The 280,693-nt window shown below is 51.1% G+C and overlaps 7 protein-coding genes and 1 long non-coding RNA gene across 53 annotated transcripts in view; 7 read left to right on the top strand and 1 right to left on the bottom strand.

Moving 5' to 3' along the window:
- PLEC (plectin) overlaps positions 1-4,569 on the top strand; it is a 55,582-nt gene extending 51,013 nt beyond the window's left edge. For all 21 annotated transcript variants that reach the window (XM_083823296.1, XM_083823295.1, XM_083823294.1 and 18 more), the window contains one exon: positions 1-4,569. This exon is cut by the window's left edge and continues 2,185 nt beyond it. In XM_083823296.1, coding sequence (XP_083679422.1) covers positions 1-4,139 — 4,139 coding nt within the window. In that variant the 3' untranslated portion in view covers positions 4,140-4,569.
- A 10,395-nt stretch (positions 4,570-14,964) lies between these two features.
- On the top strand, positions 14,965-35,109 carry LOC310893850 (microtubule-actin cross-linking factor 1, isoforms 6/7-like). Its single transcript, XM_083823303.1, has 39 exons — positions 14,965-15,045; positions 16,683-17,278; positions 17,759-17,929; positions 18,061-18,221; positions 18,622-18,781; positions 18,894-18,978; positions 19,668-19,909; positions 20,099-20,218; positions 20,419-20,526; positions 20,635-20,853; positions 21,222-21,425; positions 21,502-21,733; positions 21,829-22,055; positions 22,125-22,247; positions 22,578-22,679; positions 22,817-22,918; positions 23,491-23,646; positions 23,923-24,078; positions 24,787-24,984; positions 25,065-25,193; positions 25,441-25,611; positions 25,715-25,870; positions 26,128-26,334; positions 26,542-26,661; positions 26,931-27,100; positions 27,983-28,142; positions 28,388-28,585; positions 29,152-29,277; positions 29,601-29,744; positions 30,949-31,137; positions 31,475-31,589; positions 31,665-31,831; positions 32,231-32,393; positions 32,602-32,756; positions 32,831-32,905; positions 33,357-33,474; positions 33,565-33,752; positions 33,839-33,959; positions 34,177-35,109. Exons 2-39 carry the CDS (start codon positions 16,718-16,720, stop codon positions 34,221-34,223), a joined length of 6,246 nt encoding a protein of 2,081 aa, XP_083679429.1. The 5' UTR covers positions 14,965-15,045; positions 16,683-16,717; the 3' UTR covers positions 34,224-35,109.
- Positions 35,110-37,827: 2,718 nt separating this feature from the next.
- EPPK1 (epiplakin 1) lies at positions 37,828-58,924 on the top strand. Its single transcript, XM_083823302.1, has 2 exons — positions 37,828-39,929; positions 43,866-58,924. The coding sequence occupies exons 1-2, from the start codon at positions 39,780-39,782 to the stop codon at positions 57,882-57,884; spliced, it is 14,169 nt and encodes a 4,722-aa protein (XP_083679428.1). The 5' UTR covers positions 37,828-39,779; the 3' UTR covers positions 57,885-58,924.
- Positions 57,999-86,774, bottom strand: LOC310893855. Its single transcript, XR_014579368.1, has 4 exons — positions 78,569-86,774; positions 77,659-77,975; positions 60,475-60,721; positions 57,999-59,564 (listed from the first exon to the last, which is right to left on the bottom strand). It is a non-coding gene; the product is annotated as an uncharacterized lncRNA (long non-coding RNA).
- Positions 68,640-74,655, top strand: LOC310893851 (epiplakin-like). Of its 3 annotated transcripts, XM_083823305.1 has the most exons (3): positions 68,676-68,723; positions 68,804-69,027; positions 71,504-74,655. In XM_083823305.1, exon 3 carries the CDS (start codon positions 71,552-71,554, stop codon positions 74,486-74,488), a length of 2,937 nt encoding a protein of 978 aa, XP_083679431.1. In that variant the 5' UTR covers positions 68,676-68,723; positions 68,804-69,027; positions 71,504-71,551; the 3' UTR covers positions 74,489-74,655. The 3 variants fall into 3 exon arrangements, with proteins under 3 accessions (XP_083679430.1, XP_083679431.1, XP_083679432.1); XM_083823304.1 differs by lacking the exon at positions 68,804-69,027 and having other exon boundaries at positions 68,640-68,723; XM_083823306.1 differs by lacking the exon at positions 68,804-69,027 and having other exon boundaries at positions 68,676-68,690.
- A 142-nt stretch (positions 86,775-86,916) lies between the features above and the next one.
- On the top strand, positions 86,917-120,368 carry NRBP2 (nuclear receptor binding protein 2). Its single transcript, XM_083823315.1, has 18 exons — positions 86,917-87,134; positions 101,347-101,469; positions 101,650-101,751; positions 101,994-102,083; positions 102,653-102,693; positions 102,772-102,866; positions 103,168-103,191; positions 103,541-103,624; positions 104,298-104,353; positions 105,080-105,175; positions 107,023-107,155; positions 107,321-107,423; positions 107,570-107,620; positions 108,299-108,434; positions 115,620-115,673; positions 116,118-116,181; positions 117,103-117,158; positions 119,066-120,368. The coding sequence occupies exons 1-18, from the start codon at positions 87,018-87,020 to the stop codon at positions 119,132-119,134; spliced, it is 1,494 nt and encodes a 497-aa protein (XP_083679441.1). The 5' UTR covers positions 86,917-87,017; the 3' UTR covers positions 119,135-120,368.
- Positions 120,369-123,063: 2,695 nt separating this feature from the next.
- Positions 123,064-149,988, top strand: PUF60 (poly(U) binding splicing factor 60). Of its 6 annotated transcripts, none has more exons than XM_083823308.1 (11): positions 123,064-123,217; positions 135,385-135,480; positions 137,231-137,320; positions 138,337-138,387; positions 142,502-142,663; positions 143,077-143,169; positions 144,112-144,325; positions 144,674-144,864; positions 147,940-148,075; positions 148,556-148,791; positions 149,561-149,988. In XM_083823308.1, exons 1-11 carry the CDS (start codon positions 123,191-123,193, stop codon positions 149,858-149,860), a joined length of 1,596 nt encoding a protein of 531 aa, XP_083679434.1. In that variant the 5' UTR covers positions 123,064-123,190; the 3' UTR covers positions 149,861-149,988. The 6 variants fall into 6 exon arrangements, with proteins under 6 accessions (XP_083679434.1, XP_083679437.1, XP_083679438.1 ...); XM_083823312.1 differs by lacking the exon at positions 138,337-138,387 and adding an exon at positions 130,103-130,211 and having other exon boundaries at positions 123,178-123,217; XM_083823310.1 differs by lacking the exon at positions 123,064-123,217 and adding an exon at positions 130,103-130,211.
- Positions 149,989-158,997: 9,009 nt separating this feature from the next.
- SCRIB (scribble planar cell polarity protein) lies at positions 158,998-277,565 on the top strand. Of its 19 annotated transcripts, none has more exons than XM_083826303.1 (42): positions 158,998-159,317; positions 182,198-182,315; positions 182,565-182,643; positions 183,950-184,039; positions 184,768-184,824; positions 188,570-188,633; positions 189,897-189,971; positions 190,060-190,204; positions 190,565-190,683; positions 191,305-191,504; positions 192,999-193,165; positions 193,761-193,885; positions 195,133-195,258; positions 195,795-196,028; positions 196,502-196,819; positions 199,061-199,123; positions 216,575-216,664; positions 217,244-217,321; positions 218,887-219,201; positions 219,691-219,771; positions 226,187-226,453; positions 226,703-226,813; positions 229,539-229,715; positions 230,614-230,730; positions 232,816-233,004; positions 233,692-233,811; positions 234,063-234,119; positions 237,136-237,195; positions 237,937-238,020; positions 244,902-244,970; positions 249,989-250,030; positions 250,893-251,021; positions 252,386-252,493; positions 254,246-254,405; positions 255,797-255,965; positions 261,150-261,239; positions 261,551-261,739; positions 267,429-267,568; positions 267,971-268,008; positions 268,867-268,941; positions 271,613-271,664; positions 275,236-277,565. In XM_083826303.1, exons 1-42 carry the CDS (start codon positions 159,156-159,158, stop codon positions 275,394-275,396), a joined length of 5,310 nt encoding a protein of 1,769 aa, XP_083682429.1. In that variant the 5' UTR covers positions 158,998-159,155; the 3' UTR covers positions 275,397-277,565. The 19 variants fall into 19 exon arrangements, with proteins under 19 accessions (XP_083682429.1, XP_083682443.1, XP_083682440.1 ...); XM_083826314.1 differs by having other exon boundaries at positions 158,999-159,317; positions 250,896-251,021; XM_083826317.1 differs by lacking the exon at positions 199,061-199,123.
- The last annotated feature ends 3,128 nt before the right edge of the window (positions 277,566-280,693 follow it).

Here is a 280,693-nt window from a genome sequence, read left to right as displayed (position 1 = left end):
CCTATGCCCAGTTGCAGAAGAACTGCCACCGTGACAAGCAGACTGGCTTCTACCTGCTGCCCCTCTCGGACAGAGCCATCCAGTCACAGCAGGAGGAGATCTACACGGACAGCCAGGCAAAGGAGAGCTTTGATAAGGCGGTGGTGGAAGTCCCAGCAGGCAGCTTGAAGGGCCAGACAATGACTATCTGGGAGCTGATCCACTCCGAGTACTTTACAGAGGAGCACCGTCGGGAGCTCCTCCGACAGTACAAGACTGGCAAAGTGACCATTGAGAAGATCATCAAGATTGTGATCACCATCATTGAGGAGACAGAGACCAAAAAGCAGGAGAAGCTGACGTTCAGCGGTCTCCGGGCACCTGTACCTGCCAGCGAGCTGGTGGAGTCCCGCATCATCAGCAAAGCCCAGTATGAGCAACTGAAAGAAGGCAAGAAATCAGTGAAAGAGCTCGCCGAGACAGAGACAGTGAGGAGATTCCTGCATGGGAGTGACTGCATTGCCGGCGTCTACGTGGAGGCGACCAAGGAGAAGCTGAACATCTATGAGGCTATGAAGAGGAACCTGCTGAGGTCCAGCACTGCTGTGGTCCTCCTGGAGGCCCAGGCAGCAACTGGGTTCTTGATTGACCCTGTGAAGAACAGGAAACTGTATGTCAACGAGGCGGTGAAGGCCGGCGTTGTCGGGCCCGAGCTGCACGAGAAGCTGCTGTCTGCTGAGAAGGCTGTCACTGGGTACAAGGACCCCTACTCGGGGAACACCATCTCACTCTTTGAGGCCATGAAGAAAGGACTAATTGTCAAGGAGCACGGCATCCGCCTGCTCGAGGCCCAGATCGCCACCGGCGGCATCATCGACCCCGTGCACAGCCACCGCCTCCCCGTAGAAGTGGCTTACAAGCGCGGCTACTTTGATGAGGAGATGAACCGGATCCTCTCTGACCCAACCGATGACACCAAGGGCTTCTTTGACCCCAACACGCATGAGAACCTCACCTACATGCAGCTGAAGGAGAGGTGCATCGAGGATCCTGAGACAGGCCTGTACCTGCTGCCTCTGCGGGAGCCTGAGAAGCCGACGGTGGTAGAGACCACCCACGTGTACACGGAGGCAGAGACGCGAAAGGTGTTTGAGGAGACACAGGTGGACATCCCCGTGGGCAGCAGGGCGGGCTCCTCTATGTCACTCTGGGAGATCATGCACTCAGACCTGCTGCCCGAGGAGCAGAGGAAGCAGCTCATGGAGGAGTTCCAGTCAGGCCGTGTGTCCAAGGAGCGCATGATCATCATCATCATTGAGATCATCGAGAAGACTGAGATCATTCGGCAGCAGAATCTCACGTCCTATGACTATGTCCGGCGCCGCATCACAGCCGAGGACCTCTATGAGGCCAAGATCATCTCTCAGGACATCTACAACCTACTGAAGCAGGGCTCCAAAACCTTCCGGGAGCTCTTGGATGTGGAGACTATCTGGAAGTATCTCTATGGGTCAGGCTGCGTTGCTGGCATCTACATCCCCTCTTCCAAGCAGAAACTCAGTATCTACCAGGCTTTGAAGAAGGGGCTGATCAGCTCTGAGGTGGCCCGCTCCCTCCTGGAGGCCCAGGCGGCCACCGGCTTCATGATTGACCCCATAAAGAACGAGATGCTGACTGTCGATGAAGCCGTCAGGAAAGGCTTGGTGGGGCCTGAAATCCATGACCGACTCCTGTCCGCAGAGAGGGCTGTGACAGGTTACAGAGACCCATACAGTGAACAGAAGATTTCCATCTTCCAGGCCATGAAGAAAGACCTCATTCCTAGCGAAGAGGCCCTCAAGCTCCTGGATGCCCAGATAGCCACTGGTGGCATCGTTGACCCACACCTGGGCTTCCATCTGCCCCTGGAGGTGGCCTACCAGCGGGGCTTCATCAACAAGGACACGTATGACATGCTGTCTGAGCCCAGTGAGGTGCGAAGCTATGTGGATCCATCCACGGATGAGAAGCTCAGCTACACACAGCTCCTGAAGCGGTGCCGCAAAGATGAGACCAGCGGGCTCCTCCTGCTCCCACTCTGCGACACGAGGAAGCTCACCTTCCGGGGGCTGCGGAAGCAGATCACCGTGGAGGAGCTGGTCCGCTCGCAGGTGATGGATGAAGCCACCGCCCAGCGCCTCCAGGAGGGCCTCACTTCCATCGAGGAGGTCTCCAAGAACCTAAAGAAGTTCCTGGAGGGCACCAGCTGCATTGCTGGTGTCTTCGTGGATTCCACGAAGGAGCGGCTGTCCGTGTACCAGGCCATGAAGAAGGGCATCATCAGGCCAGGCACCGCGTTTGAGCTCCTGGAGGCGCAGGCGGCCACGGGGTACGTGATTGACCCCATCAAGGGCCTCAAGCTGACTGTGGAGGAGGCTGTGCGGATGGGCATCGTGGGCCCTGAGTTCAAGGACAAGTTGCTCTCTGCTGAGAGGGCGGTCACTGGCTACCGGGATCCCTACACTGGAAAGCTCATCTCCCTATTCCAGGCCATGAAGAAGGGTCTGATCCTGAAGGACCATGGGATCCGCTTGCTCGAGGCCCAGATTGCCACAGGAGGCATAATTGATCCCGAGGAGAGCCATCGCCTCCCTGTGGAGATTGCCTACAAGAGGGGCCTTTTCGACGAGGAGATGAATGAGATCCTACTGGATCCCAGTGATGACACCAAGGGTTTCTTTGATCCGAACACGGAGGAGAACCTCACCTACCTGCAGCTCATGGAGAGGTGCATCACCGACCCAGAGACCGGCCTCTGCCTCCTGCCCCTGAAGGAGAAGAAGCGTGAGAGGAAGACCTCCTCCAAGTCCTCTGTCCGCAAGCGCAGGGTTGTGATCGTCGACCCAGAGACAGGCAAGGAGATGTCCGTGTATGAAGCCTATCGCAAGGGCCTCATCGACCACCAGACCTACCTGGAGCTGTCAGAACAGGAGTGCGAGTGGGAGGAGATCACCACCTCCTCCTCTGATGGCGTGGTGAAGTCCATGATCATCGACAGGCGCTCGGGGCGCCAGTACGACATAGATGATGCCATCAGCAAGGGCCTGATCGACCAGTCGGCCCTGGACCAGTACCGCTCAGGCACCCTTTCCATCACTGAGTTTGCGGACATGCTCTCTGGCAACATGGGTGGCTTCCGGTCGCGATCGTCTTCTGTGGGCTCGTCTTCCTCCTATACTGTCAGCCCGGCCCCCTTGAGAACGCAGATGTGGAGTGACCCGACCGAGGAGACCGGGCCGGTGGCAGGCATCCTGGACACGGACACTCTGGAGAAGGTGTCCATCACGGAGGCAATGCACCGCAACCTTGTAGACAACATCACGGGGCAGAGACTGCTGGAAGCCCAGGCCTGCACCGGGGGCATCATTGACCCCAACACCGGGGACAAGTGTTCTGTCGCGGATGCGGTGAACAAGGGCCTGGTTGACAAAATCATGGTGGACCGCATCAACCTGGCACAGAAGGCCTTCTACGGCTTCGAGGACCCGCGGACCAAGACGAAGATGTCAGCGGCCCAGGCCCTGAAGAAGGGCTGGCTATACTACGAGGCCGGGCAGCGCTTCCTGGAGGTGCAGTACCTGACGGGGGGCCTGATCGAGCCTGATGTCGAGGGCCGGGTCTCCTTGGATGAGGCACTGCAGAAGGGCACCATCGACACACGCACGGCCCAGAAGCTGCGGGACGTGAACACCTACTCCAAGTATCTCACCTGCCCCAAAACCAAGCTGAAGATCTCCTACAAGGACGCGATGGACCGGAGCATGATCGAGGACGGGACCGGCTTGCGGCTGCTGGAGGCCTCCTCCCAGTCCAGCAAGGGCTACTACAGCCCCTACAACGTCAGCAGTGCCGGATCCACCTCCGGCTCGCGGTCGGGCTCCCGGACGGGATCCAGGTCGAGCTCCAGGCGAGGGAGCTTCGACGCCACCAGCTCTGGCTTCTCCATGACCTACTCTTCCTCCTCCTTCTCGTCCTCCAGCTTTGGGCGCAGATACACGGCAGGTCCCCAGAGTGCGGTGGATGCAGGAGACTCCTCCGTCACCCCATCCCTCCTGAGCGGGCGCTGCGGGCAGCAGGCGAGCGTGGCAGGGCTGTGGGGGCCTCCGCTCAGCGTGGCGTGAGGCTGCCTGCCCCGTCCAGCCTCTGAGGAGCCCGCCCGCCTCTCCCGCTCCGCATGTTGCAATGCTGCTGGCTAATCACTATTATTTTTTTTTTAATTTTTAAACTCCATTCTTCCAAAGCAGTGCCTAAAGTTTAACCAAAAAGACTAATATATTAATATATACGATTGTTCTGACAGTATTTGTATATTAAGAGATGTGAGAGAGAACACACTACCCTCCCAGATCCGCAGCCCCGGGAGCTTGCTGCCGTTCGTGCCCTCTGCAGAGCAGATCCTGCCCAGCCACTCGGACACAGCGAAGCAGAACCTGAAAACAGTTTTGTGTTTTTGATCTAACCACTTAGCAACTCTTTTGTAATTAAAACCTACCGGCTTCACCCCCGCACCTTGAAGGAGGAGACGGCGCTGTCCCTGCGGCATGCCTGGCTGGGACGGCGGAGGACGCTGCCGCAGGCTCCCCCACCGCTCAGCACCGGGCAGCCCGATCCCGTGCACCACTGGAGCCACCCGGACCCTTCCACCTGCCCTCAGCACGGCACAGGGGCTCTGCGCCCCCTCCCGAGCTGCCCCAGCTCCTTTCCTTGGCCTCCCAGCACAGCCCTGCCGCCGCCACGGACCCGGTGCCCCGACCGTAAGTGCGCGCTGGCGCTGCCCGCTGCTTCTGCGCCGTGCGGAGGGAGCTGCCCCGCACCGCCGCTGCGCCCACCCAGGGGCTTCGCTGCGTGCCCACCACCTCCGCCAGCCCGCCCGCTCGCTTGTCTTGCCCCACGCGCAGCTGTGTGGCCGCCAGCTGGCGGCGGCACCTGCACCTCGCTCTCTATCTATCTATCTGTCTGTCTCTCCGTGTATCTGGGAAGTGCTCCGCACAAGGTCTGTTTCTTAACGCTGACGTAGCCTAACAAACTGGCAGCCGCTCGGCAGAGCCCATGCTGGAGCCCTGCTGACTCCTTGCTGCCAAAGCCAGCCGGGGTCTGTGCGTGCTGCGCGTGGTTTCTGCACCCAGGCCCCAGCCCGCTGCCCGGCTGCACGTCTTCCCCTCGCCGAGGCTCCTCCAGCCGTGGGAGCCTCTGTGTGGGGCGGGCCTGGAGCGCGCTCTGGCTGGAGAGAAAGCGGATCTTAGAACCGGTCTCCTCTTTCCTATGGGAATTCCTTTCCTCTTGGCTTTCCTCTCCTTCCCATCACCCGCAATAACGCGCTCTCTCTCTGGCAGATGTCTTTTTCCAGTCCCACCAAAGATGTCCCCTTGCCGCTGGGCGAGTTCCTCAGCTGGGTCTCCGACGTTAGCAGGTCGTGGATCGGCTCGAGGGGAGCCCTGGACGCGGCAGCGCCTCGGCTGAGCTCACCTGCGCAGGTAATGCTGACCTTTCCCTGCTCTCGGGGGCTTCCCGTGGTCCTGCAGCTTGCGGGGCTGCTGCTGGGGGGGGGCACATCCTCCAGACTGTGACTGTGAAATGGCCACGGGGCATTGCTTTCCTCCAAGCACGTGCAGGGGTAGCGTGGCCGGCGGTGGAGGCTTTTCAGCCACGGCCGTGCCAGAGCAGTTCTGGCTCCCCACACGAGCTCCCGCTGTGCCCAGGCTCCACGGGGCGAGCAGGCTGGTGTGGGGCGGGCGCGTGGCGCTGCCGGCTGGGCTCAGTGGCTTCATCTCATGGACCAGTCCTCCTGTCTCATCCCATCTTTTCTGTTCGCTTTGTTTTAGTGTTGCTGGATGTCCATCCCAACTCCCCTCACCGCTGCCACGGAGCCCGTACCCCAGTGCTGGGGCAAGTGGGACCGCACTTGAGGACACTGGGAAATGCTCCCTCTCCCTTTGCACTTGCCAGATCCCCGCTCAGAGACCTGGGGCCACGCTGCCCGGGTGCAGGAGGTGCTCCGCAGCACGGGAGCCCCTGACTCACCAGCCGCCCCTGCCCCCTGGCAGCGCGTGGCCCCAGCCCCACCACATCCTCCACCGGTGCCCCAGCAGGGGCTGAAGCAATAAGTGAGGTGGCAGCGGGGGCTGTGCCTGCCCGGCCTGGCCACCCTGGCCCCAGAGGCACCCGCGCGGTTGCCTGGCCCTCCCCTCGCCCCGTGCCAGTGCACCCCATCCTCCCTCAGGATCAGCCTCCACGCACGGTGCCACGGCTCGCTCGCGGATCTCCACAGCACCTCTCCTCCTTCCCACCTTCTCTCATTTTGCCATGTGTAAATCAATCATGTTATTCCTCAGCATTTGTTATTATTCTCATTATCCAGTTTTGCTTTTGCATGACATACTAACGTGGGCGATTCTGTAACATACCCAGCCCGAGCCAGGGCTCCCACTCCTTTGGGTCCCTGCCCTTCCCTGATTTCCCAATCATTTCTCATCAGGGCAGCGGGAGCTTATCAATAATCCAAAAGCATCTCTTTTTGGGGGCAAAACACTAAAACCTGACTTGTATATACCGTGAAGTGTTTGTAAAACATGCAGTATGGACCCATGGCTCTCCCCAGTGAGGTCAGTAAAAGAGATCCTATGAAACCAGCCGGCAGCTCCGCGTGGTCTGTTCACACTCGCTGCTCCCTGGTCAGCGGCCGTGCCCGGTGGGTGGGCTGGGGGCTCTCGGTCACCTCCTGCACTCTTGGGCTGTGCCGCTGTGGGTGCTTGCTGGCGGGGAGGAGGAGGCTGCCTGTCCAGCTGGGGCATGGCCGGGGCACTGGTGCAGGGACCTGGGGCCAGCAGGACCCTGCTGCCCGCGGGCACTGCCCAGTGCCTGGTGTGAGTGCTATGCCAGTGTGCTCGGTGCATGCAAAGCCATGCCCAGGCAGCCCCCCCCATGCCACTGTGCCCAGACCAGGGCCGCAGGATTGTCCCAGGGACCCCAGGCACGCTGCTGGCTGCCCCGGGCTCCCGGAGCTGGGTGTGCTCTGCATCAAGGTGAGTGTGGGCCCAGCAGGGCCGTGGGCTCGGATGGCCCTGGGAGGCTGCAGCCCCTTGCCAGTGGCTCCCTGGTTTTGGGGGCGGGGGTAGCAGCAGCAGGGGGGCACTGCTGGTGGAGTGGAGGCTTCTGAGGCTGCATCTTGTGCACAAGCACCGCCCTGACGCCCTGTGCAGTGCAGTGCGTATGGCAGCGCCCACTGCACCCCAGGGCCCTGCTGTGCTGGTGCCGATGTGTGCAGCTGCTGCGTGAGCAGAGCCTTGCTGGGGCTGTGCACAGTGGGCCGCTGGCCTCTGCTTGTCCCTGTGGTGCGACAGGAGCGTGGCTCACTCAGCCCGGTGGTGCACAAAGCGTCGCGGATGGGTCCCAGTGCTCGGGAACGCCCCGCATGGCTTCCAGGACAGAGCGGCCTGGGCAGGCAGGGGCGAGCTGGCCGGTAACCAAGCAGCAGGGTTTGTATGGGCAAACCTGAGCGTGGAGGCACCTGCTCAGGAGGGTTTCTGGCACTGGCTCTACTGGCACATGAAATCTTTGCAGCCCTGCAGGCCCTGGGCTGGGCTGGGCGCCAGGCACCACGCCAGGAAGACCAGAGCTGGCACAGCAGGGCTGAGCATGGCACGCGCGGGCTGCCGGGTGGTGCAGGGGCAGCGCCCGCTCCGTGCGATGTTGGGGCCGGCGGGATCTGCCCAGCAGCAGCAGGACCATGCTGGGAGCAGCTGAGCCCATCAGCCATGTAGCGGCACCCAGGGAGAGCCTGGGCTGACGCAGACAGATGGCAGTGGCTTGGGAGCAAGTTAATTGCATTGCGCGTCAGCAATTAGCAGCAGCGTCCCTCCCTGCAGCGTGGTGCGCTGGGACGCAGCTACTGGATGTGGCAGGGGTGGGGGCACCGCGCGGGCACAGCCCTCGTGCCAGGGGTGGCTGCAGGCTGCTGCGCCCATCCTCGTGGGCTTAGGATGGGTCCCAGCAGGGGGAAGCTCCCCCAGGGTGGCACAGCCGGTGCGGAGCCTGCACCCTGTGCTCATCAGCACCCTGGGGGTGTGCACCACCTCGCTGCCACCAGAGGTAATTCCTGCTGCCTCACCTCCACCTTCCTGCTGCCCCTCGGGGCTGGACACCTCTCACAAACCTCATGAGCCCACTGAGACCCTTCTGCCTTCAGGGAGAACCCCCCTGTCCCTACCCCACTCCATGGACTAGATACCCTCATCCGCAAAGACCCTCCTGGGGGGGGGGGAGGGGGGATTGACCTCCCCATCCTGGGGCCGAGAACTCCTGAGAGCGAACCCTGAACTCTGCAAATCCTGCGGGCTCCTCCTGGGAAGCCTCGGCCCCTGGGAGCGGCACCTGATTGCTGAGGGGCCCCCATGCCCCAGGCCCGCAGCACTGTGCCCACGTTGGCCATGGCATGGGTGGCCTCCTGGCACGGCAGTGGGGCCGGGTGGTGGGACCCCGCTGCGGTGCCTGGCAAAGGGGCAGGCCCCCGGTGGGGCGTGCAGGGGAGGGACACCCCCCACATCCACGCCTCTCAGGCTCCCACGCACTCACGCTAGAGCCGCGCTGCTTCCCGTGCACCTGGCAGCACCGGTGCCTCGGTGTCGCGCAGCAGGACTCGGCATCAGCCAGGCACCGTGCGGACAAGCGGCACCGTCAGGACCACGGGCACAGGGACAGCGGGAAGCCGGGGACCTGCCCCTGGGGCTGCTGCTTGTCAGCCTCCGGTACCAGCTGTGACCAGCCAAATGCCGCAGCGAGGCTTTCCCAGGGATCGGGGAGCTCATCAGGGAGCCCCTTGCCGTGCCACCGTGCCCCTGGGGGCCAGGGCAGAGCTGTGGCAGGGGCTGCCCGGTCCCATTGCTCCCCGCTGGAGCTGCTGCAGATTTGCCCAGTGCCTGTAGCCCTGGTGGCCCTGGCGCAGCCGAGCGAGCACAAGCACCGCGCGAGGGAGCGCCGGGGCCGCAGCCGGGCCGGGGGAGCGGCGCTGAGCAGTGTCAGCTGCCACGGCGCGGCACCGCGCGCTGGGAGCGGCCGAGCGAGCGTGTAATTGGGCCAGGCTAATTATGATGGATAACTCTATTATATTCCCGTTTTTAATGCACTGCAGCTTAGCTTGCCCCGCTGACGTGAAGGCCAGAGTTCACTCCTTTCAGCCCCTGCGAGCTGAGCGGTGGCGCAGCGTTAAAACCTCTGGGCAGCGTATGCGGGGCGCTGAATGTGGCGCCCATAATGGCTGTCACTCAGCCCTGCGACGCAGGCCCGCCTGCGTGCACAAACGTTTGCAAACAGCCGGTGACCAACTTACACAAAACACTCGCGGGGACCCCGCCGACGCTTGCCAGAGGGGCTCGGTGCTCCCAGGTGCGTGGCAGCCGAGCCGGGCACCAGCCCTGCTGCTGGCACGGGAGCTCACGCCCAGGGTGCGCATTGCCCTTGGCTGCGGGGCCCTGTCCGGCCGCGGGGGACCTGTGGCTTCCATCCCAAGCAGGGCCACGGCTGCCAGCTCGTCCCCGCTGGCATGCAGCGGCTGCCAGCTCTGTGTGCCCGCCGCCCCGGGCACTGCTGGCGCCGCGCTGCAGCCCGCAGCTCGCCGCGCTGGGAACACTGTGTACAGCTTAGCAGGCAGCCACAAAGCAGGACTGGCCTCTCCCACGCCCCCCCCCTCCGCCAGGGTGCTGAACTTTTCTGTAGGGCCATAAGCTGCCCCGCTCTGCTTCCTCCGCACGTGTGGAGCCCAGCGGCTCCCCAGCGGCCTGCCGCTGCCCCGGGGCACGGAGCCCCCACTCGCTGTGCGGCGGCACGCAGCCCCCCCGGCCCCCGTGGAAATCTCGATGCTCATCGGCTGATGACAGCGCTGCCCCGTGGGGTGTGCCCGTGTCCCGGTGCCGCTGCATGGCACGGTGCAGTCAGCACGGCGGGCTGCTGTTGGCAGTGTGCTCAGTGATCCTGGCTGCTGAACCCACCCCTCTGCTGGCTGCAGGCCCCGGGAGGCAGGAGCAGGGCTGATGGCACTGGCTGCCACGGGTGGGTGCCGCCAGGCTGCGGGGCCGGCCAGGGGCTGCGGCGATACCGAGCGACCTCGGGGCGCTCTGAGCTCTGAAGCCGCTGACGGGGCTGCGGGCACTGCGGCGGCGCGGGGACCTGTGCCCCCCTCCCAAGGCACCGCGTCACTGCTGTCAGGCGGCTCCAAATCCGTTCGTTCTGGTTGTCATGTCCCAGGACGGAGCTGTGCCTGGTGGCTGTCCCCGGCCAGCGGCTGAGCTGGGGCTGGTGGCTGCTTTGGGGGCACCCAGACGTGCCCGGGTGGTGGCCGCAGGGCCCGCTGCGGCTGCTCCCACTGCAGGCGCACGCAGTACCCAGCGCGTGGGCATCCGCAGTGGTCTGGGGGTTCTGCTCTTGTCGCGTGTCCATCGGCACGTCCCCAGGAGCCGTGCAGACACGGTGCCGCATGGTGTCTGCGGCGGGCTGGCAGCGGTAGCCAGGGCTCCGTTCCCTGCCAGCCCATGCTGGGGTTTGGGCACAGTTGCTGGAGAAGCGCATCCCATTGCTGCGCTGAGCTGGGGGCAGTGCGGGGAGCATGGGCAGCGAAGAGCCCCACGGACTGCCTGAACTTGACTGTGAACACCATGGTCACTCCTCGTGCTTGTGAAAATATTCCATGTCCCTGCTTATCGAGCCTGTGGTCCTCAGCCTCTGCCCCTCGCAGGCAGAGCCGATGCACGGCATCTCAAATGCACAGCCAGCAGATCTGTGTGGGGGCCACACGCCCACCCTCGCTCTGCCTCGTGCTCACGTTCCTTGTCATCACCCTCCTCACGGCATCCCACAGGAGGTTTGTACTTCACCTCCCACAGCCTCTCGCAGCAGTCGTGCTCCCGCTCCCGCCTCTCGGCAGCTGGGATGGATGCTCACTGCAGCACATGCAGCGCCTGCTCTGCTCTCATCCAGCTGCCGGCGCCGCGTGCTTTTCTGCCACACGCTTTTCCCTCTTCGGGATTCCCAGTGGTACTCGCAGCGCTGGATCCTGCCCTCCTTCATGATGTTCAGCCAGGCTGGCGGAGGGTGGCAAGTGGCTCTGCAGCGGGGCAGGGCTGGGGCTGGCCCCTGGGCGCCGGCACAGGGCTCGGGGCTGCTCTGGCCACTGCTGGGGGTGCGGCGAGGGCGAGGGACCACAAGGGCATGTGCGGGGCTGCAGGCTGCAGGGACTGGGCATGCGGTAGCTGGTCTGAGACACGCAGTCTATGTACAGGGGGTGGAAATGGGGCGAGGTGACACTGCCCCGGTGGGGACAGCGTCAGAAAGTCATCACTCCCGGTGCTGTGCCCATCTCGAGACTGCTGGTGACGAGTCCTGCCAGCCCACTGGTCTGGACTGGGAGAGCACAGGGGTGACACTGGAGGCAGGGGAGGACTCCCACAGGCAGCCAGCACGCGAGCTAACATGGGGGGGTCCTTTGTGCTTTGCAGCTCAGCCTCCTCCGGGCAGCGCCCCCAGACAGTTGCTGCTCCTGGGGCTTTGGTGCTGGGGTTTGCGAAGCCTGCCCAGCCCTCCGCGCATCCCGCACCCACCCACGGGCTGTGCAGGGACGGGTGCAATGTGGCACGGGGCAGCCTGGCTCAGTGGTGCAGGGACAGAGACAGAGCAGTGCCTCAGCGTGCCACCGGCTGCAGGGCTTGGGCAGGTGGGGAGCTCTGTGGGGCACTGAGGGGCTTTCCCTGCCCTGGCGCTGGGAGCCATCACCCCCCAGGCAGCGCTGTGGGTCGGTGTGGGCTGGGCTCAGCCTGGCACCAAGCACAGGGTCTGGCGCTGCCAGCCTTGCGAGGAGCAGATTTAGGGATGTGGTGGGCCCCTGACTGCGATGGGCCAAGTCTGCACCAGTGCGAGGCGAGCATGCGGGGCCTTGCCTGGATGACGGGGCAGCTGGAACAACGTGATTTCGGCCTCCTGGGCACCTGGGCTGGGACGGGGTCACACCCACGGGGTCTCCTCTTGGGTCACATCCCTGCTGCCCTGCGGCACCACGCCGCTCCACCCGCCCGCAGGTACTGGCCCCGCTGTGCCCCCCGCCAGAAAACCCCGTCCCACCCCTTCCTTCTGCTCTCTCTGCAGACGCGCTTCGCTGCGGATGGCACCGGGCTCTCTGGGACGAGCGCGGAGGGGCTGTCACCAGAGGCGGAGGAGCTGGAGAGGTACGGGTCTCTGCCGGGCACGTCGAGGGCTGGCCAGGGCCAGGGACCGCCCGTGGGCATCTTCGTGATGGCAGGGGCTGGGGTGAATCCGGCACCATCCCGTCTGGGTCAGCCGCTGGGAAAGGGGCAAGGGTGTTGTGGGCAGATTCATCGCTGTCCCACCCAAACACAGGGGTCCCTGGAGGGACGCCTGCACGTCCTGGCTGTGCCCTGTGTCCCTGCAGCCGTGCATGTCCCGCGCTCTCTCCGCAGGGCGCAGCAGCGGGGCGAGGGGACGGAGTGGCGGCTGGAAGTGCACGAGCAGCTGCTGGCCCTGCGGCACTGGCTGGACGCCGTGGAGAAGAGGCTGCCGGAGCCGGGCCCTGCGCTGCAGGTAATGGGCTTGCCCCGGGCGAACGGCAGCCGGCAGAGCCAGGCAGGACCCAGCCCACGCTTCGCAGAGGCTGGTGAGGTCTCAGTCCCCAAACAGGACAGTGCCTGGCCGTGGCTGGTGGGAATGGCATGGCCAACCTCCCACTGGCACCAAGGGACCAGGCAGGGTGCCGTGTCCCCGGTCCACCCTCCCCAGCCCCACGGTGCTCACCCAGACCTGCCTGTGGCACGGCTGTGCCTCAGCACCCCACCGGCACCTCCTTTGGCTGCGGCGAGCTTGGAGCCTCGAGCCCCTGCCGGCAGCCGGTCCCTGCCCGTACCCCGCGGGCAGCAGGGCCACCTCCTGCACCGGGCGCAGCCCTGTGCTGCCTCCCCTCCGTCCAGCAAGGGGTGTGCAGCTGTGCACAGGGAGGGTTGCACACGCTGCCCAGGCGCGTGCAGCCGTGCCCCCGCTGCGCAGCCCTGCGTGCCCATCTGCTCGCAGGCCCCTGCCAGCAGGGTGTGAGGCGTCCCCCCAGCTCCCCGGCCAGCACGGCCTCTGCGTGGAGCAGCAGCGGGAGCACCCGGCCGGCGGGGGCTGCCCTGGCCAGCCCCTCCTCGCGGCCCTGTGAGCAGTCCCTCGCTGGCTCCTTTTGTTCTGGGGCTGGCCAGCACACGGGCTCCCTGCGCACACATGACAGCACAAACTGAAAGGGCCATTCATCGCGGCCCTGGCGCAGACAAAGCCGAGGCCGAGGAGAAACCCACCCAGCTCCCGGGATCTGAGGCTGCGGATTCCAGCCGACCGCTCCCGCCGCTGCCCCGCGCTGCGCTCGCTCTGCCCGGGGCACCCGCGCCACCCCCAGCCCGTACCTGAGGCCGGGGAGCGTGCCAGGGGGGCTCCCGGCAGGTGCGCAGCTCGGGCTCAGCGAGCGGCTCCAGGAGGGAACCGGGGCTGCTGTCCCCACCTCGGGGGGCCCCGGCCGGGTGCTCGGGGGCACGGGTGCCTCACCAGCGTGGCGGCTGTGCCGGGGGTGTCCAGGCTCCTGCACGCCCTCCATGGGGCTGCGTGGGGGGGGGGGGGGGGGCGAGAGCAGTGCTGCGGGAGGTGGCAGATGGCGCTGGGTCTGGGGGCAGCAGGCGAGGGGCGCAGCCCCCCCCGGCCAGCTCCTCTTTGGGGTGCTCGGTGGGGCAGCATCACCGCCCCAGCACAGAGGCAGCACCAGGGGCTCAGCACCCTCGGCCAGGCCTCGGTGCCTCCCGGTTGGCGTGGCTCCTTTGCGGATACCCAGAGCAGCCAGGGAGGCCCACCTCTCAGCAGGGAGCCCACGCACGCCCCCAGCACCGGGTGCTGAGCTCCTCGCCGCCAGCAGCGGGAAGGCGACGCGGTGCCGCAGGAGAGCCCGGGCTATGCTAATTCCCTGCGGCGTCTCCGGCGGCCGAGCAGACAAAGCCCCCGGCCGCCTCCGCCCGCCGCTTTCAGGAGAGCCCAAGGGAGCCCCATCCATCAGCGCCTCGCGTCGCTGCCCGGGGCCCCCCGAGGGGCACCCGCTCCTTCGCGCGGGGCAGGAGCCCCCCGGCCCGGGGCCGGGCCCCGCACGGGGAGGGCTCGGGCAGGCCCCAGCGCTGGGGCTGGTGGCGCGGGCACCGCGGGCAGCGGCAGGGCCCCGACCCCCCCGGGAGCCCCGGTCCGCTCCCGCACCCAGGGCAGCAGCGGGTCCGGCCCGGAGACCCCCGGGGGGGCGGTGGGCTCCGTCCTGGCACCGCCGCCCCCCCGCCCGGCCGCCCCCCTCCCGGCCCCGCCGCTCCCACCCGAGACCCCCCCACCCCGGCCTTGGGGTGCGCGGGGAGGGGGCCGCGCCCCGGCCGCCCCTGGGGGGGCCGCGCTCGGGACCCGGGGCCGGGCGGCAGCGCCCCCCCCCCCCCCCGCAACCCCCGGCCTGCCCGGGGGGGGCCGCGCACGGGGCCGGGTCCCGACCTCCCGGGGCGCGCCCAGCCCGGTGCGGGGCCGGGGGCAGGTGCCGGGGAGCGGGGCGGTGGGAACGGCGCCGCTCCCCTCCCCCGCCCGGGATGGCTGCGAGGCCCCGGGGGTTTCCCCGGTAACGGCCCCGCCGCGGCTCAGCACGCCAAGGGTTAACGCGAGCGGCCGTATTGTACGAGCGGGGCGTGCGGCGGGGTCAGCCGAGCCGTGCCGAGCCGTGCCGCGCCGTGCCGAGCCGTGCCGAGCCGTGCCGAGCCGTGCCGAGCCGTGCCGAGCCGTGCCGAGCCGTGCCGAGCCGTGCCGAGCCGTGCCGCGCCGCGCCGAGCCGTGCCGAGCCCCGCGGGCGATGTCCCCGCGGCGGTGACCCGGGGCCCGTCCCCGCTCCGCGCCCCCGGGGCCCGTCCCCGCCCCGCCGCGAGGGGCCGGCGGCGCGCCCGGGAGCGGGCGGCGGGAGCGGGGCGGCCCCGGCCCACGGCCACCCGCGGGGTGAGTGCGGGGCTGCGCCCCCGGCCCCGCCTGGGGAGCGCCGGGGGGCGAGGGGGCGCCCGGGGGGTGTCGCGCCGCGGGGCCGGGCGGGGCGGGGCGCGAGGTCCCTGCGGGGCGCGGGGAGGGTGCGGGGGCCCCCCGGCCTCCCCTGGGGACCCCGCGGACAGCCCACCTGCGGGGGGCCGGGGGGCGCGCCGGGGGGCCGGGGGGCGCTGCGTGCGGGGCCGGGACCGGGGTCCCGGAGCCCCCCTGCAAGGTGCAGCCGTGCGAGTGCGCGTGCAGGTGCCGTGTGCGGGGGTCTGCGCCCCGCCGGGGGGCTCGGCGTGCACCCACGGGGCTGGCGGCTGCGGAGCGTGCGCCCTGCGTGTGCGGCGTGCTGGCCCCGCGCGTGCCCCCGTTGCACGTGTCCGCAGCTGGCGTGGGCACATCTGTGTGTGTCTGTGTGTGTCTGTGTGTGTCTGTGTGTGTCTGTGTGTGTCTGTGTGCCGCTGCTGCTGGGTGCGCACGTGCAGCGTGGCGGCGGTGCGGGGTCTGCGCCTGTTGCACGGCGTGCGTGCGGCTGAGCAGCGTGGGTGCGTGCGAAGCGCGGTGTCTGTGTGTGAGCAGAGCACTGCCCCGCTGCGGGCGCGTGTGCACGTGGGGAGCGTGGCTGCGCCACAGGTGCACGCAGCCGCGGGTGCCTGTGCAGTGCCCAGGGGCCGCACGCACCCCGCGTGGACCTGGGTGCTGCCAGGAGGGGCTGGGCTGCAGCCGGGGGGCTGTGGGCAGGGGGCTGCGCGTGCACGCAGAGCCCCAGCAGCCAGGGGTCTGTGCCGGCCATGCGGGTGGGTGCGTGTGTGTGTGTGTGTGTGCGCGCGCGCCCCTGCAAGCCCCCTGGGTGTGTGTGCACGCGTGTGTGTGCATGCACACGGGTGCATGCCCGGCTCCAGGCCCCGGGCGCAGGCTGCGCTGCGGCAGCGCTGGGCTGGGTCTGGCGTGGGAGGGTCCTGGCGGGTGGCGCGGGGGATTTATGGCTGCGGCAGGCGGGCAGGGGCCGGCGAGGCGGGGAGCTGCCTGCCTGCCGGGTGGGTGCTCCCGATGGACGGCCCCGGCCCCGCTCCCCCCCGCAGGTCCCCGGTGCTGCCTTTGTCAGGGCGCTGCAGACAGATGGCTCTTTTCTCCCGGCTCCGCTCGCCTCGGAGTTAATCTAATGGCACAAAGCGATGCTGGTTGGGAGCATCTGCCTGTCTGCGGGCGCCCTGCGCTGCCTCCCGGTACCTTTTATTTACATTTCTCTTAACGAGACGCGCATCTGCCAGGCAGGGATGCGCGCTGCCCGCCGAGAGGTGGCAAAGCCACAAGTCCCGCGGCGTCCCCGCCCTGCGCCATCCCTCTCCCCGTGACAGCTAGGTCTAGGTGACCACCAGTGCTTCATTCCCCCCTGTCCCCAGGGCCCTGGCCCTGTGGTTCGGGGTCTCTTGGGCCTCCCAGGCCTGTGCAGGAATTCGGGTGGCACCAGCATCCGCTGGGGCACAAGTGCAGCTGGGAGCCGGGGCCCTGGGGTGCAGGATGAGGCCCCAGGCGCTGCAGAGCGGGGCTCGGCCGCCGTGCAGCCCCGTGGTGGCTCCGATAACATGCGTCTTCCTGGCTTGTTTCAGGCCGGGATTTGAGGTGGGGGCCCGGCGCCCGCGCCATGGGGAACTCGGTGAGTCGGCCCAGCTGCCTGGGCGAGAAGAGCCGGCGCTCAGAGGAGCTCCTCCGGGAGCCGCAGCTCCGGGACCTGGGGCTGGACGTGGGGCAGCCGCCCGGCGGGAGCGTCGCGGAGGCCCGGATGGGGCCGCTGGAGAAGCCGCCGGCGCCGGTGGAGAACGGCTGGAGCCCGGCACCTGCGGCTGGCCGGAGCGGGGCAGGCAGCCCAGCGCTGAAGCGCAGCCTCTCGGAGGTGGCGGTGCAGAACGGGAGCACAGCCTGCGTCCCGCTCAAGGGGCAGGGTGAGGCGCGGGGCGCAGCCTGGACGCCCCCCCGGGCCGGCGCCCCCCGGAGCGCCTGGTCCTGGAAGCCCGTCACCACCCGGGAGGTGACAGAAGTGACGGAGGTGACGGAGACCATCGTGACGGAGATTGTGGAGGTGACCGAGTACCCGGCCGGCGAGAAGGGCGGGGAGCCCCTGGTCACCCGGACGGTCACGGTGCTGACGGAGCGCGCGGGGGAGCTCGCAGCCGGCGGCCACTCTGGACACGTGGATGCCTCAGAGGTGACTGCCGGGCAGGAGCCTCTCGCCAAGGACGACGCCGTGCCAGCCCCAGGCATGGGCTGGGGGGGCCCAGCACCCCCAGCCAGGTGCCAGGAGGTCGGAGCAGCCCCCTCCCCTCTGCCACGGCGGGTGGGGGCTTGAGCCTGCCCCTGGCGCTGTGAGCCTGTAGGGCGCGCACCGTGCTGGGTGCTCCAGGGTGTGCGCTAGGGCTTTCCCGAGCTCTGCGGGCAGTGCCTGGTCTTTGGGCCCCGAGCACCGAGTGTGGTCTGTGCAGAGCCCTTCCCCAGCACGGCTCTGCCGGTGGGGCCAGCAGGGACCGGCAGGTGGCATGGGGCCAGGCAGGGGGTGCTGGGGAGGGCTCGGGCTGGGCTGGGGGCCTCTGTCCCAGCACCGCCTCCGGGACTGGGCATCACAGGGGCCAGAGCACCCCAGCCCCACGGCCGTCCCAAGCCTGGGTGGCTCAGCCACCTCTCTCCCCAGGTGTCCCTGCGGGCTGTCCCCGTCCCGGAGGATGTGGCAGGTACGGAGCGAACCCAGGACACTCTGGAGAGCCTGCTGGAGTGGGTGGCAGACATGGAGGAGCTGGTGAGCAACCAGAAGCCGCCCTCCTCGGAAGTGAAGGTGGCGAAGGCGCAGCTGGAGGAGCAGAAGGTCAGCAAATCCCGGGCAGGCGCGTCCCTCCCACGCTGATCTCCTGGCCTCCCTCCAGCCGGGGATTACAGGGCTAGGGGCTGGGGGCTGAGCGGCCCCCCCGGCACAGCTCTGTGCCGCGCTCCCTTCAGCTCCTGAAGCGGCTGCTGGAGGAGCGGAGGCCCCGTGTGGAGCACGTCCTGCAGGAGCGAGCGGTGCTGCCAGGCACCACGGCAGCAGCACCCGAGGGGAGCAGCAGCCTTTCCAGCCTCGGGGAAAAGTGGGGCAAGCTGATGCAGGAGGCTGAAGCCAGGTGGGTCAGGGCCAAGGCATTTGTCCGTAGGGTCAGTGGCTCCGACCCCGTGTGTGCAGGAGCGGCCGGCGGTGCCGCGCAGTTCCCCCGCCGTGCCCTGCAGCGGCAGCAGCACGCACCCTCGCCACATCTCTCCTCCGTCCCGGCCCCGTGGCTGCACGGGGTCAGCGGCTCTGTGCACGCCCTGCTGCGAGGAACGGTGATGGAGCAGGACTGGGGCTGGTGCAGCTGGGCAGGGGACACCTCGCCCTGTGTCCCCATGTCCCCACGTCCCCGCTCCCAGGACCCCGAGCCCAAGGCACCTGCAGCGTGTCCTTGGGACGGACGGGGGGATGCCGGCCTCACCTCTCGCGGTCGGGGCGGGAAGCGCAGCCCAGCTCACCCAGCCTTCCCGGCGCAGGTACGGCCGCCTGGAGCGGATCCTGCCGGCAGCACAGGGCTTCCAGGAAGCCGTGGACTCCTTCCAGGAGTGGCTCGGTGCCACAGAGCGGCAGCTGGCCCAGCTCTGGCGTGCCAATGGCTGCGTCAGTCGCGTGCAGGAAGCCCACCAGCAAACCCAGGTCAGGGCAGGCATGGACGCAGCGGGCCAGGGCGCGGAGGGAGCCGCAAATTTGGGCACGGGGAGGGCTGGGACGGGGAGAGCAGCCGCTGCCACAGGACCCTCCCTCCCAGGCCCTCTGCGAGGAGATCCGCGCCAGGCTGGCAGAGCTGGAAGGTGTCTTGGAGAGCGGGCAGCGGGTCCTGCAGATGGTGACAGGTGAGCGGGGAGTGGCACCACGTGGGGGACCGCAGCCCCAGGGCTCAGGTGTTGGGGTCTGTGGGGTACCTGCTGCAGTCCCAGTGAGGGCAGAGCCGCAGGATGGGGCTGGCCTGGAAGGGGGGCGGTGGCGATGCCCCCAGATGAGCAGGGTGAGATGCGCCCATGTGGTGCTGGGTCCATGTGGACGTGGAGGGCCACAGGGTCGGGACAGCAGGAGGTGGGAGGGAGAGGCACAGAGCTCAGCCCTGGGCTGTCCGGCACCAAGACATGTCCCAGGGAGGTGGCAGTGGGGGCACCCCATGGTGCTGGGTGTCCTTGGGGTGCTCCACGCCCCGCTGGGTTGCCACTGACTTCGGGAGCACAGCATCGTGCGATGCCCGCCCTGCCTCGTGGATGGGGCACACGCATCCCATCGGACGGAGAGCGGCCGGGGGGAGCCTGGCCCACAGCAGGGCAGGGCGCGGTGGGATGGGGCACACCAGCAGCGGGCTCAGCCAGCAGTGGACAGGCACTTGGACTTTGCTGCTGGTGGGGGTGAGGGAGCAGAGCCAGGTCCAGGAGAAGCAGAGGAGGGGAAGAGCAGGATGTGGAGACCGTCGGGAGGGAGGGCACGCTCGCCGCAGCAGGTCCCTGGCCCTGGGGATGCTGCTGCAGCAGTGCTGAGGCTGCTCGCGGTGCTGCCGCAGGGGAGGAGGCCCAGCTGGCGCAGGAGAAGATGGAATCCCTGAGGATGCGGTACCTCATCGTGGGCCAGAGCAGCGCTGACACCATGCACCGTCTGGGGCAGACCCTGGAGGCCTCATCCCGTGTGGGCACTGCCCAGGAGGACCTGGCGCTCTGGCTGGGACGCATGGAGAAGGAGCTGGCCTCCTGGGACAGCCAGCACGGCGGCCAGGAGCCTCCAGTCAGCACGAGCGACAGGGAGAAGGTGGGGAAAAAGGGGGCCCGGGGGACCGTCACCCTCCGTCCCCATCGTGCAGCCAGGGAAGGGTCTGGAGGGGTGCAGGGATGGGCCGTGCCAGGCAGGGGGGAAGTCCTGCCCTGACCGAATGCGCCGGGGGCTCTGCCCTGGGAGGCCCCCCCGGTGCACAGCCAACAGCTCCCGTCCCTGCTGCAGTTCGAGCAGATCCTGGGCTCCGAGCTCGCCCACCTGGCGGGGCTCGGCGAGCGGCTGGAGGCGGTCAGCCAGGTCCAGCTGGACGCGCAGGCGCTCCGCTCACAGCTCTCGGACCAGAAGGTGGGTCGGAGAAGCCGCTCAGGGCCACCGCGGGCCCTGCTCGTGCCGTCACCGGGGCTGGGGGCTGGCCGCTGTCCCCCCGCGGAGGGTCATCTGCGCTGGGCAGGGGGACGGCCAGCCCCCGGGGCCCGTGTGCCTGGGTCCGGCGCGTGCAGCCCCACCTCGCTGCCATGCGGCACCCGCCTGCCTCTGTCTTGCAGCTGCTCTCTGCTGAGATCCTGCACCACCGCGGGCTGGTGGAGCGGCTGCTGGGCGTCGCGGACCCGCTGCTGCGGTCCTGCCCCGAGCCCCTGCAGCAGCACCTGCAGGTGAGCGGCCGCAGTGGGGCCGCGCCGGGCGGTGCTGGGGGCACGTGGCTGGCCGTGCCATGCCCCCGCGCTGGCAGCGGGCACCCGGCGAGCTGCGTGTCTCTGCAGCCCTCGGTGCAGGCACTGCGGGAGCGTGCGGAGCAGCTCTTCGTGCGCAGCGGGGCTTGCGCTGTGCAGCTGGAGCACGCCCAGTCCCTGCTCGCCCAGTTTGCCGAGGCTCACGCCGAGCTCTTGCCGTGGCTGGAGGAGACGCAGGCCGTCGGGGTGCAGCTTTCCCCAAACGCCATCAGCTACGAGGCCTTCAAGGAGCAGCAAGCACTGCTGCAGGTGAGGGATGGGGAAGGGGCGGGCATAGGCAGCGCCGAGCTCTGGCACCCCGTGGGAGTGGGAGCGCGGTGGGCAGCCTGCGAGGGGACCCAGGCTCAGCCCACCACGGGGCAGGCAGCAGGCGCTGGTGGCCGAGCAGAGAGGGGACGTGGGAGAGGCCAATGCACGGAGCAGGAGCAGGGGCTTTGAGCCCCGCTGGCAGAGGAGAGGGGCAAAGGGAAGGGAGCACGGCTGCGGGGAGCAGCACTGCCCACACGGAGCAGAGCCGGGGCGCGGGCGCAGTGGCAGCACTGGGGTGCGCCGGGCTCGTCCCCGTGCTCCCCGTCCCGTGGCTCCGCACGCTCCCACGGCCTCTCCTCTGCCACCAGTGCCTGCGGGAGGCGATCGCGGAGCACCGGCCCCTGATGGGGAAGCTGCAGCGCGTCTCCGTGCAGCTGGTGGAGCTGAGCCCGGAGCAGGGCGCCCCATTCCAGCAGCGCTGGCGGGAGGCGGAGGAGCAATACTGCCGCGTCCGCGAGCGTGTGCGCCAGGCGGCCGCTCTGCTGGAGGATGCGCTGCCGCGGTACAGCCAGGTACGGCCGGCACGGGGGCTGGGTGCCCCGGAGCTTCCCTCCGGTGACCGTGCCGGTCCCGCTGCGCCTTCCCCAGCTGACCGAGCGCATGGACCTGCTGCTGGAGTGCCTGGAGCGGCTGCAGAGCCGCCTGCAAAGCCAGCCGTCTGTCCGCGGCGACACGGCCCACCTTCGGGAGCAGATCCGGGAGAACAGCCTGGCCCTGGGAGAGCTGGAGAAGCTGGGGGTGGCACTGGAGACCGTGCAGGCACAGGGTGCCGAGCTGCTGGCCAGCATGCAGGCAGCCAACTCTGACGCTGCTGCCAGAGGTACTGCAGGGGGTGTGGGAGCAGCACATCCCCGTGTGGGTGCAAAGCCCCTCGTGGTGCCCCAGCCAGAGCCCCGTCCCTCTTGCGCCCCGCAGGGATCCAGGAGCGGACGTCGCAGCTGCTGTCCCAGTGGGGCCGCCTGCGGGGCCGCTGCGAGGAGCAGGAGCGCTGGCTGCGGGACCTGCTGGCGCTGGCCGACCGCTTCTGGCACGGCCTCTCGGAGCTGGCCCTGACGCTGAGCGACACCCAGCAGCTGGTGCTGGGCCTGGAGGAGGCTGGCGGCGAGCCCGAGGCCATCCGCACGCGGCTCCGCACCATGCAGGTACAGGGCAGGGGTCCCCACGGGCAGCCCCACGGCGTGGGCAGCTCCGAGCCCCCTCCCCACCCACAGGCGCTGCGGGAGGAGATCGACTCGCTGCAGGGTGAGCTGGACACGCTGGGCATCCTGGGCGTGGAGCTGATGTCCTCCTGTGGGGACCCCGACAAGCCCGATGTCACCAAGAGCCTGGATGATGTGAGCGCCCTGACTGGGGGGCCGGGGTCTGTCTGTGGTGGGCACGGGTCCGCATGGGGGACGTGGGGACACTGCTCATGGGGACGGGACATCCTCAGAGCCGAGCAGACCCGGGAGAAGGGGCAGGCGTGTTCCCAAGCCCCGTGGGTGTCCCAGGGCTGTGCTGCAGGGAGGGTGGGTGTTCCGGGCTGGTGTCCTTGCACAGGGGACTGTGTCCCTGGCATCCCTCGCGCCCCGTGGTGGTGCCGGCTGACTTGCGCCCCGTGCCGGTGCCCCCCCGCCCCGCCCCGAGCTCCGCGCGGTGCCGCTGACCCTCGCGCCCTGCCGCAGCTCTACTCCTCCTGGCACAGCCTGAACAAGGTGTGGACGGAGCGCTACGCCCGCCTCGAGGAGCAGCTCCAGGCCTCCGTCAGCTACCAGGAGACCATGCAGGTGGGGTGCTGGGGCCCGCTCAGGTGGGCGCCCCACAGCCCGGGAGGGCTGGCATGTCCCATGTGCAGGGAGAGGGATGGGGACAGAGCGCCTAGGGCCCCCTGCCCTCCCCAACGCCTCGGTCCCTCCGTCCCCAGCGGCTGTTCGAGTGGCTGGACGCGGCTGAGCTGCGCATCGCGGAGGAGTTCCTTGTTGGTGGGGACCTGGACATGGTGCAGCAGCAGCTGGCAGAGCTGAAGGTGCGATGTGCTGCAGGATGCCTCCCCGGTTCTGGGGTTGGGCATGGGGAGCAGGGGGGCAGGCAGGCACTCGGGGTACCTCCTGGCAGTGGGATGAGAGCGCGGTGTGTTGGGCAGAGCTGGTGCCCCCTGCACCTGGATCGTGGTCTGCAGAGGGTGGCCAGGTCCTGCCCGGGATGCCAGAATCCCTCCTGCCCAAGGTGCCCCGAGCTGGCAGGGCTCCTGGCTCTCCACGAGGAGGAGCTCTGGGCCCAGGTGCCTGTGCCAAGCTGTGCCAGGCTGTGCCAGGCTGTGCCGTGCCATTCCAAACTATGCTGTGCTATGGCATCCTATACCATGGTGTGCCATACTCAGCTGTGCCGTGCCATACAAAGTCCTCCCATGCTGTACCATGCCATGCTATGTCATACTTGGCTGTGCCATGCCATGCCTGGTGGCACCGCAGGCCCATGGCTCCACGTCAGAGGGCCAGGGACCATGTGCCACCCACTCACATCTGATGGTTGGACTCGATAATCTTAAGGGTCTTTTTCAACCCACGCGATGCTCAGATTCTACAATCTGCCCCACAGGAGTTCAAGCGGGAGCTCTACCAGTGCAAGGTGGATGTGGAGAGCCTACGGCACCAGGCTGGCCCAGGGGGGCAGGGGCAGGGGGACCCCCCGGCGCCGCTCAGCGACTTCCGCCAGCGCTGGGACCGCCTGGAGGAGGAGATCGTCAGCCGCCAGGTGAGGGGGGCTCGGGCAGTGCGGGACAGTCCCAGGCACGGGGCAGGGTTGGAGTGGCACTTCTGGGAGGCGCTGGTGGCGCGTGAGCTGGTGACCAGATCTGCCACGGGCACGAGGTGAGAGCCGCAGCAGCGTGGGTGCGTGGGGCCGTTCGGTGCGTGGTGCTGCGCGGTGCATGCGGCTGGGTGCATGGTGCTGCGCGGCGCTGGGCGCGTGGGCAGGGCTGATCCTGCTCCCCACCAAACGGGTGCCTGATCCTGCCCTTGCCTCCGGCAGCACCAGCTGGAGGCAGCTCTGCTGGGCCTGGGGCAGTTCCAGCACCAGCTGGAGGAGCTGCTGCAGTGGCTGTCCCGCACCTCGGAGCAGCTGCAGGGCCCCACGCTGCTGCGCCTCGACCTGCAGAGCTGCGAGATCGAGCTGGCCAAGCACAAGGTGAGGGCGGCCGTGGCACGGGGCTCCCTGCACGCCCCGACCTGGGCTGCCCCCAGGCCGTTGGCTGCGTGCCCCTGCAGCTGAGCGTCCTCACGGGGACATCCCCCAGAGGGACCAGACACAGTCCTGCCGTGGGGTCCCATTGCACCGTCCGGTCCCTCTCGAGGTCCTCCTGCAGTGGGGCCGTGTTCTGCCGCAGGGCACTGCTCCCCCTCCCCTCCTGGCACTGCACGGCCCATGGCAAGGCGTCGAGCCCCGGGGCGATGGTGGCTTGGCCAGGCAGGTCTGTGGTTCAGAGCGGGCGGCGTGAGAACGCGTCCCCTCCCGTGGTGACAGCATGGAAGGAGTGAGCTGTCTCCTTCCCCTTGCCCGGGCACGCTCGTGCCGTGCCTGCCGTCAGCAGGGTGCTGCGAGGTGCACGTCGGCCGGGGGGGGCCATGCAAGGCGGGGTGGCCCCAGCCTCGTCCGTCCCCCGTCCTAGCAGCCCCCTGCCACGAAGCAGCAAATTTGTTGCCTTGCACCTGCCCCGTGCCACTTGGAGGACAAAAGCCCCTGCTCTGTGCGTCCCAGCACTGTGGCTGCTGTCCCTTGCCACGGCGCTCCCCAGGCCCCGTGCCGTGATGGCAGAGTCGGAGCGGGCAGGGGAGGTGGCCCAGGTGCCTGGCAGGGTGCGAGGTTCTGGCCGTGACGGCCCCGTGCTGTCCCCAGGTGCTGCGGAACGACGTGATGTCCCATGCCCGCACCGTGCAGTCCGTCAATGAGGCCGGGCAGGGCTTGCTGCTCTCCAGCCTGGGGGAGAGCGTGGAGGGGCTCCAGCGCAGCCTGCAGCAGCTCAACCAGCGCTGGGACGTGGTGCAGAGCGAGACCGAGAGCCGCCAGCTGGAGCTGGAGAACAACCTCAGCCAGGTGCACAGCACAGCGGCCGCCCCCGCTGCCACGTCCCCTGCTCGTGGAGGCAGTGCTGAGCCCCCTGCGCCTCCCCCCAGGTGCAGGACATCACGCTGGAGATCACGGAGCTGCTGCAGTGGCTGGAGCACGTGGAGCTGCAGCTCTTCTTCTACAAGCCAGCGTGGGGCCACCCAGACACCACCAAAGAGAAGCTCGCCGCTCACCTGGTGAGCTCCCCCGCGCCCCCCAAGCTGCAGAGCCATCCCTGGGGGGTGCCCCCCGGCCCCTCTCTGTGCTGGGGTGCTGGGACCCTTCTCTGCCTCCTCCCCTCCCCAGATGGGCAGAGCCCCTCTGCTCCTCTCCCTGCATGTCCAGGCCCCCCAGTTGCAGCTGGAGCCCTCCCGTTCCCCGTCCCGCTCGGGGCAGGAACACGGGGCACTGACACCGGCCTTTCCCGGCCTCTCCTCTCGGCAGGAGCTGTGCAAGGAGATGGAGTCCAAGCAGGAGACGTACAACGCCGTGCGGGACCGTCTGCAGCGGCTGCTGGGCTCCTGCCGCGCGGCACGGCCCTGCAGCACCGAGCACAGCCTGCGCATCCTGGAGCAGAAGTGGGAGAGCGTCCACGCCGAGGCACAGGAGAGGAAGGTGTGCGGGGCGGGGGCGTGCTGCCCACCCGCGGGTGCGGACCCTGCCCGGCTCTGGGGGCTGCGGGTGCCCGTCCCGGTCAGCATTCCCGCTCTGCCTGCAGGAGCGCCTGGCCGAGGGGCTGACCGTCACCACCGAGTTTCACGGCACCATGCAGGAGCTGCTGCGCTGGGTGGCACACGCAGAGGAGCTCCTCAGCTCCCCCACGCCCCCCAGCTTCATCCTGGACACTGTCACCGTGCAGATCCAGGAGCACAAGGCAAGTGTGGCCGGGCTGGCAGGGCTCCCTCCCACCCACAGGGGGATGCCCCGAGTCTGTGGGCTGGCTCCTGGGGGCTGGGGTCCACCCGGAGAGGTCCTGACCAGCACCGGCACGGACACCATCGGGGGAAATCCCCCCGGGCTGCCCCTAGGGCTCCCCCCATGCGGCAGCGGCACGGGCCTGCCCTGTGGCTCGGGGGCTTGCTCCTGCCCTGGGGCTGCCCGTGCCCCCCAGCCACGTCCGGCTGCCCTCAGGCCCTGGTGAAGGAGGCAAACGCCCACGGGGAAAAGCTGAGCAGCCTGGAGGCCGTCGCGTCGCGCTTGAAGGACTTCAGCAGGAAGCAGGACGGAGCCGTGATCCAGAACCTCGTGCTGACGGCCAAGGAGCGGCTGGGCAAGGTGCTGCAGCACACGGCGGAGCGCGGGGCGGCTCTGGAGGAGGCCCGCAAGCGCACCAAGCAGGTACCCGGCCGAGCTGGCGAGGGCACAGGCCCTGCAGGGAGCTGTGCCGGCGCCTGGGCCGTGCCGCCCTGGCACGTGGGCTGTGCCGCGCTGCCTGTGGCTCGTGCCGTGGCGCGGGGGCCATGCAGCCCTGCCGTGTGTGCTGCTCCGGCTCCTCGTCCACGCTGCGCTGTGCGCCCTGCACAAGTCCCCTCCTCCCTGCTGCAGTTCAGCGAGTCCCGGAGGCTGCTCCTGGACTGGATGGACGAGGCGGAGCAGGCCCTGGAGGTGCCGCAGGACACGGCCACGAGCCAGGAGGAGATCAAGTGCCAGCTGGCTGAGCACAAGGTGAGGGGCGAGCGCCGCTGCCCAGCCCTGCGGGGCCGGGGGAGTCCCACTGGGGCGGGCTGCCTGGCCAAGGGCAGCGGGAGCAGAGCTGGGGGCTGCGGGGCGGCTGCCGGGGGCTCCCCAGCTCCCAGCCCACCCCACCCCACGGCTGGGCACCGTTGCACGTCTGCCTCTGGGGGCACAGAGAGCCCCTGGGTGAGGGGCATCAGCACCCCCGGCCGCCCCGCCGAGCCCCGGGGTCCGGGCGGGCTCACCCCACCTGCCCGCAGGCCTTCCAGAGGGAGCTGCGCTCGAAGCGGCCGGTGTACGAGGCCACGCTGCGGAGCGGGAGGGCCCTGCGGGAGAGAGCCCGGCTCCCTGAGGATCTGCAGCCGCTGGAGGAGCTGCTGGGGGAGCTGAAGGAGCGCTGGGATGCGCTGTGCAGCCGGGCTACCGAGAGGTGAGGGGCACCTGCCCCGTGCCGGATGGTGGGGTGGGATGGGATGGGGATGGGATGGGGATGGGGATGGGGATGGGATGGGATGGGGATGGGATGGGATGGGATGGGATGGGGAGGGGATGGGATGGGATGGGATGGGATGGGATGGGATGGGATGGGGATGGGGATGGGATGGGATGGGGATGGGATGGGGATGGGGATGGGGATGGGGATGGGGATGGGGATGGGGATGGGGATGGGGATGGGATGGGGATGGGATGGGGACGGGATGGGGATGGGATGGGGATGGGATGGGATGGGGATGGGATGGGGATGGGATGGGGATGGGGATGGGGATGGGATGGGGATGGGGATGGGGATGGGATGGGGATGGGATGGGGATGGGGATGGGGATGGGGATGGGGATGGGATGGGATGGGGATGGGATGGGGATGGGGATGGGGATGGGGATGGGGATGGGGATGGGATGGGATGGGGATGGGATGGGGATGGGGATGGGGATGGGGATGGGGATGGGGATGGGATGGGATGGGGATGGGATGGGGATGGGGATGGGATGGGATGGGGATGGGATGGGGATGGGGATGGGGATGGGGAGGGGATGGGGATGGGATGGGATGGGGATGGGATGGGGATGGGGATGGGGATGGGGATGGGACAGGACAGGATGGGATGGGATGGGGTGGGATGCCTGTGCTCTGCTCGCCATGCAGGTCCCAGGCAGGATACACTTCAGAGTCCTTCCTCCCTGGGTGTTCCACTCCCTGCTTTGGGACCCCCTTCCTCAGCACCACTGGGCTATGGCCCCTGGGGGTAGAGCCAGGATCTGTCCCCAGCCACAGGCAATCCCAGGCATTTACGGCTGTGGCTGTTCCCTTGCAGGCAGCACAAGCTAGAGGAGGACCTGCTCTTCTCAGGCAAGTTCACTGATGCGCTGCAGGCTCTCATGGACTGGTTGTACCGTGCTGAGCCGCAGCTCAGCGAGGACGTGCCCGTTGGAGGGGACCGGGACCTGGTCAGTGACCTGATGGACAAGCATAAGGTGGGTGTCCCCGGGCCGTGCAGGGAGCTGCCTGCTGTGTTCTGGCCCCGTGGGACCCCTGGGGAGCGACGGCCCCAGGGCAGCCCTGGGCTCTGCACCAGCCCTGCCCGCGGCCCTCCAGCACGCTGAGCAGTGCTTGGGTGCCCCACGTGCCACATGTACCCCACGTACCGTGCACCTGGGGCACTTGTACGGCTACTGGGACCCCTGGCACCTCCCACTCCCTCCTGCTCTCTCCCCCTCAGGTCTTCCAGAAGGAGCTGGGCAAGCGAGCCAGCTGCATCAAGATGCTGAAGCGCTCAGTGCGGGACCTGACCCGCGGCAGCAGCAGCGTGGACTCCCAGTGGCTGCAGAAGCAGATGGAGGAGCTGAGCACACGGTGGGACCTGGTCTGCAAGCTCTCTGTCTCCAAGCAGGCCCGGCTGGAGGCTGCGCTCCGGCAGGTGCGGGCAGTGAGCTGGGGGGCTGCAAGGTCAGGGGCTGCAGCTGGTGCCTCCCCACGGGAAGGCTGCACACGCCTGTGCATTGCGGGGTGCTCAGCTATGGGTGGCTGTGCATTGCGGGGTGCTGCGGGGGGTGCTGGGCTGCGGGTGGCCGTGCGTTACAGGGCGCTGCAGGGCTGTGGGTGGCCATGCATTGCAGGGTGCTGTGTGGGGTGCTGGGCTGTGGGTGGCCGTGTCGCAAGGTGCAGCAGCAAGGTGCCAAGTTGGGTGCTGAAGGCACCTGCTGGAGGTGCACGCGTGTGGAGGGTGCCTGTGCACGTGGCAGGGTGCTGCACGGGGTGCCCTTCTCAGAGGGGATGTACCGATGGGGGTCGGGGAAAATTGTGTCCCAAAGAGTCTTTGGGGTGAAGATCATCCTCGCTGTCCTGCTGTGGGGTCTGGGAGCGGCTGGGGCTGCACAGGAGCGGCTCTGCCGGGTGCCTCACGGGCAGCTGCAGGGCTCGGGGCTGGCCAGGGGCGGGGGGTTGCAGGGCGGGCGCTGAGCAGGTCCCGGGCTGTCGTGGCAGGCAGAGGAGTTTCACACCCTGGTGCAGTCCTTCCTGGGGCGCCTCTCCGAGTCAGAGAAAACCCTCAAGTATGGCGTCTTCCCCGAGGAGGAAGCGGCTGTGCAGGAGTGCCAGAACCAGCTGCAGGTCAGTGCCCGCCGCCGGCCCCCGCCTCCAGGCACATCGCCGATCTTGCTCCAGGACGTCCCATTGCTTGTCCCATTGGCAGCCCCAGCCGGCACATGCCATGATGTGGGATGCTGCCAGACGTGGGCTCTGGGGCCCCAAGCACCCCGAGGCATGGAGATTTGGGGCCCCATGCACCCCACGCAAGGCCAGACGTGCTCACAGCACCCAGCGCCCTTCCCCAGCCTGGATGCCCGGCTGGGTGGGAGCCGGTCCCGGCGGCTCTGGACGCGGGATGCGGGGGGCTGGGACCCCACAGTACCACACTCTGTGTGCCCTCCCAGGAGCTGATGAAGTCCCTGCAGTGCCAGCAGCTGGAGCTGGAGTGCATCACCTCGCTGGGGGAGGAGATCCTCTCCACCTGCCACCCAGACTCCATCATCACCATCAAGTCCTGGGTCACCGTCGCCAAGAGCCGCTTCCAGGAGGTGAGCTGCGTGCCCCGGCTCTGTCCGTCCCTGCAGGGAGCAGCCCCACACAGCCCCACACAGCCCCACACAGCCCCACACGGCCCCACACGGCCCCACACAGCCCCACACAGCCCCACACGGCCCCACACGGCCCCACACAGCCCCACGCCTCTCCCACTGCCGGTGCTCCTGGTGATGTCCTCCCAGCTGGGCAGACCTGGGGGTGCCCGGCCCCTTCCCCAGCCGGTGCAGCCGGCCTTGGTCCTGCCAGGGGCTGGATGTCCCCCGGCGCAGTCCCTCCTGCGCAGACCCGGCCCTCCCACCCCTCGCTCCCACCATTGCTTCCCCGTCCTGGGGCCACGCAGGGGAGCACCCACGGCCTCTCCAGCCCCACCTCGCCGGCGGTGGCTCATTCCACGCACATGAGATGGCGTCCCCCGGTCCCTGGGGAGCGGAGTCCTGGGGATCTCCACCCGGACCCCGCTCCCACAGAGGCTCCCTGCTCTGTGGGTTTGCAGGAAAGAGCGTTCCCATTCCTCCCCGTTCCCATTCCTCCCTGAACGGGTCTGTCCGGTTTGGCCAATCCCTCGCCCTCGCCTGCACAAAGCCCTCAGTGAGCAGGGATCCCCGTGCATCTGATCTGAAGGTGCTCCAGGGTATGGAGCAGCACGTCCCGTCCCAACACCTGTGGGGCTGCCCTCACCCGCAGCCCCACTCACCCCAGATAGTGAGGTTGCTGCGAGGGCAGTGAGCACGTCTGCAACAGCATGGACCTGGGTACAAGCACGTTTGGCCACCACCCGCAGGGATGTGCTGAGGAGTGGTGCTCAAAGCACTGGTGGCAGCTCCCAGGAGCTGCAAGGTCCCCTGGCACATGCGGGGCAGAGTTGTCAGCCCTGACCCAGCTGGCCTGCGGGCCCTTGAGCAGGGATAGGTCCCGGAGCATCCACATTCTTGCCCCATGCTCCTGCCCCGTGTCACGGTGGGTCCTGGAGCACTCATGTCCCTGCCCAGTGCTCCTATCCTGTGGTCACTGGGGCAGCTGGACAGGGTTTTGTGCTCCTGCCCCACGGCAGGGCTGGGCCGTGGCACCCCAGACACAGACTTCACCCCCCCGCAGCAGTGCGCAGCTGGGGCTGCCGACACTGCTCCCGCAGCCGCGCATCCGGCCCCGTGCCGCCGCCGCCAGCCCCGGTGGCTCAGCCCCTGCTCCTTGCCGCAGGTGCTGAGCTGGGCGCAGCAGCAGGGCGAGCGGCTGCAAGCCCAGCGGGCCAGCCTGGCGGCCGAGCGGGAGGAGATGGCCCAGCTCGTCGACTGGATCACGGCTGCCGAGGAGGCACTGAGCCTGCGGGACCAGGAGCCGCTGCCGGAGGAGGCTGAGCAGCTGGAGGAGCTCAATGCCCAGCACGCGGTGAGGGCCCCGCAGCCAGCTCCCTGCCAGGCCGGGGGCACGCCATCCTCCCCGTACCCTCCTGGCACTGGTGGGAGCGCTCAGCCCCACCGAGGACCTTTGGGTGCATTCGTGGCGGCAGCTGGCACATGCAGTGGTGATGCAGCGCTCTGGGTGTATGCCTGAGCTGCTGCTTCTACTGCGAGCGATGCTGATGCAGGAGCCCCCTGGGGCTGGTTGGTGGGTGGCCACGCTCTGGCTTCAGCCCCGTGCTCCAGCTGTGCTGGCGGGTGGGGGGCACGCCTGGCGGACCGTCTGGCACGGCCGGTGGGCGCTCAGTGCCGTCCTCCTGTGGCAGGTGTTCATGGAAGAGCTGAACCGCAAGCAGCCTGATGTGGAGAAGGTCACCAAGAGCTGCAAGCAGAAGCTGGCCACTGAGCTGGGGCCGCCAGCCGCCCGCAGATTGGCCACACGTAAGAGCCCCTTTGCCCCCACGCTGCGCCCCAGGCCCCTGGCCGTGCCCTCACCCCTGTCTCTGCTGGCTGCAGGGCGCCGCAGCGTGGGGAAGGCGCAGGGCGCTCCGGCGGTGCCACTTGGGGGGCTGGAGCCCCAGACGCCCCTCATGGCCCAGCTCCTGCACCGCTGGCAGCAGCTCTGGCTCCTGGCTCTGGACCGGCAGTACCGGCTGGAGACGGCCCTGCAGCGCCTGCGAGAGGTAGGGGCAGCCCCGGCAGCACCACGGCCCTGGCTCGTGCCAGCAGCTCCCCGCCCTGTGCTGCGGGAGCTCAGGCCCTGGGTGGGCACGGAGGGGGATGGCCCCTGGGTCGGTGAAACAGCGCAGGCAGAGCCGGGAGCCTTCCCTGACCCTGTCCCCATGCGTCCCCATGGGCAGGGGAAGGTGACCCCAAGTGACTGGAGCCGGCCCCACTGGAGCCTGCAGCTCCCCAGTGCAACCCCGAGCTGGGGGTCCTGGGTCCCTTTCACCCATCTCTAATGGGTCAGGGCTGGGAGCAAGCTGGCTGTGTGGCATCGGGGCTGAGCCCAAGCACGGGTCCTGAGGTGGGGACTCGGGGGCTTTCCTGCTGCCGTGCTAACTCCTCTGTGCCTCTCCGAGCTGGAGGAGTTTGCTCACTTTGACTTCGGGGTCTGGAGAAAGCGTTACATGCAGTGGATCAGCCAAATGAAGTCCCGTGTCCTGGATGTTTTCCGTGGCATCGACAGGGACCAGGATGGGCGCATCAGCCAGCGGGAGTTCATCGAGAGTGTCCTCTCCTCCAGTGAGTGTGCCCAGGACCCGTGGTGGGCTGGGGCTGGCTCATGGGGCCGTGCCCCCCCGGGACGGGGCAGTTTGGGAGCGGCGGGGGCAGGAGCTGACAGCCGGGCACCCCCCTTGGAGGAGGACCCAGGCTCAGTGCCAGCGCTGGCTGGGCTCGGTGCAGGGCTGAGCAGGGGACAGCGGGGCTGAGGGTCCCTGTCCCTCCCCAGAGTTCCCCACCAACGTCCTGGAGATGAACGCCGTGGCGAGCATCTTTGACATGAACGGTGACGGCTTCATTGACTACTACGAATTTGTCAGCACCCTGCACCCTAACCGGGACCCGCTGCGCCGGACTGCGGATGCCGACCAGATCCAGGATGAGGTATGGCCAGGGGGCCGCGGTGGCACGAGGCTGGTGCCCTGCCATGGGTCTGACCCACGCGGGCTGTCTTCCAGGTGAACAGGCAGGTGGCCCAGTGCAACTGTGCCAAGCGCTTCCAGGTGGAGCAGATCAGCGCCAACAGGTACCGGGTAAGTGCCGCCCCCCACTGCTGCCCCACGCTGCTGTCACCCCCCGGCCCGGGGTCCTGGGCTTGCTCTGACACCCACGCACAGCCTGCACCATGCTGAGGTCCCCCAGCGCCACGACCTTTGCTGTCAGAGCCTTTGCAGTGGCGCAGAGAGGGCACGGGAGAGCCACCCATGTCCCATGGCTCCCTGTCCCTAGGGGGACATGGGTGGCTGCCCTCTTTCCCACGTGCCTATGCCAAAAGCACCCATTCTGCGCCCCAGCAAGGAGCTCCTTCCCCTGCCTGTCTGCGGGGGAAACCCGGCATCTGTGCTGATGGAGGGCAGTGCTGTGGGGGACGTGGTGGGCTGCTGACAGGCACCGCTGGGTGCTGGGTCCTGCCCTCGTGCCCAGCTCCCAGCCCAGGCAAACCCCTCCAGCGCTCGCCGTGCCCTCACACGCCTCTCCCCGCAGTTCGGGGAGTCTCAGCAGCTGCGGATGGTGCGGATCCTGCGCAGCACCCTGATGGTGCGGGTTGGCGGGGGCTGGATTGCGCTGGATGAGTTCCTGGTCAAGAACGACCCCTGCAGAGGTGGGCACGGCCGTCCCCGCGCCCAGCCGGCGCCCCGCAGGTCTGGGCTGCGTGCTCCCGGGTCTCACCGCCTCTGCTGTCCCTCCCCAGTGAAGGGCAGGACCAACCTGAAGATCAACGAGAAGTACCTGTCCCCAGATGCCTTCGGGGCCACCGCAGCCAAGTGCACGGGGAACCAGTCGGCCCCCTCCTCCAAAGTGCTGTCCCCCAGCCGCTCCAACTCCAGCCTCAGCCTCTACAGCAGCGCCTCAGCCCCCAGCAGCCCCCTGGCCAGGAAGGTAAGAGCTGGGGAGCCCCAAGCCGCCACCCTGACCGTGCTGACCCCCCCCCACCACTGCAGCCCCTGCGTCTCTTCCCTCCCCAGTCGGTGCTGCGGAGGACGCGCTCTGGGGACCGGTGCCCCCGCTCCCGTGGCTCCCTGCTGCCCGACGGGGCCGAGCTGCAGTTCACCGCGGCTGAGGAGAGCCCGGACGTGGCACCCCCAGGTGAGGGCTGTGCCGCCGTGGGATGCTGCAGGCTGCAGGCTGCACAACCCTCAGGGCAGGGGGGCTGTGGGGCTGCTGTGGGATGGGCAGGCCTGGGGGAGCAGGGGGGGTGAAGCGTGGGGAGCAGGAGCCGTCCGGGAGGTGGGGGTCAGGGTGGGGGTCTGTCCCCCAGCCCCAGGAGCGAGGCAGCCGCTCCAGCCCTGCCCCTTCCTTTCAGAGCCGCCCGAGGGGTCCCCCCCAGAGCGCTGCAGCCCCTGCCGCTGAGCTCCCCCAGCCACCCGCCCTGCGCCCAGCACCCTTGGCCGGCCCCACTCAGGACTCTTCTCCCCGGAGGCCGCCCGCCACGGGGCTGGAGGACGGCAAAGCTGCAGCCGTGCGCCCCACGGGTCTCCGGGCCGAGGGTGGCCGCCCTGCGCGCTCCGGTACTGCGCTGCGGCCCTCCGAGCGGGTGCCCACCGGCAAGGGCTGAGCTGTCTGTCCGTCACTGATCCCAGCATATATGCAAGCGTCCCCCGACACACACCAAACCACCCCCAGGCTCTGGCTGGCACATCCCCCAGCCCCACCACCCCACCCGGCGAGGCGGGGGGGCCCAAGACCCTGGTGCCCCAGTCGGAGCACCCGGAGCAGCTGCAGGTGGCCTGGATCATCGCGGTGCTGGGCTCCCCCAGGGCCACAGTGGCCCCGGTTGCCCGGGGATGGCCCCTGCCTGTCTCCCCCAGGCTCCTGTGCCCTCGATGTGGCTGCTGGGGCCCCGGGACATTTGGCATCAGCTGCCGGGGAGCCTGCCCTTGCTGCCTGCCCGTGCCCGGTGAGGTGGGAGGTGGCAGGGCGCCGCAGCCGGGTGCTGGGGCCCCTCACCAGGTGCAGAGCCCCATTTCTGGTGCTAACCCTCACCCCGTGGGCCTTTGGTGTGTGCGCACCAGGCCCTGGCCACAGCTGTCCCCTGCCCCGGCAGGGCTGGGGCCGCCACAGGCGGGGGTCCCCGTGCCCCCATCCCGCCCGCAGCACCCCTCGGGTGGCGGGTCCCTGCCCTGCTGACGCATGTTCACCGCCACCCCGCTAACCGGACAGCAGTAGAGCTGAATGTAACCCTGGCCGGGGCACGGCCCTGCCAGCCACAATAAAGAGTAGATTTCTTTTTCTATAAGCACCCGGGGCTTGCTGCAGTCTGTCTGTCCGCTCACCCTGCTGCCTGTCCCTGCGCAGCAGCGGGGGGGGCAGTGCCCGCCGGGGCGTGCACCCAGCCCTGTGCCACCGGCAGAGACGCGCAGCGCTGGGGCCGAGGCTCACAAGCCTGGGCTGCCGCCGTGGGTGCCAGCAGGCGCCGTGCCACGTTACCTCCTTTCCGAGGAAAGCGTTGCTGGGATTCCTGCTGTGCCCAGCACCTCTGCCCAGGGTGGGGGGCCAGGCCTGTGCTGCGCCCCACGGCAGGCAGTGCTGGGACACGCAGCGCCGCCGTCCCCGTGTGCCCGCCGCCCTTCTCTGGCCCCGCAACCTCCAGACACGAGGGTCCCAGGCCAGCACGGCCCTGCAGTGGTGCTACTGGTCCGGTGCTGCCGGGGGAAGCTGGGATGGGGATAGATGGCTGCGGGGCAGCCTGGGCCTGGGTCCCAAGGTGCTGCTCACGGTGGAGAAGTGGCTGTGCCCCGCAGGGACACTATGCATGTGGGGACAGTCCCCAGGTGTCACAGCAGCAGAGCCCTTCCCTGGCACCTCTCTGTGTTGGGGAATGAGTCCAAGACCCCCGTGACTCAGGGCAGCCACAGCCCTCCACTGATCCTCCAGTGGGGTTTGGGATTTGCCTGGCTGCCTCCTCCCTTGCCCTGGTCCTGTTGGCTCCCATGGGATTTAGTCCCACTTCTACACTACTGTCCCCTAAAACTGCCTCTGCACTCATTTTTTCCTCAACAAAGTACTTCTGTGTTGGACACTGCCAAAGGGGGACAGGTCTGGAAATGCATCAGTGCCCGTCCCCCATCCAGCCCACACGAAAGGGCCCCTGCAGCCCCCCCGAACAGCACCGAGCCCCACTGCTCCCCGCAGAGCAGAGCATCCACCAGCACACCCGGGTCGCTCCGCGCAGTGCTGCCGGCGTGGGCTGGGGCCGCCGACACGGATTGCACTGCACATTCCTCTGCCTGTGGAAATGGCATCCACCCCTCCCAGGCGGGGAACACACCCCGCACCACCGGCACCACCAGCCTGTGTCAGCCACATCCAGGGCCCCAGGCACCGACTCTGGCTGGGACGCAAAGACAACAGGCATGGGGCAGCGGGGGGAGTGCGTGTGGCATGGCATTGCTCGTAGGGCTGGGCAGGCACCGGCACCCACAGTGGTGTCTGCGGGTGTCTGTGTGTGTCTGTGTCTGTGCGTGTGTGTGTGCCTGGGCAGGCACACAGGCCTGAGGAGCACAGGGACCCCCTGCAGCTGTGCCATCCTCACGGCAGCATGGTGCCAAGGAGCTCACCATCTCCTGCTGCCGTGGCTGGGAGAGGAGTGTCACAGGCTGCAAGCACATTGCTTTGCTTTGCTGCACGAGCAGTTCATGGGGGCAGCGAGTGAGCAGGCAGCTGCCAAGTGCTGGAGGCTCAGCCCCGGATGGGCAGCAGCATGGCCGGGCACAGGCACCCGAGCCCCCGCATCCGAGCCGTCCCGGTGGAGCCGGGTTGCGTGGGGCCCTGCTCGCGTGGCGGAGCAGCCCTCCTGCCAGCGGGTCCCCACGGAGGCGGGTGCTGCCCTGTTCCCCAACTGCCCCGGTGCCAGCCCTGGCTGTGGGAACCGCAGGAGCAGGGGCCAGCCCCGCATGCCCTCGATGCGCACCCGGCACAGCCCCAGATGCAGCCAGCTCACATCCCTAGACCCCATCCTGATCCTGCAAAGCCAATGGCCAGGCATGGGGTCAGAATGCCCGTGGGGCTGGAAGCAGTGCCGTACTGGGGACAGCAGCTGACCGGACTTGGCTCATCCAGGACACGAGTGCTGGTGGCTTTGGTAATGCAGGGGTCAACGTCTGCACGCCAGCCCTGCTCCTGAGCTGGGGCCAGTGCATGTACAAGCCTGCGTGTGCGCCACTTTCATGGGCGTGTGTGTGCGATCCCCCACTCTCACCTGCACAAGGCTGTTTTCATGTGTGTGAGTGCAGGTACCTGGCAGCAGAGCCACAGCAGATACCTCCTGGTGCTGAGCTCAGCGTCTGGCCTGAGCCCCGCCACGTCCCAGCTGGCCGTGGGCCAGCTCCTGCACACCTCGCCCCGTCCCGAGCTGTCCCGGCTGCACTGCCCGTGCTGTTGTGCCCTTGTGGGGCCACGCGCTCTGCAGCTGGCCGGGCACAGCCTCGGTGCCTCAGGAGAGGCGGCCCCGTGGGGCGCCCAGCACGCGGTGTTTGCTGCAGGAGGCTGCCCCGGCTGGGGCACGCAGCGCGGCGTTGGCTGAGCACCTCCAGAGCTGTTCCCTTGCGGCAGCGCCCTCCCCGCAGCGCCCAGCAGCCGGCCGTGGCGGTCTCCTTCAGCTATCCCTGCCAGCTGAGGTGGGACTGGCCACCCTGGGGTGACTCCTGCACCACTGAGCAACCGCATCCCTGTGTGCACGCCTCTGGGCTGCCCATGAGCTTCCCGTTGTCCACAAAAAGCCTCTCTGCAGCCCGTCTGGCTCAGCAGCCCGGGGAACAGAGGATTCACTGCGGCTCCTGGGAGTGAACAGAAACCTCCAGATTGAGCCATGGCCGCCCATGGGCCGGGAGAGGTGCCCTAGCTGGTTTGAGCCCTTTTCTTTGTTAGCAGCTAAGATGTTTTGGTTAAGCCACAGACAGTCAGTTCAAATGCATACGCATGAATTGCAACCACACATTACTGCTAATTACCGTAACCAGATGCTTTCCCCTGTGTTTGGGCAGCGTGCCCAAAAAAGCAAAAGCAAAACATTGTCGGCAGGCGTAGCAGCAGAACACCCTAGCACAGCCCAGCACGATTCCTCTTCAGGAAAGCAAGGGGATGATCCCCTTTGGCTGCCAGCGCCGGGCTCCCTGGCCCCTGGCAAGACGTGTGTTACTGTCCTGACCCCCGTGCACCGTGCCTGGCCCTGCTGCAGCCCCGTGGCCGTCCTTGCTCCCAGCCGAGGGCAGCACAGCCTTCGGGAGGCCGTGGATGGGTCCAGGACCCCACTAGGGGGCCAGCAGGTCAGCCTCGCCTGCGGGAAGCTCTGTGGTGACGGCACCACTCCAACATGTTGGTGCTGATCCCTCTGCAGCGGCACGCACTCATCACTGTTTGCCTTTGGATTAAGGCTCCCTGGCTCCTCCTTGGAGTGAAACCTCTGCCGTCACTGGCAATGCCCATGTGGCCATCGGAAACCCACGCTGGCTTTTGGCACACAGCCTCCTCCCAGTGTACCACTCTAACAGGGGACAGTTATGGCGCTGGCTGCTGGCCCTGCCAGGGGGAAACTGCATCCACTGCTGCTGCTGCCCCGTTTGGACATCACCCCATAGCTGTGGGTCATGGCCTGCCGAAGGCACCCGGGCCAGCCCCTCTCTCGGTGCCGCAGCTCTGCTGCCCGGGGTGGGCCCGAGGGTCTGTCTGCAGTCCCGGAGCACTGGGCTCTGCACTGCTCAAGCAGCGGGCACGGAGCGGGTCCCTGCGTGGGCACACGGCTACACCGAGCACGGGGCTGCCTCTGCGTGGGGTGCAGAGCTGCTGCCATGGGGACCCACAGTGGGAGCCATCTCCATGTGCCTGCTGGACCACGCTGTGCCGCGGGCTCACCCATCCAGCCCCGCACCTGGATACCGGCAGCTCTCCAGACAACACACTCCTACACACCGTAAACACCTTGCCCAAGCGGCGCATATCCCGTCCTCCCCAGCATGGCGCAGGGCTGGCACCAGGACGGGGCTGCAGCATGGCCCTGCAGCGCCCAGCTGCCCCAGAGGCCCACCTCCCTGTGCCTGCTTACTTTTGGGGTCCACCAAGCACCCGTGGCACCAGTGATAGGAGCAGGGGTGCGCAGGGTGGAGATGGGGAGCCGGGTGTGGGGCTGGGTGCGGGGTCCGGGGAAAGGCGTGGGGCTGGTGACGGAGGCAGAGGAGGGGTGCGCAGGTGACTCAGGCAGCAGTAGGGTGGCTTGGGCATGTTTGGGGCAGTACAGGCTCCACCTGCACATCCATGTCGGAAAACAGGATGAGGGCAAAGTTGGGGGTCCCCCACTTCCTCCTCAGCTGCCTTGGTGCCAGCTGGAAGCCTGGGGGTCTGTCAGCCCTGCAGCTGCAGCCCAGGGTGCAGCCACGCAGACACACCAGTGCGGCCGACTGGGCAGGGGACGGACACACAGCATGCGCGGGGTGGGGGGGACTGCAGGGGCTGCCATGGGAGAGGGACTGGGTGAGAGCTGCCACCAGGATGAGGTGCTGGGGCATTTTAGCGTGGGGCTAAATGCTGGGGGCATGGGAGAGTAGCTGGGGTCAGGGGTGGTTACGGGGCTGCTGCGAGATGGGGAAAAGGAGGAGAGGCTGCTGGGGATGAGAGCAGCGCAGGCACAAAGGCCCTGTTGTCTCTCCCCGTTTCTCCCTCCTCCTCCACAGAGGGCGATGCCCGAGCAGGCAGTTGCCTGCAGGACAGGACCACCGATCGGCATCGGGGCCAGCTGGGGACCCGCGTGCCCCTTGCCCTGCTCAGAGCCTGGCCCCCTCCTGCCCGAAGGGCACAGGGCAGGCTGTGCTGACGGGGCACAGACGCAGCCCAGCGGGGCCATGTGCAGCCAGACCATGGCAAGGGGGGCGTTGGGCACGGAGGGAGCTGTGGGGAGGGCTGATCCATGAGCTTATGGCACAGGGCTGGGCTGGTGTGTCATCCCCAGGGGCGGGGAAGGGAAAGGTTTTAAACGCGCTCCAGTCCCAGGCAGGAAGCAGTGGTGAAAGCAGCGGGACTGCGGGCACCTGCTGGGCGAACCCGTCCTGCGACCACCGTGGGCAGGTAGGAGAGGTCCGGAGCAGAGGGGCCCAGCCGGGCACCGTGGGGCTGCCCCAGGAGCCGCAGCAGCCGGAGGCACTCGCGCAGGTCTCAGGCATGCGAGGAATGCGGCATTGCCTGCACTTGCACTGGGCAGCGGCCAGGTGACAGTGGGCATAGGGCAACAGCCGCACGGCACTACAGCACGGCACCGCCAGCCCCCGAGCACAGCGGGAGGATGCTGATCCCTGCCCCTGGCATGCCCCAGGAGTGGGTCGGGGTCAAGAACCTCCTGGGAGGATGGCTCCTGGTTGAAGCTCCTGCTGCCCTGGGGCTCTGACGGGCACAGCAAGGCTTGTAGGGGCGGCAGGTGCTGAGGATGGGGCAGGCATTGGGGTGGTGTGTGGCAGGCGGGCAGAGCCATGACGTGGTGCCCGGTGAGGCAGGGGTATGTGGGGATGGGGAATTGCCCCACGTGGGCATGGTGTGACCCTGGGGGGGCTTGCTGCGGTGGAACCTGCTCCAGGCACCTGCACTAATGGTCACTGGCACCACCAGGGACTGCGTCCCCTGCGTCCCTCCCCAGCTTGGCACTGCCCCAAAAGGGGTTCTGGGCTGCCCCCAGTCCTGCTCAAAGCAAGGACCCCCAAGCTCCCCTCCCTGTTCCTATCGCCCCTCTGTCGCTGCCTCGGCAAACTCCTCTGTTGCTCTCCCTCCCCCTGAAATGCCCCCAGTGTTAGCCCCTTCCAGCCGGGGCCACCCCACAGCCCTCTCCACCATCCTGCCGGGCTCCCACCCACAGCCCTGCTCCCTCCCCTCTGCTCTGGGGCCTCCCCCGGCAGGCACACCTCCTCCCCGAAACCATGCCCCCCACCCTGCAAGTAAAACCTGTCCCTTCTCCCCATCTCTCCCTCCCCAGCCGGCCCCAGCCCTGTTTGTGCACTCCTGCCAGTGCGGATGTGCAGGGGGCGTCCATGGAGCACCTGGGCAGGCGTAGCTGGAATGCGCCCGCGCGCTGGGTGTGCGAGGCAAAGCCTCCCTGCGGTGACTCATGCTGGCGAGGGGGTTGTGCTGAGCGGCTCCAGGGGCACAAAGGGGATGCACAAACGTGAGGTACCATCTAAGGCCATGGCTTGTGCCAGAGCCAGCGCGTTTCCTGACGCAGCCAGAAAGGTGCGGAGCAGCAAGTACCGCTGCCAGGGAGGGCTGCCCACGCCAGGAGAGACTGTGGCCTCAGGGAGGGCTGCGGGTGCCAGCACCTGAAACGCAGCCAGGAATCGACCTGGCTTTGTAGGCAGAGCCAGTTACTAAAAGTTTCCGTGGCGCTGACGCTTTCTGATTACCGGGAGAAGCGTCCTTCCTCAACCTGCACACCCGCTGCCTCCTCCCCTTGTGCTGCTCTGCGGACAGCCCCGAGGAGCAGCAGCCCCAGCTCTGCCGTGGGGGGGGGGGGTCCTGCCCCAGCCCCCGACCCTGCTGGGAGCTGCACCGTGATGGGTGGCAGTGACCAAATCCCCTCTGCACCCCAGTGCTGGTGGCTGGCTCGGATCAGAGACCTGCAGGGATCTGCGTGGGGCTCTGCGGACACCGCAGCCGCACCAGCACTGCCCACCCCTGAGCACGCGTGGCTGAGCTGAGTTCCTCCCCGTCTCACTGGCATCACTGCCAGGAAAGGGCTGCAGGCCTGGAGAAGCTTTCACAACCCTGCGCGGTTCCAGGAGAGTGCAGGCAAAGCAGGTGGTGAGGTGCTGCCGGCCCCTTCGCATTTTGAGTGTGCCCCAGGCACAGGGCACCAGCACGTAGGAACCCAGGGGACCGAGCAGAGGGCCCCGTGCACAGCACAGAGTGTGGGACAGAGCAGCCGCCCCCCTCCCACCATGCAGCAGCCCCCTCGCCATGCAGAGCCCCCCACGTCCCTGCTCCCCTGGCCCTGTCTGGCCCAGGACAGCCCTTCCCAGAGGCAGGAGCACCGATGGCCCGTCCCTCCTGCCGTCCCCACCTCTCGGTGCCACGGCTAGATGCAATCCCAAACTTGCAAACAGAGGCGGCACTGCCTGGGCAGATCTGAGCCCATGCAGCAGTGCCTGCACTGACATCTCGGGCAGACGGAGCCTGCTGGGACCTTTCCTGTGGGGACAGAGCCCGGAGCACGGCCAGGAGCGAGGCAAAGGTGCTGGGGGAGCAGGAGGAGCTGCAGGGGGCACACGGGCACAGAGCCGGGAGCGCAGAGCCTGTTGGAAGGGCATGGCACACTGCTCTGCGCTCTTGCTGTGTTTACTCTGGTGGATGTGGGCCTGTGGGCTGAGGGCAGGATCCACTCCCTGGTGCCGAGACGCAGCCAGTCCTTGCTGTCCACACTCGGTGCAACCACCGCAGCGGGTGCATGGGGCACGGCTCTCCTGGGGGCCGGCATGCCTTCCTCCCCGCCGCCGCCTGCGAGGGTGCTGGGCCCCAGGGCACGGCTCCAGGAGCTGCCGTTCCCGATCCTGTTCCCTTTCCAGCTGTATCCTCACAGCCCAGTGCAGTGCAGCCCACCAGCACCACCACCCAGCCAGCTTGGCCATGGTGGCCTGGGCCAGCAGCTCTTGTCTGCCTGCTGCAGTGCCTTGCGCTCAGTCCCCTGCTCCTTGATCCTGCAGCAGAACTGGCTCCCAGCCGTGGGACCGAAGCTGTGAGAGGCTGCAGACATTGAGGCTCCTCTGTGTGGCCCTCAGGCCGTGCCTCACCACAGCTCCCAGACCCCTGCAAAACCCCAGCCTAGCAACAAATGATAGAATCAAAGAATCATAGCGTGGTTTGGGTTGGAAGGGACCTTAAAGGTCCTCTAATTCCACCCCCCTGCCATGGTCAGGGACACCTCCCACCAGACCAGGTTGCTCAAAGCCCCATCCAGCCTGGCCTTGAGCACTTCTAGGGACAGGACATCCACAGCCTCTCTGGGCAACCTGTTCCACTGCCTCACCACTCTCTGAGTAAAGAATTTCCTCCTAATGTCTAATTTAAAGTTCCTCTCTTTTAGTTTGAAACTGTTCCCCTTCGTCCTGTCACTATCCACCCATGTAAAAAGTCACTCTCCACATGCCCTCCAGCCCTCTCTTTTGCACAGCCCAGTGCTTGACAGCCTCCCGCTCCCTGCTGGCACGTTATTTGACTGTGTAATGGCTATATTGTGGTCAATCCCAGCGTGCCCAGCAGCTTTTCAAGTGTGCACGCAGGCTTGCAGGTTAATGTGCTCCCAGTGTGGCCTGCGGCACCCACCAGCTTCTCCTTGTGCTGCTCCCCTTTGCCCCGCTCCCTCCTGCCCTCTCTGCCCACAACTTCTGAGCGACACCAGGCAGGGCAGACAGCCCACCCCACAGCAGCCAGAGGACCTCCGGGGTTCTGCTGGGGCTGCTCCAGCCCCTGCTGACCAGGCTGACCACCGGCCCCTGGCAGAGGCTGCAGCCGTTTGTGCTACCTCAGGGCTTGCCTGTCCCATTGCCGCGTCCAGCAGCAGCCCAATGAGCGCAGGTCCTCCTTGGGGCTGCTGCCCTGGCCTGGTGCTTCGCCCCACACCAGCTGCCCTCCTGGCCTTTGAAGTGCCACACAGAACAGACGCAAGCCCTGTGCAGACTGGTGACCAAATGCACATTACAGCTCGTGGGGGCTTTTCTCCTCTCAGGAGCTGGACCTGCCTCAGCCCAGTGCCCCACGGGCCCCACAGGTGGACCCCTAATCTCTCTTGCACATCAAGATGTCCCAGTGCATCCAGTAAAGACCCGGAGCGTGCTTGCCTCTGGCAGGACTGGCTCTGCATGCCAGGGACAGGGACAAGCACACTGCCACAAATGTGCTCCGCCTGTGGCTGTTACTTCCCACTGCCCGTGAGATACTTCTTTTCCTTTTTTCCCCAATTCAGCACGCAAAGCATAGAAGAGTTGATTTCTCAGTGAGCTTCCCCATTCTCTCCCATCTCTGCAGAAAGCTGTGGAAGGGGTGCGCAGAGGAAGGATGGCGAGCAAGCCAGCAGTGAATGGCCATGCTGCCCCCATCTCTCACCAGGAAGATGTGCCAGAAGCAAACCACTTCTGCCAGGGCACACTGCCTTGCAAACAGAAGACAGCAGCTGGCGGGCATGTGGCAGCAATGGATGCTGCTAGTGAGCCTTCAGAGGCACCTGGCAGCATTGCTGGAGTGTATGTAGAGGCTTTGAAGAAGATAATGAGCTTTTATGATGCCACCAGAGAGCATCTTCTGAGTTTGGATCCGGCACTCTTTCTTCTGGAAGCCCAGGCAGCCATGGGCTTCATTGCTGACCCGGTGAAGAACAGGCATGTCTCCATAGCAGAAGCTGTACACCTGGGGTTGGTGGGGCTGGAGCTGAAGGAGAAGCTGCTCTCTGCAGAGAAAGCTGCCACTGGCTTTTTGGATCCCTACACAGAAGAGAAAATCTCCCTCTACCAGGCAATCCAGAAGGACCTGATTGGGAGAGAGCAAGGAGCCCGGCTGCTAGAGGCCCAGATGGCAACCGGAGGCATCATTGACCCAGCCACAGGCTGCCGGCTCCCAGCAGATGTTGCCTGTGAGAGGGGATATTTAGATGAAGAGATGAGGCAGCTCTTCTCTGACCCCAGCAACGAGGACAGCAAAGGGTTCCTCGACCCCAGTACTATGGAGAGGGTCACCTACACGGAGCTTATAAAGAGGTGTGTTGTTGATCCAGCCTCAGGCTTCCTCCTCTTGCCCCTGCAAATCACATTCGCAGGACTGGGAGGAAGGGTGAGCAGTAGGGATCTGCTGGAGGCTGGCATCATCAGCCCTGACACGTTCAGAGGTCTTGAGGAGGGAAGAGTTTCTGCCCAGGAGGTAGCAGAGAGTGACTCTGTCCAGCAGTTCCTACGTGGGACAAGGAGCATAGCTGGTGTTGTCCTGCCTTCCAGTGAGCGGAAAAGCCTTTACCAGGCCCTGAGAGAGCATCTCCTCCTGCCTGGCACTGCTCTGACACTCCTGCAAGTCCAGGCAGCCACTGGCAGCCTGACAGACCCCATAAAGAACAAAACCTTCTCTGTTGATGAGGCTGTCAGGACTGGTCTCATCGGCCCAGAGCTTCATGAGAAACTGTCTTCAGCTGAGAGGACCATCACTGGGTACAGGGACCCCTACACTGGGGAAATGCTCTCCCTGTTCCAAGCCATCAGGAAGGCCTTCATCCCCAGGGACCATGGCATTTGCCTTCTGGAGGCTCAGATGGCTACAGGGGGCATCATTGCTCCGGGCCGGCACTTCCGTGTCCCCACAGAGACAGCTTGCAAGTGGGGATACTTGGATGAGACCACAAGACAGCTCCTCTCCAGTCCTGCTGATGAAGTGAAAGGGTTCTTTGACCCCAGCTCCAAGGAGAAGCTGACTTACGCAGACTTGCTAAAGCGATGTGTCACTGATTCCAACACAGGGCTCCTTCTGCTGCCACTTAGTGGAGACAGCGGAGAAGGACCCAAGGGAACCCCCGTCTTCTTTGACTACAAGACCCAAACGGATCTGGAAAACACAAAGGTACCCATTACTTTAGGCAAATTCAAAGGAAAATCAGTGTCTCTCTGGAAACTCCTCTTCTCAGACTACATCCAGAGTGAGCAAAGAGCTGCTCTCACCCAGCAGTACCTTTCAGGAATGCTCTCTACACAACAATTGGCCAAGGCAGTCAGTGTCACCATTGAAGAAATGGCTTCCACTGCTAATGTCACCTTTGAAGGACTGAGGGGTCGCGTGACAGCTGACCAGCTCCTGAGCTCTGAAATCATCAACAAAGATTTGTTTAAGAAACTGAAGGAAGGAGAAACATCAGCCAAAGAAGTTGTCAGCATGGACACTGTCAAGAAGTACCTGGAAGGGACAGGTAGCATTGCTGGGTTGCTGCTTCCTGACTCCCAGGAGAAGATGAGCATCTACCAGGCAAAGAGGAAAGGATTTTTACGGCCAGGAACATCACTGATCCTCCTGGAGGCACAGGCTGCCACTGGATTTATCATTGACCCAGCTGCCAACAAAAGGTATTCTGTAGATGAGGCTTTACAAGCAAATGTCATTGGCCCAGATGTTTATGACAAGCTACTGACTGCAGAGAAATCAGTCACTGGCTACAGAGATCCTTACTCAGGGACCAAGATCTCCCTTTTCCAGGCCATGAAGAAGGAGCTCATCGTCAAGGAGCACGCTATCCGCCTGCTTGAGGCCCAGATCGCCACCGGCGGCATCATCGACCCTGTCAATAGCCACCGCATCCCCGTGGAGGTGGCATACAAGCGGGGCTACTTTGACAAGAAGATGAATGTAATCCTTTCTGACCCCAGTGATGACACCAAGGGCTTCTTTGACCCCAACACGCACGAGAACCTCACCTACCTGCAGCTGAAAGAGAAGTGCATCACAGAGCCGTCCACCGGGCTCTGCCTCCTTCCTTTGAACAGCAGGAAGCGCCAGTTCATCGACGACACCACCAGGCAGCTGTTCAGGAACTCCTGGCTGCCTGTCAGGTTTGGGCGCTTACGTGGGGAGAAGGTCTCTGTGTGGGACCTGCTGAACTCCGAGTACTTCAGCGAGGGGAGGCGCCGAGAAATCTTCAACCACTACCAGCTGAGGAAACTCACCCTGGAGCAAATCCGGATCATGCTAGAGGAGGAAATCAAAAAATGGGCCCCCATCAAGTTCCCAGCCATGAGAGGCAGCATCAGCGCCTATCACCTGATGGAAACGGGCATCATTGACAGGGCCCTGTTTGAGAAGGTGTTGGAGGGCTCTGTCACACCAGAGGAAGTCCTGCGCATGGACTCTGTCAGAAGATACCTCTATGGCTCTGGCAGCATCGGGGGGATTGTACTCCAGCCATCAAACCAGAGGATAAGCATTTATGAGGCCATGAAACAGAACATCATGGTACCTGGAGTAGCCCTACCACTCCTAGAGGCCCAGGCTGCCACAGGCTTTATCATTGACCCAGTGAACAACCAGAAACTCTGTGTGGATGACGCCGTCAAGGAAGGAGTCATTGGGCCAGAAGTCCATGAGAAGCTTCAGCAAGCAGAAGGGGCTGTGTCAGGCTATAAAGATCCTTTCACAGGCAAGAAGATACCCCTCTTCCAGGCTATGAAGAAGGGCCTGATCACTGACAAACAGGCCATGCAGCTGATGGAGGTGCAGATGGCTACAGGAGGCATCATTGACCCAACGTGTGGCCACCATATCCCCATAGAAGCTGCCCAAAAGCGAGGGTGCCTGGACGAGGACACAAGCAAGGCCCTTTCTAAACCCAATGACAACAACAGAGCCTTCTGCGTCCCAGACAGCAAAGAGACCGTGACCTACGCTGAGCTCATAGAGCGCTGCCAGAAGGACGAGATCTCTGGCTTCCACTTGCTGCCTCTACAACAGACAGCCGTTCCTGTCTACACAGATGAACAAATCCAACAGCTTTTCAAGGAAACTGTGGTGAAGGAAAAAGGGGTCTCCCTCTGGGAGCTAATCCACTCTGGGTATTTCACTGATGAGCAGAGGAGTGACTTTGTGGAGAGGTTCCGTGCTAAGGAAACGTCGCTGCAGCAGCTGGTAGCTCTTGTGCTCAGACTGGTAAGGGAGATGGAGATGAAAGCCTGCACCCACATCACCTTCCAGGGCTTGCAGGGAAGTGTCCCCGCAGTCTGGTTGCTGGAGGCTGGCATCATTACTGAGAAGATGTTCGAAGAACTAGCTCAGGGCATAAGAACTCCCGAGGAAGTGGCTGAAATAGGGAGTGTGAAGAGGTACTTGCAGGGCACAGGCAGCATAGCCGGGGTATTCATACAGGCATCCAAAAAGAAGATGAGTTTTTACAATGCCATGAAAAACAATCTCCTCCTCCCTGGGGCTGCTCTGAAGCTGCTAGAAGCTCAGGCAGCCACAGGGTACCTAACTGACCCAGCAACAAGTCAGAGACTCAGTGTGAGGGATGCTGTGAGAGCAGCTGTTGTTGGTGAGGAGCTCACAGAGAAGCTTCTCCTAGCTGAGAGGGCAGTGACTGGCTACACAGACCCCTACACAGGGAGCTCCATCTCCCTGTGCCAGGCGGTCAGGAAAGAGCTCATTCCCCTGGGTGAAGCTGTTCCTTTGCTAGAGGCCCAGCTGGCCACAGGAGGGGTCATCGATCCTGTTCACCACCATCACCTTCCACTCCAGGCTGCATACAGGTACGGCTTCTATGATGAGGACCTGAACCAAAACCTCACTCAGCTGAATGACAACACCAAAATCTTTTTCGATCCAAACACAAAGGAGAACGTGACCTACCAGCAGCTGAAGGACAGGTGCATTTATGAGGCTGAGACAGGCCTCTGGTTCCTTCCTCTGTCAGAAAATGCAATGTTCTGCGTGGATGAACAAACCATGGAGATGCTGAAATCTGTGACTGTCTGTGTCAACATAGGACGGTTCAAAGGACAGACAGTGTCAGTCTGGGACCTTCTCAACTCTGAATACATCTCAGACAGCAAAAGAAGAGAGCTGGTGCAAAAGTACAAAGATGAGAATACTGAAGTGCTACATGAAATCATAATGATTGTCATGAAAATCATCAAAGAGACTGAGGTGCAAGGAAAGAAGTTTGCATTCAAAGGTCTGCGGAAAAGAGTGTCCGCCAGTGATCTCTTCCAGTCTCAACTGATAGACAAAAAAACCCTCGATGAGCTCAACCAGGGGAAGAAAACAGTCAAAGAAGTCACTGAAATGGACTCTGTCCGCAGATACTTGGAGGGCAGCAATTTCATAGCAGGGGTCCTTATACAGCCAAGCAATGAGAAGATGAGCATCTACCAGGCCATGAGGAAGGGCATCCTGAGGCCGGGGACAGCACTGGTGTTGCTGGAGGCACAGGCTGCTACCGGCTACATCATTGACCCAGAGAAAAACAAGAAATTTTCAGTGGAGGAAGCATTTAAGGCAGGTCTAATTGGGTGTGAGATTTTTGAAAAGCTACTCTGTGCAGAAAGAGCCGTGACAGGCTACATTGACCCCTACACAAAAGCACCAATGTCCCTATTTGAAGCCATGAACCAAGGGCTAATAGTGAAGAGCCACGGCATCCGCCTGCTCGAGGCCCAGATCGCCACCGGCGGCATCATCGACCCCGTGCATAGCCACCGCCTCCCTGTGGAAGTGGCTTACAAGCGCGGCTACTTCGATGAGGAGATGAACCAGATCCTCTCCGACCCCAGCGACGACACCAAGGGCTTCTTCGATCCCAACACGCACGAGAACCTCACCTACATGCAGCTCCTGGAGAGATGTGTCCAAGATTCAGAGACTGGGTTGTACATGCTACAAGTTGTCCAGGAAGGGGGAAAGTACTTCTACATAGATGAATTGACAAAACAGGTTTTGCACTCAAAGCCCCTTAAAGTGACAGTTGGAAAATTCAAGGACCAAACAGTTTCTGTCTGGGAAATTCTCTGTTCCCATTACATCTCCGAGCAGAAAAGGAAAGAACTAGTGAAGCAATATAAATGTAAAACTCTAACTCTGGAAAACCTTATAGCTCTCATCCTCAAAACAATTGAGGATACAGAGCAAAAAGCAGAAGCCCTCAAGGTCAAAGGACTCCGAGGTGAGGTGTCAGTGTCAGAATTGTTTAACTCCGAGATAATTGACAAGAAGACTCTGGATCAGCTGCAGGATGGAAGTCTCACGCTTCATAGCCTCACAAAGAAGGACATGGTAAAAAGGTACCTGGATGGCACTGGATGCATTGCAGGAGTTCTACTTCCATCAAGGAAAGAGACGATGAGCATCTACCAGGCCCTGAAGAGGGGTCTGCTCTCAGAGCAATGTGCACTGGGGCTACTGGAGGCGCAGGCTGCCACCGGCTTCATTGTTGATCCACTGAAAAATAAGAAGCTCCCCGTGGACGAGGCCATCTTGGCCAAGTTGGTGGGCAGCGAGCTGCACGAGAAGCTCCTGTCAGCAGAGAAAGCTGTGACAGGATATGCAGATCCCCAGACAGGCACTAAAATATCCCTTTTCCAGGCCATAATGAATAAGATAATTGTCAAGGAGCACGGCATCCGCCTGCTTGAGGCCCAGATTGCCACTGGTGGCATCATCGACCCTGTGCACAGCCACCGCATCCCTGTGGAGGTGGCCTACCGGAGGGGCTACTTGGATGGCGATACGTTTCTCGTACTTTCTGATCCAGATCATGGCAGCAAAGGTTTTATAGATCCAAATACCAATGAGAAAATCAGTTACAGTCAGCTCCTGGAAAGATGTTCCAAAGACAGAGATACTGGACTGTACCTGCTGCAGGTCATGGAGAAAGAAGATGACTATTTCTACATTGATGAACAAACAAAACAAGCCCTAATATCTACAAAGGTACAAGTGTCTGTTGGAAAATACAAAGGGAATGAATTATCACTCTGGGAACTTCTCTGTTCTGAGTACATCACAGAAGAGAAAAGAAAAGAACTGGTGAAAAAATATAAAGAGGAATCCCACAACATTATACAAAGAATCATTGATACAATACTAAATATCATTAAAGAAAAAGAGGAGGACAGAAGTGATGTTTGGTTCCAAGGAATAAGACAACAAATAACAGCATCGGAACTTCTCAGTGCAGAGATAATCACAGAAGAAACTATGCAGAAACTACAGGAAGGAAAAGAAACAGCACAAGAAATAGCGCAAATGGATAATGTGAGAAGATACCTTGAGGGAACTGGAAGCATTGCTGGTGTGCTCGTGCCATCCAAGGCTGACCCCACTAAGATGGAGAAGATGAGCATCTACCAGGCCATGTGGAAGGGCATCCTGAGGCCAGGGACGGCACTAGTGCTGCTGGAGGCACAAGCTGCCACAGGCTTCATCATAGACCCAGTCAAGAATAAAAAGATATCAGTGGATGAAGCTGTCATATCTGGGCTGGTGGGCAGTGAATTACAGAAAAAACTTCTTTGCGCAGAAAAAGCTGTGACGGGCTACACCCACCCCTGCACAGGACAGAAGATGTCCCTCTTCCAGGCCATGAAGAAGGAGCTCATCGTCAAGGAGCACGGCATCCGCCTGCTCGAGGCCCAGATAGCCACCGGCGGCATCATCGACCCCGTGCACAGCCACCGCCTCCCCGTAGAAGCTGCCTACAAGCGCGGCTACTTTGACCAGGAGATGAACCAGATCCTCTCCGACCCCAGCGACGACACCAAAGGCTTCTTCGACCCCAACACGCACGAGAACCTCACCTACATGCAGCTCCTGCGACGCTGCGTGCCCGACCCGGACACGGGGCTGCTCATGCTGCAGCTGATGGACAAGGGCTCGGTGCTCTACCAGCTGACCGAGGACGCCCGCAAAGCCCTGCAGGCTGCCCGCACCACCGTCAGCGTGGGGCTCTTCCAGGGCCAGAGCGTCACCGTCTGGGAGCTCCTCTTCTCTCGCTACATCCCCGACCACCGGCGCCAGGACCTCCTGCGGAAGTACAAGGCGGGGACGCTGGCCATCTCCGAGATGATCACCCTCCTCACCACCATCATCACCGGGGCCGAGGGCCAGGGCCACGGCGCCGCCCTGGCCCGCAAGCCGACACAGCGGGAGGCCCCGCCGCCGGCTGAGAACGGCGAGGCCACGGGCTCCCGGCAGGAGCGGGAGCGGGAGCGGGAGCGGGAGCGAGAGCGGGAGCTGGAGCTGGAGCGGGCCCTGACATCCCACACCGTCGAGGTCTCAGCAGGCGGCTTCCACGGCAGGAAGGTCTCCCTGTGGGAGCTCCTCTTCTCCAAGTACGTCTCCGAGGCGAAGAGGCAGGAGCTGCTGGGGAAGGTCCGCGGCGGCAGCCTGGCGCTGGACGAGCTGGCGAGGCTCCTCACCGTCCTCATCCAGGAGGCGGTGGAGCAGAGCAGCAAGGTGAAATTCACGGGCCTCAGGCGGCAGGTGACCGCCTCGGACCTGCTGGACTCGGGCATCATCGACAAGGACACGCTGGCCGACCTCGTCCAGGGCTCCAAGACGGTGCAGCAGGTGACGGAAATGGCCTCCGTCAAGCGCTACCTGGACGGCACGGGCTGCATCGCCGGCGTGCTGGTGCCGTCCAAGGCCGACCCGGCCAAGATGGAGAAGATGAGCATCTACCAGGCCATGTGGAAGGGCATCCTGAGGCAGGGCACGGCCCTGGTGCTGCTGGAGGCGCAGGCTGCCACCGGCTTCCTCGTCGACCCGCTCACCAACCAGAAGCTCTCTGTGGACGAGGCCGTCTCGTCCGGGCTGGTGGGCAGCGAGCTGCACGAGAAGCTCCTGTCGGCCGAGAGGGCCGTGACGGGCTACACCGACCCCTACACCGGCGACCAGATCTCCCTCTTCCAGGCCATGAAGAAGGAGCTCATCGTCAAGGAGCACGGCATCCGCCTGCTCGAGGCCCAGATAGCCACCGGCGGCATCATCGACCCCGTGCACAGCCACCGCCTCCCCGTAGAAGCTGCCTACAAGCGCGGCTACTTTGACCAGGAGATGAACCAGATCCTCTCCGACCCCAGCGACGACACCAAAGGCTTCTTCGACCCCAACACGCACGAGAACCTCACCTACATGCAGCTCCTGCGACGCTGCGTGCCCGACCCGGACACGGGGCTGCTCATGCTGCAGCTGATGGACAAGGGCTCGGTGCTCTACCAGCTGACCGAGGACGCCCGCAAAGCCCTGCAGGCTGCCCGCACCACCGTCAGCGTGGGGCTCTTCCAGGGCCAGAGCGTCACCGTCTGGGAGCTCCTCTTCTCTCGCTACATCCCCGACCACCGGCGCCAGGACCTCCTGCGGAAGTACAAGGCGGGGACGCTGGCCATCTCCGAGATGATCACCCTCCTCACCACCATCATCACCGGGGCCGAGGGCCAGGGCCACGGCGCCGCCCTGGCCCGCAAGCCGACACAGCGGGAGGCCCCGCCGCCGGCTGAGAACGGCGAGGCCACGGGCTCCCGGCAGGAGCGGGAGCGGGAGCGGGAGCGGGAGCGAGAGCGGGAGCTGGAGCTGGAGCGGGCCCTGACATCCCACACCGTCGAGGTCTCAGCAGGCGGCTTCCACGGCAGGAAGGTCTCCCTGTGGGAGCTCCTCTTCTCCAAGTACGTCTCCGAGGCGAAGAGGCAGGAGCTGCTGGGGAAGGTCCGCGGCGGCAGCCTGGCGCTGGACGAGCTGGCGAGGCTCCTCACCGTCCTCATCCAGGAGGCGGTGGAGCAGAGCAGCAAGGTGAAATTCACGGGCCTCAGGCGGCAGGTGACCGCCTCGGACCTGCTGGACTCGGGCATCATCGACAAGGACACGCTGGCCGACCTCGTCCAGGGCTCCAAGACGGTGCAGCAGGTGACGGAAATGGCCTCCGTCAAGCGCTACCTGGACGGCACGGGCTGCATCGCCGGCGTGCTGGTGCCGTCCAAGGCCGACCCGGCCAAGATGGAGAAGATGAGCATCTACCAGGCCATGTGGAAGGGCATCCTGAGGCAGGGCACGGCCCTGGTGCTGCTGGAGGCGCAGGCTGCCACCGGCTTCCTCGTCGACCCGCTCACCAACCAGAAGCTCTCTGTGGACGAGGCCGTCTCGTCCGGGCTGGTGGGCAGCGAGCTGCACGAGAAGCTCCTGTCGGCCGAGAGGGCCGTGACGGGCTACACCGACCCCTACACCGGCGACCAGATCTCCCTCTTCCAGGCCATGAAGAAGGAGCTCATCGTCAAGGAGCACGGCATCCGCCTGCTCGAGGCCCAGATAGCCACCGGCGGCATCATCGACCCCGTGCACAGCCACCGCCTCCCCGTAGAAGCTGCCTACAAGCGCGGCTACTTTGACCAGGAGATGAACCAGATCCTCTCCGACCCCAGCGACGACACCAAAGGCTTCTTCGACCCCAACACGCACGAGAACCTCACCTACATGCAGCTCCTGCGACGCTGCGTGCCCGACCCGGACACGGGGCTGCTCATGCTGCAGCTGATGGACAAGGGCTCGGTGCTCTACCAGCTGACCGAGGACGCCCGCAAAGCCCTGCAGGCTGCCCGCACCACCGTCAGCGTGGGGCTCTTCCAGGGCCAGAGCGTCACCGTCTGGGAGCTCCTCTTCTCTCGCTACATCCCCGACCACCGGCGCCAGGACCTCCTGCGGAAGTACAAGGCGGGGACGCTGGCCATCTCCGAGATGATCACCCTCCTCACCACCATCATCACCGGGGCCGAGGGCCAGGGCCACGGCGCCGCCCTGGCCCGCAAGCCGACACAGCGGGAGGCCCCGCCGCCGGCTGAGAACGGCGAGGCCACGGGCTCCCGGCAGGAGCGGGAGCGGGAGCGGGAGCGGGAGCGAGAGCGGGAGCTGGAGCTGGAGCGGGCCCTGACATCCCACACCGTCGAGGTCTCAGCAGGCGGCTTCCACGGCAGGAAGGTCTCCCTGTGGGAGCTCCTCTTCTCCAAGTACGTCTCCGAGGCGAAGAGGCAGGAGCTGCTGGGGAAGGTCCGCGGCGGCAGCCTGGCGCTGGACGAGCTGGCGAGGCTCCTCACCGTCCTCATCCAGGAGGCGGTGGAGCAGAGCAGCAAGGTGAAATTCACGGGCCTCAGGCGGCAGGTGACCGCCTCGGACCTGCTGGACTCGGGCATCATCGACAAGGACACGCTGGCCGACCTCGTCCAGGGCTCCAAGACGGTGCAGCAGGTGACGGAAATGGCCTCCGTCAAGCGCTACCTGGACGGCACGGGCTGCATCGCCGGCGTGCTGGTGCCGTCCAAGGCCGACCCGGCCAAGATGGAGAAGATGAGCATCTACCAGGCCATGTGGAAGGGCATCCTGAGGCAGGGCACGGCCCTGGTGCTGCTGGAGGCGCAGGCTGCCACCGGCTTCCTCGTCGACCCGCTCACCAACCAGAAGCTCTCTGTGGACGAGGCCGTCTCGTCCGGGCTGGTGGGCAGCGAGCTGCACGAGAAGCTCCTGTCGGCCGAGAGGGCCGTGACGGGCTACACCGACCCCTACACCGGCGACCAGATCTCCCTCTTCCAGGCCATGAAGAAGGAGCTCATCGTCAAGGAGCACGGCATCCGCCTGCTCGAGGCCCAGATAGCCACCGGCGGCATCATCGACCCCGTGCACAGCCACCGCCTCCCCGTAGAAGCTGCCTACAAGCGCGGCTACTTTGACCAGGAGATGAACCAGATCCTCTCCGACCCCAGCGACGACACCAAAGGCTTCTTCGACCCCAACACGCACGAGAACCTCACCTACATGCAGCTCCTGCGACGCTGCGTGCCCGACCCGGACACGGGGCTGCTCATGCTGCAGCTGATGGACAAGGGCTCGGTGCTCTACCAGCTGACCGAGGACGCCCGCAAAGCCCTGCAGGCTGCCCGCACCACCGTCAGCGTGGGGCTCTTCCAGGGCCAGAGCGTCACCGTCTGGGAGCTCCTCTTCTCTCGCTACATCCCCGACCACCGGCGCCAGGACCTCCTGCGGAAGTACAAGGCGGGGACGCTGGCCATCTCCGAGATGATCACCCTCCTCACCACCATCATCACCGGGGCCGAGGGCCAGGGCCACGGCGCCGCCCTGGCCCGCAAGCCGACACAGCGGGAGGCCCCGCCGCCGGCTGAGAACGGCGAGGCCACGGGCTCCCGGCAGGAGCGGGAGCGGGAGCGGGAGCGGGAGCGAGAGCGGGAGCTGGAGCTGGAGCGGGCCCTGACATCCCACACCGTCGAGGTCTCAGCAGGCGGCTTCCACGGCAGGAAGGTCTCCCTGTGGGAGCTCCTCTTCTCCAAGTACGTCTCCGAGGCGAAGAGGCAGGAGCTGCTGGGGAAGGTCCGCGGCGGCAGCCTGGCGCTGGACGAGCTGGCGAGGCTCCTCACCGTCCTCATCCAGGAGGCGGTGGAGCAGAGCAGCAAGGTGAAATTCACGGGCCTCAGGCGGCAGGTGACCGCCTCGGACCTGCTGGACTCGGGCATCATCGACAAGGACACGCTGGCCGACCTCGTCCAGGGCTCCAAGACGGTGCAGCAGGTGACGGAAATGGCCTCCGTCAAGCGCTACCTGGACGGCACGGGCTGCATCGCCGGCGTGCTGGTGCCGTCCAAGGCCGACCCGGCCAAGATGGAGAAGATGAGCATCTACCAGGCCATGTGGAAGGGCATCCTGAGGCAGGGCACGGCCCTGGTGCTGCTGGAGGCGCAGGCTGCCACCGGCTTCCTCGTCGACCCGCTCACCAACCAGAAGCTCTCTGTGGACGAGGCCGTCTCGTCCGGGCTGGTGGGCAGCGAGCTGCACGAGAAGCTCCTGTCGGCCGAGAGGGCCGTGACGGGCTACACCGACCCCTACACCGGCGACCAGATCTCCCTCTTCCAGGCCATGAAGAAGGAGCTCATCGTCAAGGAGCACGGCATCCGCCTGCTCGAGGCCCAGATAGCCACCGGCGGCATCATCGACCCCGTGCACAGCCACCGCCTCCCCGTAGAAGCTGCCTACAAGCGCGGCTACTTTGACCAGGAGATGAACCAGATCCTCTCCGACCCCAGCGACGACACCAAAGGCTTCTTCGACCCCAACACGCACGAGAACCTCACCTACATGCAGCTCCTGCGACGCTGCGTGCCCGACCCGGACACGGGGCTGCTCATGCTGCAGCTGATGGACAAGGGCTCGGTGCTCTACCAGCTGACCGAGGACGCCCGCAAAGCCCTGCAGGCTGCCCGCACCACCGTCAGCGTGGGGCTCTTCCAGGGCCAGAGCGTCACCGTCTGGGAGCTCCTCTTCTCTCGCTACATCCCCGACCACCGGCGCCAGGACCTCCTGCGGAAGTACAAGGCGGGGACGCTGGCCATCTCCGAGATGATCACCCTCCTCACCACCATCATCACCGGGGCCGAGGGCCAGGGCCACGGCGCCGCCCTGGCCCGCAAGCCGACACAGCGGGAGGCCCCGCCGCCGGCTGAGAACGGCGAGGCCACGGGCTCCCGGCAGGAGCGGGAGCGGGAGCGGGAGCGGGAGCGAGAGCGGGAGCTGGAGCTGGAGCGGGCCCTGACATCCCACACCGTCGAGGTCTCAGCAGGCGGCTTCCACGGCAGGAAGGTCTCCCTGTGGGAGCTCCTCTTCTCCAAGTACGTCTCCGAGGCGAAGAGGCAGGAGCTGCTGGGGAAGGTCCGCGGCGGCAGCCTGGCGCTGGACGAGCTGGCGAGGCTCCTCACCGTCCTCATCCAGGAGGCGGTGGAGCAGAGCAGCAAGGTGAAATTCACGGGCCTCAGGCGGCAGGTGACCGCCTCGGACCTGCTGGACTCGGGCATCATCGACAAGGACACGCTGGCCGACCTCGTCCAGGGCTCCAAGACGGTGCAGCAGGTGACGGAAATGGCCTCCGTCAAGCGCTACCTGGACGGCACGGGCTGCATCGCCGGCGTGCTGGTGCCGTCCAAGGCCGACCCGGCCAAGATGGAGAAGATGAGCATCTACCAGGCCATGTGGAAGGGCATCCTGAGGCAGGGCACGGCCCTGGTGCTGCTGGAGGCGCAGGCTGCCACCGGCTTCCTCGTCGACCCGCTCACCAACCAGAAGCTCTCTGTGGACGAGGCCGTCTCGTCCGGGCTGGTGGGCAGCGAGCTGCACGAGAAGCTCCTGTCGGCCGAGAGGGCCGTGACGGGCTACACCGACCCCTACACCGGCGACCAGATCTCCCTCTTCCAGGCCATGAAGAAGGAGCTCATCGTCAAGGAGCACGGCATCCGCCTGCTCGAGGCCCAGATAGCCACCGGCGGCATCATCGACCCCGTGCACAGCCACCGCCTCCCCGTAGAAGCTGCCTACAAGCGCGGCTACTTTGACCAGGAGATGAACCAGATCCTCTCCGACCCCAGCGACGACACCAAAGGCTTCTTCGACCCCAACACGCACGAGAACCTCACCTACATGCAGCTCCTGCGACGCTGCGTGCCCGACCCAGACTCTAATCTTTATTTCCTTAATGTTTTCTCTAGGTAATCATAAAAATCTTTACAGTTTTTTCTGTGCTATTGCATTGGTGAAGAATTTTTCCGTTGTTGAGACTTGTTTTGCTGCTGGCATTTTTGTCATTTTTTTTATATGTTCTTCTTCTTTTCTTATTGTTTGTAGAGTATTTCCTTGTTCTTCTCTTTCATGTTTTGTAATACAGCAGTTACGGGTTTTAGGTGACTCATCTGAGCATTACAGTATAGTGTTTTAATCCATTGTCTTCTATAACCTAACTGGAATTAATTAATCAGACTGTCTTATGTCCAGCCACTTTGGTGCACGATGTTGTACTTTTTCCTTTATATTTCTTTAAGTCTAAGGATGTCTTTCACATTGTAGGAAATGTAGTGAGAATTGGAATTTTATTCCTTCTCTCGTCTGTATCCTTACTTATGGGGAACATTTTTTTTACTATTATACTTTTAAACTATTGCCATAGTTTTAGTTTTGCAAGCCTGTCTCCTGCATGGAGAGCACATTTCCGTGTAGGCATGATGTCAGGCCGAAGTTAGGTGTTACTGGGCTGGTATACATTATCTGCGTTTGCTGTCACTGCCTCAGTCCATCCAATATTTCTGGAGGCCTCTAGACCACATATACCCTTAACTGAGAGTGGTTTGGTCTCTCTCTGATGTGTACAATCAAATCACTCAAGTTTTTGCTTTCCCTGCCTTCAGTTGTCCAGCTCTCCTGAGAGCCTCTATAGAGAGTTGTTTTGTGGCATCCATGCAAGAGCTGAGAAACAGTAGCGTATATTGTCATTCTGTACTTCTAGCCAAAGCTGTCCCTGTATGCAGCCAGCAGTAAGGGCAGCTGGTGGTACAGAATCTGCTACCTCCAGCTGTTTCCTCCAGTACATTTCTCAGCTCCTTTTGCCATTCCGTGTCCTGAGTTGACTTTTCCTCCCTTCAGGTGCAGCCCATGTGCATGTTCCTGGAGTAGAGACAGCCTCTGGACCACTGTGCCATACAGTTCGGTACTGAATAATTCTACTACTGCTTAATAAAAGGAAACATACAAACCTTAAATTCATTGTCTTTGGCTATTTGCCTTAATTAACTCAGTTGCATCCTTGGAAAATTGAGTTCTCACCACAGTTTTTGTAGCTGATAGGTGAAAGCAAATGTAGATTAGCTGTGGAACTCCTTACCATAAACTGCTATGTAGTCCAGAGAGTCGCATGGGCTCAAAAAGGGATGGGACAAATTACTGGGAGTGGGCTGTTAAATGCATGGAAATACTCAGTCCCAGGAGGTTCCTGAGCCACAGTTTACTTGGAGATGGGAGACACGGTCAGGGAGGTATCAGTATGGGCTTGCACTGTAGTTACATGCTCAGTGTAGGCTCTGATACCGGACAAAGCTGGCTGCAGCATAGTGGAAATGCAGACCTGTGCTCTGGGCTGATTTAACTGCAATTGTCCTTGCCACCATCTGAATTATGAGCACTTGGAAACACTGGAAATGCTGCAATTTACTCGAAGTGACACACTCTCAAGGGGATATTTTATATCTCTCAGGCCTCTCTGCACTTCGTATTGGAGTTAGTTCAGCTTCCTCCCACACCAACCTGCAGGCACTGTAATTCCAGCTCCAGAGGGACTCGATGATTTAGGCTCCCATGCAAACCAAAAGGCTTCATATTCATCTTCTAGACTTCTGCTCTTTCCTGGAAATAGATTAGAAAATGCATAGCCAAAATCAGCCTGAATGGCCCATATGTGTCTCCAGATCTCACAGTCCTACATAGTGCTATGGTGTAAGAGGGCCCATGACCAGCTGCTGCGTGAGAGAAAACACTGGGATGGACAGGCTCTTGCCATGGCACAGCACAGCCATTCCTATCAGAATCACAGAATCATGGAATGGTTTGGGTTGGGAGGGACCTTAAAGATGATCTAATTCTAACCCCTATGCCACGGGCAGTGACACCTCCCACTAGACCAGGTTACTCAAAGCTCCATCCAGCCTGACCTTGAGCACTTCCAGAGATGGGGAATCCACAACTTCTTGAGGCAGCCTGTTCCTAGGCCTCACCACCCTCAGAGTAAAGAATTTCTTCCTTATATCTAACATAAATCTACTCTCTTCTAGTTTAAAGCCATTACTCCTTGTCCTGTCACTACACCCCTTGACCAACAGTCCCTCCCCAGCCTGCAGCCCCCTTTAGGTACTGGAAGGCCACTGTAAGGTCTCCCCGGAGCCTTCTCTTCTCCAGGCTGAACTACCCCAAATCTCTCAGCCTGTCTTTGTAGCAGAGGTGCTCCAGACCCTTGATCATCTTTTGTGGCTCTCCTCTGGACTTTTTCCAACACGTCCATTTCCTTCTTGTGTTGGGGGCCCCAGAACTGAATGGAATACTCCAAGTGGGGTCTCACAAGAGCAGAGTAGAGGGGGAGAATCACCTCCCTTGAGCTGCTGGTCACACTTCTTTTGATGCAGCCCAGGATATGGTTGGCCTTCTGGTCTGCAAGCGCACATTGCCAGCTCATAAATAGGGAGATATGGCCGAGGAACTAGAATAGCTTAATCCTCAGCGAAACATCAGCATGCCATGGGCTTGTTGGGAGGAGGCTCACCAGGAAGGCACTGTAACGCTGAAGTAGGAAGTGCAGAGGAACAGCAGAGGAGGGTGTTCATCAGAGAGAGCGTAGAGCTGGATCAGACAAAATGATGAAACAGACCAACACAGAGCCCTGCAATCCCTGTGCAGGCTGACACTGGGGAGCTGGGCGGGGGCAAGGTGAGCATCCAGACGGGAGGGCCCCTCTGTGCCAGGACTGAGCTGGGTAAAGTGTCTTCTGCTGGCAGAAGGGAGGGCAGACTCTGAGTGGAGACATAAAAGGGGCATAGAAACATAAATTACACACAGCAGGCAAGCAGGTAATGCGTATTTGCTGTTTCCCCTAAGAACTGGGTTGTGGAGAAGCAACAGGGCGATTTCTGCACACAGCACACAGTCAAACTGTGGCAATTGCTGCTGGGGTGAGGAAATTGCTGCAAGAGCTGAGGAAAGGTAAGGCAAGGTAAGGCAAGGCAAGGCCTCTTAGCAAGGGAGCCATCAGTGGGACTGCATGCGTTGGGAGGGGGAAGCGCATGCTGGGAGCAAGGCTGCTTAACGCATGCAGACATAGGCTGGGAAATGCTGTGAACAGCAAGGGAGCAGATAGTATTAAGTTATTCAGGTTAGTAAAGACGTGCCAGCTGCAAAGACTGCTGGAAGACCAAACAACATACAGTGAGTGGAATAAAAAAGGCAGATTATGTTCAACATCGGTAAAAAAAGCACACATGGGGAAAAGCAGCCCTACTGTGCACATACCCAGCTCTGAACTGTTGCAGTTCAGCAGCAAGAATTGTAATAGAGTATTTGATGAGTGCTCAGCAACAGCCAGAGTAACTTAAATGTTAAGATTAGGGATGGAGCAGAGAACAGGGAAAGACTCACAGAATCATAGAATGGCTCGGGTTAGAAGGGCCCTCAAAGATCACCCAGTTGCAAGCCCCCTGCCATAGGCAGGGACACCACCCTCTAGATCAGGTTGCCCAGGGCTTCATCCAACCTGGCCTTGAACACCTCCAGGGATGGGGCATCCACGGCCTCTCTGGACAGCCTGTTCCACTGCCTCACCAACCTCTGAGCAAAGAATTTCCTCCCAGCCTCTAATCTAAATCTCCCCTCTTTTAGTTTAAAACCATTCCCCCTCATCCTGTCAATATCTGATTGAGCAAAGAGTTACTCTCCATCTTTTTTATAAGACCCCTTTAATTACTGAAAGGCTGCAAGGAGGTGTCCCTGGAGCCTTCTCTTCTCCAGGCTGAACATCCCCAGCTCTCTCAGCCTTTCTTCCTAGGAGAGGTGCTCCAGCCTCTGATCATCTTTGTGGCCCTCCTCTGGGCCTGCTCTAACAGCCCCACATCCTTCTGGTGCCGGGGGCCCCAAACCTGGAGGCAGCACTCCTGGTGGGGCCTCAGGAGGGCAGAGCAGGGGAGGGCAATCACCTCCCTCCCCCGCTGGTCACCCCTCTGGTGACACAGCCCAGGACACAGTTGGCCTTCTGGGCTGGAAGTGCGCACTGCTGGCTCATGTCGAGCTTTTCGTCCAGCAGAAGTTGGATGTCCCCCAAGTCCTTCTCTGCAGGGCTGCTCTCAGTGAGCTCTTCTCCCAGTCTGTACTCATGTCCGGGATTGCCCCGGCCCAAGTGCAGCACCCTGCATTTAGACTTGTTGAACCTCATTACGTTCACGTAGGCCCACTTTTCAAGCCTGTCCAGGTCCCTTCGGATGGCATCCCTTCCTTCTATCGTATCAACCACATCACTCAGGTTGGTGTGTCATCTACAAATTTGCTGAGGGTGCACTCGATCCCAGTGTCTACGTCGCAGCTTTCCCCAGCTGCTCTTGGCCGGCTGTTCTGCCAGGCACCACCATCCATTGCCTGTGTCCGCAGACAGCCGCTTGACTCTCGGAGAAGGGCAGCAGAGCAGGGCAGACCCCACCAGCTGCATTCAGCTCTGCACATCCCACAGTGCCCAAGGCCAGCTCTGCAGACGTCCCTCATGGCCAAGGCTCTGCTCTGCAAGTCTGTGTCACGCCGAGGTGCCCTGCAGCCCCCACCGGAGCTGGAGCTGTGTCTGTGCCATCTCCCCACACACCCTCAGAAGACAACAGGAGCATGGGAGGGGGACCTGGGCCCCTCCATAAGCATGTATACCCCCACTGTGCCCAGGAGCCGCAGAGCAAAACTCTTATGCCAGGAAGCTGGGAAGTCAAAAGATAAGCAAGTTCTCTGGAAAGGTGTCAGGAAGCAGTGGCTGTACACTGCTGGCACCACCCCAACCGCCCTGGGGATTATTGTCCTCCCTGCCCTGCCACAGGCCAGGTGGCCTGAAGCACCAGCAAAACTCTCGCTGATCCCCATTTCCCAGGAATCACGTGTCTGGGTGAAAGATGCTTGAGAGCTTCTTTCCCACAGAGTACAAAGTTGTGCAACTGCTTATCTCCAAGCCAGAATAAAAAGGATTTTTGTCTTTTCTGTTTGCCTATGGTTGCTGCCTGTGCCCATCCCTTTGGTGCTGGGTTTGGCCGGTTCATCGCGGTTGTTAAAAGAGCACATAGAATCATAGAATCTCCTGAGCTGGGAGGGATCCACAAGGATCACTGAGTCCAACTCCTGGCTCCACACAGAACCACCCAAAAATCAAACCATGTGCCTCAGAGCATTGTCTTCTTTAATAGCGACAGGCTCAGTGCCATGACCACGTCCCTGGGGAGCCTGTCCCGGTGCCCAACCACCCTCTCAGTGAAGAGCCTGTTCCTAACACCCAGCCTGACCCTCCCCTGTCGCAGCTCCACGCCATTCCCTTGGGTCCTGTTGTTGGTCACCAGAAGGAAGAGCTCAGCACTTGCCCCTCCGCTCCCCTCATGAGGAAGCTGCAGACCACTGTGAGGCCTCCCTTCAGCCTCCTCTTCTCTGGTCTGAACAAAATAAGGGACCTCAGACACTCCTCATATGTTTTACCCTCGAGACCCTTCACCATCTTCATAGCCCTCCTTAGGATGCTCTCTAATATTTTTATGTCCTTATATTGTGGCACCCAAAACTGTATGCAGTACTCACGGTGAGGTTGCACCAGCACAGAGTAGCTGTAGTGGGACAATTTTTTTGTATTCTTTCCTACATTGCTCAGCCCAACTCCCTTGGGGTCCAGCACTGCCAGCTCACGTGGCTCTGCAGGTCCCACGCCAGCTCCATGCCAGAAAGGAGTGCATGGGCAGCTCTGCGCCTCCAGGCACCTCTGCCGCAGGGAATCCTGGTGTGAGAGCTCCACACCGTGGGTCTGGTTTTCTTTGCTAATAGTGTCCCCTGCTGCGTGCAGAGGCTGCCTGTGTGTGGTTGCAGCAGGAGGGCCCTGCCCTCTCCACGTCAGGCAGGAGGCTGTTGGCTGCTGTGTGTCACTCTCCGCCAGTGTCTGGGGACTGCTGTGCACCAGCAGCATTACATCCAGGGCTGTGTGGCTGCAGGGACCAGCTGGGAGGGAGTCGTGTCAGCACCTGAGCTCTGGCAGAGGAGGTTTCCCAACTCAAATGCTACAGGAAAACAACATTCCCCAAACACCCCATTGCCAAAGCATCCCTGAGAAAGCTGTCTCCCAGCTCTCTGATGTGGTTCGTGGCTGCTTCAGCCAAGGACACCTACACCTTCCGGCAGGCAAGGCCAGGCCACGGCGGTGATACCCGGGCCCAGGTGCCTCCATGCCAGGCTGCAGGGAAGCTGCAGGACCGGGCGGTGAGTCACGGAGCACCGCTGTGCTGCACTGCGGGGCACGGAGCGTCCCATGGGTCTGCACCCCGGCTTTGCTTTCCATAGAACTGCAGCAAGGGGCACTTAGAGAGGTGGAGGCAGCAAACGCTGGGGTTTCAGGCACCACCTGAGCCCTGCACACTCACATGGGTTTTCTTTACTTACCAGACATCTGTATACTATCAGATAGGGCTGGCTGCAGCTGCATGGCAGCCATGGCAATCCAGCGCCACATGCACAGATCCTGACACGACACAAACTCTCCCCAGACGGTGATGCTGTCGCCTTCCTGCCCTCTCCCCAAGCACAGGATGTGCGGTGCCTCAAAGCCCCTCACTCTCCTCAGGCACAGAGGCACAGCATACTGGGGGGTGCTGCAGCACGGCCAGGACTTGGCAGGCAGGATTGGGTCCCCCTGCTCAGGGCAGACCCCACCTGCAGCAGCTGCTGCACTTTTCCCAGCTTCTCCCACAGCAGCTCGCATGCTGCCAGCCTTAGCCCCTGACTGAAGGGAGGACAGCAGCCGTCTGTCAGGTGGGTGACAAGGAGGTGTTGTCTCCAAAGAGCCCTGTGCCAGAGTCCAGAGTGCGGTATATCCAGAAATGCTGGCTGGATAATGGGCCTGTAGCGTGCAAGTGACAGCGCCCTGACGCCCAGGCAGCTCCAAGCTGCTAGTCAAGCTGTCTGGGAAGGGCGACTGCAGGTCAGTTAACACCCAGGCCTGAAGCCAAGCGAGAAGTCAACATTCCTCTCAAGACAGCTTGAGCACAGTTTCGTCTCCATTCTCACAAACATCCAGCTCCTGGCACTACAGGCATGTGAAATGGGAAGTCACTGTATTTTGGCTTGTAAACCAAAATAGCAACTGCAGTCCAATCCAAAGCCCTGTGATCATATGCAAATTACAAGAGGTACAGTGTCAGCTTGCCGCTGCCTTTCAGAGAAGTAAGATGGAATGGGTAAAACAATCGGCATTGCTCAGCAAGAACACTGTTTCCAAATTATCTGTAGGCTGTGTTCTAGCGCTTTCACTTGCTAAAAGGTCCTATCGCTGTTCACAGCATGCGTACTGCTAGGATAGACCGTGCCATCTGCCTCTCAATGGACCTGCAGCAGCCACCACCCAGGGCAGGGGGTGGCCTGAGAGGCATCCTGTCTGAAATGTCTCCAGGACCAGGGGCAGACTGGGAGCAGACCTGAGGAACAGCTTCAGGAGAACGAGAAGCAGGCCCCGTGACATCAGCGTCACCAGGCAGGATGCTGGTGATGCTCCCAGGCAGCAGACAGAGAGACAGGAGCCCTCCTTCAAATCTCAAGGCTAATTACGAGCCCCAGGAGCAGGGGGGAGGGATGGAGGCAGGTCTGGAGACAGCACAGTCATGCACACCCGGGCACTGGCTGCAGAGTACTCAAGCCAGGCCCTGCATCCCCGTGCCTTTAACACACCAGTGCATGGCAGCTTTGGGAGTGGGGCTGAGGGAATTTGAGCTCAAGCCACAAAGACAATGCCGAAGGCCAGAAGAAACATGACCGTGTCTAACAGCAGGTAGCCAAAGCAGCGAGTGAACTAGAAGGGACTGAGGTCTGGTATGCAGCACACATGCAGCTCCAGCCAGGGGGGAGCGGGGTTTCAGTTCTGCATCACAGGGGTTGGTATTTAGGTAGGTGAGAGGCTCAGCGTTGCCTGTGCTGTATTCCCTTTCCCTGGGAAAGGTGTGCAGGTGCCAGAGTCACCCATGGGACACAGGAACGTCTGCCTTGTGGGCACCCTTCCTCTTCAACAGCTCCCGGGGAAATACCTCTCTGGAGACAACAGAAAATACAGCAGAGATCAGCTCACTTAACCCATCTCCAAACAGCCTTGGGTAGTGCCTTAGAACAGGTCCTGGAAGAAATAAGTTGCTTCAGGGTTCAAATGAAACAGTTTGATCATGTCTCAGAAACAGACTAATAGGTAGGATAAAATACTCAGTCCTCATCAGGGAAGAGTCATCCAGCTCTCTGCTAATGAGGGAACAAGCTGGGAACAGGGTCCCGGTGAGGCACCATCATTTCCAAGAGATACAGCTCTGCTTAAGCCACCTGGTACCTGTGACCAGGAGGTGACATTCAGGGCTGATTCACTGCAGCTGATGCTCGTGTGCACTGTAGGTCACCCAGCTGCCCTGGGCAGCCAAGGTGGAGCAGGTCCATGCAAGTCGGTGGTTGCTTTGTGGACACATCCTACAGCAGATGTGTTCACATGGTCAGGGCAGTCATGCTCCGGACTTGGGTGAGTGTCCTGATGTGCTCTCCATGGCTGTAACGGGAGCCTGGGCTCCAGCTCCACAGGAGGCGTCCACTGTGGCGAGATAAATCATAGCCTCTGTTCTGACAAATGCAAAGTAACGCATCATCAAGGGAAGCCGCCAACTGCCAGCACTTCAGAGGTGTCTAAACAAGCTGGGCCAGCTCCAGATAGTGGCCCAGTGTCACTGGGACAGCTCAGGGGAGCACGCTGCATGGCTGCGGTCAGCGTTGAGTGGTGCCTGGGGAGTGCAGGAGGACCACAGAGCAGAGCAACTTAACACTGCCTGCTGGTACCCACCCAGCCAGGCTTGTGCACAGGGTCCTTGCTGCACAGAGCAGGATGCTGAGAGAAAAGAGACGGGATCCTCTTTCCTGGCACAGGCACCCTTTGCAACCCTTACACTCAGTTTGTGCCAAGGATGCAGCCCAGAACAAAGCCTTTCCTGTAGCCCAGCCCAAATAGCTGAACCTTAAAACCTACAGTGAAATGCAGTTAGCAGCGTACTTGTGGCATCAGTAACTCTAGCCAACGTAATGCAGGCTGAAAACAGATGTCAGGCAAGGAAGGGCTTCTGAGGAGTGAGTAAAGACGACGGAAACAGGTCCTGTGTCCACCTTCATCCCCAAGAGCAGTGGGACCTCCTGCCCAGGTGTGTTCCTCAGAGCCAAACTGATCTCGGTGAGTCAGAGGGAAAATGCATTCGTGTGCTGATCATCCAGTCTGGCAAGCACCTACGCAGGTAGGAATGTGCACCCAAAGCAGGACAGCCAGGAAAGGAAGGGCAGGGGCAGGCAACACCTCCTCCGCGCAGGGGCACAACTCACGCACACCCACACAGGGCCAGGGTCACACCAGCACACACACGTGTGCAGCTGCACATGCCAGCTCACACAGGCATAGGTGCGTGAGCATGTGTGTGCTCTCCCCTGCACACGCACAGTCACACGTGTGCACACTCACACAGTCACTTGAGCACATACAGTCACACACATCAGAGGCACGGTCACGTGCAGGTTTATGTGAGCACATATGCAGTCACAGATGCACACAGCCACAGACACAACCAGCACCTGAGCACGTACCCAGCTGCACAATTGCACACTGGAAGAATCCAACCAAAACCACCCTTGTGCTGGAAGCGGACACTGGGTAAGCCTGTTCACCAGAGCTGTGGCTGTGGTCTGATGGGACATGGCCCAAACACGGGACTGCTTCAGCCCAACTCAGCCCAAAGCTGGCCAGAGCCACCAGCCTGCCCTGCCAGCCAGCATGAGTTCTCTGCAAGCAAGGGGTCGACCAGGCACCCCGAGCTCCCGGGGAGCCGCTGGCCAGGCATTGGGCTGGCTCCCCCTGCTCACCAGGAGTATGAGTGTGATGGAGCACTGGAACAGGCTGCCCAGAGAGGCTGTGGAGTCTCTCTCCATGGAGGTCTTCAAAACCCACCTAGACATGGTCCTGGGCAACGTGCTGTAGGTGGCCCTGCTTGAGCAGAGGGGATGGACCAGATGACCTCCAGAAAACCCTTCCAATTTCAACCATTCTGTGATTCTGAGAGGTTTCCATCCTGGAGCTGCTTCAGCCCCAGGCACTGACCACCCAAACCCACCTGCTGCAAGGAGCTCCTGTGCCTGTATGGTCCCATTCACAACCCCATCAGGGGACAGGCTCGATCTCTGACCCCCATGGGAGCAGAGACAGCCGCAGGAGGTGGCTGCAGCTCCCTACCCCAGCCGAGGGGCTGAGCCAAGGCAGGTTGAACAAGCCCAGATGTGTAGAGACCTCCAAGTCATCTGGGACCCCAGGCAGAGCAGTCCATGAGCAATCGTGCTGGGCACCTGTCAGGAGACGGTGGTGGCAGGGTCCAGAAGCTGCACCATGCCCCTGCATCCTCCACAGCCATCATTCACCCAAGCTCCCACCACAGACGCACCCCACATCTTGCAGTGTAACCGGTCACTGTCCCCGTGCCCCAGACCCTGCCACCCCAGCTGGGCTCCCAGGACAGGGGCTGCTGTGACACTGCAAAGGCATCGTCACACTGGGGTGGTCGGATGTATATTGGCTGGCTTGTAGCATGGGGCAGGGCTGGTGTGTCATCCCCAGGGGCGGGGAAGCGAAGGATTTAAATTAGGCACCTGCCTCAGCTGCTCATCCTGGCTGAGAGGCGGCGGGAGGAGGAGGAGGAGGACCGGAGCCTGCTGGTGAGCAAGCCGCTCTGGATTCGTGTCCAGCAGGTAGGACACAGCCTGTCCAGAGGGGGCACTGGGGCCACCACACAGCCTAGCACAACTCCTGCCTTGCACGCTCTATGCAGATACCAGAGGCCTGCAAGGGATGCGGAGACCTTGCCTCTACCCCAAAACCTACCACTCAGAGGGCAGCTGCTGAAGCCCGGGGCTTTGGTGCGCAGGAGGTCTCCGGGCACGAGGCGGTCCTTTCTAAGCAGGGACGAAGCGACAGAGCGGCTGGATGCCAGGGCTGGATGGAGCCACTGCTCCACGCGAGGCGCTTTGCGTCCCCTGCACTTGAGCTGAGCAGGTCAGGACACTGGGACACGGGAGGGAGGCAGCCGGAGCCGTGGGACCTGCCCGAGCCCGCAGGAGACGGTGCCGACTGGCGCGGTGCGTCTCGGCTGGGGGCCCGGCAGCGGGAGCCCGTGAGGCGAGCACCGGGCTGGGGGCTGTGCCGACACGCTCGCGCTCCCTGGGGTGCAGGCAGGGCTCAGGACCACGGCGCTGCCAGGCCACCCCTGCTCACCCCAGTTGGAAAAACCGCTTCCACCAGGGCCTCTTGGGCTGGGCTGCTGTGACAGCTTGAAAGGACAGCCAGCTCCTGCCCCGGGAGCTGCATGTGCAGCCAAGCCCCGGCATCAGGAGGCCTGATTAGAGACGAGCTAATGACAGCCTGCCGTTGGGCAATGTCTCTCCAGAATAGGGTGTTCACACGACATCTGTGGCCTATATAGGTGTCGCCTGCTCCAGGGCGTGACACCGGCACTCTGCCTTGCCCTGCACCGAGTGCCACCCGAGCAGGCGGCACAACGAGCCCATCACCCTGCGAGGGCTGCATCAATGGAGGCAAGAGAGTGAAAAGAAGCTGCTCTCTAGGGCCAGAGCCCCAAGGTGGGCCAGAACACCCACATGAGAAAGAGCCTGGAGCCATGGGCAGGGTCTCCAGGAGGCAGGGACTGGTCTACAGCTGCTGGGATCCAGCTCTCTTGCAGCATGATCCATCTACACCAGCATCATTCCAATATTTAAATGGATCAAAAGCAATGACTCAGAGGCTTTTAGATCAGTTAGGTAAACAGTCAGGGAATTAAGCTGTGACCTTGATAATTAATGAGTTAAACGTATCATTAACATCAGTCACTGTAGCTTTATGGGAGATGGGTGTTCCCAAAGAAATGTTTTGGGGTTTGTTTTTGCCATTTTTACAAGACTGTGGCCTCATCACCACATGATACTGGGGATGCTGAAAGTTTACAGGGCTTCCAGAAGAAACCAGGTGACTGCACGGCAGAGGTCCTTCAAGAATTACTAAACAGACTCAAAAGGCATCCAGTTTATGAAATCCACTGTGCTAAAAACAGTTAGAGATTACCACAGAAACCAAGTAAATGTTATATATGTTGCCCCATTTTCATTCTTTCCCTCTTGTCCACTTATAGCTCAAGATGGAAACAAGACCCTGGGCTACACCGACCCTTGGTCAGACTCTGCATAGTTGTTCAGATGTCTGCTGAAGAGCACAGCCTCCTTCCTCTAGCACATTTCAGACAGCACAACTGGTATCTTGGTTGGCAGTGCTGCTTTTATATCTGAGGGTACCCGCTAGATTGACTGTGACTCATCACAGTAATTGCTAAGTACCTGTACAAATGGGAGAAACCACTGCAAGCAGCCACTTACAGCAGGCTCCCTGAGGTACCGGCTCTTAGTCCACCACAACTCTGTAATTTTACATACGTATACATATAGATATACATAATTTTATCTGCCACTTTACCTACATAACAATTAGCTAAAACAAAGAATGACCATTCACTACCTCCTGCAGCACAGGGTCTAGGAGCTATCAGTGAAAAGACTTTCCCTGCAAAGTATGATTAAATCACTGTTGTCATTACCTTGGGATGTTGTAGAGGCTGACACCAGACCCAGACTCACAGCCCCAACTGCACAGATCCACGGATGAAAGCCTGTGGTGGCTAATAGAGGGTGGTCTGGGGCAAGCACAGCCCAGGCGGTCTGGTGCGCTGCATGCCAGAGGGTTCGGCCAGCAGGATCAGTCTTTACCATCCTGTTGTTCCTACACCAGTTTCCCTAAATATCTGGAGAGAGAACCCCTGCCCTCCTGCAGAGACAGCACGCAGCCAAACAAACCTTCCCATTGACCACGCCCTTATCCCCAGGCACTGGAACTGGTTAGAACGGTCCCCAGGATGGTGGTTGGCATGGGCCACCCAGCCATCCCACAGATGATCCCCACGTGCAATTAAACATTAGTGTGGGCCACAGAGCAGTGCGAGCATGCCTGTGGCATCAGCACTCAGTTTTGGAAGAGAAAAACTGAGTGCTGAGGAAAAAAACTTATTTTTTTGGAGAAAAGCTGTAGTCAGTTTTTCTGAGTACGGGTGCTGTTAGGGATAGGCACCAAGCCTCCTCATGACACTGCAGCATCTCAATGCAAAGACATCCAGCTGCATGGAGATGTGTAGAGCCAGGCACTGCAGCAGGGAGGTGCACAGCATGCTGCACAGGCGAACACAGAGCAACCACCCCGGCTGGGCTGTCACTACTGCTTCCAGGGAGTTATCACCCGCTGTTTGAGTGGGAGCTGACCCTGAGACTCCTGCTGAGAAAGGGGGTCAGTAGCAATGCTCCAGTTCCTGCTTCCCGCTTCTCTCTGGAGTCCTGCTACTACATCCAGAGAGATGGCTTATCTTCACACACACCACGGCACCCGCTCAAGAACCTGTGTCTCACCAAGTCTTCTCTTTCTCTCTCCTCAGAAAAACACAGTGCTCCACAGCAGCAGGACTGTTGCCCAGAGGTAGAAGATGAGTGGACCCCTTCAGAACAACGAGTCAAGCAACACAGGAAGCAACTTGATTGGAAGTGAACACACGGAGATGTGTGGTGGTGGGAGTAACTTCATAGCTGGTGTCTTCATCCAGGCCAAGAATAAGAAGATGAGCATCTATGATGCCATGATGAGGGGGCTCCTGACGCCAGGTACGGCCCTGGTGCTGCTGGAGGCGCAGGCTGCCTCAGGGCTCCTCACTGACCCAGTGAGGAATGCCAAGCTATCAGTGAAAGAGGCACTGACTGCGGGACTTATAGGCAGAGATTTTTATGAGAAGCTTCTGTCAGCAGAGGGAGCCGTGACAGGGTACACAGAGCCATACACAGGACACAAGATCTCCCTCTTCCAGGCCATGAAGAAAGAGTTCATCGTCAAGGAGCACGCTATCCGCCTGCTTGAGGCCCAGATCGCCACCGGCGGCATCATCGACCCCATCAACAGCCACCGCCTCCCTGTGGAGGTGGCCTACCAGCGAGGCTACTTGGACCAGGAGATGTGCCAGTTTCTTCTGAACCACAAGAATCAAACAAGAAGTTGTTTTGACCCCAACACGCATGAAAACCTCACTTATACACAGCTCCTCCGCCGCTGCGTGCCTGACCCAGACACGGGGCTGCTCATGCTCCAAGTGATGGACAAGGGCTCGGTGCTCTACCAGCTGAACAAGGATGCCCGCAAAGCCCTGCAGGCTGCCCGCACCACCGTCAGCGTGGGGCTCTTCCAGGGCCAGAGCGTCACCGTCTGGGAGCTCCTCTTCTCTCGCTACGTCTCTGATTGCCAGAGAGAGGAGCTGCTGAGGAAATATAAGGTGGGGACGGTGACCATCCCAGAAATGATCACCACTCTCACTGCCATCATCACCAAGGCAGAAACAGGAAACCAGGATCTGAGCTCATCCACAGTAACACCCAGCTGTGAGGTGGGATCACCACAACCTGTACAGGATACACACTCCCAGGAGCAGCAGTTGAGAAAGTCATTAAAGTCTGCGACCATCTATGTCACTGCTGGTGAGTTCCAGGGACAAAATGTTTCCTTGCTGGATCTGCTCTTTTCCAAATACATCCCTCAGGGGAAGCGGCAGGAGCTGCTGGAGCTGTACAGAGCAGGCATACTGACCACAGAACAGGTGGCTACTGTCGTCACCACCACGATCAACAAAACAGAAGCTGCCAATACCACACTCGCAGCAAATACCAGAAGTCCACAGAAGGTGGTGACAAGGGCAGGGGAAAATGGAGATGATGTTTCAGCACAAGATGCACAACTAGATAACGTCTTGAAGTCTACCACCATTGACATGCCAGCTGGTGAGTTCTCTGTGTGGGACCTGCTCTTCTCTGACTACATCCCTGAGGACAAAAGGCAGGAGCTTCTGGAGCTCTACCGTGGAAGGGTATTAACCCTGGAGAAGATGATAACTGTTGTCACCACCCTCATTAAGAAAAAAGAATCTACAGGCAGGAAATTCCTAATTGCAGTGAAGACTTCCAACAAGGACACTGTGCCAGTGGCAGGAGAGAAGGATGCTGACTCCTCCAAAGAAGAACCATGGGAAACAGCCTTGAAAAACACAGTTGTCGACATGGAGGCTGGAGAGTTTCAGGGCCACAAGGTCTCTGTGTGGGACTTGCTCCACTCGAAGTATATCCCCGAGGAGAACAGAAAGGAGCTGCTAGAGCTGTACCAGGCAGGAGAGTTAACCCTTGAGCAGGTGAAAACTGTTGTCAGCACTATTGTAACCAAGGCAGAGGAAGCAAGAGCAGAGCAATCAGCACATGAGAGTAGTCCAAGGGCAGAGACAACAGTCCCTGAAGCTGAGCACACGCACCACCTGCAAGAGGACAGGACCTGGGAAGAAACCCTGAAGTCCACCACAGTTGAGTTGGCAGTGGATGAGTTCCAGGGGAGGCAAGTCTCCGTGTGGGACCTGCTCTTCTCTGACTACATCCCTGAGGACAAAAGGCAGGAGCTTCTGGAGCTGTACTGTGCTGGAACACTGGCCTTGGAGCAGATGATAACTGTTGTCACCACCCTCATTAAGAAAAAAAAATCTACAGGCAGGAAATTCCTAATTGCAGTGAAGACTTCCAACAAGGACACTGTGCCAGTGGCGGGAGAGAAGGATGCTGACTCCTCCAAAGAAGAACCATGGGAAACAGCCTTGAAAAACACAGTTGTCGACATGGAGGCTGGAGAGTTTCAGGGCCACAAGGTCTCTGTGTGGGACTTGCTCCACTCGAAGTATATCCCCGAGGAGAACAGAAAGGAGCTGCTAGAGCTGTACCAGGCAGGAGAGTTAACCCTTGAGCAGGTGAAAACTGTTGTCAGCACTATTGTAACCAAGGCAGAGGAAGCAAGAGCAGAGCAATCAGCACATGAGAGTAGTCCAAGGGCAGAGACAACAGTCCCTGAAGCTGAGCACACGCACCACCTGCAAGAGGACAGGACCTGGGAAGAAACCCTGAAGTCCACCACAGTTGAGATGGCAGTGGATGAGTTCCAGGGGAGGCAAGTCTCTGTGTGGGACCTGCTCTTCTCTGACTACATCCCTGAGGACAAAAGGCAGGAGCTTCTGGAACTGCACTGTGCTGGAACACTCCCCATTCAGCAACTCATCAGCACCATCAGCAGCATTGCAATTGACAGCAAAGAAAGGAAACTTGCAGCCCTTCCCCAGCAGACAGTGGATCTCCTCCAGTCTGAGGGCTCCTACATTACCTTTGGCCAATTCCAGGAGCAGAGGGTGTCAGTATGGGAGCTCCTCTCCACCAAGCAAGTCTCTGAGTACAAACGAGAGGCACATCTTGACACTTACGGCACAGGGGGGCTGACTGTGAACAAGATCACCATCACCACCACTGTAGTCACGGGCCCACAGGGAAAGAAAAGACACCACCCCGACCACTAGCACTACCTGCCCCAGAAGAGGATTAAGCTCTACCTCCTATGGAAAATGCAACCTGGGCTCTTCTGAGAATTGGCTCTCCATGCAATACAGTTATGGACAGGAAAGAGTGGTGATGAACCTGTGTGTGGAACAGGGTGGTCTCCTGGTTAAACTCTTTCCTGTCTCAACTACTACTTCACTGAGAATGTTTTTGCCCAGTGGAGCATTCCTGGGGGGAGGGGGGCAGGGATTCTAGGGAGGGCTGGGGAAGGCTTGTGGCTGTGACTTGCTGCCAGACTCACACAGGCACTGACAAAGGATAGGGAAATGTGGGGTTAGCACCCACAGCAGATGGGTCAGAGACTGCCACCAATGGGATCAGGCAGAAACCCCAAAGCAGGAGCTATTGTCAGCACAACTGGCAGCCCCAGAAGAGCTACAGAGGGACCGACCACCTCTGCACGGGATAGCTGGGACCCTGGCCCTGCTGAGGAGCAAGCAGTGAGGGCAGCACACATGGCTGCGGTCACCTGCAGGACATTTTGCATGCATGAACTCAAAGTGGGATTGGGCTTCTGGTGCCAGGGCTCTGATGCCTGCAATGGTGAGCAGCTGCTGGGTGCACTTGCAGGAGTCCAGAGCTATCAGGGGCAAGGGGATGCCACAGGGAAGGGTGCTCCTGCGTGTGCCAGGGACACCCCAAGTCCCTGTGCCCTTGAAGGTCACTGCCCATTGGGGAGGGAAAGCAGCTATGAGAGCATCCCCGTGCTGCCTGGCACTGAGCTGAGCAGCCATGCATGTGTGCAACACAGATTTGTGCTGCAAAGCGTAAGCACTGAGCATGCATGCAGGTACCACAGAGCCATGTGTGCACAGCACAGCATGTGGGGCTGGACCTACCATGCCCTGGGGAGTCCAGCATTGCGTTCAGACATGGGGGGGTGAGGCACAGCCTGCAGCATGTGTCTGTGTTTGCGTGTGCATGTGTCACCGTTACGGGGGGGGGGGGGGGGTGTACATGTACCTGTACATGTCCCTGTTACAGTGCCATGTCTGTGTGGATGTGACACTGCGTGTGACACCAATGCTGCCCCCTGACGGCACAGCAGGCTTCAGCCAGGCCCTCAGCTGGGCCCTCAGCCAGACCCTCAGCCAGACCCTCATCCTGGGCCTCATCCCGGGCCTCATCGTGGGCCTTCAGCCGGGCCAAGCCCTCCCTCAGCCAGGCCCTGCAGCCGGGACTCAGCTGCGCTGGGGCCTGAGTCAGGGCCCCTGGCCGCGGACCCGCAGCTGCCCCATGCCGCTGTCCTGGGCTGGAGCTGCCCTTCACTGCTGCACCTTGTCTTGCCCAGCTCGGCTGTGTCAGCCCATCTGCCAGTGTGAGGCCACGAGGGGCATGGCTGTCTCTCAGCCTGCAGCCTGAAACCCCCAGCCCCATTCAGCCTGGGAATGCAGCTTCTCCCAGTGACAGACATGCGCTGGGCCGGCACTCCTGTACCATTCACCAGTTGACCCAGCCCAGGTCCCAAGATAGGGACCCCTAGCCCGGGCCCCGCATATCCCAAAGCCCCCCAGGACCCCCAAGGCTCCCACAGACAAAGCCCCCTACAGCATGGGGATCCCATGGCCCCCACTGTCCAAACCAACAGCTCCAACGCCGACTTGGGCACCCAGGCCTTGGCCGGCCATCCCATGGGGTCTCATCACCACCCAGCAGGTCCCTGTAGTCCCCTGCTCAAGGTCCCCCTGCCTTGGGGGTGGGCATGGCATGGCCTCCCTGCTTTGCACCCCAGCACCAGCGCCATGTCTGTGCTCCCCAAAACCTCTGCCATCCACACAGGGCCACAGTGCTGGGGCCAAGGTGCTCTGCTGGGCTCTTGAACACACAGGGTTGTGTGCCCCAGCCCTAACTGGAGATGGAGAACAGCACTCAGTGTGCTGCACAGCCCTGCTCCACGCTGGAGCTCACACATTGCACCATGCTTGCTGCCTTCCCAGCTCTCTGCTCGCAAAGGAACAGTGAGGATGCAAGCCAGTCCTTTAGCCAGAGCTCCCAGGGATGAGTCCTACCACTGAGGCACACGCAGGGGAGAGTGACACATTTGTGAGGCCTGTTCAGACCCTGAGAGTTACAGAGGCTGCCAGCAGGTTCAGCTGGCAGGTTCAGCCACCACACCAGGCACACTGTGCGTGCTGTGGATGGCACATGGTTTAAGCCACCACAAGGAGCATCTGCAGGGAGAGGCTAAGGGGGAACCCTGGATGTGCCTGTCATGGCTGTGTGTGCCTCTGGAGAACACTCCTCATGTACAGAGCCCTGGAGCCACGCGAGAGCACTGGGAGAGCCAGTCAAATGGGCTGTCCCCAGGGCTGGCCGAATGGCCTCATCCCAGCCACCCTCATAGTGCACGTGGATCGCAACACAAGCCCAGTGCACCACAGACAGCCTGCAGCTCCAGGATACAGCCCGCAGGCTGGAGCATACATCTGTGCTGGGGAAGCACAGGAAGGTGCTGGTGGAGCTTCCCATGGCACTTCAGTCCCAGAGGCAAGGGAGCCAAGGGAGCCACTCCACCAGCAGAAGCTCACTAACAAGAAGACTAACACAGGGCTAACAGAAACATGCAGTGTCACAGGGACTTTCAGACTTAATCACCACTCCACAGAGGGAATAGAGTTGTTGTAAATTACTAGGAAGGGAGCAGAGAACAGAACACCATCTCCTGAGGTGTTCATTGTCACAGCTCATTGTCTCATATCATGAGAACACAAAGAAGCACAAGAATGGTGAAACACAGGGAAAAAAAGAAGAAGAATTGATTAGACTTCACAGTCTGGAAGAGATGACCAAGGTGGACAGCATAGTGGTTGGCGCAGGGGAGATGATTATGTGTTCACCATCTTTTCCAACACAGGGATTAGGGGATATTGCAGAATCCAGCACAAAGCCAGTTCAGGTCAAACAAGTATTTTTCTACACACTGGGCAGCTGAGCTGAGGGACTCCCTGCTGCAGGATGTCCTGGATGCTAAAAGTTTATACTGATCCAAAGAGCAATCAGAGTAAGCCATGGACGAAAATCCATCAAGGGCTACTAAGTAGGAAGCCAGATCTATGTCTCAGGAACTACCAGAGCCACAAACCCCTGGAGCACAACAGGATATACCAAAGAAGTGTTGGTGTACACTTGCCTTGCTCTTATGCTGCTGCTTCCTACATACCTGCTGTTGGCTGGTGCCAGGTTATGGAGTTGGACAGGCCGCAGAGACCTGTCCGTGCATTTCTGCTTTTTTGCAGGGGGTTGGCACCAGTCTGTGCTACAGGCCCTGGTGTGGACCAAGCGGCCAGGGTGGTGCAGGCAAGCAGAGGACTGTGGGCAAGAGGACTTCTGAAAGGAGTTGGTGCCAGCTTCAGCCTGCCTGGGGAGCCAAGGCTGGGAGGGCTCCAGATGGCTTCCTGGGGCTCAGATTGCACTCCCACAGGAAGTGCTGAATTTCCAAAAAAGAAGCTGAAAGAAAACAGGACATTGTGTAAGGGAAAAGCTGCATACATTTGCATAGTTATAAGCTAGTTGCATAACTGAATGCATCTGAATAGTATCTGAATACTCTTTGGAGGCAAGAGGGCAATAGGGGAAAAGAAAGGGTCAGGCAGACTGTGTCTCCTGCCCAGTCCCTGTGGGAACATCGCACCACAGTGGATGCACTGAGTAACTTCTCTGTTTTGTGGGAGAAGATGGGGGTTTAGAGTAAAAGCCCCCAGGCATGCTTTGTTGGGATAGGAACAGGAAACTAGCAAGCCCATCAGTGTGCCGACAAGCCACGCCAAGCCACAGTCACAAGTGACGAAGCAGGTAGAATGCCCACAGCACAGACAGCTTTCCTTGTTGAGTGATGGTGTTCCCCCACCCGTGGGAGCCCCCCATGACAGTACCCCCAGGTCTGGGACATAGCCAGGCTCATTGCCCCAGCTGGAGCACACCAACCCACACAAACAAAGCCAATGTGGTCAGGAAGGTGCACCTGCGTCAGCATGTCTGCGCCCTGCCATGTAGCAGTTTACCAAAGAAAACCTTTTGCAAAATGAGGAGGCATTCTATACCTCTGCTCTGGGAGTTTGATCCAGTCTTCCACCCCCAGCAGCTCGAAGCCTCCTAGTTTTCAGCCAGTTTGGACTGATTTCCTCTGTATGCAAAACCCATCCATCAGTTTAAGCAGGTCTCCTCCTGCTCCAGTGTTTTTCACTGATAAAGCACCCTGAGCAATCTTATCAACCCTCAACGTCTGTTTTGACAAGCTATCTAACTGAGCTGCTCCCAACCCCCCTCTGCATTCCCTCGGTCATCTCAGCTGCTCTTCTCTGCACCTTTTCTATAATGAATATTTTACAGCATGGCTGGTCAACACTGGTTCATGGTCTGTAAATCTTGTTCTGTCCAACAGTGCTGGCACTGCCTTTTCTGGACACAGATCCCAGCAGAGTTAATGCACCGAGTCTTTGTGGCTGCATACATGGCAGTCTACATTCATCCCGATGCTGCTGAATGCATGTTGGCCTTTTCTTCCTTAATCACTTCCAAATCCAGGATCCTAATTTATAGCATAAATGTTTGTCCAGTAAGTCCAGGGCATGACTTTGTGTTTTGTACCATTCCATTTCCTCTCATGACTATTAGTCCAGCCTTCAATGTTATCCATTGCTCCTGAAAGTTATTCCAACCCTCTGCTCCACATTTCCACTATCTCACCTCTTAGCTAAACTCACTGACATGCACCTGATATTCTGTAATGAAGTCTTTGATGAAAGTATTACATTTTTTGGCTCTTGGAGCCCATATTCCCCTTTCAGCACAATCCAATCTCCCGGTGGCAGATAGAACGCTGGCTGCGTTCACCTACACCTATGCAGCAGCAAGGCTGCTATGGGAAACAGAAGTTATTTTTTGTTTTTGCTACTCTCCCGATCTGCTGTTTTGTGCAATTATCTTGACTTTGTCTGAACAACACAAAGGGGGAGTGAGGGGTAGCAACAAAGTTCCAGGGTGTCTCCACTTTTTTCTCCTACCCCAAAGATGACTGCTATATCATCTTTAAGCTCAGCTGAAAGTCTATTATTTTCTCCCAACGAAAGTTTTTAAGTCAGAGGAAAAAAGGAACAAAAGAGAGCATTATGATGAAAGCCTATCTTAATTTTCCACTTAACTGGTTCTGCTTCTTTTTCTTATAAAAGGTCAAAAAAGTGTTTAAAAGCTGTTGGAACAGGAAACTCACCAGTTATAATGTGATAGCCCAAGCTGCACTTAACTCCTTAGTGCTATAAGAGCAAGGACGGGGTCACTTCCTCAAGTCCCCTGGGCTGGAGCCATCCCAGGTGCGGCAGGCGCCCGTCCTCTCCCCACACGCGCTGTGCGTGGGCAGGGTGGGGAGGTTTGGACCTGCTGCAGGACCCCAGCACTGCATTGCGCTGACCCCCCCATGCACTGCTGAGCACCCCTGAGCTCTGCCTGTCCCTGCTCCCCTGCACCCACTGGCATCCCCCAGGGCCACCACCTCCGAGCAGGTGCAGGGGCAGAGCCCAGCGCCTGCCACGCCTCAGGACAGGAGTTTCTGGGGGGGCTGCGAGTCCTGGGGAGCAGCAGGGCTGCAGGGGGAGCCAAGCCAGGAGGGACTGAAAGGAATCGGCTGAGATTTACAAAAGGAAACCACAGGCTGAGAAGCAGGAAATTCCCTGGCAGCCAAACACAGGAGGCCAGGAGGTGGAAACACGAGTGTCTGGGTCCAGCCCAGCCCTGCACAGCACAGTGTGTGCTGCTGCACTGACCGCGCTGTGCTCCCCTGAGCACCACTACCTGCAGCCGAGCCTACCTCTTTGCAAAACAGGCCAGGAGTCAGGAAACTGTGATCAAGCCTCCTGCCAGGGCTCCCGAGCAACCCTGAGCCCTTCCAGATACTGCAGGAGCCTGCCAAGAAAGGGGGAGCAGGGAACAAGGTCTGACATAATCCAGGCGCCCTTTGTGCGCAGCCAGCTACAAGCAAAGAACAAAAGAAAGCCAGCCTTCTCTGGTCCAAGCAGCACCCTCGCTGGCTCTGACAGCTGGCCATCCCTGATAATGCTCCTCCAGTGCCCCCAGGGCTCGGCCCCCGCCTCTGCCTGCTGTCCCTGCCCCTGACTCTGCTCCTTTCACCCCTCTCTGCCCCTCTGTGCCGCTCCCTCCCACCACCCGCGGTCAGACAGGGACACCCCCTCCCTTCAGTGCCCCCTCAGTGCCTCTCACGGGGCCCAGTTCCCCCATGGCCCCCAGCCCGTCCGGAGCCCCAGGCAGTGCTCTCACATCTGCAGGTGAGCGCACTGCCGCAGCCCCCCCACTGCAAGCAGCCCGTCCTTCTGCTTTCCCTGGCGCTGGACCGGCTGCTATCACCTGCATGCCCCACTCCCTCGCAGACTCCCACAGAGACTCAAACCATGCCGTTTTTAGCACTGGGCTAGCTGAGACCAGTTTCAGCAAGCGCCCTCATCCCACAACACGCCCACGCTGCGCCTGATCCTGCGGCCAGCTTCACCCCTGTTTGTGCGGAGCGCTGCTGCGCGCGCTGGCGCGCTTTCCGCTCGTGGAACCACATGTGGCCAAGCTGGGGACGTGTTCCCTGCACTGTGTGGGATCTGCCAGCGGGAACACAGGCACAGCTTGAACGAGCACAGCTTAGACACTCGGAAAGTCTGCAGCCCCTCCCCGAGCTCTCTGGCCTGAACTTTGCCCTGAGATGTTTGCAGAAGGATGCACCATCCCCAGGGTGACCACGGAGATGCTTTCAGCAGTAATAGCTGTAAGAAGTACAGGAAACTGCTCTGCCGTGCTCTCAGGAGGGGTCTGGTCCTGCAGCATTAAATGAATGCTGGCCTGCCCTCCTGTGAATTCACACATCTGAACTGCCTGCTGGCACCAGCAGGTCACACTCACATGTAGGCTGTGCGTCTGCGAAGGACAAGAGCGAGGAGCTGCAGAACGGGAGGTTACAGCCTTATGTATTAACTCAGTAAACACAAACAGATTCCAGAGGAGCTCTTTGCTGGCCACATGTTTGCCCTGCAGAAACCACTAACAAATGTGCTGAAAGAAGGCAACGCAGCAGGGAAGATGTTTGTCAGCTTCCCAGAGTCAGTCTGGCACCTAGACTGAACCTTAAACCGTAACAAAGTGCAAGTTGCGCAAAAACACGTGACGTCATTACATCCCAGCCCAATCCATCAAATGTGGATAAAAATAGACGGCAAGCCAAGAGGGGCCTCCTAGCAGGCAGGGGAGGAAGGGAGACGTGGAGCTTCAGCCCAAACCTCAGCACCGCAGACACCAGCGCACTGCAGGAGCTGGTGCTGCCCGGCCAAAGCGGGGAGGGATGGTCACAGCTGCGCTGCGTCCCCTGGGCTCCCCTGCACATCTCAGATCCTTCAGAGAGCTCTGGAGAGGGAAACATGCACACTAACCCCAAAGGGGTTCTAAAATCCCATCAGACTCCAGCAATTTAAAGTCAGAGCATACCCAAAATGATACAGAAACACAGAATGGCTGAGGTTGGAAGGGACCTCTGGAAGTCATCTGGTCCAACCTCCCTGCTCAAGGGGGACATGCACATTAAATAAAGCAAGGAGCCCCTGCCTAGCTGCACATCACTGCATGATAAACCCCTCAGGACTACCATGCTGTAAAGCAGCTTTCAGATCCTCTGCACTCTTCCAGCCACACCACGGTTAAAAGCGCAGCAGTGCAGTTCAAACCAGAATCCTTGAGGCAGCAGCGTCCAGGACATCTGATTAAATTGAACAAGACCAGAGAGGAGGCCCAGTTCCACACCTCTGAGCACCTCCTTGCCAGTGACCAGTAGCTGCTTAGCAGAACTGGCCCATTCTTTCGAGAGAGTGGAAAAGGAGAAATCACTCCAAGCAGCAAAGCAAAGTCTGTACCTTTAGACCAGTTATCTCACTGATATCCCTAACCTCCTCAGCCAAGAGCCCCAGCCCAAATGGTGGCTCGCTGGAGGAGTCCCTGTCCTCACAACAACCAAGGAGGAGTTCATGGCGAGAGGGGCTGATGGCAGCAGCAGCCTTGTGACTTCAGGGCAGTCCTGCCAGCAGCCCTGCCTCCTGACTTTGTGCTGCAGGATGCAGGCAGACCTGCCCCAGACTGGGTTCAAGACTACAGGCTGGTGGTGGCACAAGGTGAGACAAAGTAGAGGACCAAACAGAGCAAGGCTGTGCAGAGGAAAAGGACCTGAGGGTGCTGGTTGATGCTCACCTGAACATGAGCCAGCAGCGTGCCCAGGTGGCCAAGGAGGCCAACGGCATCCTGGCTTGTATCAGGAACAGTGTAGCCAGCAGGACCAGGGAGGTGATTGTTCCCCTGTACTCTGCTCTGGTGAGGCCGCACCTCAAGTGCTGGGTTCAGCTTTGGGCGCCTCACTACGAGAAGGACATCGAGGCCCTGGAGCGTGTCCAGAGGAGGGCTACGAAGCTGGTGAAGGGCCTGGAACACAAGTCCTGTGAGGAGCGGCTGAGGGAACTGGGGTTGTTTGGTCTGGAGAAGAGGAGGCTCAGGGGAGACCTCATTGCTCTCTGCAACTGCCTGAAAGGGAGGGGTGGGGAGCTGGGACTCAGCCTCTTCTTGCAGATAACCAGCGATAGGCCTAGAGGGAATGGCCTCAAGTTGTGCCAGGGGAGGTTTAGGTTGGAAATTAGGAGAAATTTCTTCTCAGAAAGAGTAGTCAGGCATTGGGACGGGCTGCCCAGGGAGGTGGTGGAGTCACCACCCCTGGGGGTGTTCAAAGAAAGGTTGGGCATGGTGCTTAGGGACAGGGTTTAGTGGGTGACATTGTTAACAGGGTGATGGTTGGACCAGATGATCTTGGAGGTCTTTTCCAACCTTAATGATTATATGATTCTAAGGCCCAGCAGATGGACAGGGCAGCATGCCGTGCACCAGGGCATCCCCGACAGAAGGTAGCAGCAGCTAGCTCCCGGAGCTGTGCTGCAGAGCACCAGACCGCTGGCACGCAGAGACCTGGTCTCCAAGCACATGCACAGAGCAGAGCCCCACCTGGTCTCGCGGAGGTGAGGGCCTCTGTCACACTTCAGCAGCACCCAGTGGGAGTGTTTGGCAGCAGAAACTCAGGTCTGCTCTCCCCAGCGCACCGTCGAGGGAGATGGATGCTTCAGGAGGGCACATTCAGCAGAGAAGTGTGGAGGCCACCAGAATGGACCAGGTTTCTCCTGCTTACTCTTTATGTGACAGGACAACCAGCGAATGCAAGACTGTGTGACTCATGCCTGAAAATGAACAAGCAAGATAAATATGCTCCATTGTTTGTTATTCAGCAAGCAAAAAGGAAGCCATACAAAGAAGATACAGAGGTTTACTATGATGCGGATGAGGCATTGAGGATGAGGAGCAGGGAAAGAGGCAGTGGGATGTAGGGCTGTTGTCAAGGTGGAGGGGAGGGATCAGTGATGACATAGGGGCACATTACTGCTCTGGGAACATCCACCAATTCTGTATCACCTCTGCTCCTGTCTGGACATCACCTCCATTCCTGTAACATCCCAAGGAAGCCGCAGGTGTCACATGCTGAGAATGCTGCACTCAGAACGACTGAGTTGGAATAGAGACATCCAGGATCCAGGCAATTCAAGCTGCTGGAGGTAATTTGTATGCCTTAAAGGATCTTAAAGGTTTCTCTATGAGCTGCCTGTGCACAAAGAGCATGGACAGTCCAGGGAGGCAGCCAAACCCAGCTAAGGACATGTCTAGCACCTGCAGAAATGAAAACAGCAGAGGTCCTCAAAGAACACGTGAAGATGAAAAGTGTTTCCTCCTCAGAAAACATGGAGCAGCAGACAGCATGAGAGCAACTCCCCTGGGTAAGACATGAATCCTGCATACCCCTGAATCCTATTTTTGCAAGTTGCTAATAGCTGATCCCAAGAGGAAGAGCACAGGATCCAGAGCGGGGACTGAACAATATTTGGCTTTTGCAGAGTAGCAGCTTCTGACAAACTGCAGCTTAGAGCCCTCTTGGGCCAGAGGCTACATCTGCGTCTTTGTGTTTAATAGCTCTCAATCAATTTTTCTCCCACAAATTTGCCTAATGGCTTTTAAAATCCTTTTCTACTTTGGCCACTGTAAACACCCTGTGGCAATGAATTCCACAATGTTTCACCCACTAACATTCACCCCAAGAAACACTCAGTAAAAAATTACTCCCATTCATTTTTTTTTAAACTCTTGCGTAGCCTTTTTACTGGGCATCCCAAACACCAGTTTGTGCAACATGGTGAATAATCATTCCTGTGTGCGCTCTCTGTACCACTCATGGTGCAGTCCATCTGCATATCCCCAGCTCAGCAATCGCTTTCCAAGCTGAGTATTTTGCTTCATGCGAAAGCTTGTCCACACTCTTGATACCCCTTTCTGTGTCACAAGAGTCTCTGCAGCTCTTCACAGGCAGCTTTAGAGCTGACTGTCCTGAATAGTTTGGTGTCATTAGCAAACTCTGCCAACTTACTGTTCATCCCTTTTCTGGATTGTTTGTGAACATATTGAACAGCAATGCCTGGTGGTACCAAGTCTGCCTTATGTACCATTGTAAACATTCTGGCAATTAAACATTTGCATTCCTCCAAACCTCTTATGCAAATATTTCACCCTGGCACTTTGTCACGATTTCTATTATTGATTAGCTTCATAATCTGATCTTTTGCCACCTCATTTTGAGACAAATCCTCCGATTTTCCTCATGTAAAGAAAGGGTTCATTTGTGACCTCCTCCATAGTAAATGGTACAATTTGCTGTTTTACTATATCCTATCTCTCCAGCGACCCCATTTAGACCCTCATCATCCCTTGGCTGTACATATCTTCTGCTCACATTCTTACCTCCAGTGTCTTTGAGCACCACTTTTTATCTTTGGCCAGTTATTTTTCAAAATCTCTTTCAGCCTGTATTTGATCTGTCTTCCTTGTTGTGGCAGTTTCTACTTGTAAAGGATATCTGTTGAAACCGGTAGATCAACTCCAGCACAGGTTATCCACCTAGCACTTACACTGAAACTGGTGGGCAATGGGCAGATCTGCAACAGGAAAACAGCATCCACAGAAAAGGGACTCACAGGGAATCAATAGGAAAGGTTCCTGAGGCATGGTGTGTAGTTTTTGTCTGGTTCCAGCCCTTTTATTCCCTGCCCTGCTTATTCCCAGCTGAATTTTTCTCTTCCACTTTGACAAGAACCAGTGACTTACTTACCCACAGGTCTGGTCTGGTAGGCACAGGTGTAAGTGGTGTGTGTGCCTGGAGGTAGCCCTGGCCTGGGATGGGCTTTTGTAGTCCAGGAGGTGGTGACACGATCTGCCAGGTTTCACACAGGGCTGACACTGACAGTGGACAGCTTTGGGGCTGGGATTTACCCACGTGGGCTCAGACAAGTCTCTGCCACGGGGAGCAGGCAGCAGCAGATCAGGCCCTGACGAGTGCCCATGGCAGCACCACGGGGCTGGAAATGGTGGCACCAGTTTCCCTGTAGGCATTCTGTGGTCAGAGCAGGACCTGGTGCACCCACACAGTGAAACACCCCCCCCTTCGTTTATGCTGTGCTGCAGGGAGTGGGACTTCGCATGCACTCTCTGAGGCTAACAAAGCTCAGGATACCCAGTGTGCCACCAGTGCCTCCTCATCCAGCAGCTACACTCACCACAGTCCCTCCTGCTTAACCATACCAGCTAAAAAGGGCAACAGTCTGGGGTGAGGGAACATTTCCCAAAACAGCAAGCAGGCACCAGTGTGGAACAAGCAGGGTGGAACAAATAATGAACGCGCTAAAAGAAACCGGAGACGGCCAGAAATAAAAGAAAAACAGTGAATGAGCCAGAAACTTTCCAGAGGAATGAAAACATCTGGAAGATTTCTTGCTTGGAGCGGCTGAAGTGCTTTCTGGGTGCACAGTGCCTGGGCAGGCATGGGAGCCCAGCTGGGTGCTCCCGCGCGGGGTGCAGCACCCAGCACCCGGCACCGACCAGCGGCTGCCTGGCAAGATGGCAAGATGGCAGCGTTCGGCTGCGGGAGAAATGCAAAGGGTTGCCGCGAGGACCACGGGCACCCGGATCACACAGTCGCAGAAGGGTTGAGGAGGGAAGGGACCCCCGGGTCCTCCCCTCCCCACCAGGGCCCCCCGGCCGCTGCCCAGCCCCACGCTCGGGCAGGTTCGGGGAGCCCCCGGAGGAGCCCCCAGCCCCCGGTCCCGGCGCCAGGGCTCCGGCACAGCACCGCTGCCCGGGGGCCAGGGGGAGCCTCCTGGGGGCCGGGTCCCGGGGCAGGGGCACGCGCGGGGAGCGGCCGCGCTCCGAGGGCCGGCGGCCCCCCGGTGCCGGCGGGGCGGGCCGTGCGCGGCCGCACGTCCGGAGCGGGGCGGGACGAGCCCGGGACGGCCCCCGCGCGGCGGGGCCGGGGGTGCTGTCAGCCCGCGGCGGGGCTCCGCTCGGCTCGGTGCGGCTCGGTGCGGCGCGGGGATGGCGGTGCCGGAGCCGGACGCGCGGCTGGCGCAGGAGAAGGAGGAGGAGAGCGAGGAGGAGAGCGAGATCCTGGAGGAGAGCCCCTGCGGGCGCTGGCAGAAGCGCCGCGAGCAGGTGGGCGCCGGGCGCGGGGGCCGGGAGCCGGGAGCCGCCGCCGGGCCTCGCGGGGCCCCGGGCTGTGCGGGGCGGCAGCGCTGCCCCCGGCCCCGCCGCAGCCCGCAACCCGCCCCGGGCGCGGGCGGCGCTGCCGGGACCCGCTCGGCGCCCGCAGGTGCCCGCTGAGGGCGATGGCCGCGGCCGGGGTGCAGGAGCGGCCCCGAGGGGCAGCGAGGGACGGCGGCGGCCGGAGGCGCGGGGAGCGGGGCTGTGCGTGCCCCGGCGCGGGGAGCCCCGGCGCGGGGAGCCGGGCCGTGCCAGGGGCAGCCGGGCGGTCCCGGGCGCGCAGCCCGCAGCGGAGGGCACTGGTGGCCGCGGGAAGGAGGCTGGGCGCCGCTGGAGCCGGCGGCGAGCCCCGTCCTGGAGGCTTTCGCCGGCCGTGCTCCTCGAGCCGTGCCCGGTGTCCCTGGTGCCGTGGCACGTCGGTAACCGGGGGCCTGGGGGCCGGGGAACTGCAGGAGTGAGGACTTGCCGGGCAGATCGCGGGGCATGGCGGTGGTGGGGGCTGGTCCCTGCGCTACTGCCCCCAGGGCTGGAGAATCCGGTTCCTGCTCTCCAGAGAAGAGCTTTGGACCGTTGCAGCTCATCTGCCAGCCCAGGGGCACAGCAGAGCCCTCCTGCAGTGCGTCCTGGGTTGTTCAGAGTTCCCATCATCACCCCTGACCTCTCTCCTCCAGACGTGTCCCCCATGTCAGTGCAATGCCTCTCCCCCTGAAAGTGGAGCCCGAGTCTCCCCGCCTCTGTCAGGGCACCCAGGAATCGGGATCAAAGTCAGTAGGTAAATCCTCACCCCAGGCGGAGGTGGGACAGCGATCACAGCTTCTAAAGGGTAAAATGGCCCATCCCAGGCTAATCCTGTTCTTTATCTTCCCACTGCCTGCTAACAGCCTTTCTGCAGTCCATTCAGTGCCCCAGCTGGGCTGCAGGCTCTTCATGTTTTAGGCTGTCCCTCATCCCAGCCTGGGCTTTGCTGAGATGTTGATAACCTGCCTGTATCGGTGCCACCAGCACCTGCCTTCCCTGTGTCGCTCTGTGCTTTCTGGCACTTCCACACCCACACATCACAGTTTGATCTCTCTTTCCCACTACCTCAACACCTCTGCTGCGTATCAGGGCCTTGCATGGGTACGTTCCACATGGCTAGTGCTGCAGCCTTGTGCCCCAGCACGCATGCAGCGGTGCGTATGCCACGTGGTGGGTGCCAGGGCCTGAATCCACGTTCAAAATCCCACATCTTCTTTCCCACCTTGCCCTTTGCTCTCCTGGGGTATCAGATCCCACCTGTGCACCACATCTGAGCCAGATGTATTTTTGCCTTCTGTCGTTTCCCATATCTTCTTTGGGACTGGCTTTGCTGGCACCCATCGTCAGCCGTCCATCCGACCACCGCACCCTGCACCCAGCAGGCGCTGAGCTCTGGCTGCTGGTGCAGGCATTGCGGCACGTCCCTCGGCCCCAGGCGGCCGCCACATGCTGCCGGTGAGACCTGGAGTGGCAATGGAGGAGCAGCCGGCAGACCCCGTGGTCTCTGCCAGGTGGCTCTGCGGGACAGCTGAAGGGCTGAGGAGAGCTGTCAGGAAAACAGATTTTTGGCTGAGAACACCCTGATGCTCCTGCGATTAGACCTACAGGCACAAAATGACCTCCGCTGTGTCTTGGAAGTGAGCAATAGGGGGGAACCATTTGGGCTGTACTGAATAACTCCTGTAATTTAATGGCATCTGACCTGTAGTCACACTGTGTGTTTTCACAGAGTTCTTGGATGATGTGTTTTAATCTGTGACCCACCAAAACCATCTGAGCACCCTACTTGTCCTTGGCAAAGACATGACTTGGATGTCATTTCTTGTCTGAACAATCCCTGTCTATTTTGACCCAAAGGTGACATTTAATGATGTATATTTTAACATGTAACTCAACAAGTGAGCTCTGAGCTCTCCAGAGTGGCATTGCAGCGGCTGGAACTGGTCCCTGGAGGTTTGTCCCCTTGTGCAGTGCGTGGGAGAGGTGGAAACAAACGAGGTGCACAGCACCATCAGTGACATTTCCACGCAGAAGTTTTGGTAATTGGTCACTGTGCTGTGCCACCCGTCTGTGGTGTTTCTAGATGGAGAGGTGGGAGGGGGGGATTGACCTTTTGTGGGTGTTGCAGGACAGCAGGGGGTGGCAGGAAAGCTTGTGTATCTTGTGTGTCTCAGTGGTTTGAGAGGTGGCCACACAACAAAGAGATGAGTTACAGTGCTGCCATCATCACATCTCCTGACCAGCCAGGGGCTCGTCACATCACATGGTGACTGTTCGCCCATGGCAGAGCTGCATGCCTCGGGACAGGGTGCGCTCAGGTGAGCGACCCGAGGAGAGCTGTTTGCTTAACAGGGACAGGGGCCATGAGCTGTAAAGCTGCTGCGACAAAAGCGTGCATGAATTCAAACAGGGAAGTGGCAGCACTGCCTAACATTGCAAATGAAAGTGAAGGAAGTTTTGTGTAAGAGACTAGTTATTGCATATTCCTAGATGCTTCAGTTATGTACCAGGAAGAAAACAGTTTGCTATTTGTAAGCTGTTATCTTCTAATGTAGATAAACAGCCATTCTGTTTAACAAACATTCTGATTTCCATAAGCACATCGAGTATTTTTACCAATAGGGATTTTCCCTCCTTATCCTGATAACTTAGTGTAATTATTTATTTTCCTTAACTTGCTTTTGCCAGAACAGTGGAGTCCTGTGTGGGACCCATGGTGCTGTGCTTGATCCAAGGTCCTGCTGTTGCAAGAATGGGTCTGGAGAGGTGGGAGAGTGCAGACGTGCAGTCTGCAGCAGCGTCCAGAGCCCGGAGAGCTGAAGTGAGCGGGGGTGAGCACCCTGCGCAGGCTTCTGAGGCTTAAACCGTGGTGCCCTGTGGTGTAGGCTGAGAAGCGTGTTATGATAAATTCCTAGCGTGTATCCATTAATGACATGTACCCAAGGACTGCACCTTTGTTTTCACATGTAGCAGTTACAGCCATTCTCTGCAGCCCTACAGAGCGCGTTATTACACCCAGTTCAGGTGCGGGTGCAACAGCTTGAGTGTGCTGTGCACGGTGCCAGTTCCTACCGCTGTGCTGGGTCTGGCCGTACACGCCAAAGAGGAGAATACTTCCCTTCACAACTTCCGTTGTCTGTTCATGATGCGTATATTTATGATGCATATGAAGTCACAGTTTAGGAAATAGAAGCACTTAAAGTATTTTTGCAACTTATCTGGAGAAACAGTCACGTGAATCCTTCAGCAACTTCACATTCAGCATCAGCACAACCCATGTTCTGCCTCCCTCACTTCTCTCCCTGCTACTAGTGTGAAAGTGCTGCAAAGGAATGCTGCTGCTGTAGACTTTTCCATTTAGGAAGATACGTTTTTTTCAGCATTGGTTTGATGACTTCATTTACTTTTCCCACCCGTCCTGTGGAGTAAGAGTAATAAGGAAGATGAAACCTGATATACTGCTTTTTAAAAAGTTTTGCAAAACTTTTCCCATGCGGTGGGGTTCCTAGTCTGATTACAGTTTCCTGAGTAAACTCTAGCACCATGTTGCTAAAAATAAATGTTTATGTATCCATGTTGCTTTGCATTTGCAAAACCTTTATCCCTTTGGAAAGGGAGCTGTTATGACCAGTAGGCATTTGCTGACTCCGCTGTTCACGAGCACTGGTACCATGGCATTAATCGGTAATGTACCCCTGGTTCAGGCCGTCTCCAGCACCTTTCTCATCCATCTCTGCGGGTGTCCCAGACGGATAGTTCTGCCTCTTGTGCTCCACGCGAGAGTGTCCAGGATCAAGTGAGCCCTGGGTTGCCTTCAGCATTCCTGACCCTTTCTTTTTGCACGTGAGCGCATGCTTGCTCTGGCAGGGCTCTGCTGTCGTTCACAGGACTGACTGTTAGGTCCCATTCTCTGCATGTAACCCTGACATCACAAGCCCCGCATTCTGCTTTGCAGAGCTGGCAGCTCCAGTGCAGCTGCTGATTGCTAAAATAGGGCTGGTCGCAGTTTTGCTCTAAATAGCCTATTGCTCCCCTTTTGGTCACCTTGTTTAATAAAAGGGTTAATGACTGCTTGTATAATGATACAGAGCCCTTGAACTATGAGCTTTAGCCAACTTCTAAAACCAACAGGAGGAAGGGGAGGAAAAAGAGAAAAGGTAATAGAAGGAAAGAAAAGAAATGCTTAAGCAGATTTTGAAGAAAATAAAGTGACTTGAGAAAAGCTGCAAGAGGGGGAGATTTTGAAATGTTGTTATAGCTTCCCCCAGACCTAAAACTGAAAACAACATATGGAGAAATAATCTAAGGATTTAATACACTGAGGTGGAAGGGAGTTCCCCCTTTTTTGGGTATTCATGATGTTTGCAGTGAGGATAACCAGTTCTGTGATACATTGTCTGGAAAGCACCCAAGTATTTAATATTTGCCACCAGAGTTATTTTTAAAAGCTGCTTTGCTGCCAGCCCTCCCAGGAGACTAGGACTTGAAGTGTGCTTTGTTGTGAAGTGCTTTTCCAGAGCAGAGGGGATCAGCTGAAGGACTCAGCTCTTTCTTTTCATGCCATCTATTTTTTTCTTCCCCTTACTGGTTTTATGGCTTTTGTTTGCAGTTTGTTTAACTTTCCAGGATGAGTTTACTTGCAAACCTGCTGGCCTCAGCTGATCAGACAGGTTCATAGCATCACAAGGCTTTGCTCTGGGCTCCAGGTAGGAAGTGGAGCATCCCAAGTGGTTTTAGCTGAGGATATTAGTGAGAGAAAGATGAAGTTGTCTGAACTGAGGTGGCGTAACTCACCAGTAGGTAAACTTAATTGGAAGCAGACAGTGAAGTCCTCTTCTCAGCATGTTTTCTGGACGGTTTGGCAACAAACAAGACTTTTCATGCTAGATTTAGTGTCCTCGTCATCGCACTTCCAGTTTGTGTGGGCGATGAACAGGGAGAATGTTTCACCTTTTGCTTTGGGTCTGCTTTCCCTTGCTACTTTCTCTGTTTCAAGGATCCTTTCATCCTTCATGATCTTCCTGGTCACAACAATCCTCCGCCTTGTTCTCATTGCTGAGGAGGGCGGTGACTTAGCTGGGTGGTAAAGGTTAGTGCAGAAACTTGTCCTTTTTCGTGCGGTAACATGCTCTTTTATTTCTATCCATATACTCCACAAGAATGCCTGTCTGTTTACAGCTCTTTGCTCCTGGGCTACTTGGTGTGCTCCTTGCTAAGACACTATCTGTCTGCTCCAGCTTCTCACCATGTCACGAATGCATGCAGCTGCTCCTTTGCTCCCTCAAACTAGACACCAAAGAGAGCTGTTAAAATTACCAGGATTCTCCATGTTTTGACCCCTTTCTGTTTTTACCAAGCTTTTTTTTTTTCCCTGCTTCCATTTGTTTTTGCATGCAGGTATTTTTGTTTACAGTGGCCAGACATCTCATATGAACCTTGTGAGCTTATACACCTTAAGTGTCCCTTGTCTACTTCCTCCTTTTCCTCTGATGTAACCTGAGAACACACACGATCCCAGAAGCTTTTTTATTTCACTTCTGGGACAAAGGAGGCGTCCCATGGTCATGTTACAAAATGGGTTCAAAGATGGTCAAATGCTCATTGGTTTGCTCTTCCATTTCACAAGTTAGCACAATAAGCACATGAAAGGCAGTGTTTTAGCATTCCCCAAAGTGATCATATTGGGATCAGAAATGTTATGTTGTTACCTTTCATGTGAATGGAATTATGGCATCCTGTGTGTTCAGCTTGGGTTTGCTCTGCACCATCACAGCAAGAGGGCAGATACTCTCCCCACACAGTCCTGGGGGGTAAATGACACCAAATTCCTGTTAATTGGCCTAATTTATACTGGTCACTGCTTGTGCCTGTCTCGTGAAGGGTGGCTGTCAGTCATCTTCAGGATGGGCTTGGATGGCCAGCTCGTGCTGCCCATCACCCTCTCCATGAGCACTGCAAGCCCACCCCTAGGCGCTTGCCCCAGGTTCAGGTGGGTGGGCGTAGGGGGGCCTGCAATAGCGGGTGGGGACACCGCATCTCCTGTCCTGGGGCACCTCCTCCAGCCACAGGCTCGCACCTCCCCAGGGCTGCACGGTGCCCTGGGATAAAGCAAACGGCTTCCCCTGTCACCTGCCAGGCGTCCGTGCAGTGCTCGTCGTCTGCCCTGGAAGTAACAGCACTTATGCCTGCAGGATCTCGCCTGGCTCTTATCTGGGCAGTGGAAAAATACACTTCTGTGCCCCCTTCCCAGCAGTGGAAGGAGAGGTCAGGGATCTCAGGGTTTGTTCCAGCAGCCGCTGGGCGAGAGGGAAGGGCAGGAGTGGGTATGGGAGAAGGGAACAGTGCCCAGCCCTCCCACCTATGGGCAGCAGGCTCAGGCTGAGGGGGATGCTGTGAATTCTGCTGGGGGAGGTTGCAGCTCTCAAACCAGAGCCATCCCGCCGCTGCTGACAGGAAGGGGACCTCATGGGGATGGGGAGAGAGAGTTCATGGAAAGAGCTGGATGAAACGGGTGCTCCTTCTGCCCTGGGACAGGAGGTTTTTGCTGCTGTATGTTCTGCTGTGTTGGCCACGTGCCTGTTCTCCTCCCTCCATCTCTCCTGCCTGCAGTGGAGCTGGGCACCTGGGTTTTGTGTTTTTTTTTTTCCTGATTGATTGGTTGAATGCCACTTCTTGCCTTCTGCCATGCTGCTTCTCTCCTCTTTGAGGTCCACCACTCCCCCAGCACTGTCCAGACCAAGGACACCATCACCTGCACCGCTTCACTCCATCATTGCACAGAAGATATTAAACTGCAGCAGAGTTTGCCTTGACCTGTGCAAGCACCCCCGGCCCCATGCATGGCAGTCCACCATCCCTGCTCAGCTGAGTCTCTTCGGCTGATAGTGCATTAGCTGTCTATCCACACTGGTCTGAACTAGTGCGGAGAATATGTTTTTGTGAGAGGTAGGATCAAATGCTTCACTGGAATCAAAATATTTTCCATCTCATGTGTTCCCTTCACCTGCTAATTGTGTAACATGATCACACAGAGAAAACAGGTTTATCTGGCAGCACAGATCCCTCATCCTGCTCCTGCTCTGTCACAGGACACTAGGCTTGGTCTGTTGTTTTACTGTGGACTGCAGATAGCAGGATGGGTGGATGTCACCCAGCTGCCTCTTTTGTCACAGCCTTTGGTGTACCTGCTGCCAGGTGAAATTGTGCAGCAGCACATGCAGGCCTGGGAGCAGATTGCTCCCTAATTGCTCAGGGCTGCTGCTCTTCCCTGCTCCCACACCAGGGACCAAAGGGCTGTTAGTGCTTGAAACAGGGCCCTGGAAGCAGAGCTCAGATCCATGCCACAGAGTCTCAGACCCTGGGCAGAGTGCTCCCAGCTCAGGATCATGGGGTTGTCGGCTGTTCACCCTAAGAATCACTAATGCGCACAGCAGGACCATGGATGGGCCCCCCTCATCTGCTGGGTGCATCCTACATGTGCAGTGCTGCTCCTGCAGGACCTGCACCAGCTTATGCTCCTCGTGCAGTCTGCCACCAAGATTTCTTCTTGTCCCTACCCCTTGGTAAGCTGAGGAGAGCAGCACAGGTGTCAGTGTAGCTTCAGCTACCTAAGCTCTCTTTTTTTCCCCTTTTACATATTTTAAAAACATTATTTCTGTGTTGCAACAGTCACCCCTACCCTGCGTGTTACAGAGTGTGGGGTGCTGGAGAGAAGATTACAGCCTCTGTCAGGGCCAGGGAACACAGGAGAACATCCCTGTGATTTGGAAAGGCAAAGGGAGTCCAGCTTCAGGCTGGGAAGGGAGGCCCTGTAGAGACACAGTCCTCTGTCTCTGCTGCTTGCATGTGCTGCTCCAGGAGGACAGGCTCTGCCATCTGAGGTGTGTTCCTGAGCCTTAGCAGCACCTGTGTGCTAACTGCAACCTGAACGGAAGTCCCTTGAGAGCCCAGACACAGCCTTTGCTGTCACCCAGGCTAATGAGATCCTGGAGCAGGGGAGCAGGTTGGGGATTTACTCTGCAAAAGTGTTCTGCACACGTCGTGTTCCCTGCTCAGCCTTGTGGCCCCAGAAAATCCTGCAGGTTCCCAGTGCCAAAAGGGATAAAATGCTGTAGTGTTACGGGGAGTCAGGTAACCTGTGCCAGCTGTGAGCATCACCATCTTCATGCCCTGCTAGTCCTCCTTCTAGTGCTGCAACCAGGGGTTTCTGCTCCATGGCAGAGCACTGCTCTCGGGCCATGAAGCACGGAGGCTGTGACCTGTGGCACCAACAAATACCTGCGGTCACTGTGTCACCAGGGGGCACCTGGTGCTCTCGCACCAGGTCTTGGTGAGCTTTGTTCTGTGCCCTGAGAACCTGAGGCTCTGTAAGACAGGTTTCTGCTTTTCCTTGCGGGGCTCACTCCTTGGGTTTCTCAGTTTCCCCTCTGTCCTTCAGAAGGTGCCATTTCTTCCTGCCCTTCTGTCCCAGCACCATCCCCAGCACCTGGAGTGGTGGCTGGGGCACCAGAGGCAGCAGTGCACAGGCTAGCATGGGGTGCTCTCAGCACTGCTGCCAGCCTGTGGTGGGTGGGAAGGGCTCCATCCCGCACAGCCCCATGCACCTTGGGCCAGCAGCGGCTCAGGCAGCACACCCAGCTCAGCTCCAGTCAGTGTGCAGACTTGCAGCTGCCTTGCTCTCCTGCATGCCCAAGGGCCTTTGATTCCTAAAGCTTCATCTTTCCCCTGGTCTCTGTCTTAGCACCCGTCCAGAAAACCCCTGAAGAGGTTAGGTCTTCTTGCTTCCAGTTGTGGGATGTACAGCATCCATGAGCCACAGAATCACAGAATGGCTGAGGTTGGAAGGGACCTCTAGAGATCATCTAGTCTAATCCCCCTGCCGAGCAGCATCATCTAGAGCACGTTGTGCAGGATGGCATCCAGGCAGGTTTTGAATATCTCCAGAGAAGGAGACTCCACAACCTCTCCGGGCAACCTGTTGTAATGCTCTGTCACCCTCACAGTAAAGAAGTGTGCCCTTATATTGAGCTGAAACCTCCTCTGCTTCAGCTTGTGCCCGTTGCCCCTCGTCCTGTTGCTGGGCACAACTGAGAAGAGGCTGTCTCCATCCTCTTGACACTGTCCCCTCAGGTATTTATACACATTGATGGGGTCTCCCCTCAGTCTCCTCCAGGCTAAGCAGGCACAGTTCTCTCAGCCTGTCCTTGTACGATAGGTGCTCCAGTCCCCTAATCATCTTCGTAGTCCTCCTCCGAACTTGCTCCATTAGTTCTATGCCCCTCTGGTACTGGGGAGCCCAGAACTGGGCACAATACTCCACGTGTGGCCTCAGCAAGGCTGAGTAGAGGCGGACAATCACTTCCCTCGACCTGCTGGCAACACTCTTCTGAATGCACCTCAGGATACTGTTGACCTTCTTGGCCACAAGGGCATATTGCTGCCTCCCTCCCGGTCAGCCTGCTGTCCACCAGGACTGCCAGGTCCCTCTCTGCAGAGCTGTTCTCCAGCAGGTGTCAGCCCCCAGCCTGTACTGGTGCTTGGGATTATTCTTTTAGGGCTTGTGACTGCGGCTACTTCAAGCTGTCTGAAGAAGGCTTCATCTACCTCCTCTTTCTGATCAGGTGGCCTGTAGCAAACGCCCACAACAGTGTCAGCCATGGTAGCCTGCCCTTTAATCCTTGTCCGTAAGCTCTCAACTTGCTCTTCATCCACCCCTAGGCAGAGCTCCACACATTCCAGTTGTTCTCTCACATAAAGAACAACTCCACCACCTCGCCTTCCTGGCTGGTCTTTTCTCATAAGCACATAGCCTTCCATGACAGCATTCCAGTCATGTGAGCTATCCCACCAGAAGGGTCAGCCTTCTGCTGTATCTGCCAGGCTTGTCAGGTCTCCCCCGGCCTCTTGAATGGCCCCTCTGTGTTTCTGTTCATATGGTATTTTTCTGGATGGGTACGCGGAGGTGATGTCTGGGCTCAGGCTGTGAGAGGGACCCACATCATTTCCCTCCCCTTCCCTGCAGTCACTTTGCATCTCAGCCCCAGCAGCAATGGGCCTGGAGGGAGGCAAAGAGGCCCTTCAGGAATGGGGGATGAGTGTCTATGCAATGCCACCTGCAGACCCGTCAGCCCCTTCCCAGCCCCTCCCCAGCCTGCCGCCCCTGCCCGCCTTTCACTCCAGCCAGCCAGCCCCATCCCAGTAGCGCAGCCGGCGCTTGGTTCTCCCAACAGCTCCTGCCAGGCCAGGCAGAGTGGGCTCCATTAGTGCCTTGGGCTCATTTTGGAGCCACCTTCAGATTATCCCTCTGCTGTGCATTAAGGTGAACACATGTTTCCAGGCAGGGTCTGCTGTGCGCCCTGCAGTGGTGCAAACAGTGCCAGATGTTTTGTGCCAGTGCCACAATGACGGTAATGTGACCCTGCACTGCTCAGCTGACCAGGGGCCAAGGGCTGAGGCTTTGCCCTGCCCGGTTGCCTTGGAGATGAAGCATCAAACCTAAGCCAAACTTTAGAAATGATTCAGGTAAAGATCCTGTGGGCAGGAGCTGGTCTCTCTCGAAGTCAGGCAGCCCTCCTGGGTTGGAGCCACACTGGGAGTTTCTCTGGCCTCTGGCATGCAGGAGGACAAATCTGGCTGGAAAGCCATCCAGCAGAAAAGGCCCTGGGGGTGGTGTTCGACAGGCGGCTGAATGGGAGCTGGCAGTGTGCGCAGGTGGCCAAGAAGGCCAATGCCATCCTGGCCTGCATCACAACTAGTGTGGCCAGCAGGACGAGAGAAGTGACGGCCCTCTGTACTCAGCTCTGGTGAGACAGCACCTCGAGTACTGTGTTTGGTTTTGGGCCCCCTCAGTACTTTAAGGACACTGAGTTGCTCAAGGGTGTGCAGAAAAGGGCAATGAAGCTGGTGAGGGGACTGGAAAACAAGAGGTGAGGAGCGGCTGAGGGGCCTGGGGCTGTTTGGTCTGGAGGAGGCTGAGGGGAGACCTCATCGCTCTCCACAACCACCTGAAAGGAGGCTGCAGCGAGGAGGTGCCGGTCTCTTTTCGCAGGTGACAAGCGATAGGACGCGAGGCAACAGCCTCGACTTGTGCCAGGGGAGGGTTGGGTTGGACACAAGAGGAATTTCTTCATGGAAAGAGTGGTTGGGCATTGGAACAGGCTGCCCAGGGCAGTGGTGGAATTGCCATCCCTGGAGGTTGTGCTTAGGTACATGGTTTAGCAGTAGACTTGGTAGTGTTAGGTGATGGTTGGCCTTGTTGATCTTATGGATCTTTTCCACCTGAAAGATTCTATGATTCCATGTGTGCCAGGGGCTGAGGGTGCGAGATGCTGCTCAGGCATGGGAGGGGGCCCAGCTCCAGCAGTTGGTGCCCACAGCCATGCTGGGGCTGGACCCCTTCTCTCGGCTAGAAGCTGCCAACCTGCCACAATTCTGCTCTCGTGCCAAGGTCCTGTGAATGTGGCCACCAGCAGAAGAGGGCTCCAGGACCATGCTGTCCTCCGCCTCCCACAGTGGTCAGGGAGTGCTGATCTAGATGGCATGAAGGGTGGATGGAGGACAGGGTGATGTTTCTGCTGAGGGATAGGGCCAACAAGTATGGGTGTCTGGAAGGAAACAGGAGATGAGCAGTCCCCTCTCCTCCAGGTGCTGTGTCCACGTCTTCTCCATCTGCTACAGCCACCCAAGAAGAGTAACAACATATCATGTCCTTCTTCTGTTCTCCAAAACAGGCCTCTCCTGCCTATTGCTTTTCTGGCTTTCCTTGTTTAACCACTGCTCTCCCGAGACCCCAACACTATGTCACTAAGCCTTCTTCTGTTGACTGTTTCAGTCTCCATAACATGAAAAGCACAAAAGGGAGTGATATATTGTAAGACGCAATCTGATCTTTTGTAAACTTTCACTTACTCGTCCCCAGTGATCTCTTCAGGCTGGCCTCAGCTCCTGCCAAGGGCTTTCTGGAAGCAGTCTGAACAGGGAATTTTCCCAGTCTGGCTTTAGAGTTTTTGCCTGTTAGTCCAAATCCACGTGGTGTCCACAGTGCCCCTGAAAGGCATGGTATCAGATAATGACAGTGACCTGCAGCCAACTCCTTTTGCCCTCAGTCACCTGTATGTTTATATGCAGCATTTATTTATTTATGCAGTCTGAGAGCTCAGCGCACAAGACAGCTGTTCAGTGTGGGTTTTGTTGCCATTCAGCACAAGACTGAGTGTGTTCACATCCCTGTGCTGAGAGCTCACGTCAAGTTCTTGGTGTTGCCCAGGGGCGGGAGGCACCCATCAGCACCCACTTCATCAAGGGTGGGAGCAGTTGGTGTGCGGGTCTGGGGTCCTGCAGGCTGGGTCCCTCATTGCAACACAGAGAGGTGGGTGGAGGTGACACCAGAGCTTTTCAGCCCTAGCCGTGCCTTCGAGCCAGACATCAGTAACCTCAACACAGTGCTGTGCAGCTCCTACATGTTCTCATGGTGATGGAGAGGCTGTCAGGGCCATGCTCCCCACCTGACGTTTTGCTTGAGGCCTCGTGACCACTTGTTGGGTTCAGGACAGGCTTTTTGTCAAGATCATGAGAGGATTTTTGAGTGGCATTTTTTGAGAGAGGCAGAAAAGCAGCTTCATGGAGTACTCAGACCAATGGCCCCCTCATGGTTCTTGGGTGCTTGCCCCCAGCTGCCCTCCATCTCGGCAGAGCCTCCGTTGAGACCTGCCTTGGCTCGGTGCTGGCTGATCGTACTGGAGCCCAGGCAGGCCGTGGGGACTTGTGGGAACGGCTGAAGCCGGCAAGGCCAGCTGGCCCCATCACTGGCTGTGCTGGGCTTTGTGCGAAGCACGTGGAGCCTGTGAGCAGAGAGAACAAATAATAGAGGTGCTTTGTGCCTCCGCAGCAGGAACTGGGCCACAAGCTGGCCGTCTGTTCCCTGCTAATGAGCTGGGGGTGCTGTGTGACCCTTCCGTGCCTGCACCCACAGCTGCCCTGTGCTGTAGCAGTCCAAGCCCCGGTAGTGGGATGCTGCGTGCCGGCCCCTGGCAGCAGCAGAACAATCCTGCTTTTCATCTGGCTGCGGCAGCTCTGCGCCGCCCCTGCCACGTGCCAACGGGAGCGGGCAGTGCTGCCTCTGCCCAAGCTGCAGGGGCTGGCAGGGTGACCCCAACCCACAGGAGAAGAGAAGGAAGATCAGGGGCTGCAGGTGAGTTCCTGTGCAGTGATGCTGATGGGGGAAGAGCAAGGACAGTGACCGTGTGCAGCCAGCGCAGCCAGCAGTTCAGGATACAGTAGGCGCCTTTCCTGGCAGGCAGGACCCCGGTCCTTGGTGGGGGTGTCTCCATGCTATTGAGCCCTTATCAGAACTGGGTGCCTTCTGAACAGGTTTTCTGTGGGCTCCCACTGTCCTGAGGATGGGCAGTCTGGTGCTGATCTCGAGGCAAGTTCAGCAGTGACCTGGCACAGGGGCAGTGCTGCCGTAGCTGCGTCCATGCTGGATGTGGCTCACAAAGGTGATGATGGCAGAGCTGCTCTCTGCAGGGCCCAGGGATGCAGCTCTGTGACCTTTGGGGATGGAAACTCATCGGACAGACCCTGGGGCATGGAGAAGTGACCCCAGTCACCTCAAGACGTTAAAAGAGATGATGTCACAGCTTTGGTTTGTCTGCACCTTCCAGTTTGCCCCATCCATTGTGAGTTTCTGCGGTCATCAGCTGCAAACGTGGGTTGCTCCCCGACGTCTGCTGGGATGTGGAGTCCATGTGGGGTCTGTGTGCAAGAGTGGTGCTGGCAGGTGGCTGCTGTGGCCAGCTTCTCTCTGGGCTGGAAGAGGGGAGAGGGGCTGGCCTTGGAGCTGCTCTGAATCGCTGGCTCTGTCTTGCACACTTGTGTCCTGGAGGAGCAGTACCGGCTGCTGCAGGACCCAAGCTCCCAGGCAGGCAGGTCCTGAGGGCCAGGCAGGGCAGGCAGCAGGCTGGGGGTTTGCTCCGCTCCCTGTGTCCTGGGCAGAGCCTCCTATGGGCAAGGATCCTGTTCAGGAGCAGGATGCTGAAGCCCATCCAGGTCCAAGCATCATGTTTCTCTGCACAGGGCTGCCAGTGGGGCTGGGGGCTGGGGGCAGGGCATGCTCCTCAGCAGTCTCACGCATTCCTGTGCCTTGCAGGTGAATCAGGGAAACATGCCGGGCATCCAGAGCACCTTCCTTGCCATGGACACAGAGGAGGGTGTGGAGGTGGTGTGGAATGAGCTGCTTTTCACTGACAAGAAGGCCTTTAAAGCACATGAGGTGAGCCATCCCTCCCCGTTGGAGAGCGTGCCCCCAGCCCCATGTTTCCTCTGTACCCCAAAACCAGCTTTCCTGTGACCTGGGCCCAGCCTGCTTCACAGTCCCAGCTTCCCTTGCTCTCTGAGGTATCCTGCTGAGTCCCAGGAGCTGCCACCTCATCTGTCCCCTCTTTGCCCATAGGAGAAGATCAAGACCATGTTTGAGCAGCTGGTGCTTGTGGATCACCCCAACATTGTGAAGCTTCACAAATACTGGCTGGATGTGAAGGACTCGAAGGCACGGGTAAGGAGGACTCGGAGAGGGGGTGTCTGGGGGTGCCAGGCTGGAGGGATGAGGGTGGGATCCCAGCTCCGCTTACCCCACCCCCTGGACTCCCCTTCCTTCTCTGGGACACCGTGGCCAGAAGCCTGCTCTCAGCTTTATGCAGAGCCCCACTCAGGCTGTGTGCTGGTGCTGCCCATGGGCTGCACTCAGTGCTGGCAGTGCAGGGAGGCTGGAAAGCTGATACCTCTGTCCTCTCTCAGGTCATCTTCATCACAGAATATGTGTCCTCAGGGAGCCTGAAACAGTTCCTGAAGAAAACCAAGAAAAACCACAAGGCCATGAATGCCAGGGTAGGTTCCCTGAGAGCACATAGGAAGCGTCCCAGGTGAATTGGGAGGCTCTGTGCCTGCTGGGAGAGGGTCTCTTACAGTGCAGAGCGAGTGCATGTGGTCACTCCCTGAGTCACCCAGATGAGAGTTCTGGGGGCCCCATGCTGAACCTCAAAGCCCTCGCCTGCAATTTGAGCTCACTACCACACCAGTGCAGTTATGTACTCACAGAACTGGAACTTACTGTTGATGCAAACCATGTGCATGGTCCCCATAACCATACCTAGCTTTTGCCCCCTCTTGTGATGTGCCCTTCCATGCTCCCACCAGGGTTTTGGTGCCCTGGAGAGCTCTGTCTGCTGATAAGGTTTGTGGCACCAATGTTCTCAGCTCTGATGGTGTTTTTTGAACAGGGATTGGAAAGGAGACTGTTGCGGCTGGGACACTGTGTGGGTCATATTTGAGTGACAGTCCCTACAGGGCTAGTGGAGGGCTGATTTACCCAGTTTCTGGGTGATAGGGCTGACCTTATCTGCTGCCGGGCTCTGATGTGTGCCCCGTCTGATGGAGAGCTCTGGTCTCTGCTCTAGGCCTGGAAGCGCTGGTGCACTCAGATCCTGTCTGCTCTCAGGTAAGCTTGCTGCCACTGGCCATCCTCCTTCTGGCTGGGCACCGGCAGCACACTCAGGGCGACTGTGTACGTCCCCAGCTTCCTGCACTCCTGTGAGCCTCCCATCATCCACGGCAATCTCACCAGTGACACTATCTTCATCCAGCACAACGGGCTCATAAAGATTGGTTCAGGTAGGATGCTGCTGCTCTTGCAGCCCTGTGGCTCTGAGTGCTTATGAGAAGGATCAGCAGGAGGGAGGTGCCAGGCAAGGGAGACTCAGAGCCAGGGAGGCAGAGGAGCTGTGCAGGATGCTGTGATGAGGGGGTGCTGGCTGGGGAAGAGGTGAGAGCTGCAGGGTCCCTTGGGGGATCACCTGAGCATCACCGACATGTGCATCATCTGTGCAAAGTGTAGCATTACCTTCTCTTCTGTTTGTGTCCTCTGCTCCACGCCTTCTTACTTACCTTCTTTGGGATCGGCACTGACCGGCAGTTTGGCACAGGGTGTTTGCAAATGGTGAGTGTCCCTCTGCCACCTCTCCAGCCCATCCATCCCATCACCCATCATTGGGTGGACTTTGCTCCCCAGTGGGCCCTGGGCACCTCTTGGCAGTGAGGATCTATAGCACCAAGGGGTGGTCCTGGGCTGTACGGGCAGGACGGGAATTGTTACTCCCATTGCAGGAGCAGGGGTCCTGCAAGCAGGGAAACTGAGTGCCCCCCCACGTGGTCTGCTTGGTCTCTTTGTGGGCAGGGGCACACACTGAAATCCCTACTGCCCTGGAGCTCCCACCTGTGCTCCAGGTGCTCCTGGGGAGCCAACTCGGAGGAGCCATGTCTCAGAGCATTTCTTGTTCCCCATGCAGCCCTTCCAGACGACCTGCGAAGCCCCATCAGGATTGAGAGGGAAGAGCTGCGCAATTTGCATTTCTTTCCCCCGGAGTATGGCCGTGAGTGGGACTCTGTCCGCCAGGGCGTGCAGGCAGAGCGAGGCCCAGGGGGTTGGAGGGGTCCTGTGCACAGCGTGGGCACAGCGGGTTTGCTACAATACGGAGCTATTCAGTGCATTCATAACTAAAGCTCTCAGCCATGAGTCACAGAAGATCTTGTGACTGTGTGATAACATTGTAGGTAGAATTTAGTGTTGATTAGTGCAGAGCTGTGCATGTGGGAAAAACAGTTGTGCCTACACGGTAATGGACTGTGCATTAGCTATTACTGGTTAGGAACAAGGTCTCGGTATGACCACAGATTGCTCTCTGAAAAGGTTATGGCTCAGCAACACTCAAAAGTGTGTAAAATGTTACAGGGACCAGGGAAAAAGGAAGGAGTAAGGAGTCTTTGTGCCATGTGCAAAATCAGTGTGATCCCCATCGTGAATATTCTGGGGCAAATTCGAGGGGAGTAAATGGGAAAGCAGGGCATCTGGGAGAAAAAGCATGCCAGGGGTAGGAGAAGCAGGCATGAGCAGAGGCGCGGGCAGAGTGAGGCTGGCTGGGCAGGGAGAGAGAGCAGTGTGTGGGGAGGTGTCTGTAGGGATGAAGCATTGGGCACATTGTTCCCAACGTGAGTGGGTGATGGCCTCTGCCTCTGGTGTGATGTGCTTTTGGCTTGGTTTTGCAGAAAAGGCTGATGGGACTGCTGTGGACATCTTCTCCTTTGGGATGTGTGCACTGGAGGTACGGAGTAGGGCTGCTGCAGAGCCTGGGAATCTGCAGGGACTCCTGCTTGACAGGTTTGCCCTTGTGGAGCCTGCTGGCTGGCCTTGGGAGCTCCCCGAGAGGTCTCCCTGCCTTTCTCCAAGCCTTTCTGTGAGCTGGGGGTCCCTTGCCGTGATGGAGACATCGCTTATGGGTGCAGCAAAACAGCCACTGCTGCCATGGCCCAGCCCTGGGCACAGCAGAGAGCTTCACCTCCCCCTCCTGTGCCCAGCTGGTGCTCCTCGGCCGCCTCTGACGGTCTCTCTGCAGGCTGTGGCAGCCCCGGGAAGGGTCATTGTGGAGGGCAGCGACGGGCTGTGCTGCTCCCGGGACACATGCGCTGCCCTGCGTAGCTTGTCCAGGCAGACTGTGGGGCTGTTGGTGCTCTCTGTGCTGTCCACCCCTCTGCACAGTGCCCAGAGAGCAGCCCCCTGCATCTGCTCCGTGTGTGGGCAGCCCGGAGTGCTGGGGTGGAGAGAAATAGGCCCCAAGGGCAGAGCTGCCAGGGAGCCCTGGGAAGCCCCTGGAGATCCGGACCTTGTGGGCAGAGGTGTGCCAGGGCCTGAGGCAGGCCTGGCTGGGCCGTGTGCCCTGCTGAGGTGCTCCACCGCTGCCACCCTGGCAGGGGGTGTGCCTTGGGAAGCCCTCAAGGACAGAGCCAGGGCTCGGCTGCCTGCAGGCACAGCTGCTCTCCTCCTTCCCCAGATGGCAGTGTTGGAGATCCAGACCAACGGGGACACACGAGTCTCGGAGGAGGCAATCGTGCGGGCACGACATTCTCTGGACGATCCCAACATGCGGGTGAGTGCAGCCGATCTGCAGCCTGACCCACCAGTGAGGCTCAGGCATCCCTCCTGGGGGCAACTCCCCCCTCCTCGGACACCTCCCCTTGGCTGGCATCTGAAGGACGGAAGCAGCCTGGTGCTCCTGTGCACTCCAGGTGACACTGGCACTCGGAAAGGGGCACAGAGACAGTAACCTCTTGGAAACCAGAGGGAAGCCAGTCTGGTGGGCTGAAGGGCACAGGGATTCCTCCCCCTGGGCAGGTCAGGATGGGAGGATGGTCCCCACCCGTTTCCCAGTCCTGCCAAGTAGTGATGCTGTGTAAATTCCCAATAGGCGCCCATGTACACGCATGTGACCGCACACACGCATGCGGTACAGATGTGGCCAACTGAAAACAGTTCAGTAGAGGCCAGGGAGCACCGCATTCATGGCACCCACATAGATACAGACAGTGTGAATAGCTGCATTCTGCTTCTAAGGACCTACGCTGAGGGCGATCCCTTTCGCAGGTCACTGGGGTGTCAGCCCTGTCCTACAGGTTGCCAAGTAAGCCCTGAGGTCTCTCTGGTCTCTTATTCCCCACCCCAAGCATTCATTTTACTTACCAGCTAGCCTGGCTTGACGTTCACTAGAGGATGTCATGCAAACTCATGCCATGCATACTTATGCCATACATTAGAGATTAGGAGGAAATTCTTCACTCAGAGGGTGGCGAGGCACTGGAACAGGTTGCCCAGAGAGGTTGTGGATGATGCCCCATCCCTGGAGGTGTTTAAGACCAGGTTAGACGAGGTCCTGTGCAACCTGATGGTGTCCCTGCCTATGGCAGGGGGGTTGGAACGAGATGATCTTTGAAGTCCCTTCCAACCCAAGCCATTCTATCGTTCTGTGATTCTGTGATACTTAGGAACAGAGCTTAATAAGAAAACAGGACAGATTGAAGAGACCAGGTGCAGGGCTCAGCCAGAAAAGTGCACTGACCTGCAGCATGCATCCCCTCCACGTTCCTCCCTGATCCACACAACCCCCCCCTTCCTCCTCCTTTGGCCCATCCCTGAAACATCCCATAAGTTTGTACATGCCCCACATTATCTCGTTTGATCCCAGAATTCCCCCAGACATCCCATAATAAACCTTGTCCCCCTTTACACGGCAGTCCCCTTGTTAGCACAGCGTCCCTGAGAGTTTCTTTTGCTGAGCAATTAGCACCAGGGACAGTGTCACTGCTCACTGCAGGTGGCCATGAGGGGTAGGCTGTGTGGGCACCCACACAGACATCTCTGCTCTGGTCCTCTTTTCGTCTTTGTGTCTGTTCTGAGCAGCCCTAGCCAGATACCCGTACAGAAACAGCAAGGGGCATTTGAAGGGGACAGGCCCTAGAGTGGAGCACGCAGAAGAAGCATGTGTCATGCAAAGCTGAAGATCTTGCTTTTCTACCATCAGGAAGCAGAAACGGGCAGATGCCTCCCTCCTCCCCTGCTGCTGTCAGGAATTCCTCCAGCTGGCTCCATCTGCCCTTTCTCCAGACCCACCAGCATCTCTTTGGAGGGCTGCTGCTCTCAGAGCTGACCCTGACTGGCTGCCAGGATACACCCCTGCCTTTTCTCCTTACACCTGGGCTTGCACTGCATACTCCTAGCTGGATGGAAGCAAGTCAGGAGCAGAGTTCTGCAGCTGGACTGTTGGCGGATACCCAGCAGAATGCTGCCCACCTGCAGCACCCTCAGTATCGGTGCTGTGCTGTGGGAAGCAGCTGCTCACATCTGCTTCCCATGAGAGGCAGCCAGGGCTGGCAGTGATGCAGATGAAGCAGGACCATATCCTGCTTTGTCTCCAGTTTATGCCTTTTATTTGACCCTCAGGAGTTCATTCTGTCATGCTTGACCCTCAACCCAGACAAGCGACCGACGGCTAACAACCTGCTCTTCCACCGCGTGCTTTTTGAGGTCCATTCCCTTAAGCTGCTGGCAGCACATTGCTTCATCAACAACCAGTGTGAGTAACTGTGAGAGGTCAGCCTGCCCCATTTGAGCTTGTATTCCAGCCCCAACAGAGCCTGAGGAAAAAGGCAGTGACCCACAGACCTTCCCTGGGCACTGTGCTGCAGGACCCACCTGTGCAGGACCTCCCAGCTGATGCCCTTTTCTGGCTTTGCCCTAGATCTGATGCCGGAGAATGTGGTGGAGGAGAAGATAAAGGAACTGGACCTGAACATGGTGATGGCAGAGATCCGGCGAGAGGGTCGGCCTGGAGCACAGTGGAGGTGAGGATTAGCAGGGTGATTTTGGAGCAGACAAAGGTTTGAGCCCAGGATTTTTATCCAGTGTGATGATCCCGGCATGGTGGCGTAGACTGCTGCTCTTCTCTCCTGCTTCCCCCAGTAATCTTCCTGTTCTGCTTCTCTCCCAGGTACTCAGAGGTTTCCTTCCTTGAACTTGACAAATTCTTAGAAGATGTCAGGTAGGTTGTGGGCATGTCCCCAGGATCCCATTACTCACCCCATTCTTTGGGCCTGTGCTCCTGTTGAGAAGTCTTCCTTCTCTCCAGAAGAGCACCTACATCTGAATTGCTTGTCCCCTAACCCCCACTAACTCTAGGGTGCAGTTTGAGAGGGTGGCAGTTGATCTGGGCGAGCCACACAGGGGACCACGTTAAATCTTTGAAAGCACAGATAATCAAGCTGCAATATCTGGAAGCATTGCCTGGCACTGCTGTGGCTCCAGAAAGACAAATAGCCCTGACTGCAGACATGAAAGTGGTGCTGGCTGACCTGTAATGTGTACACCCAGCTTCCATCCATGCTGTCTCTCTGCCTTCCACTCCCTGGACAACAGGGAGGCAGGGCCAGGGGCCTGTGCTGCAGCACATGTGGAGCGTCCCATTTTTAGGAGAGTGCTTGGTCATTCCTTGGAGCCCCTCTGTTACTCCCCGTGTGTGGGTGAGCAGAGCTGGGTTGCAGTGCCAGGTGAGGTGAGCTCAATGGTCTGCCATCTCCTCACTGTGCTACCTGCCTGCCAGTGCTGCTGCTCCACGGGTTCGGACCCCCCTGCTCTGCTCCGTGAACCTCCATGCAGACCTTCACCAGGGCTGTAAGAGGACAGGGCTCAGTTGTTTGTCCTCTCTCTGTGTCTGCACCAGGAATGGGATTTATCCTCTGATGAACTTCGCTGTTTCCAGACCCCATGCCCTCCCACGCGCACTATCCCAGCCCCAGGAGGACACTCAGAAAGCCAAGACCCCCACCCCAGAGCCCTTCGATGTGGAGACCAGGAAGGTAAGGTCAGATCCAGGTGGTGACAGTTCTCCACTAGGAATAAGCAGAAAGTCTCCATTCCTGACACCTTACTGCAGGATCTCTCCTGTTAGCCATGCACTGAACTCTAGCTCGGGTGAGAGCTGTTCTTGGTGCCTTGGCTGCCCCAGGGCTGCGACGCTCCTTTTGGCTGGAGCTGGTGATGTCCATTTCACCTGAGACCTTCTGGAGCAGCCCCATCGCTTCTGATTCTTTGGCTCTGCCTTCCTTCCTCACACATCTGCAGGCAGCTTGGTGGCACAGCATCTCCTGTGCCTTGTTGCCGGGGTTCAGGTTTGAAACCTCCTCCTCATTTGATCAATTGATCATCAGTATCAAATTTGGTACTAACAGTATCTGAGAGCAACCTAGATGCCATCTGAGATCAGGGCCTGTTCTGCCTGTCACTGCAGACAAGATTGCTCGACCTGACACTGAAGTCACAGGCAGCAAGGTTGTTGCAAGTGGGTATATGGATCTTGGATGGGAGTGGAAGGGTGGAGGGCAAGGGAGGCCCAACACAACACCAGGGTGCTTTATGCAGCAGTGAGGCCTTCCAAAACCGTGATGTAATCCCTTGCTGAACAGAGCACGTCAACGCTGCAGCATGGGACCGTGTGCTCTGGGGAAGATGGGGCTGATTGGAGGCATCCAGTAAAGAACAAAGCTGGAAAACTTGCCTTGTTAGAAAAGCCCAAGAACTGGCACTGTTTGGCTTAAGGAAGAGAAGACAGATTAGAGATGGGCTGAAGTACGCAAGTGATTGTCACAGCAAGAGAACAGGCACCTGTTCTTCACCTGGGGGACAGAACAGAATATCGCAGGTGTAAACTGCAGGAAGGATGTTAGGAGGAGGTTTCTGATGGCGGTAAGAATGAATGGGCAGTTGAGAAGGGGCAAAGTCCCCACTTGTGGAAGTCTAACTCAGGTCAGAAATGTCTTGGATGTGGCCAAGGACGGGTGGGTCTGGTTTGGGGCAGGATGCCATCCTGATATCCCTTTCAGCCCTTGTTTTTGGGGATTCTGTGGTGGCGGCGTACTTTTGCAGGCTTCTTTCATGATTTACTCTATTATTAATGTACTAGAATCAGTTTCAGGTGCCAGGACTAGGATCTGCAAGATAATCTTTGTCTCTCAGGTTCTTGGATTTCACACAGTGTCTCTGAATCAATGACTCTGTATCTATTTGTCTAATGGTTTTTTGCAGGAAGGGTGGGCAACATGGATTTGACAGCATTTTGAAATGACAAATCCACCACTTCTCTGAGGAGCAGGTTGCTGGGATTAATCACTGCTACCGAGGGAACTGAGTGCGCTTCATTTCCCATTGAGACCAGCCTGGATTTGGTTTCCAGTGCTGAGTCTTGTTCTGTCATGCAATTATTCATGTGGGAAGGGACATCAGTAATCTAACTGGGTCCCAAAAACCTCTGAGGATGGAGATTCCATAACCTTCTAACTTCCCCATCCTCTCCTCCCAGCGTAAGTGCTCCAGCCCAGCATCATTTTGCTGGCGCTCCATTGAACTTGCTCCACTTTATCAATGTAATTTGTCTATTGGAGGCTAAAAATTGAGTCTACCCCTGGATGTAGACCCTTATGTAGACCCCCTATGGCAGGGGGGTTGGAACTAGATGATCTTTAAGGTCTCTTCCAACCTGAGTCATTCTGTGTAATTAAACAAATGCTGAGCATAGGGGAATAATTCCTTCCCTCAGTATGCTGGCTGTGTCCATGGGGAGACAAGGTTGTTGGCTGCTGTCATCAGGGTACAGCTTGAGCATGGCACTTCTTATCATGACTTCTGTCTCCTGAACTGCCAGCCATCTTTGAGATTAGGCAGAGGAGCTCACCGGTCTGTATGTACCTCTGTTTCTTAAAAAAATAAAATAAAAAAATTTGGACCTGTTATTTCCCTGTACAGGGTATTTCCCTGTACTGACACTTTTAAGTCATTTGTCATCAATCACCTATGGCACTGTCTTTGTGTTACCATGGATGGTACAAATAGAATTTCGTACTTACATTGAATTAATGCTAAAAGTGCTATGGAGGACTAAACCTAATTCTCATTCCTGCAAGATTCTGTGAAATGCCTTCCTTCAAAAAGTATATCATCAGCGGTTTCTTCATAGCAGTCTGAGAATCAGCTTTCAGTGCACTTAAGTTATGCTTTATTCATAGGGCTCAGTGCTTATTTTTAGAGAGAGTGCTGTGGTGCTCAGTTGGATATGTTAGAGAAATGTAAATGTAAACCTAAGCATTTATCTTCTCCCCTCTTTGCATTTGTTATATACTTGTTATATGTTACATGCTTTTTCACCTAGTGCCTCAAGGAAAGTGCTGCAAGTATGTTATCTGTCTGACCAATGTGTTCAACAACTGTTTAAAAAAACAAACAAACAAACAAACAAACAAAACACATAGTTTTTGCTCAAATTGACAAAGGAGTAGTGATCTCAAAGGCACTAAGTTTCCACACATTTCATGAAAACTTGCAGCTGGGCAAACCTGCAAGTCCCAAACAAGCATGGCTGCAGTGCAGACTCTGTTCTGGGAGGCAGCAGCAGGATGCCCAGCAAGCCCCCATGGGCAGACCTGCACCATGACTGCTGCAGCCCCTTGTGCAGTTGTCGAGGTGGGGAATGTGCAGGAGGGGCTGCGGCACTGCATGGGAAGAAAAAGAGGGTTTATGACCTTTGGAAAAGAGGGCGGGTTACTCAGGAGGACTATAAGGATGTTGCGAGGCTACGCAGGGACAAAATTAGAAAGGCCAAAGCTCATCTGGAGCTCAATCTGGCTACTGCTGTTAAAGATAAAAAAAAATGTTTTTAAAAATAAATAAACACAAAAAGGAAGACTAAGGAGAATCTCCATCCTTTACTGGATACGGGGGGGAAACTTTGTGACAAGAGATGAGGAAAAGGCTGAGGTGCTTAATGCCTTCTTTGCCTCAGTCTTTAGCAGCAAGACCAGTTGTTCTATGGGTACCCAGCCCCCTGAGCTGGTGGAAGGGGATGGGGAGCAGAATGTGGCCCTCATAATCCATGAGGAAATGGTTGGCGGCCTGCTACAGCACTTGGATGTACACAAGTCAATGGGGCCAGATGGGATCCACCCGAGGGTACTGAGAGAGCTGTCGAAGTGCTGACCAAGCCGCTTTCCATCATTTGTCAGCAGTCCTGGCTATCAGGGGAGGTCTCAGTCAACTGCTGGTCAGCAAACGTGATGCCCCTCTACAAGAGGGTCCGGAGGGTGGACCCGGGAAACTATAGGCCTGTCAGTCTGACTTCAGTGCCAGGGAAGCTCATGAAGCAGATTATCTTGAGTGTCATCTGGATAGGAGGATCTGGAGGATCTGGATAGGCTGAACCGATGGGCTGAGGCCAACTGTATGAAGTTCAACAAGGCCAAGTGCCGGGTCCTGCACCTGGGGCAGAACAACCCCAAGCAGCGCTACAGGCTGGGAGATGAGTGGCTGGAAAGCTGCCTGGCAGAGAAGGACCTGGGAGTACTGATTGATAGTCGGCTGAATATGAGCCAGCAGTGTGCCCAGGTGGCCAAGAAGGCCAACAGCATCCTGGCTTGTATCAGAAACAGTGTGGCCAGCAGGTCTAGGGAGGTGATTGTTCCCCTGTACTCAGCTCTGGTGAGGCCACACCTCGAGTGCTGTGTTCAGCTTTGGGCCCCTCACTACAAGAAGGACATGGAGGTGCTCAAGCGAGTCCAGAGAAGGGCAACGAAGCTGGTGAGGGGTCTGGAGAACAAGTCTTATGAGGAGCGGCTGAGGGATCTGGGGTTGTTCAGCCTGGGGAAGAGGAGGCTTAGGGGTGACCTTATCACACTCCACAGGTACCTTAAAGGAGGCTGTAGTGAGGTGGGGGTCGGTCTGTTCTCCCACATGCCTGGTGACAGGACGAGGGGAATGGGCTAAAGTTGCACCAGGGGAGGTTTAGGTTGGATATTAGGAAGAACTTCTTTACTGAAAGGGTTGTTAGGCATTGGGGTGGGCTGCCCAGGGAAGTGGCTGAGTCACCATCCCTGGAGGTCTTTAAAAGACGTCTAGATGTAGAGCTTAGGGATATGGTTTAGTGGAGGACTGGTTAGTGTTAGGTCAGAGGTTGGACTAGGTGATCTTGGAGGTCTCTTCCAACCTAGATGATTCTGTGATTCTGTGATTCTATGGAGTGAACATCAGAACCTGGGGCCTATGCGTGTGCGTGGAGAAAGCAGGGAAAGGCAGCTGGACGGTACAGAGTGCAGGCAACCAGGCTGCCTTTCTTCTTCGGAGTCTGACTTACCTCCTGCTTTGCCAGAGGCCCTGGCAAGGGCCGGCTTTTACCTATCTTCCATCTTTCTTAGGGATCATACTTTCGGCCTGCTGAAAAATTTGCTTTTAAATAGTTTTGCATTTCAGTCACATTTTTACTCACATTTTTTTCTCCTAGCAAAATTCACTTAGCATCACCCTTAGCTCTCTGACAGTAGCTCTAAAAGTACTAATCCTGAATTTCAGAGCTAGTTTAACTGTGACAACCCTGCCAAAGAATCGGACAGCTCTGTCCTTATCACATCCCTGACGACTTCCCTTTATGCACTCCTGCAATAGGTGAGGTCAGCTGGCCGATCTGGCTGGAGATAAGCTCTACCAAGAAGAATTCATTTTCAGCAGCGTGGGTGAGCTGGTAACTTACCACCCAAGTACCTACTGCCCCAGCTGTGCCAGCCCCAAGGGAGGGAATAAAGACGTGGAAAGTAGAGCACAGGACTTCTGCTCTGCACCGTGACCAGAGCAGCTGAAATTAATGAGTGAACTTGATGCCACATGACAGGTTCTTGTGCTGCTGGTGCAGGCCCTTGGAGTTGTCTCCATCCAGGAGGTGCTGCAGCACATTCAAGATCATGTGCTTGTGAGTTACCATTAACAACAGTTAATTTAAACTGAAGTGAAAATGTTTCTAGCCTTTTTAGGCTTCTTAAGTGCACTGCAGTGTGATATTTCATCATTCCTTTATGGAAATACTCCTTGATTAGGTTATACCAGTTGTACTGTATTTCTTCTCACAGGAGAGTGTACAAACTACTAGTTCATCTGTGTAGTGTGATTTAGCTGGGAAGAGATGTAAGAAGCAGAAGAGGTGAGAAAGAGAAGCAAGAGTGAGAAGAGATAAAAGAGGATGTTGATGACGTGCGGATCATGCACACACTCACAGCTCAGCCCTCTCTAACGATAATCAGCACCTGTGCTCCAAAACCAAATATTAGAGCTGTATTAAAACTGCAAAGACAGGCTACAGGAGATGGTGACAAATAGAAATGTCCATTTTAGCGTGGTGTACAGCTACTCCTTTTAGCCTATGTGGGTTTTTTTTGCTGTGGTCAGGTGGGTCAGGAGGTCAGGGTGAAATCCCCCAGTGCTTCCCTAGAGCACTGGTTTCTTCAGCATCCAAAATGACATCTACTCTTCATTCTCTGTGACTGTTAAGAACTATCTGAGTGTTGCAGATTGTGAATAGAACTATTTAGGATGAGATGTCTGTGGGATTGTTAGGCAAAGAAAAGTGCACGCTGTCATTATTCTGCATCTGGACACTGAAGAAAGGTGTTGATAAACTGGAACAAGTTCAATGGAGGGCCAGTAAAGCAGTGCAGGGCTGGAGCATTGGTCCTGGGAGAAGAGGCTGCGGGAGCAGGGCTCGCTCTGCATAAAGGGAAGGCTTTGGAGCATCTAATGGCAACCTGCCCATACCCGTGAGGGGATTTCTGAGGAGATGGAGGAAGCCATGCTCTTTGTGTAGGAGCCAGGCTCTTTACAGAGGTGCACACTGGGAGAAGAGACAGATTGAAATGGGTACATTCTGGATGGATCCGAGGAAAATTTTTTTCACGGTGAGGATGGTTAAACAGTGGACCAGGGCACAAAGAGGTTATGGGATCTCCATCCTTGGAGGTTTTCAAAACTGAGTCAGGCAGGGCTTTTGGCAGCCTGGTCTGAATTCACTGTTTGTCTTGTTTTGAGTAGGGGGTTGGACTAGAGACCTCCTGATGTCCCTTCCCACCTGGATGATTCTTTTATCATGGGTATCAGGTAAAGAGAGATAGAGAACAGGTGGCAGTGATGCACTCAGACATCATCAGCCTTCTCTTTGATGATATGTGCAAGATGCTGGGCAGTTCCAGGTAATTCAGTGCATAAACAAAGGAGCGCATGGCCAGACAGTGTGCTGGCATTACTCAGTGTAAAGGAAAGGGCACCCACCTTGGGCATACACTTGTGTTGGTCAGTTCTTGGAAGAGAAAGAGATGGCCTGGAGATGATAAAGATCAGAGGACAGCGAGTTTTCCAACTGAGAAGAGTGTTAAATGCCTGGAGATATTTGTCATAGCAAGGAGTTGTAATATAGGGGTACTGGGCAAGAGAAAGGAATAAGCATATAACTCTCCTCTGAGCATAGGCCTGAAATCAAGGACTGTATATGAAATCCTGTTAGAATCTGCTTGGAACATGGATGCTGATTCCTCACTAGGTTTCCTGTCTTCTGGGTTGGCCAATGGCATGCTGTCTCTCTTTTACCCAGACAACATGACTTCTGGTGTGACCCATCTTGTTACTTCACAGGAACTCAAACATACTAATAAAAATCCATATTTATCTAACACATTTGAATGTTCTGTGATGTGATGCAGTCCTGGTTCCAAAAGAAACCCTGTATTTCACTTCAATAATACTTGGGATTTCAGTTTTGCACTTTTGTCTGATTTAAGAATTGGTCATCCCTCAAGGACATGAACAAGTACAGTACTAAAATGTAACCACGAGTTTTGGCAGGATTCTGGGGGAACCTACCCCTGACAAATGAAGCAGGATAATTCACCCTGGCTGTAAAACTATCCCAGAACAACACCTTGCACAGGACTCCTCACTTACCCACCTCTCCACCAGCTGATGATGACAGTTTGTAACTGGGTGTTGGACTAAATTATACCTCAGCTGCTCCACCTGGACAATTCCTAGAAATGTGGGCAGGGGGAAAGATCAGGCTGGCAGTTGGAATTACAGGTTTTAAATAGGATTTTGAGAGTCATGCTTGGAAATCAGGAGCAAAGCAGACCTGGGGGAACTAAAGGGGCTGTGTCCAGGCTGATGTTTACTTTGCCCTCTTCTAGGTGGTGCAAATGCAATGTAACATGGAGCTGAATGAAGACAAGACCCAGTGGCATGTAAGTATTCAGCTCCAGCAACTCCACGAGGCACTGGAGCAAGACCTGCTCTCTGTACCCAACTCTGGCATCCCACTGTGACAAAGTTTGGTCTCAGCTAGTTTGCTGCAGTACCTGAAGAACCTACTCTTGTCTCTTTACAACAAAAGAAGCCCAAAGAAGAGTGAAGCCACCAGAGCCCCCCGGCTTCAGGACAGTAGTCCTTGATATCTTTGTCTGGACGTCTTTTAACTCTGCTTCTTTCTAACTTAACAGTTGCAGCTTATCTGTGACTGCTTAGAGAACATTTCTGTAAGACACTCAAAGACATCCAGCATGTTAGCAGTTACCAACACCCTCTCTGCTCACCCCTGCCAACAGCTTCTAGTGCTGATGGAAGAGCCAGCACTGTTGTCTCTTACAGAGAAACTGGTGTTTGTAAAGATTACTCTCTTCTTTCTGCAGCTCACTCTTCTGCTGATTTTGGAGGACAAATTGCATCGACAGTTGAGCTACGACTTGCTGCCCAGTAGGTTTACTTGTTTTTTGTGTATGAATGCAGATTTATTGCCTGGTAGCCCTGGTGAGGTTTAGGCTCAGAGTATGTTAGACACAGATTGTGCTTAAAGTCAGTTTTTCTTTCCTTCTCATACTGGGAAAGCAGAACAAACCATAATAACCATGTGGCCCCTGTTCTTATCCACTCTGGCATGTAGTACTAGCATGCACTCTAAAGTAGTGAACTTTGGCAGTCCAGTGAGTGGCCATCAAGAGCATGCATTTAAGACTGAAATTTGGGACGTGGAGTTCCAAGGGAAATACTAGTGAATGAGTGAATTCTACCCTCATTCCCCAGCACTGGTGCAGTCTCTGCAATACCTTTCAAAGGAAAAGGTGACTTGTCCTCTAAGGGAGTCCTGTGGCTCTGGGGAAGGGTGCTTCTCCTTGGAGAAGGTCCAACACAGCGGCTCCTTCCTAAAACATGCAGAAGTCCTATGGGAGCCATGCAGCTAGCATCCATTGACTGCCTTACAGACAAAACGAAAACATAAAGCTTGGGAACTAATGCTTGGGAGTTGCTGCTTCACCAGCTCCTTGTGTTTTTCTGCCTACAGGTAGTGGCCTGCTTTCTTTTCATGCTCAGCCAAAACAAGCACAAAATCTCAAAGTGACACATTGCCAATACTATTGTGCTTTGTGTGCTTTGGGGCTGGAGCTTGTTCCTGACTGGTGCTTTGTTCTGCTTTAATTCCTTGCTCACTGCTGTACTTTATTTGCCCCAGGATTACTTAGCAATTACTTAGCCAGCCAGAAATACACTGCATATACCCCTGAAGCATAACGAAGCATAATGCGGGTGTGCTGTGAGTTAGAATAGGTGTGCTTTACAAGTAGAAGAGAAACTGAGGTGCATGAACGTTCATGTTCTCACTGTTCCTCCTCTCTGCAGCTGATAACTCCAAGGACTTGGCCACAGAGCTGGTGCATTACGGATTCATCCACGAGGTAAGCCTGCTTGCCATTCCTTGCCATCTCAGCTGTGCGTGCACAGTGCTGCAACAGCAGTCCCCAAATCCATGTGGCACCTCATGCTTCAGAGGAGTAGGAGCTCCTCCATTCCCTGCCTGGCAGCCAGGAGCAGTCACAATGCCCAGCCTGCAGCTCCATGCTGTGCTAATTCCCTTTGCAGTGAGTGACACTTTTTTTTTTTTTTCCCTCCATACTTTGCCCGTGCTGTTGGGCTTGAAGGGACAGCTGTATTGTGTTGGCAGGGTCACAACACTAATTACATCAACCTTACACTGATTTTGAATGTGAAAACCAGAGTGACGGGAAAGGAAGTCAAGGCCACCTCCTATCTCCCAGAGAAACTGCTCCAGTAGTCTGTGTTGCTCAGACAGCTGCTCTTACGTCACTTTGCAAATTTCTGCCTGCCAGAAGTGACCTACCCCAACATTGCACTTCCAGGCTCTCCCTTGGTGTTTACAGACAGTTCCAAGTGAGAATGCAGAACTGCCCTGTCATTCCGACAGCATAATAGCCTCAAGGAAAGACAGCATGGAGAGAATTAAAAATATATCTATTTTTATTTTGTACAAGTTAGGAATTCTGGGGCTGTAGGCAAAGTTTTGGAGAATTCCTCATTCTGGATGCTGACATTAGACAAGGAAGGGGTCAGCTTCACTGAATGAAAAATATATGTGAGTACACCTGAGAAAAAGTACATTTAGACTTTCTTCCTTTCTTCATCTGAGCATGGTGATTGTGCAGCTTGGCACTGAAACAATGGGGCGCTTTCTCCTGTGCTCTGGAAAATACATGGCATTCGGGGCATTCTAGAACTGTAGAATATACTTCACTGGTCTGTGTTCCAGACTGCAAATTACCTTTCTCTTTCTTTCTCCTAGGAGATAATCTCCTTTTAAAACATCTTTCCCTCTCTAACGTCTTTTTAACTTCACAGGTAGTGACTACCTTTTCTCTCAGATGGTGTAACTGATGTACATCTTGTTAAACTGAGCAAATGTCCTGAGCTTGTATTTAGCTTGGAAGTATGCTGCTTTTTTCTAATCTGAAGGACTTGTGTGCCCAAATGCTCATTTGCTTTTCCAGCTGTAAGAGTGGTTTGTCTAACAAAAGATACCATCTATGCCTTACAAATCTTGTCTTCAAAATACAAATTTTTTCTTAAAAGAAAGGTAGTAATTTATCAACAATAGGGACAGGAGAGTGCCTCTAAGCAATGAGAAAACAAGTCACTTTTTTTTTTTTTTGAATAAGTATTTTGAGTTAGTTTCTGGCAGTTCCAAAAACCCTTTATGACACAAGATGTGGGTGTTTTGCATCCTTTACATATCATAATGTATTTCAGTAACTCTTAATGAATAAACATTCTAATTGTGTTATAAAACAACTACTCCTGAATGTGTTAGAAAAAAAGATTTCTGTACAAAATAGTTGCCAAACCAACAAAAAGTGATATCATTTTAAAAATTACTTTAATTAGCAATAAGGATACTATAAAAACAGGTAGCCATAGAAAATAATTTTAGATCCAGTGGTAAGTTAGTTAAGTTGAAATTAAACTAAACAAAAAAAGCTGGACCTGTTTTTTTCCTTCAGATTGGACACTCCAAAGAATTGACTTTTGCCTTTATACAGCACCTGACACAATAAGGTTCCATTCTTGATTGATTGGTCATTTGGTGTAATTCAGTAAATGCAATAATTAGTAGTGGTATGTTCCAGAACTGCTCGTGAGTTGTTCTCTTCCCATATCAAACCTCAGATATAAAATCTGGAGACTGAGATGGAATCACGTAAGGAAGGAATATACACAATCATGTAAGGAAGGAGATATCCAAGGTACCAAGCCAAATTAATCTGTTGGCTTGCTTTTTCTTTTATTTTAGGATGACTGTGAAAAGCTGGCTAACTTCCTGGAAAATGCCTTCCACAAGTACCGGTCTCCTCCCTTGTGAGTCACTTTGCTGCAGTCTGGGACAGCAGGGTCTCCTGTGCCACAGGGACAGGCAGCACACCAGACGGGAAGGCTGCAGGGCTTCTGACCGAACTTCCTCCAGTGGGACTGACCAGACCACTCGCTCCAGACTGAATCTTTGCAGTCCATGAGAGGTGTATGCCTTAGCTGTGGCATGGAAAGACAACAGCAAGTGGAGGAGTAACCAGCAAACAGGGGACGGCCCGTGCACGAGTATGCGCTCTGGCCCCCACTCACGCAGCAGTAAGCCGGAGGGAGTTGTGAGGCGTGGGGGAGTGCGGTAGCACCTCTTCAACCCCTTGCTGATGGTATTTGTGAAGGTACAAAGCTGCTGCAAGACTTCCCCAAACTGATAAATTTGCCTCTGGGAATTATAAGCTTTTCTCACTGCAGGTCCCAAAGCTATTTTTTTTCCTCTTTGCCAGTTGGTGATACATGCAGAAGAGAGGAGAGGAGCAGGATTGGAAAGCTCTGGTGCAGTTTCCAATCTGCCACATTCTGTTCTTTATATCCAGTTATTCCTGTTTTGGTTTCTCCAGCACAGATAAAACACTGTGATGCCTTGTAGTTAGAATTGCACACTTTGGTATAAGCTGAAGAGTGGACTTTGTGAGCTGGACTTGACATGGCAGGAGAAGATTCCAGAAATCCAAATCTACCAGCTGGATCCTAATATGTCAAAAACGTGGAAACGCCACTGGTGCTGAACAAACCCTTGTCATTCTCCTGTTTGTCTTAGGCCTTCCAAAATCTCATGACATCTTAAGGGGGAAACCCCTGATGTCTCTTCCTCCCCTGTTTCTCCTAGAGTATTTGTAACTTCTGTCATTAGTGTGGAGAAAGGGGCAATCTTAGCTGCAGTGCATGTCAGGCTCAATTGGTGAAAATTGCAAACAGGAATTATTTGTGTAGCAAGAGCTATGCAGTGCTGCTCCATGCTGTTCGTGTTGTGCCGTATGGTGCCATCGGCCTCACGCTGTGCTGTGCTGGTGTGCTGTGCTGTGCTGTGCCAGGTCCTCCGTGCCTGCATTACGCTTTGCAGTGTTCCACCAACTGTATTACACTGGGCTGGGTTTGCCATGCTACGATGCTACGCTGAGCTGTCAAATTGTGCTGTTTTCCCAGTTGTGCTGCGCTGTGCCAACTTTACAGAAACTGACAAATCAATAAAGCCATTGAAAGCAGCTTATCTCATCAGAGGAGCTGATCCACTGAGCAAAACACTCAATAATTTCTTAGTCACTCTTACAGTTAAGAAGAGTAAAAAAGGTTCCTTGTGTTCAACAGACTTATCCACAGAATCAGGTAAATTGGGTAGCGGAGGAATCCAGTAGAGAAACGTCATTCAGCTGCATGATTCAAAAATTGCTCCTTCTCCAGAACAAGCTTGCACTTGCTTTTGCAAACTGAGAAATTCCTTCCTATACCAGTTACTTCATTTCCCTGATGAGCTCATTAGCTCTTCTTTAACACATTTCACCCGGTTTAATTGTTTCTTTTAACATTGTTACCACTCAGTTTGAGTGATGGTTCCCCCTCCTACCGGCCATGATGTACTCAGCAGTTATGAGTTCGTTAACCAGCTGTTGTTGGATGTTTTGAATGCATGACGGGCTGTAGACATAGAATCACAGAAGAGTCGAGGTTGGCAGGGACCACCCAAGATCCCAGGAGGTCCATTCCGCCCTCAGCGGTCTTCCAGCCCAAAGCTCCTTGCTCAAGCTGGGTCACCCAGGGCCATGTCCAGTCAGGTTGGAGTATCGCCACGGGTAGAGACACCACAGCTTCTCTCAGCAACCTGTGCCAGTGTTCAGCCAGCCTTGCTGAAGAAAAGTGTCCTGTGTTCAAATGGAATTTCCCATTTTTCAGTTTGGGCCCATTGTCTCTTGTCCTGACACTGGGATCTGCTGAGAAGGGCACGGCTCCATCTTCTTCAGCCTCTAATCAGGCATTTGTACGCATTGATGAGCCACTGCTAGCCTCTCCAGGCTGAGCAGCCCCTGCTCTCCGCCTCTCCTACAACAGATGCTTCAGTCCCTTCACCATCTTGGTGACCCTGCACCAGACTCACTCCAGTAAGTCCATCTCTTTCTTGTCACTGGGAGCCCAGCATGGGGTCCAGCACTCCAGATGTGGCCTCACCAGCACGGAGCAGAGGAAGGCTCTACCCTCAGCCACCTGGCAAGGCTTTCCCTGGTGCAGCCCAGGATACCATTGGCCTTCCCTGCTGTAAGAACACGTTGCAAGAGCACATTCTAGAACACAAGTCCTGTGAGGAGCGACTGAGGGAACTGGGGGTGTTTGGTCTGGAGAAGAGGAGGCTCAGGGGAGACCTCATTGCTCTCTGCAACTGCCTGAAAGGGAGGGGTGGGGAGCTGGGGGTCGGCCTCTTCTCACAGGTAACCAGCGATAGGCCTAGAGGGAATGGCCTGAAGTTGTGCCAGGGGAGGTTTAGGTTGGAAATGAGGAGACATTTCTTCTCAGAAAGAGCGGTCAGGCATTGGGACGGGCTGCCCAGGGAGGTGGTGGAGTCACTGTCTCTGGGGGGTGTTCAAGGGAAGGTTGGACGTGGTGCTTAGGGACAGGGTTTAGTGGGTGACATCGGTGGTAGGGAGACAGTTGGACCAGATGATCCTGGAGGGCTTTTGCAACTTTAATGATTCTGTGATTCTGTGACTGCTGACTCACAGTCAGCTTGGTGTCCAGCACGATGTGCATGGCCTTCTTTGCAAAACTGGCACCATCACAAGAATGGAAATCCTGCCCTCACATTTGCAAGTCAGACAAGAAAGGAGATGTGGCCTCAGACACAGCTGGTCAAGTCTGATCAGCTCATTACGGTTGTAATACTTGTTATAGTTGTGGTACTGCACATCTTTTAGTAGAATATCTAGTCTTTAAAGATTGCATAATGTAGGAATCCACTGTGTCTCAATAATTAATGTTTTCCAGTGGTTAACGGCAGTCACTTAAATTCAGATTAGAAATGTGGTTCACGTTTTTATGTTCAAATTCAGACATTGTACCTTTATCTGCTAGATAAAGGAACTTTTGCAGTGCAAGATTTATCACGTTAAGAGTACTTAGATATTAAGTCATCCTTCAGAGGCTTTTGGTGAGCTTTATTGTTTTTAGCTTTCTTAATCTTTTTATCAGTCAGATAAGACTTTTGGAACCTGTAAACTTCTCAGAGCTTTTTCCCTAGCCTTCTATCTTGTTTGTAGCACGGCCAGCAGGCCAGGTCATTCTCACGGCCCTTTAAATAATTAAGTGCAGAGCGTAACAACACATCTGTGCCTTGCTGAGGGGATTCTTCCTTTGAAGAACAGCCTCCTCGTGAGGCACTGTCTTTTCGGGGCCCTTTTTATTTCAGCGGCATTTCCGTCCCGTGACAGAGATCATCTGCTCTCGGCCGTTTGACCTCGCCTTGGCCCGTGTATTTTAATTCGCATGTAAGAGACCGGAGCCACCTGAGAGGAGCAGAGCAGAGGGGAAGGGCTGCGCACAGCTTCAGGCACCGGGACTGCAGCAGTTCGGTAGCTCTCAGTCTGTGCGTTCGGCTAACGCCGACCTCCCAACACCCGGCGCTCCGGGCTCGCAGCTCCGCGGCCCGCGGCACCGACGCGGGCCCTCTCGCGACGGGCGGGACTCGGCTCCTGGCGCCTCCGGTGCGTGCAGGCGCCGCCTTCGTCCCGAGCAGCGCCAGTCCCGCCGCCGGCGGCACCAACAGCCCCTCGGCACGCCGATCGCTGGTGCGGCAGCGGCCCGGGCAGAGACCCCACCGGCCCCCCGCGGCGCTGCAGCCCCCGGGACGCGGCAGGTGGCGGCGCGGGGCTCGGCTCCGTGACAGGGACGGGGCCGTGACGAGACCCGCCGCCAGCCCCGCCGCCCCGCCCCTGGTCACGCCGCTACCCGAAACTCTCGCGAGACGTCCTCCCGGCGCTTGCCTGAGGAGCGCTCGCGAGAGCTCGCCGTTCCGCGCGCGCCCTGAAGCTCTCGCGAGGGCGCCGCGCTCCGTGCCGACGGGGTGGACAAGATGGCGGCCACGACCACCATCTCCCTGGTGAGTGGCGGCGCCGCGCCGCTGGGCGGGCGGCTCGGCCCGGCCCGGATCCCTTGGGGGGCGCCGTCCGTGCCGGCCTCCGCCCGGTGCGCCCGCGGCTCTCCCGGGCCGGCGGGGGCGGGCCGGGGCCCGGCGGCGCTGCGCGCTCGGTGCCGGCGGGCCTCCTTTCGGGCGGCGGGGCCGCGCCTCCCGCTCCCCGAGGCCGCCTTCCTCGCGCAGCGGGCGGGGCTGGGGCGCCGCGCTGCCCTCCCCGGGAGCCGCGGCCCCGGCGGAGCTCGCCGGCCGCCTCCGGCCGCAAGGAGCGCGGGGCCGGACCTGGGCAGGGCGAGCCCGGGGCTGCCCGCGGGGCCTGGGCCGGCGGCTCCGCAGGCGGGCGTGTGGCGCCCGGGGTGCGGCAGGGTTTCGTGTGCGACCCGAGTTCTCCCCGTGCTGAGGTGCGCGCAGGCCGGTTCGTACCGGTTCGTGGGATGGTTTCACGGACCTGCGTGTTTAGAAAGGTCCAAGAGGTGGTGGGGCTTCTTGAGAGGGTTTTAGTAGGAATTTTTCTTCCTACTGGAAGGCAGAGCCTGGTAGCGTGCAGCTCTGAGGCTAAGATGTGAGCTGTGAGTTACCTTTATTGACCAGAGGGACGTGATGCCCCGTACCTGGTGGTTATTTTTATATTTGCCATTGTTTATTTCACTTACTCTTGGAAGGATCCCGACGTTATCGACTTTCATGAGAGTTCATTGTGTTTTCAGAAGGTTCTTTAGACTTCTGCTGAAGTGGCCGCTAATGTTGTAAGACACCAGAATAGTCTCATTTCAGAGACTGACTTGTTTTCTGTGCGAGTTAGTCTTAAATCGTAGAAATTAAGTAGTTCAGTAGGGCATTATTCAGCATTCCTCATCCTAGTCCTTTTTATTCTTAGTGAAATATGGAGTAGCGTATGGAATTGTGCAAAATGAAAATACGTAACCTCTTAGGTGTGAAGTTGCTAGGGAAGGTAGCCTGTAGTACAATAACTGTGGATGTTGGGAAACTGCAAAGCAGGTGGCCAGGCTCTCATGCTCCCTGCAGGTATCATCTGCTGCTAAGGGGGCTGGATGGACTGCTGGTGTGACACAGCAGGATATTTCTTAATGATTTTCTTTTCTACTCCCACCCCCCTATTGTTTTCAGTGTTTGCTGGTGGGTTTTTTTTTTTTTGGTCACAAATCATACTAATTCTGAAGCTGCTACTTTTGAACTCTCTAAAAAGTCTCTCTTTGAACTGCAAAGGAGTTGTTTTTTATGGTCTTCCTTTTTTGGATTTGCAAATATTGGTGCTCATAATCAGGAGATAATGCAGACAACTCACACTTTGATTCCTGTCTTATCCTTGCTTGGTTAGGACTTTATTAGATTAGGGGTTTTGCCAAGTTAAAGCTGGGAATGAGCATTCAGGCTTTGAGCATGTGAGGATAAATGTGAATCCAAAGATGATCAAAATCCAAGGGAGTGTTATATTTCTTAGGATGTGTGAGGACATCCCACATTAAGGTAATGGCCATCCTTTATCTCACAGCACATTGTTTCAGCCAGTTTCTCTGGTGTCACTGTATATTTTGGTATATGCATATTTTAAAAGGACAATACACACGTTTCAAAACTAAAATAACTTGCTAACTCTATAACACAAGCTGCTGCGTGGTTTTGCTGCATGCAAGGGAAGTGATGCGGTGGCTGGTCAAACAGAAGGCTCTAAGAGTTGCATGCTTGTTTACTGGAAATCACCAGTGCCTTAAAACATAAAAAGGAAAATAATTTTCTTTGCGTCAGGGGTTCTACTTATGTATGTGTATTGCCTATCATAAACTGATTTAATCAACACTATAAAAGAAACTTTTGAGTTACTTTTCTATGAGCCTGGTATTTGGAATGCCTATTTTTAAGAGTTGAACAGAGTATAGTAAACATTGAGTCTGATTATTTTTAATCATCTTCAAGCACCAGGCATTCAAGCTGAAACCTGTTAGCTCGCACTGTTCGTTCAGAATGGACATTCCCACTCAGAGTTATGGTCCTGCCACAGGTGAAGCATTGCACCAAGGTCGAAGGAAGCCTTAGTGAGGCTGCCGTTATTCCTGGAACCGGGAGTGAGAGTTACATTGGCTCTTCATAGAGCCGATTCTTAAAATTTACCTTCAGAGCTGGTGTTACTGTAATGGGAGGCTGTATAAGCAAGGGCAAGGAGATAGCACTGGTCTGTAGGTGAGCCCTAGAAATTGGCAGCAGCAGTCTTGTGACCAAAGGAAGCACATAAATACTGTGATGTATGGGAGGCGAGGAGCAAGGTGCATATTTTTAATCTATCACCTTATTCACAGAAAGGGTGCTCGAGCACTGGAATGGGAAGTGGTGGAGTCCCCATCCTTAGAGGTATTTAAGAGATGGGCGGACATGGCACTAAGGGACATGGCTTAGTGTTGGGACTCAGTAGGTCAGGTTGAAGGTTGGACTTGGTGATCTTGAAGGTCCATTCCAGCCTAGGTGACTCTATGATTCTAATGTGCTGCTCTTTTTCAGCAGCGTTTGGCTACAGAAGAATTCAGAGTAGCTGATGTAAACTGCGTGTGTGTTGGTAAATCTGTCTCTTCCGTCGTGTTTTGAGAAGACTCAGATACTGGGACCAAAGAAAACTGGAAGGATTAGGTAAAGATCTTGTTAGAGCAAGAATACAAACCTTGAGATGGGAAGAAATGCCTTTCTTACTTCACTTGCTCCTAGATGAGGTGGTGTATCAGTGTTTAAGTGACAGTGTAAAAGACAGCCTTTCGGGAGCAAGCATACTGGCTTGCCAGAGTGCTGCATGCTTTTATTCATGCTGGGTTCAATGTTGGTGGTGTGAAGTTTATTTTGAACTTCGGAGCTGTTAAACGTCTTAAATAGAGCATTCGTTCTCGTCAGCTTCACGCATTGAGTTAAAGCACTTCCAAGCCATTTTTTTAATAATCCATGTGTTTTTATGTGAGTTATGCTCTGATCTTACTGGAAATAAAGTGGATCTGAACATCCAGTATCACGTGTTAATTCGTCAGGATTTGTGCCACTATGTGTTTTACCTTGTGCTTAAAAAACCAACCAAACAAAAAAACCAAACCTGACACGTGGTCCTAGTGTTAATGGTCCTTAAAACGAAGAATTCAAATGTCCCAGCAATCACTTTTTGTGTGATCACTGGCATCTTTCCTGCCACATTCAATGTTAGTGCCTCTCACTCCTGTAAATCTCCTTTCCATGCTGGAAAGAAGACAGGCTGCTCTATGATACCAGCAGAAAATTGCCCTAAAGGAAGTTCAGTGCTTCTGCAGGGATTGCTTTTATCAGGACAGCTGCAGCAGTTTCTTCTTGTTGTTCAGGGACAAGTTAAATCGTGATGGCTATCTAGAAAAGCTTGAGAATTAAGGACAAAGTAACTTCAATAAAGAGGAACCCAGCACAGTTCTGGAGTTCAGTAAACTTAGATTTTGCTTACAGCTAATTTTCTGAATATAATCATAGAACTGTTAAAGCTGTCGATTACAAGGAAACATACGTATTGGTACGTATGAAAGATGCGTGCTACTGCGTCGTCTTACCCGGCGTGTTGTGACACGCCCCGTTGCTCTCCTGGCTTAGATCTGCCTGCTCTTGATTCTGTTATCTGCCCAGTGTCACAGGCCACGCACCTCTGCAATACAGGCAGATTTCCGGCATGGCAGGCTCTCTTCCTCCTGCCATCATAGCTGCAACAACTTTTTTTTCCCCTTCTTGTTATTGTCCGCATGCCCAGTCAGTCAGGCTGAGCAGTGCGTGTAAGATGAAGGTGTGCAGCGCCTAATGCCTCCTGTCCCCTTGCAGGGGCACCATATAGTGCAACACCATAGAGTGGACTATTTGTGTGTGCCACCTGTGGAGACAGTGGGCAGTAAACACAGAGTTCTTATAACGGTGTAATTGATAATTAATGCAATTTTCATTTAATTTATTCAGTAATTTAGTCGGTACCTTGTTGCAGTAGAAATGGAATACATAGTTATAACTGGTTAAATAATTAACGTCTTGCTGAAGAAACTTATATTTTAAAGCATTTCAGTGTCGGAAATGTTTGGTGCCACTGCTTTTGGTAGCAGTACTGTGAGTGTTGTGTGCTGTAGCTTTGAGCACTGGTTCTTGATACAATTTCATTGCAGATGCTCCTTGAAAGCTCGGTAGTCTCCTCGCCCACTGTGGTGGTACTTCAGAATGATAAACAGTGCTTGCCATTTTGGTACTTACCTGATTTCCGTGTGTTCAGTAATGTAGTTAGACCTTTCTGCCATCACATAATATACTCGTGCAACTGCTTACCTGTCATTCTTTTTGCAGTCTTAAAATCACAGCTCTGTTAGATAATTGTCCTTTCCCGTAGGAGGCGTGCGTGTTCTCTGCTGGGGAGTTCCGTGGTAGCAAGCTTTATCAGCCAAAATTAAGTTCACTTGGGTGTTCTGTGCAGTTCAGAGCACTGATGTTGTTACCACAGGTTTCTGTGGATCTGTTTGTATTTTAATGAGGCTAAGGCAAATTTCTTGTGAATACCTCTTGTCAGGATGGTTAACTTTGAAACAGACCTGAGAACTAATTTGGGGGTGTGTGTGTTTGTGTGCTGTGACTGCCCACTCTGCCTGGCACTACGAGTGGTTGGAGCTTCCTCTGGGAGGGAGAGGAGCACCCAGCGGTGGGTCTTGTAGAACTTGCGGTGCAGGGGAACCCAGCATGCATGTTGAAGCTATATGCAAGCTCCACAGCTGCACGTACTAGCTGAAGGATTTGGAATAGAATAGTGCAGTTGGAAGGGACCCACAAAGATCAGCCAGTCCAACTGCCTGAGCACGTCAGGGCTAACCAAAGTTAAAGTGTATTACTGAGGGCATTATACAAATGCCTCTGGAACATGGACAGGCTCGGGGCATTAACTGCCCCTAGGAAGGAAGCCTGTCCTAGTGTTCAACCATCCTCACAGTAAAGATTTTTTTCCTAATGTCCAGTCTGAACCTCCCTTGACACAGCTGTGTGCCATTCCCTCACATTTTATCATTGGTTACCAGGAAGAAGAGCCAACACCTCCCTCTCTGTTTCCTCTCCTCAGGAAGCTGCAGAGAGCACTGAGGTCGCCTCTTAGCCTTCTTTTCTCCAGACAGACAACCCAAGTGTCCTCACAGGACATGCCTTCCAGCCCTTTTGCCAGCTTTGTTGCCCTCTTCTCTATGATGTTAAGGACCTTAACAGCCTTTTTATATTGTGGAACCCAGAAGTGCATACAACCTTCGAGGTGATGCCAACACTAAATATCGTGAGACAATCATCTCCTTTGACCAGCTGGCTGTGCTGTGTTTATCGCACCCCAAAATGTGCTTCGCCCTCTTGGCTGCTGGAGCACTCGGCTGGCTCACGTTGAGCCCGCTGTCACCAGCACCCCCAGCTCCCTTTGTGCAGCGCCGCTCTCCAGCCACGCGTCTCCTCGCCCGGACCTGTGTCCGGCATTGTTCCAACCCAGGTGCAGAACCCAGCATTTTCTGTCGTTGAACTTCTTGCTGTTGCTGATTGACAAATTGACAACTTAATTGGACAGTTGTTGGCTTGTTGATAAGGAGGTGAGACGATGGTCAGGGAAAGCAGCCTTTGCTTTAGGAAAGGATGAATGTGTTGGCTTGTCTTACTGTCCTGTTTGTAATCGAGAGAAATCAGATCATGTGTGTCGTAATTCATTTTAGCACTGTTGTAGATTGTCAGAAACAGCAGTTTTCTTCCTCTGAGAGTCAAATATTGAGATGCGTTGTGATTTCTGGGTTCCGTGACAGATATGTGACAGTGCAGAGCATTCTGCATGTACAGGTAACATCCAGAAGGTATTTTTTTCTCAGTTCTGATGGAGCTGAGAGTTGTTCTATCAAATGCAAGGCATCAGAAGGAATCTACCAAATGAAAAAGCATCAGAAGGAATTGTTTGGGGGTATGTAGTTCATTTGTATGCATGTGTTTTTAAGACTTTTCATGTTTTCCGAAGTTTTACTTTGGTTGAATTTGGTGCTCAGGGAGAACCGAATATGCTACTGGGCAGCATTAGTGACATTTAATTTCCTTTTTCATCTAAAGGAAAGAGTTGTTTACACAAATGTGTTTATTTAAGCACTTTGGTCATGAGATGCTATGAAGGTGACATTTTGAAAGGTTTAAATATGTGCCCATTCTCTGTGTAGTGCATCTGGTAGCGTTGACGCAAAAAACTTGTACGTGCCCTCTGCTCTCCATTCTGGTAGTACATTTGTTGCACATGCTTACAGTCATGGAAACTAGCACTGCTGTTTCTTCCATCTGAGCAAAGTGGTCTACGTGGGGGGGGTGAAAAGTAGTAGTTGCTAAAGTAATTTGGGAATAGCAGAAAGTCATAGTGCACAGAAGGACTTGCAAAGTTATGGAACTTACAGCGGAATCTGCAAATTTAAATAGTAATAAGGGGTAAAATCCTTAAATGTTTTTATATACATGAAGGAGGACTTTTTCTGAAAAGTAAGCCTACTGTGTGAATAAAAATACTGCCTCTGACAAGGCGCTCAGCTGATGCTTCTTCCAACTTCACTGCTGGCATGGGGTGTTGCAGCATGAAAACGTTCAGATCGATGCAGGTTCCCAAGCACTGGTGCAAGTAATAGAGCAAGGAGTAAACTGATTATACGGGCCAGGTATTTTTAGGTGAAGCTTCTGTTTGTTAATGACTCCTAAATATCATCAGTCCTTTTTCCACTTCTGTCTTATTTAATCTTTTGTGTTGTTTGCTTGTTATGGTTCCTAAAATAAACAAGATTCTGTATTTTTCTTTTTCTCTTGTGTGTGTTTATACTTCAGAGAAATTCTCAGCCATGTAATAAATTTCCAACGAATGTGCCTGAACTCTTGGAGTTCAAACCACCTTAAAGGGCCAAGCAACGCTCAGAAGCAATGTTCATAGCACCAGGTATACAGTTTCTATTTATTTCTATTTTAAAGGAAGCTCGCATTCTTCTGCTTCTGTTGTCAACTTCTCATGCGTTTTTCTTGTTCCCTCCTGTTTCCATGTGTTTAAATAAGGCAGTTTTCGAGGTGGCTGGTGTTAGTATAAAGCACCAACTGCACCAACAGTTACTGTTACGTTGCTGCCTAGCAGATTCACATTAATTGTGCCAAGCCTTTTCTCCTTAGTGGTATTACCCTAATGTGCCTGGAAAAAGAGAAGTGATAGTCTCAATTTCCTGTGACTGGCAATAGAGATTGGGATCATTTTATATCATCTGTTGCTTTTCAAATACTCTGGAGTAACAGAGAGGTTAGTAATCTTCCTTGAAGAAACTGTGTTAAAAGGTACGTGGTGATAAGTTTTCATTACAGCTGTACCATTGATCAGGAAAGGCATATGTATTTTTGGTCTCTTTTCAGAGAGATGTTTGATGGCAAAGAGCTTGGAACCAACCAGTTAAGTAGTGTCTGGGTCTAGCTTCTTGAATACCCTGTGACTTCTAGATCAATTTGTCGTCCTTAGTTTTGACTATTCCCTCTGTGCTGGAAGTTGGATGTTATCAACCAGTATTCAGAAGCTATGCCTTTTAGTGAGCTCAAATGTTAAAATTACATTAAATGTAGATATACGATAGTCTCTCTTTTATGAATCCTACTAAAATGTGGTCACTGGAATAGCTTTTTCTGTTGTGAATTGTTAAACTTGATATGCCTTCCATTATGTTTTACTTGTCCCATATCTCATTACTCCTACATTGCAATCACTCAATTTTTAAAGGCTGAGGGGAAACAGAAATAGCAGTAGAAAAATGTGCCTTCCCTAAGGAAACTAAGGAAGTTTCAGGTGGTGACTGTACAATAGCATGTACAGAAGATGTAAAGAAATGGGAAGGGGACCCTACAGAGCTGGGAAACAACAATTTTTTTTTTTTGGCCACTTACTTAAGAACCAGAATGACTTTTTTTTTCAGTGTTGCACAGTCAGAATTCATCTTTGAGATGATACAGCCTTCCTGCATCAAACAGATCGCCATTACTGTATTGCTTTGCTGACTATTTGTTTTCAATTTGACCGTGTTTTCCGTAGGTTCGTGCCTGATGTGCTGTGCCAATAAGCGCACAGTCGAAATCCACACGAAGGTCTCCCTATTTTCTTCAAGGTTTCCTTGTTTGTTTTTTTTCCCCAGCTTTGGGACTACAACTGGACTATGCAATACTATCTTTTGATCAGTATTGTGTACTTGAGTTTCCCAGTTTGCAAGCATAAAATGGTTCCAACTATCTGTTTTGATTCGTGTATCGTTTTTTTTGTTGCACTTTGATTCTCCTTAGGTCCATGTGGGCTATTTAAAGTAGCTGTGAAGTTCAATCTATAGGGACCAGTGAAGTAATTGCAACTCTAGAACGCTGTATTCAGATGCTTGTGGAATAGGTTTTTATGTTAGGAGGGTTTATTTGGCTTCTACTTTCAATGTTCATGGTTCCTAGAAAATGCTCTCAAACACCTCATGGTAAACTTGAGACTGACAAACAGAAGTTTCAACTGATCCTATAAAATAGAGACTAAGAATGATCTAGGCTGTATATCTCTGAACATCATCAAACTCATCCTGCGGCTTTGTTTGCTTTTAAGGGAGGTGAGGTCCTACTCCTTGCCCTTAATAGCTCCTAAAGAACAAAGGCAGCATTGTAGCCTGATAGGAGGCAGATCGGTTGCTGATGGACTTGAGACAAATGGCTAATCTGGGAGAAACTGCAGTGAGTAAAGGATGTACCTAAATTTTTGCTTTCTGCTATTAACTTAGTTTTTCCCCATGGTAACTTTTATACTGATGTCATTTCACAGGCACAGGTCTGTTCAGCCTAACATGTATCTGCCACTGAACAGATAAGGTTATTTGTCCATTCTGGTATTTTAAATGGTCGGCTCTGAACACTGAGTTGGGAGACAGGATTTAGGTGAACAACAAAGGCAGGTCCAGATTCTGCTTCTTTAGGCCAAGAAGGCAGTCCGACTCCGAAATGGGTGCCTGCAGCAATGGGACCATTGTGCTGTAGTCACACTCTTGCTTCTTCCTCCGTTGCATTGATCCTGTAGGAAAGCAGTTCCCCTATGGACGGTGTGTATATTTGAAGCAAAGTCAGACCAGTTCTGTACAAGAAATGAGCAAGATTCTGTTGGGAAAATGAACACAGTTTATCTCATCAGAAGAAATCTCTAGTCCGATAGGACACTTCAGCCGCTGCCATGTAGACTAGAATAAAATAGTTCCTGTTGGAAGGGACCGACAAAGATCAAGTCCACCTCAGACTACTTCAGGGCCAACCCAAAGTTAAAACACATCATTAAGAGCTTTATCTAAACTTTTAAGCATGGGCAGGAATGGTGTATCAACTACCTCTCTAAGAAGCCTGTCCCAGCGACTTAACTGCCCTCTTGGCAAAGTAGTTTTTCCTGATACTTAGTCTGAACCTCCCCTGACTGTGAGCCATTAAGGTAAATGAATTGCCAGAGGATTTCAAGATAAAGAACGACTAGATAATGTGATGGCAAATGTGGTGTTTAATAGGTTAGAACATAAAAAGCAGTGTGCACTAGGGAAAACCGAACTGACTGTATGTGCTGTGGCAGGTTGTAAGATAGCCTTTTCCTGCATGCACTAATTAGGGTTTCCTTTCTTAAAAGGAATGTGACTCCACTTTATACCCGGAGAGGAAAATAAAAGTTTAGTTAATGAGCTGACTAAGCAGCATTTAGCATCAGGCATCCCCCACATCAGCTGTGGGAAAGGATTAGTGGCAGCCCTGCCTCAGGGGAGGAGTAGGTGCGGTCCCTCTGTAACATCAGGAGTGTTGGTGAGGGTGGCGCAGAAAGTGATACCGTGGTCGTGACTCCAGTGCATGAGCAACAGGAGCAAGTGGGCCAACAAATACAGCTGGGGATCACAGTCCTCATGGCAGGTACGTGCTGGTTGTGATACTTAAGGATTGTTTAGCTTTAGCTTCTTTAGCTTCTGATCTTACATGTTGAACTTGCAGCTACTCTAGATAAAGCAGGCTGCTTAGGAGGCCTCGAATTTGGGGGGGGTGCCCTTATTTAACTCCTTTTTAGTGGGAGGACTCAAAGATTGTTACCAGATTGAGTCTGTGCCTCCACGATGTCTTCTGAGAATGCATAAGATGTTTCTTCTCTCACCTCTTCTGCTGTTTACTTGAACTTGGCATTGTTTTATTTCTAAATTTCCATGAAAATAACAAATTATTTCCCTGTATTGAGAATAATGTGGATGTGCTCGAGCTTCACTTATATTTAGGTGGTATCTATGACTTCAGGAAAGAATCTGTCTGCTCAAAATACCTTACAGCTATTTTGTAGTTTTCTTCCCCAACAAAAGCTGAACATTCTGCTTTTATCAGTAAATAAAACAAATCAGAAAATATAAGTGAAAAACAGGACTGTCAATGAAGTTGTGTTGCTGGAGGAAACGGATAACTGGCCTGTGCTGTACTGTTACCGTGGTAGACACAGTGCAGGAACTGTGCTGGTGTTGTCCTGAGCAGTCAGATGTGCAGCACGTGGCTCTCCTCATTGAAGTGTGTGTACTTAGACCTGAAGCACTCTGCTATTACTAAGCTTAGCTGACAGTTCTGTTGTCTCACGCTGAGAGTTGTAGCAGCAGGTTGTCTGTTCAGTAACGTGTGTTCCCCTTTGCCTTGTGGTATGATAAAGAAGATGCAATGAAGTGTGCAGTTTGTGTGCAGAGATGATGCAGGATCTGCTTCCAAAAGACTGCATTTTTCCTCTCTGAGGCTTCAGCTATATACAAGAATAGCTTTTTGTCCTCTGTTTTGGTATTATATTTGTAGGCTCTTGATGTTCCAGTGAATTGTGTGGTGTTTTTTTCTCTTTTTTCCTGGAGAAGACCAGTGGTCTTTAAGAAGTATTTGTGCCTGCAGGAAAACTCGCTAGCGAGTGCTGTGAGCCAGTGATCTGTTCTGAATGAATGGGAACCAAATGAGCAGGAATACTTGCTGTTCTTCTGCTAAGATGCCAACTACTTTGGTACTATTTTTTTTCCCCATGCGACAGCTTTGTTGCTGTGTCAGGAAAGCTGTTCTTGTTTTGCTGTCTGAATGGGTCTGATCCTTTTTTATTTTTTTGGTCTGTTCTTGTTAGAGTATTTAGTGGTTTTTTTTGTTTGTTTTCTTTTTAACTGGAGAACTGAGATATATCTTAACAGGCTTTTATTGATAACCTCACCTTTACTTTGACTATCAATTATGTGACTATGTTTGGGCCGCTAAAGAATTATTCCTTAAGAATACAAGTTGGTAGATGCTTACCAGAAAGACACAAGCTGTTGAATCGCTTTAACCAAAACCAGTTTGATGTATATACTTCAGAGAAACTTAGTGTTACTTAACGTGGTAGGAATAATTGAGCAGTTATTTCACAGGAAGGAACTTCAGTGTAAAGCACAAGCACGAGGCAAAGAAGTCAGTAGAATAACTAAGACCCAAAGAAGGCTAAGGTTTGTTAGTTGCATGTACATCTATGAAATCACACAGACAAAAATTAGTCCAGTGGCCCAGAAGCTTCTTTCTAGGTCTGCTCTAATGTTGGGTTTGAGTGTCTGCATGTGCAGATAATATGCATCATACCAAGTATGGGAATGTTTATTTGTGACTCAGTACCTAGAACAGTGTGTGAAATTTGGAAAACTTTAAGAGAAGATTTTAAAAAGAGAACTTGAGAAATCAAGGCTAAAAATCCGGTATGGGAAGAGATGGAAGGAGAATATACAGTTACATTTGATAGAATTTAACTGCTGAGATGTAGGATGGAGATGATATAAGTGAAGACTGGGGTTTATTGCATTTTTCTTCACTGAAAATATGATGTTTAGGGAACTCTTTAGGTTAAGTATTCAACCTGTTCATCAATTTGTACAGTTGGTGGGATAGCTCTCCCATGGGAAGTGGCTATAATATTAAAGAACAGTTTTTCATGAGTTGCTAATAGTTGGCTAAAATTCTTCCTAAGATTCTGACAAGTGCGTTGAGTTTCTGGGAATGAAGAAATGGGTCAGATTTGTGAGAATAGCTTTTCCATGAGTGTGTTTCTGTTTTCTTAGGGTACAGAGTCCATTAAGATGGAAAATGGACAAAGCACAGCAGCTAAGCTGGGGCTTCCTCCCCTCACACCAGAACAGCAGGAAGCTCTCCAGAAAGTGAGTATACTTGACATGAACTTACATCTTAGCATTCTTTTTTGGTTGGTTGTTTGTGTTTTTTTTTTGAAGTTCACATTTTTTCCTGATATTATTTAAAAAAAAAAAAAAGCTCACTTGTCAAGATTACATATGGGATAATGACTGTGATCTGTGTGGATTCACATCTTCAAAATTGTGCCCGAGAACTGTGTCTTGGTTTGGAGTTTATAGATGCTTTTTGGGGAGCACAACATGGAATTCCCTGTTGTGGTAGGGGGAGTGCTTTTCCTTAAAAGAAAAAAATAAAATCAAAATCATAAGTAATCATAACAACTTAAGAACATATTGTAATTCTGAGACACTGTGCAACTGCCATAAAGTTACTGTGAAGAGCAGACTGTACACCACAAGAAATAGGTTTCTGATATGCTCCAGCTGATCTTTTATTCTGTCCACACACAAACATCACAAAGTCTGTTTTTCCCTTATGCTCCTTTCCATGTAAAGAGACCCAGTAGCATGTGGCAAGTATTTTCAACCCCACTTGAGTCGACGTGTCTCAATCTAGACAAAATTTCAGACCAGCTCTGAGTTCTGGTTGTTGGGCCTGTTTTGTACAGCCGGTGGGGAGGTTACTGCCGACTTCTGGCCCACTTTGCTGGTGAGAGAGAGTGGTGCCTGGCTTGCTGAGGAGAGCACAACTGGGAAAAGAGGGGGAAGGAAACAAAACCAAGGAATGTGGGAATTGTGGGATAGGTGCATTACGTATTCAGTTGAGGCAAGTATAGCATTGTTCTGGGTAGGCTTCATGTGAATGTTCCCGTAATGCTGAAGCTGCTTGTGTGTGTGTTTGGCTCACAGTGTGAAACGGCCTCGTTTCCTCTGGCTTCTCCATAGCTGACAGATGTAAATCCCCTTGTCCGTTTCCAGGTTTCCGAAGCACACGTCTCAAATCCACGGTTTAGAACCTACTGTTCCCTGGCACCTCCCAAACACGTACAGCCATGGAAAGCAGGTGCCTGAGGGGTTGGCTGAATGTGTTTGTACCCTCCGCTGGGAACAGGCACGTGTGGGTATTAGGTTTCCCTTGACAAAGAGCCTCATGTTAACACCACTGGGTGTAAAGCTCAGGCATTGTCGAATTTATAGAAGACTGAACAAAAAACACAACTCATCTTTGTGTCCTCAGCCTAGGAATTGGAGAAAGAGAGCTGGAGCATTTTAGTGAGCAAGAGAGCAGTGGGTCCTCCAAATTTGAATAGTCCAAATATGATAAAGAAAGGGAGGGGTAGCGCACAGTCAAGAGACTGGGCATGGGGATTAGGAGCCCCCTTCCCTTTTGTAGAACCTCTTTGTCCAGATGTTCTCTGAGTGGAAAGGACTTGAAGGAGGCTATCTGTCCTGCCCTCATCCCAGCAGGTAAGGTGCTATGGTGGGATCTAAGGGGCAGAGGGAGGAAGAGGGAAAATGCTGAGTGTGTAGTGCATGCTGCTTTCCTAACGTTGTGCCTGCTGCAGATTGAGTCCATCCAATCCTCTGCTCAAGCATTATGCTGTATTTCAGGGCTCGCAACTCCAAGATGCAGACCAAGGCATTAGTAAGCTGTTTGCCACCGGCTAATGTTCAGTGCCTTAGAGCTTAGGGCTGGAGCATCAGAAAGCACCATTGGCAGCCAGTTGTGTGGTTCTGGGGAGCTATGGTGTGAAGTCAAACGTCATTCCCTGTTCTGCGGTATTAGGCTGTGACTACAAAGTCTGTTTCTTCCTAGGCAAAGAAGTATGCGATGGAGCAGAGTATCAAGAGTGTGCTGGTGAAGCAAACCATCGCCCACCAGCAACAGCAACTCACCAACCTGCAGGTGAGAGACCTTCTGAGATGCTCATTCTGTCTTACTCTCCCCAACAAGGTGGAGTTCTTTTTGCACTTAGAACCAGAGCACAGCCCTGAGGCCTGCCCGGAGCCAGGTGAAAGCACTTCTGTTTCCACAGTGAAATTAAAGTATACAGTCCTGAGCCCTCTAAAGAAATGCCCTTTACTCACCTATACAAATTGCCCCCAGAGTTTTTTTTCCTGTTGGGGAGAAATTTTCTCACCTGTTGGCTGCCTAAATGTTTCTTGAATCACCAGAAGCCAAAGAATTTGCTGTGGGTTTCACCTTCAACTTACATTTAAGGTGGTGCCTAGGGTTACTGTGTATCCTTCCCCCATCTCTTCTGCTTGAGGGGAGGGTACCCCTCTCCCTCGTGTTACCAACAGTGCGGACCCATTTCCCTCCCCTTCACCCAGGTACCCTGCCAGCCTCACTGAGAAGTTCAGTTGGCTGTTCTTGTTAGCGCTGGAAGGCCTGTGTGCTGGCAGAACCCTTAATAGCCATTTAAATCTCCCTTCCTTTGGAGATTTCTTGAACAGATATCACTGTCTCCTATTCAAAGTTAGGAATCCCAAAATTACAGCTTTGGGGTCTTGGATATTTTTAATGAAGTGTCACTGTGGATGTGCTTGCCACATTAAGCAGCTCTGGCCTTTCAGGGCTGTGCATGTTTCTGAGTGGCTGATCTAGTTGAGGGGCTCCTTTTTAAATGCTGGGGGTGAATCAACGACAGTGGTTGCAGAGGTTACTATTGCCTTGAGTCCCCCCTGGGAGAAGACCCTGCTTCCTGAGGCAGTGGCAGCAGCACAACTCCACCCTGACCTGGTGGGACTGGAATCTGCAGGGTCCCAGCGCTGGACAGTCCTTGGGACCAGGCAGTGAGGGGCAAGGAAGGAGAGGCCTCTCTCGCAGGTTCCCTGTGCCGCCGCTCTGCTTGAGTTTTTACAAACAGCCGTAGTATGCTCAGCTCCAACAGACTGAACTCTGTCTTTACTGTCTTTCAGATGGCAGCAGTGACAATGGGCTTTGGAGATCCTCTCTCACCTTTACAATCGGTCAATAGACATATTCACTTCTTCTTGGGCACTTTGTCTTAGTCAGGGCCTAGAGTGGGGAAGTATGTAGTGGTAATACAATGCTCTTAATTCAACCCAGCACAACCCTCCCACATACCCACCTGTTATGGACAAGCACAACAAGCAGAGGCAAAGTGTAAACTCCCCAGAGGAACATCATGGGCTGGGTGCAGTCTGCTGTGACACTGGCAGTCGGGGTCCTGGAGTCAGTTGGCAAAGAAAGCTTTAGATTTCGAACAGTACTGAACACACCTGTGAAATTGTGGGAGCTGCATTTCTAGGGATGCTACAGTTCTGAGGTCCTGACCTAAAACTAACTGCCAAGGTAACTCACAAATGGGCAATTTCTTATGAAGCAAACTCACAGCACCAGAGGCCTGGCAGATATGGTGCTGGGGAAGACGGGGGCACTACAGGCTTGCAGAACATATTGTAGCCCAGGTTGTAAGACTGCTCTTACTATGCATGTTTCCAGACTAGGTGAATATATCATGTTTCAAGTAAAGTTTAAAAACAAAAAAGAAGCAGGATGGAAGTAACAGAACTGCAGAACTATTCAGAGAACCTGTGTGGTCCTTTAGTGCTGGAGTTTCTAATCAGCTATCACAAAGAGCTTAATTATATGATCCATGATTCTGTGATTACCTGGGATTATCAATTCCCTCCTTTTTCCAGAGATGTTGAACAATGGCCCCTGGAGAAAGTGTCCTATAACCTCCACTCTGCATGCAAAGGTTCATTTGCAAGTATTTTCCCATCTTGATGAAATGCAATGTTGAGTAGGTAAAATGCACCTGGAGGCCTGTCCTCCAAAATGAAAGATGCACTAAATCTAAAAACACCTGTTTTCCCTCCTATAACACTGTCACGGTAGGTAGCATGTCAGCAGGGGAGCCAAAATAAAATTTATGGGAATATGTAAGTTTGGATTGGAATAGAAACGTGTATCTCAACATGAATTTCTGCACAGGTGGTTTCTGAACCCTTGTGCCCAAGAAACCTCTACCAGTAAATGTACAGTTAATGTAGATGCATACTTAATAGCATTAACACCACCAATTTTGCTTTAAAAAAACCGTACAGCTTGTATTCACAGCTGGGCAATAGATGAAAAGCACATACTGATAATGTAATGGGAAATGTTCAATTTCTCATTAGCCTCAGGGGCATAGTTAGTATTGTGAATCCTTTCCCTAAGACTGTAGGCAATTGGAGGCTACTGCTGATGGGACAAAACCTAGGAGTCTTCTGAACCATTCAGCTGTGCTACAGTTGAGTATAGTTTTGGTACTCATTTCTCAGCAAATGCTTTATCCCAAAGCCCATCAGGAATGTAGGAAATGCAAACAGGCCTGTGTACAACACATTTTCCTGTTGACAAGAGTCATCGATTCCTACATGAAGGAAGTGCAGTCTGAACTTCCTATTGCAGTATCTCAGTGCCTGTGATTAAAGCTTCCTGTCTACCTAATCTGCTAAGAATTACAGCTCAAGATTCCCGTGTCAGTTCAGCAACATGAGCACAATTTCCTGGCGTTGTATTAAAACTGGAGCTAGTGGTGATGTTTTTGCATTGCCTCTTTAATTTAAAGCACCATTCCAATATGATGTTTTGGCTTCTCCTTAAAATAACCTTCATAAGCACTTATCAGCAATATTTCATATGTACAAATATTAGCTGTTGCCTTTCCAATGAAGACTGCAGATGCCTTAAGCTCCATTTTTGTACATTGAGTAAAGGGCCAGTGGCCAGCAAAAATTATTTAATATAGCTAGTGAAAGCAATAAAATTTCTATTCATGAGTTCCTGACACTTAGTCCTGTGCTTAGTTCGCAGGTGTATATTACAGCACTTCCCCTAAATTGATGCTGATTCCTGTTAGTGATCCACATATGCCTGTAGTCATCATGGTCTACCTAAATTCTGCCTTTGTAGCTCCAGGTTTCTAATATGTTCCAGATGTAACATAAGTCTTCCTAGCTCTGCCCCACCTATTTCATTAGAATCTATGCAGCAGTGTAAGATGTGGATATCCTCCAGTAAAGGTTGCTGCCATGGGAGAGGACAAATGCCATTTTTCTTGCCACTGTTGCATTGATAAGTGAAAAGAAGGGAATGTCCTGTTTGCATATATAGACTTCAGAAGGTGGGAATTACCTCTGCCTGGTGCAGGGCTGCAGTGTCTTGTCCAAGAGCACTCCTAGTAAAACACTAAATTTTTGCCACAGTCTGTGTCACCACGGGTGAGGCACTTCACTCAGACACTTGGGTTAGAACGGTGATGGCTCTGAACCTGTAAATGGACGCACTACACAAATTGAGGGGCTGCTGATCACTGGCTTTCATGCACCAAAGCTGTGAAGGTGTTGGAGAACCTGGGAGACAACATGTCAGCTGTCCTGCGTGTACACGTGCCATAGTCCTCCCAGTCACAGCATTGCAGAGCTATTGAAAAGCAACTTATTTTTAACTGTGTGAAATATTAAACCCAGTCAAGAGGCAAGTTTAATACACTTCAGGAGCAGCAGTATGGGGTGAGAACCATTCCTGTTTATAGTATCCCTGTTGTATGGAATAATAGGAGTTGAACCTTTACAGTTTTTTTCCTCCTATGGTCAATGTCACTTGTGTTACGAGGGAGAAGGATTTCTTCAGGTACTGTTCGTGTCCACGATCCTTTGACTATCACAGATGAAATGCAGTCCCTTTTGTTTTGCCATGCGAGTTGTAACGTCCCCAGACACGTCAGAGCTCATTGTGCTCATGCTTGTTGCAGCACTCTGAAGGTGGGTCTCTTGTAAAGGCCTCGATTACAGACCCCCTTAAGCAGAGGTGGTGGGGAAGGCGCAGTTTCCAGCGCTCCCTACCTTCATGCCAAGCACTGTAGTGCTGGGAAGGGAGAAAGGCATCAAGCTTAACGCTGCATTTGCCTACTCTGCAACAGTCCGTAGCCCTTACTGCCGTATGTTTGTTCCGTTTGTTCCATCTGTTCCACGCAGAACAGGAACGAAGCCCTGTGCGCATCTCCAACGCACTGTAATTCAGTCTTGCTGATCATAGGGAGCTGCCTGTACAGAGCCTTTATTTCTGCCTTGGTCCCAAGACGTGCTGATAGGATATGCTGGCCAGACATGTGATTTTAGCAGGCAGCATCTTCCAAAACAATGTTTATTAGTAGTAGCAATTTTAGAATTGTAATGTGGGTGAAAAATAATTGAAGGATACTGCTTTTTTGGATACCTGCTTTAAGAAATTTCTGGATTTGTCTTGCAAACAGGTTTTCAGGCATACTTAGGAGAAAATAGCACAGAGACCTTCTCTGCACCGAAACTGATAAGGGCGGAGTCTTTGGGGGCTGCACCACTATCTGAGCCAGTAACAACAGGCAGTGATAAGTACTAGCACCACACACTTAACTAAGAAGTTTCATTTAACCATGTGATTTTTATTTTTTATTTTTATGTTTGCTTTGCTTTTGAAATGTGTGGTGGAAGTGGTGCCTAGTACTGGATCCTGTACTGCCTGGGGTGGGTGGAGGGGAGGAGGTGGTGTGTGATGCTTGAGGGGGTGGGGAGGAGGTACCCAACTCCAGATCCTTTGCTGCCTGGGAGGATGGGGTGGGGGAGGGAGTGACTAGGTGGTGCCCGATACTGGATCTCTTGCTGCCCCTTGTGGGAGGGAATGGGAGGGATTGCTGATAGCACCTAGAATTGAGACCTTTGCTGCCTGGAGGGGGAAGCTGTCCTAGAATGAAGTTATTTCCTCCTCCTGCAAGTGTTGCTGGAGATGCGATCATGCTGGGGAGGGTTAGACCTTATCAGTGGGGTTCGAGTTAAGGCTCCTGAAGTGGCAGACCCCATCAAAGATTTGACTGCCCCAGGAGTGAGCTGTACTGCTTATCCGCTCCAGCAGTCTGTGCATTGAGCAGGAAAACACTTCTTTATTACTACGTGTACCAGGCTGTGCTGCAGCCCAGTGAGGAGCTACCTGCTGTTGGGTCATAGCTCCTGGGAGGGAAGGAGGAAGGGAAGGAGGTCCTGACATCCATGACCACCCCCTGATCTAACCAGCCAGTTCTTCTTTCCAATACAGATGGCAGCTCAGAGGCAGCGCGCCTTGGCCATCATGTGTCGTGTTTATGTGGGCTCCATATACTATGAACTTGGAGAAGATACCATTCGCCAGGCCTTTGCCCCATTTGGACCTATAAAAAGCATTGATATGTCCTGGGACTCAGTTACGATGAAGCATAAGGTTGGTTAACAGGCCTTGAGTGATGTTTTTCTTCTCTCCAGGGCTTTCGTGAATATATCCAGGAGAAGAAGGAATGTTCGTCCTCGTAGAGAGAAGGCTGCTTTAGCATTTTGATTTTAAGAAATTGTTTGTATCTGCTCGCTCTGCTTATTTTTGCAGTATTTTGTTGTGGGAACCATATGTGCATGGGTCTGGTGTGCACAAAAGATGCTAAACAGCTAGCAGTCCTGTGTGCAGTAGCCTTTCTCTGCTAGGCCTCTAGGCATGAGAGACTCTGAAAACAGGTAGCCTTGAAGGAAAAGTCTTCTCAGACCACAATAGTAAGAATCTAGTATGTGGGAATTCTTGGCTCCATTAGCTGGCACTGGGGTTGACAAGATGACAATTCAACAGGAGTATTCCTTCTGTCCTAGGGTTTTGCTTTTGTGGAATATGAGGTGCCTGAAGCTGCTCAGCTGGCCTTGGAGCAGATGAATTCTGTCATGTTGGGAGGAAGAAATATAAAGGTGAGTAACAGGCATGCCCTGAAAATTCCTAGTTCTCTTTACTTTGAATAAAGGTTTTGATGCCTAGAAATGCTTCCCATAGCACTGTAGCATGGAAGATAACTTAAAGCCTGTTCCAGGATAAATCTTCATTTTCAACCCACTAAGTACATAGTGTCTGTTAGTCCCTCAGTCCCTGAGGAGAACCACCCAGCATGCTAATAAAGTCAAGAAACTCGTTCTTATAAGCTGACAGTTCCCCCTCACACACACATAGTATGGAAATTTCTTAAGCACAAAACAAAGATGATTCATGATACTTGGTGTTCTTCATATTCTGTGCCTGTGTGGATGGTAGATAAGTAGCATCAGGCGCTTTTTTTGCCTGTCAGTAGCATGAGGAATTTTAAGTACCTTGCCATACAAAAAGGAGGCGTTCAGCACAAACTGAAAAGAACAAAGGTTTGTAGCTGTGTGTTTTCAGGCAGTAAGTAAGAGATGATCTCTGAAAGGTGGAACTTTGGAGATTGCAGAAAATGCTAGCTTCCTCCCTAGATTTCAAAGTGTTTTACGTCCTGCATTTATCTCTGATGCATTTCTGCAGTGTTAGGGGTTTAGGAGCCTTCAAAAGAAGGCTATAGAAACATTGTGTTTTGCTTTCAGCATTGTTTTTGCTTCTTGAAAGTTGGTCTTTGGCAGGTTAGGGAAGATAACACTTACCTAGGAGGAAGGGGGAAGGAGAGGGACAGAGTCAGTCCAGGCTGCCAGTACTTCTAGAATCATAGAGCAGGTTGTATCCCAGAGCTGAGAGTCAGCTGTTGCCCTTTGTTAATTTTGACCTTATGAGGGGTTATGTGGTTTGAAAAGGAAGTCAAGTGGTTGAGTGCTTACCTACTGTATGTCTTGGCAAGTCATGCTGCTGCTCTTCAGACCGTTTAATGGACCGTTTCCTGTTCTCTGCAGGTGGGGAGACCTAGTAATATAGGTCAGGCACAACCAATTATAGACCAGCTAGCAGAAGAGGCACGGGCTTTCAACCGCATCTATGTGGCCTCTGTTCATCAGGACCTTTCAGATGATGACATCAAGAGTGTGTTTGAGGCCTTTGGAAAGATCAAATCCTGCACGCTAGCCAGAGATCCCACGACAGGAAAACACAAAGGCTATGGTTTCATTGGTAAAATATCTATCTGATATTTGTTCTGGGGTAAGGAAGGTAGTTGGGATCATCCTCGTTGTTTTTCATTCTAGTGGAAGAATTACTTTAAACAACAGGATAGAGATAACTTTGTATTTAGAAGTCTAATTAGTAGCCAGATACTTTTACTCACCATTTACGTGGGTTGAGAGATTTTGCTATGCTTGCTGTTCTCAACAGTGCTTATGTGATCAGAGGAGAGAGATGAGCAATCTAAGCGCTGAGGGGTTGCTTTTTTAAACAAAGATAAATCATAATTGTGCAGTAAGAGAGTTGAACTTAGGAGTAAAAAGGGTCACTTGCAAATATTCCTCCTTCTCATTGTAGAATATGAGAAAGCACAGTCTTCTCAAGATGCAGTTTCCTCTATGAACCTCTTTGACCTTGGGGGTCAATATCTCCGAGTTGGTAAAGCTGTGACTCCTCCAATGCCGCTCCTGACACCTGCTACGCCAGGGGGATTACCTCCAGCAGCAGCTGTTGCTGCAGCAGCTGCAACAGCAAAGATTACAGCACAGGTAAGACATAAGTTGCTGTGACTGAAAGAAGTGGATGTTTATTGTCACCCTGCTAAAAACAAGCATGCAAACTCTTCCAACCAGTTGTATGCTCTAGTGTGAGTGAAGGCTCCAAGCCTAGATTGTACTCTGTTTCCAGGACTTCACACGTAGAAGCTTGCCCAGGACACACTTGTGAGAGTCTGATACACCAGCATTTGGAATGGCATCTGGCCTGCCTGAGCAGAACTTTTTTATTTTTTAAATGACGGGGGATAAATTAGAGAGAATTCCTTGTTGGTAGGCATACGAACAATTAGGGATGTGGTTATAACAGAGGCTAAAAGAATGCCTTAAAATACTATGTGAGTAGGCAGACAGTAGTGGGGGCAGTAGTAGTTGCATGAGCAGCACTGCTGTTGAAAAGACTCTGCCTGTATAGTAAGGTGAAAGTTGGCCCATCATGGCTTTAAGCTGTCCAGAAAATAGGAAATACAGTGGGTTCAGCAGAATTGGATGTTGATGCAGGAGTCTAGCGGTTCTCAAACTTAGTTTGCTCAAAATAATAGAAGCTCCTGGCTATGACCTATAAGTGTTGATTGAGGAAAATTACCTTTCAAAGTAACCTGCTTATCTATGCCTGTATTCCTTGCCTTGGAGGGACAGAATCTCTTCCTGCATCCCTGCTGCCCAAGAAAGAAACAAGTTCTAGCACTGTTCAGTTCTTGGATGCTCTGGAGCCAGGAAAAAAAAAACTGCTGAGGTGTCCAGCTTATATGTGGTACTAATATTTCTTTGAATCACAAGGTACAGGTAGAAATGGGGGGAGGAGGGAGCTGCTATTTGCGTGAAACTCTAAAGTGGTTTGCATGTCCCCAGTAGTAAGTTCACTACAATCTGGAAACCTCTGCATTTGACTAAGGAAGCAAGCTGAGGCATGGCTACGTTTTGGATCAAAATCACCTTAGGGAAGAACTATTAACTCTTCTCTTTAGGAGAGATCTCTTACAGATCTGGATAAATTTTATCATTTCTTTCTGTAAAATATGGCAGGATTTGTTACTGTGAGGAAAATTTTAGGAAAATTTTAAATTCTGTATATAGAGTATTGGTTTTGAAGGACCTCAGAGATACTCGGCAGTCTTGTTCCCTTTACTTAGACATGGTAGAGACCTAGATCACCGGTCTGATTTGCCATGATGGTAGTTTTAGATAACTAGAGAAAAGAGTAATAATTAGATCAGTTAAAAAAGGCATCTGTAGTTTATGTCCCCAGTACAGTTCCTGTATGGAAGAGCTTATTGTTAGTAAGAACATAGGCCAACGTAGTCTGTAAGGGCTTTAGTTTCATGTATTTTTTTTGTGATTCAGAGAAGTTAATTAGTATAAACTCAGTGGGATTGAAGAAATCATGGGCATGAGAGGGAAACTTTCAAGTAAGAGATGCAACTTCGGATCTGAAATGCAACTGCAGTTTGGAATTCACATGCAAGTCAAAGAAGGAGAAAGCTTTTCCACACTTAAACTAGGACAACTATGACTATGGTTGTCTTGACAGTCACAGTGAAAAAAAGTCAGTCTTGCAACAGAAAATAAGAAACTAAAGTTATTAGAAAAAGTTTCTTTGGCCACTTAAGAAAAAAGTGACACAGCTCACTACCAGCGTAGTCAAAATTATGGTAGTCTTACTGTAGCACGGAATGCTTACGTAAGTATTCTTCCCCTTCGTTAGAAGCATAAGGCAAACTGGCTAATGGTACACATGGAATTACTGCAACCTTGGTGGGTTTATATCCACCAAGAGCTTATCACGTGTGGTTGTACACTTAAGTTTTGTGGGTTTTTTTGTAATTAGTCTGTCAAGTCAGGCTATTGCTGTATGACTGAAGAATAGCAAATATGATACTTGGGTTTAAGGTAGGATAGAAAACAGACCTCTGTGGACTTTCTTCTGACACCAGTGGTAGGGAAAGATTGAAAACAAGCTTTAAGGAAGAACAAACAGCTACGTGATGTATTTAGATGTTTTAGGAAAACATCAAATGAACATAACTTTTTGTTAAGCCTACTATTGCACTTAATTAGCAAAAACATTTACTATATATTCTGTGAACAATTCAGAAGCTTATATGATCCCCATGAAAACAGAAAAGGAGAAGGATCTGAGTAACTAAATTATGAGTACAATAGCCTGGAAAACAACCAAAACAAAAGGGATCCTAGGATATATTATGCGTGTTATTTTTGATAGCTTTGTGGAAATGTTTTCGTCTAGTTAAAAGATATGGTTGAATTCTGCTCATCTAGAGTGAGAATGTTTATTTGGATTATAGCAGGTATAAAGGAATATCGTAGTTATTCAGGGAAATGGAAAACCTGATATGCAGGAGAAGACTAGAGAAAGTGACTTGGTGTAACTGTAGGAAAAAAAAGCTGAAAAGTGCATCCGATTTTTGCTCATGTACAGTCCATATGGAGACATGTAGGTAATGGGAGAAGAGGTTCAGACAATATGGACAAAAGAACGTAGTTAAAAAATGCTTCAGTTATCAAGGCTGAAAGTTTGAAGAAAAGCTCCATCGAAGGCGGCGGGTTGGGAGCTCCTGTCAATCTGTTTAAGTGGATCACATTCCTTAGCATTAGTAAAAAGCTTTGTTTGTGTAGTAGCTATTAAACATTGCCTTTTTCTTGATTGCTTTAAACAGTTGCTTGAGGAGCTCTTACGGTCTTCTAGAGCATCAGCAGGTGGAAACAAGTAGAGATTCCTCCTGTTCTGGAATTGCATGCATTTTGCAGATCCTGTACTGAATTCCTTGATGTTTTTCATTCAGTAACCTGCCTAGCAGCTTGAGAGGATAGATGAAATTTGAGCGTTTTTCTTCCAGTTCTTGATATCTCATAGTTTTCACATATCTGTGGGTGGCATAAATTTTTGCTAGTTTGTTCGTTTTTTATAGTAGCCCTGGAGAGCTATCATCATCATCAGAATCTATATACTCAGTATTTTCTTAAGTGTGACAAGGGCTGAGCCTCAGCTGAACATACCCATAACACGACTTCTTGATACAGAATTAGTGCTTGTATTTTTTGTTGTAGGAAGCAGTGGCAGGAGCTGCAGTTCTTGGCACTTTGGCTACCCCTGGTCTAGTATCTCCAGCACTGACTCTTGCCCAGCCATTAGGGGCATTGCCACAGGCAGTAATGGCAGCGCAGGCACCAGGAGTAATTACAGGTATGTTTACTCCTCATTTTGTCCCTTGTGTAACTGTTACAGTGCACGGTTCTTTACAGCTTGGGTCACGATTAAGGAGAATTTGAAGCTGAAATCCTCTTCCATGCCTGACTTTGTCAAGAGCTGTTATTTGTACAGCATAGCAGGAGTTTATTTTGGTATATAATAGATACAACAGGGACATGAGATTCACAGCAGGAATGCGTAGTACCCTGAGTGAAACTGTGGATAGTTGTTACCCAATGCAAAGACCTGTTCTCTGTCTCACTTCTGGGCATATGATGAATGTGATGAATATATTGAGTGCATATATCCCATATTGTTGACCAAGTTGCTGTGTATGCCTCCCTGGTCGTTGTTTGTGTAGAGTCAATAAAACCCTATAGATTCTTTGATCCTCTTTACTACTGAGTGGTGTGTATTGAAATGTTGCGGAACATCAGTTCTTTTCTTTATGCTACGGAGTTTGTACTCTTACAGGTGTAACCCCTGCCCGACCTCCAATTCCTGTCACTATCCCCCAAGTGGGAGTTGTGAATCCTATCCTGGCCAGTCCCCCAGCGTTGGGCCTGATGGAGGTCAAAAAGGAAAAGGAAGAGGAGGAGGTATTCCAGGAGTCAGAGAGGCCAGAGATGCTGAGTGAACAGGAACACATGAGCATATCTGGCAGCAGTGCCCGTCATATGGTGATGCAGAAATTGCTTCGTAAACAGGAGGTGAGTGTAATGTGGCTACCCTGAGCTGGTTCCAGTTATTAGCAAATGAGATACCTCATTGTATCACTCTCTTCGTGTGGTGTAGCTCTGCAGCTTTGTACATGGTAAACTGACTCTGAAATGCCATGACCACTAAACTGTGATGTTGGGTAGAGCCATCAATGGAAAGAAAGGATGTGGTAGAGCTGGGTCTCTAACATGCAAAAACATACAGAGGCTGCACAGAGAGGTTGTGTAGTCTATCCCTGGAGATATTCAACAGCTGTGCGGGCATGGTCCCGGGCAACCTGCTCAAGGTTGCCTTGCTTGAGAACTAGGTTTGAATCAGGTGATCCTGATCATCTATCTTAAAACATCTATCGTTCTGTGATACAGAGAAGTGCTTTGTCATAAAAAGGTTTAGTGGGGGATGTGTACAAAAGGCGTGTTGCAGGCACTCCGAAAAGCTCTTGTTGTTACGCTGTGGTTGATGCTTTAACTAAAGTACCTGGTCAGCCATTAAATGTCAGAGGTCTGAAAAAAAAGTTAAACTTCCTACTGTATTCAGACATAAGGAAAAATTAAACAAAAAAAATCTTGAAGGTAACAAAGTAAAAAAAAAAATAAATAAATAACTGGATAGCAACAGCACAAGAAAAATCAGATAGTTCAAGTCACCTGTGCTACAAAGATGTGTCTCAGAAGAGCTTGGTAGGTTTTTTGTTTGTTTGTATTTAACTTTAGTGTCTCAATTATATTAATGTACTTGTATTGTTCCTTCTCTTTGCAGTCCACTGTGATGGTGCTTCGCAACATGGTGGATCCAAAGGACATTGATGATGACCTAGAGGGAGAAGTGACAGAAGAGTGTGGCAAATTCGGGGCTGTAAACAGGGTCATCATCTACCAGGAGAAGCAGGGAGAAGAGGAGGATGCTGAGATCATTGTTAAGATCTTTGTGGAGTTCTCCATGGCCTCAGAGACTCACAAAGCCATTCAGGCTTTGAATGGGCGCTGGTTTGCAGGAAGAAAGGTGGTGGCAGAGGTGTATGACCAGGAGAGATTTGATAACAGTGACCTGTCAGCATGAACTCTACTTGGAGGACTTCACCCCTACCCCTTCTGCCTGTCTGTTTTTTTAGCCATGTGTAAAGAATGCTCCAGGGTGGGCGCAGATCTCTGTGATGTACTTGTAGTTTGGATAAAAGCGCAAAGAAAGCTAGTGTGTGTTTTTGTGTGTGTTAAAGGGGCTAATATCCTGCCAACCAAGTCTGGCATGAGTGTAGCCTCATCAACGTAGAAGAGTGGGGCCAGAGCCTGAAGAGAGGTTGCTGTTTTTGCTCCTGCCTTACACTGTGGTCACTTCAAAAACACTCAGGTCAAGATCCCGCTGCACCTTTGAGGGATTGGGGTAGCAATTTTCTTCAAAGATGGGCTATACACGGTTGAATGGAGGAGGGAGTCTCTAAGTATTATAACAGCACTCAAGGGTGCTGCTGAAATACTTCATGAACAACAGTGGAGGAGAGCTTGGGCAGTTCTGGCAGGGAGTCTTCCTGCTGAGGACTCGCATCTTGAGCTTGGGTTTCCAGGAGCCCAGACATGGAGCAGAGTCCAGAAAGTGAACCAGCTGGGTCTTCTGGGGTATTCACATCCTGTGTATTCTGATATTGTAGTTTGGATTTCACAGTTTTGTTGATGCATCAGAGTTACCCTAACTGATCCTTCCTAAATGTGCCAAAATATTTCCATCAAGTCAGGCTGAGGCATCACAGATGGGATGAGAGTGGGAGTAGCGTTGATCTGCAGCACCTAAAGTGTATTTATTAAATAAATCTAGTCCTTGTATTATGGACAGCAATATAGAACATATGTCTTGCCTGAAAGGAAAGTTTGCTGTTGAGGACCCAAAGTTTTTGTAATATTTACAGAGCCTGAGTGCATTTATTTTATGATCTTTGTTTAATGAGCAGGAACAGAATTAGCTTGTATTAATGATTTTAAATACTCTAAACATGTAAGGGGCTATGACATTGTTTGTTGTGGAAAACTGCTAGAGACAGCACAGATTCAAAGGAAATACTCATTTTAATGTAGAGATTCAAATAACAGAAGAATGATCTCGAACTTCAGAAGGGAGGTCTGAATTGAGCCTGCTGCTGCTGCAAGCTGCCTCTAAGCTTAGAGACTTATTTTTTGTATTTTGTTTCAAACACTCAAACTTCTGTTATAGGTTAGAAATCTGTATTTGCAGTCTAACTGTATTTACAGTTAATTTGTTAAGTTGTTTTGTTTTAATATTGTCTGTTAGCATAAATAACCTTTCTTTCCTGGTAACAGCAAGCCTCTCTCTTTCAGCCTTTGAAAGTCAAGGTATCTTGAGTTCAGCTTGCTCTTTTCCTCATCATCTGGCTTAGCAATCCTTCTTTGCATTTGTTAGCTTGAGTTTCTGTTTCTCAGAAGTAGTTGATTTGAGTTTTTTAATAGATTCCAGATGAACCCTTCCTAGGGCGTGGCATAGTGGCATTCTTCCTTTCTTACCTGTCCTGGAAAAGCCTCATCCCATGTAATCTGTGATCCCGTTGAGTTCTTTAACAGCCACAGCATACTGGTAGTTCATAATTTGTCGTTATGGTAATGCACTACAGCTTTTCTGCTGCTTTTGTCTGTAATACAGAAGAAGGTTCACCATTTTCAACTTGTTCCAGTGTTACCACTGTTCTGTCTAGCTTCTATTTTCTGATACTTGTTCCTGTTCTGTTGACTGGATTTAGGAGTATAAGGTGGCACTGGGAGCTTCATTTTGTTGTTGATAGCTCCAAAAGAGAAAGAAGGGGGAAACAAAGATAAAATTAGATGCAAGGAGAAGGCACAGACTTAAGGATGAGTGCCTAAGCTTTTTTTTTGTGTGTGTGTGTGTGTGTGTGATCAGTCTTACCTGGCTGACAAGATATTTTACAAGTTTATATTAAGAAAAGTAACTTCAGATCTTGACAGGTAAAGTGTCTGACAAAGGTCAGGTGTCATACAACACTAATTAAAATGCTACAATGTGAGCTAAACATTGACTACGAATAAGTAATAAATTTCAAAATAAGAAAGTAAATTAAAAAAAAACATTAACTAAGGGCTTTTTCCCTGGGATCCCATAGAAATCTGATTTAGGTCAAATGTATACATCCTTAATGATTTAGGATTTTGAAACAGATGTAGGTATGTCTATTTAACAGGATGACAGGTCACTAGGATGTTAGGGTCGGTATAAGAGGATATAATCTGCTTTGTTCTGTATTTTAAGTGTAAAGTGGTGTATTCCCCAGTAAGGAATGGGGGATTCTGACTTGAGAAGCTGAAACTCGGAAAAGAGTGAAGACTGGGGATAATCCCTCATCATTCCATCATATATGATGCTTTAGAGATGCCTGTGCAAGCACCAACTCCCAATTAATCGTGTATTTTTCCAGTTATTTCCTGCCATGCTTTCTCAGCAAATTGGAAAAAGCTGTACATGTCTTCTGGTGCAGCATGGATCTGGTAGAGGAGATGAAAGAAAGGGTACCTCTGCATCAGCCTGTGTAGTCAGGCTTTAACCTTTCACTGTATTTCTGTTCTTAAACGGTTGTGATCTGAACAGCTTTCTGACAAGGAATCTAAATTCCCTCACCTTCAGACTTTCCTATTGACAGAATACACCACTCTGCAGCGTAGTAATTTTCAGCTAGTTATAGCTGTGTAGGGCTTTCTCAATTGATTCGTTGACAGTAGTGATCGTCAAGGGTGAATTATTTGGAAAATGTGGGCAACTCAGAATGAGCATTTTACAGAAGCAACTTCAATGTCTGGAAAGCTTGCCATGTGGCTCCACACCAGTGGACTTTGCTAGATTTGATTCCCTAAATTAGGTCCAGGAACTGTCCTGATCTCATTAAGATTCTGGTGTGGTTCTGCAGTAATTGCTTGAAAGACATGAGAAGTCTAAACCTGTACAAATTTTTATTGTTTTCCTATAGTTGCCGAAGGTGCTTTGTTGCCTTTACTTATTCATGGCAGCAAGATGTTATGGTGCAGCTGCACAAACTATTGAACAGCTGTATCTGGTGGCAACTGTCAGGAGGCTCCAGGTTCTAATAAAACATCCCAGAAATGTTTGGGGTAAGGATGAAATCTTTTTGCTGCAGTGCTGGATCTTACAGTCTTGGCCCGATCACCAAGTTCCTTTTTTTTTATTTTCTAATCCCTAAAGTAAATGGCACTGGTGAAAAACAGAGGCTGATAGCCTGCTCTAGACAGGGCCCTCGTGTATTGACTCTAGATCGCTGTTTCTGCATTAGTGGAGTGGTCAGAAAATTCGGCTCTCAAAAGAATGTGAGCCTTCCCTGTAGGCCTGTAGGTACTGTTTCAAGAGGATATAGCTTAAGTCGAGGTAAAGAAAAATTAACCATCACAGAAGCCTGATGCCAGCTGGGCGAGACTGGTTCTTAAATTTTGAGTTAGATATTTTCAGAATAACAGGGAAAAGAAAGTTTGTCAGGTCCTGCACCTTTGCCGTCTGCTCATAGATCTCTCCTGCCTATACAGGATTGCTTCCCTGAAAAACAAGGCTTGAAGTCTTGCCTCCAATGGATAAAGGTGCTGAATAAGCTCAGTCAGGTATTTCGTGATTCCAAGAGTCCATACTAAGAGCTCCATTCCATACCATTTGAGTTTTGTCATAAGACTGGTTCTAGTCCATTCCTGTTTCTGTCCCTCCTGTTTTTCCCCAGCTTTGAAACAGTTTCTTCTGAGTCCCTTGTCTTAAATCTGAATGCTTGGAATAAACGGGTAACTAATCCCCATTTTAAATCTTGCATGTATACACCTAATTAGAGCTGCATACCACTGATGTTTTCTTTGGCCCAGGACCTCAAATTTCAGGGCCTCAACATATGGGATGCTGTTCTTTGTCTAGTTCCTGTTGTTGACTTCTATAGAAGTTTAACGTGGGTAATTCCCGTGGATTGCTGGTGTATTCCTGCATAGTAGATGAGCAGAAAGAGACCAAATAACTTGGGAAGTAGCAGTCTGAAATAAAATGCATGAGAGTTTTTTCCATACTTCATCAGTACTTGGGAAGACTATCTGTCCACATCGTCTTTACTCCAGGTAAATGGTTCAACTTTTACTATGAATAAGGTAAAATCCTGATTTGTCAGCACTTTCCTGTATGTGCTGTCTCGTGTAGGATCTTGTGGCTATGGTCTTTGTGTGAGACAGCAGAGCAATAGAGCTGTATGTTGCTAACATAGGCATGAGTGCCCTCATTGTTCTAAAACCAAGCCTAATCAGAACAGAAGAGTTAATAGTACTGTAGAGGGCTAGTTAACACTTGTGCTTCTAAGGCAATAGTCCTTTAGCTCAACACAAGGGTTGTTGAAATAGCCTGAATTTAAGGTCAGGATTTTTTTTTCATAAGGGCTAATTCCCTCACTTTTCACTGGCATGTCTGTGGAACATTACTGCCCGACATGCAAGATGCCTGGCAAGAGAGGCGGGAGAGCAGCTTGACTAAAACGAGACCTCTAAGCCAAACTAAAACACAAAAACATCATACGTAGGCAGTGGAGGCAGAGATATACATCCTGGGATGATTATAATTTACGTCCCTAGGGTGCAGGGAGAGCGGCAGGAAAGCCAGAAACAACAACAAATAAAAATAAGGCTTTCATCAGGTACTCAGGACAACAAGGGAAGATGAAGGAAACTGTACACTTAAGATAAGTGAAACAGGAGACCTGGCTACAACTGACATAAAGAAGTTACTGAGCACTTCAGCCTTCTCTGCCTCAGTCTTCACTAGGAAGTGCTCTAGCCGCACTGCCCAATTCACAGAATCCAAAGTCAGGGACTGGGAAAACGAAGTACTGCCCACTGTAAGAAATCAGGTTTGAGACCATTTAAGGCACCTGGATATGCACAAGTCCATGAGACCTGATGAGATGCATCTGAAGTTGCAAAGCCACTATCATATTTGAAAAGTTGTGGCAGTCTGGTGAAGTTCCCAGTGATTGGAAAATGGGAAGCATAACCCCTATCTTCAAAAAGGGAAAAAAGGAAGACCTGGGGAACTACAGGCCAGTCAGTCTCACCTCTGTGCCAGGCAAGATCATGGAGCAGATCCTCCTGGAAGCCATGCTGAGGCATGTGGAAAATAAGGAGGTGACTGACAGCCAACATGGCTTCACTAAGGGCAGATTGTGCCTGACAAACTGGTGGCCTTCTGTTACGGGGTTGCAACATTGGTGGATAAGGGAAGAGAGACTGACAACATCTACCCGGACTTGTGCAAAGCATTTGATGCTGTCCCCCATGGTATGCTTGTCTCTAAAATGGAGACACATGGATTTGATGGTTGCACCACCTGGTGGATAAGGAATTGGCTGGATGGTCATGTTCAGAGTTGCGGTCAACAGCTCAATGTCCAGGTGGAGGTCTGTAACAAGTGATGTCTCTCAGTGTCTGTGCTGGGAGCAGCACTATTTAACATCTTTCTTGGTGTTTTGGACAGTAGCATCAAGTGCATGCTCAGCAAGTTTGCAGATGACACTAAGACGTGTGGTGTGGTCGACATGCTAGAGAGAAGGGATGCCATCCAGAGGGACCGTGACAGGCTTGAGAGGTGAGCACGCATGAACTTCATGAATTTCAGTAAGACCAAGTGCAAGATCACGCACCTGGGTTGGGGCAATCTCAAACACGGATACAGATTAGGCGATTAGTGGATAGAGAGCAGCCCTGTGGAGAAGGACTTGAAGGTATTGGTGGACAAAATATTGAAGATGAGCCAGCAATGTGCACTTGCAGCCCAGAAAGCCAACCATATCCTGGGCTGCATCAAAAGAAGCATGACCAGCAGTTCAAGGAAGGTGATTCTCCCCCTCTGCTCTGCTCTCATGAGACCCCACTTGGAGTACTGCATTCAGCTCTGGGATCCCCAGCACAAGGACATAGAAGCATTAGAATGAGTCCAGAGGAGGGCCATGAAGATGATCAAGGGCACCTATCCTAACACCTCTCCTATGAAGACACGTTGAGAGAGTTGGGGTTGTTCAGCTGGCAGAAGAGAAGGCTGCAGAGAGACCTGACAGTGGCCTTCCAGTACCTAAAGGGGGCCTACACAAAAGCTGGAGACAGACTCTCTTATCAGGGAGTGTAGTGACAGGAAAAGGGACAATGGTTTTAAACTAAAAGAGGGTAGATTTAGATTAGATATAAGGAACAAATTCTTTATTCTGAGGGTGTCAAGATATTTAAGCAGGTAGCACAGGGGAGTTGTGGATGCCTCCTTCCTAGAAGCATTCAAGGCCATGTTGGATGGGGCTTTGGGTAGACTGGGTCTAACAGAAAGTGCCCCTGCCCACGGGAGGGGGGTTAGAACTAGTTGGTCTTTAAGGTCTCTTCCGACTCAAACCATTCTATGATTCTACTGTTTTAGACTAAAGGGCCCATCTTGTCCAAGGCAGTGAATGACATGCAGGTTTCTAGGCAAAAGTGTAGAGAGGGGCAAGCATGGAATGAATATGGTTCAGAGGCCAACAACTGATAGGTAAGGGTTTTCCTAAATTAGAGGTTGTGTCCATCTATGCACTGCTATCTAAATCCTCAGTTTCTTGGACATAATGCAGCATTGGACTAAGTGAATTTCTCATCCTGTAATTGGTGCAAGTCATGCTGAAATAGTGAAGGGTGGCTATCAGATGATCATGCATTGATCCCTTTGTACATGGCTCTGTTTCTCCCACCTTGACCCTCTTCTAGTCAGCTAGGAAGCTGAAGTACTTAACTGTTTCTAGAAAAGGGTCTCTCTGGGCCTGTTCTAGTGAACTTCCTGATGATACTGCTCTGGGTAATTCCACATTTAATAAATCTGGCAAAGTTCTAGCAGAGTTTTGATGCTGTAGGAAGAATGTACTGGTAAAATGAGCTGATACAGGGCAGTAGTCTGTAACTGATTAGCTTTAATTTTTGAGTACTGCAGGGCAGAGCAATGGTGTTCTTATCCCAGTCTGCACTCCGTGGCGTTCGGCAGTCAGTGTCTGCTCTGCAGCAGCCAAGCATTCAAGTATAATGATGTCTGTTCACAGAAACCTGGTCATCTCAGAAATAGCCCTGCAGATTATGACAGCACCAAATACAGATGGGAACAAGGCTGTGATGGGATTTTTCAAGTAATCCATGATAATCTTTATCTTCAGTTTGTCTTGCAAGTCAGTGTGTGTTAGCCCTGATTCAGCATCAGATCTTTCCAGTGGTGGGCTGATAAAACCTCGACAGCAGTTCAGCCCACAGATTAACTGCAGCACAGGCAGAGCTGGCTTAGTCCTATACGTCTAACAGCTGGATAGAGCAAGAAAAGCTTAAAACAGAAAATGTAGTTTCATTGTTTACTAATTAGGGAAGATAGGCTTCCAGAGAAAAGCGTGTCAAATCCTCAGATTTGTCAGCTATGTTCAGCTGTGTCTCCATCTCTTGATGGTTTGAGATGAGCAATGTTATGTGCCTTCGGAGCTTCTGTAACTACGGGCTGACAAGCACTATGCCCCTGGGGGAGCTGCTGTTAAATGGTTTCTGCTGCTCAAAGCCCTTGCAGTGTTTTTGTTGTACCTTGATGTTATGACCCCTTAAGTAAAACAGGGCCCTTGAGAGTAGTATCAAAATGAAGTTAGCACAGAGAAGATGTACAAAGCTCTTGATCTTGAATGCTGAGATTTACAGATGATTTTCCCAACTTGTTGAAGTTGGAAACATAGCATTAAGAATCAGTTTCATGCCTGCTCTTGCATTAACATCTTCATTAAGCTTAAATGTTTTTTTTCCCTCGTTAGGGAGAGGATAAATCATATGATGTATTGCTATTATTAAGAGTTTCAGTAGGCTAGATAAATATAATCCCCTTCTTTAAAAAAATTCATTTATTCTGATGGGTTTAGTCTGAATAGAGACACAATGTCAAGCTTTTTTTCCTTGAACTGTAAGTGACCAGAACCTATGCATTTCAGATGTCTACAAGTACCTAATGGGCTGATTATTTATGCTTCTTTTTGGGGGGTGGGAGGAGGTGGAGGGGGGAGATGATCGTTGCTGTTGTTTCTTTCAGAGTACTTGGGCTTTACAGGCTTCTGTTGTGCTCCCTTGACTCATGTATTTCTGCATGGAGGCATTGTTTGAGCTATCTTCGTAAAAAAACAAAAATCATGTTTTTGATTGCCTTTGTATACCTCACTGTAACTTGGCAAGGGCAAGGACCATCAGAATCGCAGAATCACCTAGGTTGGAAGAGACCTCCAAGATCACCCAGTCCAACCTCTGACCTAACACTAACAAGTCCTCCACTAAACCATATCACTAAGTTCAACATCTAAACGTCTCTTAAAGACCCCCAGGGATGGTGACTGAACCACTCCCCTGGGCAGCCCACCCCAATGCCTAACAACCCTTTCGGTAAAGAAGTTCTTCCTAACATCCAACCTAAAATCATCAGGCGTTGGTGCATCGTACTGCTTTACGTAATGGCATATAAGTTGTTTTTTTTTTTTTCTTTTTCTTCTCCACGGTGCTTTCTAAATCATTTTTCACGTTATAACCTTGACATCCAGAAGCAGCCCGTAAGCACGCGGGCGCACGTGTGTACAGCTCTGGGAAATGGTCACGGCCAACGCGGAGCCTCTCTGGATAAAACAGGGGATCTGCTTCCCTTCGGCTGTCGCAGACGGAGCAGCTCTGGGGCTGGAGGCTGACCGCCACGATTCTCGGTTTCGTTCCGCCGGTTTTAGGGGTGAGGCGCAGCACCACGGGCTGCGGAACGCCGCTACCGGCAGCGCCGCCGCCGCTCTTTCGAAGCCGGCTCCTGCGAACGCCCGGCGCTGAGGCGAGAGCAGCCGGCCCCGCGCCGACCTCCGCCGGGCCCCGCTCCCCCCGGGCCCTCCTGCGCTGAGCGGCCCGGCCCGAGGGCGGTGCAGGGGCGGCCGGGCGGGGCCGCGGCCAGGCGGGGCCGGGGCGGGCGGCGCGGGGCAGGGCGGGAGCAGCGGCGGCCGCGGACTCCGTTTCCCAGGGACGCTCGCGGGGGGCGGTGCGGCCCCGGGCGCAGACCGGGCCCGGGCGGGAGCGGCGGGGCCCGAGCGCGGCGGCCAGGCCCGAGCCGAGGGGCGGCGCGGAGCGGGGGGCGCGGCCCGGCGGCGGTACCGGGGGGTTCCGGGGCTGCGGCGCGGCCCGGCCCTAGCGCAGCGCCCGCCCCGCCGCACATCCGGGCCCTCCCTCGGGCGGCCCCTTCCCGGCGCGGCCGCTCCCGCCCGGGCCCGCCCCTGCGCGCCGAAGCCGATCGCGGCCGAGCCCCGGCGCGGCCCGGCGCGATGCTGCGGTGCATGCCGCCGCTCTGGCGCTGCAACCGGCACGTGGAGGCGCTGGACCGGCGGCACTGCTCGCTGCAGGCCGTGCCCGAGGAGATCTACCGCTACAGCCGCTCGCTGGAGGAGCTGCTGCTGGACGCCAACCAGCTCCGCGAGCTGCCCAAGGTGAGGCCGCGGCCCGCCCGGCCCGGCCCGGCCGAGCGCGCAGCCGCGGGCCTGGCCCCGGCCCTGGCCTCCCTCGGTCCGCGGAGCTCCGGGCGCTGCGCCCGGCCCGGCCCGGCCCGCGCGTCGCCCACCTGCGTCCCCGCCGGGGGCCGGGCGGAGCCCGGGGGCGGCTCGGCCGGTCCCGTTCCGCCGTGCTGCCGGGGGCCCGGGGCTGCCGGTGGCTTCCCCCCCCCCCGGCCGCCCCGGTCCCTGCGACGGCCCGCGGGCGGGCGGGCGCTGCCCCGGCCCGGCGAGGGTACCCCGCGGCCGACCCCGGCCTGCTCCGCTCCCGGGAGCGGCCTCCGCCGGGGCCGCGCCGCCTCCTGCTCCCCGCTCGCCCCGCAGGGAGCGCGGCCTTCCCCCGTCCGGCGCCGGCCCCCTCCCGGCCCGCTCCGCCGTGCTCCCGGGGGAAGGCGGGCGGGCGCCGCGCCGCCGCTGGCAGCGGGAGCCCCGCGTGGGACGTGCCGGGACGCGGGGCCCTGTGCCGCCGGCCGGTGGGTGCCGGGGAAGCGAGCGAACCCGCCCTGCGAAGGGGCGGCCTGCCAGGGGTCCCGTAAGCCGTGCTGGCTGCTGAGAGGTGCGGTGTGAACGTAAAAGCTCTGCTTTAACCTGTAAACCGTAGCAGGTATTGAAGAAGCATTTTATTCTTACTGTCTGGGACTTAAGCCTTAGCTTGTAACTTCTTCCACTGTTCTGTTTAACCTCAGTGCTCTCCGTGCAGATAATGCTGGTGATAAATGCTTTGTATGTCGCCACACGCCATGCCAGTGTGATTCTTCTGTAGGAGAGGATGGGAGATCCGCTCTGCAGTCAGCTGCGGGCTTGGCCCAGACACCTCTGGCTCCTAAAGGGTTTGCTTTCACAAGACAGAGCCTTTATTTTTTCCTTGCAGTACCGTTCAGCCAAAGCAGAAATGATGGTGTTCCTGTTCTGCTGGTTAATCTGAAGCATAGAATACTGCAAACAAGAACTGGAATTTGAACCTGTGCGTGTGCTTGCCTCTCAGGAAGGAGAGCACCTTTAAACATTACTGGGCTATAGGGTGTTATAGAGGAAGTTTTTCCATGTATTCCCTGTCAAAATTGTACAATTTTTAAAAACTATGGAGTATCCTAAGTTGGAAGGGACCCACAAGGATCATGGAGTCCAACTCCTGGCTTCACACAGGAGCACCCAAAAATCAAACCATGTCTGGAGTGTGGCTCAAATGCTTCTTGAACTCCAGTAGGCTTGCTGCTGTGACTGCTTCCCACCATTAGTTAGTGATACCTAACGAACTTTTCAGTTAAAAAAAGTTTTGTGCTGGAAAAAGTATTTCACTGTAGCATGTTTGGATAGGTGCTCATTGGAGTAAATATGGTCTAAGTCACCTTTTTATTAAAAAATTAAGAAAAAATGGTAATTTTTCTTTATTTTAAAGTTTCTTGTTAAACTACTCGTGTTTTTCTTATTTCCATAAAATCTGGGGAAAAAAGAATCTGGAAAAAAAGGACAAACAACCCTTGCTTTTCAGTTATAGCAACACTAGTATGATCCTTCTGTCAGGTTTCTTCCATCATGTATCTGGGGATCATTGTATAATTTAGGTGGGGACTTTCTCAAACTACTGGAAAAATTGTGTTACAGGCAGGTTAGGACTTACAACTGAGTATCAGTCTCTTTTGCAGAGGAGGCTAATTGCAACACATCTGCAATGAACTTGCCGATCCTTGTACTGCGCGACTCCTCCTTATCCCTCTGAGTAGTCAGAGTCTTACTTTGTGTTTACGTAGAAGCAGGTTAGACTTCTACATAAGCTGAAGATAGTGTTTTGTTTTTTTTTTTTTTTTATGTTAGCTTTTGAAAAGCATCTTTTGGACAATAAATGCAAATTTTATACTGCCACTTTACTTGGTCAGTGATCAGATAGGTATAATGCTGTCTGTGAAGGCAGATACTGTGTAGCTGTCCTAACCACCATCTCCTTCCTGTTGGCACTCAAACTACTTGTACTTGTGAGCACGGTTGTTAAACTCCAGGTGTTAACATCTGGTCTGCTTTGGACCGTCAGAGTTCTTGCTGTGACCTGTCCCGGGATCATGGGTTCCCTTTCTGGTGATTGAGTTGTCCCCGGTTTCTAGGGTTTTCTGGTGAGGGATTATTAGAAAAAGCAATAGGGAAAAGAAAAATAAGATTATATGGTCATGAATGGTGCTTCTGGTCCTCCAGTCTCAAAAGAGGTGTAAAGTCAGAAGGGGTACAGAGAATGGGGAACAGAAGGCTTGATAGGAGGTATGCAACAGCTTTCGCACAAGGTAAAGAAAAGTTTGCGAGGTCTCCTCAGTCTGAAAAAGATAGTGCCGTTCCTCCGTCAGATGGTAGATGTCTGGTCACAAACGGCCTGCAGGGATTGAACAGGGAGCGGCTGACCACTGGTTCTTGCAGCCCAAGGACTGAGGACATTAACTGAAACCAAAAAAGGCTCCGTTCAGAAACAATTTTTCATGCATGTTGTAGTTAAGCTGAAGTGTGGAATTACTTGTCGTATGACATAACAGATGCTCAAAGTTTACATGAGCTCGTGAAAGAGAAGACAACCGAAAATGAATAAATCCAAAGACATCATGTTTGGCTGAGAAGTGGCTTGTGCTGCATATCCTGGGAGAGACCTAGAAGAAGTACTGTTTTGGACTTCATGTAGTCACACTCTTCTGTATCGAATACTGTCTGCAGCGGCTACGGGCTTTCTCCAGTAGTGAGAGCCATCAGCCATCTCTAGCAAAATCTAAATGCCCTCCCCCTCACAAGCAAGGTGAGAGGCAAATGCATGTAGCTGGGGCAATGAGCATAGTACCTCTAAGTGCTGGCCACTCTTGAAAAAAGCAAAGGAGCTGGTGGATGCTGCCGAGATATGCCGTGCCCTGGAGACATGTCAGGAAGAGCGAGCAGAAATAGGTCCTACAGTTTCTCACTTTCCAGCCACCCCTACCACGTTTCCTCCAGCCGGTGACGCGGATGGTCAGGTAGTCCAGCTGAAGTTGATGAGGAGGTCTGCGGTTTGGTAGAACGAGGCTGCAAGGTTAGACCCACCTGAGGCATGACCCAGTGTGTCCTCGTGTTTCCTGCAGTGCAGAGCTGCGCTTTTGAGTCCCAGGTGTCGTTCCCTACACACAAATCACATGCAGGAAGGACGTTGTTAAGGGATACTGCTGCTGTGGACTATGTGGTTGTCGACATACATCTAACAGAGGAGTAAGAATCTGCATGTTAGGCGACGTGGATGGCGGATGAAAATTGAAAGTAAATTACCCTTTCACCAGGGAAAGAGAGGACAGCAATGCGTGCTTTGGGCACACATTTTCCTCGGGGACAGCAATCAGAGAGGTCTTCGGTTGGGGTGGGGAAGGTGCTTTCCAGGTGAGAAGCACTTCACAGAAGGATGTTCCTTTTGTGTGAGAGAGACGCGGGGAGGAGGATTGGTGCGTACCATGAAGGAAGACATAGGGAAAGGAAAACGTGCTGGTTTCACAGAGTAGAGCTGCACATGCCCGTTCCTTGGGGGAGCGGTTTTAGAGGAATACCGAGGTGTGTGTACAGGAGGGAGACCAGAGCAGCAAATGGAGATGAGTTAGAAGAATGTGCATGAGAGAGAACACACGGGCTCTAAAGCAAGCGTGACCAGAGCATGCTTGTTTTTAAGGGCTCAGGAAGTTTTCTGGGGAAGGCATCTGTGTGGAGGTGGTTTTCTAAGCAAAAGAATGGGGGGGAGGCTGACTTTTGAAAAGGTCCTTCTGTTTTACAGTTAACAAAGAACTTCCTTTTAAAATGTTTGAATTTATCTGACCCCTCCTCTGTGGGTTTTCTTTCTTACCTCCCCTTACCAGGCCGTTTCTGTCTGACATACTCTTATTTATCTTTATTCCGTTTAATCCGGAGTCCAGAAACGCTGGCAATGTCTTGTTCCTTCTGTGGCATCATTTTCTTGTGTTCCAGAACTTCCCAGGTCCCTTTCCTGCTACTGTTTCGCTTTTGATCTGATTAGATGATCTGTCTGCCTCCTGGCATTTCTTAATGACACCACACTTTCCTGAACTCTTTCTTCCAAGTTGTAGAAGTGAATGCTTGTTTCTTTCCTTTCTGCAGTGCTGAATAGTCATCTGTCTGCTCTTGCTCCTTTTTTATTTGTCCCATGTGGAATCTTTCTTGTTTTGAGTACAGATTTTTCATTATGGTGACTGAACTCTGGTTATTTGAAGTGATAGATTAAATCTATGTTAGGAACATCTGCTGCCTTGTTGCAGGGATTTGCTGCCAGGGTGATACAGCGTGGTTTAATGGAAAGCGGTGAATTTTATTTGATAAGTTCTCTGCGCTCTTCACTGGGGTGCCTGAATTCTAGAGGACAACGTGCCTTGCTCCATGCTGACCTATTCCCTGCCTCGCTTGCATAAAGTGATTTCTGCAGGACTGTGAGTGTGTAGCACATCACAGCAGCAGGATGAAGTCCTTCAGCTAGGGACGTGGTTTTCAAGAATGCAGCTTGCTAGATCACTAGATTAGAGCTACAAGAGGCACCTGACTCGCATAGTCCACTGTGAGAGCAGTTCAGAGGTGCAGGTCTCACCAGAAAGGAAAGAAGGTAGTCTGGCATTCAGTGGAGGACAGAGCAGATCGTAGTCAGAAGGGATCCAGACTCTTGGTGTGTTTTCTGGGGAGTGCTTGGGTTGGACTACGGGAAGGCAAAAGGGAGATGTCGGAAGAAACCTGGGTGGAGCAGAGATTGTAGGACCTGGTGTGTGTGGGAGGAGGAGAAGGTGGAGCTGAGCAGGGACTGAAAATAGTGAGCAAGTTGATGTGGAGCGGGGAGGAGACATCCAATCGGTGTCAGCAGCAGTGCGCTGGAGACCTTTCGCTGGAAGGATACCTGGCAGGGAGTGAAGTGAGTTCGGGTGGGGCAGGCTGAAGGATCATACAAAGAGTGGGGAAAAAAAGGAGGAAATAATAGAGCTAGATTTGATACCGAGTTTTTGAATAGTGATGGTGCTGAAGAGGCAAGCCCTTAGGAATGTCTAATTGAGGGGGTGCAGTTCTGTTCCTTCGCTTTTTCCTTACCCAAACTCCCATGATAAAGTGGGTCCTGTGCAGAAGACTGCCCGCCCCCAGCTGTCCAGCGAGGTGTTTTCATCTTGCACTGAAAAATAAAGGAGATGGATGCCTGGCTAGAACTCCCAAGGAGAGAAGGGAGGCCTTGTAGGTCTGCTGCAGATTCCTTCCTGTTCTGGCTTGTTGCTATTTGCATCATGGCAAGGCAACTTCGAAGCTGGTAGAAGCACTCCGGGTTCCAGCGGTTCCTCCTGTTCGGCTGCAGTTAGCCCGGGGCAGCAGCATCCGTGTCCTTTGTCCCAGGCCTGGGATCCTGCTGCTCTGAGCAGGGTGAAACCCGAGAGTGGTATTTGTCACTTTCCCAAGACAAGGTGGGGCGTTGCAAGCCTAATTAAGAGCAGCTTTTAATTTCCTGGCATCTGGGGCTTGCGAGGAGGATCTCAGCTTTTATTTATTTCCATGGAGGAGTGAAGCTGTTCCTTTTAATCTCTGCATGCTAATAGCCCTTCCCTGAGAAAGTCGGGGAGCCGTGAATCATCAGTGACTGGCCTCCTCAGTGTTTCACCCTGCCATAACGAGACTGAGCATGCTTCGAGACTGAGCATGCTTCGGTGCCCATCGAGGGCTGAATGTGTGCTGGGCACCTTCTCTTTTCCTGCATGTGAATTCTCTGCATCACAGGCTTTGTCAAAACGGCAAGCTGCATTTGCTTAACAAAACTAGCCAAGAAACTGGTTTCACTTGATTGTTGTGAGACCTGTGCACAGAGTTGGCATGCTCCTCAGTGCCTTTCAGGAGCCATATGAGTTAATGTGTACAAATGGATGTGGTTTTATTTTTCCAAAAGCCAGATATTCTGGATGTGCTGCTGTCCAGAAGTTGAAATACTGCAGCCTATTTCACCCTTATCCTTCTCTCTCTGTACAGTAACCTTCTGTCTTGCAAATCCTGGATGGTGACTAGGGGCGTAAGGACTCGTTCTGGAGTGGTAATAGCTGAGAATAAGCTCAGTTATGGAAAAAAAAAGCCAATACAACTCTTGGACATGCAAACAAGAGAACAGGAAAGAGGAAGAAGGAAGTAATTTTATGTTCTAGGGCCTACAAATAAGAATTGACCATTAATAGTCATTTCTCAGTGAGCTCCAAGGTGTGTGGTCGGCTTTGCTTTTTGCACAGTGTATAGGTGTGTTGCCCTGTGTGGATCTCGAAAGGAGCTTAGTTCAAAGGAGTGTAACAGTGAGGTAAAAAGGTGTACTGGGAGATGAGGTTCAGTATAACAAAGGGTTCATGAAGATTTTGGTGCTGTGGCCTAAACGGTGCTGCTTCTTACCAAATCTTCCCTTTCGTTGGTTTTGTGCAATGAAGTGAATCAATGAATCAATGGAAATACCTGCTCAGTCTCTCCTTTGGGTTCAGCTCATCTTAGTATTGTGTAAACTTCTAGATATGTCTCAGTATAATGTCAATAATGTCTTCCATACCTTTGGGTACGTCGGCTGCATTTGCACCTTTGAGATTTTTCTTATTCCTCAGTGACAACTCCTAGCATAGGTTCACCTTCCCCTGCTCCTGTTCCAGGCCTCTAAAGAATAAATACAGCATCACAGTGGCCCTGCGGATCATTTGATCGTTACCTGATCTGCTTGCATGTAAGATCTCTCTTTATTCCCTTTGACTATTTTCTGAGCACCTGCCAGGAATAATTTCGGGGGTGTCTCACTGATGCTTAGGGCTAAAGGCAGGACTAGGTGAACCTCTTTAGGTCCATGAAATTCCTGAATTTCATGGAATCACAGAATGGATGAGGTTGGAGGGGACCTCTGGAGGTCATCTGGTCCATTCCCCCTGCTCAGTCAGGGTCACCTAGACCACATTGTCCAGGACCATGTCCGGGTGGGTTTTGAAGATCTCCACGGGGCGAGACTCCACAGCCTCTCTGGGCAGCCTGTGCCAGTGCTCTGTCACCTGCACAACAAAATGTTTCTTGACAATCAGAGGGAATCTCTTGCGTTCCAGTTTGTGCCCGTTGTCTCTTGTGCTGGCAACCGGGCACCGCTGACAAGAGCATGGCTCCATCCTCTTTGCACCCTTCCTTCAGGTGCTTCTAGACATTGGTAAGATTCCCCTGAGCCTCCTCTTCTCCAGAGGGGGCTGAGGCTCAACAGTCTCAGCTCTCTCAGGCTCTCCTCACAGGAGAGGTGCTGCAGGCCCTTCCTCGTATTTGTAGGCCTTTGCTGGACTCTCTCCAGTATGCCCATTTCTCTCTTGTACCGGGAAGCCCAGAACTGGACCCAGCCCTCCAGATGTGACCTCACCAGTGCTGAGCATAGGGGCAGGATCACCTTCCTTGACCTGCTGGCCATGCTTTGCCTAATGCAGCCAAGGATACCCTTAGTCTCTTAGTGACAAGGGCACGCTGCTGGCTCCAGGGTCTTTTCTGCCAAGCTGCTTTCCAGGCGGGTGGCCCCCAGCACGCCCTGGTGCCCGGGGTTCTTCCTCCCCGGGCATAGGACTTGGGCCTTTTGAGATCCTTGTCAGCCCATTTCTCCAGCCTGTCAAGGTCCTTCTGGGTGGCTGCACAGTCCTGTGGTGTGTCCACCACTCCTCCCAGTTTCATGCCAGCTTACTGAGGGTGCATTCTGTCCCACTGTCCAGATCATTAATGAAGCTGTTAAATAGGACTGGACTCACTATTAACCACTGGGGTACTCTTGAGCCTTACAGGCCTCCAACTAGACTTTGCACCACTGACCACCTTCTGAGCCCGGCCGTTCAGTTCAGCCAGTTATCGATCCACCTCGCTGTCTGCTCATCCAGCCCGTACATCAGCAGCATCTCCCTGAGGGAGTTTTGGGCACGATGCTCCCCCTGCCATCCATCCGGCCGGTCATTTCATTGTAGAAGCTTATCAGGTTGGTCAGGTGTGACTTCCCCTTGGTGAATCCTTGCTGACCACTCCTGTTGATTTTCTTCTCTTTCACGTGCGTGGAAATAGTTTCTGGGATGAACTGCTCCATCACCTTTCCAGGGATCGAGGTGAGGCTGACCAGCCTGTAGTTCTTTAGGTTGTCCTCCTTGCCCTTCTTGAAGATAGGAGTGGCATTTGCTTTCCTCCAGTCTTTGGGCACTTGATTTCATAACATTGCTTCACTGTCTGCCTGACAGATACTTGAATGAGGCAGGGCACAGTGATGAAAGATTGTGGTGGATCGTAAGACATGGTGTGTGCTGTGGCAGAGGGATGTGGTGGCCTGCAGAGCTCTTGCATTGCAAGGTCCGTTGTGGCTTCAGACTCCGCCTTCTTCCATTTCTAGCTCAAGGTATTTAATGCGGTGTGTCTGAGCTGATCCCCAGAGAGCTACTTTGGCACCTTCCGATTTGTGCTCTTCCTGTTCAGAGGAATTATTTTTGTCTTTTGTGTCTGAGAATCTCCTGCAGTCTCCTTCCACACAGGGACATTTAACTCTTCTTAAAAACATTTTCAGTCCACCAAATGCACTTCTGTGAACACCAAGATTAGAATTCGCTATACTCTGAATACCCAGCTCTGTACCAATTCATAAACTTGATGTTTTCTGCCTTGTCTCAGTTTCTCGGTTTCAGGATTAGAGTTTATTTGTGGTTTTGTTTGTTTTCTCTGGCTTTTTTTTTGGTTGTTTTTGTTGTTTTTTTATCGTGCATCTCAAAGTCACTAGCAGTGCTGGAGATGTCTGTTGTGTAAATGTATAGGGCAATATGATTTCTGCCTCAAGAAAATACATTCCCACTTGAAACAATTGGAACAGGTAACTGTCTAACTCTTGACATTGTTCTCCTTTGCTAACATTTGTGGCGTTACGGGTAAGTAATTTTGTTCTTTTCTCGTTATAATTGCTACCTGACCTTTCTTTGGTCAGAAGATGGTTTAGAAGAAGAGAACTAGGTGGGTGCATCGGGTCCCTTTGTAAGCCTGGAGTGGTGGAGACTGGAAAAGGCCATTCCTGAGAGGCTGGCATTCTGGGACAGGAGTGTGTAGGAACAGATAAAAGGTAGAATTGGTAAGAAAAGGGACAGGTCTTTGGATAGTACTTGGGGTGTGTTGTTTTGCTGCTTCATCTGTCGCCAGAGTCCTGTCCCATGAAGTGATCTCGGTAGATCTTTCCAGATGAATGTTTCTGCAGGATTTCAGTGGGAGATGTCACTGGGTAATCAGGGTGTGTTGGTGGCACTCTTCCAGCCCGCCTGTACAGGACTCAGGGTAGAGGCTGCTTGTGCTCTGGTTTCAGCAGGGCCCGTCTGCTTAAGGTTTGTATGGTGTTGCTTCTTCCTTTGAGATGCACTCTAAGACCGTGAATTGCTGCAGTCAGTGAAAACCCCCACAGCTCTGCAAGAGCAAAGTGTTAATTGTGGTGATCTAAGTCTGGCTTGGGGATTTCCTTTCTGCAGCCCTGAATTAGTTTGTCATTTCATTTGGACCAGAGATTTCACTTTGCTTCTGCATTAAATGCTTGGGCATTCTTGGTGTTTGCAGTCGAACAGTTGCTGCATTCTACCCCTGAGGGGGCTGCATTCCTCAGTCCCCGATTAAATGCCTGGGATGAAGCAGCTGGTGCGCCTTTGGCTCAGAGACAGCTTGCTTTGTCTTAGCTGGAATGTGTCCCTGATGCTTAAGTACTTTTATATATTTGAAATGCATTCCTCAGGGCCTGATATGTGGGGTTAAATAGTCGGAAATCCGGCCAGTCTGCATTACGGAGGGCTGCGTCCTGCAGCCAGGGAGCAGCCTGCCTGTGCGTAGGTCTCCTCTCCAGCTCTGGTATGTGCGGGGGCACGCGGAGCCGCTGCGTGCTGTCCTGTCCTGTGAGCCAGGAGGAGCCAGGCCCCTGTGCATGGGTCTCCCCAGCTGCACACCAGTGTCTCCATGTTGTGTTCTGCCTGGGGTGGGAGGGTGGGGAACGGCCCCATGTCATGTATGGGGGGGGCTGGAGGACAGCCCGTTGCCGTCCTTGCTGAAGCCCTAGGGAACGGTGACCTCTCCGTGGGGGTCTGGCTGCAAATGCGAGCCTGGCCAAAGGCTCGTGTGGCTGGTGTTTGGCTGTTGCAGAGGATCAGCTGCTTCTCCTTGGGACTCTGCTGAGTGGCTGCCTTTTGGGTGTTTGTGATTATGTGCTTGTGGTCAGAAGAGGCTAAAGCTAGTTTAGCGCAAGAGTGGAGAATGGAACACCGCTATAATTGGAGTTGGCTATTTGGGATCCCTTGTTTGGGATGGCAGATGGATGCATATCCACTGCCTGTAGTCTTGTCACATGCTAGCTCAGGTAAGTCCGACAGAGTAACCTGGCAACGGGCACAGGGATCTCTGAGGAATGTCCTGGCGTGAGGGTACACCTGAATGGTGGTACTGCTGCCTTTCTCTTGGCATCAGGGCTTCCCTATAAGGCTGGGGTGCGGCCTCTCCACTGAAGCTCCAAACTGCGGGTGTTCTGATCTCTCAGTGGAGATGATCATTTTTTTGACCTCTGCTACTGTTAAGTCCATAAACCTCACTATATTTCAGATGGGAATGATTCTTTTTCTTGCTTCAAGCTTGGATCATTTCCCTCAGGATAGGGAAAGGTCTGTCTAGAATTTACTGCTCTGGTGGTGAATCTTAGTGCTGTCTGGTGGTGCTTGGGTCTTCTCAAGTGGACTGACTCCTGCTCTGCCGAGAGAGCTGCACAGTCCTGGGACTGACGTCCTGCCTGCATTGTTCGGCTATGGGATAGAAGTCTTTCTGGTTCTTTGGCCTCACCTGTAAGGAGCTGGCTTTCAGCACAGTGATTTGGTAGGACTGAGTTTAACCTTAAAGCCGAGCAACTCTGAAGTGCTTTGCTTTGTAGTTTTTTTTGCTCCCAGCTCTCCTTGAATCTCTCCCATACAGCTGGCTTCCTCAAAGGCAATCCCACTGGTACGGTCATCAAAGACCATCTCTTTCTTTTATCACAGACGTAAGAGGAGGAACCCCAGTTCTGTTAACACTTCTACTGCTAGATCTGACACGTGCTCCAGCGTACTGCCACCTTGGCAGTGGAGCGCACAACAGTCTCTTGCTGCCTCCATAAGCAATGCTTTAGATGGAAAGCCCATGTTAACCAGGACAATGTGAATGAAGCATAAGGCTCAAATATGCGGCCTGGTATTGCTGTGAAAATTTTGAGGAGCTGCTCAAGCTGCTGTATTTCACTGATGACACCTCCTGCCTGTGGTGGCTGAGTCCTCTGTGTTTGTTCTGGTTGGAGATGAACACAGAATGTTGCTGCATGGTCCTGTGACCCCAGCCCATGGTAGCACTGAAAGCATGGGAAACCAGGCCCTGGTCTTGCTCATGAATCACCAGGAGCATCGCAATTATTTTCCTGCTACACAGTCAATCCTGCCTTTAATTAAACATGTGCTGTCCTGCTGAAGGCAGTGGGACTGTACCAGCAGGGTTTGACAGCTGGACTTGAAATTCTCCTAAGAATAATGAGATCGTAGAATCATGGAATGGTTTTGGTTAGAAGAGACCTTAAAGATCATCTAATCCTAACCCCCCTGTCATGGGCAGTGACACTTCCCACTAGACCAGGTTGCTCAAAGCCCCATCCAACAGGGGCTTGAGCACTTATAGAGATGGGGCATCCACAACTTCCCTGGGCAACTTGTTCCACTGCCTCAACAGCCTCTGAGTGAAGAATCTCTTCCTTATATCTAATGTAAACCTACCCTCTTCTAGTTTAAAGCCATTATTCCTTGTCCTGTCGCTCCACTCCCTGACAAAGAGTTCCTCCCCAGCTTTCCTGTAGCCCCCTTTAGGTATTAGAAGGTTGTTATAAGGTCTTCTCCAGGCTGAACAACCCCAGCTCCCTCAGCCTGCCTTTGTAAGAGAGGTGCTCCAGCCCCTTGATCATCTTTGTGGCCCTCCTCTGGACTCATTCTAATACTTCTGTGTCCTTCTTATGCTGGGGGTCCCAGCACTGAACACAGTACTCTAGGTGAGGTCTCATGAGAGCAGAGTAGCAGGAAGAATCACTTCCCTCGACCTGCTTTTGATGTAGCCCAGGACATGGTTGGTTTTCTGGGCTTTGAGCGCACATTGCTGGCTCATGTCGAGCTTCTCATCCACCAGCACCCCCAGGTCCTTCTCCTCAGGGCTGCTCTCAATCCATTCTTCACCCGGCCAGTATTTGTGCTTGGGATTGCCCTGGCCCAGACGCAGGACCTTGCACTTGGCCTTGTTGAACCTCATGAGGTTTGCACAGGTCCACCTCTCGAGCCTGTGAAGGTTCTGGATGACATTCCTTCCCTCCAGGAGGGGAAACCCCACAGCGCAGCAGAGTTACTCAGGCACCCTTGGTTTGCTCACTCCTTGCAGCAAAATCACCCAACCCAAACACCTCTCTGGCTCTGGGCCTTTGCGTCTGAGGCAGCCTGTGGGTCCCAGGTTGTTTTTGAGGAAACAGGGAGATGTTTGAGACTTGCAGTTTGGCTGGCTGAACTTAGGAACACCCAAATAGTTTTGACTGCAGAAGCAAGAAGGTTTTGTGCAATTCTGGTGTGAACGCCATGTTTACAGTGTAGACCCAGTTCCTCTAGATATGTAAGTCTCCAGATATATAAGTTGTCACTGCCTTATTTCAAAAACATTGGCCTGTGTGTCACATCATTGTGGCTCTGTGGCTGTATAAGTTGGGTGTCTGACTCCTCTTCCTCTGGCATGCACCTGGCTCCCCCTAAGTGCTGCTGAGCTTGAGAAATGCTGAATCTTTATAAAGCATTTTGTTGAAGTCTGCTTAAAGCACGCTTGGCTGAGGAGGCAAATGTCCCTGCAAGCTGGTAGCTCTTGACAGCCACCTCCTGTCTGCTGTGTGCAGGAGGGGTCCTGGCACTGAGGCAGCCCCCGCGAGCAGCCTGCTGCTTCTTGTGAGAAAATGGGGGAGGAGCTGGGACATGGCATCGCCCTCTTCCCTCCGCTCCTGGCCACCGTGGGGATGGCTCTCCTACAGGAGCGTGAGGCTGGCCATCAGAGAGCAGCAAGGTGACACCGGGGAACAAAGGCGCCTGTGTCCTGGTCCCCATCCCCAGGCAGTAGGCACAGTGCCCTTGGCAGGACTGATGTTTGGGTTGTGAAACGGAAGAACCGTGTCTGTGCAGACATGTGGACGGCTTCATGCCTGTCTCTATGTTAGCGTCAGTATGGGGAGTGCAAAGGGGGTCTCCTTGCATTAGCAGCAGTTGAGTGGAGAGCTGGGGTTCTGCCTCAGAGAGGCCAGAAGCTCTTTCTTCTATACCCTCAAGAAGACAAAGGTTCAGAAAAGAGATAAGAAACCAACCCAGGCATCAGGCAGACCTGGAAGGGGGGAACAGACTGCATCAGAAGTAGTGGGTATTTTCATCATCCCTTGGGTGCTTCAGCACCAAAGACGTTTTCTCTGCTTTCTTGGCTGTGAAAATGTATCTTTCTGCATGTGGGATGGGAGGTGTGGGGCATACAGGCTCATTTTTCCATCATATGAGTCGTGGGTAGGCACAGGGCTCTGGCCTTGGCTGCAGTAACTCTGGGCTTGCAAGTGCTGCAGGCTGAATCATAGAATCATTATGGTTGGAAAAGACCTCCCAGAACATCTAGTGCAACTGTCCCCCTACCACCAATGTCACCCACTAAACCCTGTCCCTAAGCACCATGCCCAGCCTTTCCTTGAACACCCCCAGGGACGGTGACTCCACCACCTCCCTGGGCAGCCCGTCCCAATGCCTGACTACTCTTTCTGAGAAGAAATTTCTCCTAATTTCCAACCTAAACCTCCCCTGGCACAACTTGAGGCCATTCCCTCTAGGCCTATCGCTGGTTATCTGCAAGAAGAGGCTGAGTCCCAGCTCCCCACCCCTCCCTTTCAGGCAGTTGCAGAGAGCAATGAGGTCTCCCCTGAGCCTCCTCTTCTCCAGACCAAACACCCCCAGTTCCCTCAGTCGCTCCTCACAGGACTTGTGTTCCAGGCCCTTCACCAGCTTCGTAGCCCTCCTCTGGACACGCTCCAGGGCCTTGATGTCCTTCTCGTAGTGAGGCGCCCAAAGCTGAACCCAGCACTTGAGGTGCGGCCTCACCAGAGCAGAGTACAGGGGAACAATCACCTCCCTGGTCCTGCTGGCTACACTGTTCCTGATACAAGCCAGGATGCCGTTGGCCTCCTTGGCCACCTGGGCACACTGCTGGCTTGTGTTCAGGCGAGCATCAACCAGCACCCCCAGGTCCTTTTCCTCTGCACAGCTTTCCAGCCACCCTGCCCCAGGCCTGTAGCGCTGTATGGGGTTGGTGTGACCAAAGTGCAGGAATCTGCACTTAGCCACGTTGAACCTCATCCCACTGGCCTCTGCCCATCGGCCCATCCTGTCCAGGTCCCTCTGCAGGGCCTTCCTACCCTCCGGCAGATTGACACATGCACCCAACTTGGTGTCATCTGCAAACTTAGTGAGGGTGCACTCAGTCACCCTCTGTGGCAGGCATTGCCAGTCAGCACAAGGTGCGTGGTGGTTTTGGATGCGTCTCTGTCCCTGGCCCTGCCACTTATTACCGCGCTGCCTTGGTCGTTCCTGTACTGAAACCCTTCCTGCCGAAGCAGGGGGCCAGTTCCCCTGTGCCTCTCCTGCAAAGGCAGCTGTGGTGGCAGGGGTCACCCAGCACTGCATGTGTGCAGGAGAGGGGGCTGTCCCCCCGCCAAGCGGGGCTGGCTCTTCGGCCATTAATCCTGTTTGGGGAATGGTTGGCTTTCCAGGTCTGTCCTCAGGATTTTGTTTCTGGGAAATGGCATAGCTGAGTGGTATTTCAAAGGGTTTGTTCTGATCCCTTCACTCGTTGTCCTTTCTCCTTTTTTCATTTTCCACCTCTTGATCTGACTAAGTGAGCAGAGAAAGGAGGCATGGCTCTGCTAAGCGTTGCATTTCAGCAGAAGCGAAGTCCTTGGGGGTGGCATCCAAATTCCCAGCATCACTATCTGAATACTGTGGTTCTCCAAGCTAACCCAGTAGCTCCATTAACCTTTTGTTCACGTCCTGGGGCTTTGCCACAGCCTCAGTAGTAATGCTGGGAGCTTTGTGGATATGAAAGTAGACAGAGGCAGGATTAAGTTCAGAAGAGTAAGCCATTTCAGCAAACTGAAGAAATGCAACTTAGGTGGAGGTATGCTAATTGCAGAGAGGAGGAAGGAGCCTCAGACATTTTCTAGGACCTCTTGTAGACAAGCAATAGTTTATAAGGGCTTTTTAGGATTTTGCTGTGTATATATGTGTTGTGTGCAACTTTGCATGTACTTGATGGTTGTGTTGCCATTCAGAGGGACCATGACAGCTAGAAAAATGGGCCGACAGGAGTCTCATGCAGTTCAACAAAGGGAAATGCCAAGTTCTGCACCCAGGGAGGAATAATCTCACACACCATTACAGTCAAGGAAATGACCACCAAAAGAAGCTTTGCGGAAATACCAGGGGGTCCTGATGGGCAAGAAGTTGATCCCCAGATAGGAAGAGCATTGACAGCAGGTCACTAGAGGTGGTCCTTGTGCTCTGCTCAGCACTGGTGAAAGCATATCTGGAGGATATGAGTGGGTCTCCCCAGTGCAGAAAACACATGGATGGACAAGGTTGTGTCCACTGTAGGGCCACAAAGATGGTTAAGGTTAAAGGACTGGAGCATCTGTGATACAGGGAGAAGCTGAGAGAATTGGGACTGTTCATCCTGGAGAAGAGAAGGCCGAGAGGAAATTTACAAATGTATATAACCTGTCAGGGAGTAAAGAAGATGGAGCTAGACTTCTCAGTAGTGTCCAGTGACAGGAAAAAGATGTGATGGGTGAAGAGTGAAATAGAGGAAATTCAGTTTAAATGGAATGAAACACATTTTTTTTCTCTTTTAACTGAAAACATTGTTGAATACTGAAACATGTTGCCCAGTGAGTTTGCAAACTGGCCATCCTTGGAGATGTTCAAAACCCAACTGGACACAGCCCTGGGAAACCTTCTGTAGCTGACCCTGCCTTGGGCAAGGGTCAGATAAGCTGATCTTGAGAGATCCCTTCCAACTGCAACCATTCTGTGATTCTGCTGGACCTGCCCCAGCGATGCAAATTGCCTTTTCGAGAGAACTACTGTGTTTGAAAATCTGCATCCTTCACTTACTGACCTTGCTGTGTGCTCTTTCGCAGTTTGGCAGACACTGGCTGTCTAGAAGCTTACTGTGCTGTCTAATTTTTCTGGAAGCTCTATGCTAGTATCCCTAGGCAGTGGGATGTCTGCCTCTAGCTGATTGATAGAGGTTGTGTGTGAAGGTAGGGGTGACTAGCTCCATTCCTTCTCTTGTAGAACAGGAGAAGGCTGAGGCAGCTAGTCTTGGAGTTGGATGGTCAGTGTTCCTCAAGCGTTGGAGGGAAATAGGGGACCATCAAACTTCTCTCTCAGGATTTAGGCATCTCCCTCTCTTCATTTTGGTCAGCACCACCTCTAGTCCCACCCACCGGCATTGCTAGGAAGCAGTCATGATACATGAAGGATGTGAGACTGAAAGCTCATTTCTAAATCAGGTTAGTATTTACTCCTTCCTATGTTCACTCTGCTTTTCTAAGCAAGAGCACAGCATTGACCAAAGCAGGAGCCACAGGCTAACCAGGCTCATAAATTACGTGGAGGCACAGCGTTTCACGTATACTGAACTGCTTGAGGCAGTGGATGCCAGTGGTGAGAAGCTCTGCAAAGTGGGATGGCAGGCATCCTCACATTATGAGCAAGAAACAAGTTCTAGATCTTTGGTCCTTAGCATCAGTATGTGAGGCTCAGTACTTTTTCAATATATAGGTTTTTTAGTTCCTCAGCGGAAGCCAAAGGTGAATCTGCCAAATGGGTCCAGTATTTGCTGCTACCAGTGTTTCTTGTTTTCATAAACGGTTAGAGCCTGTTGTTGTTTGTCTTGAGTAAAACCACAATATGCTGTTTGGAAATGTTCTTTGAGTAGCACTGACCTAACTGTTGAAGATGAGTGTTTTGTGGTTGGGATGGCTCACTGCTTGGCTGTTGGTAATATTTCAGTTTGAAGCTAATGCTTCTTTCCCTTTTCCCAATAGAAAAAAAAAAGGGTGTTGGGGGCGGGTTGGGCTTGAGGCTTTTTCTTTGGTTATGCAAACAGGCCTGTGATTTTGACCTCACGTTGCATGTACTACCGTTGACAATGTTCTTTGCATGTCGTACTTGGTCACCTCCTCTCGTCCTTTTGGACGTTGTGCTCAGAGGTGTTCAGTTTCCATAATTTGTCCCCATGTTTAGAGTTCATCTCCTTGTAGGGTCTGGCAGAATGCCCTGGCATTGAAGAAGGCCAACAGGCCACCCTCCTGGGTGTATCGCTAGGAGCTCACCTGGAGACTGGGGAAGTGATTATTCCCTTCTGCCTAGCACTCCACAGAGCACACCTTGATGCCATGTCCGGTTTTCCAGTTCGGAGCCCGCAATCCAAGAACAGCGTGGATGAATTGGTGTGAGGGGAGGGGGGTCGGTAAGGTGTGTGGGGGCTGAAGCACTTGCTGTGACAGGATAAGCCAAAGGGACTTCTTCAGCATGGAGAAGACTGCTTTGAAGGGACTTCGTAGCAGCCTGCCAGTGCGTACAGGGAAGTAGGTTATCGAGGTGATGGAGCCCGGTGGTGCCTGGCAGGAGTAGGAGAGGCATGGGGTATTGTTGCACTAGGAGGTTCTGACTGGTACGGGGAGGCGCAGTGAGGATAATTAAGTGGCAGGTGCAGGGGCCTAGAGAATTTTTTGATCCTCCATCGTTGGAGGTTTTGAAGATTTGACTAGGCAAAGGCCTGAGCAACCTGGTCCGACTTCATAGTTGACCCTTGGAGCAAGAGATTGGACTAGAGAGCTCCTGAGGTTCCTTCCAACCTGAATGATTTCATGATTCTGTGATAAAAGTCTGTGAGGTACAAGATATTAGGGGGATATTACTTCATTGTCCCTTTGGACTGAAAAACCCATGGATCTAGTTTGTCTTGTTTTGTAAGAGATTGAAGTAATCAAATTTTATTTCAGAATCATAGATAAACTCGAGTGACTTTTCAAGTGTTTGCCAGATTTTGTCTTTAGAGGGGCTCCTGAATGAGGATGTCACTGCTGAAAACATGCTGCAGAGCCTGTATTTCATATTTTTCTGTATTTTTTGCAACGTTATAATTTTGAGCAGTGAAGTTATTTATCTTTCATCTTAAAGTGCTTTAGAGGCTCTTTATACTTTTCACTAATTTTCAGCCTGTCAGTACATTAATGAGAGCACCGGCTTATGTATTTCCAGTCTGCTATGTTGCAGTAGCACTGCTCTGGATATTCTAAAAATTTACGCCACCTGAATTGTATTTGCAAGACAATTTTGTAGTTGCTTTCCATCTTAGGCATCCTGTAGTCATTCACTTATTTCAACAATAAAATGTCTTAGTAATATATTCTGATTCACAAAAACCTTTCCTCCCACCCAGTTACCCAGCTACGCTGTTAATATATCAATATATGTATTATACCCTCACATCTTTGTGTCGAGCCCCTTTTTTATGTGTCGTAATCTCCATCGTACTCTGAGCTGGCTGAATTCCTCTGCATCAGAGTCTTGTTTCACTAACCCATGTTGGCTCTGTGTGGTCTTTGGGCTTCTGGTTTGCTAGTAAACTGTGAAAGTTTGTCATTCGTTTTTCTCTTCTATCGAAACTTGTGGTTTCGATATTATATCACTCTAGTTGGAAGGATCTAAATCATGCAGCTTTGGTGGTTTTTCTGTGTGTGTGTGTGTGTGTGTGTGTTTTGGTGCTCAGAAAATCTTGAAGTTGTATGTGTTTCAATAGAGACATACAGTATGGTGCTGAATTTGTGATGGTTTTTTGCCGGCTGTGTGAAACATGATTAACAGTGATTAGAAAAAGGGATAATTACTGGTCTCCAAAGAGACATTTGCTTGGGCTTTCACTCTTAGTTCCAGTAACAATCTTAAAATTAATTTGTTCTTCCAGTGTCACAAGTGATTCTGTTGTGCGGTCACGTTTTGTAACTCTGGCTGTTGGAGTTACGAGTTGAAGTATCCAGTTTCCAAAATAGTGAATTGAAAATTGCATGCATCATGCTAGATGTAGCGTTTGCGGTCTTCTCAGTTCTTGATTACATCATGTTGTTATGCATTACATCATACTAAATTTACAGTCTTAGTAGAGATAAGAGCAAACTTGACTGCTTGATAGTTTTCCTAAAAGCTTTGCTAGTGTAAATGGGAAGCGCACTTTTGTTTCCTCCTGCAGAAAGACTCACCTCTGAACGGCAGCTGAACAACCAGCGTATGTTTATTTGTTTCAGCAGTGCTCGTCTAGCTACTTACGCATTTTTACTGTAATGACACCTAAGTCTGTACTACGCCAGTTATGGAATCACCGATAAGCTGTCCTGGCAAAACTCTTTGTGCTGTTAGTGAAAACAGCACTGAACAAAGCAGTCTGTAAAGGGAAAATACAGACTTGGTGCGTCTGTGCTTCAGCTGCCAGCATTTCACTGACACAGTCCTGTTGGTAAGGGGTTAACGGTGAGGACTAAGTACCTGTTACCTAACAGAATTAAAAACACGTTCTTTCTAGTCAGACTGGACATGGTGGGTCACTTGAGTCCTGTTTAACTTTATTTTCTTGCAAATAAAAAGTCTTAATTCTTGCACAAGGACACTAATTCTACGCCTGTCTTTTGTGATTTCCCCTGATGACTTCTAACTAATTTGAATTTTTGTCACATCGATATATATATATATATATATATATATTTTAAGTCCAGCTTAACTGACTTTTAAGGAGCGGGATGTGCTACTCTGATGTTTTGGTGTTTGCTGAATGGAAATTTCTGCACATCTCTGATAATGGTCTGTCAGTACTGTGAAGTTTTGAGTTTATTTGGTCACCAAAAAAAAAAGGCTGTGTCAGGAAAAAAAGCACGTTGTTTAATAGGTGTAAAACAATATACAAAACAAGGTATCTTGCAATGTTGTGTTTAGTAGATGACTCCCAGAAGTGAAGTTAATTGAGTGTGAAGAATTGAGATTGTCACAGCAGCCTAATTCTGAGGCTTGGTCTGCACTTAGCCTCAAAAGCATGTCTGTGTGCATGTAGGTTCTGATTATTTTCGGTAACATAGCTATGCTAGTAAAATGCCTGTCAAGCAGTTTGTTTTGTTAGATTGCGATAAACTGCATGGATACAACTGCTGTGCCAAAGAAGCGTGGTTTTTTTTTTTTTTTAAGAAGTGCTTTTTTTTTGATGGCCTAGCTAAGAAAGTGACTTAACTGTAGGCGAAAGAGGAGTCGTTGTTCACAGCTAGCAGTTCTCTCCACAGATGACTATTTTTAAATCCCTACTGTGTCAATAAATACTTCCCATGTATCCTGCAGTGCAACGTATAGCATGATTTTATTTAGTAAATTCTTTTTTTTTAAAGTCTGCACATCTAATTTGAGACTGTTTAAAACCTGTAGCCAGAAGCACTAGAAGTTTGCACTATAGATGTTCCGTTCCCTTTGTTATTTTCTAACTTGCAGACTCTAGCAGGTCAACACAATGTCTTGCCTGGAATTTCCTTACATTCTAAAATTAGGAGAAGGATCTAAGAAACAATAGCAAATCAAGTCTCTAAATGTCCTGCTCTGGCTTGAGGCTTTGCTGTCATTTAGACTTTCACCTACTTCCTTTTTTCTTAAACCGATTTTACGTTAGATAAACTGAATTAAAAAGAGTTTATGCTGCTCAAAGTCAAACCAAATTTACTCTTCTCCTGATAAAGCTTTTCATGCTCCCGATGTCCTAAAGCAGTACAGTATTCAGTATGGGTGCTGTTCAGCCTGAGCATTTCTTGCTCCATGTGGGGGGGGGATGTGGAAGCACGACAGCCTCGGTGTAGTAGCGGCGGTGTTGTGCCATCCCTCACCCTGCACACGCGCCCAGCAGTGCCTCCTGGCTGAGACGCCTCTGTGGGAAACAGCAGGGGTTTGGGTCTGCAGCGCAGAAGCTCTCAAACCAGGTGCATAGAACTCGTTAGCCGGTCTGGTGGGGTGAGCAGCTCTCGTCATTGTCTGTGTATCTTTTCACAGTCACGTTCTGCATCGCCTTTACTTCCTTCCCCGTCCCTTGTCTGGCTTGTGTTACTGTGTTTTGCAGTGTTATGAGTGATAGCTGTGGGTGCCCTCCCACCCCAAACTGAATGAATTTCAATACCCCCTTAGCTGTTCCTGGGGCAAGTCTGTTTCAGCAGCCTTTTATACAGACGGATTACTGGAAAGGTAACTGAGAAAGAAGGTTCTGACCTCAAATTCTTGTTTGGTCCTTCTCAGTGAGGCTGTGTAGGCAGCCCTGACTCTCTGAACCTGTTTTCTGAACTGTAAATAAGTTTGAGATTGCATTTTCTCTTGCTTAGTGTAACTACGTTTCTGCGTCTGGTTTAGCACAGACAAGGTGATTACATGGATTAGAAGTGGCTTGTCCTTGTCACTACATAGACATGAGTTTTCACCAAGCTTCTTTTCAATTTTCTTTTTCATCGTGGGTTGAGTTATTACCTTTTAAGGTTTGGTCATCTAAAACTCAAAAGCTGTCAGAGATAACTCATCTCTAGTACTCATCCGTGATGTGGCAGAACCCAAACACATAATCAGAGTCTCGCTTCAGTGTTATTACACGTGTAACAGTCTGCCTTGATCTATTTGTAGGTTATGGGTAAACATCTTGAAACTGTCTCTTTCTGCATCAGGTTAATAATGTTTGTTTGTTATTCCCAGCCATTCTAAAACAATCCAGGAAATACAGCAAACGCCGCAGCCTTGGTTTCCATCCTGTCCTATATCCTATGACCAACAATAGCTAGAAGCAGCTGCAAGATTTGTCAAGTTAATAATTATAGTATGTTATGTTTAGTAAACATACTGAGAGGCTGTTTATGTCTCAAAGAGGATGACGGATGAATGTTCTAATTTACTTCTTATAGGTAATGTAATTCACTTCTGAGAACAAGAGTAGGTGTGAAGAAATTGGATGTTATTGGACTAGCACACCTCTAGAGGTCCCTTTGAGTCAACATTTCTATGACTGATGTTTCTAGAAAGGAATTTGCTTTCCTTTTCTAATTCTTGGTTACTTGGGCCCTACAGATAGTTTGCTCACTCGTTTTCTAGTACAAGTGGCACAAATGTTTTCCCTGTTGTTGTAGGAACCTGGGACTGATGTCTTGGGTACTGGACAGCAGGAATGTTTATGACAGCAGGGACAGGACTTCAGTCTGAAAGTCCTGTTATGTTTCTCCTTTGTTGGCTTCTCTGAACCATACTCATAAACATTGTCAGGTCTGTTTGTGAGCTACTTTATTGTGACTTCCTCATGATGGGAGTATGTGAATGCCTGATGTTCTGTGTTTCGTACGGTACCTGTTCATTTTGCATCCTACACAGGAAGGAGAAGGGCAGTAGGATAATAGAGATATTAAATAAATCATTAAGCTAAACTCATTAAATTCAGGTTTTCACCCTTGTCTCTTGTAGACCTTAATTGGGGTTCTCATCTGTGCAGTGACTGCACTTTGGGGCCCTCAGGAGAAGAGAGATTGAGAGGAGATGGCATTTGTCTCCAAGGATGGATGTTCAGTTTTGCCCTGAGGTGAGACGACACATTTTCCACAGAACTGCCGCTGACCCAGTTTTGTTCTCTTCCTGTCTTAGCCTTTCTTTAGGCTTCTGAACCTGCGCAAACTGGGCCTGAGCGACAATGAAATACAGAGACTTCCCCCTGAGGTTGCCAACTTCATGCAGCTGGTGGAACTGGACATCTCCCGTAATGGTAAGGTCAGAGCTCAGTGGGGGAATAGATGCCCCACAGTCTTGCTTCTTTGCATACTGCACTGCCCTGTGCATTTCTGTTCTGAGAGTCAGAACAGTTCGCAGTCCTGCAGAGTGATCTGTCATGGGTCCGGAGCTGTGAAAATTTGTTGTCTTACTGTGTCTCAGGCTGCCACCAGTACCTGGTGTCCCATTTTCCACATGATAGATTCTTCTTAAGCCTCTTTTTCTTTCATGTCTTTTTTTCCAGACATTCCAGAAATTCCTGAAAGCATCAAATTCTGCAAATCCTTGGAGATCGCAGACTTCAGCGGGAATCCCCTCTCCAGGTAGGAAGGTGTATGCAGCCTTTTTGTACAGCTGAGAATGAGAGTTGAAGTTCCTCATCCTCCCTAGCTTTCTCTGGTCTTCATCTTGTAATCGTCTTCCCTTGAAGTTAAGGCCTAGGATCACCCTGCTTTTGCCAAGACCTGCAGCTGTCTGCTCTCCTGACACGTGGAACACTCAGCATAGGGGAAAGTTGGCGTGGCCTCTCTCTTCTGCAGGGCCTTTGGTTTGGACTTACGAGGCTTTATTCATACTGATGACACTGGTGTGAGAGACTTCTGTCCTCTTGGAATAAGTTTGTTACTCTTTCCCTACTCCTTCACCATGCTGCACAAAACAGAACGGATGGAGACTGGTGTGACGGAGGAGTACAGAAAGCCTTGCATGCTATCCTTTGCTCTCTCAGTCCTTTTTGCTCTCTGTCTTCTCGCTTATAATCTAGGGTGGCTGTTCTTTGAACCTGTTTGGTCAGTTTCCCTAGTAACACAATGCCCAGAGCTATGTCCAGGAACAGGGATCTGCCGTCTCTAGTATTCTCTTTCTAAAGCTCTTAATGCATAATGATCTGGGAATTTAAGTGTGGCTTCTCTGCCTCAACGAGCTATACTTTAAGGCACTGATGTCTTATGTATTGTCTGCAAGGGTCCCTGGAGATGCCAGCCTGATGCCAGATGCCTGGTGCTCTTGTGCTCCTGGGCAAGTGCTGCCGGTCACCCTTTAAATAGATTTAACTCTCTGCTTCCCTCTTGTGGTGCCAGACACTGTCAGAATGGGAGAAACTTTTCAGTCTTTGAGAATCCCCATGCCACAGGAATGAGGAGCATTTCTTACCCTACAAGTTATTTGTTAGTCTTTTTGTGGCCCAGAATTCATCAGGAAAGAAGGATTTCTCTGCTTTGTGGGTCTCTTCCTTGCTTTATTGTACTTTGGAGCTGTTGTGATTATACTACTTGGTCCTGGGGAATTCAGCAGTGTCCTCTGCAGCAGTATCCTTAACTGGGTATTTGGATTTCTTAGTAGCCCTCCCTCCTTCCAGGTTTAAATGATTGCATAATGTAGCTTAGTCTGTGGTTCATGCTTAATACTACAGAGACAAGTGTGCATACTTGGACATGTAGTGACTTTGTTACAAGGAGTGTTGTGTCTTGGAAATGGGTCAGGAGCTGGGGTCAGAATTGGTTCCTGCCTGTCTCATTTGTGCCTGTTTATACCAATTGGAATAAGACTGGCTTTTGGGGGATTTGAGTGAGTTCAGCACTGGTTTTGCATACAGAATTGATGGCGCTTTATTCTGTCATGTTTTCACAGACTTCCTGAGGGTTTCACACAGTTGCGGAGCCTGGGCCATTTGGCCCTGAATGATGTGTCCCTGCAGAGCCTCCCTAATGACATTGGAAAGTGAGTATGCCCCTGTTCCTCAGAAAGGAGGGGAGGGCCAGGGTAGGAGCACTGTGCTGTTGGGGTTGGCAGTGCTAGCAGGACTTGTTGGGCAAGAGCGCGCTCTCCCAGCTACAGCTTGCTGCTGCACTGAATATGCTATCTGAGCACCTCTAAGCATTATTCATATTGAAAGGCAACCGTTTTAAAAGTTTCTTTCCTGGACTCAGCTGCTTCTACTCTTCCACAGTCAGTGCACAGGCAAGGCGTAAATCCAGGTCTCTCAAATCCTCTATCTTCTCTCCTTTTATGAGTACCCGTTTCCAAACAGGTTTGGTCTGTCCTGTGATGTTGAAGTGACTCATGCTTCTAGCAAATAACCAAGGGAAATCTCGTGGTGCTTTGTCCATGAGGTGCAGTGCCCCTCCCATGGGATTTGGCTTTCTACATGTGAGGGATTTTTATCTTTTTGGGCAGACAGTCCTTTATGTGATATCATGTTATCTTGCCCCAAGTTTGGACACTGTGTTGTAGCCCCCTGATTTTGCAATAAGGTGTCACCATCATTACAAGTAATTTAAGATATATTTCCCCCTTTCTCTCATCTCCATTTGTGTGTACACACTTAAGCATATGCATTTGTGCAGGACATGAGATACTGTCACAAGGGAAGGGATATGAACATCTCCTTGGTATCTCTGAAGCCCTATTGAATGAATTTGGCTTTCTTACTCCCTTTTCTCTTACAGTTTAGCAAACCTGGTGACTTTGGAACTACGTGAGAACCTGCTAAAGACTCTACCAACGTGAGTATCTGGTGGCTTCAGGAGTCACCTGCCTGATAGTTCAGACTCATGGGCTTGCTTTTTCTATAGTACAAGATTTAGCACTTTGATTGGGAGGGCTCAAACCTTTGAATAAGTTAGCTGCATCATGCTGGTTTTCTGTAGATTGCGTTGAGGAGGGAGAGAGATAGTACAGGTCTCAAGAGCAGGGAAAAATATTTAGAGTTTATCCTCAGCTTCTGTGTCAGAAATGATTTGGAATAGACAGGGTTCCACACAAAAGCTGCTGGAAATTGTGGGAACCTTTTTTCCTTGAGAGGTGGAACAAATGACGATTGTTTTGGAAAAAGAGAAATACGTACTGATGTGGGTGTTGGAAGAACTCTGTATACAGTGAAGTTAGTAACTTGAATATGTCTACAGTATATTTTGCTTCTTATGTCTATTTTCTTTCTGATTGTCCTGGTTGAGCAGTTTGTGGGAATGGGTGGGATAACTGGCTTTTCTGCAACGGGTAAAAAATAAGCTGGCAAAGGAATAAGCCATCAAGGTAGAAAAGGTAAGTCATATTAAATGTTTCAGAGAGTTAGGAATAGAGCTAACTTTCTGGCAGAAGATCTGTTTGGTGCAGCTGATGCTATCAAGTAAATAGAATGTGGAGAATTAATAAGGCTGTACATCAATCTTTGATCTGGAGCCCATAAGAATTGTCTGCTGAGTTTTCTCTGAGGTTTCATTAGCACTGTCAGCTTGTTTTCTGCCTGCTTATCCATCCAGTTGATGGTTACAACCCCAGTCTTCCTTGAATATACGTTGGAAGGGATTCCACCTGACTTTTTTGAATAGCAGTAAGTTTTGGGGCTACACAAACTCCCTAGTGACTGCGTGAAGTAAGCAACTATTGTCACCCTTCCTTAGTGTCCTCTTATTCATGGCAAGCATTCAGTCTGGCTACCTATGTTTTCCTCCATGCTCCCCTGCTTTATTTAAATAAGTGGGCAAAAGAGGCTTCTAATGATGTGGTGTTCAAGCAGGGCTTTGATAATAAGCAGTATCAGTAAGCAGTTCAGGCTTTAGTTTTGTTTCTTCTGTGATAGCTGTGCCTCCCTCACTGCAGGACGTTGCTGTGACTCATGCACGTCCTCTTACAGATGGTTATTTTCCTCTGAGCTTTGCAAGTACAGGGTTTATCTGGTTGTAGAATTAATGTGTCAGTTTTGACCCTTTAGACAAGACATTTCCAAAAGGGAGCTGACAGTCTGCACTGGTCACCTCCCAGCCTTCATACCTGGTGACTACACAGTGATAGACACATAGTTCAAACTAACGCTGTCATCTTGTCTCTGATGCCAAAGTTGCTGGATCTTTTGTGCACAGAAGTTGAGAGCATTGAAGCACTGTCACAGAAAGGTGATGTTAAGAGGACAGCTGAGGTGGCCCCACATGGAACATAGCCACAAGGGAGAAAGCAAGAGCTGAAGCTCCTCACGTCAGGCTGAGAACAGACAAGACAGAGAAGTTTGGGCCCTGGTATTGGGACCTGCTGCTGTCTGTTTCGTGTGTTCTGTGTTCACACAGGCAGATGCCACCACTATGATAAGCTACATAAGCAAAGAGGAGCAATAGCTACATCCAGAGCTGGCTTTTAAACTGCAGTGAAGAATGAGTGGCTTTTCACCATCTAGGAATCAGCGAGTAAATGGATTTTGAGAATTCAGTCTGTGAACAGACTCATGGTTTCTGGGGAGATCTCTCATGCCCAGTGTTCCCTTGTTTCCCTGAGTGAAGCCTCTGTACTGCCTAGAATGATGCTTGTAGCATGTTCTGAGTCTGGGGATTTTTCTCTGAGAGTTAAGTCCATACTTAATATTCATCATGCAGTGCAATTCCAGCTTCTTTTCATTTTTCCCAATTGACAGGATGATTTCCAAAAATAGAAAGTGCCTTAAAAGACCAAGGCAATTTTTGTCAGGTCTATCAGTCAAACATGAGATCTGTTCTTAGTGTGGTTACAAACTGTGCCCAATAATGGCTCTAAACAAGTCCAAGTGATCTTGCCAAAGAGTAGAATGACTTATAAAAATGGATGGTGTTTTCATTTTGCAAGTTTACTGAGTGCAGTAGGTAGACAGACTTAGGTACTCTGCATTTGTGACAGTGTCCCTCCAGTTTTTGCTGTAGTCTTTCAGTGTCTTAAAAGATCCAGCTTGCAGTGACCTTGACTTGTTAAAACTTAAATTCAGTGGTTGGCTTTCTGTCAACTGACTTCTGAAAGAGTTCGTCTTGTACAGCTGGTTATCACTCATCATCTCTTCCACGTAGGTGGGACACAGCTTGCCAGTCAGTTGGGAAGCGTGGCTCACATTGATGTATTCTCATGGAATGGTATAGAGAGATCTGTACTTAAAGCATGTTGTAAGACCTCATATATCAAGGTGAATTCCATGGCTCACTTTTCCCTGTTTTGGGAATTCAAACTGAAGATGCTAAGGGAGTCACGGCTGCTCCACCCTTCAGAGAAGTCAAAGAACAAATGTACAGTCATAATGAGATACTGCTGTACAATAGAATCCTTCTGACAATACTGTTGATAAACCTTTGAGTGAATATAATATCTCAAAATCTACCACTTTAAAAGGTGAGTACTTCTTCTTCCTGTGTAGTCCCAATATTTTTATAGCCTGCTCCAGGCGACACAGATCTATTTTGTTTTTTCTTTTTGTGTTTTTCTTTTCTCACAGGTTTCCAGCCTCCAACTTCCTGAGTTTGGGTGGTGTTGAGATGCATAGCTGTATTTACAAACAAATGCAGTGATTTCTTTATGAGAACATTTCCCTGTAAAGAACAAAATAAGCACTGAAGACCATCCATTCTGGGGACATAGGCAGGCTTTAAATGGGAATTCTGCCTTAGCGTAAAGCAAGAGGCAGCAACCCCTGTTCGGGAGAGTGGGTGTTGAAGTTGGTGGGGTAGGACTGAAAGCTGAAAACTTGTGGACACCTGAACCAACTCAGAAGAACTGAATCCTGGTGTTGTGGTGTTGACTTTTCATCAGAGGTTCATAATGTGTTTGGATAGTGGGGTACATCCTTGGGACCACCAGTGTTGACAGGCTTTGTAGCACAATTCCTGTGTAGGTTTCTTGCAGTATCTTGCCTAGTGAGCTTCTTGTCTGTACATCTTAACCTTTTCTGAGACATCATGCCAGTGTTGTCTTTCCTTTTGTCTTAAACAGCTTGTCCATCCCATTTGGGGAGATTGGGGCTCTTAAATTTGTCATTCCTGCCTCTCCCTGCAGCTGTTCTCCCCTTGCCTCCCAAATACGTATTGTCCTCTGCTGATTCCTGTTATTTATAACTCTGTGCTCAGGTCCCCATCCTTGCAACAAAAATTGGCATCAATGTTAAGGTGTGGCTTGTCATCTATCATGTTTTTGCTCAAAGAGTATTTTTTATAGTGGGAGGGGGAGAGGGCAAATTGGTATCAGAGTAGAAACTGACCACTTTGGGACTGATGGTGCTAATGAACCCAATTCCCTGGTGCACATGGTCTGGCCTGGGGAAGTGTACCAGCTCTCCTAAACTGCTTGGCGCAGAGGGAGTGTGAAAAGGGGCAGGATTGCCCCACCAGTTTTAGGAATTAGTCAAAATTATGTTATTTGTGAGATGTGTGTCCCTGATGCTAACCCTCCTTTCTTTCTTTCCTTCTTTTTTTCTTTTTCTTTCACTTTTTCTATTTTCCCCTTTCTATTCCCTGTATCTTGCAGTTCACTCTCATTCCTTGTCAAGTTAGAACAGTTGGATCTTGGTGGCAATGACCTGGAAGTACTGGTAGGTGAGGGATGGTGGGGAGGGAATACGGGTGGTTGGTAGGGGTAGCACCTGTACCTTTGTGGAAGTGTTTTTTTTGTCTGAAATGCAAAGAAATAGACCCTCGGGTTGTTTGGGAAGATTCTGATCTGCCCAAGATGGCCTAGTCATTGTTCCCAGTATAATGTTTTCTTTGTGTGTTGGCCCTGTCTCACTTTCTACTATCCTCATACACATCTTGCTCTGCTTTTTCCAAGCCCTTCTGGTCTGAGACGTTCTTTGTTGCTATCTAGCTGCCTAAGGATCTTTCCTTTCCAATGAGATTCTGTCTGGTACTTTCTTTCTCTGCTGTGTTACACTGCCACCAGCTGTTGTTTTTCATTTCTGCTGGGCTGACTTTCTGCCTTTCCCTTCGTAATTTAATTTCTCCTCTAGGAAGTACAGGAGCATTCCATGTTGTTCCTGACAGTTATGTCAGCCCAGCATGTGGTGTGTACCCTCTGGATCGGGGTGCCTCCGTGGAGGGCTCTAAGCCTAAGCATGCTGAGAGCCAGCACATAATATTGAATTACAGCTCGTCTTGACATTGGGGGAAATCCAGTGATATTCTTTAACTTTGCAGTTGTGGATCAAGTTGTTCCTGAATCCTGTTCTTAATGTTCTGAAACGCTTTTTGGCAGAAAGCCAACTAAAATGGGAGGCAAACGAGATTTTGCAGCTTCCTGTGCACAAAGCTGCAGCCTGCTTGTGAGAACAGTTGGCTGACACTTGAATTGCACTTGAGTGGTGCTTTAACTCCTAAACCAAACGCTCATCAGTGTGTGTTGTGTTTATAGGTAACAAAAGGAGCAATGCTATGAACACGTCTACCATTGCTGATAGCGCTGCTATGTCATGTTGGGATTGCCAGTGTTAACCGCAAGCTTTTATACATGTCTGGGAGGAGGGGGAGAAAGACACATTTCTGCTGTGGGGCCAGCATTTCCAAAACCCTGTTTGGTTCTTGTCTTGCTTGCTACTGGACAGTCCTTGCTGTTGTCTTCCATGTTTCCTGTTGGGAGCTTCTGCAGCCAGTATGCTAGCCCAGACACTTCCAAACATATTTGCTGCAGTATTGTGGCACACCAACGCGTTAGTTTCATAAACCATTTGATGAATGGTTTTAGGAGGTGTGAAAGCAGTAACAGTATCTAGTTTTGCAAAGTTTTAGTATGATTTGGAATATCCTAGAGCAGTTTCTCCCCTGGAAAGGACTGACACTGCTACTGTCCTGCTCTGTTACAGCCAGATACTCTGGGAGCGCTACCAAACTTGCGCGAGCTTTGGTTAGACCGGAACCAACTCTCAGCCCTGCCTCCAGTGAGTACTTGTTCAGTCCATTGCTTCACTGCTTTGCTCCCTCCCTGTACTGCTCCCTTGAACCACAGTGTCTCCTTTCTGATCCTAGGAGCTGGGTAATCTCCGCCGGTTGGTCTGTCTGGATGTGTCAGAGAACAAACTAGAGCAGTTGCCCAGTGAGGTCAGCGGGCTAGTAGCACTGACAGACTTGCTTCTGTCACAGAACCTGTTGGAATGCATTCCGGATGGGATTGGTGAGTATTGTGGGATGGGGAGCAGAGCAGGACTTGAACTGCCCCAGAAGTGCTCCTGTGGGGGAGGCTTCAGGCAAGACAGTATGTAACAGAGTATTAAGGCTTGATGGACGTAGTTTCTGTAGGTGAGTGCAGAAGCAGCAGATGATGCTGGTGAGCAGAACTCTACAGGACACGTTCAGGTTCTTGATCTGCATCATGCATAGATGAAACCTGTGAACAGGCATGGTTGGGAAGAAGGATAGTGCCTATATTGTTAGGTTAGGTAATCCCTGATGGGAGGCATTTCAGGCAGGCAAACATGGGACAGCATCATTATCTCTGTGGCTTAGTTCACACCTAGCTTGTTGCCCTGGCCAGGTCAGCTGAAGCAGCTCTCCATCCTCAAGGTGGACCAGAATCGGCTGACAGAGGTGACAGAGTCAATTGGGGACTGTGAAAATCTGTCGGAACTCATCTTGACAGAGAACGTGTTGACAGTAAGTACACCAGCAGTCAATCCTCCTGTCCTGTGCTGTTCAGTAGCTACATGCCAGGGATCTTATCCTATCTTCTCACCTCTGAGGCAGGTTCTTTAGTGTGTTACAGCTGCTGTCCTCTTAGCTTCTTTTCAGCACAGAGGTTCACCTAGCCCAGAGACTCTTGAAGACACTGGTGGAAGCTGCTTTCTTGGTATTTTTTCTCAGAAAAATTATCTAGGATAACCAGGATGGATCAGTGCCGAAATTCATCTAGTCTCATGGGAGAAGGTCTACAAGAAAAGCTATATTTGGCAAGGGGCCGTGGTGTAGTGTAGTTTAAAATCTCCCTTATCCAAACTGCTCACAATTTATTCGTTAATACACCAATATTGGAAATGGACAGGTGAACAGGAGAAACGTCTTGACCAGTGGTGTTGTGTGTGTGCTGTGCTGAGATAAATAGTTGACATGTAACAGCCTGTGAACCTGAGGGAAAACCTATCCTGAGGTTGTGGAAACTATACTGAAATCTCATCTCTGTTTGGACAGAAGGCAGCTTTTTTTTTTCCATCCAATAGAGGATTTTATGCCCATTCTGCTGTCTTATCTTTAGCAGCTACTGAATCATGTCCTTCCTAGGCCTTACCAAAGTCCCTTGGGAAGCTGACCAAGCTGACGAACCTGAATGTGGATCGGAACCGACTAACATCCCTTCCAGCTGAGATTGGAGGCTGTGCCAATCTGAATGTGCTGTCCTTGCGAGACAATCGCCTGTCCCTCCTGCCAGCAGAGCTTGCCAACACCACCGAGCTTCACGTCCTTGATGTGGCTGGGAACAGGTTAGCAGCAAGAGGGGTAAACAGTCTTGTAGGTGTATTCCTAAGGAAGCTGCTGGGAAGAAGCACTATGGGCTGGGCCATGGTGCGTTTTGGGAGACTCTGGATCTGTGCTGATCATGGGATCAGCAGTTTAGAGAGGTTGCTTAAACCTCTGGAAAGAGGCTGTGTCTCTCAAGCTTTTTGCCTGCAAAGCATAGGGTAGAATTGATACAGATGCACGGGGACGTTTTTCTATGTGTGAAACAAAGACCCAGGGAAATCCCTGGTCCACTGTATTAATGCCTCCAAATTTTGTAGCTGTATGTCATCAATCCTCAGGTAATTGGTGTCTGAGCCTTATGCTTTTCCCAGTTCAGTAGAAGAATACCACCTCCTCCTCCTGCTCTCATTGACACCCCCAACTCAACATGCACAGTCTTCATCATAACATGTAAGCTTTAGGGTGGCTTTTGGCTCTATCTGTTTCTCGTGCCAAGAGTGTTCTGCTTTCAGCCCCTGGCAGTGGTCTGAAGTGGGTGCTGGGCTCACTGTCAGTTCTGTGCAAATACAAACATAATTTTATTTGCTTGTTTCCGTGTATCTGAGAGTGACACTGGGCACACCTGGCTCTTTTCTTCAGGTTTTCTCTCCAGCCAGTGACAGCTCAATTTCTCCATTGTTTTGCCAATGTGGCTATGGTTTTACTAGTGTTTTCTACGCTGTTTAGGTGTCTCAATGGGACTGTCAGCATCTACAGAGTACAATTCAGTCTGACCAGTGGACCTGTACAAAGCACAGCTTGAGCTGTGCTTTGAACCACTGAGAAATCAACTGTTTGTAGCCTACTACAGGTCTGCAGTTCATGCAGGGATGGAGACATTTTCTTTCCTGGTTTGCATGTGATTCAGTGGGTGTTTCCATACTCTGACTGTGGGAAGATGAAATTTCTAGCAGGTGCCATGTCACATACAGCAGTGTGATTTGTGGCTTTGCTATTTACAAAATAGAGTCTGCAGGTAGACTAGTTCAAAAACTTCCATTTAAGACAAACAAACAAGAAAAAATAACCACAGTGTGCAAACACTTGTGATCTGGTCTGAAAGCTTCTGCAGATTTTAGCAGCAGTTCTGTTAGCTGAGGCTGGTATTTTTGTAGCCGTTGGAAGCTGACCAGAGCTTCTGTTTGGAACATCATCTGTACAGTAGTGCATTAAAGCAGCATCTTTTTGGTTTTCAAAACCCTCTCCAGAGTTCACCATTTTCCACACGCGAAATGATTGGAGTTGTCACCTGCTAAAAACTGATTCAGGTTCCTTGTGGTTTGCGGAGACCAGTCCCTGGCTGCGTCAGAGCCGTATGCAGCTTGAGCCAGCTGCTTCTGTGTGTACAGAAGTGAGGGATTACCTTAGTGGCTAGACTCTGTCCTTCTCTAATGCAGATGAGGCAGTCTGGAGCTGAGTGGAATTGCCGCCATTACTAAATAAGTTTAACCAACAGTTCTTCTTTTCTCTTGCAGACTACAAAACTTGCCGTTTGCTTTGACGAATCTTAACCTGAAAGCCCTGTGGCTGGCAGAAAATCAGTCCCAGCCCATGCTGAAATTCCAAACAGAGGATGATGAAAAGACAGGAGAAAAAGTTCTCACTTGTTACCTGCTTCCCCAGCAGCCTTCTCCTAGCCTAGGTAAGAGACTACATTATGAATGCTGTCTGCAGTACTGTGTACTGCAGAGAGTGATGTAGGGAAGAGAACGTGAACCTCCTCTGCTTGGCTGGACTGTTCTTGGTTACTGTGGTAGCTGTAGTGTACCTAAGCTTCTGACTGGCTGCTGTTGATTTCCAAGGCAGATTGCTAAAACTGCCAAATTGCTTCTCTACCATGTGGTGAAAAAGCTGCAGCCTAGTCTTCAAATCTTCTGCTTATATTTACTGACTGAGGAGTTCATAGTCTGTAAGGTTTGCTTCCTGTCGTGTTGATGTTTTTGTGTTAGTACTTCTGATTTGTGCCTTAATCCTACCTTTTTTGTTAGTTCTTGGGTAAGATATGCTAGAGCTGAAACCTTCAGTACCTTTTGTAGAGGCTGCCGTGGATCTGGTAGGAGACATACAAGAGGTGACAACATCTGGAGGCTAGATCTGATGTCTTCAAAGCCTCTGCAGCTTGATGCCGTGAGCAGATGAGACAAAAGTGCCCTAATGAGTTGAGAACTGTCTTTCATCTAAGACCACATCCCTGAACATTCAGAAAGTAGCTCCCAGTCTGTTATTTTTCTTCCCAGAGAATCTTTTGCAGAACAGTGTGGATGAGAGCTGGACAGACACCAATTTAAACAGAGTCAGTGTGATTCAGTTTCTGGATGAACCCAAAGTGGATGATGAAGAGGAGTCTGGAGCTGAGAGACGGGTAAGGAGTTTTCTGGTGGCTTGCTATCTTCCTACGGAAGCATGGGCACAATCTAGTTTTTTCCTAGGACAAGGAGCAATTATGGTGTTCCCATCTCACAGCTCCTATGATATTGCTGTAGGTTTGTACTAAATTTTTGCAGTAATGAGGGCATTAGGTGTCCTGAGAAGACAAAAAGGTATAAAAGAGATTTATTTCCTTGAGAGCATTTATGCAGACTTACAGTTTGGTGGTTGTCCCATGGGAACTGAGTTATGATTGCTAAACTGCCCGCGGATCAGTCAGGTAGTCTAGAGATCCTAATGGTCACAGCAGTGTCAGGACTGGACACTAGTTGGACACTTAGTTGGTGCCCTCCACAGGGAAAGGCTGTACACCCAAACTTGTGCTAGGCAATCTTCTAGCCTGGAGCCAGAAGTAAGCCTGTGCTGTGGACAGTAGTGCTACTAAGGTAGCTAAACATTATAATTGTAGACAGGCAGCCTCAAAAAATATGGCAGATCATTTTACTTTAATTGCAGATGCAAAGGGGAGGATAGAAGTTTCACTTTTCAGCAGGTATTCTATTGGTTTAAATCTCCTGCTGAACTTCTTCCTTTTTATCTTGTGGAGAGACATTCTCTAGAGATCTGAATCCTTCTAATGAAATGTAAAAAATGTATCTGTCCTTCCAGCATGGAGATAATTTTCCTACTGGTGTTTGGAGGTTTACTGGTTAGGTTTGGGTGTTTTTATTTTTTTCTTCTTTCTTTTAACACTCTTATTAATTTTATAATACTGTTTTTCTTGACTTTTAGCTTGGATGGACCTAGCTAAGCATCACAAATTCTGCTGACACACAAGCTTGTCAGGCATATTAAGAAGCACCAGGCTGATTAAGAAGAAAATCTACCTGTGTGTTCCTTTAGGGGAATTCTGTGTTGACTGATTGGCATTTACTAAGACAAACACAAATAAAAACTTCCCGTGTTTATAATTTCTTCCAGACCCTGTGTCAGATGGAGAGGAGGTTAATGTCTGTGAGATGGATCTGATCAGTGTCATCTTCCATTTCTCTCCTCTTCCCAGCTGCACGCTGTAATAGCAGAGAAGTCCAGATCAGATTCTGTGACATTTAGTTCGTGTCCAGCTGGGGCTCTAGTGGTCTGATAAAACATGTCATTTGAACTGATTCAGTCTTGAGGCATGACACGTATTCCTCTGACTGTTTAATCTCATGCTCTGCATGCGTGCTTTTTCTTTGCTAGGGCCTCCAGCGCAGAGCAACCCCTCATCCCAGTGAGCTGAAGGTTATGAAGAAAGTGATTGAAGTTCGGCGCAGTGAGGTACATGCTGCAAAACCTGGCACAGACCTGAATTCACCTAAGTCAGAAGTGAGTGCTGTTCACTAAGAAATGGATAACCATACAGAACATGTAGCAGATGTGGGGAATGGAGAGGCAGTGTTTGTAAGCTGGGCAGAAAGAACTTAACTTTTGGGAAACGTGGGAATGGACTGAGCATGGATTGTCTGCATTTCATGAATTAGAACCTACGTTGTGGTGTCTGCTGGGGCCACTGAGACAGCACAAGATGCAGCAAGGATACAGAAAAGGCCATAAAGGGGATTGTGTGCCTCAGTGCCACTTCTGTCACAAAACAGGGAGAGAAAAAGAAGGCTCTGATGTACTGAATAAAGATTGATGGGAATAGAGTACTCGGGGATGTTGCCTTTCTGCCCAGGTGTGATACTGACAATAAATGCCCACATAGATGATGAAACAGGGGTAGAGCTAGGAAGGTAGTGGGCAACTTGAAAAAGGTGGTTCTGTTGGCAGTGGACCATACCCCACCCTGCACCAATCAGATTATACTGATCCATTTCCTACTTTGGTTTCCGTCTTGACTTTGCAATCTATCATCTTCCCAGGAGAAAAGACTAAGTGCCACATCAAATCGCAGTGAGGACTCGCACCTTTCTAACAGCACCGCCTCTGCTGACTTCAGGGGAGAGGAGCAGGGAGAGGAGGGACAAAGGAGCTGGCCAAATGGGCAGCTGTCTGAGATGCAGGAGCCGGAGAAGGTGGTAAAGCCAAAAGCTGAAGAGGAGCATAAAGAAGCAGCTGTCCAAGAGGAGGAAGATGTAGAAGTGGAATACAATGAGGTAGGAATCTAGGAACTGCATCAGGGTCATGTTAAAAAGTGGAAGGATTTGAAAGTTTCGGAGAAAATGATAAATGGATTTACAGAGTGTGATTTGGGCATTGCTGGAGGCAAGTAAAGGCCCTGGAAGCTAACTGCAGGTAGAGATTCAGGGAGCCTGGGGGAGCAGGGTCCATCAAAGACTAGGAAAGATAGCATGGGAATGAGGCAGGGACTGTGCAAAAATCAGGGTTACAGGTCTGAGTGCCCTCAGTCCATGAGGCTGACAGATGTGTCTAGGTGAAGGAGTTGGTACAGGGGATGGGGTGAAAACAAGTACGGGGAAATTTGAGTGTTCCTTAATCTTCTTTAGCATTAAAGCAGAAATGCTGACTTTGCCTGTGTTGGTAGTAGAGGGACAGCAGATTTATGCGCTGCCTGCAGCTATGGCTGTTATCTGAGGCTCACAGCCTTTCTGGGGCTTTGCCATTGCAGCCCACTGTACACTTTGCTGAGGACACACTAATAAGGAGTGAAGATGAGGATGAAGACGAAGAGCGACCATTCCCAGTGGAGAAACAGAGGCTTATCCGCAAGGACACACCCCATTATAAGAAACACTTTAAGATAACTAAACTGCCCAAGCCAGAGGCAGTGGTGGCACTCCTACAGGGGCTGAACAGTGATGGAGTCCCAAAAGAGGAAGAGGAGCTGGGAAGCCGCAATAACAATGCGGAGCCTGAGGATCAAGAGGAAGCATGGGATGAGGATGACAGAAAAAATGGAGCTTTATCTGCTCAGCCGTCGGTGAAGGTAAGGTCTTGAGGGGAGGGGGAAAGGTCAGAGGGGTGCCAGACCACCCTTTTGCTGCTTTGAACTACCAGCCAGGTTGATGCAGTACCAATGAAAATGTTCTCAAGAGGCTCCAGCACTTCAGGAGAAACATGCTGAGGGCAGGAGAACTGAAGTTCTTTCTGGGGCTCATACAATTGTCCAAGAGCTGTGCCATGTTGCTTATGTCTGACTTCTCATGCTATGTCCAAATGCTTGCACGCTCCCCTTATGTGCGATGTTGTGATCTGTGCTGCAAGAACAGTTCTTTTGTCCCATCACTGATGGGTTTTTTCATTCCTTTCAAAAAATGACCTCCTTGCTTGCTGGTTGTTGCACCTCGTTTGCTACAGGATGAGACATGTCCCTGGATGGATGTAATCTCCTCAGGCTTATGTTCAGACTGCTAACAGTTGCTTTTCTGCCACAGTTCAGGTCCTGAAGAGGAGTGGTAGTGAGAGCAGATAGGAGCATGCCATTCTCATTGGTTCTACCCAGTGCCTGCCCAGCACAGGTGCAGTCTGATGAAATGTGTATAGGGACTTGAGGGAGCCTGTGTTACGGAGTTCTGCCATTGCCATGGGGCCACAATGAGCCTTTCTGGTCATGGTCGGGGCTGATGAGTTAAAAGGTCCTTGGCTCTACTCAGGTGAATCACCATGTTTCATCAGGGACATCCAGATTCTTGGTTGAGGAAGATGCTCACAATAGAATAGGAATATACTTATGAGGGACACTGCCTGAGGTCAGACCAGTTCGTACTGAAATTGGTACTGAAATTGATGATTTTGTGAGGTGTACTTAACAGGCAGGGATTAGGATGCAGCTGAATCTACATTATATAGAGTATGACACCAGCAAATCTTATGGGAGAGATGTAGGTCTCTGAACTGGTGTAATATGCTGGAGTAAAACGTATTCTTGTTGTTACTGCACACACTCCAGACTATTGGGATCTTTTCAACCCCACGCTGGAGTTCAGATGGCACAGGGAAAGTTCTTGCACTGAAGTTTCCATTGGAGCCTTTCTTCAGTGGATGCTTGCCTTGATGTATCTGAGCTGATATTTGATCCCTAGGGATGAGACATGCAGTTTCCTTACCATTTGCAAAGTTCTTCAGAGTGAAAATGCATTGTTGCTGCTGCTTATAAGAGTGTGTGAAGCCATCCTAAATCACCTGTATCTAAGACTTGCTGTACATGTGAAATGCCCTGACCCAAAAGGCTCATTTATTTTAGTCTGGGACTCAAAGCCAAGGACACACTGGCCCATTGGCAAAACCTGTGAAGACTACATAGGTGTTGAGATCATGGGTTTGGTATCGCTGTTAAAAAAAAAAGTTGTCCTTAATAGAGGCTAAACCTTCTGCCTGGAAATCACAATTCTCCTTTTCTTGGGGCTGGGTTGAATGCTTGCTCCATGAAGGCAGGTTTGTTAGCTTGCCTCCTGAGCTGTCTTCCAGAAGTAGGAATGTGGGGAGCAATGTCGCCACAGAGTTTCAAGTGAGGAATGCGGTATACATGCATTAAGTAAGAAGGTAGGACAAGGTGTGCAGGAGGTCAAGTCCTTAAATCAGAGTTGCTTGTTTTCTTTTTTTGTTTGTTTTGGTTTTCTTCTTTTTTTCTTTTTTTCTTTTTTTTTTTCTTCCCCAAAAGTTGGTTTTCAATAGGAATTCTAAGATTTCCTGTATCTGGGAGCAGGATGACTGAGCATCTGACGCTTACTTTCACCGGAGGCATTTCCCTTCAGAGGAGGGACCAGTGAAGTTTGATTTCGGATAGCTTCATTCCTGTGCGGCAGCTAGGTGGCACCAGAGGGCCCTTTGCAGTTTTCTTCTGTGTTGATTAATGCTTCCTCCTTCACTGAAAGACTTGGTACAGAGTGGGTAAAACCAGCTAACGGTGTTTAGCTTGTGAGCTTGACGGTCACAGCCTCAGTGTGTCAACACAGACAAAATATGGCCTTTAAGATGTGGTTTCCAGTTAGCTAGGCCAAAGAATGCTGACACTCTGCATGTTGTGAGCCATGGTCGCAGCCCTGTCGCAGGTACTTGCTGGTAGGTGGTAATCAGCAGTGGTATGAGTGGGGTCTGCTCTGGTGCTGTGTGGCCAGACCTATCGGAGTGGTGTGCGTTTGTGTGTTGGGTGGTGGTGGTAGTGGTGGTGGGTTTGGTTTATGCTCCACTAATCCGCATGCCTCTTTGCTGGTTCCTGTCCTAACAGGGGGTGTCGTTTGATCAAGCCAATAATCTGCTGATTGAACCTGCTCGCATTGAGGAGGAAGAGGTCTGTACCACTCCTACTGTTCTCTCTCTGCCAAAAATCATTCAATCTGCTTGATTTGCTTCCCAGGCTCACCCATTGTTGTAGGGGAAACTCTGATCTATCTGGGTCAAGTGGCTTCTGGACCTGACTGATTGTAAAAATACAATGATTGTTTCCTCCCCTGCTTTCACCTCCTTTCCCTACTTTCCATACCTGAGGTGAGAATGGCTGCTGCAGATCAGGAATGAGATGGAAGAAATGTGAAAAACCAAAGGGGGCACAGGTGGAAAGTTCCTATTTGCTGTGCACTGAGGAAAAAGAAGGTGGAAGAAAATAAATGCATACATTCAGGAGTGGTGGTAACTCAGGAGTAGAGGCCTCAAGAATCTGCTGAATGCTGTGTATGACCCTTTGGGGTAGGGAGGATAATCAACCTCAGGACACTGCAATTGCATGAGGAAGGTGGACTGGAGCTAATGATTCTTGTATCTCATGCATCCCCTCATGCAAAGTCTTCACATGCAGCACTTTGGGATATCAGAAAGGAACAGGTGGCATTAGGGGGGCTGTAAGGTCCCTGTCATATGTACGGTGTTCTGCACCCAAGCTTGAAGTCCTTTGTCATGCTGCCATAGCTCATCCTCTGACTTTGATTAACTTCCTGAATTCATTTACAAGTTTTCAGTAGGCTTGCCTTATCCTTTGTGTTAGTGGGCTTTCTGCAGGTGGTGTTTCCAGAGAAGTCTTGGAGGCAGAGTGCTACTGCCTCTGGTAAGAGGCAGAAACTGTTGTCAGTACTAACTGCTTGCATGGAAGATACTTTCCTTGGAACAGTACATTAGTACCCATGTATTACTTGTGAGTGCTGTCCTATTTGTCTCTGTGAACTTGTCTCTGTGCTCCTTCCTCAGGTGTGAAATGGAGGCTTTTCTTTCTTGGTTTTGGAGTAAGGCTTTCTGGGAAGGAGGTGGCACATACTTCCATTGAAAAATCTTCAGGGCACACCAACACACCATGTATAAGCCAGATCACATTTCAGTCTCCTTATCTGTAGATCTTGGGAAAACACGTTCACATTTCTTGCATTTCTCTTTGTATAACTGTTCTGTCATCAGTAAAGAGATAAAAAAAACTCACTACAAGTGCTTCCTGGTCCCTTGATTAGCAACACACTGCTCTTGGTCCTCCTTTCTAGCTGCTAGACCTCGAATTCCATATGCAGAGTCTTCTTGCTCCTCAAGGCGCAGTAGTCCAAGAAACCTCAGCCTTGTATTGGACACAGTCTGCCTGCCTCTTCGTTTTGTCCTGCCCATGTTCCACCTACGTCTGATCAAAGTGCCTAGAACAACTTTGAGTCAACTGGGGAGGGTAGCTGGTTAGATGCCCCAAGTTGCTCTGATGTCCCTGCACTATCGTTTCCTTCTTTATACAGATCTGTTGCCTCACTGTAAAAGACTGGTGTGGTAGTGCCATGTAGGATGTGAGATGGTGGTGCAGCTCCTAAGGACAAACATTTTAGAGATCCACAAGATGGGTGGAGGTGATGGCCAAAGTCACCCTAGAGCAGAACAGCTTTGGGAAGCAGTTGATTGTCCCACAGCTCATGGGGAGCAGTCAGCTCAGTGGATAGTTGCTGATCTCTCCAGTCGGTGATAATCTGTCGTTTTAGTGGAGTCATGCTGAGCACAAATCAGGACAGCAGGCCGTATGGAAGAGTTAGTCTCCAAAAGCATCAGTGAAAGCAAACCGTGGGACTCAAGCTGACGGTTCTGTGAGAGCTGGATTTGTGCACTGTCCTGGTGGGACACCTCACTCATGCTCAGAGTGCATCTTTTTGCAGAGTGCATCCCGTGCCATCTTTTCCTAGAACATCAACTGTGATGTTCTAGGAAACATGTACCTCTCAATGAGTAGGGCAGCAGGAGAAATATTTAGGGCCTTAAAGACTACATAGTGTCTGAGTAGAGAATCAGCTTGGGAAGTGACTGATACCAGAAATACAATCTACCTACTGTTTCCAGGGATGATTTCATATACTTGAGAAGAATCTGTTATAGCTAAACCAGTCTGTTATAGCTAAACCAATGGGCTATTTCCCTGAGCAAGGCCATTGCAGAGTGGAATCCCTCGTGTCTCTTGTTCAGCACAAAGTTCATAATGTTGCTGTCGCATTCCTTGTATAATTTTATGCAGCTCTTACAGAGAGGAAACTACTGATGTTGTTTCAGGATTATGGTTTAGAGTTAACACAAAGACTGGCCTCACCAGAGTAGAGCTGGAGACATCTGCGTGACTTCGGACAGCACTGTAATACAATAGGGAGCCTAGCGCTGTGCATGCAGCTGGTACTTCCAGAGTTCCTTTGCCTGTTAGGGTAAGTGGTACTCTACTGCAGGGGAAGAAATAACTTCGTAAAAGCACAGGACTTATTGCTATCTGGATTCTACTGCTGACTTAGTTCCCAATGTTTTGTCGTAGTCTCCGTCTCTACTATAGAAACGGCTGTATCTGAGTTGTAAAGGAGGCTTCTGGAAGAGAAAAATAGTATATCAAGCTCCTATTTGAAGGCATGAGTTTGCACCTGAAATCTGCTTAGTTTCAGAGAATTTTCGAAGAAATAGTCCAGAAAGAACTGCTGTGCAAATTGAAGATGACAACAATGCAAAGGAGGTCCCAAGTTCTGCTTAAGTGAGCAATGCTGCTTTGTCCGCAGTAACGGCTGGTGTCATCCTTCTGTGTTTGCCTAGTGTTAACTTGTCTTTTACAGAGCACCTGAAAATATGAGTCATGAAGTGCCCTGCATGGGCAAGCTTGTGCTGATTGAAGAGTTTTATACATTTTTGCTTCTTCTGACTTGACGTTCTCACAGCTGTACTAGATTGTATAAAGAGGATGTTTTGGTGATTTCCATCCCTATGAAAAAGCTAGGCTGATCTTAGAGGTTGAAGGTTCTTGACTTCCTTGCTGGAGGGTGGAAAAGATCCTGTCAGCTTCCTCTGCTCAGATGCCAGATCTTGTCACTCTGGAGTCAGAAGCAAGTCAAGTCTTCTCGTTAAAGAAGTCTTATCCTGTGGAAATTGCTCAGAAATGCTACCATTTGTGTTTGAATGCAGGCTTCATGCTTGGCACAACAATTGTTGTTTGCCAGAGGCAGACTGTGACAACACAGCGTGGTCCTGAAGCATCCAGTGTTAAGTGGGGTTGAACTTTGAAAAGTTTTTTAAAATGTTTAATCATCCCATTGAGCTAGGAAGATGTGATGTAATTTCTGTTCAAATTTTTTTTGGCTTTTGATTTCTTGCAATACATTTTTTTAACCTTTTCCTAGTGAGATGAAAGGTCCCTTAGTATTCTTTCTTATGCTATCGCCCTATAACAGTTTGGATGTAGAGACTGTAATCTTCCCCTCTTAGATGTACGATTTCTCATTCAGGTCTATTAAGTCACAGTTTGAATATGATTCACCTACAAAATGACAGATTACTTGTCTGATTGCAGCTCATTCATCATAATATATCGCTGTCAAGTGCAAATCTTGTCTCCTATGGAGATTTCTTAAGGACTGAGTAGTAAACTGTAGAATGATTTCTCACTCACGTGAAGAGCTACCTGCAGTTTCCTTTTTGCTCATTTAGTTCCTTTCTCAAAAAAAAAAAAAAAGCAATAGAGAAGTGGGTTTTAACAGAGAGAAAAGACACCTTGTTTAAACAAAACACTACACTTCAAATCTGATCCTCCCTTTTGAAACAAGAAAACAGGATGTATACAAGAGATACAGGTCACATTGCTTAGGACCAGCATTACATAAAAAAACTAGAAATTTCAAAAATGCCTCTAGAAATAAATGGGGAATTTGCAAGCCTTTAAAAATGGTTCTCTACTGGAAAAACGAATTACATTTTCTGACTGTGTCAATAGCAGAAAAGAGAACTTGTTGAATAGCTTTGAGACCTTGTAATGAAGAATGTAATCTCCAGCTTAGATCCAGGAACTGAAATGAGAAAAAAATGATGATAGGTTGACGTTTACAGAAGATACACTTTAACCAAAAACAACCTATATTCAATCCAGAAGCAATTAGCTAAATTTAAGGCTGACATAAATTTGGAAGAAATCCTGAAGTCAAGTCTCCTATCATCACCAACTAGCAGCAGAATCACAGCATGCTTGAGATTGGAGGGGACCTCTGGAGGTCATCTGGTCCATTCCCCTTGCTCAGTCAGGGTCACCTAAATCTCCACGGGGCGAGACTCCACAGCCTCTCTGGGCAGCCTGTGCCAGTGCTCTGTCACCTGCACAACAAAATGTTTCTTGACAATCAGAGGGAATCTCTTGCGTTCCAGTTTGTGCCCGTTGTCTCTTGTGCTGGCAACCGGGCACCGCTGACAAGAGCATGGCTCCATCCTCTTTGCACCCTTCCTTCAGGTGCTTCTAGACATTGGTAAGATTCCCCTGAGCCTCCTCTTCTCCAGAGGGGGCTGAGGCTCAACAGTCTCAGCTCTCTCAGGCTCTCCTCACAGGAGAGGTGCTGCAGGCCCTTCCTCGTATTTGTAGGCCTTTGCTGGACTCTCTCCAGTATGCCCATTTCTCTCTTGTACCGGGAAGCCCAGAACTGGACCCAGCCCTCCAGATGTGACCTCACCAGTGCTGAGCATAGGGGCAGGATCACCTTCCTTGACCTGCTGGCCATGCTTTGCCTAATGCAGCCAAGGATACCCTTAGTCTCTTAGTGACAAGGGCACGCTGCTGGCTCCAGGGTCTTTTCTGCCAAGCTGCTTTCCAGGCGGGTGGCCCCCAGCACGCCCTGGTGCCCGGGGTTCTTCCTCCCCAAGTGCTGAGTTTGCACTTCTTGTTCAACTCCATGAGGTTCCTATCAGCCCATTTCTCCAGCCTGTCGAGGTCCCTCTGGACAGCAGCAGGATCCTCTGGTGTGTCCACCACTCCTCCCAGATTAGTGTTTTCTGCAAACTTGCTGAGGGTATACTGTGCCACATCATTTAGATCACTGAGTTTGTACTGTATTTCACAACTCAGTCAAATATTTTATTTAATATAGATTGTGTTTTCCACTTTCCCAGTACATACATGCACACTCAGGTTTCTTCTACTGGGAGGCTGTTCCAGATTTCTACTTCTTGAATGACTGGAGAACTTGATTTCGAACTAAACTTGCACTTGTTTATTCATTGTTGTCATTATATTCTTTTCCTGAAAAATCTTTTCTGCTGTCTGACCCTTTGTCCTTTGTGCATTTTTATGGATGTCAGTCACAACTCCTTCCAGCCTTCATTTTGCTAGATTAAAAGAAGATTCTTTTGGTCTTCTCTTCTATGATTTATTCTCTATATCTTGTCTTTCTCACTGCCCTTTCATGCACCTGTTCTACTTGAACTCAAACTTGTTGACTGTTGATAAGATGACAGAGTTTATTCAGTCTTCATTACCCTGTATTCCATAGTTTTTCTTCCACTTACGGTGTGGCAGATTCTGTTTATGAATAGGAATTCTCTTTAGCTACCTTGTTTTTATTCCTCCATTCAGTGTCAAGGTTCTCAGTGAGTTTTTGTTCTCCAGACTGCTAATATAATCTCTTAAGCATATCTCTGATTGTATGTTTTAAAATGAGCGATGTCAGGTTTAGTGCAAGAATTTTCCTTCTATCTCGTTGTCACTTTGGACAAACACTTTTCTAGTGTGCTGTCCTTAGCAGCACAGAATGGAAATGAAGCAATTCTTAGTGTGAGGCTAGTCAATGAAACAAATTTTAGAAGAGTTTCATAAATTTCCCAGTATTCTGTCATTTAATTACATACTGCCATTTTAATTCCATATTCCTAAAATGGACCTTTAAAACAATAAGAAATTTCTGGGCTGCAAAGGAGTTTCAATGTGAAAATTTTTAGTCAGAATTATACAAAATGAATGACTATACCAATGATTTTAACACAAAAGAGCATCAATAAGAATAGGAATAAAAATCCATTACTGCTAAAGAGAGGAAAAAATATAATGCATTTCAGTATCACTCATTCTAGCTCAGTCTGCAGGATTTCCACGTCTAGGTTTTTGTTCTAGTTCTGGGAATGGTTCAATGCTCTGTATCTGTACCTGGGTTGGGGCAATCCCAGATGAATACACACTGGGAGAACTCACTGAGAGCAGCCCTGTGGAGAAGGGCTTGGGGGTTCTGGTGGACGAAAGGCTCAACATAAGCTAGCAGTGTGTGCTTGCAGCCCAGAAGGCCAACTGTGTCCTGAGCTCTGTCAAAAGAGGTGTGACCGGCTGGGGAGGGAGGTGATTGTCCCCCTCTGCTCTGCTCTCACGAGGCCCCACCTGGAGTACTGCATCCAGGTTTGGGGCACCCAGCACAAGAAAGCGAGTCCAGAGGAGGGCAACAAAGATGATCAAGGGGCTGGAGTACCTCTCCTATGAAGAAAGGCTGAGAGAGCTGGGGATGTTCAGCCTGGAGAAGAGAAGGCTCCGGGGACACCTCCTTGCAGCCTTTCTGTAATTAAAGGGGTCTTATAAAAAAAAAAAAAAAAAAAAAAAAAGGTGGAGAAGGACTCTTTGCTCGGGTAGATAATGATAGGACACGGGGGAACGATCTTAAACTAAAAGAGGATAGATTTAGACTAGACATTAGAAGGAAATTCTTCACTTGCCCCATCCCTGGAGGTGTTGAAGGCCAGGCTGGATGGGGCCTTGGCCAACCTGATCACCTGAGAGGGTGACTTCCCTGCCTATGGCAGGGGGTTGGAGTTAGATGATCCTTAAGGTCTTCCAACCCAAACCATTCTATGCTTCTGTATTTGGCAGAGAATCAGTTGCCATTCTATGATTTTATCTTTGTCCAATACTGATTTTTTTTATCTATGCAGTTGAGTGTTTTCATTTCCAGAAGGACTCTGTCCTGTTGTGTACCATGGTTTAGCCAGTCCAGTTCTTTCAGGAACCTCTCTTTTGCTGTTGATGTTTCCATGGCTGTAGGAAACCTGTGTGCCTATTGTGATGAGGAGGAAGGACTAGCTTCTTAAATCCCTATTTCTGGAATTAATGGAGGAACTAACTATCTATATGAACCTATATGAACCCAGATGTTTTTACAGTTCAAAAGTCATCATCAAGAGGTACATTTAATATATTGCATTCTTTCCATCATCCTCACTTAATGTCATGTCATCCATTGTCTTGGAGCCTCTTTGGAGAAGGGGGGTCTGTAGGAGTACACCTGAGCATTTAGCTTTGCAGGTCACCTGTCCTGTCTGCTCTTCATGCTACTGTCAGTCATTAGTATACTGCCATCTCTGCCTTGCCAGGTATCCATTCCCCTTGTAACTAACAAAACATTATAAAGGAGGAATAGGAAAAATCAGAGCCAGAAAATCTTCAGATCAGCTCTTCTGCCAGGGCAGGATCTTTCCTTCGTGTTCCTTTTTCCGTTGTTCATTTTTAATTTAGTTCTCAACATCTCATGCAGTGATGTCTTACCTTCCATTTGCTCACTGATATTTTCAGCCTGTCCCTATGTCCTCATGAGTTACTGTTTACTGAAGCCAGACAGATTTAGCTCTTCTAATCTTTCCTGGTGAGTCAGTGCCTCTGGCTCCTGAACTGTTGTGTGTCTCTTCTGTAACTACCTTCTATTTTGCTGGGGTGTTCCTGGAAACGGACACAGGGTTGGATGTGGTATCTGTGTAAAGACACCTCTCTTGGTGGGTATGCAGGTCTTTATTTGGGAATTATGAAGTGCGGTTTTTAGTGAGGCATTGTGATCCTTTCACTGGTATTTTCCCAGGTCCTTGTAATATGTTATTAAGGATTTCTGAACTGTTCATACCATTGTACTAGATACAGTGGAGCTGCTGTCCATGAATTTGTCTCATCTCTCCAATCCCACTGATACACTTTTATTCTACAGTATTCACTGGGAGTAAATTGTGCAATTTAATTGTAGTTTTGCATTGAAAAGATTTTCTTTTAAGACTGCTGCTGAAAATTCATTGGGTATCCAATGGCAATCTGGTCTAGTGGAAGGTGTCCCAGCCCATGGCAGAGGAGTTGGAATTGGATGATCTCTTCAAGGTCCCTACCAACCCAAGCCATTCTGTGATTCTGTGATCCCTAATTCCTTTGTTGCTACAAGCGTGGAATAATCTTTTCATATAAAGTCATTAATGTCATGCATGAAAAAGATTTAAAAAATATATATTTTTATCCCATCCTCTCCCATACTGGAAGGATGCTATGCTCCTCTCATAAAGAACAATTAGCATTTTCTTCTGTCAGGGATTCAAAATAACATCCGGCCTGATAAAGATCTCTGCAGAATCCTACTTCATGGTTCTTCTTTATTTCAGTTAGTTCTTAGTTTGTGTAATGTAAAACTAAACCCAGCATCCTGTGATGTCAGTGAGAATGTCTTGTGATAAGAAGTTTCATGTTTTACAAAAGCCTGCTTATTAGATTTATACTATTAATCTGTCAGCCAAGTTTAGAATCTTGTCAAGGAATGGAATAATGGTGTAGGTGTTTTTGCTTGTTTGAAAGACCTAATTTTCATAATATTCAGCTGCTTGATATGCATGTTATTTCTGTCTGCTCAGTAAGGGACATGCATACTAGTTCTTCTGTTTCTTTTCTGGAAATGGTGCTAGGATGACTGACTGGTAGTTGTAGGCATAATCTTTTAATATCGTAATTTAACAGCACAACGTAAATGCTATTTCAGGGTATCAAGTTTCCAGAATTTTATAAGTACTCTGTAAGTATATTGGAGACCTTGGTCAATTGTTAGGACTCTTGGGTACAGGTTATCTAGTTCTTCTAATTTTTAAGTGATTATTCATTTTGATGGTATTTAATGGATTCTCTAGCTCCTGTTGGAGTGAAATGTGATTTATGTGATATGTATGCATTATCTTATTTCTATCTAAATACAGATCAGAAGTATTTATTGAATATTTGCCTTTTCCAAGTCACTGTTGACAACCCAGTCTCATCTAAAGTTTCAAGTGGAGTAAATCCAGGGATCAGACACTGCCTCTAAATGTATAGCATGCTATAAAAAGATGTCTATGCATGCAGAAACTTGCTGCCTTCTGGAAATAAAGCCCTTAAACCCTCACTCCTTTGCGTAAGTCTGGAGGAACAACGTGGTCTTTCAGCAGGCTCTGAAGAGCAGCAGTTCCATACTTGGTCTGCTGAACCCTCTAAATGTCTAGATTTCTGCCTCTGTATCTGCTGTGCCCCTGTCAAGAACAAGTTGCAAAAATCCTTAGTTGACAGTTTGTAGGACACAGCACTAAATACTGTTCCAAGTCTGTTGGGCAATATTCAGATATCCCTGGCTGCTAGAGAAAAGTAAGCCTGACCATATGCGCAATGCTTCTAGTTTCTCTAGAAAGGTATACGTTTACTCAGTGCAATTTGGAAAATCTCACAGGATCAAGAGAATCTGTTAAAAGATAGCTATATCAAAAATCTGTGAAAAATAGGTTAGACTCAAACCAGTCTTTAGAATCAGAGAATATTCCGAGTTGGAAGGGACTCAAGGATCATCGAGTCCAACTCCTAGGTTCCCAAAGGACCACACAAAATATCTGACCATGTGTTTGAGAGCGTTGTCCAAATGCCTCTTGAATTCCAGCAGGTTCAGTGCCGTGACCACTTCCCTGGGGAGCCTGTTCCAGTGCCTGACCCTCTCAGTGCCTTCACCCTCTCAGTGAAGAGCCTGTTTGTAATATCCAGCCTGAACTGCCCCTGTCACAGCTTCAAGACGTTTCCTTGGGTCCTATTGCTGGTCATCAGAGAGAAGAGATCAGCACCTGCCCCTCCGCTCCTCCTTGTGAGGAAGCTGTAGACCACTATGAGGTCTCCCTTCAGTCTTCTCCAGGCTGAACGATCCAAGTGACTTCAGCCACTCCTCGTATGTCTTCCCCTCCAGACCCTTCACCATCTTTGTAGCCTTCCTTTTGGACACTCTCTAACAGTTTTGTCTTTCTTATACTGTGGCGCCCAAAACTGCACACAGTACTTGAGGTGAGGCCGCACCAGCGCAGAGTATAAAGGGACAATCTCTTCCCTTGACCGGCTAGCAATGCTGTGCTTGATGTATCCCAAGATATGGTTGGCCCTCCTGGCTGCCAGAGCACACTGCTGGCTCATATTCAGCTTGTTGTCAACCAAAAGCCCCAGATCTCTTTCTGTGCAGTTGCTCTCCAACATCTTGTCCTCAGTCTGTGTGTATAGCCAGGGTTGCCCCTTCCCAGCTGCAGGACCCGGCACTTGCTCTTATTAAACTTCATATTGTTGGTGACTGCCTAGTTCTCTAATTTGTCCAGATCATAGATCTGGACAAATACATAGTCACATACATAGTCACAGCACCAAGTCTGTCGGAGTTTCAGAATTGTTTAGACTATGCTGTCAGTGATACAGTCTGAATTCTGATTTTTGGGTAGACCTTTGTGGAGCCAGAAGTTGGACTCGATGATCCTTTTGGGGCCCTTCCAACTCAGGATATTCTGTGATTCTGTGACCTCTTTGCAAGGTCTCACCACCCTCGACTAAGTCAACAGCTCCACCCCATTTTGTATCACCAGTGACCTTGCTCAAAACACCTTCAAGTCCTACATCCAAATTGTTTATGAAAACATTGAAGAGGAATCGTCCTAAAATGGAGCCCTGGGGAACCCCACTACTGACAGGTTGCCATCCCAATGCAACCTCATTTACAAGAACCCTTTGTCCGCAACCCATCAGCCAGTTGTTCACCCATCTTATTATGCTCTTATCTAACTGTATGCTGGTCGTTTTGTCCAGGAAGGTACTGTGAGAGACAGTATTGAAAGCTTTACTGAAATCCAGAAAGGTTACATTGACCAGCTTCCTTTGGTCATCTTGATGGGTGATCTTATCGTAAAAGGAAATTTGTGAATTCATGTTGGCTACAACCGCTGTCTGTGTTGTCCTTCAGGTGTTTTTCAATAACTCCTAGAATAATCTTCTCCATAATTTTACCAGGCACTGAGTGAGACTTACAGGCCTGTAATTGCCAGGATCTTCTTTCTTGCCCTTCTTGAAAATTGGGACCACATTTGCCAACTTCCAGTCAATTGGGACCTCTCCAGATTCCTAAGACCATTAAAAAATAATTGAGAGAGGTCCTGCAATGACATCAGCCAGCTCTCTCAGTACCCTGGGATTAATTCCATCAGGCCCCACAGACTTACATGCACCCAGGTGGAGCAGCAAATCCCGCACAAGTTTGGGGTTGACTGGGCATTTATCGTTCCTGCAGTTATGGTCCTCCCATTCAGGGCAGCTGGGGTCCCAGAGCCCATCACTGGTGTTGAAGACAGAGGTGAAAAATGCATTAAACATCTCCGCTTTGTTTATGTCCCTGTTTGTTAGGTGACCATCCTCATCAAGTATCAGACCAATGTTTGCTCTGGTCCTCCTTTTCCTGTTAACATACTTTAAAAAACCCTTTTTTATTGTCCCACACAATGCTCTCCAGCTTCAACTCTAATTGAGCCTTGCCCGCACAAATTCTCTCCCTGCAAAGGTGAGCAGAATCCCTGTAACCCCATAGAGGTCTGTGCTGCCATCCATACCTGGACAAGCTGGAGCACTGCCCGGTAAGGGACCTTACGAAGTTCAGCAAAGGCAAATGCAGGGTCTGCACCTCGGGCAGAGTAACTCCATGCACCTGTAAAGGCTGGGAGCTGACCTGCTGGAGAGCAGCCCTGCAGAGAAGAACCTGGGAGTCCTGGTGGACAGCAGGTTAACCATGAGCCAGCAATGTGGCCTTGTGGCCAAGAAGGCCAACAGTATCCTGGGGTGCATTAGGAAGAGTGTTGCCAGCAGGTCAAGGGTGGTGATTCTGCCCTTCTACTTAGCGCTGGTGATACCTCTCCTGGAGCATTGTGTCCAGTTCTGGGCTCCCCAGTACAAGAAGGACATGGAGCTCCTGGAGTGAGTCCAGGAGGGCTACAAAGATGATTAGGGGACTGGAGCACGAGGACAGGCTGAGGAAGCTGGGCCTGCTTAGCCTGGAGAAGAGGAAACTGTGAAGGGGATCTGATCAATGCGTACAACTATCTGAAGGGAGCGTGTCAAGAGCATGGGGCTGGACTCTTTTCAGTGGAGCCCAGTGACAAGACAAGATGCAATGGGCACAAACTGAAACACAGCAAGTTCTGGATGAATATGAGGATACATTTCTTTACTGTAAGGGTGAACAGAGCACTGGAACAGGTTGCTCAGAGAGGTTGTGGAGCCTCCTTCTTAGGAGATATTCAAAACCCGCCTGAGTGCAATCCTGTGTAATGTGCCCTAGGTGATCGTGCTCAGCAGCGGAGTTGAACTAGATGATCTCCAGAGGTCCCTTCCAACCTCAACCATTCTGTGATTCTGCGTAGTTCTCCCATGTCACCCAACCTTGTTTCCGGTGACCGTATACTCTCTTTTTCTGCCTAAGCACTTGAAGAAGTGCTCGAGCGAGTCCAGAGAAGGGCGACCAAGCTGGTGAGGGGTCTGGAGAACAAGTCTTACGAGGAGCGGCTGAGGGAGCTGGGCTTGTTCAGCCTGGAGAAGAGGAGGCTCAGGGGCGACCTTATCGCTCTCTACAGTTACCTTAAAGGAGGCTGTAGAGAGGTGGGGGTTGGTCTGTTCTCCTACGTGCCTGGTGACAGGACGAGGGGGAATGGGCGAAAGTTGCGACAGGGGAGTTTTAGGTTGGATGTTAGGAAGTACTTCTTTACCGAAAGGGTTATTAAGCATTGGAACGGGCTGCCCAGGGAGGTGGTGGAGTCACCATCCCTGGAGGTCTTTAAAAGACGTTTAGATGTAGAGCTTAGCGATATGGTTTAGTGGAGTACTTAGTGTTAGGTCGGAGGTTGGACTCGATGATCTTGAGGTCTCTTCCAACCTAGAAATCTGTGATACTGTGATACTGTGAAGAAGATCCCTGCTCAGCCAGGCCAGCCTGTCCCTACTGCTTGACTTCCAACATTTTGGAATTCCCTGTTCCTGTGCTCTTAGGAGGTGGTACTTAAAAAATGACTAGTAATGTTGGACCCCAATGTGTTTAAAAGCACTTTCCAGGGGACCTCACTAACTAGTTCCCTGAGCTGTCTGAAGTCTGCTTTCCCCCTGTCCAAGGTTGAAGTTTGGTGGCAGTTTTCCTCCTGTCGCCAAAGATTTTAAACTCAGCTACTTCGTGGTCATTATGGCCAAGGCGACCACCTATTGCAACTTCACCCACAAGACCCTCCCTGTTTACAAGCAACAGGTCCTAGAGGGCACCTTTCCTAGTCAGCTCTCTTAGTACAAATACTAAGTTATCATCAATCACAGAATCGTCTAGGTTGGAAGAGACCTCCAAGATCACTTAGTCCAACCTCTGACCTAACACTAACCAGTCCTCCACTAAACCATATCACTGAGCTCTGCATCTAAAAGTCTTTTAAGGACCTCCAGGGATGGTGACTGAACCACTCCCCTGGGCAGCCCATTCCAATGCCTAACAACCCTTTCAGTGACGAAGTTCTTCCTAATCTTCCTAACATCCAACCTAAACCTCCCCTGGCGCAACTTTAGCCCATCAAGGTGCTTCAGGAATCTCCTGGACCTTTTTGTCTCAGCTATGTGATATTCCCAGTTGACATCTGGCAGGTTGAAATCCTGAAGTCCCCCATAAGGACAAGGACAGCCGATCTAGAAGTCTCTCTCAGTTCTTTAAGGAATAATTCGTCATTGTCATCCTGGCCAGGTGGTCTGTAGTAGACTCTTACAATGACATCTCCTTTATATTTGTCTGTTAATGCTTACCCAGAGCCTATCAACTGCATTGTTGCTAACCGCAAGCTCTGTATAGTCCAGTGCCTCCGTTACATAGAGTGCCACCCTCCCGCTTTGCCTGCCCTGCCTATTCTTTCTGAAGAGCCTGTAACCGTCCATTGTAACACACCAGTCACAGACCTCTTCCCAACAGGTTTCACTTATGACAACGATGTCATAGCTCTGGAACTGGACCAGGGCTTCTAGTTCCTCTTGCTTGTTTCTCATGATGCGTGCAATTGTGTAGAAACATTTCAGATGTGCTTCATTGAACCTAGCCCCTCGTGGGGCAGACTGAAGGGTCTTGCTAGCACACAGTCCCTCAATTTTTGGCATGCAGTCCCATAGCTTATCAGTGGCAGGACCAGTTTTGTCCCTTTCCTCCTTCAAATCTAGTTGAAAGCGCTATCAATCAGCCCTACTAACTTTTGCCTTTGTTTGAGTGTGTTCCCCAGAGACTTAGAGGCAGAAACACAGATGAGACTGAGGGAGGTAGAGGAGAGGGGAGGGAAGGGTAACTGTTGGTTTTTACTTTGGTGCAATCAGTATGATAAATGTTTTTTTTCCTATTCTCCAGTTCAGGGAAATGCCAACTTCAGGCTGAAGTGGTGGTCTTTGCCATTTTCCCACGTTACCCCTGTCCGAGCAGCACATTTCCACTGAGGGCATGCATGCTTGCCTGTCTGGGAGGAACACCAGACATGTTGCCCACTTGATGAACATTTGCCTGTTCTGCTGCTGTAAGGAACCAGAACCAGATGAGCAGCATGTTTCTAGGTGGGGAATATCACAGATCTGTTGTTAAGCCTGAGATGAACCACTGTTGGGTGGTGGGTGGATCTGTGATTCTAAGAGCATAAATGCAAGAAGAGAAATAAATACACAGAAAAGTTATTGACAAGAGTATGCAGGGGTGGTAACAGTGCCATCCCCTACTGTTAGGACAAATGTTTTCTTGAATGAAAGTCAAAGCAGCTCCAGGACAGTTACACTTTTAGGAAGGCATAATTTAGTATTTCAGTGCAAAAAGCAGTGTCTTAGCCATTATATGAAATAAAGTCATAGAATATCCCAACTTAGAAAGAATCCACAAGGATCATCGAGTCCAATTCCTGGCTCTACACAGGAGCACCCAGAAGTCAGACCATATGTGTGATAGCATTGTCCAAAGGCTTCTCCAGCAGGCTTGGGGCCATGACCATGTCCCTGGGGAACCTGTTCCAGAGCCCAACCACTCTCTCAGTTAAGAACCTGTTCCTAATATCCAGCCTGACCCTCCCCTGTCCCAGCTCCATGCCATTCCCTCGGGTCCTGTCACTGTCACCAGAGAGCAGAGCTCAGCGCCTGCCCCTCCGCTCCCCTTGTGAGGAAGCCGCAGGCCGCCATGAGGCCTCCCCTCAGCCTCCTCTTATCTGCGCTGAACAAACTAAGTGACTTCAACTGCTCTTCATATATCTTCCATTCTAGGCCCTTCATCATCTTCTTAGTGCTGAATGTAAAACTAAAAGACACGTATAGGCTACTGGAACCTTTTTTGTAAGGTTTCTTTTTTGTCAGGTACATATTAATTTCATAGTCTTTCCATAGACTTCAAACAAACATTCACCAGTTTGGTTTCTTACCACAATATTTTGTGGGAGAACTTACTTGCTTTGGGAGTTGGAAATCTTCTTTCTAGCCTAAATATATTTATGTCCCATGCAACCCAATTTGCTGTTGTTCCAGCAGTGTCTTTAAATTTAGTTACACTTGGTTCCTCACTGGTGTTTTGTTTTTTCAATTTACATTGATAGACCTGCGGTTCTTAGCCCTCAGCACAGTTGACTTTTCTGGCAGATTTCCTGATATTTTTGGTCTGGTTTCTGTGAATTTGTGAAATCCGTTGTTTTGTGGTTTATCTTTCAGTTAGTTTCAACAATCAACTTAGCGTGAAACTGAAAGTGACTTCAACCAGTGACACCATATATTCCTTGTTCATTGTCAAAAGCAAGTCAAAAACAATAATCTTGTCATATTCAGTCACTGAGCAAAATCATCAGCTATCTTACTCAGAAATATCTGGATCCTGTTATTAGAATTCTCTCTAATCTACATATGGGAACCAAGTTTTCTGTAGACAAATTGACAATTTTTAATCAAATTAGATAAAAGCCTTTATAGCATTATCAAAATCCAGTGAGACTGGAGAATATAATGAGTATTTTCACTTAGATCCTAATAGACTTTTTCACACAAGAAGAGTTTATGTAATGTATAAGCGGTTTTAAAGTGTGCTATCAATGATATACAATGCTATTTTATGCCCACCACATTTTTGTCTCAACTGAATAATCCATGTCTTTCAGTACTTGGATTTAACTCAGTCTCTAGGTCTTGCACTACAGACAATGTATGTATGGTCTGTCTAGAATCCAGGGTTAGCTTGTGAAGATTCTGCCACCTTTCTACTACACCATTGACTGGGCACAAAGGAAATGGCAAAGATCCTCAGTGTAATTCTGCGTTTCCTGGGGTTTTTGATCTTAGTAGAATGTGAAGGCCCCACAAGCTGTTGCTTTTGTCACTGTAGAAAATGAAGAAAAATTTGAAGGGAGGGCATTAAGGAAGGGCTCTCCTGGTTCCTTTGTTGACTGCCTTGTGGCCTGGCCAAAGCCAAGTGGATCTGATGTTGAAGCTAGAAACCTCTGCAGCAGCCGCTCTCTGTTCTGGACTTTGTTTCCAGAGAAGTGACATCTGGAGGACAGTAAATTTGGTTCTCTCCAGAAGTCTGTGTAGGTTTCCATCACTTGCATCACCAGCTCCTTGGTCCTTGGCCCTGACAGATCCCCGAGGGAGCCCTGCCTATCCCATTCCTTTCCGTTTCCTACCACATGCTCCTTACCTTCCTTCTCATGACTTGGGGCAACACAAATAGTTCATGCTAGTGTCCTGAATATAGGCAATTTCAGTTCAAGTTTGAGGAGAGTTTTGCTATTGAAAGGGGCCTTAATTTGGTACGTGGAAATGGGAGATAGGAAGAAGAGGCTTCTGGATTGCACAGCTACATTTCTGAGCCTGCACGTGCAGAGGGGAGAAGAGGAAGGAGCCACTGAACAAGACAGATGGCTTTTCCAGAATAACACATTGATTTCCATCAACAGAGTAAAGCCAAGTATCTGTCCCAGTGTATTCTGGAACATGTGCCATTCTTGTTACTGCATGTTACATTAGGGTGATCCTTAATCTCCCAGTAGCTGTATGGAATTGCACCTCAAAGAGAGCAATGTGGTAGATCTGGGCTGTGATATGAACAATATCCCTGTTTTCTTATCCAGTCCTATTCCACTCTTTATCAGTTTATTTTGTGGTGGACATCCCATTCCAGTGTGTTCAATACAGGCAAACTAACTCTTGGTCTTGAGATATAGTTCAGAACTAAACTGGGAAAACTGGTTTGTTTATACGTATCGCAACTTTGGTACCTTTGAGGCATCGACACCACAGCTTACACAAATACATGAGCAGATGCATGCAGATAAAGTCTATACTCTTGTGCTTATTCTCTGAAGTAGTCATCTCTTGCTCTTCAAGATGTTTTTGGCATCTTCTACGCCTGCGCTGACCTGTAACCTGTGTTCATTCTGCTTCCAGTTGACATTGACTATCGTGCGGCAGACAGGGGGGCTGGGCATCAGCATCGCAGGGGGCAAGGGCTCCACCCCCTATAAGGGTGACGATGAGGTAAGACCTTGGACTGCATAATCATTGAAGCACCCACTTTTCAGGGACTAGTTCTCTGTAGATGGACATTGGATTTCCATATGTAAGAGCTTTGTGGCGGTTGGACTGGGTTTTCACAGAGCAAGGTGGAGAGCAACCCTTGACCTGCCAAGGAGTAGGGGGCTGGAGCACAACTTCTCAAACATTCAGGCTACTGACCGCCAAGAGCAGCAATGAGAGCAGCAGTTTCTTTCCCACTTGTGTCCTGATGTACAGGACTCAAAAGGAGAAAAGTATAGGGTTGTCTTCCACACGTGATAGCATCAGCTGTGCTGTTCTCATCCTACTGGAAAAGGATTATTGTTTCCTTCCCTTTTCCTTTTTGTCACATGTGGGGTAGCCCTGGAACGGGAATTTTTTTCCCCTTTCCACTAACTCCTGAACGGAGTGATGTGGATGTCTTGTCCCCACAGCCAGGGTATGGGATTGGCAAGGGATTTCCCCTTTCCCTTAAGTTGAACGGGGTGGACTACTTTCCTTCCACACTTTACATGGTTGAGGAATGGACTCCACTTCTTTTGACATAGAGTGTCTTTCCAGGGCATCTTTATTTCCCGTGTGTCAGAAGAGGGACCTGCAGCTCGTGCAGGGGTTCGTGTTGGGGACAAGCTTCTGGAGGTAAGAACCTAGCTAATATTTCTAATGACTAGAGAGTGAATGGAGAGGTGTAGGTTGATGCATAAGTGCATTGCACTAGTCTGTAAGCCAAATTAAGCATCAGGAACTGCACAAGGAGAAAACAAAATCCCCCCTAGCTCAAAGAGTAGGTTGTTTAATTAACATTGCCATTTATCTTTTAGTTACCTGCCTGGGGTTTGCTGCCTTGTGGGGATGGTAGAGGTGATGGGGAGGATGAGGCTTCCTGTGGAAGAGAATTCCCCTTCGCAGAAAGGGCCTTTCCTGTGCTTGGCAGGGGCTACCTTGGAGACGTATTGCAGAACCATAGAAAATCCTGTGTTGGAAGGGACCCACAAGGATCATCAAGTCCAATTCCTGGGTCCACACAGGAGCACCCAAAAATCAAACCATATTTCTGAGAGCATTGTTCAAAGCTTCTTAAACTCCAGCAGGCTTGGGGCCATGACCATGTCCCTGGGGAACCTGTTCCAGTGCCCAGCCACCCTCTCAGTGAAGAGTCTGTTCCTAATATCCAGCCTGACCCTCCCCTGTCCCAGCTCCATGCCATTCCCTCAGGTCCTGTCGCTGTCACCAGAGAGGGTCAGCGCCTGCCCCTCCGCTCCCCTTGTGAGGAAGCTGCAGGCTGCGATGAGACCTCCCCTCAGTCTGTTCTTGGGGCTGAACAATCCAGGTGACCTCAGCTGCTCCTCATGTGTCTTCCCCTCTAGATGCGTCACCCTCATTTGGGCACTCTCTAATAGTTTTATGTCCTTCTTATATTGTGGCACCCAAAACTGTACACAGTACTCAAGGTGATGCTGCACTACCTCAGAGTAGAGTAAGACAATCGCTTCCCTCAGTTGGCTAGCAATGCCATGCCTGATGCACCTCAGGATCAATTGGCCCTTTTGGCTGCCAGGGCACACTGTTGACTCATACTCAACTTGCTGTCAACCAGAACCCCCAGATCTATTCCTGTGGGGCTGCTCTCCAGCCTCTCATCCCCCAGTCTGTCCATATATGCAGGGTTGCCCCATCTCAGGTGCAGAATTCAGCACTTGCTTTTGCTAAATTTCTTGCAGTTGGTGACTGTCCAGCCTTCTAATTTGTCCAGATCTCTCTGCAAGGCCTCTCTACCCTCAAAGGAGTCAACAGTTCTTCCTAATTCAGTGTTGTCTGCAAACTTGCTTAGTATGCATTTGAGTCCTGCATTCAGATCGTTTATAAAAACATTAAAGGGATCTGGCCCTAAAATGGAGCCCTGTGGAACCCCACTAGTGACTGGCTGCTAGGATGATTTTACCCCATTCAGTACAACCCTTTGAGCCCCACCCACTAGCCATTGTATTATGTATTTAGGCAGCACGTGCTTTCTGAGTACAGGGAAGCTCCCTTGTGGGGTAGCAGGTGAGGTCTGTCGTGTCCCTCTTGGAACAGGGTTGCAGCGCTAGGAGATGAGCTGTGTTTTTGTTGGACACTGACTGCTAAGACTGGAGCTGTCTTTGTAGGCTGTTGGAAGATCTCCCCACAAAGGGAGGGTTGTGCCTGGCTCTTTTTGTCCCCAGGTGAATGGCGTATCCTTGCATTGTGCTGAGCATCATGTGGCAGTGGAAGCTCTGCGTGGATCAGGAAGCTCTGTCTCCATGACAGTCCTGCGGGAGCGGATGGTGGAGCCAGAGAATGCCATCACCGTCACACCGCTTCGCCCTGAGGATGACTACAGCCCTCGTGAGAGGCGAGGTGGCCTACGCTTCCCAGAGCGGCCTGAGGGGACACCTCCCACGGAGAGATACTCCACCTGCCTTATGCGCAATGAGAAGGGTCTGGGCTTCAGCATTGCTGGTGGCAAAGGTTCTACACCCTACCGGGCTGGTGACACGGTTAGTAACGATTCCTTGGGAGGGAAGATGCTCAATCCCAACTCTCAGCACATCATGAGGGAGCAGCATGGGGTCTTCCTTACATTGCTTGAGGCAGCATAGGAACTCTGCCCAGGAACTCTGAGTTGCTGAGCCAGGCAGTCTGTGTCTCGCTGAGAGCCAGAATCTACTCTTAAGTCAGGGAAAGAGAGAAGTTCAAAAGGAGGCGGGGCTGAGGCTCACAATTCCTGCCAGTGACATTTAATCCTGCCAGTGTCCTCTTGACATATTCTGGGCTCTTGGCCATATGAAGACTTTGCTGCAGGTGGCTCCAGAAGCAGAAGAGGGTTTGTGCTGAGTGAGGAATGAAGGGGAAGTGCCAGGGCAGGGGAGGGCTCTGCAAAGGGGAAAGAGCTGAGACCTGCCTGGTGTCAGGGAGCGATTCTGGGAAAGCAAAGCTCTGGTGAGGGGAGGTACAAGGCTGCTCTGACCTTTCTGATTGTCTTTCAGGGGATCTTTATCTCACGAATTGCAGAGGGTGGTGCAGCCCATCGGGACGGGATCCTGCATGTAGGAGACCGGGTCATCTCGGTGAGTGCGGGTATGCAGGGAAGGGCAGGAGGGTCTGGAAGGGGTCTGACTCGCTGCTCTTGGGACAGCAGGCACAAATGAAGCTTCCTGCCCTTCCTCAGACAGGAGATGTGTTCCTGTCTTTGAAGATGGATTTTGAGGGTCTTTTTTTCATCTCCATGGTCTTCTGTGAGAGCACTTAATATTGCTGGTTCTCTCCCTGTCTTTTAGCAGCCTGTGACTGGCAGTGGGTACAGTTAATGTCTCCTTTCCCTGAGTGGAGCGTGTGAGCATGTCCCCACAGGGACAGTACGCAGTAGTCAGGGCTGTACTAGAGAGAGGTAATATGGGTGATATGACAGCACTGCCCTAGCCTGGGGTCCCTCCAGAGCCTTGTAGGACAGCCTTGGAGAGCTGTGCCATAGCAGGATGTGTGGGAAGGGACGTTCTGAGGCACAGCTGACAGCTGCTCCCTGCGGGGTGGCAGGGGTCAGTATAGGCTGAAGAGGAGGGAGGCTGCCTGATGGCAGCGTGGAGCTGGGCAGGGCACATTGGAGTGCTTCCCCCTGCTTTCATTTCAAACTCTGGCCCCAGTTTCCCTTCCTGTTTGTGCCAGTGATATGGATCTCACTGCTGCCTCTAACCTCAAGTCTGCCTAATGTGTCACCTCCTCTCCCTCGTGTGGGGGAGAGTCTGCTGAGTCTCCTGACCCTCTTCCCAAGCTCGCATGCTGCCTCCATGTGAAAGCTCCTGCATCCTGGTGCTGGTGGTGGGTTTCTGATCCAGCTGTTGTGGTAAGAGCATGTGTTACCACAGAGCTGGTGTGAGTAAACACTGATACAGCCTTGTCAGTGCTGGCTTCTGTCTGCTCTATCCCTAGGCTGGGGGCTGTGTTGTATTTGCTCTGGCACAAAATTTTAGTGGAGCTTTAGCCCAGGTCTGACAGGCATATCTTGACAAGAGACTTGAACACCGTGGTACAGCATCTCTCTGTCCTTGCTAGGGCTCCCCACCCCCTCCCAAAATCAAGCATTGACCCCGACTGTTGCCAGACAGAATAGCAGAATCATAGAACGGTTTGGAAGGTTGGAAGGGACCTTAAAGACCACCTAGTTCCACCCCCCCCTGCCATGGACAGGGTCTTCTTTCACTGGATCAGGTTGCCCAAAGCCCCATCCAGCCCAGCCTTGAGCACTTCCAGGGATGGGGGCATCCACAACTTCTCTGGGCAACCTGTTCCACTACCTCACCACCCTCACTCATCATGAAGAATTTCTTCCTAATATCTAATCCAAATACCCTCTTTTAGTTTAAAGCAATTACCCTTTCTCCTATCACTACGCTCCCTGATAAAAGAATCCCTCCCCATAGCCTAAATTATTTTGGTTTTGCTCATCTTTTGATGCTCCACTGGTACAGAGGCATGACTGAGAGGCGTGATTACAGGCACACAGACCATCATGTGGTGTTAATTGGCTCTACCTGTGGCAAGAAGGAAACACAAGATCTCAGAATGGAGTCAGAAGTCAAACCCCATTTACCCCTCCATTAGCAGCTATATTTATATCCATGGGCATCTTCATAGGAAAGCAGATCTAATTCCCTAGTAATAGCTTGCAGTGTCTTCAGACTGCTTTGTATGAGCCCAAGGCTTACAGAACTCAGGAGCACTGTTAGGTTTTGACGTGGATGAAGGTTTTGCTGTCCTTAGTCCTCTGACACACCTCACTGCAACAATATGTGCAGTGTTATTGCATAGGTAAGGAATATATCCATGAGCATGGTCTTCTGCTCTCAAGGATATTTCCTGTGCTCAACTATGTGCAGTCATAAAAGCTGTGGTGTTGAGCGTCAGTTGCAGCTCAAATCTTGCGATCACTTAAGAAATCAGGTACAAATTACTATCTTTCAGGAGAATCCTTACCTAGTCTAGACTATTCACATAACTTCTGCACCTTCCAGCAAGTGTCTAACTGTAGCAACTCCAGCAGGTGTGCCTCCTGGTAGCAGCTGCTATTCTGCCTTTCCTGCTTGTGGGGTTCACAGTATCCACATGGTGGTGGTAGCGTTAAATCCTGAGGCCTCTCCTATCTTCTTGGTGATAGTTGTCCTTGAGATGTTCTGCTCATTCTAAGAGACTCATGAGCAAGCTGTGTGAGTTTTGCCCTGTCTCTGGCCAAATCTGCTGCTAGGTCAGACCTGTGGAACTGTCCTGGCCCAGTGATACTGGATGTTGAAGGAGTGCCTGTTCACTTCAGAACAGTGCCCACACAGCATCACACAAATTCTGTCTTTACCACAACTCTTCTGAAGCATTGATGGCCCATTTTTATTGGAGGGCTTTTCAGGACATGATGATCTACAGGATATGATGTGTAGGTTGCTCGTGTTCCCCTATGGGGAAAGCAAGAGGGCCCTGGTTAAGATACAGGTGGTTTCACAGGTCCAGCAGGCAGAAGCCTGTTTGCCAAAGCCATGGTCTCCTAGTCATGCTTCTGTATCACTTTGCCAAAGATTTTTTGTTTTCTTGGGAGAAGAAATACAGCACAGCTTCATATTCTTCCCCTGTGCTCTATATCATCCCGGACTTCTCTACAGGGAAGGACCAGGATAGCTCCTTTTACATTCTTCAGGGAGCTTTGAGTACATGGATTGAAGAGCCCAGCCTAGATCTCTCTTCAATGTTAACACCCCACAAAACTCACCGGTGATTGATTACTAATTCTCCAGCCTTCCTCATGTTCTAGTGTCTCTTATGAATAGCACCCTGACACAATTGTGACAGGCATCTTGAGAGTCGTCTTGGTAGTGGAAGATGGGGCAGAAAGCAAATGGGACAGGGAGCTGCATGGGGGAATGTTGGAGAGTTTGAGTCATTGGATGGGAATCTAGCAGGGAGGGTGCAGGACTGGGAGCAGTGACTAAGGGCAGCTATTTTGGGGGGGATAGAACTGGGAGTAGAAGGAAGAATACTTAATCTGGGGGAGACTGAGAACAGTAGTGGTACCAAGTGATATGTGAGGGTCCTAAAGAGCAGTCTGATCACTAAGAAATTTGCTAGAGATCTATAGCTCCCTGTGGCATGGACAGATGATACTCTGTCCCTTCCTCTGTGCATTCTGATAGCTCAACTGCTCCTGTTGCCCTTGTTCTCTTGTTATGTAGAGACACAGCAATAAGGGCCACTGAAAACTAGCTATCCAAGAGCTGAGAAGGTATGATTGCCAGGCAATAGAGAAGCTCATGCAGAAAATGCTGTCAAGAACTGTTGTATATGACATACCTCTGACTCGGGGAGTTCTTGTGACCTCATTCGTTGGAGTCTGAGGAAGTACTACTGTATACTTGTGCTCTGACCATTCTCATCAGTGGTGGAAGAATAACAGAGCTCACTTTTCAGAGTGGAATGCATGAAGTCAAGAGTGCATGCTGCTACTGCAGGTCTCTCTGTGAAACATGTAGGGCCTTCATCTGGTGATAAAAGCCTAAGGGCCAAGCCACATCTGCATGTCATCTTCGTTAAAAATTGCTGCATCCCTCAGACAGGAGGACCTAAGAGGATTCTTCCTTACCAGTCCACTAGATGTGAGGCAGCTGCTTTTCCCCATTCCCAGGTCCAGCCCTACAGGCACAACTGGCCATGGATTTGCACAGACAGGAAAGGAGGAAGTACTTTTTCAGGCTTCCATATAAAGATGAATGGTTCTCATAGGGCATGAACAACACAAATGGCTTAACCCTGTTTCTACCCAATGGCTAATCAGGTTTAAGGTTTGCTTGCGGAACATACACGTGCACTCCCTCACTTAACCACCATGCAAATTCACATTTGCAGGTCTCTTCAGTTTCTGGCCCAAGCATCAAGTTCTTCAAAGCTCTTTGGTCAGACCCTGAGCCTTTTATTCAGTCTCTGGGCCAGCTGCTGGGTTTTTCCAGATACTGGATTCCTACTTGCTGGCTAGTTCAGCATGAGTTTTACTAGTGGGTCTTGCGCTAGTACATATGCAGAATAAAGAACAAATTCACACAGTAAATAGGAACAGGATATGATAAAAAGGTAGAGCAGATTGTGGTGATCAGGCACAGGGCTTGCCCAGACAAGTATACTGTCGAGCAGCCTGCTTGCCTGTGATCAGCCTCTCTTGTTCTCTACCTTCTCTGTTTTCCCATACTCCTTCTTCCCCACTCCTTGGCCCCTCCATTTCCCTATGTGTGATTCTCCCCCTAAACATCCCATCATAAATTTTGCATATTCACACAATCCCTTTTAAAACTTCCTGTAGTGAGTTTGCTTTTTCCTGTGAGAGCTGTTCTGACAACCCATGATAATCTTCATTACCAGGTTTTTGGTCACACTTCTTCAATGTTACCTTTTGAGTGATTTAGTGATCCATCCATGAGTGTCTTGAGACTTATCTCTGTCACCTGCTTTTCATTAGGTTTGTGCATCTCTCTGTTTAATTTATTATCTTTCCTGCTTATTGCCTTTTATGCTGAATAGCCATTACCCAGGTACTTTTGCATCCTTCCTAGAGCCTCTTCCTGCATGTATGTGCGGGCTCGAACATCTTCACATCCTTGTTAGGCCTCAGTAGTTGGTGCCAAAGATGTCCCTTTGGGACAGATGTCCGAGTATCGGAGGATAGGCTGTGGGGCTGAGAGTTTCCTGACCGTGTCACAACTAGGAGTGTAGGGCTATCTCGTCTGCTTTTTATGTGATAGTCAGAAGATAACTAGTGAGCAGGGTAATATTGCTGATAGTCTGACAAAAACCCCACTGTAGGCTGAAGCCTCCGTGTCATAAGCAGAGTAAGCACACTTGACTGTGGATCTGGATAGTGCAGATTGGTTGAGGGTGGTGGTAGTGTTTATGAAGTTTCTGGACAAAGCCTTGTCAGACAGTGCACTGTCAACTTTGCCCAGAAACTGCTTTCTTGAAAGGAGCCTGGGAATAGTTACAATATTTCTAGGAATTAGACAGTGAGGAATCAGGCTACAAAATCCAGTTGCTGTGGCTGTTAAAAAGTCATGTTATTATTTCATAAGCTGATCAAACTCCATCTTAACAGCTATTATTTTCATGTCATTGTTATTCATTTTGGAAAGCTATTCCAAAAACTATGGACTAGAAACCTTTCAATTTTCAATGTTAATGTTGTCATGGCAAATTTGGTGCTTCTGGCAGCATTCTTTAACTTAGCTTTTCTCTTGATCTCTGTCCCTTGTACAGAATAGCCTTCCTCTTGGAGAACAGTCACATCCTTCCCGTTCCTTTGATTTTCTAGTCAAGCTACTTTGTATCTTATTTTTGTAGGAAAGGCTTTCTGTTCCCCTTCTTGTCCTACAAGCATTTCTCTGTGCATTTTGATAACCTATGTTAGATTTCCTTATTTTGTTAGTGTGAAGTATGAGAATAGTATACATTTTTTCAGATGAGGTCTCTTCAGTGCTTTGTACAAATGACATTGCTGCTTCCATGTATGTACTGGAAGCATCTCTGTGTCCAGAGCATTGTCTCTTTCACCAATACCGTAGCAAGACTATATTTGTATTCTTGATATTATTTCGCATAGCATATTGGATAATGTCTTCTTGTCCAAAATATTTCTATTTTTCTTTTTGTGTCAGCCAGACAGTCACTGTTGACTAGCTGAGTCTGTTTCTTGTTGCTTCCAAATCTTTTTATACCCGTGGTACACTTTTTATGGCTTAAAACTGACAACACAGGACTATCCTCCCAAGACTGCCTTAACCTTGCCCAGCATGAGGGAACAGTGGCCCAGTAGCTAGCACACATCAGATTGTGTCCTTCAGCTTTTCAGTGCCTATGTCTGGGCTCTGAGAGTGGTTGATATGGGCAAATGCCCTAGTTCAAAGGTAGCTGATGCCATGGTGCGTTAGTGTACTGTGACATCACTGCTGGGAATCACTGCTTTTTGCCTTCCTCCCATATTAAGATCTTTGAACCCATTCCTTTAATGCAACCTCTTGGGTTTCTTTTGTCATGGCCAAGTAAGAAAGCTGGCATGCAAAGCCAAAAAGGAGTCGTAGATACTTTCCTGATAATGAACGAACAAGGGCATAGTCTTGACAATAGCTGTGTAGCACTCCAGGAGGTACAGCATCATCATACTTGGTGTTTGTAGTCCTCTGGAGCATCACTGATGCTGATAGGGCCTGGAGGTTTGGAGGGGAAGGTGAAAGGTGTTGGTAATCTGTCTAGAAAGGGGATGGTGGTCAGCTGGGAATGAGCAGGTGCCCACGTCCTTTTGCCAGATAGGAAGAAGTGGGGTAAGTTACAGAGTGCTTTGGTTACAGACTTTTGGGAAGGGGCAGGTTTTCACAGAATGGGGTCCCTTAGGGTGCTTTGCTAAGGCTTAAAATGACAGGGTGTACTCGTGTGATGGTCTGACACTGAGTTTGCGGGTTGTTCTAGATCAATGGGGTAGACATGACAGAAGCCAGGCATGATCAGGCAGTAGCGCTGCTTACCGCATCCTCCCCCACCATCGTGCTGCTGGTAGAGAGAGAGGGTGCAGAGCAGCTCAGCGAGGGAGACTCACCAGGCGTGCCACGAGTGCGCATGCACTCCCCACCACCGCCTCCCAGCCATGGGGAGAGCCCACCTGAGGAGACACCTTCCTGCAAGGAACTGCAAAGGAACCATCTGTCTAAAGGCCTGGAGGATCAATATCCCATTGAGGTGAGCCTGTCTGTTAGAACATGGGATAGTGTAATCTTCGTACTTTTTCATATGAAAAAGTGGTAGTGCGATGAGGGCTGGCTCACTGGGTTGTTGGAGCACTGAAAAGTAGTGGGTAACCCTCTTGTCCTGTGGGAGATTACTTTGTGCTCACTCACACAGAACATCCCTGACTCCATGTTTTTCAGTGTTTGTGGTCCCTATGTGATATCCTTTATTCTCTGTAACACTACCTCTTGTTCCTTCAAGGAAATACACCTTGTAAAAGCAGGTGGCCCCCTGGGACTCAGTATCGTAGGAGGCAGTGACCATTCAAGCCATCCATTTGGGATTCATGAACCAGGTGTCTTCATTTCAAAGGTAAAGTCCTATGTGGGCAGCCTAGCAGTGAATGATCCTGAGTTATTTAATTATTGAGGTTCAGATGAAGGATTTTGATGTGAGAGTATTACAACTCTTAGCCAACAAATGCTATCTATCCATGTGCTCACAGATTTTACTCTTTCTTGACTCTATAATTTTACAAGGAATGGAAGTTAGGTTTGTTGGTCTGTAGCTCTCAAGATACCGTCTAGAGCACTTCTTTGTAGACTTGAGTTATACTGACACTGTCAGTCCTGGTACAGTAAATGGTAGTGACGTCTACCATTTATAATGGTAGATGATGCACTTTTGACAATAGTGCTGCAGTTAAACATTTGAGTTCTTTCAAAATTCCTGTGAGAAAGTTATTTCCTGTTTAGTCTGGCATCAGACAGAGCAAACTAGTGAAAAGATGACAAAGGTTTTACGCAGGTTAAAAAGCTTATATGGGACCATAACACATCGAATGACATTTTAGAGCAAATCTTACTTCATTTTGTGCCAGTGTTAAATTTTTCATTGGTGAAGTAGCTTGATACTTGTTGTGGTTTTTTGAGATAGAAGCAGTTTAATGAAAGAAAAGCAAAGTCTGTGCACAAAAGCAAAAGGAAAAAAGGTTATTCTTTATTTCCCATCAGCAAGCAATGCTCAGCCACTTCCTGGAAAGCAGGGCCTCAATACATGTACTAGTTGCTCCAGAAGACAAACGCTTTCATAATGAGAGTACCCCCCCATTTGTCTCCCTTCATCCCCCTCAGCTTTTATTGCTGAGCATGACATCATATGCTATGGAATATTCCTTTGGTCAATTTAGGTCTGCTGTCCTGGCAATGTCCCCTTCCCACCTCTTGCCCACCCCAAAGGCTACTGGCCTTTGGAGTCAGGTTGGAGAGAGTCTTAATGCTGTGCCAGCACTGCTCAGCAACTGCCAAAGCGTTGGTGTGGTATCAGTGCTGTTCTAGCTACAAGTGCAAAGCACACTGCTATAATGGGCTGATGTGGGAAAAGTTAAATCCAGCCCAGCCAGAGTTAGTATGATATTTAAAAAAAAAAAAAAACAGTCCTACAAGATGATTACTATATTATCACCTAATTGAAAGTTAGCACCATGTAATAACATTACAGAACATATTAATGGACTCCAAACTGGGTGGCAGTTTTCAAGAGGTAGGATGTCAGTGAATGGGAGGGCTCCCAGATGGATTTTACAAGCATTTGTACCAGACCTGATGCTATTCAGCCTTAGCAACTGTGTGAACGTAAATCTCAAATTGCAGCCAAGAAACTGAACAAAAATATACTGCAATTGTAATTCGTAATGAGGAGGAAAGATTGAAGTCGATCACTTTTTCCTCTTCAAAGAAATACACTAATGTAACTAAGCATGAGGTTTTGTATCTAGATATAGTTGGTGCAGACCAGTTTTCCCTTTTACACTATTTTTTTCTGGAAAGCAGTAACTTTGAAAAGCATAAGAGTATCATAATAAATGGACTGTAATGTGAGTTCCTACTGTAAAACAGTCATCCAAGTGATACTCGGACATGTAATAAGGGACAGTGAAGGGAACCAAAACTCAACTGAAGGCAGTGCTGGCTAAGCCAAAACCAAAATCCACAGTCAGTCGAAATACCTGCAATTTCAAAAGATTTTAGATGGAGAAGAGGAAATAAAAGTGACAAAGATTATTCAAAGCTACAAAGATTTTTCAAAATTGGAAAAAAAGTCATATAATGAAGGGAGGAAATTGTGAAGTACCAAGGGGTGCTTTTTCCTAATGAAAAAGAACTAAACTGTACATCGGGGAAAAAAAAGGTCAGACAGTATTGGGCTGAAAACTGAGGAGAGGTTTGAAGTAGCAAGAATAATTATTCACTGGGAAAATTTTCGAAGATGGTCATAGTTTCTGCAGCCCTGAACACCTTCAAATTGAGGTTAGATATTCATCTGGGAGATAACTGTTAAAACACAGTTTTCTTCTGAGCAGAAGGCAGTGGTGCATAATGACCTGTGATAATCATCCAGTGGGTTAGTTGACTACTTCTGGCCTTAACAACAAAAGTGGAAATGCCATTTGAACATTGTCCAGTAGCAAATAAATGGTACTATAAGCAGTACCAGCTGTATCAAGTTTTGCCAGATGACTGAAAATCTGTGTCCTTTCTGCTTTTGTCACAGCCTCCATGCTGTCTTGATGTATGGACAATTTTCAAGGCATTTTTTCAATCTTTGCAACATCAGCTCAACTTTTGTGACATTAAGGCTGAGTTTGTATCTCTCTGGCTACTGTCTTGCCTTCCAAGGTACTGGTGATTTAGTACTTTTTTCCCAATGCTTCAGAAGGTCTCCAAATGAGAAAGAGGAAAGAGTTTGAGTGGGAGTACATGGACGAGCATTTACACTGCGCATAGAGGATAGAACTGACCTTTTTATGGAGGCTTTCTGAAAGTCAGTAACACAGTAATGCACCTGAGCAGCTTCTTCACAGATACAATACCTCTTGGGGAACTTTATCTGTGGAAGTCAAAACATGCCTGGAGGCATGTTGGAGGATAGCATAGGGACATGATAAAAATTGGCCCTTACAGCTTCCTCCTGCTGAGGTTGTAACACTTACTTGCTGTTCATTTGTTTTTTAAGCGTGTCCACAGGCTTTATCAGTGTATCTCCAAGGAGAGATGGAATTTTCTTTTCTAGTTGTAACATTAATGATTCTTTGTAGGTCATTCCCCGTGGGTTGGCATCTCGCAGTGGACTCCGTGTAGGGGACAGGATTCTGGAAGTGAATAGTATTGACCTGCGCCATGCTACCCACCAGGAAGCAGTGAATGCCCTGCTCTCCAACACCCAGGAGCTGACTGTGTTAGTAAGACGAGATCCACCACCACCTGGTATGCAGGTAGGTTCTGAGTAATAGCACTGGGGTAAACCGCACTCCCTTCTTGATAGAAGGCTCAACTCTGAAGGCAGTTTCTTATCTAGTTGGAAGTCTGGGTCTAGGATACAACCAAACTTCTGGCTAAAGATTCTGGATCCAGAGGAAGGCCACAAGGATGATCAGAAGGCTGGAACACCTTTCATATGAAGATAGGCTGATGGAGTTGGGGTTGTTCAGCCTGGAGAAGAGAGGCTCTGGGGAGACCTTAAAACAACCTTCCAGTACTTAAAGGGGGCCTACAGAAAAGAAGAGGAGGGACTCTTTCGTCAGAGAGTGTAGTGATAGGACAAGGGATAACTGTTTAAAACTAAAATAGGATAGATTTAGATTAGATATTAGGAAGAAATTCTTCATGGTGAGGGTGATGAGGCACTGGAACAGGTTGTCCAGAGAAGTTGTGGATGCCCCATCCCTGGAAGTGCTCAAGGCCAGGCTGGATGAGCAATCTGATCTAGTGGAAAGTGTCCCTGTTCATGGCAGGGGGGTTGGAACTAGGTGGTATTTAATGTCTCTTCCAACCTAAATCATTCTATGATTCTGTAATTCCTTTGTGGAGGAATCCATTCTCATGTAAGTACATACACAGTTGAGGGCTGTGGAGGGTCTCTTGCCAGGACCATGATGATACTGTGATCATAACTGATCATTCCCAGATTTCACAAAGACTGGTCTTGAACAGGAGACAGAAATACAGAAAGGGCAGAGCCACATAAAAAAGAATCAACTGTGCCAAATGAGTGAAACCAATTCAGGTCCCTTTTACTATATTTAGAATATGGCCAATTACTGAAACTTTTTCCTCAACAATCCCAGCCTGAACTTAACCCAGAAACAAGGAAGACTGTTTCTGTATTTGCAGGAAATATGCATTGAAAAGGCTCCAGGAGAGAAGCTGGGCATCAGCATCCGGGGTGGAGCAAAAGGTCATGCTGGAAATCCATTTGATCCCACTGATGAAGGCATCTTCATTTCTAAGGTACCAGACCACGAATTCTGCAACTTGGTTGCATGCAAGGACTGGTAGGGAGAAAGGTGATTCCTTGTGGGAATTTGTTTCATGTGCTCTCTCCACTTTTCACTGGGTACACTAATTCTCCTTTAGTTTTTAGTTTTTTCTCCATCCACTGAAGCATGTGCATGTGTTTCCTTTCATATTTCCTCCTCTACAACAGCTGTAAAATTTGTTTTCTCATTTCCTGTGTTTACCTTTATTTTGCCTTGCACTCTTTCTTTTGTTCTTTTTCTATTACACAAACCCACGCTTCTTTCTTTTTCCCCTCAATTCCTATTGCTTCCCCCAAGTGCTCGTGGCCTTTCTGCCCACTGAAACATGCATTCATTTTCCTCCTTTCATTGAAAGCATTATGAATTAATTCCTGACTGCGCCTCATGTGCAGTGCACCATGTGTGTAATTTTTCCCTTTTCTTTGTCTGCTTGTTGTGCGTACTCATTTGTCATGTTGCTTTTCCCCAGGAAGTAACACACATTTTATTTTCAACAAAATACTATATATAAGCTTATGCTTCTCCTGACCTTCATCAAAAAGTACTGCATCTTCTTTCTTACCCAAGGGAGCATAGTGACGTGGAGTGTAATTTCACATCCCTTGCTTGCTTTGGATGTTCATATTAATGTCACTGTTTCCCTTTCTAGCTCATATGTTAGGGTGGAAACTCTGCCCCTACTCTAAAGAGTCCTTGCTGGACGGTAGACACTCCATAGCTGCCAGTTAATCCTTTGTAGTAATTGGCTGCTGTCACCCAACTCTATGGAGGACAGGCAGCTTCTTTAGGGATCCTTGGCAGAATGAGGACTGGCCACAGGTCTGTGATTATAATTAGAGATTTACGATTTCATTAAAAAAAAAAAAAGTTAACAACCATCATAGCTTGTTATCTACAATTTCTTACACTTAGTGTTGTCTGTAGGTTCGTGCCCAGTGTGGCGCGCCAATAAGTACACAGTCGGAATCCACACGAAGGTCTTTTAATCAAATAATTAATTATATAACTCTGCAAAGTCAGGTGCTTGGCGATCTTTCACAAAGCAAGTACACCTCTGACTCGAATCACTGTAATTTATACACAGCAAACTTGTGAAAACTCTATCTTTGGCTACTTTTGATTGGCTATTACAGCTCACCTAACTTATCTCCACTGAGTTTGCGCATTACAGAGGAACAGCGGGGGGGGGGGGGGGGGGGGGGGCACACTAAATCCCACATTAGCATACATTAGCATTTTGCTCTATGTAATTTTAATATGCTAATGACCCTCAATGAGCAAAAGATTACTATAGGTCAGTCTGGGGCTGTTTTTCTCCTTGTTTTTTACCTTTTATCGCTTATCTTCCTTGCTTCTGCTAGCTCAAGGCTACCTGTCTCTTTCAGCTAAAAGACTACACAAGCTACAGGCCTTACTATTTTCTTCAAGGTTTTCTTGTTTTTTTTTTCCCCCAGCTTTGGGACTACATTAGCGTGGCTTATAGTTGCCCAGAATTTCTAGAATTCTCAGTTACAGGGGCTTTTCAGTCATCTGGATGGACCCTCTTACCAACCAGTGTGTGATACAGTCATAGCCTATCGGATAGTTATTGATGGTTTTTGGATATCCTCATCTTCATCTTCCTGTTCCTCTGGTGGCCCAGCCTCGTCTTCTTCACAGAAGAAGGCAGGTGCTGATCTGATCTCTTTTCTCTGGTGACCAGTGATAGGACCTGAGGGAATGGAGTCAAGCTGCGACAGGGGAGGTTCAGGCTGGATATCAGGAAAAGGTTCTTCACCAAGAGGGTTGTCGCACACTGGAACAGGCTCCCCAGGGATATAGTCATGGCACCAAGCCTGTCGAAGTTTAAGAAGCATTTGGACTATGCTTTTAGTCATATGGTCTGAATTGTAATTTTTGGGTAGACCTGTGTGGAGCCAGGAGCTGGACTCGATCATCCTTGTGGGTCCCTTCCAACTCAGGATATTCTGTGATTCTATGATTCTTCCTGATGGTCTCCATGTTTACTTAATCTTAACTCCTGATGTAAAATCTTGATTCTGCCCATTCCTTGTAGGTGAGCTCCTCTGGGGCTGCTGCTCGGGATGGCCGTCTGAAGGTGGGAATGCGGATCCTGGAGGTGAATCATCAGAGTTTGCTGGGAATGACACATACAGAAGCAGTACAGATACTGCGAAGTGTGGGTGACACACTCTTGGTGCTGGTGTGTGATGGCTTTGATCCCAAGGCTGCAGCTGCCATTGAGGTAAAGAGTGAAGTGCAGGGTGCCCTTGTAGTGACCAGTACTGTAAGGATCCCACCTATTCTGCAAAGAAGATTGCTAGATTTTCCAGCCTTTTGCTGTAGATTTTTTTTTGAGTTCCCAGATTTCAAAGTTTGGTCTCCTGCTGTATGAACTGGAAGTGGTTGCTGGTTCATAAATCAGTAGTCTCCCAAGGCTGTATATCTTCTGCTGATTACAGAGTTGTTTCACTATATCACTGCACTGACTAAAAATGTAGTTTTCAAACTAATTGTATACGGTATATTTTATACCCATTTTTTCTTGTACTGACTGATGTTACTTTTAAAGTAAATTTCTGTCTGTCTATTGGAGATCACCTTTCCCCACAGGTAAACATCCATAGCAAGCCTGTGTCTTATCAAATTTTTGAGGCTTAGCAAGTAAGCTTTTTTTTAATCCTTCACTAGATTATGTGCTCAGTTCTTGGTAACCTTACCCCTTTCTGTGCCTGTTTCAATTCAGATTCTTCTTTCTTAGCCCTCAATTTCCTTGTGTAACTGACCATTGAAATAAGGTTTTAAGTTGTGAAACAGTTCTGACTTGCCTAGGAGCATCTTAGTACTCTACATCTGGTAGCCCAGGATGTAGAATTTTTTTGTATGGTATACTATGGGCTTTCACCATGTTTATTCCCTTTTTGCTTTGTAGATGTCTCCAGGAATTATTGCAAACCCTTTTGCTGCTGGTATTGGGCGGAAGAATAGCCTAGAAAGTATCTCGTCTATTGATCGTGATTTAAGCCCTGAAGAACTGGAGATCCTACAAAAGGTGAGTATTCTGGCTACAGCTGGGAGAATGATGTAGAGTGGAAAAAGTTTCCAAAAATCTCAAGCATCTCCCTCAGTGCGTGGAATCTGCAGTATAATGGATAATGGACTTCCTTTTTATGGGATCAGCAGTTCCCAGCACTTTTATCAGGAATGCACTAGGACTTGACTCTGAAATCTTCATGAGGCTGCAGGTGCTCCATGTGAGGAGAGAGCACTGGGTGAAGTGGCTCTAATTTTGGTCTCTCCTAGGAGATGGAAATGGTGAGAGAAGCAGCTCAGTGGGAGAGAGAAGAAATGGAGAAAGTGGTGAGAGACTTTTCATGTAGTGGAATCTGTTCTTGACAGCAGTTCTGCTAAGTCTGTGAGCCCTAAGGAAAATGCCACAGATTACCTCTACCTAAATGTGATTGATGTGGGGAACTTTGGGCCGTCTCTCTCCATAGCGCACCTCTCAGTTACTGTAGTTGCTTTTTGGCTTTGCCATACCTTCCTATGTATTTCTTTGATGGTACTTACTGTTATTCGTGGAGTTTGTCTTTGTTACCGGCAGGTACTTTCTGACCAAGGTTTTCTCAAAGCTGCAACTTTGAGGAAAATGGCCTGTTATCTTGGAAGTCCCACTTTAATCAGTTCTGTGTATACAGCACTCCATGATCTGACAGAGCTTTTATGAACAAAGATGAGAACACACAGCTCAAAGTTGCACTGAGCTTGAAGAATTGACCCTGTTAATCAATCAGAAGTTTGTGCTCCTCAGTTTACATGGCCATTTTTCTGATTGGTCATGAGAATTTTGTGTTTCTACCCATTATTTCAGCCTTTCACAGAAATAGGTTAGTAGAGACAAGCCCCTCAAGTACTTAGATTTTCTAGTTATCCTTAAAACTGTAATTTATTCAGTCAGATCCTTTTGGAAAATTAAATTCTTCAGTACTGTCAGTTGTAAATCTGTTCTCCTGGCAGATAATGTGTGTACGTGTTGCAGGCATTTTTTCAGGTTTCCAATTTAGATCTACTTTAATATTTCTGTAGGTTCTATCTGTAGTTGTAATTCCTCAGCTGGATGGGCTTCACTAAACCTGTTTTTTTTTGTGTGGTTTTTGTTTTTACATTTGCTGTACCCCAAGAGTGCAGTTTTGTTGGCAGTTCTGGATGGAGATTATCTTTCTAGTTCAGTTAACACTTGAGATTTTATTTTTTTATTTTTTGGAAAAAACAATAATGGGCACAGGCTGTAATAGTACGGAACAATGAACAAGAAAACAGCCTTATGACCTTTCAGTCATGCAGTGTCTAATCATTAAACATATGTATTTTATATTTGTATAATCCTACCCTGTCTTCTGGTCCATGACTGGTATGGGCTATGCAGGAATATGACTATATGAAAGACTGGAGTAGAGAGACAAAAGGGGTTCAGCATGTTACAGATTCCCTTTTGAAACTTTTTTCATCTTTGATGGCATAAAGGTTGGTTAGATTGACATCACCATGTGCAAGAGTTGGACAAGGGTTGTCTGTCTTAAGGATCTGCAAAGTGTTCTGATGGTGTTTGAGACCTATACATATAGGGGAAGTTTTCCAGTGGACCATACAGAATTATAGAGTAATTCAGGCAGAAAGGGACCTCTATAGGTCTTTCGGTTCAGCTCTCTGCTCAGAGCAGAGCCAGCTTATCTAAGATTTATTTTTTTCTTATGAAATTCTCCTTCCTTGCCTAGGAAGGAAAGTAGAGTGGTATGTTGTGATTTCAGAAAACCTATTTTTGTAGTGTTACTGTTTCAGCAAAGAATATTCCTACCAGTTTTAAATTGGTAGCATATGGATCTGAAAGCTCTCTAATAGTCTTCAGATGTTAGAAGTCATTACCCACATTTCTAAAACCTCTGGATAAACCAAGAGCCAGTCCTGCTTCAAAACCATGTGGCTCTGTCTAAGCAGGTTGCATTAGTTCAGTCTTAGGTAGGTAAAGGCTTTTCCAAAATTTATGCTGAGATTACTTAAAAATACACCCAGAAACTGTCAAGACAAACAAACAAACAAATAACCACCAAAAGACAGAAAAGCTTTTATGATTGAGTGGATAGCCTTGGCAGTCTCTCATTTTAAAAAGTGCTGATGGTATTATGATTGCTTTTTATGAAAAATTTGAACTTGAAAGATTACAGTCAGTTTGAATATCCAGTATCACAGATAATACTTGTCCAAAATATATAACCAGCTCTAGTGTAGACTTTAGCATAAGTATCCCTAAATACCCCAGTGGGTCCTGTGATCCACCAGAGCATTATTGTCTTCTCATGTCTCTCATTATTGTCTGGAGATTGGAGGTGTGATGTGGGGCATTGATTATTTGCTAGTGGTAATGCACAGAGGTTTTCGAAGAGGCGAGCTAGGTGCATATCAGAATTTTCAGGTGGCTCCCTCTGCATTTCTCAGATGTATTTCCAGCCTTGGGATTTCTGGACCATCTGGGTGCTACTGTTTGGGAACAGTCGAGAGGGTTGGAATACACAATAGAATGGACAAATTCTGCTCCTTTTGTCCGCAGCCCTCACTCTGCAGCATAGCTTCTGGGGGAAAAGTCACAAAATGCACAGATACCATTCTTCTATTATGACAAATAACGCATATTATTACCTTCTTCTTGCAACTTTGAGGCAAGGCTGTAGTAGGGTGTATGAGATTAGTCACTGGTGACTCTTTCATGATATTCCTGTGCTGTGTTAACCAGCTGGTTTTAAGCCCTGCCTACAATTTCTGTCTTTCTATAGCCTTTTGGCTGTGATGCTATTAACAAGCACGTGATTTTTTTTAGGTCTTTTTCCTTGGTGGAAAGGAAAGGCCTGTGCTCTTTAGATTTGTTTTTCCATTCCTTCCAAGCTTCCCCAATCTATGCTCTGTCAAGATGTCTCTTCTAGCAATAAGCAGTCTTCTCCTGTCCCTCAGTGATGGTGCGGTTTGTGCTGTGTGGGCAGCTTTAGCTCCCCTTCCTTTTCCCCAGGATTGGCCCTGCTGAGGATCTTAGAGACATCTGCCCTCTTCCCCTCCTCTGGTGACACCCTGGCTTGTATTGTGTGAGGTGTCTGTTCCCATCCGTTTTGCTGGCAATAACCCAGCTCATGCAGAATGCCAGCTTCTCTTTCCCTGGGCCCAACTCACCTGCGGATTTCTGCTCGTCCCATCCTGGTGCCAGCCCTGTTCTGTTCATGCCTCTCTGTTTTCCCCTCAAATTATTGCCCAGCATGATGCTGACCTCTTTCCCTCTCTCTTTGCCTGCACTGCTTGGATGCTGCTCTGACTCTGTCCTGTCTCATGGAAGGAGTGGATGCGTAGGGAGCGGGAGGCAGCCACACAGCAACTTGAGGAGGAGGCGGCGGAGGTGAGGAGCATGGTGGGAGGGTTGGAGAGTCACAGAAAAATGCCACAACTGGATTTAAAGGCTAGAAAAATATCTAAAAGTAGAAGCACTCATTCCCCTCAATTTGTGTTCTCCCCTCACCCCTAACCCCCCAAAAGACTTGACTTCAGGATATAAGAGAAGATACCAGGAACGAAGAAGTCTTTAATGTGATAGAGAAAGTAATGCTGAAAAACAGTGGCTAAAATTTGAAAGCCAGACAAATTCAACTGGAAAGTAAACAAAAGTATACAATGAGTTTGAGTTAAGGTAGAGAAAAGATACCACTTTCTCAAATACCTCCATCTCCAGACTGGAAGTCTTTCTGGATGCTATTAAAAAAAAAAAAAAGGTGTGTATATAATATGCTTTTCTCTTCCTGTAAGGGAATGGATGTGTGCACACTGGGAAAGGAGAAATGGTGAGGATCTGTGCACCAGTGAATGACCAAAGGCCCATTGTGGCATGATTTCTGCAGTTTTTCTCAAGGCCAGCATCTATCATGTTTCCCTATGGTTGTGTTTGGAACACTTCCAGGTTCACTTCCAAGCATGGGAACTTCCTGCATAGTTTGGAAATAAGGCCTTGGTTATCACTAGGGGTGATTTCCTTTCAATTGCTCTCTATAGTTGATTTAGTTGACTTTTGGCCTGATCTCTTCCTGGTGTTTGTGTTGTTTTTGTTTGTTTGTTTGTTTTTGCTCCCCCCTTCGGCCCTCTCCAGAATATCACGAGTGAACCTTTGAGACTGGACTATCGGACCCTGGCTGCTTTGCCCAGCAGTGGCTTACAGAGAGTCAATCGCACTGTAAGTGAGGGGCTGTTGAGTTGTGGGTCCCTGCATGGGAGAAGCTGTGATCATCCCCTTACCTGCCCTCACCTTGCGCACTGGTGTGAGAGATGATGGTACTCTCAGCAGAACTGTAGTAGACTTCCAACACTGAAACAGGAGGGAGCTGTAACAGAAAGATTAGAATGAGCAAAAGAGGAGAGAGAGCAGAGAGACGAGTTGCTTTCCATTTTGGAAAGGGAAGCGGCCTCTGTAGTTGGTGAGACAAAGAAGAAGGTGTCTCAAACAAGGCAGAAAGAACAGCTCAACAGGAGAAAAGAATATGTGTGAATGGGAGTGTGTGGGGAGTTGTCATAGAAGGAGGCAAGTACTGAAAGCTGCAGAATAGGGAGGGGAAGATTATGCTGGACACGGAGGACAACAGTATTGTGTGCAGAGAAAAAAAGGGATGCAGAACGCTGATAGCAAATGTATTAAAGCAAAGTCAAGACCCATCTAGAACTGCAAAAGGCAAAGTAGAAGTGATTGCATTATCACAACCGTGGATACTTCCACCTCTCTGCATTTCAGTCCCTGTGGCAACTCAGCAAAGAGAAAATTCAGATTTCACAGATTTCACAAATTACTGTCATCCATCTTTCCTGTGTTGTTCAAAGTCTCAACTCACCTCTCCATCTCTGTTTCCTTTGATCTTGTTTTGTCCTCCCTGTATCATACCTATTCTACTGTGTTTCTGCGTACTCCTTCAGAGACACATCCTCATTCTTAACCTCTATTCCTTTCCTGCTGTTGCAGCAAGACCACCCCATTGCTGATATCATCAGAGACTAAGTATCTCTTGTCTTTCCACTGCCACCAGACCTGATGTTTTCTGTGTTCCCATTCCACTGTTTCAGGATCATCTCTTTTACATTTACATGTCTCCATTTCATTCCATCCAGACAGGTTTTCTCTCCTGTTCGTCTGTCCTCTCGTTGATTTCAGGCCATCTTGCTTTTCTACTTTCACACTGATTAGAGATCTTCTTTGCCACCAGCTTTGACTCATATTGTTCCACACCATGCTCCCCAGCTTTGAGTTTTCTCTCTTGGCTGTTCACACAGAAAACTTTTATCAGGAAAAGGTTTAAAGTATTTGTAGCATCTCTTAATGTAACTTAGTAGCTGGAAGCATGGAGATAGCCAGCGCCATGCAAGCAGCTGCCTCCTGCTGAACAGCCCGTGTCTTCCAGAGCAGAGCAGCATTTGGGAGCTTGTGCCTTAGCGGTCTTTGTCAGCCCAAGAATGCTGGGCACTGGAATGTGCAGCCGGACACATTGGAATGCCAGGGTGTAAGGGCAGCATCTATAAATGTCCCATCTCAGGGGAAGGGCCAATTAGTGCCTATGTTTATCTTCTTCCAGCTGTCTTTTGCACAGCCTTGTCTTTGCTTTGTTTGAAAAAAATATATCTGCTCAGACTGTGAGATATGGGCTTCAAGGCCAGCAAGGTTCTGGCTTTCCTTCAGTAACTGCACCTAGCCTATTTGATGACTGACTGGAAGATTCAAGCATGGATCAGTCCAGCCAGCAGAAATCCCTGCAGTTCAGTTATCAGGTTGTCTATCTGCAGATAGCCTGCTTGGATTAAGAGGGCTAATACTATTGCCCTATTCCCATGGTATGTTTCTTTTTCTTCCTATACTTAGCCCAACTCTGTCACCAAGTACTATTTCCTAAACAGCGTCTTACATATCTTCTGTTGCTGTGTAATGCCCTGCAAGGGAGTGCAGGGCCTGCTGTTCTTCACACTGTTGAGCAGGAGTAGGTGCAGACCTCTGCCATATCTTTGCTGTAGTTTGCAGGTGGAATTTCTCATGGGGATGCCCCAAGAACTGTTCCTAAAGAAAGGGCAGATGGTTGTCCATCTTGGATTAGTCCGTATTGCTGTCATTTTGTGACTAAGAGTTACAAAGGCTTACTGTGCTGAATGCCTGTTGTGTTTGTATGGCTTTAAAATCCCAACTACAAATGTTCAGTTGAAAGCTGCATAAGAATATTCTTCTCGGTGATGCCCTCTGGCCATGCCAGCTTCTCAGTAACTCTGTGTCTTGCAGAGCACCCAGTGCACTAGAAATTCAGGATAATACCATCACATTAATAAAGGAGCTGTTGTAGTCTCTCATTTTTCTGCATATTACAGGCATGAAAACTATACCCATGAAAGATTGTGTCTAGCCACAACAAAATATTTAAACTCTTATTTTGCTTTCTGGACTAAAAGAAATGGAGAAGACTTTACATCTGTCAGTAACAGGTCACCATTGTTATTTAATTAATAATCTGTACTATCTAGTCTGAATCTCTTCAGTTTCTAGTCATTGACTCTTTCTCTGTAGCAGTGAGATTTCAGGTTAGGGCAAAGTGATAGATCAGAACTGCAAATGCATTTTCCATGGAGGATGCATGGTAAAACATTACTGTCCTCTCTGCTGGACTGTGGAGTGACAGGGGCAACGCTGGGAAAAGCACACTGCATTGCCAAAATCTTTGCTTACCCAAAACAGAAATTGTTACGTGTTTGATAAAAATAGTCCACTATGGAGAGGAGGGAGCAGGGCATCCTGCACTAGAATACAATGCTGCAGCAGTAGTGCTGGAGATTAAAGGAGGAATGTGTGAAGCTCAGTTCCAGTCATGTCTGTGAACAAAACAGGGCTTTAAGGTCTAACAGACCTCATGCAGTCTTGGTGAGATGACCACCTCCACAGTGCCATAAAAGTGTCATTTATCTTTTTTCCCTTTGTGTGAGCAAGGTAGGCCTTGGTGATTGTGGGATTCACCTGGAATACACGTTGGTCAGTATTTGTACTCTCCTGTTTGGCAAGGGAAAGTGGCAGTAGTGCCAGAGTGGTCTGTCTGTAGGACCAGGAAACCCACCTTGCAGTGGTGGATTGCTAGTAGTGTTTTCATTACTGCATCCACAAGCAAACAAAAAAACAATGTTCCTGAAAATGCTTTTTGCCTGGTGTAACTTTGTGTGTACTACAGCTCTGCTAGTGTAGATTATGGCACTTTGGGAAAATAAGGTTGGATTTTTGGTTGGGGGTGTGTGATTTTTTTGATAGCAGTCTTACATTGGAAAGTGACATAGCTACAATAACAGTATTTCTAAGGGTAGCACAGGCTTCATTGTCTGAAGAAATGTGATATGAACCAGGGCTCTGCCATCTACTGCATTAGGTTGGGTTGGGATTGAGGGGCTGGGGGAGGGCCTCAGAAATTCCTGAGCCTCTCAGCTGCCATTGTAGTCACCAGCCCACCCAGCCCTTGAGAGCTATTTTTGTGACTGCTGCCATGACACAGGAACTGGAGAATGTGCTCTAAGCAGAAGGGGTCTTTCTGCTCCACAGCAGGCAGTTGGACAGAAGGAGTTTGGAACATTGTTCTGTGATTATCTCTGCTTCCCTGAAGAAGGCTTTGGCTGGGGTAACAAGCACTCTTTTATAGTATTAGAAGAGGAAAGGTCAGTGCTTCATCTTGGATGGGTACAGTTGATCCTAGGCAGAACTGGAACTCTGTTTCAGTTCTGCCTTCAATAAGAGTGCTGAAAGAGATCAGTGCTCTGTTAGCTATTATTTAGCTCTCTGGTACTAGCAGTTGATATGCATGTTGATGAAATGGGACCATAGAAGAATGATTGTGCATGCAGATATGATGGATCTGCATGGGGTGAGCAATATGGAGTTATTGTGTGACTGTATGGAAGTGCACTGGAGCAAGATGTGAGATGTTATTCTGTAAGATAGTGCTGGAGCTACTTGAAAGTGTGCTGGGGTGAGACAGGTGATGTTTGGCTATGTAATGGTGGAGCTGAGAATGTGCTGTGGTGAGGTGGAAGACTGTGCTTGTGCAGGTTTTGGTGGTCACTTTAGCTAAGGAGCAGCAGTGTTGAGCTGCTGAAATGCAAGCTGGAATATGTATGAGAGCTGGAAAAATGCAGGGAGTATGCATGTGCCTGTTGATTACTTGGTGTATGTATTGCATACTGTGAGAACAAGTCCTTTTCTGGAAAATGTATTAAGGATCACAAGATCGGTGATAGAGTAGAAGAAAGGGAGGGGATGGTAGTATGGGAAGTAGTACTGAAGTTCTTCTCTTCCCTATCCTTCAGCGTCAGCAGGTGCTCTCTATTTTCTGCCTCCTCTCCTTTACTCTGTTCTCTTCCTGTCTTTCTGATCATTTTGTTTCCTCGCAGCTTATTCAGTATAATAGGGCCAGCTCCAGAATGGAGGGTGACTGCGCTATGCTGTCTCCGCCAGTGGCCCAGGATAGCCGGGACTCCTCCCCAGAAACAGCTGCAGGCCTGATCAACAGACGTGTGCCTGGCCTTCCCCAGGACCCTGCATCACCCAACCAGTGTGCAAGTGGGGCAGAAAAGCCCCAGCTAGACAAGCAGGATCCCACGGGTTGTCCCCTGTCCCAGGACCAGATGCCAAAGACGCCAGAGCAAGAGTGTATGATCGACTCTCAGCCAATCCTCTTCAGTGAGAACCCCTTTGTGGTGGCTAACCGAAAGGGGAAAGCAGCAGGCAAGGCTTGTCTGGGGGGCCCACCCCTGGGCTATGGCAGGGAGGGAGTGCTGAAGACCAACCTTTACTTCAAGGCAAGCAGTCCCATGGCATGCTGTGTGTGGCATGCAATCACACAGTTAAAGCCACCTGCCTCCTACTAAACCACTGCGCATGCCCTGGGCCCCAGATGCCAGGCAGCACGAGGCCTGTGCAGGGGCTGGTCCCATCTAACATACGTGCTTCTGTGTGCAGTGGCAGTCATTCACTGACAGTCAGTGAATTGTCCTCCAGCCACTAATGAACCCCAGTTATTGCCAAGTATGCATGCTGCTAAGCCCCTCTTTGTGAGGAGGCAGTGATGTAAGGACTGGGGAGGACCTTCTCTTCCCCCCTCCCTCCCCAACTCCACCAGTGTCTCTGTGGGCAGGCAAAAATCAGGAGCAGTAGTGTTCCTTGTCTACAGTAGTTGTGAGAGCAGGAATTTGGCAGGGCTTGTAGAAGAAGGATAATGGTGTCACACGTTTGTATCTGGGCCTGAACAAACACAGACATTTTTAGACCCCTGAAAGCTAAGAGGCAGTGCAGCTGACATAGTTAATCTACAGCCCAGGAGCATGCTGTTCCTTGAAGTGACATGTTTCGATATATCTAGGCTTTCAGTCTTCAAGGGAGAGCTTTGCTTTTCACTGTGGAAAATCTGTTTGTATTTAGCTTCTTTATTGCTGCACAGCAAACGAATAGCTGAGCAAGGAGGACTAGGCCCAAAAACTTGCGTGCTCCAGATTAGCACCACACCCACTTCCCTTCTTCCTTTCTGAGCCTTTTGGGAGATCCAAAGAGCAAGAGAAGCAAAATAACACTAGGCAAACACCATACCGCACCCAATACACGCACACACACACACACACAGAAGGAAACAAAACAAAACAACACCTAGCTATAGTTTCCTTAGATGTTTATAGCCTAGTTCCTTGGTGACAATTTGTTTTTCACGTATGTGTAGGCATTTTAAGAATAGGACAAGGCATGCAGTGGAATCTCTGTAACCTCTCAGTATATTCAAAGTCTGTGGTATGGACATAATAGAAATATATCCACCTTCAGAGTTAATGATTCAAAAAAGTAGGGGTTACAAAGCACTGGCCCTTTTTGAAGGCAGGTTTTATGCCAGATCAGCTATCATCAGTCTGGAGGTGGGTGTCACAGTTAGCTTGAGCTAATCTAATTCCACATTGCTGCTGAAAGGGATTGATTCCCCTTGTCTGTATGTTCTCCTCCTGTGTGCTGACACCAGAATTGTGTGTCAGCTGCGTTAGGGAGTTTAAGTATTTTCTTTTCAGAATTAGTTTTTTGTAGAACAGCTCCCTCCTTGATGGATTGGTAGGCTGTGTGTTGTCGCACAAGGGAAGGGTTGGACAGAGGTACTAAGAAGCAGGGTGAGTGAGAGTGTAGCAGTGGCATGGAAGTAGATGTGTTGAGACTGCCACATCTCTGTCACTAGAGTGCTAAGAAGAATCAGATGTTTTCTGTTCTTCAATATAGACCTCAGATTACATCTCCTGGCTTGGTCAGTAGAAATACAGTTGCCCAAGGCTGACCTGAATCCAGTTAACAGGATTGACTAGTACATGAGTATGCTATTAATTGCAAAAGCCTAAATTTACTTAAACAATTGTCTAAATCCCAAATACCTTGTTTCCATCTTTAGGCATCTAAAATACTTTTCAAATCATGCTCCTTATTCATGTGCACAGTATGGTAATTATCGGGGGCTCTGCTGTCTTGTTGCAGCTGTTGGGGCTGGCTGTAGGCTGGCTCTCAGCCAGAGCATTGCTGGCCATAGGCTCCTGCAGAGGGGGTGAGAGCCTTGTCTTTCCTATGCTCGTCTGCTCATAAAGGGTCTACAGTGGATGTGGCTGGGGATGAATCTTGTCTCCTTTCAGTTGGGAGTGGCTTTTGTTGCTTGGTGTCTGTACAACACAATGTCTGTCTAAACTGTGGTCCAGCCTGTTGAGGGCTAACAGGAAGTTAGGGGGAGAAGATTCCAGGAATGTCTTACAAGGCAGAAGGCTTCAACCTAATTCAGTTGGCCTTGCAAGGCATTTTGATGTGATCTGAGTTCTAATGTTCAATGTAATTCCCTTGCTATTTCTAGTACTTTTTGCAAGTTTCTGCCACGTAACAACTGTCATTGGACCAATGCTAACTCTAGTTTCTTGCGGTGAAGTGGCCAGTAGCTGGCATCAGGCTGGATATCAGTGTTCTCCCTTGCCTCCTGGTGTCACTGCAAAGGGAGATACGTGGACATTGCTGCTGTACGGTAACTATGTTTGTCTTCTCTCTTGCAGGCTCCTGCGAGCGAGTCTGGGACAGGAATTTCCCGGAGGGAAACCCCCTATTCTCCTAGTAACCAGCAGGTGAGACTGCACCCAGGACTGGCAATGTGGGGAAGGGCAGGCTGGCATGTGTCCAGGAAAAGACAGCACCAGGGCAGAAAGGCAGAAGAAGCCAAGGTTAATTTCTGTATTTCAGAGTGATACCTTTGTGGTGGTGAAATATCCACCACAGGAGGCATCTAGAGAGCTAGGGAAAGAGCTCTGCTTTTTCAAAATATCTCAGAGACGTAAGAATATAATTAGCTAGTCATAAACTCAGTGGAGAGTTATTGCTCTGAGGGTTAATTTAATTCTTAGGGTAATGAGCCGGGGGAGTACCTAGAGTGACTACAAAATGATAGTTGTCTTATCTTTTTTGAGAATGGCCTCACCAATGCTTTACATGAGACTGTATTAAATTATGTCAATTGGTACTTTAGAAGAAATGGAGAAGTCAGGATTTGGAGAATCATCTCATGTCTGTAAACCATCGCTACCTGGTCTCCCAGACTTATCCCTAGTTTTGTCTGTGACTCTGCTGGCAACCCACATTATCTCTTCAGAAGAAAATCAAATCTGCAGCAGACAGTTATAGGTTAGCCTACGTTTAGGGAATGATTTTCTAAAACACTTTGGTTAGAGGCTAGTTTTCAATCTGAAATGTGGGGTGTTTTTTTTTTTGTCTTAATTTCATGCAACTTTTGATGTTTGACAGCATTATTTATCCTTGCAAACTCTTCTTACCCATATCAGCTATGATCTTTTCTTTTAAATCTTTCAAAGTCTTTGATTTCACTTTTCATCCTGTGGCAGTAGGTTTCGCAAGTTAAGCCTTTTGAAATGAGACCACTCTTTTTGAAAGTGGATTTTGAAATTTTCCCTTTACAGGCATTACGTGTAATTGTATTTTGTAATAAGAGGTTGTGGTGGTTTTACTCAGCTGGGCAGCTGAGCTCCACCACAACTGCTCTCTCACTCACCTTTCTCAAAGGGAAAGGGGGAGAAAATACAGTAGAAAGGTCTCAAGGGCTGAGATAAGGACAGGGAGATCACTCAACAGTTATCGTCACAGGCAAAACAGTCAGCATAGAGACATTAATGAAATGTATTACCTATTACTAACAAGCTAGAGCAGTGAGAAACAAACAAACAAAACTACAAACACCTTCCCCCATCCACCCTCTTTTACATCATCCCCCTGAGTGGCACAGGGGAATGGGGAATCGGGGACTGTGGTCAGTCCATAACAGTTAGTCTCTGACGCTCCTTCACAGTCACTCTCTTCCCCTGCTCCAGCATGGGGTTCCTCCCACGGGATGCTGTCCTTCCTGAACTGATCCTGCATGGGCTTCCCACAGGCAGCAGCTCTTCAAGAACTGCTCTGATATGGGTCTGCACCATGGGCTCCATCCATCAGGAGCAAAATACTCCAACATGGGTCCCCCATGGGCAACATCTCCCCCCAGATCACCTCCTCCTGCATGGACTCCTCTCCACAGGCTGCAACTCCAGCCCAGGGCCTGTTCCGGCAGGGGATCGCCACAGGCCACAGCCTCCTCCAGGCCACATCCACCTGCTCCACCGGGGGCTCCTCCACGGGCTGCAGCATGGAGATCTGCTCCGTGTGGGACCCATGGGCTGCAGGGGGACAGCCTGCTCCACCAGGGGCCTCTCCTCGGGCCGCAGGGGAACTGCTGCTGCATGCCTGGAGCACCTCCTGCCCTCCTGCTGCACTGACCGTGGTGTCTGCAGGGTTGGTTCTTACTCCTGCTGTTGTGCAGCAGTTTTTTCTGTTTCTTAAGTCTACTCTCACGGAGGCGCAAACAGCATTGCTTACTGACTTGGCTCTGGCTAGCAGCAGGTCCCTTTGCAGCTGGCTGAAATTGGCCCTTGTCTAACACGGAGCAGCTTCCAGATTCTTCTCGCAGAGGTCACTCCTGCAGCCCCCGCATACCAAAATCTTACCACGTAAATCCAATACAGAGCTGTAATGAGTTGAAAATGGTACTGTGTACTCTGTTCTTACTCCTTTTGCATCTGTTGCATTCCTTTTGGAGTATGACTGCATTCCTACTATTCAGACCCAGCAGCTAACAGATCTTTGGCTTAGTCATATCAGCAACCTGAGCTTGACAAAAGCTATCTACTTTTTTGCTTTGTTAATTTTTAGCCCGCTCAATGAGGTGAATCACATCATCTTGGGGTGAGGTGACCATTAACACTGACAAAGGAGAAGGGTCAGGACCACATGGCTAGGGGTAGCAAATACAACTGTGGAGCTGTAGTGAGCAATAGCTCACTCCATCTTCTGTTGCCTCCGTAGCCTATCTTGCATCTTCCTTGATTCTTAGATCCTTTGATATCAAGTGAGCACCAGATACACAGTAAGATTGGAAAAAGATACTATTCGTTAAAGTAATGGTATTTCAATGCATTCTGTTTCAGCTCCATATGTTTGTTTATTTGCTTTTTTGACAGCAGATCCTCAGAGGTGTATTTTGGGCAGTTTACCTGCCAGTTTTCTTTGAGATTAAGGTCTTTTTATCAAGAAGTATTCTTGGGGTGAAGATGATACTCCTCATTCGGAAAGAAATCTAGATATTGCCAGCAATGTGCACTTGCAGCCCAGAAAGCCAACCATATCCTGGGCTACATCAAAAGAAGCATGACCAGCAGGTTGAGGGAGGTGATTCTCCCCCTCTACTCTGCTCTTGTGAGACCCCATATGGAGTACTGTGTTCAGCTCTGGGACCCCCAGCACAAGAAGGACATGGACATACTGGAACGAGTCCAGAGATGATCAGAGGACTTAGAGCACTTCTCATATGAAGAAAGGCTGAGAGAGCTGGGGATGTTCAGCCCGGAGAAGAGAAGGCTCCGGGGACACCTCCTTGCAGCCTTTCAAAACTTAAAGGGGGTCTTAATAAAAAGATGGAGAAGGACTCTTTGCTTGGGTAGATAATGATAGGACAAGGGGGAACGATCTTAAACTAAAAGAGGATAGATTTAGACTAGACATTAGGAGGAAAATCTTCACTGTAAGGTAGTGAGGCACGGGAACAGGTTGCCTGGAGAAGTTCATCCCTGGAGGTGTTGAAGGCCAGGCTGGATGGGGCCTTGGCCAACCTGATCACCTGAGTGGGTGACTTCCCTGCCTACGGCAGGGGGCTTGGAGTTAGATGATCCTTAAGGTCCCTTCCAACCCAAACCATTCTATGATTCTGTGATATTAATTTACTCTGAATTTAAAGAACATCCGCTCTCAGTTAAAAAACAAGCACAGGTCTCAAAGGGTGGCCCTGTATCTGCTCACAGAGTGATTTAGGGTGGAAGGAACCTCTGGACTAAGACTCTGCTTGGAATAGACCCGATTAGATCAGGTTACTGAGGTCCATGTCCACTCAAATTCTGAACACCTTCAGAGACGGACAGTCCACATCTTTCTAGACACCATCTCCAAAGTTTCAATGTTTGAGTACCGTCACTGTGAGTTTGTTGTTTTGGGTGGCTTTTTCTTGGTTTGGTTTGGGTTGGGTTTTTTTGAATTAAATTAGCATTTGGCTAGAATGTCCCTAGTTCCAACATGTCATGGGCAGCTTTTGTGATACCCCTGATGCTTTTTGTTACTGACTCAGGTTCTTGAAGATGTTTTGGTGTCACAGTTAGTGAAGCATTAGTCTTGCTAGTGGTACTCTCCACCTGTGTTATGTACATGAGCTTTCTGTCACAATTACATGATTTAATACTTTTTGAATCAAAGCCTTGTACAGCAGTCTCCTGCATGTCAGGTAAGATTATATCTGGTAGATTTAGTTCTCTTTGGACAGTGAATGTTACACAAAATGGAACAGGTCCCCCGGATGATACTGAAGGACATAAGGCAATTACTAGCCTTGTGGCTTGCACGTTTTCTGGGATTTCAGGAGACTGACCTTCAGGTTGTTGCTCCAAAGTAGAAATTCCAAGAAATGGCATCGCTAATTGTTTGTCTCCATCTATTTTTAATGTAAATTCATTGTTTTTGACATCTTGTAGTCAAACCAGAATTTACAGGCTTATTTCAGAGCTCAGAGAATTATTCGGAGAAGTCAAGTCCTTTGTCCAGAGGCTGGCGTCGTGATGGTATCGCCTGGCCTTGAGTTCTGCCAGCTTCTCATGGGGAGCAAGCAAGGTGGGGGAAGGAAGGATCTGTTTGTGGTGGGGTTGGATGTATGTACAGGGGACAGCAGTGGGGCTTCCTCCACAGCAGGCAGCAAGGACCTGCGGGGGGCACTGACATCTCTGGGTAACTGCAGTCTCTGTGCTGGGAAAGGTACTTGTCTCAGCCTCTCATGCAGGAACCCTGGTATCTTCATTTTCTCTCCATTTTCTCCCCTGGCGATCCTCTGGCGTTACCTCTCTCCAGACACCTGCAGCCACTCGGCCTGCTCACCTGTCAGGCAGGGAGACCCGCTTCGTAAGTGCCTGTTGGTGTGCAGTGTGTGCTGCTGCTCTGTGCTGCTCTCACCCGGCACCGCTGCTCGTCTCATCTTCCGCCAGCTCTGTGCTCCCCAGCTCTTGGTCTTGGTGTGCACCGCGGGCTCAATGCAGAGAGCAGTGCCCAGAGCAGCCAGCCAAGGCATGAGAGGCTTTTTCCACTAGATACTGATGATATGGCATCTGGGAATGCTTTCTGGCAGAGAAGCTGTGGTGCTGATGGCTTTGCTCGAGTGCAGTAGCAAGTGCAGAGTGCCGGGGATGTAAACAAGGGCCAGGATCAGCTGAGCTGGAGCAGAAGAGGAGAGGGTGGGGGTCAATGCATGGAGATGCACAGAGAGCTGTGAGTGCCTTCTCACATCACAGAGGAACTAGGAGCAGTTCCTCTTGTGGGAGGGCTCTGGACATGGGCTCCCCACCTGAGGAAGGCATTTCAGGGGTTGATACAGGACTTAAGATTTTTTTCTGGTATGGGGAGAGGGGTGTGGGTAACGAGTTTTATATCTTTTTTTTTTGTATGGAGCAGGGTTAGCTAAAGGGTTCTGGCTTGGTCTTCACATTTACACCTTTATTTCTGTTTTCAGGCTTCCATTAATTTCATTGCATCACAGGATGATAGTAAATCAGTAAGTACATCTGTTACGAGACTTTGTTGTAATGTCCCTATGCGTTCTGCAGTGCGTAGAGCTTACCTGTTCCTTCTGTGTGTGCTTACTTTCAGCCGTGTAAGTTTCAATGTTGCCTCATGTACTCTCCTTCAGTCCTCCGTTATACGTCAAGTTTATACAAATGCACTTAAATATTCGTAATTTGATAACTTGATGCAAATGTTCTTGCAGTTTTTATTCCTGTTTATACTTGCAGCTTTCACTCGTGTTTTTTGCTGGCTTATTCAAGTTCTGCTCCTAATCTCTTCAGTATGTGATGTTTTGTTCACTTCCACACAACAACCAGCAGTGATGGCATCTAGGTCAAATCTCAGACTTTTATGTCCACTCTTTGCTCCTATCTGTGTCTGCATTTCTAATTGGAGGCCTGGCTGGTTCTCTGTTCATTTGCGCCTCCGGCTTTTGCCAGTACTCATTTATCACTGATGTTTCCCAACTGCATCTCCCATTCATGATGCATACATTCTCCCAGCTCCGACATACTTGTGCCGTACCCCTCTGACCATTGTAGCTGCCACTTTTATGGCAGATTCTTCCTTGTGACCTGGGCTTTCTCTTTGTTGTTCCTGTTATCACCTTGACTTGTCTGAATCTCTTTGCCTGTACAAAGTACTTGTACCAGAGGCATTGCTTGGTGTTTGGTGTTTGCTTCAGTAGCTCAATTGAATTGAACTACTTGAATTGAGTAGAATTGAGCTCAGGTGCATGGATTTGTCTTATTCACTTGCATGCCAGAGACACATTGCTCCCCAAACTTCTCACCTCTCTTCTCTCTCTCTATTCCTCTGCTTTTTCCTCTACTATGTGATATTGACACAAGCAGACCAAACCAGGTGTCATTCAGCCTCTGTCTCGAGTGCGTCAAAATGCTGCCTCACATAATTCGGAGGACAGGGACAGCCCCAATCCCTTCCAGCAACCTGAGCCGTGCTCCAGTATCCAGAACTCTGTAAGTGGCCTGCAGTTCTTTCTTACTAAGCTTGTCCTAGGCTGCTCTAGTGCCACTTTTCCTGATGGGTAGGCTGAACACAGCCTCCCAGTGGTGTCTGTGTAGTTTAAAGATCATGTGCCTTAGCTAAAGCTGGTTTTGAATTTGCATCAGACTGGATGCCCTGATTAAGAACCCGTACTCTACAAGTAGAGTAATAGTCAATGTGTCCTGTTCAGTTTTCTAACGTGAAAGAGCCTCACCAGCCTGCCTTGTGTCTTCACTTATCCATTCAAAAATCTTGCATTGTTGAAACTGAATTGTGGCTGAAATCCTCACAGCAGTTAGTTTTAAATCCTTATTTATGAACTGTTGCATTCTGTTGAGGCATAAATCATTCAGAACCCTTTTCTGTCAATGTCTTGCATCTTGGAGCAAAAGCCAATGTCATCTCACTGATAGTAAGTTTTTTGATTTGCAAAATAATTGTTTTTCAAAGACTATTTTTATCTGGGATGTATGTTGATGGGAGAGAAAGATTAGCTATAATTAGCTATTAGCTTATTTTGGTCTTTGCCTTGGTAAGAATTGACATGACTTGTGTACCTGTAATATAGCTCTTCCCTTTTATTGAAACCTATATGAAATTATAGCAAATTACAGACATTTCTCTGAATAAGTGAAGGGAAAATTTGAGATCAAAGTCTATTCTTCTCCAGATTATTGATCCCTGAGTGGGTTGCCACTGGTTTAGGAGGCTATGACCATTAGCCTTGAAGTGTGCAGAACTATGGACTGGTCATTTTAGAAGCAGAAGCACAATAGCCACTGGGGGAAAAAAAAAAAAAAAGTAGAATGAGACTGATAGATCCCTTCCCACGAGGAAGTCTCATTTAGTCAGAAATACTAGATAAAGCCAGGGCTTATCTTCCATTTTTAGTAGACTAAAATTGGCTAATTCAGTTCTAAGTAAGGGTCAGTCAACTGTATATCTGCTGTATTCCAGTGTCCAAAGCCCATTGATTCAAATAAGTGCATTCTAGTTGAATTGGTTGGAAATCCTTAAGGATCAAGAGAGTAGTCTGACGCCTTGGCCAAGAGATCAGTCACAAAATTCTGGTGAAGTCAGTGTGGATCTGTACCACCAGAAGTATCAGTCCTCCACCATCCAAGAAATAAAATGGGGCTATGTTACATGTGCTGCATTATACAGTGTCCACTGCTCACCTTGCTGTACAAGGCTGCCGTAGCTGTCCCTTCTGTATTCCAGGCTTTGCACGCTGAGGATTTTGCAGTGTTTCCCTCGTTTTCTGTTTGTTTTTGTTGGTGGTGGTGGTTTTTTATAAATCTGTGATTCTTTTTATATTCTGTATTTGTCCCTTTAGCCAAAGCCACCTTCACCACCCTCTCCTGACGAGATTCCCATCAATGTCAAGCAAGCATACAAGACCTTTGCAGCAGTACCCTTGTCACACCCTCTGCTCGAGACACAGGTAACTAGTGCTGACTGGGGTGAATGTTGCCCGAACAGTGGAACACACAGAAGATAAAACATTGCAAGTGAGCACGGGAAGTGTGAGGATAGGAAGGAGGTAGCAACTTGTTTACCCCAAAGAAATATGCTGTGTGTGATGTTGAGGATGAACTAGGTTCATGAGTTAGATGTCTTGACTCATCTTGTACACAGATGATTTCTCAAGTTCTAGCTGCTGTATCATGGTTTAGGAAGCAATTACTGATCCTGAAGTAGCTCACCTTGTATTTTGTACTACTAAATTCAATTCTTTTCATCCTCCTCAAAGCAACCTATCATTCCAGGATGCTATTCCAAACCTTTTTGAATTTTAACAGTACTTATCTCCATTCTGTGGAGTGGATGAATGAAATAAAGTGCAGAGACCTTTGACAACTCTGCATTTCTGCGAATCTGTGTTCTGGTCTTCTTTGTCATTCATCAACTTTTTTCATGCCTCCATGGTTTCTGATTCTAATTTGGCAATGCAAATGTTAACCAAGATTGGTCACGAAACTGATGTTTGTAGTCTCAAGACTACAGATCTTTGCAGTTCTTTGTTTAAAAAATTATATTATCAAATGAGGGTATTAGATTAATCCTCATTGCAGCTGTTCCATTATACTTTTTTCCATTTATTTTCATGTTGTATTTTCATCCTTGAATATTTGTCCTGGAGCTTTTTACAGTGCTTAAATTAGACTGGTGGCTCTGCTTCTCAAATTGTTTTTGCCTGCTTCTTGATTCTGACAAGATATTGGCTATCTTTTAGACATAAATGTCCACCTAGTCAAACAAGTCAATTAAAAAAAGATGCTTGTCAGACTTTGAGTTTCTTGGGTCTTTTCATTCAGAATTCTTGAACAGTGATCTGCAGGGGTGAGATTTTTGATAACTCTTGGCAGTTCTCATTTTACCCTTACAGTTTCTGATTTCTGGTATACGGATGGATTTTGTGGATCAATTTCTTCTTTTCCCTGTAATTCTACTCTTCCAATATGCTGTTATTTTATTCTGCTAAATAAGAATTTCTTTTCTTCCTGATAGTGAAATTTCCACTTCTTAGAAGTAAATTTTACGTAGTTATATCTTTGATTTAAAGAAAATCTCCATCTTAAGCTAAGCCTTCTGCTCCTGTTTGGTTCACTGATTTCCCTGTAAGTTTCAGTTTCTGCCCTTTTAAAATCAAAAATTTTTGTCACCATCTGTTTCTGTTTATCCCTCAATTAACTTAAATCCTCTTTGCCCACTACTCAGAATTGCTAAGTCTGAAGCAGCCTTGCCTTGTGTTAATTCTGTGACTGTTCTGTGAACCAGTTCATCAGCTGATGTCCCTGACTGCTGCTGTTTTATATTGCATCATTGACACTTAGTTGTGGGCGAGGAGTGATGATAGAAAACCCTCTGTCCAGAGTGTGCCCACTTCTCTGTATCCTTAGGAATTGCCTGGTCAGACCAGCACAGAGAAACCCAAAACTGCCCCAGAGGTGAATTCTGGTGACTGGAGCAGGAACTAGGAGAGGGACTCAAAGAGGATTCAGGCTTTCGGGACTGTGGATGTGGAGACAGGATCCCAGTGCGGGCACACACTGAAGGGCTGGGGAGGAGGAGGAGGGTGTGGGTATGGAGCATGTGAGTGGGGTGAGCACGCACAGGGCATGCATTCAGGGTGGTATGGGAAGAGAGCCTTGGCTTGGTCGCTCTGTGGACAGTGCTGGTGCATCTCCCACAGGTGCCGATGCCAAGTGGACTGCACAGCCCTGAACAGCGATCCTTCCGTGAGAGGCAGAAGTATTTTGAAGTTGAGGTTAAGCAGCAGCAGATGGATAAGCCTCCCAAGCGTGTTTCCTTGGTAGGAGAGGATGACCTGAAGAAAATGAAGGAAGAAGAAGGTATGCTTCAATCTGTGCAGGGAAATTTGGCCTGTTAAGTGAATCCTACCTCTATGGGAGGCATGAGATAGCACACACACCAGGAATCCAAGACCTGCAAAAGCGTGTGGGTGGTTATTAAAAACGCATGGTAACTGCTTGACATATGTGAACTTTAATGAGTTTATTGGCTGCTCCACTGTTACTGTGTAAAACACAATCTCTGATCAGGACAACTCTGAGTACAAGAATTAAAAAAAAAAAATCCTGGGGAAGAGAAATCTCACAGTGAAGATTGTCCAGATAATAAATGAAATTTTAGCTTACTCAAGAAGAAATATCCCAGTAAAATACTTAAAAATCATATATTACACCCTCTGGATCTCTGCAATTCTAGCAGTTACCCAAAGATTTCTGCTGTTCTGTGCTCCCACTGCCAGCAAACTACAGCTTTAGAAATTTCTAAATCTTGTCATAAAGATCCCTAGTCATGTTTTGAATTAGGCACGCTTACTTGCACAAGTGTTCCACTTGCATTTTCTTATTTTAAAAGCATTTAATAAAAGAGGCCAAGCATCGTTATTACTTTGCAGTTACAGTAGATTGGTCAGAACACCTGCCTGCAGAGAGTAGCCTATTCACAGACCCCTTTTGTCCCTGTTCCTCTTGGGTCCTGTGCAGCTACCTGCCTGCCTAATGGTTCCCTTTGACTCAGTGCCAGGAGGAGGGGTTTCCTCAGCACTCCAGTCCTGGTTTCGGCTGTGATAGAGTTAATTTTCTTCCTAGTAGCTGGTACGGTGCTGTGTTTTGGATTTAGGATGAGAATAATGCTTAAACATACTAATATTTTAGTTGCCACAGAGCAGTGCTTACACTTAGTAAGGGACTTTTCAGCTTCTCATGCTGTCATGCCAGTGAGGAGGATGGAGGTGCACAAGAAGCTGCGAGGGGACACAGCCAGGGCACCTGGCCCAAACTGACCAAAGGGATATCCCATATGATGTCATGTGGAACAATAAAATGGGGGGCGGGGGTTGTTGCTGCTCAGGGAGTGTCTGGGCATCAGTCAGTGGTGGTTCTGCATCACTTTTTTTGTATATTCTAGTATTCTCTCTCATCCCACTGTGTGTGGGAAGTGAGTAAATGGCTGTGTGGTGCTTAGCTGCCTGCTGGGTTAAACTACGGTAAGCCTCTAGGAGTGGAGGCTTATTGACTAGGGAGGGCAGGACTGAGGGAATGCAGTAGAGCTCGTTACATCTGAAACATTAGTGGAGTGGAGGAGAAACAAAGGAAATGGTGAAGAGCACAGACTTGAAGGGATGATGAGCATAAGTTCCTGCCCAGAGGCTTCATCCCTGTGGGGTTTTAGTGAGTGCCTTGTGGTGTAAGATGAGTCTGTATTATTTTGACAGCTCGAAAGCTGCAGCAGAAACATACCCTTCTGTTGGAAGAAGAAGTGGAAGAGGATGAGATGATAAAACAAGTGCCTGAGATGAGCATGCAGTCCAGTGTCATCATTGAAGGAGTTGAGTACAAAATTGAGAGACTAAATGGAAGGAGCATCCAACCTCCAGGAACTCGGTAAGACAAGGCTGCTAGCTCAGTGCCACCTACATGTGTCAGAGGTGTCTCAGCATCAGTAATTTTCAGGGAAGAGGGCTGGACATTACCTCAGCTTCAACATAAAACCACACAGTATGGAGTTTTGTTTTTCCAGCTCTTTCTTTTCAGAAGAATACCTTCTTCAGCTCTGTGCTTTGGTATGTAGAGCCATTAATTTTTGGTAATAGCTAACTTGTGATAAGCCTTGGTGCTGGACCTAGCTTTGATTTTTTAGGGTATTGATTCCTGGTTCTCCTGGACTTGTTCTCCATGTTGTTTTGATGTTGTTTTCTCATTCTTGGGCACAGAGCTGGGGAATGAGAAAAGGCTTCTCATAAAACTTCAAATAAAAATAAGGCTGCACTAAATAGAATAAAACTAGAATAAAACTGCAGCACCCACCTTTGGATTTGTCCTTATCTGACTTAATGTACCTGAACTTATTCAAAGCATTTGTCACTGTCCTCCGTGATATCCTTGTCTCTGAGTTGGACACACATGGATTTGACAGATGGACAGCTCAGTGGGTAAGGAATTGGCTGGATGGTCGCACTGAAAGAGTTGTAGTCAATGGCTCAGTGTCCAGGTGGAGATCAGTAACAAATGGTGTTCCTCGGGGGTCAGTATTGGGACCAGCACTATTTAACATCCTTGTTGGCAACACAGACAGTGAGATCACAGAATCACAGAATCGTCTAGGTTGGAAGAGACCTCCAAGATCACCTAGTCCAACCTCTGACCTAACACTAACAAGTCCTCCACTAAACCATATCACTAAGTTCAACATCTAAACATCTCTTAAAGACCTCCAGGGATGGTGACTCAGCCACTTCCCTGGGCAGCCCATTCCAATGCCTAACAGTCCTTTCAGTAAAGAAGTTCTTCCTAATATCCATCCCAAACCTCCCCTGGTAAAACTTTAGCCCATTCCCCCTCGTCCTGTCACCAGGCACGTGGGAGTATAGACCAACCCCCACCTCGCTACAGCCTCCTTTAAGGTACCTATAGAGAGCAATAAGGTCGCCCCTGAGCCTCCTCTTCCCCAGGCTGAACAAGCCCAGCTCCCTCAGCCGCTCCTCATAAGACTTGTTCTCCAGACCCCTCACCAGCTTCGTTGCCCTTCTCTGGACTCTCTCGAGCACCTCCATGTCCTTCTTGTAGCGAGGAGCCCGAAACTGAACACAGCACTCAAGGTGTGGCCTCACCAGAGCTGAGTACAGGGGGACAATCACTTCCCTAGCCCTGCTGCCCACACCGTTTCTGATATAAGCCAGGATGCTGTTGGCCTTCTTGGCCACCTGAGCACACTGCTGGCTCATATTCAGCCGACTATCAATCAGTACTCCCAGGTCCTTCTCTGCCAGGCAGCTTTCCAACCACTCATCTCCCAGCCTGTAGCTCTGCTTGGGGTTGTTGCGCCCCAAGTGCAGGACCCAGCATTTGGCCTTGTTGAATTTCATACAGTTGGCCTCAGCCCATCGGTCCAGCCTATCCAGATCCTCCTGCAGAGCCTTCCTACCCTCAAGCAGATCGACACACGCACCTAACTTGGTGTCATCTGCAAACTTACTGAGGGTGCACTCAATCCCCTCACCCAGATCATCGATAAAGATATTAAGGAGGACTGGCCCCAGTACTGAGCCCTGGGGGACTCCACTAGTGACCGGCCTCCAACTGGATTTGACTCCATTCACCACAACTCTTTGGGCCCAGCTATCCAGCCAGTTTTTAACCCAACGAAGCGTACACCAGTCCAAGCCACGAGCAGCCAGTTTCTTGAGGAGAATGCTGTGGGAAACGGTATCAAAAGCCTTACTGAAGTCAAGGTAGACCACATCCACAGCCTTTCCCTCATCCACTAAGCGTGTCACTTTGTTATAGAAGGAGATCAGGTTCGTCAAGCAGGACCTGCCTTTCATAAACCCATGCTGACTGGGCCTGATCACCTGGTTGCCCTGTAAGTGCCACGTGATGGCACTCAAGATAATCTGCTCCATGAGCTTCCCTGGCACTGAGGTCAAACTAACATGCCTGTAGTTCCCCGGGTCTACCCTCCGGCCCTTCTTGTAGATGGGCGTCACGAGAGATCGAGTGCACCCTCAACAAGTTTGCTGATGACACCAGGCTGTGTGGTGTGATCAGCATACTGGAGGGAAGGAATGCCATCCAGAGGGACCTTGACAGGCTCGAGAGGTATGTCTAGTGAACTTCATGAGAATCAACAAGGCCAAGTGCAAGGACAAGAAGGACACAAAAGTATTAGAACAAGTGCAAGGTCCTGTGTCTGGGCCAGGGCAATCCCAAGCACAAATACAGGCTGAGTGAAGAATGGATTGAGAGCAGCCCTGAGGAGAAGGACCTGGGGTTGCTGGTGGATGAGAAGCTCGACATGAGCCAGCAATGTGCGCTCACAGCCCAGAAAACCAACCATGTCCTGGGCTACATCAAAAGCAGGTCGAGGGAAGTGATTCTTCCTGCTACTCTGCTCTCATGAGACCTCACCTAGAGTACTGTGTTCAGTGCTGGGACCCCCAGCATAAGAAGGACACAGAAGTATTAGAATGAGTCCAGAGGAAGGCCACAAAGATGATCAAGGGGCTGGAGCACCTCTCTTACAAAGGCAGGCTGAGGGAGCTGGGGTTGTTCAGCCTGGAGAAGACCTTATAACAACCTTCTAATACCTAAAGGGGGCTACAGGAAAGCTGGGGAGGAACTCTTTGTCAGGGAGTGGAGCGACAGGACAAGGAATAATGGCTTTAAACTAGAAGAGGGTAGGTTTACATTAGATCTAAGGACGAAACTCTTTACTATGCGAGTGGTGAGGCTGTGGAACAGGTTGTCCAGTGGTTGTGGACGCCCCATCCCTGGAAGTATTTAAGGCCATGTTGGATGGGGCTTTGAAGAACCTGGTCTAGTGGAAGGTGTCCCTGCCCATTTTGTGTGGGGTGAGGGTGGGCAGGAGTTGGAATTAGATGATCTTTAAGGTCCCTTCCAAGGTCCTAGGTGACCCTGCTTGAGCAGGGGGGTTGGTCTAGGTGATCTCCGGAGGTCCTTTCCAACCTCAACCATTCTCTGCTCTGCTCTCGTGAGACCCCATCTGGAGTGCTGTGTTCAGCCCTGTGGTCCACAGCACAAGAAGGACACAAAAGTATTAGAACAAGTCCAGACGAGGGCCACAAAGATGATCAAGGGTCTGGAGCACATCTCCTGTGAAGACAGGATGAGAGAGTTGGGGTTGTTCAGCTGGGAAAAGAAAAGGCTCCAGAAAGATTCTATAACAACTTTCCAATATCTAAAGGGGGCTTACAGGAAAGCTGGGGAGGGATTCTTTGTCAGGGAGTGTAGTGATAGGACAAGGAGTAATGGCTTTAAGCTAGGAGAAGGTAGATTAAGATTAGATATAAGAAAAATTCTTTAATCTGAGGGTTGTGAGGCCCTGGAACAGGTTGCCCAGAGAAGCTGTGGATGCCCCATCCCTGGAAGCGCTCAAGGCTGGGTTGGGTGGGGCTTTGAGCAACCTGGTCTAGTGGGAGGTGTCCTTGACCATGGCAGGGGCGTTGGAATTAGATCATCTTTAAGATCCCTTCCAACCAAAACCATTCTGATTCTATGGCTTTCTCTTCTGAGTCTGTGTTACAGATGTTCTTTTTTTCCCAAACACTTTTTTTGGGGGTCAGTTTTACAGAGGCTGAAAACACTCATCTTGGGGTTTTTTTGAGTCTTATTTCTCTCCATTGTTCCTATCCAGTCTCTGTTGAGCAACTTCTCACATGATGAATGCACTGAGAACCTTCCACCTTCTGTGCTGCCCTTAGCCTATTACTCGTCAACTCTAAAGGACAGCAGCCAAATGCACACCAGCTGCTTGGTTTGATACGAAGGCCTACTTATCCCTGCTTTTTTCATACTGAAATGTGGGAGGCTAGAGAAGAGTAAGCCTGGTTCCATCAGATTGCTTTGCTCAGTCAGCAGTGATTTTAACAGTGGAAGGCTCTGAGAATGTGTTCAGCTTCAAGCTTACAGTGCTTATCTGTGTAAGAATAGGCAACTGCTTATATAAGACTTTTGATTCATGCTTGTACAAAGTAGAGGTAATGGAATAGGCTGAATGTGTGCATCTTGAATTTTTTTTCTTGTCATGCTGAAACAGAAACTGGAATTTAATAAAAATAAACTTGAGCAGTAACAATAAGGGCTCAAACATTTAATAAGCTTTCTGACTGCCAGCTGAGCTGCAGTGACTGGGGGCATGTGCTTAACCTCTGGAAAGCAGTGCTGTGTGACCTACAGTTCAGCCTGACATGCAGCAATTTGGTTATGAGCATAAATCCTCAGTGTGTCGAGCAGAGTGTGCATAGAGTGGCTGCACTGAGAATCATGGCTCTGAGATCTCACAGGATTTGTCCCTAGCCCAGACATGCATTCACTTACAACTCAGGAGGATTGATCGTCCTTTGTTAACGTTTATGCATATCGAGCATCAGCAAACGAAAAAGCTGGAAGCAGCCATTCGATGTACATGATGGGGCTGCCCATTGTGTAAAGGGAGCTGGAAAGAGCCAGACTAGGGCAAGGCAAGAACTGGTCAGCAAGCACAATGTATTACATTTGAAGAGTGTGTGTGTTAGTGGAGGGGGCATGGCTGACTTCCAAATCACAGAATCACAGAATTGTAGGGGTTGGAAGGGACCTCAAGAGATCATCGGGTCCAACCCACCTGCCAAAGCAGGTTCCCTAGAGTGGGTTGCCCAGGTAGGCGTCCAGATGGGCCTTGAATATCTCCAGAGAAGGAGACTCCACAACCTCCCTGGGCAGCCTGTCCCAGTGCTCCGTCACCCTCACCGTGAAGAAGTTCTTTCGCATGTTGGTGCAGAACTTCCTGTGCTCCATTTTTTGGCCATTGCCCCTTTTCCTATCCCCACAAACCACTGAAAAGATGTTGGCCAAAATGAGGAAAATGAATTCTGAACATAGAGAACATGAATAGTTATGAAATCAACAAGGAAATGCTTGCAGCAATGGAGAAAAAGCTGTTCTGCAAAAGCATTAAGGGTTGTGTCTTCAAACTGAACTAATTACTGCATTCTAGAGCTTGGATATTCTGAACACTCATTGGATATGCCAGCCTGCGATACTGTTAGCTGACATGCTTTTTTGGTCTAGGTCCTCAGAGTTTAATGAGAACAACAGCTCACAGAGGAATTCACTGGAAGAGGCAATGAAGCCTGAACAGAGAACCAACTCTATATCTGGGTAAGTAGATGAGCAATATCCTCTGCGTAGAAACTGCCAGATGACAGAGCAGGTGACTCCTACTTTTTAGCAAATACAGGGTGTGAAAGGAAGAATTTTGTGGAGAAGGGAAATTGATCGGAACCAACTTCTTAGCAGAAGTTTAATTTTGTGTCCTCCTTCCATCTCCCAAGATGATATCCTTGGACCTAGTTGTGGTACAGAACAGTTGATTGTGGATGTTGATCATCACGTTTCACCTTCAGAAGAGCAGACAGAGTTGTACTGAACCAGGCCTGCCTGTTTCTCACTGCTTTTCTCTCTCTGCCAAGGCTGAGTCCATTAAATCTTGGAGCAGGGGATCCAGTGGCACCTGTGCGGACAGCCAAAGCTGAACGGCGACACCAGGAGCGATTGCGAATGCAGAGTCCTGAGCTCCTGAGCAGTCAAGAGAAGGAGCTTTCTCCAGCAGAACGTCGTGCTCTGGAGGCAGAGAAACGAGCAATGTGGAGGGCAGCACGGTGAGACAGATGAACTGTCACTATTCTCTTCACTACGCTAGTTCAGGGAAAGGGGAGCTGCTGCATGTCTTGGAATCCATGGTGTTAAAAATGGAAAACAAAGAAACCTCCCTATGTCATAAGCTGGGAGAGGTTGTAGTTGCACTTTGATTCTGTCAAACAGTGCAAAGCATCTACTGCTTGGCTGAGCTCATCTGCTTCTGACAGCTACATGAGTGAGATGTCTCATAGTTCAACAGTGCTCATACAGTCATGAAGACTGAGTTTTATAAAATACACAACTCAAACAGCTTTATGTGATGGTGACTGTATCTCTTTCCTCTCAGCACACAGTTCCCCCCCTCTTTTGTAACACGTGGGGAAAGATAGTATTTATCAAAGCTGTGAGGTGACACATTCAAAATGAAAAACAGAAAGAGCATTTCACATATTCAGTGTTGCTAAACTGGTAGACTCGCTGAAGCCAAGAAATGAGCAACATGAGGACGTTCTTATCCTCACAAACTTCCATGAGCTGTGAAAGAGTGATTAAAAATTTGTTTTGAAAGAGGTCTTCCTACCTCAGATCTTTAGATTGGAGGCTAGTCCAGACCCTTACTGTGTAATATAATTCCTTTCAAGAATTAGTCAAGCTGCTGCTGTAACAAATTATTTTTCTTCCCTGAATGCTCCTGTAACAGGCACTCAGATGATAACTGCAGCAGTCTTTCTGGGGGGTTGAGTGAGAACTTTTAGAAGAACACGACTGCTAGCAACTCATCGTTGCCAGACTGCTAGATAGGATGTTGGAGGGATTACTGTGAGTTGTACCACCTAGCAATATCAGTGTTTGTGGTTAGATTTGGATGATAATGGTGCTGCCTTCTTCTGAGGCTCTGAGGATGAAGAAATGTATAGTGGAATTATCAATGATGAGAGCTGACTACTTATGCTTATCTAGGGTTTTGATGGTACACATCTTCCCATTGTTACTTGATCATATAACAGATCTATCTGGTTATAGTTTTGCTGAGCTGGGCTCAACTGATGTTCACAGTACCAGGGCTCTTGTCTTTCAGGAAGAATTTTCTTAGCATGCTCCAGCTCCATTGCCTTAGATAATCCCTTTGGTCTGTCTCAGATTATTTTTTTTCCTGGAGCATTGCCTTAATTTCAGTGCACTACCCTGCAGTGTCAGAAAGCTGATCAAGTCACTGGAAAGCCTACCTGTTACACAAAACCTTAATTTGGAAGAAAATGATTTCTGTCTTCTTGTAGCATGTTATACCTTTGAAGCTGGCCCTGCTTTGAGCAGCTTTAATGTCAGATGACCTCCAGAGGTCCCTTCCAATCTGAGTGAATCTATACTCAACAATCTCTCCTTCACGTGCACCCCAGACATGGGGGTGTCTACATACAGGTACAGCGATGAGTCAGGATCTCACCACACTGTGCTCTGGCAGGATTGTTTCCTTCCTGTGCTATTGTCTCATCCTCCAGATACTATGGGATTCTGTCTGCTACTCTGACTTACTGAATGTTCTGCTGTATTTGGCATCACACTCCTGTTCTAGTTGTTGTAGTTCCCATGGCTTCTGTGTCATGACTTGTCAGGAGGCATCGTTTGCAAATGGCAGTTCTGTATTTTCACATTAAGGCAGGAACAACCCTTTTACAAAAATACTGACACATGGAAGAAAGTTTATGAACAATGCCTGCCATAATAGAGGCATTGTCATTGTATTATAGGGCTAGAAACTGGGCAGGTGTTGTAGAACCAATATGTGGTTACAAACCATAGTGCATCCAGGCCTGGGGCCCCCAGCACAAGAAGGGTGTGGATCTGTTCAAGCAGGTCCAGAGGAGGGCCGTGAAGATGATCAGAGGGCTGGAGCACCTCTCCTATGAAGCCAGGCTGAAGGAGCTGCAGATGTTCAGCCTGAAGAAGAGAAGGCTTCACAGAGACTTCAGCTTTTCAGTACTTAAAGGAGGCTTATAAAAAACATGGAATGCAACCTTTTGCTTGGGCAGAAAATAATAGGACAAAAGGGTTTTAAACTAAAAGAGGGGAGGCTTAGATTAAGTGTTAGAAGGAAATTCTTCACTCAGGGGTGGTAAGGCATTGGAACAGGTTGCCCAGAGAAGTTGTGGATGGAGGTGTTCAAGACCAGGCTGGATGAGGCTCTGGGCAACCTGGTCTAGTCGGTGGCATTTCTACCCACATCAGGGGGGTTGGAACTAGATGGTCTTTAAGGTCGCTTCCAACCCAAGCCAATCTATGGTTCTATGCTTGATTCTATGATTTTATCTCCCTCATGCCTCCACTTCCCATGCATATTTCCTCATACACTGGAGCAGGCTGTATTAGCTCCGATTACTCCTAAGCCTAAACATTAACATGTCCAGGTAATTCTATAATAAAAGCCTTGTTTATGGTGGATATAAAGTGGAGGAACATGACATTGCATGTTCAAACATTTGAAAACATAGACATTACAAGGATTCTGCCATGTCACAGAATGTACATCACTTGCCTCAGGAGTCTGTGTTCTTACATGATCTTGTTACTGTTGCTAGCAGATAAAGAAATCTGAAAAATGCTGGGAATAAACAACTTTTCTTTTTTTCTTTTTTTTTTTTAACTGATCACATAATTTGCTCCTATAACATTACCATACACCTGCTGATGCTTCTTGGTCAGCTGGGCATTTGTCGAAATTGCTTAGATTACAGTCAAGTTTTACATTACACTGTAGAAGGGTTAGTGAGTGTTGAGTATAGTGTTTTTGTCCACTCTTGGCAGGAGATAGACCACATATCTTCATGCCTTTTAAGCATGTTTTGTTCACAGAAAATGAACTAGGGAAGGGAGAGTTAAGAAAATGCATGAGGAGAAGCTGCTTGGAGCTGCCTTGGTTTTGAGCTGTTAGATTCCGTGTAACTGTTTCGAAGTTATGCAGACCAGCTTCTCAGCTTCACTTTGCTTCTGATAGCAAGGTGTAGTTTTTTATTCAGCTCTCAAGAGAAGTGTCTGGCTGATTCTTTGGGTAGCGTTAAGTCCTTGCTTTTATTGGCATCAGCAGGAATCAGTCAGTTACCATATTGAGCTCCTTTTGGTAAGACAAGGATGGACTGTCCCCTACTACCACAGATCTCACAGATCTGGTCTTAGGAGCCATCTTCTGTAAATGCTAGAGCAAGTGCAATGACATGATGGCAGCTGGGGCTCATGTCTTGTTTCCAGAGGTCCCCAGGCAGCACCACATGTGCTGTGTGGGAGGGAGGACTGGATTGTCCTGCACATGGTGCTTCAGCCTCACTAATCTGTATTTTCTTTAAGTGCATGCCACTGGTTTTATTACTTTCTTTCTAATCTTCTATCTTCTGCTTCTTTCCAGTTCTCTGATCTGTGTGCTGTCACTTGTGACCCCATCAATTCGCACCATCTTGGGCTTTCCTTTTTCTCCCTGTGTCATCAGTGCCCTTACAGGACATGTGGTGCCCCCCCCATCCTCACCTCACCCCCACACACCCACTCCCCTGTCCTCTGTAGGGAGAAACACACTGAGGACCATGCTACATAAGTGTTCTCAGTGCACGCAACTGCTGACAGTGGTGCCATAGGAAGAGTGTGACTGAGAAGGTACAGGCACATATAGAGGGGGAACAGCAGTCCAGCAAGGCCTATATGCATCTCGGCAGGTTTCCCAATGTGCGCATATGGATGCACTCATCTCTGCAATTGCAAGTGTTTCAGGGCCTGCGGCAAATAGACCCTTCATAATGTGCATGCCCGTTTTGCATCGGTGTGGCCTCACCTTGAGTAGTGTGTGCAGTTTGGGGCTCTGCAATATAAGAAGGATATAAAAATAATAGAGTCTGCCCAAAGGAGGGCAACAAAGATGGTTAAAGGACTAGAGGGGAAGATGTATGAGGAGCAGCTGAGGTCACTTGGTTTGTTCAGCCTAGAGAAGAGGAGACTGAAGGGAGGCCTCATGGCGGCCTGCAGCTCCCTCACGAGGGGAGCGGAGGGGCAGGCGCTGAGCTCTGCTCTCTGGTGACAGCGACAGGACCCGAGGGAACAGCATGGAGCTGGGACAGGGGAGGGTCAGGCTGGGTGTTAGGGAAAGCTTCTTCACTGAGAGGGTGGTTGGGCACTGGAACAGGCTCCCCAGAGACATGATCATGGTCCCAAGCCTGTTAGTGGTGTTCAAGAAGCATTTGGACAACATTCTTAGAGATATAGTTTAACTCTTAGGTTGCCCTGTATGGAGTCAGGAGCTGGGCTCAATGACTGTCATGTGTTCCTTCCAACTGGGGATATTCTGTGATTCCATGATCCCATTTTATCATGGTCAAAGGTGCATGCTAAAGGTGGTCAGATATATGTATGCCAATGTACACTGAGGCGATCAAATGTGCATGCACATACACACACTCATGTCCTGTATGCCCTCAGTCTGCTTCATACATGCACACACTTCTTTGAAACTACCTGCTGGGCATTTCCACTGGTCTGCTGAGTGTTTCTAGTCCTTTCCTCCCAGCACATGAGGGCCCACCTACTTAGGCTCTGAAGGCTAACACTTCTGGGTACATCATCCCAGACTGCCCTCTGGAGGTTGCTGCTTCTTCTACAGCAGTTGGTGTTGGGCAGGATCAGATATATAGGAGCCTGTTTTAATCAAGGCTATGCCTATTATCAGACTCACACTTCCCCTTGCCAGGGTATGTTCATGTATCTGCTTCTTTCTTTCCCTGTGCTTGTCCGCTGTAATGTTCATCACCATCATCTCCTCTTCCTTTTCCTCCTCCTTCTCTTCTTCCTCCTCCTCCTCCTCTTCCTCCTCCTCAGATCCTCAACTCTTGAAGACAGTATTAAACAGTACGAGCAGGATCTGGCCAGGAAGCTGTACCAGTCCCGACAGTGGGCACCTGCTCCCGGGGCCAGGCCAGCTCAGATGTCTAGTCCAGTGCAGAGTCACGCCTCAAGAATCCCTGGGTCAGGAAGCCAATCCAGGTGTGCACAGCCCCAACCCTGCTGGCTGCATGCTCAACTGTCCTGTCTGTGTCCCCACATCCTAATGCAGTGCTCCAAGCTGTAGCCTGCTAGGGGTAGGGAGAAGATTTTTAGCAGTTGCTGGTATCCATTTCCCTAAGGTCCCACAGACTATTAACAGTTAATGAGAATGAAGGGGGGATGCTGGGTCTGTGTGGCTGGGTGGGAGCAGACATTTCTGAGGGCTGAACCTACTTTTTCTTAGGTATTTCATAATCTCCTAATGGCATAAGAGGGTTAAGATGCAGCACGCTGAGAGCAAAGAGGAGAGTGAAACAAACCCTATTTATCTGAGTCCTGGCCATTCCCCTCCTTGTTCCCTAATTTGGGTTGCTCTCCTTCCTATATGGCACCTCTGAGAAGGCCTGCAGCATCTCATTGGGTTGATGCTTGGCTCCAAGCTCTGTCTCTTCAACACACATGACAGCATGCGTGTTTCAGGACAGCAGTCTGATGAGAGCAAACCAAGCTGTTCTCCTCTCCTGCTTTGAAAATCTGTCTGCCTCAGGGAACCAAAAGTGCCTAATCTGCCTTTCTGTACTCAGCTTACTGACTGTGGTCCAGTTGCTGGGCACAGAAGAGGGCATTATCTTTTACAGAGAAGGCAGTATCTGATGTCTTTTTCTCCCTCCCTCCTCCTTTCTGAGACAGGATGAAATCCCTTGAACAGGATGCTCTTAAAGCCCAAATGGTCATTGCCAAGTCCAAGGAGGGGAAAAAACGCAGCACTCTGGAGCAGCTGGCAGAGTCACCTTCACCTGTTCCTACCCCATCACCAACACCACTGGAAGGTACTGTACAGCTATCTGTATCTCTGAGGAAAAAAAGTTAATGCTTCTGTAGATTAACTTATTTGAAAACAGACTTGCTGAAAGCAGTTTCTTCGTTCAGCTGAGGTTGGAAGTGCCTTCTAAGCACATGACACTTCTCTGCATAGGAGATAATCCTGACACGTAGAAAACTTGAGAGACCAATACATTTGAGTTACAGTTCCAGGGAACCAGAGCAGAACTGAAAGGAGCATCATGACTAAAAAGGAGAGAGGCATTTTTTCTGAGATTGCGGTGCCTTCCCTGAGTCTAGTCTTTTATCACACTTAAATACTGCTAAGTGGAATGTGTGGGTTTGTGTGTGTATGTGTTGCATATAATACAGGCATTCACTGAATAATGTTTTTGTGTTATCTTTTGCAGATTGCAGTCCCAGGAACGTCACTTCACCGGGAAGGCTGGTATGACATATTCTGCTTGCTTCTGTTCTCTCACCTGTAATCCTGGGGTTTCTCAGTTACTCACCTTGGGTGTGAATAGTGCATCTGGACAATGGGATCCCTATTTAAACATTTAATCCGAATCTGGCTGCGTGATGTACAGAACTGTGAAGAGGAGGGCACTGTGGATGGAACTCTGTCATACTGATTGCTAGAGGCATCCCCCTTTGTTACAGCTACTCTGTAGCATCTGTTTTCCATTTCTCTGTTTTACTATTTCATCCCTTTCTTGGTTCTTTTACGCCATTTCCATGTTCAGAAAGCCTTTTACTTTAGAGACTTTGCCCCCTTGTCTCTTCAATAGCACAATACTGAGAACTTTAACTGAAATCAACATCTTACTTTTTCTAAGCACTGTATAAATGCAACAGGACATTGTTGCAAAGAACTGTCAAAATCAGTAAGACCACAGAATGGTGGGAGCAGCTGCACAGAAAGAGGACCTAGCTTTGCCTAAGGTCACACAATACAGATAACTCCAAATTGAAATATCAGCCGTGCTAGAACTACCAGGAATCTTGCCACTGATTTTCCCACACACACTAGGTTACATAAGAACCCTGTTTTGTATGTGCAGTTTACTAGAGCATATGCTTTCTCTGCAACTTGGAGCACCTGTCTTCACACCAGAATAGATGAAAGACTGTGTCCATGAGTTGCCTTTTTTTTCAGAGGCTGTATCTAGACACTGTTGTCCATAACTGAGAATGACGCTCTGCTTCCAACTCTGCGTAGATCACTCACTGTGCTGCTCTCTCTCCATCCATTTCTCTCTCCTTACTCTCTTCTCTGTTTCTTCTCATTTGCTGTTCCTTCTAGTCCATGTCTGAAAAGAAGTTTGACTACCGGGAATTTGCTGCTATTCCTTCCTCCAAACCTGTTTACGAAATCCAGGTATAAACTGCATGCTGAATTTCTGCCATCTGTTGGATGGGTTAGGGTTTGATGTGATAGAATTGCCAGCACTTGAAGTGATGACCTTCAGTAGAGAGGCTGAATGACTTGAGGAAGTCCTCTTCAGAGTCGCTGTGTATGGGGCAATGACGACTGACCATGTTGTATAATTGAGAGGTTATTGGAGACTTCAGTCAAGTTGTTAAAAAGTTGCTCCAGACAGTTTTAAAACTAGTGTCAAAGCCTTTGCAAATACAAAGTAACTGCATCTTCACTTTAACTGATCATGAAATATTAAGTGAAAGATGAGAACTAAAAGGGAAGAAAAAACTATAGAAATAATTGCCAACAAGTTGCAAATTGGAGTTAATGTTAACTTCAAACTGGAATGTATCCAGCATCCTGCCCAAGAAGCAGCTGTTGACAATTGTCTTATGCTGTAACGCTGCTGTAGATTAATTATGAAGTAATAGTGGTAAGAGGACACCAAGTCTGGGGCATGAGCACCTTGGCAAGGTTCCTTGAGGGGGGAAGCAAACTCATGTCATTTAAGCTGCTTTGTCATTCATGTGAGCTGCCTGTTTTTGCATTTGTCTGATTTAGTCATTAACTGATTGCACGTGACAGATGATTTGAGCAGATATTATACATCTGTAATTATTTTTTTGTTTTAGCTTTATGAAAAGACAACGAGGCAGATACCTGCATTTACATTGTAGTTTGCGTGGGGAGCTAGCACATACTGGCATGTTAGGCTTTAACCTGCTGCCATGACACAAATGTTCCAGGTCCCAAGAGGTCTTTTTCCCAATGCCAGGCTGACTTTAGCAGAGTTCCAGTTTGAGGAGTCTCAGGCAGTTAAACATTTGATTCATATTCTTGGCTGACGGCTTTTGCTGGTTGTATTGCCCAGCCCTTCGTAGTCACTGATCTTTTTCTCTAAGAATCCCTTCCCTGTTGTGGTGCACACTTGTCCAGGTTTTGTACCAAGTAAGTGAGTAGAGAGTGGGAGTGGCAACTCAAGCCCCACTGGCAGCCCTGTGCTACCTGAGTTTCCCCGAGCCTCTGCTGAGGTCATAGTGCAGCACTGTGTCTTTATGCAGCTGAAAAGTTACCTCTAAGTGATAAGGCTACACCTCCAAGTGATCAGGCAGTTCCTCTGGACCTCTCACAGCAGTGCAGTTAATTACAAGGCTGCATTTCTTCCTGGCCATAGTCACGCAACTGTCAGTCACTTTGGATCAGCACAATGCTATTTGGCTGCACTGTGTTCCTCAGCAATACATGCCAAAGTCAACACAGCTCCCTATGTTCTGCTCTCTGCTGTTCACGAAGAACATGATTTCTACCTTGCATTCACTTTATTTCTAAGTCACTCAATGAACTGAGATCATCTCCCACTCTTTCCTACCCTCACCAATTTCACTGATTGCATAAAATAGGCAAAATTTATACGTAAATGAGAGTATTTCTCACAGCTGTGAAACTTCCTTAATGCTTTCCATAGAAGTGAATAGAGCCATCATTCTTTATCCTACTACAACTGAGTTTCTACTTGTGTTCTTGAGCTGAACAAGAAGACTCCTAAAAGAAGATTTTGATCAATGGTGGCCAAAAGTTTCAGAAATTTGTCATTATTAAACCTGTGGAATACTAAGCTCTTCTGAAACATTTGTATAGCTCGGAAGTGTTGAGCTCAGTGTAAGTATTGTGTACAAACTTAGAAAGAATACTAAAAGTAATAAAAGCAGCCATTTTTGATGCAAACAGTACTTTTACAGAGTACTTTGATCTTTCTGTCCTTGAAGTCCTATACACAGCTAGATCAAATTTTCTACTTGAGTGAAGTAAGCAGTACTTGGGACATTTATGCCAGTGTCCAGAGTAGTGCTGATTTTCAAGCCACCTCAAGTTTATGACCATGAGCAAAGTTGATTTTTCATTGTGTTGTCACTCTGACCTGGTGAACTACAGACAGCTCTGGTTGGTTGTTGGAACAGGCTTCATTTTGTGAAGTCTTTAATGTTAGCAGGAACTGGTACAGTTTCATAGCTATCATTTAGCCATTTTTCCAGAGCTGTCTCTGCCACCTCTTGGGATGTAAGCACTTTCTATCCCATGTCAGTTATCTGTACACACCTGAATAAAGAAAAATCTTGTTTTTGCCTAAGAAGCTAGGCCTGGGAACAGTGCAGGTACAGAATTAGGATCCAAGACTCTCAAAGAAATGTAGCTGTCTTATGTCATTGCTCCCCTCCCATGCTTCTACTCCTTTTAAATTGTCTTTATGCTTTTTGCCTTTCCTGTCACTTTCTATCCCCTCCTCCCTACCCCTGCAAAGTAATGGGAGAGTAATGTGGTGCGCTGACATGCCTCTAATCTCACAATTCAGACACTGGGCTGGTTGACTTCAGCTCAAAAGGTTAATGTGTAATCACACACACAATTGTAGGGGTTGGAAGGGACCTCGAGAGATCATCGGGTCCAACCCCCATGTTGGGGAGTTGGGGGGTAAACATGTGAATTCACTGAGGGTCATGCCCTGGCTGCTTTATCACCAGAGCCTTTGAGGGCAAAAAGTTCTCTGTAGTGTGTTGGAAGGCTGGAGGTGGGGAATTACCTGGCACTGCTGTTACAGAGGTGGATGCTTCTGTCTTCTGCTCTTTTCCAGTCACCCGATGCAGCTGATGACCTCAGATACATAGATGACAGAAATAACTCAGGTAAGCTGATGGCCAGAGGATTCTTCTTTGTACTACTGCTTGTGTCCCATCACAGTTCTAGAGTTCACCTTTGCCTGCTTATGGAATCCCTGAGGACTTCAACTTCTTGCTGCTTGAAGCAATGACTTTTTTTTTTTTTTGTCCATTCTAGAATGAAACCTTGAAACTTGCTACATTCAGTTTTGGGTAGGATATCTGCATTGCACTTCAGTGATGGCTAATTTGCTGAGAACTGTGTGTTACAAGCATGCCTAATCTCCTTCCTGTTTTGTGTTCTGGAGTAACAAATGATAGTAGAACATGGGTGGGAAGCTTTGGCCTCTGGCACCTGCTGGCAGTGGATAATGTCCATTGTTCACAGTCTTCCTTGTGCTTATTCTGCTAAAGCAAAGAATCTCACTGCCAGCAGCAACAACTAAAGTCATCCTGGTTTAGGATTTGAGAGCATTTGGATGTAGCCAGGTGACTCTTCAGGTCACCTTGTGAATCTTTGTGCATGGTCACCTAAATAAACGCTAATTAAAGCTTTGACTCTTCGGACTGTGCTAGCTACAGTACGTCTTTCTGTTCCCAACTATAACAGACACGCTCAGACTATCTTCCACATCTTTTCAGGTGGCTCAAGTAGTAGTGTGGAGCTCAGCAGGGCCTGCCTCATCCTTAATAGTATTTTTGTTTCATTCAACAGTTGATGCTGGGTTTCTTCTGCCTATTCCACAGCTATTTATTTTTCTTTTATTTTACACAAGAAACAGTTCAGCTCTCAATTTTGTCTTTGCAAATCTCTCTTGGTAAAGGCTGCACTCCAGATTGCTGATTAACGTACAGACCATTTCCAAAGGAGGTTCTGCTGTAGAGATGTTCAACAAAAACGTACTTTCCTGAGAACAGTATCTATTTCTCATGCCTGTGTATACTTCCCAACCCTGTTTTTTTCTTTTGAGGTGGTCCATTCGCGTAGTCTCCATAACCTGCATAAGACAGGTCACAGAAGGATCAAGAAATAATCAGCAATTGCACAATGGTTTCAGACTTCACTATTGCCTGTCATTGGTCTGTTGCATCCTCATAGAGAATAGAGGCCATAGAGAAAAGATGGTGGTGCTCTATTAAGAGGTTTCTGTTTGATTGTTTCGGGTTTTTTTTGAGCCAGTCTTTAATTCTTATTTAATCCTTAAGTTACCATTGTATGAAGCTGTGATATACACCAAAAAGGATGCAGGTTTTCCAAAATCGATTTGGAAGGATAGCAGCTGAAGATGCAGCTGGACTCTCTTGGTATGGGTCAAAGGTTAGACTAGATGATCTTAGATGTCTTTTCCAACCTGAATGACTCTATGAAAGCTCTCAAATTTTTGTTTGTTTCTTTGTTTCCATTTTTTTCCCATCTCGTTCTTCCAGGAAATGCAATATTCCAGTCAGCGTATAGATTTAAAAAAAATAAATAAATTCATGAAGCATACATTGATTTTTGGGCAAATATTATCATTTGTTTTGGGACTCAAAAACCTCTCCTTTTCAGCAACAGTTCCAGCCTCCTGCTGGTCCTGCGTTTGCCTCTTTTCAGATATTTTTCTTAGAATATGTGGAGACAATATTTGGAATAAAATATTTAACTGAGAAAATTCGTGATAATTGGAGTGATTTTTATTTGTATTTTTCTTTACTGTAATGGGAAAAGGAAGGAAAAAACTATTACCAAAAATTAAAGGGGTATGTATTTAATACATCTTTAGTCATGTCTAATTGCTACATTTAGCGACACCTCTTCTGTGTACTCCTCTGCATGTCTGACACGAGCTACTGGGAATGCCAAGAAAAGAACATAAAAGAAGCCTAACACAATTCTTTCCAGAATACTGCTCCAGGCTACAACAAACTGTGGTGTTACATTTTATAAGCCAGAGGCCTTTAATTTCAGAGGTGTTTGCTTCTTTCTTGAATCTACACACATTTGCAGTAATTTTCACCTTCCATGTTATTGCCCAGTCAACTCTGTAAAATCCTAATACACTTTTTGTAGCTGAGTTTCATTTGACTACTCTGATACACAGCTTGGAATAATCAGCAATTTTTCTCAATGCAGTCATAATCACTTCTACTCCTCATTAGTTACCAAAACCTGACCCTGCTATAGATAGCTACTCCATTTTGTGATGCCAGGTAATTTTTTCCTACAATTTTTCAATGCTTTATCTATTTATACACTAAAGGATGTGTCGTCTTATCCTATGGCAGCTTATTTTCATTAAGAGCTTTAGCTGAAGATTAAAATATTTTTTTGAAAAGTCCGGTACACTGTGTTGAGATCATACTTATTTGCATGTTTGATGACTCCTTTGAGAAATTTTAGTGGTCTAAGAGCAATGAATTCCCTCTGAGACACGTTGATTCCTCTCCCCAGTTTGAATTTATCTGCATGTCTGTCAATGCTTTTGTTTTATGCCAGCTTGCTTTGTTCGGAAGTCAATAATCTATTTGTCAATCCCAGAATCCTTTCAAGATACCAGTTTTGTCACCTATGTTCACTTGGTTCTGAGGCCTTTTCAAACAACAGGTTGATGCTACAGTTATTAGTTCAGGAAGGCTTCTGGATTATAACAAATATTCCTATGTGGGTAGTGTAACTAAGGGGACATTACATCTTGGAACATGGCTCTAGAGCAGAGGGTGGCCTACCAGGTACAGCTCCGCATCAGCAGACTGTGCACCTTTGATCTGATATACCTTCATAGACTTCTGTATTTGAGGTTCTCTATTAAATTCAATGACTTCAGGCAGGCTTCCCAGGAGCCAGTTTGTACTTGAAGGAAAAATTCTGGGGCTTCATGAAACTTTTTTCCTTTTTACACAAGTATCTCACAGTAGATGCTCAAGCAATATTATCACAAGGGGCTTATGTTCCAGGTGTATGTAAAAGTACATGGGGTAAGCTGCGCCAGTTCTTTTCAGGAGAGTAAGGAGCCACTTAACAGCAGTGTACTTCAGATGCGGAATACATCCTGAAAGGCCTGAGACCAAGTTAACTGAGGGTCAGTCCTGCCAGAATATCTTTTCTGGTGAGTTATTTTGGTGGGGGACCCAAGTTGAAGTCTAAATTCACAGAAAGGGCCTTTAGTCATGCAACTTCAGCATTAACCAAGGCCAAAATGCTCACCTCTCTCAGTAGCTACTGCATACCATCCTGGTGCTCATACTGCTCTTCAGGGCTTGATACTCTTTTGAAACTAGCAAAATGCTTAGAGCACTAACATACGCCTCAGTCTCTTCAGTGTACTTGATTTTTTCCTAAAGCTTGGTGCTTCCATACTGTTTTCAGTGAATCCCGGGTGTTAGGGGCAGATATCACCTGAGGTGTGTGACTTTCTTCCCAGACTCCACAATAGTCAGTACTTTAGGTACAGATCGTCTAAAAGTTCTGGGCATGGTATTACTTCATATCACATCTAAAGACTCCAGCACTGTCTCAAATTCAGTACCTGGGTATATCCCTCTGTCATCATTAACTGTATCAGCTAAATACTTAACCTGACACTTTCTCCTAAAATCTCAACTTCTGTTGTTTGTGCAGTTCCTCAGGAGCAAGATGGGCAGCCAGAGGAAGAGGAAACGTTACTAACACATGATTCATCAACACCTACTGCATCAGCACTTGAAGAAATGGCTCTGTACAGCAGCAAACGCAAACTCCGACACAGCCGGCGCAGTCTGGAGACTGCTGTCCCAACGTAGATGATCTGATGCACCTGGGTGATAGAATAGCCCAACACAGGGCTCTTGAACTTCCTGTGCTCCAGGAACAGCACTGCCTCCTGGACTCTGGATGGGAACTGAGCACCCCAGGGAGCGTTGTGGTTAACTAACTTCCTTTAAGGCTGTGAACCACCCTCTTTTCTCACCCAATAGTGCACTGGGGCATGTCCTAAACAAAATGGGACAACACTAGACTAAGATGGCCAATTGAGAGGAGGTGTGGGTAGGACAGTGGGCAGCTGCAGTTTGTTAGCCTGTAAATATTGGGGGGGAGGGAGGGGGTAGGACAGAGAACATATGAGTGTAAGAGTGTGTAGGGCTCCAGCTGTTATTTCCTCAACTTGGATATTTTTTTAAATAGTTAATATGGGAGCTTCTACTCTGGTATGAATTAGAAGGAAGTTCCAGCCTTTGCTCCTATTTAATTTCTAGTCTTTTGCCAAGAAGCATCTCCTTCCACCTCCCACACTGTGTCACCTCACTTTCTTTTGGGAGTGTGTGGAAGTAGGTAGCTTGGAGGCAAAAAGGAAAAAAAAAGGAATTTCAGTGAAGTGCCTCCCTCTGACACTGACAACTGACTCAAGCAAAGACGACTGAACAAGCAGGAGCCTGTGCCAGCTCTAGGAAGCATCAGCTCCATTTCACTTGCCTCTGTGAGTGCAGCAATCTGTCCCATGTAGAAGAATGCTCCTGACACTATTTTGTGCTATTCTGGGAGACAGGTACCTACCTAGAGATACACATAATTGTGTGCATGCAGCGTGAACCACTCTACCTGCATGCTGCTCTAAGTGTCAGAGGAGGCCAGGTATCTGTCTTCTGTCCACATCATGTCTGATTTGGTGAACTGCGGCAGAAATGAGGAAGGAGTCGAAAAGGTGTAGCAAGGGTATAGCAGTGTGCATGTGTGACAGCAATAGAGAGCAGAGTAGTTGGGGGTTAGGATACGGTGGCAGAGGTAGGAGGTGTAAACAGCAGATAAGGTAGTGGGTTAGGATTCAGGAAATGGGGAAGGGTAGGAAATGGCATTGCTGGGGTCAAGTTAGGAGTAATAGGGTCTTACAGATAGGAGGATACTAGTAAGTGACTCCATTGTGTTGCCCGCTAGCTGTGAAATGAAATGTGATATCGTGAGGGGTGCTCAGTGTGGGACTCTCAAGGAGTGCCTGCTAGGCAGGGAGCACAATGAAGTGAGATGGATCTGGCCTATGCCTTGCAATAACTACACAGTTCTGCTTTCTGCCAGCTTGTTGTCTTCAGGCCCCTGCCCATGTAGAACAGGGCAAATACATGCAGGAGGAAAAAATAAAAATGAAAAAGGAGCAGGGGTGTGATTCCTGGTTTCCATGAAAGGGCCGTGAACAGTCTGTATCAAGTGAGCTCTGCATTTGTGGAGGAGACTGACACCGCTTATTGCTCTGAAATCAGTCTCTGCTGCTCTGCTGCCCACTACTGAAGTAAAACATCCCTTTTCTTTTTTTGTGATTTTTTTTGGTTGTTTTTGTCTGTTTGGGTTTTGTTTGTTTGTTTTGGTTTGTTTTTGTTAATGCCTCCAATAGAGAGAAAGACATCTGAACTTGACAGTAGTCTGATCTGTCTACCCAGGTACAATGGTGCTCTCTGGTGAACCAGTCCATCAGTAAGACCAGAGTTGTATCTTAAGCCTCTCAGTGGCTGGATGGGGCTTGGGAGTGGCAGGCACTTCTGCTTGTATATTTGCTGAATGACTGGATGCATTTTTTTTATAGTTGAAACTCTCCCTTCATGCCAAAATCCAGTGGATCATTTTTAACTGACTTCATGTTTTAATTTTACAGGTCTCTGAAGGGGGAACTCAGATAATCTCAAGCTGCAGCTATAGCTGCTTCCATCATCAGCAATTTGAGCTTTTCCTTTTTAAAATCTAATTTTAGCATATGCTTTTTAACAAGAGCAATTTTGGAAACAATCCTGGATTGGTTTTGGTGACTAACGTGATTTTTTTCTTTCCCTTTGTGGTACCTGGTGCCAGGTTCTGGGTTCTCTCCCCTTCTCTCCTGAGAGACTCTGAGGGAAAATTAGCGCATCAAGACTGTAACTAGTGAAATTTGTACAACCAAAGAAATCTATTTTGTGGTTCAAGGATAATAAAGTTTACTTTACATTTTAGAACCTTTAGTTAATGTGGTTTGCCCTGTGTGAAGTCTGCAATTTCTATACCAACACTTTCTTTCTGATGATTAGCAAACGTATAATCTAGCAATCATGCTGGTAATTTTCCTGCTTCTAGTTTCCTGAAAGGGGATGAAGTTTTGAGTAAGAGAGAACAGCCAGGGGCTGCTGGTATATTGGGAATCAACAGGGAAACAAACACCTGTGAAATGCCTAAAAGGAATTAGGGTATGTTCACCTAAAAAAGTGACACAGACGATAGCCCAACTTAAGTGTCTTTATGCCAGTACATGTAGCACGGGTAACAAACAGGAGGAGTTGGAAGCCACTGTGCAGCTAGAAAGCTATGATCTAATTGGTGTCACTGCAGCTTGGTGGGATAAAGCACGACTGGAGTGCTGCAGTCAGTGGCTATAAACTGTTCAGAAGGGACGGGCAAGGAAGAGGGGGAGCAGAGGGGGGACCTCTTTAAAAACAGTGATGAACACATTGAGGGCTTATGGCTAAAAACTGGGGGCCAAGCAAACATTCTTACTTCAGCTACAAGGAGCTTCATGCTCACAGGCCTGATCCAGCTAGGGGGCTTCAACCACCCTGATATTTACTGGAGAAGTGGCACAGCAAGATTAAACAGTCCAGGAGACTCTTGGAGTGCACCGAGGATATTTTTTAATGCAGGTGATAGACAGCACAACCAGAAGAGAAGCATTACTGGACCTGCAGTGATCATGCCCTTGTGGAATCCACAATCCTGAGGTAAGATCTTGAATTTTAGGAGAGCAAACTCCCAGTTGCTTAAAGAATTATTGGATGGGACACCCCCCCCCCCCCCCCCCCCCCCCCGGAAAACTGCCACTGAGCAGAAGGGTTAAAGGCTTAAAAGAGCAGAACAGAGCTGACAGCTTTTCAAGGACATTTTTTTTTCTTGGAGCACAAGATGTCTCGATTCCCATGTGTAAGAAATAAGACAAGAAAGGCATGAGACCCGCATGGTTGAGTAAGACCCTCCTGGTCAAACTAAAAAGTGAGAAGGAAATGCAGTGGAACCAGGGACATACATCCTGAGGATATTATAAGGATGCTGCTTGGATGTGTAGGGATAGGATCAGAAAAGCTAGAGGCTGAATTTGGCAAGGAATGTGAAGAATAGTAAGAAGGGCTTCTACAGGTATGTTGTTCAGAAAAGGAGGAATATGGAAAATACACGCACCCGATAAATAAGAGGAGAACAAGTGACAACCAATGTGAAAAAGTCTGAGATACTCAATTTTTTTTACCTCAGTTTTCACTGGTAATTACTCTTCCCACATCTCTCAAGTCCCTGAACCTCAAGGTAGGAACTGGTGGAACAAAGTCTCTCCCATTACAAGAGATCAGTTTTGAGGCCACCTGGTGAACCTGAACATACACAAGTCCATGGGACTGGACAAGCTGCGTTTTAAGGCCCTGAGGGAATTGGCTGATGCAAAGCTTTCCACCATCTTTGAAAAATCATGGTAGTCCAGGAAAGTCTCCAATGACTGGAGAGAAAGGGTTCTCACACCCATTTTAAAAAAGAGTAGTAAGGAGGATCCTGGAAACTACTGACCAGTCCTTGTCAACAAAGCAGAGCAGCATTACTGTGGACTGAATTGATGAACTCTACATTATTATCTGATTGCATAGCATGTTATATATACCTTCTGTAGAAAGCTGGCAAAGACTCACTGTAAGTTCAACAGCAGTAGAGATGACAAAGCCCTTCTACAAAGGGCGGTCCTAGCAAGAGTAATTTATGGCGTTTACATAGTCCATGTATTCACACTTAATTTTCCCCAGAAATGCATGAAAAACATTAAAAAAAACAAAACAACTACAAATACGCAAGGCATATTAACAAAATTTCAGACATCAAGAGCCTAGATCTAAAAATGTAACTTTCAAAGAAATATACGTGATTAGCAATGGAGAAGAATAATTTGCAATCTAAAAGCCACTTGGACTTTGGGATAACTACATATCCTGAATCCTCACCTCTAAGGATTATGGGGAAGAAAGAACAAACTTTACAGAAAGAATAAATCAAGCAGATGGGAAGGAACCTTAGTGCAAAGCAAGCACTTAAGGCTACATTTTATGCCCACTCTTACCACAAAGCTCTCAGGTCCTTTATGGAAGTTTTCGTGGCTCCAGGATTAAGTCCTGTCTGTTACTGGTAAACAAGTGAGGGATGAAGTTCTTGTCCTCCCTTGTATTTCCTTTTATATTGAATGAATGGTAGGCACATCTGAACACCTACAGGATTCTCTTCAAGGATTTTCAACTAACAGATACGAGGTACTCTAACAAAGGCTGCAAATCACAACACATTTACCTATAATGGGGGGTGGATGTGGGGGGGTTGGAGAACTATGGTTTGTAACCCAACATAATTATGAAACAGCACACCAGCAGACAGAATTTTACAAATATATAAACACAAGCTAATGCTCACTGGAAGAAGTAATTTAAGTTCTCTCTGGGTTTATTCTGGAAAACTCAGAAAAAAAAAAAAAGCAGGGGGAATCAGTATGCTCAATGAATACATATGTTAAAGTCTGGCATAGGTAGATATCACTGGTATTTACAATTCTAAGCACTACAGTGACAGAATCTGAGGGTTTTTTGGGGTACTGCTTCTATGAAATTTCAACCTATTAGGGTTTTGTAAGGAAGTTAAGAAGATGTCAGTGTCAACAGACCAGGAATGGACAACAGAATGCGGGATCCAGCCATCCCAGGTGATTGCTTGCTAGCCAACATATGCACTGATAGTCTTCCTGATTGCAGAATCTTGATACACATTGTGGTCAGAAAAACAGGCTTGGTTTACTGTCCTGCTGAAGGCTCCGTGACAAAATACAAGTCTGCTTGATGGGTACTGCTGAATAGTCTTGATTATATTATTTGCATATCTTATGTTTTTTTCTGTTTCTTGACTATTCCTTTCTCTGCCCATGCCAGCTTTTCTTCACTTTGGTCTCCTCCCAGAAAAACAACAGCCACTAATTATTTCTTCCCTATTGGGCCCAGTTTTGATACATTCATACCTAAATCTGATATTTCTGATAAGTTGCCCAAGTAATCTTAGTATAGTATTACTGATA

The sequence above is a fragment of the Anser anser genome (assembly GCF_964211835.1).
Source record: "Anser anser genome assembly, chromosome: 2".
Taxonomy (NCBI): domain Eukaryota; kingdom Metazoa; phylum Chordata; class Aves; order Anseriformes; family Anatidae; genus Anser; species Anser anser.
Note: the sequence above shows the minus strand (reverse complement) of the source record. Positions and strands in the feature narration are given on the sequence as shown.

Excerpts from the sequence above, each read along its gene's own strand:
- LOC310893850 (XM_083823303.1), top strand. The coding sequence starts at position 16,718 with ATGGGGAACTCGGTGAGTCGGCCCAGCTGCCTGGGCGAGAAGAGCCGG. Across the intron at positions 28,143-28,387 it reads ACCTGATGGACAAGCATAAG|GTCTTCCAGAAGGAGCTGGG; the intron begins GTGGGTGTCCCC and ends TCTCCCCCTCAG. Across the intron at positions 32,757-32,830 it reads CCGACCAGATCCAGGATGAG|GTGAACAGGCAGGTGGCCCA; the intron begins GTATGGCCAGGG and ends GCTGTCTTCCAG.
- EPPK1 (XM_083823302.1), top strand. The coding sequence starts at position 39,780 with ATGGCACAGGGCTGGGCTGGTGTGTCATCCCCAGGGGCGGGGAAGGGA. Across the intron at positions 39,930-43,865 it reads CCTGCGACCACCGTGGGCAG|AAAGCTGTGGAAGGGGTGCG; the intron begins GTAGGAGAGGTC and ends CCATCTCTGCAG.
- LOC310893851 (XM_083823304.1), top strand. The coding sequence starts at position 71,552 with ATGAGTGGACCCCTTCAGAACAACGAGTCAAGCAACACAGGAAGCAAC.
- NRBP2 (XM_083823315.1), top strand. The coding sequence starts at position 87,018 with ATGGCGGTGCCGGAGCCGGACGCGCGGCTGGCGCAGGAGAAGGAGGAG. Across the intron at positions 108,435-115,619 it reads TCGATGTGGAGACCAGGAAG|GTGGTGCAAATGCAATGTAA; the intron begins GTAAGGTCAGAT and ends GCCCTCTTCTAG. Across the intron at positions 117,159-119,065 it reads ATTACGGATTCATCCACGAG|GATGACTGTGAAAAGCTGGC; the intron begins GTAAGCCTGCTT and ends CTTTTATTTTAG.
- PUF60 (XM_083823307.1), top strand. The coding sequence starts at position 133,151 with ATGAGCAACAGGAGCAAGTGGGCCAACAAATACAGCTGGGGATCACAG. Across the intron at positions 133,211-135,384 it reads GATCACAGTCCTCATGGCAG|GGTACAGAGTCCATTAAGAT; the intron begins GTACGTGCTGGT and ends CTGTTTTCTTAG. Across the intron at positions 137,321-138,336 it reads AGCAACTCACCAACCTGCAG|ATGGCAGCAGTGACAATGGG; the intron begins GTGAGAGACCTT and ends ACTGTCTTTCAG.
- SCRIB (XM_083826303.1), top strand. The coding sequence starts at position 159,156 with ATGCTGCGGTGCATGCCGCCGCTCTGGCGCTGCAACCGGCACGTGGAG. Across the intron at positions 193,886-195,132 it reads AGTCTGGAGCTGAGAGACGG|GGCCTCCAGCGCAGAGCAAC; the intron begins GTAAGGAGTTTT and ends TTTCTTTGCTAG. Across the intron at positions 195,259-195,794 it reads TGAATTCACCTAAGTCAGAA|GAGAAAAGACTAAGTGCCAC; the intron begins GTGAGTGCTGTT and ends TCATCTTCCCAG.